At 38.8% G+C, this 288,358-nt stretch overlaps 4 protein-coding genes and 1 long non-coding RNA gene across 17 annotated transcripts in view; 2 read left to right on the forward strand and 3 right to left on the reverse strand.

Moving 5' to 3' along the window:
* Positions 1 to 2,001, forward strand: part of ARHGAP26 (Rho GTPase activating protein 26) — a 496,856-nt gene extending 494,855 nt beyond the window's left edge. For 2 of the 4 annotated variants that reach the window (XM_061189774.1, XM_061189775.1), the window contains exon 23: positions 1 to 2,001. This exon is cut by the window's left edge and continues 3,773 nt beyond it. The gene's annotated coding sequence lies outside the window, so the exon portion shown is untranslated. The other 2 variants (XM_061189777.1, XM_061189778.1) reach the window with 1 other exon arrangement.
* An 806-nt stretch (positions 2,002 to 2,807) lies between these two features.
* Positions 2,808 to 20,631, forward strand: LOC133091013 (uncharacterized). Of its 2 annotated transcripts, none has more exons than XR_009700839.1 (3): positions 2,808 to 2,896; positions 5,277 to 5,396; positions 20,554 to 20,631. It is a non-coding gene; the product is annotated as an uncharacterized LOC133091013 (long non-coding RNA). The 2 variants fall into 2 exon arrangements; XR_009700838.1 differs by having other exon boundaries at positions 2,849 to 2,896; positions 5,281 to 5,396.
* Positions 20,632 to 43,977: 23,346 nt separating this feature from the next.
* NR3C1 (nuclear receptor subfamily 3 group C member 1) lies at positions 43,978 to 167,904 on the reverse strand. 9 transcript variants are annotated; one of them, XM_061189787.1, is made up of 10 exons: positions 166,659 to 166,747; positions 163,286 to 164,250; positions 163,039 to 163,207; positions 75,010 to 75,173; positions 69,138 to 69,254; positions 62,172 to 62,450; positions 61,534 to 61,678; positions 57,507 to 57,637; positions 46,139 to 46,296; positions 43,978 to 45,551 (listed from the first exon to the last, which is right to left on the reverse strand). In XM_061189787.1, the coding sequence occupies exons 2-10, from the start codon at positions 164,235 to 164,237 to the stop codon at positions 45,399 to 45,401; spliced, it is 2,268 nt and encodes a 755-aa protein (XP_061045770.1). In that variant the 5' UTR covers positions 164,238 to 164,250; positions 166,659 to 166,747; the 3' UTR covers positions 43,978 to 45,398. The 9 variants fall into 9 exon arrangements, with proteins under 9 accessions (XP_061045770.1, XP_061045769.1, XP_061045767.1 ...); XM_061189786.1 differs by lacking the exon at positions 166,659 to 166,747 and adding an exon at positions 167,825 to 167,904 and having other exon boundaries at positions 163,039 to 164,250; XM_061189784.1 differs by lacking the exon at positions 166,659 to 166,747 and adding an exon at positions 167,439 to 167,508 and having other exon boundaries at positions 163,039 to 164,250.
* Positions 122,122 to 123,507, reverse strand: LOC133089536 (large ribosomal subunit protein uL4-like). The gene is given in 3 exon segments (XM_061187600.1): positions 122,122 to 122,600; positions 122,603 to 123,113; positions 123,115 to 123,507. Coding segments are annotated over 3 exon segments (1,383 nt in total).
* A 41,874-nt stretch (positions 167,905 to 209,778) lies between the features above and the next one.
* On the reverse strand, positions 209,779 to 210,306 carry LOC133090031 (chromobox protein homolog 3-like). The gene has a single exon (XM_061188280.1). The coding sequence runs from the start codon at positions 210,298 to 210,300 to the stop codon at positions 209,779 to 209,781; it is 522 nt and encodes a 173-aa protein (XP_061044263.1). The 5' UTR covers positions 210,301 to 210,306.
* Positions 210,307 to 288,358: the final 78,052 nt, after the last annotated feature.

Here is a 288,358-nt window from a genome sequence, read left to right on the forward strand (position 1 = left end):
GAGAATAAATGAACAATCAGGTATTGGCCAACCGACATTAGCAACACAGAGTCATGCTAGTGACAGGGTGATTTCACTGTTTGCCAGGACTCTGCAGTTATGTGTGCCATACCTGTAGCTCAAAGGGAAGTCCTTCTACCATCAGAGTTTGTGTCTCTTGAAAACAGCAACCCCTGTCACACCAAAAGCTCTGTCTTGACTGTATAGACTCTAAAAACATCCATGATTGTGGAGTAGGGAGACAGAAATAATCGACTGAACATAACATGATCAACTACTCATGACGGTCTTTTGGCACCTTTCATCCTCTGGCTTCTGTTTCCAAAAGAAGCAAGTCTGGACCCCCCCAGTTTTATAGACCCAGGACTCCCAGGTACAACAGTGGCCATCATGGCACTCACAGTTCGCCCTAGCATCGAATGTTTTATGAGCAACCGTGTTACCCAAGTAGGTAGCCAGCCCTGAAGAAACTAAACAGCCACTTAGCTACCTGACTTTAAAAGGAATGTCCTGGGTATACTGTCTAGGGAGTTAATCTGTCATGACTGGCAAACTTGACAGTAATCATTTACCTAGACAGCCCTGCCCCACATCTAAGTCAACTGGGTGTCCTCTCACACACCCTGTGCCGGCGTTTAAAAAATGTATCTTATCATGCTCAGATGTGTTTGGCAACCAGGCTGGTGTGCTGGGTGCTGAACCACTTTTCTTTAAATGTAGCCTCCAAATGACAACAGCCATAGAATAATGGACCTTGCACAAACCTACAGCATGCCTGAGACCAGACTCCACCAAGTCATAATTAGCTTGTTTCCTTTCACCGCCTACAGTACTTGTCTAACTAAAGGGCTTCCCAAAGCACAGGGAGAGGCCATACAGAGAATTCAGACGTCATTCAGAGCCAACCCTGGCTAAAATGTGATCTCCTAATGGAAGCACTTGTATTCTTAGGAGAAAAAGGATTGGGTATAAAGTAATGCTAAGAGCAGAAAGAGAAAGGCAAACCATACTGAAGAACTTCGGATTTTTTTAAAGAGAGATAAATATAGTTCTTAATAGGGGGGAAAATCTATCACATAAAAAGTTCACAGCTAATTTTTTTACAGAAGTTTTACAGGACGCTACAAGATGAAAACATTTTTCAAGGCAGAATGCCTTAGAGAGCAAAGGCTTAGCACAGTCCTGGACCCGTGTAAGTATAGGAATTACTATTACATCAAAATTCTATTTAGTGTAGTCAGTGAGGACCAAGAATAGTGATAAAGTGTCAGAATTACCTGGAGAGGCCAAGACATTTGACATCAATCATTTCTACGTCAACCATTTCTACAAAATTGTCCAAACAGACCCTACACGCCGCTTCCTTGGGTATCCAGATGCCAGGGTCAACCTTGAACCTGTGAAAAGAGGTTCATCTGATGATTCTTAAGTGTATACGTATTAGTATGTGTTTGTGTATGTATGTGTACAGCTCACATTTACATATGTAAAGATACAGACTGTCTTCTAGAAACCCACATAAGCTGGCAGTTGCTGAGCCTTGACAGCCTTTAAGATTTGAAGTTTGAGAATCAGAGAAACAAGAGAGGCTGTTGATTGACTATCAGAATGATCAAAGATGTAACTTAAGTGCCATTTGAAAACTTTGTTCATATTTATCAGATGATTACTATCTATAGCTATATTCCTTATTAACTTATTAAGAGTCATGTTGAAAAAAAGATCAAACTCATAAACAATTAGTGGTTCATAGTAGGCTAGTGTTCACAAGCACTCTAAAAGACATTTTGTCCATGTTTTGGAGAAGAAAATATTTGCATGTTTAATTCACAACTTAGGCTACCTTTGAGTATATTATAAAGTGCTGTGTGATATAATATCAATAAAGTACTTAAAAATGGCACTTTAATGTTTTTTTTTGAAAAACATAAATGCACTGTTTTAAACTTCGATTCAGTATTGAATATCGACTGGTGTGTAGAATCCTATTTAGTAATTAAAAAGTAACTTGTGACTAGAATAGAACTTTTTCCCTGTTATTCATAAAACAGTTTTGCCATGTTCAGGCTTGAAAAGAAAAAAAATGTGCTTTTGTGTCACTAAGCATATCTGTAAAGAAAATACAGTTTCTGTTGGGTGGCCTCTGAAACTTGGCTTTCTTACTTTTGATTGGTTTATGTGACAATCCCTGTGAAACTAGTGGAAGTATGATTTTTGAATTAAATGACTTTTCCATTTGGTGGTATGTTTGTTTCTTGAGTTTCTGATAAAGTTTTGACATGATGCATATTTTAATATTTTTTTCAAATAAGCAAAGACCATGATCAAAGATCACAAGTCTGGGCTCCTGAGGTCACTGGTGACAACCACAGTGCTGATTTCTGATGTGCTCTGGGGAGCTCTGGTTTCCTTTAGGGAGAGGTCAACTGCTCGTGAACTTGAGGAGAAGCTGTCATGCATGTTAAACAGTTAAGCCCCAAAGAGTCACATTCCAATGAATGTTTCTGACTTTATCTCCTACAATACATATTTTATTCTTCCTAAATTTGATTGTCAAATCAACCATTTTCTGGAACTTCATTAACACAGGATGGAATAATCAAAGAGCCAAAATACAGATAGTCCCACCACACAGCTGGGCGTGTCCCCCAGGGTTGTAAATCAGTCACTTGTAACATGCTGTCCCAGGCCAGCTCATGTTATTGAGTTGTCTCATTCATCATATCCCCTCCAGGTACATCCTGAGTTGCAGCCTGGGACCCAGGTTTACAATTCACTCCCAGCTTCTGCTGTGAGAACAGAGGAGCCAGAAGGAGAGGGCAGGGGAGCCTGGACTCTGGGGATGGAGGGCAAGGCTTCTGGCTCCAGAAGCTTGCCCTGGGCAAGCAGAAGGCGAGTGAGTATCCCCTGGTACCTCGTTCTGAGGGGTGACTAATTGAATATGTGGGTCACATGTGAACTGTTTATACTGTCCTCGTTTGCCACTTAATAAGGGCTGGTTTACCCCTATGAACAGCACGGATTCACAGCACCTCTGCCTTCACCGAGCTTACACCCTGTGCTGGAAAATTGTCCCAGCATCTGAAGCATCACAGATGTGTGGGGTCATACGGTACCTAGGTGAGACCTTCTGAGTGGCACACGTGTGTAACTGATGCCCATCATGTGGAGAATGAAATGTATGTATGGATTTGTATCTTATCTATGTCCTTGCCCTTTCCACCAGACTCCCCATCACTCCCCCATCACTTCTACTCTTACGGTTTTTCTAATGGGAAAGGTTTTCATTCTCTTGTTGCTTTTAGCAGCCAGAGCAGAGCTCAAATTGTGTCACATCATGTGGTTGGTTTGGTGTTTTTCGCTTATTAGCTCCGGCCGCATGATTGGTCCTAAGAGCACCTTGGTTAGACATGGACTTGATTGACACTTGAAATCACGTAAATGAAAGATTTTCTCAGACCTCAAACACATTTGCTCTTTGGGGAATTAAATCAGGGTTTTCATTCCTTCTTTTCTCAATTCTTTCTCAACCTCTGCTCGAATACCACACGTCTTTCTTACCCAGATGTGACAGTGTCTTTGGCTCGCCCTGCTTTTAATAGCACTATGGTAAGCTGCAGCTAATTAACTGTGCTGGGCTAGTCAGGATTGCCTGAGTTCAGCCTGCACAGCAGCCAAGGGAGCCTCTAACCAACGTGGTTCCTGCTCGGGGTGGGTGAGGCTCAGCGCATGGGAGAGCCTGCAGCCGTACCCAGCCAGGCTGCATCCTTCACAACCGCCACCCTGTGTTACCTGGTTACCTGGCCGGTGTCAGCCAGTGGGGACCAAAGCAGGATGGTTTTCGGCTGAAATGATCAAAGCCTTGACTCACTCTATCCCACAGCACTTGGCAACAACTGTCACACTGTGTATTGTGACATTGACCCCAGGAGGCCTGCCCCAGGGTCTGTTTGCTAAAACCCAGGTAGCTGATATGCCTTCCCAAGACCAACCAGCAAATTTAGTCAAAACTTGAATTCATAGGTCCTTTCTCTAGGCACCAAATCACATTTGGTGACCTCTTGGTCTTGTGTGTACCCTAAAACTAAAAGGTTCCTCTTGACACAGTGACTGTATGTCCTTTTTGCATTTGGGGGCGTGGATTATTGGAAAGACTTTTTTTTTCAATTATTAAATGTTTTTCTGCCTTTTCTGAACGTTTATCTGTGAAAGAGATGTGGGAGAGTAATGCTTGCCTTGCCTGTGTTAGGTGGAGGAATGATAGTGAAGGGGAACGATCTTTCTTTTTCCACCTTTTCTCCTGATCACACCATTTTGCCCTTTCATAGTACTTTCTACCTATAATTAACTCATTATTTGTCATCAAATGTTTGACATTTTATGTCGCCCTCTTAATACCTCCATCAGGACAGGGCCTGGCATGTGACAGGGGCCAGATGGCCCCTGGGGGGCTGACCATGTGACAGGAGGTGGTCCAGCACTACTCTGGACTCCAGTCCCTCCTTCCTGTCTTCCTCTACACTTCCAGTTGAAAGAAAGAAATTGGATCATTAGACATGGGTGCTTGAACACACGGTGATGACGTTGTGGTCCTTGACAAGCTACTCTATTCACTCGCGTCCCGGGATTCAGGCTTGTGGGAGAGACTTCCCAGCCTCCATTCAGGCACACACAGCCACATTCTTTCCCAGCCTCCTCGCTAGCACTTGGCGCAAGAAACCATCTGGATGGCCAGCTGACCAAGAGCCCAGACCCTTCTCTGTCATCTAAATTACTTATGGGTGGTTTTATGAACTTCAAACCAGGCTGGAGACCTGCCTTCAAGCAAACCCACATCAGAATCACCCACAAAATAAGAAGTATTCCTTTTTCAAGACCCTTAAAGGAAATTCCACACTGTCCCATGGGAACTTGGTCTGGCATCTAACACTCTCACCAAGGGAATTCTTTGTGTCTAACTGAAGTTTCCCAGGATGCAGCTTCTGTCCATTTCCTTTCTGTTTTTCCTTAAGAGTGGAGCCATCATCTTTTTAGAGCAGTCACCCTCTGTTTTCATGCTTCCATTCAGCAAACACTTCGTGATGACCTCTTGTGTGCCAGGAGCTGTTTAAACCAGGAAGTATAAGACATGATCTCTGTCCCCAGGGAACTCACAGTTGGCCTCGGTGATGGCAAGTCTACAAGAACCAGAGTTTACCATGTGCAATTTGCTACATTTTCTGTGTGTGGTGGGTAGTCCCGGGCTCCAGGGAAGATTGATCCTTTCTCTTTGGGAGGCAGGTACCAGAGAAAGCTTCACAAAGAAGTGACACTGGAGATCTTGAAAGATGGAGAGAGCACAAGGACAGCAAGGACTGAGGCATGAAGGGGAAAGAGAGAAAGAGAAAGAAAGAGAGGTGAGTTCACTATGATTGGAACATGAGGAAATAAGGTCTTTCTGAGAATTGTACCCCTACTCCCTTAGCCTTTAGCCTTCTGTCTTCTCTCAATAAATGACAATATCAGCTAACATTTATCACTATCTTACTAGGTACCAGACACTACTATACATGCCTTAACTCACTGAATCCTCAAAACATGTGAAGGAAATACTATAATTTCATAGATGAGGAAACTGAGGATCAGGGAGGTCACACAAGCTAAGAAGTGGTGAAACAAATTCCAACATAGGTCTGTCTGCTTCTAGAGCCCATATGCTCTTACATTTTTTAAAAAATTTTCTTTATAGATATACACACGTGATTTTACATAAATGCGTAAACTTTTTTAATTGGGTGGAAGTTTTTCCTTCCATTTTTGACTTGGTTCTTCAATCCCCCACATCAGCCTCCTCCCTCCTTGGAACTATATCAACCACCTCCTTACGGCCTTTGCAGTAGTGAGCCCTTCAGAAAGTACAATTTCTGACAAACAGCTTGGTTTTACAGTGGCTGGAGTAAGAGCAGGCAGTTTTTTGATTAAAAACTTTCTTTTCTCCAAGGAGCCCTTTGCTCCCTCATCTTGGGAGAAAAGCTCCCCGCTTCTGGAGCTCTGTGCAGACACTCCTGGTTCTCTAGGCAGCCCCAGGGACTCCAGCTGCAATCTTTGGCCAGTTCCAGCATCCTTGAGGACACAGCAAGGAGGCAGTCCCTGCAGAGGGCTCAGCCATGTTTTTCTGGCTAGCGATATATAATGTGCAAATTTTTAAAAATTTAACAATTTGAAAACGGTCCCTTTCCCCACCCCAATCCAGCTGCCGACGACAGACCTTCAGGCTGTTATGGGACTGCCAGAGAAATCCCACAAGCATGTGTCTTCTTGTGGGAGAGCCAGTGTTTCTAGCGTGATCTATTAATGCTCCAAAATAGAGAATTTTGGCATTTTAACCCCCCTCTTGAGCTTCATGAGATCTTAAAAATTCAGAGCTTGAGGAAAGAGCATGAGAACTCAAAGCAGACAGTGGGTTGGTGCTTTTAGGACACAGAAAACATCTGACTTCCACTAGGGTCTGCTTATAGAGTGAGGCTCTCACCCAGGTCTTCTCCAGGGAGTGGGGCTGAATGTTGCATGTCAAGATGACAGTGACCTAGTCAGTTTCATTTATGGAGCACTTCCATTATGCTAATTGCCTTACGTGCATCATCTCATTTAATCCGCAGATCAATCCTATGAAATAGGTACTGTTGGTACCCTATCCTGCAGAGGAGGAAGCCAAATATTAGGTTGGGTAACCTGTTCAAAGTCACTGAGCTAATGAGTAACAGAGCAGAAATTCAACCCCAGCGGGCAGATGCTCTTAACTCCCACACTGTCCCAACTCTGGGGAAGGTTTCAGGAGCTCCAGCCCTCAGATGTCCTTCACTTCCCTCACCCTTTATTGGGAGGAGGGAATCCTTGTTGTTTTTGCCTGTTTGGCAGCCAGTACCCCTTCTTCTGCTAACAGCACCTCAGTTTTTCTTTGGGGAGCCCCACCCTCAGGTTCCATGGGGTTGGGTGGGCTCGCATCCATCCTTGATTCAGTGGTGAACCTGTGACCCTGGTTGGGGCTATGAGATCATCACATCCACCCAACCAAAGTGATTGGTTGGTTCAGGACCTAGTGAAATCCACAGTGCCAGGGCTTCATCCTGGGACAAGGTATCCAGGTCACAGCAGGGGAATTTGTCATATCAGGGAAGCATGGTAAGTGCCGTCCCCTCCCCCCCATCCTCAAATGACTTCTTAGCATGAACTCTGTCTGCTACTTCTCTTTATTTGAGAGACCTCATACTTTATGTTGAGTATTTATTTGTTGAGATTTTAGTAGTGCACCTCTTAGAAAAGTTGCTTCAGAAAGCAAGCAGAAGATCTGAAATATTCATTGCGATATAAAATGGGCAAGCACTGCTCTAGTGTGATCACTCCTGGAATGAGTTCAGCAAAAGAGGAGCCTTGATGCCTGAACTCAGCAAGCACAGCTTTTTTTTTTTTAAATAATTCTGACATTTGTTCTCCATTCTGGACCAGAAGCAGCCATGACTGCTCATAAGAATAGGGAGGAATCGTGTCGTTCAGAGCCCTCTGCCCATACACTTCCAACCCCAGTTGATACAAGTCGTTGCTTGATGATTTGGCTCATCCCGGGGGTACATTAGTGTTGAGACATTTCACCCTGGAATTCTCGTCAAGGACCCCCAGTCAGTTGTGATAGAGAATGCCCATAAATCACGCCTAATCGTGACATGGAATTGCATGGCATCAAGTGCTCCTTGGTTAAGAAAGATGTTCACACACCCTGAGGGCTGCACCCAGACCTGTTCAACCATCCCACAAATGTGAGTCTGAGAAACTCCAGTGTCTTGGAGTTCAGACCTTCACCTTCATCTGGGTGGGACTATATACTTGGAGGCCCTGAAAGGGTGCGGGTGTATCTAATCAGACTTGGATAGCCTGCTGCTACTCTTCCCCATGACGTGCTCACAGTTTTCTTGTCTCAAGGACTTTCAGATAAAGGGATTCCACATCTTACAGGAAAAGCTTCACAGGCAAGCAGGGCACTCCTGGCCCACAGAAGATAATGCTCTCACTTAGTATAGCACTTTAAAATTTTCAAGGTTTTTTTTCTCCTCCAAATTTTGACCATGGCACACCCCTGATCAAAAAACCTTCAGAAGCTCTCACGGCCTGAAAAAAAGCAGCATGGCACACAGGGTGCTTCTCAGTATGGCCCCAGCATCTTTTCTCCAATGTTCCTTTATGTATCCTATGCCCCAGAGGCCCCCACTCTTCATTATTTTACAACGGTCTGAACCAACATTCATTCATTCATTTATCAATATTTATTGGGCACCTACTCTGTCCACACCCAAGTGCGAGGTGCTGTCTCCCACTTGTGCCCCCCGGGGTTCTCTCAGGCTCAAATGCTCTTCATCTTTTCCACCCCAAGGGGAATAGCTGTTGTTTTCTGCCTGTTTGGCAGCCATTACCCCTTCTTCTGCTAACAGCACCTCAGTTTTTCTCTGGGGAGCCACCCCTCCCTTACTCTCAGGTCCCAGGATTTTGGGTAGACTGACACCAACCTACCCTGGATCCAGTGGTGAACCTGTGACCCTAGCCAGACCTATGAGATCATCAAATCCATCCAGCCAAAGTAATGGGTTGATCCAGGAATGGGCCCAGGACCTAATGAAGTCTGAAAACCAACTTCTGGATTTCTTAGAATGTCGTGATGAGAGACTTTCTCTTTCTGGATTTGAAGCTGTGAGGACTGCTGGCGGCCCTCTTGTCTCCTTGTTGGGGAAGTCTGCCTACGAATTGGAAAGCCTCGAAGTGGTGCCAAGAGAGACGATACCAGCACTCGATACCAGCACTCCCTGTTCACAGTAGCCAAGACATGGAGACAACCTAAAGGTCCATGACAGATGAATGGATAAAGATGTGGTACATGTATACAATGGAATACTACTCAGCCATAAAAAAGAATGAAATAATGCCATTTGCAGCAACATGGATGCAACTAGAGATTATCATACTAAGTGGAGCCAGAAAGAGAAAGACAAATACCACATGATATCACTTATATGTGGGATCTGAAATATGACACAAATGAACCTGTCTATGAAACAGAAACAGACTCACAGGCATAGGGAACAGACTTGTGGTTGCCAAAGGGGAGGGGGGTTGGGAGAGGGATGGAGTGGGAGTTTGGGGTTAGCAGATGTAAGCTATTATATATAGAATGGATAAACAACAAGGTCTTACTGTATAGCACAGGGAACTATATTCAATAGCCTATGATTAACCATGATGGAAAAGGATACTAAAAACAGAAAGAATGTGTATATATATGTATAACTGAATCACTTTGCTGTACAGCAGAAATTAGCACAACATTGTAAATCAACTACAATCAAAAAACAAAAATAAAATAAATAAAAAAGAATACCAGCACTCCGTGTCGAGTCCAGATGTACCTGAGCTCTTCTGTTACATAAGCCAATGAACTCTCATTTTGCTCCAAAGTTGGAATTGAATTCTTTCACTTACAACTGAAGTCCTAAGCTCTAGACAAAGCTTCAGAGTGGTTTCTGTGCAGTCCTTTCTCCCCCTTGATTGTCTGATCCTTTCCCAGGAGGAAAGAGCACTGGATTTGGAGTCAGAAAACCTGACATGAAGTCTGGTTCTGCCATTTCCAAACAGCTGGACCTTGAGGTAATCACTTATGTTCTCTGAGTGTCAGTGTCCTCATCTGTAAAATGGACCTAAGAATGCTTCTAAGGTTGTTTCCATTAAATGAAATGACACTTACTAATGTACTTTATAAAATTTGCCATCCTCAAAAATCAATAATATAGTATTACAATATGGACTTCTTCAATACCTTGGAAAAAGTTGGCAGTTTCTAGATGTTTGTTGCATTGTTTCATATTCATTAGTGTGTCCAGTCTACCAGTCTTGGGAAGCACCTAGGGCTGTGTGGGCTCTGCCCATTGCCCCCGTAAAGGACAGCCCTGCATATCATGCGTTTCTCCCCACTTTCGTCTCCAGTCATGGCCAAAACGAACACACCTGGGCAGACACCAAAGCCATAACTTGTCAGAATGCAGTGTCCTGTGACTCACATGGCTTGGCTTAAACACATGATGTAGGTCAATTAGATTTTCACTCCTGCAAATTTGATCTCCAAGGGAAGTTGCCCTTAGAAGATGAGAACTCTTGATGTTGATCAGAGTACTTGAGGGATGATGCATTCCCTCTGCTGCCTGCTTCCTGCAGGAGGGAGGAGATGGGAGCCCACCCCAGGCTCATTCCCCAAGGGCAGTGAAACTGGTGAATTACCCTTCCCTTGATAACTGCTGTGGGCAAGAGGCAAGGCAGAGGTCAAGTAGCCTAAAGGCTGACTTTGCTGGTATAAAGCCAGCATCATTGTGAGTCCGCAGGAACAACGCTGGGTCAGAGGCCCTAGCATCCGTTTCCACTTTAGTGAGCACCAGGGGTCTCTGGGAAGCTTGCTAAAACTGAAGAATTTTGATTCAATGGGTCTGGGACATAGCCCCAGACTCTGTGTTTGTGTTGTTGTTGTTGTCGTTTTTATAATTTTATTGGAGTATAGCTGGTTTACAATGTTGTGTTAGTTTCAGGTATATGGCAACGTGATTCAGTTACACATATATTCATTCATTTTCAGATTCTTTTCCCATATAGGTTATTACAGAATATTGGGTAGAGTTTCTTGTGCTATACAGTAGTCCTTGTTGGTTATCTATCTTACATATAGTACTGTGTGTATGTCAATCCCAAGCTCCTAATTTATCCCTTCCCCCCACGTTTCCCCTTTGGTAACCATAAGTTTGTTTTCAAAACCTGTAAGTCTGTTTCTGTTTTGTAAATAAGTTCATGTATATCATTTTTAAACTAGATTCCACATATGAGTGATATCATATGATATTTGTCTTTCTCTGACTTACTTCTCTTAGCATGGTAATCTCTAGGTCCATCCATGTTGCTGCAAATGGCATTATTTCATTCTTTGTTATGACTGATTAATATTCCATTGTATATATGTACCACATCTTCTTTATCCATTCCTCTGTCGATGGACATTTAGGTTCCTTCCGTGTCTTGGCTATTGTAAATAATGCTGCAATGAACATTGGGGTGCGTGTATCTTTTCGGATTATGGTTTCCTCCAGATATATGCCCAGGAGTGGGATTGCTGGATCACATGGTAGTTCTATTTTTAGTTTTTTAAGGAACATCCATACTGCTCTCCACAGAGGCTGTACCAATTTACATTCCCATTAACAGTGTAGGAGGGTTCCCTTTTCTCCACACCCTCTTGAGCATTTATTGTTTGTAGACGTTTTGATGATGGCCATTCTGACTGGTGTGAGGTGATACCTCATCGTAGTTTTGATTTGCATTTCTCTGATAATTAGTGATGTTGAGCATCTTTTCTTGTGCTTTTTGGCCATCTGTTTGTCTTCTTTGGAGAAATGTCTATTTAGATCTTCTGCCCATTTTTTGATTGGGGTGTTTGTTTTTTTGACATAGAGCTACATGAGCTGTTTATATATTTTGGAGATTAATCCCTTGTCAGTTGCTTTGTTTGCAAATATTTTTTCCTATTCTGTGGGCTTTATGGTTTCCTTTGCTGTGCAAAAGCTTTTAAGTTTAATTAGGTCCCATTTGAAAACAGAGCTGGAAGAATCAGGCTCCCTGACTTCAGACTACACTACAAAGCTACAGTAATCAAAACAGTATAGTACTGGCACAAAAACAGAAATATAGATCAATGGAGCAGGATAGAATGCCCAGAAATAAACCCACTTACCTATGGTCAATTAATCTATGACAAGGGAGGTAAGAATATACAATGAAGAAAAGACAGTCTCTTCAACAAATGGCACTGGGAAAACTCGACAGCTACATGTAAAAGAATGAAATTAGAATATCCTCTAACACCATACACAGAAATAAACTCAAAATGGATCAAATACCTAAATGTAAGGCTGGACACTATAAAACTCTTAGAGGAGAACATAGGCAGAACACTCTTTGACATAAATCACAGCAAGATCTTTTTCGATCCACCTCCTAGAGTAACAGACTCTGTGTTTGTAATGAGCATCTGGGGTGATTGTAAGTCTGGTGGTCCTCAAACCTCATTTTGAGGTCACCTGGGGTCAAAGCTGGACATGATTGATGCTTTAATACATGCATTTCCTTTTCAATTAAATATCAAAAATGTCTGGGTTCTCCTTAGGTAGCTATTAGCAACTCTCCTTGGCCTACAGATTCATGAATGAGAAGTTTCTTCACTGTGCTGTGATTAACACAAGAGTAGTAATGGAAAAGTCCATATTTACATAGACAATAAATCCAAGGGTGACTATATGATGAACGACCTCACCAAAGTCTTCCTTAAAAACTGGAATGAACACATTCACCTTGAGAGATTAAATTTTTTAGTAACTCAATTGCCATGAACTTCCAAGAGCACCAAAGATTCTGGCAAGATCTAAATCACCACAACCTCCTAGCTTTGGTGCTGATTAGAATCAGGGTAGCTTTTAGCCAAAGCAAAAATAGTTACAAATGCAGGCTATGAGTAAAAAAGCCACAGTTTTACCTCCTCTGTCCTGAGTAGAATTAAATAAGACTAGATGCTTATGGATCCCATCTGCAAAAGGAAAAACAGCTTAAAGGGGCAACGTGGTCTGCTGAAAAACAGCATAGGACTTCAAATAGGCCTCCGAATTCTCATCACAGCTTTTGTGACTGATTACTTAACCTCTCTGAGCCTATTTTCCCATCTTAAAATGGGAGGGGAGGGGATAATTCCTATATGGCAGGGACATCAGGAGGATTGGGGGGGAAATTCATATACCTGTATATGTACATATATATCAAGCATTTGGCATCAAAATTTGGAAACTCCACCAATTAAACATTACAAAAGTTAATCTCTCTGAGTTTCAACTTCTTTGTCTGCAAAATAGAGATAATCATAATCCCCACTACATAGAGTTGCTTTGAGAATTATATGAAATATCTTACATAAAGTACCTGGCAGACATTGGGACAATTTGAGTGTCAAAATAAAAGATGGTAGTAAAGAATTATAACAAACTGAATAAAGTAAGAGTTCATGAGTCCATGCCAATATAAATAAATAAGGCGTACAAGAAAGCTCCTCCTTACAGATGAGCGCCAACTCATGATGGTAGAAGGAATGACTGAATTAAAATGCCACCATTTGGCAACCATAACAGTATTTGAGTCAGTCGAGAATCATCAATGGATGATTCATCACAGGATATTTGCCTAGTCTCAGAGTATCTCCTCACAAGAGACCCATTGATCACAAGGATAAAAGAGTGACTTTACAGTGGAGAAAACCAGCGGACACTACTTTTACTAGGACTAATTGCCAGCATGTCTCTTCTGTGCGGCATTGAGAAGAACTCATCATGTCTTCAGTGGAATTCCTAAAAAAAGTACATAACCTGAATCTCACCATGAGGAAGACAAACCAAACGGAGGTGTGTTCCTTTCAAAAATGTCAATGTCATGAAATAGAAGGATTCAGGAATTGTTCCAGATGTCAAGACACGTGACAAAGGGAATGCAACACCTAATCGTGGATTTTCTTGGGCTAAAAAGAACATTACAGGGACACTTGGTGACATCTGAGTAAGGTTTATTGATTAGGTAACTAATGTATTGCATCAGTGTTAATATGATTTAGATAATTGCATTGTGGTTTTGAGAGGCAGGATTTGTAGGCAGACTTTTTGGAAATGTACACAAGTACTGAGGGATAAAGGGCATTGGATCTACAACATCTTAAATGGTAAAAGAAAAAAATGATTGATAGATAAAGTAAATATAGCAAATGCTAACATTTGAGGTGTGGGGGGAAAGGGTGTCCAGGAATTCTTCACTATTTTAGCAACATTTTGTAAGTCTGAAATTATGTGGGTTTTTTTTTTTTTTTAAATATCCAGCGCACAAAGTAACTGATAGCTGTTTCTATTGTTAATCAATTAACAACAATAATGAAACTCTCAGTGTAGTCTAAAGAGTTTAGAAGCCAAGAGGAAAATGAGTACAAAACCAACATGAGGATTTGCTAGAGAGTGCGTTTTTGGGTTTGCAGTACAAAATGTGACTCTCCATCTGCCTTCTGTGACTCACTTTGTTTCAGTTCCTCTTGGCAGCTGTGGTCCAAGGATTGGGGTCCCTGTGTGGTCTTATAGGAAATGCAGGTTTTATGAAGTGCATCCTGCATAAGGTGGAGGCCAGTGGGGTTGACTGATGCTATGTCTCAGGCTCGTATGCCTGGAAGGGACAGCAGTGTACCAAATCCTGGGTCTCCCTTCCAGCCCCAGTGAACTCCATAGAAAGCCATTTCAAGTTAAAAGTTTAGTCTTGGCCCCGTCGCTGTCAATTTGGAGGACATAAATATGTGGCAGTGCTTTTAGCAACACAGAGTGCCATAAAATACATCAATTACACACATATGCTGGGGAGCCTGTGGCTTTGTGGTTAAGAGGGCACCTCTGGAGTCAGACAGACTGCTTCCAAAACTCAGATACACCACTTATCAGATAGACAATTTGGGGTAGGTCATTAAACCTCTATGCCTCCAATTTTCCTCATCCACAAAATGGGGGTAATAACTTTAATACAGAGCCAAACTCGCAGGGATGGTGTTTAGTAAGTGAGATAATGCAAATGACATAGCTTTTATGCTCATGCATCCTGACACATCTTCAGGTATAAACTAATGTTATTATGATGTTATTCTGAAATTACCTAGAATCAGAGCCATTCCATTAAAATATGCTGGAACTTCTTTCCTTCTCCTTTACCTGCCCTGGCCAGCCATCTTCTGATAACACCAATCACCAACTGCTTTTAGTGTTGATTTTCTTCTGACTCCAGTTCCTACTGGGCTCCTGGGAATGGCGGGGCGGGGGGGGGTGGGGTGGGGGGGGGTGGGGGCAGAGGGGAGAGAACTTCTTCCTCCCTCTTCCTCTCCCATCTCAAGGTTCCAGTTTGCTAGCTGAGCCCTGGGGTTCTGGAGACTTCTGTGATTCTGCAAGAAATTCATCTTGTGTGAGAAGTTTACCTGGAAAACATGTGGCTGAAGATGGAACTTCAGTGCTAGGCCCCCGGAACAGTGGAATATGGTTTGACTTCCACTCTCTGCCAGGCACACGAGCCTGTGCAAATTCTGGTCCCCACACAGAGGTAGAGGAAGAAACCCGCCTCGCTCTTAGGACTGGGAGACTCTACACCCAGGATCTCAGAATAGCACTCCCCCCACCAATCTGTCCACAGTGGCCTTAGCCAAACCCCAGGAATGGAGGCTTAACAGGAATGTGTCATAAGAAAGTTATTCCTCCGGACTCCTCTCTCCCGGGCTCCACACCCATATTTCTGCCTGCTTGCTGGACATCGCTAGACGACCCGCAGGCACCTCAGCCTCGGCATGTCCAAAATGACACCTCGCCCCCCTTTCTCCTATGCCCTCTGTTTTGGGTGATGTCACAAGCCAAGTTGGAAATCTCAAAATCATCCTCCCCTGAGCTGTTCCTTTAGGAAGGTCCTGTCCATTCCAAATCCCAAACGGCCCAGACCTGATTCTCCCTCTTCATGTCACATGTTGACATTCAGGTCTTTATGATCTCTCTCTCCCTTGGACTATTTCAGCAGCCTCCTACCTAGTTTCCCTTCTACCAGGTCCCACAAGTCTGGTCCACTCTTCACATTAAGGGCAAAGTTACCTCCGGAGTAGGAAATGTGATGATTCTCCCACCATGGTGAAGCATGTGCTGGCTCCCCCAGTGACTCAGGGATGGAGTGTGGACTCTCGAGTGGGCATGCAAGGCTCAGCCCATCTCTCCAGCTTCATCTTTCCCCAAATCTCCGCCCTTCAGCATACCAGGCTGCTTGCTGGTTCCCTGAATCCTCCTTATTCATTCACTAGTGAGCCTTTGAACGAGGTCTTCCTTCTGTTTGGACTCTCCTTTCTCCTCCATTTTTTAACCCAGAAGATCCCTACTTACCTTTCAAACTCAGCTCAAAAGTCACCTTCTCTGGAAAGGAAGTCTCCTTGTCTCTCCCTCTTCTCTGCTCCCAGAGCATGTTTTCCGTGCCTTTGTTAGTATAACCCGCGAGGCTGCCTTGTCGTTGGTTGTTTCTATGTTTATACTGCATCCTCTTCATGATCAAGGATTCTGTGCTGTTGACTTCCGTACTCCCAGCGCTGAACTTGCCTGTCTTGGGGAAAAGACATATATAACGTGCCTAAAGTACCACAGAGCACCACTGTGCCCTAGAAGCATCGCCCTTTTGCTGTAGCTTTATAATCTTGCCTAAGTACTAGAATGTTGGTTCTTATGCAAGGTAGAGTTCAAGGCTCCAAATTCACCTTTATCTCAACCTTCTTCCAGGTGAACTGGTATTCTTTCTTTACCTGTCTTCCTAATCTCCTGCCTTCTCAGCAGATCTCTGAGGGGATGTCTCTGGCCATTAAAAAGAAAAAATGTATCCTGGATTTGCTGGCTGGGGTAATTTACTTTCTATGGGATCAGAGAAAGAGCTGATCTTGTTAAAAGGCTTTAGCTATTATCCCTCAGAGATAGAATAATATGTAAACAGCATAAAATGCTGACATGTGAGGTGTCCATTTGCACACATGGTCATGTTTTCCTATGATATTTAGAAGCAGGGTTAGACTGACCCTGGCATTCACTTAACAGCCTTCGTTCTAATTTCTTCCACCCTGAGTTTTGTTCCAACTTTCTAGTCATTTCTACTTTGGGAGGTGGCCAAGGTCCAGGCAGTACCTGCGGTCACGCCAAGACTCTGCGCCCCTCCACCCCGGGGGCTTGGTCTGCCTCTTGGAGTGCATGCATTCTGGCAGATGCAGTACATGCAGGGGGCAGACCCCATAGTCTGAGGAGATGGGCGCCTCCTGCACGGGATCTCATTTTTCTCCATCTGCACAACCATTTGGGGCCTTGGGCTTTGTGATTCACACAATGACTATCCATCTGCCCATTTACTCCAGAAAGGAAGAAGGATTTCTTCACACACAGTTGGCCCAGATTCAGACATGAGCTGAGTCATCCTGTCACATATTCTGGAGCCACCTGTCTGACCCATACACTGTAGTAGATCTCCATAATAATAAGGCTTCCCATTACATGAAGATGAGTATTACCTTGTGTACTACCCTCTACACTCCCAAACCAACCTGAAATTCCCAGCCTGGGCCAGTAATGGGATAGGTCAGGGCTGGCCGATGCTTGTAGCTCCCGCCCCTCGGTCCCTCCCTACACCGGGCAGACATGCTAATTGATTGATGAATTCTCCTCCTCTGAGCCCAGTAGGGGCTTCGGCATCATTGTCAAGACAGCACTCCTAGAAACGAACCCTCACAATCGGTCGGACTTGGCACCAGAGATTAAAGCATATTGATACCTGAAGGTTAGATTGGGAAGACTTGGTTATTTTCTGGGTGGGGAGTGTAGTCTCCTGAAGGCTGCTTTTATTTGCTTGTATATATAATGATTTATTGGGGGTTGGGGTGGGGAGCTTGGAGGAACTCGGAAGGTAATACATACACACACTGAGTCCAAAATTCAAAAGGTATAAAAGAAAAGTGAAAATTTTCTTTCCTGCCTCTATTTCCCTCCGTGGAGGCAACCCATATCATTGGGCTTTTTGTGTGTGTTTTTGTCCACACACACACACACAGAGGCTGTATTAGCTTACCAAGGCTGCTGCAGGCTAGAAGTCTAAGAACAAGGTGTTGGTAGGGTAGGTTTCTTCTGAAGTCTGTGAAAGAGAGTATGTCCCATGCCTCTCTACTAGTTTCTGGTGTCTTGCTGGCGATCTTTGACATTCCTTGGCTTGTAGATGCATCACCCCAATCTCTGCCTTTGTGTTCACATGGTGTTCTCACTCTGTGCATGTGTGTCCAAATATCACCTTTTTATAGGGATACCAGTCATATTTAATTAGGGTCCAATCTCATCACCTTATTTTAATTAATTACCTCTGTAAAGACCTTATCTTCCAAGTAAGATCACATTTGGAGGTACTGGGGGTTAGGTCCTCAACGTAAGAATTTGGGGATGACATAATTCAACACATGTAACACGCATTTAGGTATATGCTGATTTTTAAGTAAATGATAGCATGCTCTAAACACTCTTCTGCATCTTGCTTTCTTTAATATTCTTGGGACTATTTCTATATCAATACATAGAGACCTTCCTTTTTAATGGCTACGTAGGGCTGCATCACATGGGGATGTAGTTATTTATTTATTCAACATCTCTTAGTGATGGACATTAAGCTCCTTTCAATCTTTTGCTATTACAACAAGTTTTCCCTGAATGTCCTTGAACATGTCCTTTCACACTTTGAATGCAAATGTAGCTGTAATAGAGATTCTTACACAATTCAAAGGGTAAGTGCACTTTGATTTCAATATGCATGTAAACTGCTCTTAATTGCCAAGAGAAAAGGCAGAGAAGAGGGGTTTATCTGATTAGCTAATTGCCACAGTGGATCCCTTTCGGGTTGAAATACAGGACTAGAAAGAGCCCACAGAAGGAGGGAGGAGGACCTTTCTAAAACTGGCACTTGTGAACCCCCAACTGGAAGTGACATCCTTAGTCTGTGCCATGGACAGGCACTTCTCTGAGTCTGCAGTAAGACTATCTCCTCCCTCTGAGCCCAGAGACTGGAGCTGGGTCCAGGGACTCCTGCCTGCCTGAGCTTTCAGTCCAGGGCTCTGGGGGGAGGGGTGAGAGGCTTGGGGGACTGGAGGGTGGAGGGTAGAGCCCCAAACACAAAAGAAGATGCTTCAGCTGAAGACCAGGCCTAGTGTGGTCCAATCGCCTTTATTCTTTCTCCCTGGTACCCTTCCTGTTCAGCTGTTGTGGCATGCTAAACCTCCAGTTGCATTTTGGCCAGGAATCCCCATTCCGATGAGGGCTCTAACCTTGCTGAGGGTGTGAGGGCATCTGCAGTCAGTCATCCGACAACGGCATGGCACAGCTATTGAACATAACTGCCAGCTGGAAACTTGTAAGCCCTCCCTCAGTTTTGCTTATATGTGGGAGCCTGACTCATGGAGGTGAACTTGTCCGGGCTCTTTGTAGCCCTCTCCTCACAGAATCACAGGGTTTTTAGTATTATCAGGTAATCCAGAAGCTTGTCCTTTGTTGTTGGAGAAGCTGAAGCCCAAAGAAGTGACATGGGTGAGACCCACTCAACACCCACCCGCTGGGGCCCAGGTGCAATGCTAAATCCTGGGGTTACAGGTATGATTAAGACAGATGTGACCCCTCCTCTCCTCACAGCCCTGTAGAGAAGACAGCCACGAACAAATGACTTGCATTCGTCAAATGTGCACAAATAAAGAAATGAACAAAAACGAAAGCCGTGAGAGTTGTGAAGGAGACATTCATGGTGCCAGAAGGGTGTGTGGGGTCAGGGACAGCTCCAAGCAGGAGGCAACATTTAAGCTGTGACTCAAAAGAAGGCTCCCTCTGTGAAGAACAGAGCTGCTGAAAGGGCCTTGTCCCATGGGCATCCTGTCGGGACCAGCAAAGTAGGACAGAAACCATTCCTCTCACGGGCCACTCCAGACTTCAACCATAAAGGAGACAATTCCCTCTGAAGACAACTGGCTGCTTGCACTGCAGAAGGCTTCTACAGGGAATTTGCTGGCCCAGGAAGAGTTTGGAAGATTCTTCCAGGATGAATAAAGGATTGTTTGCTGCAGGATGGAGCGCTCATGCCTCCCTTCCGGGAAGGGACTTAGAATACCTTGCTTCTACCTTATTGTTAAAAAAGAAAGCAACCAGGTTTGTGTGGAGGTGAGAGGCCACAGCCAGGCAAAACAGCTGCTAACTCTTCAGGCCCAGCTGATGCTTCCCGCTTGACAGATGAGGGCCTGCTGGCCTCTGCCCCGGGGCCAGGGCGGGAACAGCGCTGGAGGGGAGTTTTTCTCTGTGCTGTCAGCCTGACCTTCCTGGGTCCCTGTTTTGTTTTGTGCCAGCCATAATTACCTAATTTATGTATTTCTGGTAAACATGAGTGTAGCTCGGAGCCATTAAAGACATTAGTACAGGTCTGAGACCCAGGATGTCTGGAGTTGAGCTCGAGCAGGACCGCTGACCAGGTCAACGACCCAGCGAGTGCCCCACGGGCCACTGTTGCTGGATTGTATGAGTGTGGAGATGTGGGAAAGGAACTTGGCAGGCAGTAATCTGACCTGGTAACTGTCATCCATGAACACTAAAGAGAGAACTTACTTGACTCCCTTTCACTTTAGCACCCTGTGAAGCTGGTATGATGGGCTCCGTTTTACAGATGGGAAGACTGAGGCACAGAATGATTCGTCCAAGCTCACAAAGCCTGTAACTGCTGGAGCTGGTGTTTGAACCCAGATCTTCAGACACCGGACCTTGCTTATAAACAGTCGTCTAGGGCCAAATGCCCAACAGAAAATCAATCTAATAACACAGTACTTTTGTCCTTCTCTACCCCTTCTTTCTCGTCAAGGTACTTGTTTCAGCAGTTCACTGCCCAGCAGGACCAAATTAAGGGCGTAGGCAGAAATGGAGAGAGCAGCCTTTCTGTTTGTTTTACAACTAACCCAGGGTAAGAGTGACTAAAGGGAAAGATGTTTGGGGTGGGGGTGGGGGGATGGGAAATGCAGTGGGGATTTTATTGTTTCCAAAACAGTCATCTAACTTTGATCAGGGAGGGGTGGGTCTAGGGTCTCAATCTTATCCCTCATTGACATATGTGAAACTATAACTGCTGGTGGACCCCTAATCCAGAGATGTCCGTAAACTGTTTTAGGGACAGTTTCCTAGCTTTTCATGCACAAAAGCCCTTCTGAGAACTCCTGATCTTAAGATGGTATGTGCCAGTGTGAAGCGGTACAAGGCATTTGGTGAGATCTCTGCTTTTCCAACCCAGCTCTTCAGCTGTGTTTGAAACAAAGACGTGGTCCAAGTGCCAGAATCTCTGCCTGGATAAAAATAGACTAGTCTTTTGAGCTGATGGCTGTGGCTGAATCCTTGAGCATGAAAGCAGTACACTGAAAAAAACTCCCCACTCATACCCACACCCGGTGGATAGCAGAGGGCACGGGAACAGAAATGCCCCAGGCCCACGGAGGATTTGTATTTTATGTTGCTCATCTGTTTCATGGGTTACTCGGGCACTCTGCTGCCCCTTCTTAACGCTTCTCTGAACCAACGCAAGTCAGACCTTGGCCAAATTTATTCGCTCTCCAAGTCTTAGTTCCTTATTGATAAATGGAGTGATTGAATTAGAGCCTTTCTGAGATCATACGCATTTCAAAATCTATGATTCCTCTTCATTGACTGTACGGGACCAGGGCAGAGATGGGGAGTGGGGATGGGGTGGGAGGGGACAGTGGGAGCAGTGTGCCTGGGGCCACCAATAAGGAGATACATTGTCTATAGAGAATTCAAACAGCTAAGAGCTGGTGTGCTTTTTTTACTGAGCTGGCAATTCTAAAGAAGGTCATGATAAAATATTCCTCCCTGCAAGGTGTTCTGTTCATACCACCCTCCTCTTGGTATGCCACTGAATAAGACTTTTTTTTTTTTTTTTAAGATGAACCGGTTTTCAAGGCAGAAATAGAGACACAGATGTAGAGAACAAACGTATGGACACCAAGGGGGGAAAGCGGGGGGTGGTGGTGGGGGTGGTGGTGGGATGAATTGGGAGATTGGGATTGACATGTATACACTGATGTGTATAAAATAGATAACTAATTTAAAAAAAGATTTTTTTTGATGTGGACCATTTTTAAAGTCTTTATTGAATTTGTTACAATATTGCTTCTGTTTTATGTTTGTGGTTTTTTTTTTTTTTGGCCAAGAGTCATGTGGGATCTTAGCTCCCTGACTAGGGATCAAACCCTCACCCCCCATATTGGAAGGTGAACTCTTAACCACTGGACTGCCAGGGAAGTCCCTGAATGAGACTCTTTCGGTTGGTAGTGATAGAAACCAAACTCAGAATGGCTTAAATAAGAAAGGATTTTGTTGGCCCGCATAAGTGAAGAGACCAGGAGATGCAACTGCATTCAGAAATGGTTGTATCCAGATGCTCAATGACGTCATCAGAGAGCTGTCCCCTCCATCTCTTCCCTCAGCTTTATTTCATTTTCAGGCAGGCTTTCTCATATTACCAATATAGCCACCAGTAGCTCCAGGTGGGCATTCTATCAGCTAAAGTACCTCAGAGAGTCCCTCTGTCCCCAAAATTTCAGCAAAACTTCTAGGTTTTACCCTGGACCAACTTGGGTCCCATGACCACCTCTAATCTACTGGGATGGAATATGCTGACTCATCATCTGCCTACTCAAGCTCAGGGGCAAGGTCAGCACATGAACTGAGAATGATAGAGGGTCCTTTCTCCCAAGGAATATGGAGGGAGTGTTACTAGAAGAACGGTAAACAGATGTTCAGCACCAAAGCAGTAACTGTCCATCATATGTTCCTGTCCCCAAAGATGGGCTCATATTATTCCTCTGGCATATCCCCCCTCCCCCACCTACTTCCTTCCCTGTCTTCTTCCCAGAGCTGAAGATTCCACCTCCTACTCCAGTGAGGTCTTCCAGCTCACAGTAGCCCATCTTCCTGTCAACTCCAAAGAATTATTGTGCATGCCTGTCACTCTGATACTTAACTAAGATCAACTGCTTATTTGTTGTTCATTGTAAAAGTAATACGTGTCTATTTTAGAAAAATAGAGAAGAAACAAAAATATTATCTGTGGCTTGCCTTCTTAGTGGCAGGGCATCCAGGATGGCATTGTCATAGAACAGGACCAGTCTACCTTATATGAGAGCAGCCTGCCTTCTCCCAATTCTTCCAGCTAATAAGAGGACTATTTTAATGCTTTATCAGCCAGAGAACAGGTGCCTTTCCTCTCCTAGTTTCACGTACAGTTTCCATGAAAGTAAAGCTGATTTGGGATGGATTTATTGTGAATGGTAATAACGGCTAGCATCCATTAAATATTCAGTATACTGACCATTCACCTATGTTTTATTATTGAATCCTCACAAAAACATTGTGAGGTAGGAACTGTGGTTTCTCCATTTGGCAGATAAGGAAACAGACGTCCAGGGGTTAAGCAACTTGTCCAAGATGACATACCTAGTAAATGGTAGAGACAGGATTTGAACCCAGGCCTGTCTCCAAATCCTGTGCTCTTAAGCCCAAGTTACACTCCACATACTGCCTGACTCGTACTACTTGATTGGTAATATTAATGGTGGTCTATGCCTAATTGCTGATAGCTTTCCAATGAAGTCATTTTGGGTATACTCAGGTGACTGTAATTATATGGAACTCAAATCAAAAGCAGCACCACCCCCGCCCCACGTCCTTCCCCGGAAAAAAAATCCTTCAAAAAGAGCACATATTCCATTATATTATAGATTCAGCCATTCATTACTCCATCCATTCCTTCACCAAATATTCATTTACTGGGTGCTTTGTAATAGTGCGATTGACTCTGAAGCGTCCCTTCCACCCATTGATTAGGCTTTAAGTCAGTCATGATTAGTCAGCTCTCTCTCGCTCCTGATTGGTTGAAGGGTAGGCAGGCCCAAGCTAGTTTGGGCCAATGAGAAGCGAGTACGGGCTCTTAAGGCCTTCTGGAAGGAAGCCCTGCCTCTCTGCCGCAGGCAAACTGGTGGCTGGCGCCATGTTGCAGCCCGAGGGAGAAACCTATTTTGGCCTGAGGCGGACGTGTGCAGAGCTGAGTGCTGCCAGAAGCCGATTTTGAGCTTCAACATCGTACTCTCTGAGGTACGGCTTTTTTTTTTTTTTTTAGTATAGCTTAAGCTGCTTTGAGTCGAGTTCCTAGCACTTGCGGCCCAGCTTTTGAAGTACCTGCCCAGGTGTGTAGGGTGCCTGTCTCACACTGGCTAGGCAGGCGTTCAGCCGCAGCCGGGCCTGCCCAGTGATAGGTCTGTATAGCCACTCAGGCTGCTCATCTCCTGAGCCTGACTGTACGTTCCCCGAGGGCAGGGACACCCTAATTCTTTTGGCATCCTGGATGCACGTGCTGGAAAACTGCCGTGGAAAACCTTTGTGGAGTGTGTGTGTGTGTCTGTGTTTACCTCTGATAGCAGTGACAGGTTCAGGGAGGGGATTTACGTTTTTGAGTATCCGCTCTCTGTGCTAGCTGTTTTACATATACAGAAGCTAATTTCTTCCTTGAGCAAATCCCAAGAGTCAGCTGCGGTGATGATTACGTGTTTTATCGATGAAGAGCCCAAAGCCTAGACGAGTTTTAAGCTCACGTAACTTGTAGGTGGTGGAGGTGAGAGCCTGCTGTCTGTTCACGCTACACAGTTATCACAGGATACTGTAGTGCTGCCTATAGAGACTTCATTATCGGAAAGTGGGTGGTGGCCCCAAACCAGAGGAAAGCCTTTTCACTACAGGTATAATCTGTTAACGAGACACCTAGGATTTGTCCTCTGCTCTCTCTCTTTTTGTGATTGTACGGGAGGTCCATTGTAAACACGTGTGGCCAGCCTGTCCCTAGAACCTGAGAACAAATGACTTCATTTTAACCCTTTATCATGGGGTCAAAAGAGAATAATCAGTCCCTTCCTGTGGGCAGCCTGGCTATTAAAGTATTTAACTTATCCGAGCTCATCCTTTGCCCCAGATGCAAAAATGATGGTAGACTTCTATTGTACAGTATTTCTTTGTACTTATTTAATTTGCTCTTGGAAGAGTGACTATAGTCAGTATGTGCTTTAAAAGGGAACTTGAAAAATCCCTCTAAAAGTTCTCTTCCTAGATATATAAGAGGGATATGTTATATTTTTTTGAATTCCCATTTTACAGTGGCTTAAGGTCATTATTTTAGATTGGATTTCATCAAACATTAGTTTAAGAAACATTACTAATAAAATGCTAATCACTGTGCTAAGCCCTGGTGGTAGGTGATCAACACAAACGTAGGCCTTTGCTCTGAAGCACATGTAATCTGTGGTACTACAAGCTTGGTTTGAGTGTCTGTGTTGACTATAAGAGCCCCTGCTAACATCCTACAATTTTGGATTTGGAGTGTAAACACTAAAGGCATAATCCTTTTTCTTTAAAAATGGAGTGCTGGGGCTTCCCTGGTGGCGCAGTGGTTGAGAATCTGCCTGCTAATGCAGGGGACACGGGTTCGAGCCCTGGTCTGGGAAGATCCCACATGCCGCGGAGCAACTAGGCCCGTGAGACACAACTACTGAGCCTGCGCGTCTGGAGCCTGTGCTCCGCAACAAGAGAGGCCGCGATAGTGAGAGGCCCGCGCACCGCGATGAAGAGTGGCCCCCACTTGCCGCAACTAGAGAAAGCCCTCGCACAGAAACGAAGACCCAACACAGCCAAAAATAAATAAATAAATAAATTAATTTTAAAAAAAATGGAGTGCTAAAAGCTGTTGTCAGTGAATTTTAATGTTCTGGTTAATTGGCCCTTTATTGACCCTCATTATAATTGAAGGTCAACCTCTGCTGTAGTCAACAGCTCTTTTCCAGATTATTGAATATCATTGGTGATATTAATTACTATACTTGGGACAAATTTCTTCCCCTCTACCCATAACTGGTAGGGGAAATGAGTCCTTTTAGGATCATATTTATTACAGTGCCTTATTCCCATGTTGTAGACACAGAACACAGTTTCTTATAAAACACTTTACTCAGTCAGGAATTTAGTGTATTCTGGAAACACTCGTATTCAAGGTAAAAATAATGCTGAGACTTTCTTCCGGTGGTTCTGAAGACCAAACGATGGATCTGGCTAGAGCAAGGAGTGCTTGGGAAAAATATTTTCTCAGCTCTGGACTTAAATGTGTATTTATTGATGAATTCTTGGAACACATCAACCATAAAAGAGGTTTCAGCAAATCCAGTCTTTCAGCTGAATCTCTGGCAGCTTTGTACATGAGGGGTGGTGTCATATCAGCTTTCTGGTTCATGTTTATGATTTGACAGTGTCTGTCTTTGATTCTTGGCCACAAGAAGGTATGTAATTTGTGATATACAAATTGGGAAACAGCTAAACTGTTCATGGCCCCCAGGTCACAGAGATTATGCCTTGTTTAATCAGATATATCACCCTGCTCTGATGCACTGTATCTTTCAAAGTGTACAATTCAGTGATTTTTAGTATATTCACAAAGTTCTGCAATCATTAGCAGTAATTCCAGAACATTGTTATCACCTGAAAAAGAAACTTTCCGCCCATTAGCAGTTATTTCCTCTCTCCCCACTTCCCTTGCTCTGGCAACCACTAATCTACTCTCTATCTCTATGGATTTGCCTACTCTGGATATCTCTTATAAATGGAATCATACAATATGTGATCTTATGTGACTGGTTTCTTTTACTTAACATGTATTTAAGGTTTGTCCATGTTGTAGCATGTAACAGTACTTCGTTCTTTTTTTATGGCTGAATAATGCTACATTGTATGCATATACTACATTTTATTTATCCACTCGTCAGGTGATGGACGTTTGGGTGTTTACACCTTTTGGCTATTGTGAATAATGCTGCTGTGAACATTCGTGTACAAGTTTTTGTGTAAGAATATTTTTTCAGTTTTCTTGAATATATACCTAGGAGTGGAATATCGGGGACATACGGTAATTCTAGGCTTAACTATGTGAGGAAGTGCCAAACTGATTTACACAGTGGGTGCACCATTTTACATTCCCAACAGCAATGTATAGGGATACCAGTTTCTCCACATCCTTGCCAACACTCTTTATTGTCTGTCTTTTTAATTGTAACAATCCTAGAGGATACTGACACACTGTATTTCAATGGTAGAAAGTATATTTTCACATTTTTAGGATTAGAGGTCTATTCACTACAAAATCAGCATTTTTATATAAATCTTTGTTTTATTTTTGACCTCCTGAAGGCTGCAATTTGAATAATTCTATTGTGTTATTTGCTTTCATGTACAGATTAATCTTTGAAAATTCTTAATTATAGCTTGAGATTTGCCAGCTCTCACGTGGACTTTATTGAAAGTACCAGCTATACTTGAGAAAGCTCATAATTTAGATAAAAATTAAAAATTATTTTTAGTCTTTTGACTGCATTCCCCTGCCCCAGTCTGTTTTTAATGCTCCAGACTGTTAAATAATGTTATTGAAACAACTGCTGAACACAGATTTTCAAAGGCATTACTAAACACATGCAGTAACAAAACTTTCTTCTTTGCTTTATAAGTCACCCTCGCCGTTGACTTTGAAGGTATTTCCAAATTATTTACTGACATTGTACATTAAGCTCTTTCTTCAAGGAGGGCTCTGTGAGCCAGAAAAATAGTAAATTTATCCTACCCTCGTAACAGATTTTTAAGTGTACAATACAATGTGGTTAACTAGGCACGGTGTTGTTCAGCAGATCTTCATCTTGCATAACTGAAATTTTATGCCTATTGATTAGCAACTTCCTGACCTTAACCCCCTCCCCCCAGCCCCTGGCAACCAACATTCCACTCTGTGATTCTATGAGTTTGACTATTTTAGATGTCTCATGTAAGTGGTATCATACGTTATTTATTATTCTATGACTGGCTTATTTCCCTTAGCATAATGTCTTCTGGGTTCATCTATGTTGTTGCATATTGCAGAATTTTCTTCTTTTTAATGCCTAAATAACATTCCATTGTATATGTATACCACATTTTCTTTACCTCTTCATCCCCTGATGGACATTTACACTGTTTCCACGTCTTGGCTGTTGTGAATAGCAGCTGCTGTGAACTTGGGGGTGCAGCTATCTCTTCAAGATCCCGATTTCCATTCTTTTGGATATATACCCAGAAGTGAGATTGCTGGATCATATGGTACTTAAATTTTTAATTTTTTGAGGAGGCTCCATGCTGTTTTCCATAGCAACTCCACCATTTTGCATTCCTACCAACAGTATACAAGGGTTCCTGTTTACCCACATCCTCACCAACCCTTGTTGTATTTTGACTTTTTGGTAACAGCCATCCTAACAGGTAGAAGCTTTGTGGTCTTAATTTGTATTTCCCTAATGATTAGTGAAGCTGAGCCATCTTTTCATATTCATGTGGGCCATTTGTGTATCTTCTTTGGAGAAATGCCTATTTAAGTCTTCAGCCCATTTTTTTTTAAACTGGAGTAGAGTTGTTTTACAATATTGTGTTAGTTTCTACTGTACAGCAAAGTGGAGTTTCCTGTGCTATAGAGCAGATTCTCATTAGTTATCTAGTTTATACATATTAGTGTATATATATTAATCCCAATCTCCCATTTCATCCCACCACCCCTTTACCCACTTGGTGTCCATACGTTTGTTCTCTACATCTGTGTCTCTATTTCTGTCTTGAAAACCAGTTCATCTCTACCATTTTTTTAGATTCCACAAATATGCATTAATATATTTGTTTTTCTCTTTCTGACTTACTTCACTCTGTATGACAGTCTCTAGGTCCATCCACGTCTCTGCAAATGACCCAATTTCATTCCTTTTTATGGCTGAGTAATATTCCATTGTATATATGTACCACATCTTCTTTATCCATTCGTCTGTTGATGGACATTTAGGTTGCTCCCGTGACCCGGCTATTGTAAATAGTGCTGCAGTGAACATTGGGGTGCATGTGTCTTTTTGAATTATGGTTTTCTCTGGGTATATGCCCAGTAGTGGGATTGCTGGGTCGTATGGTAGTTCTATTTTTAGTTTTTTAAGGAACCTCCATACTGTTCTCCATAGTGGCTGTATCAATTAACATTCCTACCAACAATGCAAGAGGGTTCCCTTCTCTCCACACCCTCTGCAGCATTTATTGTTTGTAGATTGTCTAATGATGACCATTCTAACCAGTGTGAGGTCATACCTCATTGTAGTTCTGATTTGCATTTCTTTAATAATTAGTGATGTTGAGCATCTTTTCATGTGTTTGTTGGCCATCTGTATGTCGTCTTTGGAGAAATGTCTGTTTAGCTCTTCTGCCCATTTCTGGATTGGGTTGTTTGTTTTTTTCATATTGAGCTGCATGAGCTGTTTGTATATTTTGGAGATTAATCTTTGACCATTTATTCGTTTGCAAATATTTTCTCCCATTCTGAAGGTTGTCTTTTCATCTTGTTTATGGTTTCCTTTGCTGTGCAAAAGCTTTTAAGTTTCATTAGGTCCCATTTGTTTATTTTTGTTTTTATTTCCATTACTCTAGGAGGTGGGTCAAAAAAGATCTTGCTGTGATTTATGTCAGAGAGTGTTCTTCCTATGTTTTCCTCTGAGAGTTTTATAGTGTCCGGTCTCACATTTAGGTCTTTAATCCATTTTGAGTTTTTTTGTGTGTGTATGGTGTTAAGGAATCATCTGATTTCATTTTTCTACATGTAGCTGTCCAGTTTCCTCAGCATTGTTTGTTGAAGAGACTGTCTTTCCACCATTGTGTAGTGTTGCCTCCTTTGTCGTAGATTAATTGACCATAGGTGTGTGGGTTTATTTCTGGGCTTTCTATCCTGTTCCATTGATCTATATTTATTTTTGTGCCAGTACTATACTGTTTTGATGACTATGGCTTTGTAGTATAGTCTGAAGTCAGGGAGCCTGATTCCTCCAGCTCCATTTTTCTTTCTCAAGATTGCTTTTGCTATTGGGGGTCTTTTGTGTCTCCATACAAATTTTAAGATTTTGTAAAATTCATTTTTCTGTGAAAAATGTCATTGGTAATTTGATAGGGATTGCATTTGAATTTGTAGAATGCCTTGGGTGGTATAATCATTTTGACAATATTGATTCTTCCAATTCACGAACACAGTATATCTTTCCATCTGTTTGTGTCTTCTTGATTTCTCTCACTAGTGTCTTATAGTTTTCTGAGTACAGGTCTTTTACCTGCTTAGGTAAGTTTATTCCTAGGTATTTTATTCTTTTTGTTGCAGTGATGAATGGGATTGTTTCCTTAATTTCTCTTCCTGATCTTTCATTGTTAGTGTATAGGGAATGCAAGAGATTTCTGTGCGTTCTTATTTCTGCAACCTTACCAAATTCATTGATTAGTTCTAGTAGTTTTCTGGTGGCATGTTTAGGATTTTCTATGTATTGTATCATGTCATCTGCAAACACTGCCAGTTTTACTTCTTCTTTTCCAATTTGTTTTCTTTTATTTCTTTTTCTTCTCTGATTTGGAAGCTAGGACTTCCAAAAACTATGTTGAATAAAAGTGGCGAGAGTGGATGTCCTTGCCTTGTTCCTGATCTTAGAGGAAATGCTTTTAGCTTTTCACCTTTGAGTATGATGTTAGCTGTAGGTTTGTTGTACATGGGCTTTATTATGTTGAAGTATGTTCCCTCTATGCCCACTTTCTGGAGAGTTTTTATCATAAATGGGTGTTGAATTTTGTCAAAAGCTTTTTCTGCATCTATTGAGATGATCATATGGTTTTTATTCTTCAATTTGTTGATGTGTATCACACTGCTTGATTTCTGGATATTGAAACATCCTTGCATCCCTGGGATAAATGCTACTTGATTGTGGTGTATGATCCTTTTAATGTATTGTTGGATTCAGATTGCTAGTATTTTGTTGAGGATTTTTGCATCTATGTTCATCAGTGATATTGACTTGTAATTTTTTTTGTGGTATCTTTGTCTGGTTTTGGTATCAGGGTGATGGTGGCCTCGTAGAATGAGTTTGGGAGTTTTCCTTCCTCTGTGATTTTTTGGAACAGTTTCTGAAGGATAGGTGTAGCTCTTCTCTAAATGTTTGATAGAATTCACCTGTGAAGCCATCAGGTTCTGGACTTTTGTTTGTTGGGAGTTTTTAAATCACAGTTTCAATTTCAGTGCTTATAATTAGTCTGTTCATATTTTCTATTTTTTCCTGATTCAGTCTTGGGAGTCTGTAACTTTCTAAGAATTTGTCCATTTCTTTCAGGTTGTCCATTTTATTGGCATACAGTTGCTTGTAGTAGTTGCTTATGATGCTTTGTATTTCTGCGATGTCAGTTGTAACTTCTCCTTTTTCATTTCTAATTTGATTGATTTGAGTCCTCTCCCTTTTTTTCTTGTTGAGTCTGGCTTAAGGTTTATCAATTTTGTTTATCTTTTCAAGGAACCAGCTTTTAGTTTCATTGATCTTTGCTGTTGTTTTCTTTGTTTCTAGTTCATTTATTTCTGCTCTGATGTTTACGATTTCTTTCCTTCTACTAACTTCAGGTTTTGTTTGTTCTTCTTTCTCTAGTTGCTTTAGATGTAAGGTTAGGTTATTTATTTGAGATTTTTCTTGTTTTCTGAGGTAAGATTGTATTGCTATAAAGTTCCCTTTTAGAACTGCTTTTGATGCATCCCATAGGTTTTAGATCATTGTGCTTTCATTTTCATTTATCTCTAGGTATTTTTTGATTTTCTCTTTGCTTTCTTCTGTGATCCATTGGCTGTTTAGTAGCATATTGTTTAGTCTCCACGTGTTTGTGTTTTTTATAGTTTTTTTCTTGTAGTTTATTTCTAATCTCATAGAGTTGTGATCAGAAAAGATGCTTGATACGATTTCCATTTTCTTAAATTTACCAAGGCTTGCCTTGTTGCCCAGCATGGGGTCAATCCTGGAAAATGTTCTGTGTGCACTTGAGAAGAATATATATTCTGCTGCTTTTGGATGGAATGCTCTATAAATATCAATTAAGTCCTGGTTTATCTGTCCATTGATGAAAGTGGGGTGTTAAAGTTCCCCACTATTATTGTGTTACTATCGATTTCTTCCTTTATGGTTGTTAGTATTTGCTTTATATATTGAGGTGCTCCTCTGTTGGGTGCATATATATTTACAATTGTTATATCTTCTTGGAATGATCCCTTGATCATTATGTAGTGTCCTTTGTCTCTTATAACAGTCTTTATTTTAATGTCTCTTTTGTCTGTTATGAGTATTGCTACTCCAGCTTTCTTTTGATTTCCATTTTTGTGGAATACCTTCTTCCATCCCCCACAATTTCTAATCTGAGAACCTTTATTTGAACTCTTTTTCAGTGCCTAATATTCTTTAAGAAATAAGGACATTTAAGTCTATGTCTTATTTTTTTAAGAGCAGTTATATTAAGGGTTTTGCTTTTTGAACTTCAAATTTATCGAGGCATAGTTTACATACAGTAACGTTCACCCTATTTAGTGTACAGTTCAGAGTTTTTTTTTTAATTTAAATTTTATTAATTAATTTATTTAATTTTGGCTGTGTTGGGTCTTCGTTTCTGTGCGAGGGCTTTCTCTAGTTGCGGCAAGCGGGGGCCACTCTTCATCGTGGTGTGCGGGCCTCTCACTATCGCGGCCTCTCTTGTTGCGGAGCACAGGCTCCAGACGCACAGGCTCAGTAGTTGTGTCTCACGGGCCTAGTTGCTCCGCGGCATGTGGGATCCTCCCAGACCAGGGCTCGAACCCGTGTCCCCTGCATTGGCAGGCAGATTCTCAACCACTGCACCACCAGGGAAGCCCCAGTTCAGAGTTTTGATAGACATGTATGGTCATGTAAATATGTAACCACCACCACAATCAAGGTACTACTCCATAAAGTTCCCTCCTTTACCTTTGTGGTCATTTCCCTCCTCTTATCCCCATCCCCTGGCCACCATGATCTGATTTCTGTTCCTATGGATTTGCAGTTACAGAATGACATATAAATGGAACCATGCAGTACGAATACTTCTGTTTGTGACTTTTTTCACTTAGTGCAATGGTTTTGAGATTCATCCATGTTAATGCACGTGTTAATTATTCATTCATTTTTATTTAGCATTCTCATAGGTGTGTAGTGTTTTCTTACTGTGGTTTTATTTTGTATATTCCTAATGACTAATGATGATCATTTTTTTATGTGTTTATTTTCTGTTCATATTTCTTCTTTGGTGAAGCATCTATTGAGATATTTTGCCCCCCACTTTTGTTTTTTATTGTTGCGCTCTGAGTGTTCTTTATATATTCTGAGTAACAGTTCTTTATCAGATTTATGCTTTGCAAAGATTTTTCTCTCAATTTGTGCTTTGTCTTTTCATTTTCTTAAAAGTGTGTTTTAAAGAGCGGACGTTTTAAAGTTTGATGAAATCCAGTTTATCAATTTTTTTAATAGAGTGTGCTTCTGGTGCACATCTAAGAAATCTTTGACGAACCCAAGGTCGCATAGGTTTTCTCCTACATTTATTCCACAAATTTTACAGTTTTAGATTATTCATTTATGTCTGTGTTCCATTTTGAGTTAATTTTTGCATATGGTACAAGGTATGGATCCAAGTTATTTTTAAAACATGCGTGGCCAATTATTCCAGCACATTTGTTGAAAAACCTCTTTCTCTATTGCATTGCCTTTGCACCTTTGTTAAAAAAAAATCAGTGTCTATATAACTGTGAGTTTATATCTGGACTCTGTAGTCTGTTCCATTGATCTATTTGTCTATTTGTATGCCTATACCATGATGTTTTGATTACTATAGTTTTATAATAATTTTTGAAATCAGGTAGCTAGCTCTCCAACTTTGTTGTTTTATTTCACAGATATTTTGGTTATTCTAGGTCCTTTCATTTCCATATGAATTTTAGAAAGTGCTTGTAAATTTCTACTGAAATTCAAATTATAATTGGATTACACTGAAACTATGGATCAGTTTGAGAAATGACATCTTAATGATACTGTCCTTAATCACATGAACAGATATATTACTCCATGTACATAGATCTGACTTTTCTCAGTGGTATTTTATAGCTTTCAGTGTATAGGTTTGTCACATATTTTTGTCAGGTTTGTCTCTAAGGTTTTCACAGTTTTTGAAGCTATTGTAAACAGTATTTTAAAAAATCAATTTCTAGTTGTTTGTTGCTAGTGCATAGAAATACAGTTAATTTTTATATGTTGATCTGGTATCCCAGGTGTCAGCAGACTTTTTTTGTAAAGGGCCAGATAGTAAATATTGTAGGCTTTGCAGGCCATATGTCTCTTTCACAATTACTCAGCTCTGCCTTTGCCATACGAAAGCAACATAGACAACCCATAAAATGCATGTCTCTGTTTCAGAAACTTTTTTTTTTTTTTTTTTTTTTTTACAAAAATAGACAGTGGGCTGAGTTTGGCTATATGACATAGTTTGCTGACCCCTGTTGTATCCTGCAACCTTGCTAAACTCACTTATTAGTTCTAGTAGCTTTTTTAAAACTAGTAATTTATTGAGATGAAATTAATAAAACATAAAATTAATTTAATTTAATTCAGTGGCATTTAGTATATTCTCAGTGTTGTGAAACCACCATCTCTGTCTAGTTCCAAAATATTTTAATAACCCCAATGTAAAACCCTTACTCATAAAATAATTTCTTCCCATTATTCTCTTCCCCCAGAGCCTGCCAACCAACAGCCTTCTTTCTATACCAATAGATTTGTCTATCCTAGATATTTCATGTGAATGAAATTATACAATATATCACCCTTTGTGTCTGGCTTTTTTCACTTAAAGTAATGTTTTGGAGGTTCATCCACATGGTAGCATGAATTCGTACTTCATTTCTCTTTATGGCCAAATACTATTCCATTGTTTATACATACTACAATTTATTTAACCATTCACCCATTGATGGTCATGTGTGCTATTTCCCTCTTTTGGCTCTGGTGGATAGTGCTGCTATTATGAACATGTGTAAATGTATTTTCTTGAGTACCTGTTTTCCATTCTTTTGAGTTTATACCTAGGAGTGGAATTACAGGGTCATGTGGTAATTCTGTGTTTAACTTTTTGAAGTCTAGTAGCTTTTTTGTAGATTCCCTAGATAGATGATCATGTTGTCTATGAGTAAAGATAGTTTTACTTGTTCCCGCTAATCTCATTGCATCTTGTTTCTTTCTTGCCTAATTGTATTGGCTAAAGCCTCCAGTACAGTGGTAAATGGAAGTTGTAAGAGTATATACATCCCTGTTTTTTTTTTTTTAACTGAAATTAGGAGGAAAATGTTCAGTGTTTTCCCATTAAGTATGATACTAGCAGAAGGTGTTTTGTAAATACCCTTTATAAAGTTGAGGAAGTTTCCTTCTATTCCTAGTTTGCTAAGAGTTTGTTTTAAATTAGGAGTGTATGTTGGGTTTTGTCAAATGCTTTGTCTGTATCTATTTGGATAATCATATGGATTTTTCATTTTCAGTTTTTCACTGTTGTGAATTGCATTGGTTGATTTTGAAATGTGAATCCAATCTTGTATTCCTGGTGTAACCCTTTGATCATGATGTGTCATCCTTGTAATTGACTGTTAAATACTATTTGGTAAAGTTTTGTGTAGAATTTTTCCATTTATGTTCACAGGGGATATTAGTCTGTAGTTTTCTTTTCTTGTAATTTTTGTCCAATTTTGGTATCAGCATAATGGATTAGAATGGATTGAGAAGTATTCCCTCCTGTGCAGCTTTGTTTTTGGAAGAGTTTCTGCAGAATTGGTATTATTTCTTCCTTAAGTGTTTGGTAGAAATCACCAGTGAAACCATGTGGGCCTAGAGTTTTCTTTATGGAAAGGTTTTTAACTACAAATTCAATTTAATAGATATAGGGCTAACTAGGTTATCTATTTCTTTCCTTTTTTTTTTAATATAAATTTATTTATTTATTTTTGGCTGTGTTGGGTCTTCGTTGCTGTGTGTGGGCTTTCTCTAGCTGCAGTGAGCGGGGGCTGAGTGGGGACTACTCTTTGTTGTGGTGCATGGGCTTCTCATTGCAGTGGCTTCTTTTGTTCCGGAGCGTGGGCTCTAGGCGCACAGGCTCAGTAGTTGTGGTGCACGGGCTTAGTTGCTCTGGGGCATGTGGGATCTTCCCGGACCAGGGCTCGAACCCGTGTCCCCTGCATTGGCAGGCGGGTTCTTAACCACTGTGCCACCAGGGAAGTCCCTCTTTCCTTTTTTTTAAACATCTTTTTTGAGCTATAATTCAGATACCAAAAAACATACCCAGTTAAAATGTTCAATTCAAAGGCTTTTTGTATACTCAGAGTTATGCAATCATCAATACAAGTTTCTTTTAGAACATTTTCGTTACCTTAAAAAGGTTGGTACCCATTAAGCAGTCACTCTTTAATATCCCCTCCTCCTCCCCCAGTCCCTGGGAATCTCAAATCTACTTTCTGTCCATAATCCATTTATATTAAATATCCAGATTTGTTTATTCTGGACATTTAATTTAAATGGGTTTATAAAATATGTGATCTTTTGTGACTGGCTTCTTTTACTTAGCATAGTATTTGCAAAGTTCATCCAAAAAATGTATGTATCAGTATTTCATTTCCTTTCATTGCTAAATAATATTTCATTGTATGAATATACCATGTTATTTATCCATTTATCAGTTGATGGACATTTAGATTGTTTCCACTTTTTGGGCATTATGAATAATGGTGCTGTGAATATTTGTGTAGAAGTTTTTTGTGTGGATATGTTTTCTATTCCCTTGGCTATGTAAAATTTACAATTTTGATTTTTAGCTCAGATTGTCCTCCCTCTCATTAATAACAGTTAATGAAATTTAGTTCATATTTATATGCATCAGTTACAGTGATAGCTTTGGGAAACTCTCCATGTGGGGTAAACAGGCTGGTTCCCTTTCTTTGCCAGACTTCTCATTGACCAAGAAAAATTCTGCACAGAAGACTTAGATCAAATCTATAACTTCCCACTTCTCCTTTGATCTTATTGCCTTGGCACTGCTCTTCTCATGCTTTGAGATATGGGTTGGAAATGGAAGACCCTTTCTGAAGGAATGTTGAGTGCCTCTGGATGACCCCTGCCAAGGTCTGGTAGTTGGGAATGTACAGGATAATGAAAATGCAGGCCAGTAACAGAACAGTGTGACTTTTATTAATTAGGATATGTGAGGTTGGAAATTTGTATGCAGTTCTGGTGTTCACATCACTCTTCATCTGATTCACCTTGACCCTTTATGTATGTTTTTTGGGAGAGCATTAAAAACAAAATTCCCCTCTTCTTTTAGATTTCCTTAGATGTCTTAGATTTTTCTCTTATATTTCCTTGAAATCTAACATGTCTTGAGCACTTGCTGTATGGTAGGAACTGAGCTAAAGCAGCTTAAATATGTCGTATCTCATTTAATTCTCATTCCTTTAAGATGTTGGTATTAGTTCCATTTTTCAGATGTGGAAGTAGGCTTAAAGTGGCTGTAGAATTTTCCCAAGATCACAGACTTAGTGAAGGACAAAAGTAAGGCTTGAACCCACATTTGTCTCATTATGAAGTTGTAACTACTAAGGTCTTAAATTATTAACAGTATTTGTGCCACACATTCTTTTGTATTTAAAATGAGCAGTCATGTGTATGCTATGAGTTTTTTTTATCTGTCACATTGGCAGTCTGTTTGTGCATGGTTGCTATCTCAGGGTGAGTACAACATATAAAAGATTGGAAGAGAAATCTATTAATATTAAATGAGTAAGTCCTTGTCTGTGCTGAACTTCAACTCTTCCTTTAGCACCCAGCACAATGAAAACACCTTTTCATAGGCTTTCCTGAAAAACAGCTGCACTATGTATTCAAAGTACTTTGTACCAGCCTCTGATACAGTGAACGGCAATTATACTTTGCTTGTCCACTCTTAGATATTTTATATATATCTATCTATATATCTATATATAATTTATATACCATAAAATTTACTCACTTTAAATGTACATGTTAATGATTTTTATTAAATTTACTGAGTTGCAAAATCATTATAATGCAATTTTAGAACATTTTCATCTTCCCATAAAGTTCCCTCCTACCTATTTTCACTTAGGCCCTGATGCCATCCCCAGCCATAGGAAGCCATTGATCTGCTTTCTGACTATAGCTTTGCCTTCTCTGAACATCTCATATAAGTGAAATCAAGCAATATGTGGTCTTTTTTTTATGACTTCCTTTACTTAGCATAATGTTTTTGAGGTTCATATTATAGCATGCATCATTCTTTTTTTTTTTATTGCTGTGTAGTATTTTATTGTATGGCTCTGCTACATTTTGTGTATGTGTTCATTCATTAATGTTGTGTTTATGTTGATGGACATTTGAGTTCTTTCCCCCTCTTGGCTATTATGAATAATGGTGCTATGAATATCTGCATGCAAGTCATCGTGTGCCCATGTTTTTTTCCTTTCGAATAGACACAGAGCAATGGAATTGATGAGCCACGTGTCTCATCTTTGATTCCTTGAGGGCAGGAACATCACGCTGAAGTTTTAGTATTGGCTTAGTGGTCTTTTAATTGGCTCCTCTAGCACGCCTGCCACATAGTTGGTAGGGAAACTGATCAAGAGGTATTTATGATATAGTTTCATGTTCTGTGAATCTTTGTTTGGTTTTTATGCACACTATCCCCTATTAGCGCCACTTGGAAAGAGTTTTATTTTTATCTCCATTCCTTGCAATGCTAGCAAACAACCCTAATGGTTTTGGATGACCTAGATTCTTACTTCCAGCATAATCCCGTGTATACTCAAAGACAGTACTTTCCAAGACAATGCCACATTAATAGAAAAGCTATGGCTTATTTACATTGTGTACACATATTATTCTATTGACTATTTATGGTGAGGGTATAGAAGGTGAACAGTATAAACTGTCTTTTATTCAAGTGGGTTGGATAGAGTTAGGAAAGTTTTTTGGGTTTCTGATGTTGTCTATATCAGCGGTCCCCAACCTTTTTGGCACCAGGGACCGGTTTTGTGGAAGACAATTTTTCCACGGACCTGTGCGGGGGGAAGGTTCAGGAGGTAGTGAGAGCGATGGGGAGCAATGGGGAGCAGCAGAAGCAGCTTCGCTTGCTCGCTCGCTGTCGCTCACCTTGCCCGCTGTCGCTCACCTCGCCTGCTGTCGCTCACCTCCTGCTGTCTGGTTCCTAACGCGGACTATCAGTCCACGGCCTGGGGGTTGGGGACCCCTGGTCTGTATGAACTGTTTTGTTCTGAGATTAGCATGTCTGTAACCGAATAAAGTAAAAAATGTTTCCCTAGCAAAGTATTGTTTCATTTTAACTGGGAAACAGAAGCTTGATAAAAGAGAAGGAGACTGCTATAGTTCCTAATGCTCTTAAGAGCCACTTACTGCCAGTTAATAGAGATTAGCTGAAGGTCTAAAAAAATATTCAACTAGTGTAAATGCCTCTGTATTTTCAACACCCAAAATCAGGCTCTTACTTGCCAAACTAAGAATAAATTTTGCATCAGTTTTCATTTATAAACAACTGTCTTCCTCATTTTGAGTGTAGCCTATGTGCCTTATATAGCTTGAAGAAATAAGTTTGTTGATTTTCCTTTAGGTGTTAGTGAGACAGGTTCCTTGTATATTTGACAAACCAAAGGGTATTGTCATCTCTGGGCAGCTGTTTTTACCATCAACATTCCCAAGGGATAGGACACATGTTTTTTTAAAAATAAATTTATTTATTTATTTATTTATGGCTGCGTTGGGTCTTCGTTGCTGCACGCGGGCTTTCTCTAGTTGTGGTGAGCGGGCGCTCCTCTTTGTTGCGGTGCACGGGCTTCTCACTGTGGTGGCTTCTCTTTGTTGCGGAGCACGGGCTCTAGGCGCACAGGCTTCAGTAGTTGTGGCTCGCGGGCTCTAGAGCACAGGCTCAGTAGTTGTGGCGCACAGGCTTAGTTGCCCCGCGGCATGTGGGATCTTCCCAGACCAGGGCTCAAACCTGTGTCCCGTGCATTGGCAGGCGGATTCTTAACCACTGTCCCACCAGGGAAGCCCAGGACACATGTTTTTAAGAGAAGGAATTATCATTGTTAAATGTCTAAGTCAAAATTGATATGGTAGTAAAAATGATTAGATTAAATGAGATCATGTCAAAAGGCTGATATAGAATGGTCAATACGGGTTCATTTAATCTAGTTAGGAGCTTCGTATTAATAATTTCTCAGTAGTGCTTAAGAGCATGGACTTTTGAGCCAGATGCCCAGTGTTTAAAAAAAACAAAAAGTCATACTTAACCACTTCCAAGCTTTGTGACCTAGGCAAGTTAGTTGTTTAAGCCACAGTCTCCTCATAAAAATACAATGAGGTTAATAGTACTGCTTTATAGTAGCACTTTATAGGGTTGCTAAGTTTAAATGAGATAATATATTGAAACATGATGCCTGGCACAAAGTAACTGCGCAGTAAATGTGAAACACTAGCTTAGTTTAACAACAGAAAACACCAGTTCCCGGGGAGCTTGTAGACTAGAGGCATGTTCTCTGACGTGTGATAAATGTGGCCTCATTACAAAGATTTTTCATTCAAACTTCAATAAAATGGGAGTTAGTTAGCAGGTATGTATCAGTTTAAACTCTGAGCTTTTCCCTTTATAAAACAGAGTTAATATCTTCCTCAGAATTTGTTTTTATTTCATTCATTTATTGGGTAGGCGAGGATTAACTGGTATAATGTATGTGAAAGTGTTCTACAAATGTAAGGCTAATACTTGAAGTGAATGGTAAAGCAATAATGTGTACTGGTGCCATATCATCTGGCATTTCTGCATTGTACCTTAAGACACTGGGAAAGGAGGTTTGTTGTATACACTTTCGCAAGTGACTGACTGAGGGTAGCAATAGTATTTTTCTTGTTCATATTCTAGCTTCAGTATTTATCATATAGTGGGTACATAGCAAATACTTGGTGCACATATGATGGGTAAGGCAAACTTGGTTTTAAAATCATAATACCCTTTCCTTAGGGATGGAGGTCACTTGTGGAGAGAAGAGGAGTATTGATAGGAAAGTTTGTTAGATCATCCAGTTCATGGATATGACCTGAACACAATATGCTTTTGGAAATACTATATAGATTGTATAGAATAGCTGGCTTACCATTTTACCCCTTCTGCTTTTATTGTCTATAATGTGCAACACTGCTATATTTACTAAATGTTTATGTCCTTTTCTGGAGAAAGAGCTGATTTTAAATTAAGATAAGAATTTTGACTAGATAATACATTTATTTACATAAAATATCAATTTTCATGATAAAGAAAGACTGTTACAGTTGGAGAAGGCTTAGGAGTGAGTTCTTCCTTCCCTTAATAGCCTTTGCAGTAGTTAGTTGGTACATGACCATTTGAGGCATAGATGGGACAGTCTTTGGGTCTTTGAAGCCAGGGTTAAGCTCATTTTGAATTTCTGCCATATTAGCGTGTAACCATTGCCACATTGACATTTAAATGTCCACTTTAGCATCTTAAGCTTCCTGAAGTGGTAACTCCACCTTCAGTAGAAGAGGGAGGAAAAAAGCAGGAAAATTGGAACTGCATGAGTTCTACGAAAGCATGTTGGAGTCATATAATGAAAAAGCAGATTTTTTTTTATTATTATGTTTCTCCATATTTGGCATTGCTGTAAATGGCCTAACTAACATTTACTGCCAATTCAGTACAAATGTGTGGTTTGGTAATACCAGAACAGCAAATTTAAATGAAAAATAAAAGTTAAACATTTCCACACAAGATTTTACAGTCTGACATTTCACTGCGTAGGTAAAAAGACACTTTTTTTTTTTTTAAACTACAGATTATTATTCAGCATGAATAAAAAACTACAACTTTTATTTTTAAACAGGAGTCACTGGTTTTAATTTTTACACATTTTAAAATTACTGTGATAAAAAATAATGAAAAAGCTTCTTAATAATGCCATACACAGTATAATATAGATTTGTCCCCATTATATAGCATTTGTTTAATATACAAAATAGAATATTGACACACTTGAATCTAGGTGTAGTTAAGCCAGTTATTCGAGGAGGGTATTTTCATACAGCCTTTCATCAGAAAATAAAATCCTTCTTTCAGGCATCTTCTAGAGAGAAGGTAATCCTTTCCCAAAAACCTGGTAACTAATCCTTGGTGGACCAGGCTGACTGAAAACGATAAACTTCCATTCCAAGTGGTTAACATGTCCTCCTTACACTCTTACTTTCTCTTCCAATTCTCAAACCAGGCACAGAAAAACACTTTCATCTACAGCTACAATCTTTTGGGTGATCCACCAAGATCAAAATCTCACTGAGGGCTGCCACAGTTCTTGACTTCTATCAGATCAAAGTATAATAATATTGTTTATCTCATGGTGATGTAGTTTTAGGATATTTAACAGAGAACTAAAATGATAAGACTTAACGATAATAGGTTGTGTAGATAAGTGAAATTGGAATTGCTCATTCTCCCATCCCCCAGTTCTAAAGTGAGGCTGGCTTTCCTTTATATGCATATCCAGAGCTCATCCTATGCTAAATATTAAGCTCTTCATAAACACTAATCATGCTAGTTTTCCTTTTGGGGTGTCTTTTTTTTTTTTTTTTCAGGAGAAGGAAGGTGCTCTTTTAGGGTCCCCTCCCATAGTTTTAGACAGTTGGGTATACATATCCCAAAGCACTTGTATAGTATCCCATAGCAAGGCCTAAAAATACAGAGAGGGTCACTTTTTTCTACCAGTAATTAAAAATACTTTTCAGGATTTGTTGTGAATCACCTAGGCACGTCACCTCTCACTGAAATTACTACAAACGTCAACAGTTTGGGATGGCAAGATACAACATACATAGAAGATGAAGCTGCTTTCAAATAGCACCATAGCTTTCTTCACTTAAATCCATAATTATACTCACACATAATTCAGGTAAATTTCTTCTTTCCCACATATCCTAAATTGTCACAGCTTCTTTTTCCATTATTTAATGTACAGCCTCCTATAGTTTTATGAGTGTCAGTCCATTTCCTTTTAACCACAAAGTGCACATATCTTTTATTCACTGAGCTCTATTTTTGGGGAGCCAAGGTTGTTGGGGCTAAAGTCCAGATTCCCGTGTGATGTGCTTTCTGCAGCATTCTATAAATGAATAATAATTTATCTTTCAGAAGCTCGTTCTGAAACGTAACACTGTCGCTGATGATAATATTCAAGCGGTATTTCTTAGGCACCAAAAATTTCACATCCAGCTGGGTTACAAACCATTTTAAAATACTTTGAGATCAATTTAAACAATTACAAAGGAATAGCCCCTTTTAGCGAGCATTCAAAAAGCAAATGATTACATTTTTTATTAAATAATTTCTCTAAAATACCGAAAAATAAGAACATTCAAAAAGCATTCAAAGAAAACATAAACATGTCCTCATTTGGAAATGAACTCTTGTAGGAAAGAAAGGAATTAGTGTATTATTGGCAACCTATGAGATTCTGCACTATTTACATATTGCTGGTACCTCTATGCGTATTATTGCCAAACTTCTAAAGCCTCTGTTTTTATTAAACTGTTGGAGAGGCTGTACGTGATGGTGCCTGTAGGTGTGCAAGCACCGCCTTTCTGTCCCCTGTTTAAACACTTTAGCGCAAGGGGAGGTTCAGTAAACTAAACCTGCGTGGACAGACTCACTGTTGGAATGAGAAGGGTGGCCATTCTGGGAGGCAGAGGGTTACTTCCTCTCTGACCTCAATGGGACGGAGCCTCGAGAACCTTCACAGCACACAGGGCCAGTCTCCATTTCCCTCTTCCCCTAGAGCAGACCTGTTTGGTTTCTGAGCCCACTGCTGCCTGTATGAATGCTCGCACACTTTATAAATCATAGAGGTTATCCGTCAACATTTCTTTGACCCCTACAAAAAATATATAACATGTCATGATAAAACAATCTCATCTAAAAATCATTCTTATTTTACACTATACAAGCTATTTTACAATCATTTTAATAAATTGCATGTAAAGCTGCAGTAGCCCTTCCCTTCCCAGATTAGTGAATACCAATATGATATATATCTGAAACTATAACAACTAAATATAAAAATATATTAGAAGTTTCATATTTTTAATATTAGATTTTCAGTTTTCTATTACACAAATAATTTGGCCACCTTGAATAGAAATCAAATTTCTTGTGGCTTAGTAAATACAAGTTTTGAGTTTACAGAAAGTTGGTAAGGTGCACACAGAAAGGGCTACTACAGCTTCTATCTTGTTTAAAATGATAATTCTCAACAGTGAGGAGGAGAAATTCACATGACTTTTGTTGAACTCCATGGCACACATAAGGATGTGAGGGATGTATAGTTTTACGAACACAGAAGTCTGACGTATAGTCCTAAATCAGAAAAATCAGTAGCTGAGCTTTCCTGTACCCCCAGGAAAGAAAGACCAATTGGTGACAAATGGGAATGTGAAAATGGGTGTCTAGCCACTTTTGCCATATTACAGATTTTGGGGGGGGGGGTGTAAAGTTTAGTGGGAGGAATTACTTGGACAGATTAAAATCTTCTCTGCTGTGTTTCAGCTGGTTATCTGGAATCATAACTTTTAAGAAGTTATACAAACTACAACAAAAGGTCCTGAAAGACAGTTTACCAACTTTCTTGCCATCTAACCATTGCAGAGATAGGGCGTTAGGTACAAACAGGGCCTCTTGGTAGTTTTATTTTTTTTATTTTTTAATTTTTTTTAATTAGTCTTTTGTAATCCATGGTTTACCCAGCAGGTCACTGGACTAGGTGCTCTACACCAGTTAGGATGGTTAATTTGCACAATCTATATAATTCTCCACTGAAGCAGATATGTACAAAATATGAGCTTTTTTGACAAGAAAACTGGAGATTTGAGTCAATTTTTGTGGTCTTCTGATAGCTAAGTGCCATCAGGTTAGAAGCACCAACCCATTTTCACACAGAAGATTAATGTTTAGAGTTTATTTAGGAAAGCTATGAACTAGCTGCCCATCTTAAACAGCTGTACAATAACTTGAATACAAAAATTATGTAAGAAAAAATGAGCAAGCATAGTTCACTGAATATAAAGGAAATTGTTAAAACCAGACAGTAATAGCTATAAAAGGCACAACTTCCCTTTTCTGATATACACTTGTAAACTTTTTTCAGGTTTCCATGCATAAATCAAAAAATGCTATCCTAACTATACAGGGGAAAATACACCAACAAAAAGTCTAGAAAATCTTGTCCAGCCAACTGTGAAAAGTATGAGCAGAAAGTTCATCACGCAGACTTCGGGCACTGGTGGTTTAGGTGCCATCCTTCTCTGAAAGTGGAGCTTACCCCTGTGTTATTGTTTCTAATTTCTGGGATCCACCAACTATCACTTTCTACTTTTCCCATCACTGAAAAGTGATGGCTCAACTGCTTCTGTTGCCAAGTCTTGGCCCTCTATAAACCACATGTAGTGCGTATTTAAAACAAAACAAAAACCAAAACCAGACAAAAACAAAAAAGAAAAACAAAACTGCTACAGGACAGATTGACAGTGTGTACAATAAAAGCTATAAATTCAACTTTCTTTAAGGCAACCCTTCTTATTAAGGCAGTCACTTTTGATGAAACAGAAGTTTTTTGATATTTCCACTTGAATATTTTGGTATCTGATTGGTGATGATTTCAGCTAACATCTCTGGGAATTCAATACTCATGGTCTTATCCAAAAATGTTTGGAAGCAATAGTTAAGGAGATTTTCAACCACCTGCAAGAGAATATATAGTAATGAGCAGTCTTAAAAACTTAGCAGTAGGGATATCTCATGCTTGTTGTTGGCCTCTATTTTTTTTTTTTTTTTAAATTTCTGACTTAGAATATACCAATCTCTGCTGGAATTCCCCAGGTGAAAAAGAAGTTTACCCAAATAAAATGAGCACTCAGGTACCAAAGATCTTTGAACTTCTTAAATTGTATATAGAATTATATGGAATTAAGTATTTCGTGAAGAATTGCAGTACCACAGTATATGAAGGACACATTCGAACTTACTGGATAAATTCATACAAAAATAAGGAATTCTACCTTTTAAAAAAATAGTGCTGTTAAATTCTGTACTAGCATCATGATGTTAGATGCACATAACTAGATGAAACAGTATTTCATAATTGGCCTTAGGAGAAATGTGTGCCAAACTGAACTTCATAGGTTGAAATCAAACCATCACGAAAATCCATAAATGGGGAAAAAAAAAAAACCCCAACAACTACTGGTATATAATTATATACACTAATCAGGACATACTTTATGTCTCAGAAAATTCTTTTGATATTTGGATTTTTGTTTGACACTTACATCATGCATGGAGTCCAAGAGTTTTGTCAGCTGGTAAAACCGCTGCCAGTTCTGACTGGAGTTTCCTTCTCTCTTGACGATGGCTTTTCCTAGCTCTTTGATGTAGGTCATTCTAATTTCATCAAATAGCTCTTGACTCTTCAAACCTTCCTTAGGAACTAAAAGGTTAAGATGTAATCAATTAAAGAATTTTCTTGTGATAACTTTTCATTTATGCAAGTAGGGCATTTATTAGTAGTAGCACATTTCCTGATTTACATAGTCTATCTGTTCTTTATGCACTCCATTAAAACATAAGCATTTTCGAAGGATTATGAAACTACAGCCATGAGAGAATATGGGATAATAGAAAATTGGAGGACTTAACTTTAGGTTTATCACTTTGTTTCTCATCTATGAATGGAGCTGGTAAGCACCTTCCTCCTTAGTTCACAAAGCTAATTTGAAGACCAAATGAATAATACATTGACTGTCATTCTGCCCTTGAGTTTAATTCTAGTACAGACATAGAAGGTTTCAACAAAACAGTGTTTATTCTTCCAATTACATCTTGGAATATCTGTGATATCACCAGTCAATTAGGACCTTAAAATCAGCATGCAATACATTTTATTAATCAATGTGTTAACATACTGAGTTGGTACAATTCCAGTCTAAAAAGAAACTTGATTTTTTATGTGGCTTATATATATGCCTTACTGGGGAGCAAATATCTGCCTTTCCTTATGTACAGAAATACAGAAAATACCTCATGGATCATAAAGTTGGTATAAAATCAATTTTTTACATTACTCTTCAAAAAATGATACTAGTAAGAGGGACTGTGAACAGAGTGTTAACCATCGTTTCACTTAGTCTTGCAGAGATTATGACTTTTGTGGATGCTACATTTCTTAAAGTGTGCTCCTAGGAACTCTGGTTCTGTGTTAATGATGATTAGGGAAAAAAGGATTTGATGGTCAGAATTTAGCAAAACTAAGTGTTTAATACAAAGTTAGGCAGATTTCTGGATTTCAGGACTTCTCAGAGCTATAATTATGCACTCTCCAGGGAGGGGAACACATTGTTTCCCGAACTTAAACTTCATTGCTGCTGACATCTTAGAAAATGCTGGAATAGAGGAAAAGCAGTGGGTTCAGGAGAAGGAAGTCTTTTTCATTCTTACTTGCCCTGTGGACTTGAGTATAACCTCCCTGAGCCTGTTTCCTACTCTTTCTCAGTGAATTAAAAAAAATGTTTTTATTTAAAAAAATTTAGATATAATTAATATATAACATTACAATAATTTCAGGTGTATAACACAATGATTTAATATTTGTATATATTGCAAAATGATCACCACAGTAAGTCTAGTTAACATCCATCACCATAAATTGTTACAAAACTTTTCTTGTGATCAACTTTTTAAGATTTTACCCTTAGCAGTTTTCAAATATACAGTATCATTATTAACTGTAGGCACCCTGCTGTACATCTCCATGAATTATTTATTTTATAGCTAGAAGTCTGTACTCTCTAAACTCTTCACCCATTTCTCCCATCCCCCAACACCACCCCCCCAACACACACACAACTCTGGTATCCACCAGTTTGTACTCTGTGTCCATGAGCTTTTGTTTTTAGATTCCACATACGAGTAAGATTATATGGTATTTGTCTTCTCTGACTTATTTCACTTAGCATAATGCCCTCAAGGTCCATCCACGTTGTTGCAAATGATGAGATTTCATTCTTTCTTATGGCTGAGTAATATGCCAGCGAATATATATACCACATTTTCTTTATGCAGTCATCCATCAGCGGACACTTAGGCTGTTTCCATATCTTGGCTATCATAAATTACTCTGCAGTGAACGTGGGGGTGCACTTCTCTTTTCCATATCTTTTTTTGTTTCCTATGGTTAAATACCCCAAAGTGGAATTGCTGGATCATACAGTAGTTCTATTTTTAATTTGCTGAAAAACCTCCATACTGTTTTCTATAGTGGCTGCACCAATTTACATTCCCTGAAGAGTGCACAAAGGTCCCCTTTTTCTCCACACCCTTGCCAACACTTGTTATCTTTGGGCTTTTTGATAATAGTCATTCTAATAGATGTAAGGTGTGGTTTTGATTTGCATGCATTTCCCTGATGACTAATGATGTTAAGCACCTTCTTATGTACTTGTTGGCTGTTTGTATGTCTTTGTGAGATGTCTGTCCAGGTCCTTCGCCCATTTTAAAAACCAGGGTATTTGTTTTTTTGCTATTGAGTTGTATGAGTTCTTTATACGTTGTGGATATTAACCCCTAATCAGATATATGATTTGCAAATATTTCCTCTCATTTGGTAGGTTGCCTCTTCATTCTGTTGATGGTTCCCTTTGCTGTGTAGAAGCTCTTTAGTTTGATATAGTCTCACGTGTTTATTTTGCTTTTGTTGCCTTGGCTTTTGGTGTCCAATCTGAAAAATCAACCCCAAGACGGACATCAAGGAGCTCACGGCCTATGTTTTCTTCTAGGACTTTTATGATTTCAGGACTTATGTTCAAGTCTGATGTATTTTGAGTTAATTTTTGTGTATGGTGTAAGATAGTGGTCCAGTTTCATTCTTTTGCATGTAGCTGTCCAGTTTTCCCAACATCTTTACTAAAGAGACTGTTGTTTCCCCATTGTATACTGTTGGCTCCTTTGTCAATATACGCACGGCTTTATTTCTTGGCTCTCAATTATGTTCCATTGATCTATGTGAATGGTTTTATGCCAGTACCATACTGTTTAGTGACTACAGCTTTATAATATAGTTTGAAACCAGGGCGTGTGTTCAGCTTTGTTCTTCTTTCTCAAGATTGCTTTGGCTATTCTGGGTCTTTATGCTTCCATACAAATTTTAGGATTGTTTGTTCTGTTTCTGTGACAAATGCCATAGGAATTTTGATAGGGATTGCATTGAATCTGTTGATTTCTTTGAACAGTATGGATATTTTAACAATATTAATTCTTCCAATACATAAGCACAGAATGTCCATTTATCTTTTTTATTTCCTTCAGTTTCTTTCACTGAAACGTCTTAGTTTTCAGCGTACAAGTCTTTTACCTCTGTGGTTAAATTTATTCCTATGTTTTTTATTCTTTTTGATGCAACTGTGAATGGAATTGTTCTCTTAATTTTTTGTAAATTGAATTTGTATCCTGCAACTTCACTGAATTTATTAGTTCAAACAGTTTTTTTTGATGGCATCTTTAGGGTTTTCTATATATAAAATCAGATCATCTGCAAATAGTGAGGGTTTTACCTCTTAAAAAATTTTTTTTCAAATAGTTTTATTGATTACAATTAAGCAGGCAGTAATAATTAGACCACCCAGGATGTGCAGACCCCAGTTAGAGTTTTACTTCTTCCTTTTTGATTTGGATGCCTTTTATTTCTTTTTCTTGCCTAACTGCTCTGGCTAGAACTTCCAGTACTAGGTTGACTAGAAGTGGCTAGAGTGGGCATCCTTGTCTCTCACTCCTTATTTCAGAGGAAAAGCTTTCAGCTTTTCACCACTGAGTATGACATTAGCTGTGGGCTTGTCATATATGGCCTTTATTATGTTCGGATACCCTATTTCTATACTGGGTTTGTTGAGAGTTTTTATTATAAATGGATGTTGAATTTTTTTTTTTAACATCTCTATTGGAGTATAATTGCTTTACAATGGTGTGTTAGTTTCTGCTGTGTAACAAAGTGAATCAGCTCTACATATATCCCCATATCTCTTCCCTCTTGTGTCTCCCTCCCATGGATGTTGAATTTTGTCAAATGCTTTTTCTACATTTATTGAGATGATCATATGTTTTTATCCTTCATTTTTTTAATGTGGTATATCACTCTCATAGGATTTTGGTTAGGATTAGACCAAAGAATACATATGAAAACGTCTTGATTCCATAAAGCAAAGTCGACACTTCTGAGATGTCAGTATTAGTGTGAAAATGAAGGCCACTTAATCAGGAGTGATACTCTTATCACTGCCATGTTTAAAGTGGGTTACAAATAATCTAGTTATTGCTAATTTTTAAAATAATGACTGCTCATTTATAAATTTTTTTCCCTGTTGGTTGTCCTCATTCTAAAAATAATTAGGGGAGAAATCCTATTCAGTATTTGTTTTTATATTTAAAAGAATTTCATCCATTCCAAATTATCCCCAATAATCCTTGGGATTTTTGCTTTATGTAGTTCAGGGCCATATATTCAGAATTATTTTCCTGGTGAGTAGAATGCTTTATCTAATGAGTATCTTTAAATATAGAACTGTTTTGGGGGGCCTTAGAGTCTATTTTGATAATAATGTAGCTGCTTCAGCTTTCTTTTGGGTAAAGCTGTGGTCAGCAATGACCCACTACCTGCAGCCTGTTTTTGTAAATAAAGTTTTACTGAAACACAGCCATGCCTGTTCTCCTTAAGTATTGTTGATGACTGTGGTCACGTCACAAGGGGCAGAATTTGAGTACTACTGACAGAGACTGTATGCAAAGCTGAAAACGTTTACCATCTGGCCTTTTACAGAAAGTTTGCCACCACTGGGTTACACTATGCATAGTATATCAGCCACTCAACATCTTTATTTAGGTATATCTCTTGTAAATAGCACAAAGTTGGACTGTTTTCTTAATCCAGTCTTGCACTTTCTATATCTTTTTATCTTGGAGCCTTGGAGCATTTAGTCCATCTATATTTAATGAAATTGCTGATATATTTGAATTTATTTGTACCATCTATTTGTTACTTCCTCTTATCATGCCTTTGTTTATGCTTCCCCACCCACCGCTTCTCATTTCTTTTATTCTTTTGGATTGGTTTTTCTTACCATGTTCTCCCCCTAACCCCTCATGGTTTGGTATGTACTTTGTATACTCTGTACACTCTTTCTATTTCTTGTTGTCATCCTTGAAATTTAAACACTCATTTTTAACTTATCAAAGTTGCCTTTTTTTTTTTTTAAATAAATGTATTTATTTTATTTATCTTTGGCTGCGGTGGCTCTTTGTTGCTGCGCGCGGGCTTTCTCTAGTTGTGGCGAGTGGGGGCTACTCTGTTGCAGAGCAGGGGCTCTAGGCGCATGGGCTTCAGTAGTTGTGGCACATGGGCTCATTAGTTGTGGCTCGCAGGCTCAGTAGTTGTGGCACACAGGCTTAGCTGCTCCGCGGCATGTGGGATCTTCCCGGACCAGGGCTTGAGCCCGTGTTCTGCATTGGCAGGCGGATTCTTAACCACTGCGCCACCAGGGAAGCCCATCTTCTTGCCTTCTTGCATGTATGTAACTATTGTGTACTTTAGTTGTATTTTTTAACTCCCCAAAGACACTATTACTGTTATTTTATACAGTGTTAGTTTAAATGTATCTAAATATTTACCATTTTCTGTGTTCTTTTTTCTCTCTTCAAAGATGGGATTACTTTCCTTAGCCTAAGTATATCCTTTAATATTACTTTACTGAGGATCTGTGGTGCCAAATTTTCTTTTGACCTTCATTAAAAATAAATAGGACTATTGGTATATTTAGGTCTTTCAAATTTAAAGTGGTTGAGATATTTGGATTAATATCTACATGTTTGTGACTGTTTTCTACTCACTGTTCTTGTTATTTCCTTTTTTCTGCCTTTTCTAGTTTTTATTGTGTTTCATATGATTCTATTTTTCTCTCCTCTCAGTATATCAATTATTACTTCTTTTTAAAGTTGTGTTTAGTGGCTGCCCTAGAGTTTGCAATGTACATTTACAACTAATCTACATCTCCTTTCAAATAGCACTGCACTATTTTATAGGTAGTGCAGGTATCCTTAAAACAGAGTATTCCCAATTCTTCACCCCCATCCTTTTAACATTGCTAACATTCATTTCACTTATCCATATGTTATAATTATCCCATACACTGTTGCTATTATTACTTTAAACAGTTATTAGATTAGGCAGAAAAATGGAATTTTATTTTCATCTATTCCTTCTCTAGAGCTCTTCCTTTCTTTAAGTAGATCTGTGTTTCTGAACTAAATTAATCTCCTTTCCTCAGCAGAACTTCTTTTAACATTTTATGCAAGGCAGGTCTTCCACGACTAATTCTCCCAGATTTTTGTCTGTGAAAGCCTTCCTTTTGCCTTCACTTATGAAGGGTACTTTCACTGGACACCAAATCTTACATGGGTGATCTTTTTCTTTCTTTCAACACTGAATAGTTCACTACCTTCTTGCTTGCGTGGTTTCTAATGAGAATTCTAATGTAATTTTTATCCTTGTTCCTTTATAAGGAACAAGTAAGCTGTTTTTTCCTCTGGCCTCTTTCAAGATTTCCTTATTGTCTTTGGTTTTCTGTAATTTGAGTAAAATATGCCTAGGTGTAGATTTTTTGCTGTTTATTTATCTTTCTGGGTATTTTCTGAGCTTCCTGGATCTGTGCTTTGGTGTCTGTCATTAATTTTGGAAATTTATCAGCCTTTATTGCTTCAAATATTTCTTCTGTTCCTTCCTTTTTTTTGCTTCTGATATTCCCATTACTTGTATGTTACACCTTTTGTAATTGTCCTCACAGTTCTTGAATGTTTTGTTGCAGTTTTTTCATTCCTTTTTCTCTTTGCATTTGAGTTTGGGAAGTTTCTACTGAGGTATCTTCAAGCTCGGTGATTCTTTCCTTGGCTGTGTCAAATCTGCTGATGAGCCCAGCATTCTTCATTTTCATTACAGTATTTTTAATTAATTTCTAGCATTTCGTTTTGATTCTTTCTTAGAGTTTCTACCTCTCTGCTTACAAAACCCATATATTCTTGTATGTTTACTTTTTCCATTAGAGCCCTTAATATATTGTTATTTTAAATTCCCTATCTGATAATTATAACATCTGTGTTATGTCTGAGTCTGGTTTTGATGCTTGTCTCTCCAGATTGTAGTTTTAAATTTTTTGCTGAAAGCTGGATATGACATATCAGAACTGAGGTAATTAATTAGGCTTTTAATCTGGTTAGGAGCAGGTTGTGTTTAAGGCTTGCTGAAGCTATAGGTGTTAAGAGGTTTCAGTTTCCTCTAATTTCCTTGTTCTTATTTTTTTCCCCCTGTTGTCTTTGAGTTTCCCTAAGAACACCTTCTTAAATAGCTGTGTTCTGTAGGTCTCCCAGTTGTAATTCTGGATTATACTGGAACTCTGTTAATATGGTTGTAAGGTGTTGGGGATGTGGAGTGTTTTATACTTTTATGGTTAAATCTCAGGTTTTTCTTTTTTCTTTTTTTTTTAAATTAATTATAGTAGGCCTGAGTCCCTAGGCTCTGACCTTTAGATGTGCTTCTGAACCTTTTTTTTCCCCTCCTCCTTCTCCTCCCTTACATGAGATACGAAGGTAAAGGGGGCTGGAATTATCTATTTGCCCGTTTTGCCACGTCAGAAACATGAGGGAATCTTTCTCTGATCCTCACCTTGAAAACCTGGTGGGGCTTCTGGAGGTAAACCCCAGAAAACTGTGGGGGACAACCCCCCCTAAGACTGGGTCCCCAGAGTTTTTAACATGCCAGCTTTTCCTCACTTGATCTCCAGAAATTCATCAAAAATACTGTAAGTGTTCCTATGTTACTGGCTCCAGTAGCTTCTGTTTCCAGAAAGCTGATCTTGGCTGAGCTTCTCTGTATTTGCCTGTTTCTCCAGATTTTCAGGTAGTGGTTTGCCCTGTGACCTTACTTCACTGATGATGGATCTAAAAAAAAGTCATTGACTATCAGTCAGTTTGCTCAGCTTTTACTTATTTGTGAGGATGGGAGTGATAACTGCCAAGCTGTTTAATTGTGAGAGCTGAAACTGGAAAGCCACCCTCATTTTTCAATTTTTTTTTCCCTTAGCTTTCTGAAAAAACTTACTCCACTTTCTTCAATTGCTGCTGTTCTGGAAAGTTTTCAGCCATTATATCTTTTCTCCTTTCATTTTGGATCTCTGATGATTATAATAAGACCAGAGCTTTCTTCAACTGGTGTGCTATGAATGGGTTACGAATGTGTTGATAATATCTGTTATGCTGCTGGTTGCCACTGGTTGCAAGTAGCCTTATTCATTTACCTCATTGTGCTATGTATGAATGCTATTTTTTATGTTCATTATGACACGAAAAGAGTTGTGAAGCACTGTTTTAGACCTCCTCCCTCAATCATGCCTCTTATTGTTCATTTACATACATACATAACACACATATATAAATATGAATACATGTACATGTATACACACATATTGTATACACACATATATATGCATCTTAAAAATTGTATTCTGGCTAATTTCTTCAGATATATATTTCAGTTTAAAGTCTCTTCAAATGTGTCTAATCTGCCTTTAGAGCCATCATTTTTTTTTTACAATTGCACTTGTCTTTAAACTTACTAAGTATACTAATCTTACTAAGTATACTAATTTACCAGGCTTTGCAAATATCCTCTAAGAGAAAGCTAGCTTCAGAGTGCAGCTTACCTCTTTCAGTACCTGCCTGCACAAAGTTTTAGTCTAGCATTTTTTAGTGGGAGGTAAGGATACCTATTTCAGTGTTCTGTCAGAGTAGAAGTCTAATTATATCTTAAGGTATGTATTTTCATTCTTCTGATTTTATTTTTTTTTAAAGAACCAGTGATATATACTGGTTCAATTTACTTTTTCTTATCATCTACAATGAAAAAAAAAAAAACATATAGCTCAGTGAGTCTGGAATGTATAAAACTTAAAGCATCATTTTTTACCAGTAAGGTTAGTCAGTATCTTAGCACTGACCTGTATCTGGATATTACCAATCAAAATGATTCATGATCAGAAATCAAGCTCACTTCTTTAACAAGAGTACTGCTATAGGTAACCTTAAAAATTAGTATTTTTAATGGGTTGTGGAAATTTTTCTTACTTTGATTGAAATATTAATATTCCTTAAATCTAGTGACATTAAACAACCTTTTGTAAAATGAAGATAGTATGAAAGCATTAATATTGATGTGTGCTTTGGAAAAGCTTAAACAGATATAGTCATGTGCAGCATCCATAGCTTACAGTTATTTAGCAACTTTGAAACCACAGTTACTAATGGAATGAAGGCTTTTTTTAAAAATTGGAAAGCTACTTATTTGTATATGAAAGAGGTACTCAGCTATCAACTCTGTATTTTATAAATACTAACCTAATCATTTTTACTGGAGTGACCTGAAGTTTATAATGCTAACTGGTTCACAGACCTTCTTTTATTAGTTGTTGAAAATGCCACATTTTTACTAAGTTAGATACTTCGTATTTTTCAAAAGTTTTCTAGTATGCCTTTGCTAGCTGAAAGTAGTCTCACTGAAGTTCATATACCAATAACTTCATCTAAACTTTCAAGATTGTTCTATAAACTCTAGATAGAATACATCTGTCCAGCAGTCCAGCTCCAGTGCTGCATTAACCAACCTTCTAATAGTAATCAAGCACACCTTTTGTAGGTTATATCTTTTTCTCCCATAATTTTTTTTTTAAATTAATTTTTACTGGAGTATAGTTGATTCACAATGTTGTGTTAGTTTCTGCTGTACAGCAAAGTGAATCAGTTATATTGTATATATACATATACCCACTCTTTATAGATTCTTTTCCCCTATAGGCCATTACAGAGTATTGAGTAGAGTTCCTTGTGCTATATGGTAGGTTCTTATTAGTTATCTATTTTATGTATAGTAGTGTGTATATGTCAATTCCAATCTCCCAATTTATCCCTCCCCCCGCTTCCCCCTTGGCAACCATAAGTTTTTCTACATCTATGACTCTTTCTGTTTTGTAAATAAGTTCATTTCTATCATTTTTTATTAATTAATTAATTAATTAATTTATTTATTTTTGGCTGTGTTGGGTCTTCACTTCTGTGTGAGGGCTTTCTCTAGTTGCGGTGAGCGGGGGCCACTCCTCATCGTGGTGCGCGGGCCTCTCACTGTCGCAGCCTCTCTTGTTGCAGAGCACAAGCTCCAGACGCGCAGGCTTAGTAGTTGTGGCGCACGGGCCTAGCTGCTCCGCGGCATGTGGGATCTTCCCAGACCAGGGCTCGAACCCGTGTCCCCTGCATCGGCAGGCAGATTCTCAACCACTGCGCCACCAGGGAAGCCCCATTTGTATCATTTTTTAAGATTTCACGTATAAGCAATATCATATGATATTTGTCTTTGTCTGTCTGACTTACTTCACTCAGTATGACAATCTCTAGGTCCATCCATGTTGCTGCAAATGACATTATTTTGTTCTTTTTTATGGCTAATACTCTATTGTATATTACCACATCTTCTTTATCCATTCCTCTGTCGATGGACATTTAGGTGGCTTCCATGTCTTGGCTATTGTAAATAGTGCTGCAGTGAACATTGGGGTGCATGTATCTTTTTGAATTATGGTTTTCTACAGATATATGTCTTGGAGTGGGATTGCTGGATCATATGGTAGCTCTATTTTTAGTTTTTCAAGAAACTTTTTATACTGTCCTCCATAGTGGGTGTATCAATTTACATTCCCACCAACAGTGCAAGAGGGTTCCCTTTTCTTCACACCCTCTCCAGCATTTACTGTTTCTAGATTTTTGTGGTGATTGATTGATAGCCATTCTGACTGGTGTGAGGTGATATCTCATTGTAGTTTTGATTTGCATTTCTCTAATAATTAGTGATGTTGAGCAGCTTTTCATGTGACTCTTGGCCATTTCTCTGTCAGTATTTCTTCTTTGGAGATATGTCTATTTAGATCTTCTGCCCGTTTTTGATTGGGTTGTTTTTTTGATATTGAGCTGCATTAACTGTTTGTATATTTTAGAGATTAATCCCTTGTTGGTCACTTTGTTTGCAAATATTTTCTCCCATTCTGTGGGTTGTCTTTTCGTTTTATTTATGGCTTCCTTTGCTGTGCAAAAGCTTTTAAGTTTTATTAGGTCTCATCTGTAATTTCGTATACACAGTAGTACTCATTGTATAACTAAAATTTTTCACCAAATAACAGTGTAGTAGAGAAACAAAAATCATTCTTGTTGGCATTCCTTCTCTGTGTCTTCTATACTGGCATTGTCAAAGGTTGCAGGATGGAAGAAGGCTGTAGATATTCCAGATCAGTAGAGACCTCCTCCTCCCTGCCATGTGATTCATATACCTCTCCATTTCTCCATGATACCTATCTATCTTATTAATCTTGGTATCACTGACTGTACCTTTCTAAAATTTTACATTTATGAAAATCTAAGGTACCTGACTAGCAGGAAATAGTAGACTTGGTATAATTATTAGTGCTTTGTATACAAATAAACCTTTGTTTCTAGACTTCTATATTTTATGCTTTTGAATATTTAGGTGAATATTTATTAGAAGAGAGTAGGTGTTCTACCAACCTGAAGAGAGAAGCAGTAAGGTTTTCATACAGAGATACTCTTCGTAAGATACCTGAAGTCTGTTTAACTCAGAGGAAACATATAGCATATGTTTACATTGGTCATACATGCAGGGTAAAGCCATTCTCTGCCTGTGAAAGACAAATATCAGTGTTTCAGTTAGGAAGAAATAATTCTTGTTCCCCAAAAAAGTACTTTTTTGTTCTATTTTGCAAAGCCATGAACTCATCTAACTATTGCAATTAATGCTAATTCTCTCTGGATAAGAATTTTGGAAAACTTTCCTTAATATAGTGGAGAAATTATTTTTCTACATTTGTTTTATTTAAGTATTTTAGAATTTATTTCTACAGAATTTATTACCAGTTTTTCATTTAAATAAAGGTTTTATGGTAGTATTTGAATATATCCAGTTAGACAACACAGTTTTTAAATCCTACCCATTTGAAAATCAAGACAACTATATGTGATACTGTTTACAGTTATGTAGAGGGTCAGAATTAGAACTTGACTGTAGGCTTTCTGATTCCCAAAATCCGCCTCTGACTGACATTATGCGACTGAATATTCTTCCAACTAAAGGTACCCCAAATGAATTCTCAATTAGGATTCTCAACAGTTAGTATCACATCTATGATTTTCAAATAGACTCTCAAACTTTTTAAATGACACTAAGAGCCTGAAACTGAGCCTCATTCATCCTTTTAAAAATACTTCAAGATCTGTTTTTGTTTTTAATTTTTCTGACAGAAAGTGATCTTGGACTTAACAGAAAAAAAAAAAAAGATGATTATTATCACAACAGCATAAGGATACAAGAATGGGAAATAAATAAGAATGCCCACTTAAAAGCTGTTGTTTCTGTAAGCCATTTATCCTCCAGTAAAGTTGAACACTGAGAAAAAATTTCTGTTAACTCCTACTTTATGTAAGAAATACCAGGTTATGCTATAAGGTTATGCTATAACTGTTTAAGTCTAAATTTGAGTGCCCCCCAAATAAAAACTCTGAATTAGATTAATTTTATAAAAGAGGATATGTTGGTGTTTCAGTTTTAATCCCAATTAAATGACTTCAAATTGCCTTTTAGAAAGTGACTATGAAGAGTAAATATAGTCAACATGTTGTTTTGGTTTAAAGATTTTTTTTTTTGATGTGGACCATTTTTAAACTCTTTATTGAATTTGTTACAACATTGATTCTGTTTTATGTTTTGGATTTTTGGCTGCGAGGCATGTGGGATCTTAGCTCCCCAACCAGGGATCGAACCCACACCCCCTGCATTGGAAGGCAAAGTCTTAACCACTGGACTGCCAGGGAAGTCCCTGTCAACATGTTTTTAACTTTTTAAGTAAGCAAGCATGGTCAGATTCTGAAATGAGGAGCAAGTACTAAGAAATTTCAAATGTCTTTGAATATACATATAAGCTACATATTTTGATCAGTTAAATTTGATCAAACAACTTAAAATCTTGTCAAATTGTGATGCAGTGGTTTGAGCAGTCTTTTTTTGGCAATAGATAGTCAAGGTGACTTCTTTCTTTGAAGTAGATACCTAAGAGTATGTGTGGAGATCTGGTCTGGTGAACCACATGGCAGTGCCTACTAACTGAGAGCAGAGATATGGCCCCTTCTTGGAATACAAAGAGTCTGATTATAGTACATATTTCACATGCCTCTTGTCATGTTTCTTCTCACTATGAAGACTGGTCTTCTCCTTCAGGTCTCACTCAGCTCAAATGAATGACACCTCCTCCAAGAAGCTATTAGCCACCTTATCTGAAAAAGACCTCTCTCTAGTAAAAACTCCATCACAGTCTGAGATTATTTTATTTGATGGTTATCTGTGTCTCCCCAACTACAGTGTAAGCAATAAAGGTCAGGAACTTTGTCTTGTCCTCTGCTAATACTGTACCAGGCACATATTAGGAGTGTGGTAAGTATTTGATGTTCCCCTGTAATCCATTTTCCATCATGTTTTCCTCTGTTTGAAACACCCCCTCCCCCACGCACTGGTTTCTTCATGCTCTGAGAATAAAATCTAAACTCTATTTCGTGGCCTACAAGATGCTGCTTGACTTGGTCCCTGTCCACTTCTCTAAACTCACAGAATATCCTCAGTGGCTTTCTCTCAGTTCCTTACACATGCCAAGGTTGTTTCCAGCCTTTGTACTCATCTTTTCTGCCTGAGATGCCCTACCTTTCCTACAAGCTTGTTCTTTTGTACTATTTAGTGCTCAGCTATTTAGAGAGGCCTTCTATGGTCCCCGAATCTAAAGTAGCCTATACCCCTCTCCCTTCCCCTCCCCCCACACTATTCTATCATGGCTCTCTGAAATAATTTTGGTCATTTATTTGATTTTCCTCATCAGTATGTTAGCAGGGGCCTCATCTATTATATAGCTCAAGCTCTTAAATAGTGTCTGGCACTTGGTAAGTACTCAAATATGATTATTACCAATAGAGCAACAACACCAAGTTTAACTCAATAATTCAGCCTCTTTTAAAATAGTTAGAGCTAGCATCATCCAGTCTCTACTAAAATAGATACAATAATTCGAGCTTACTATATAAGGCAAGCTCCCTCCCATTTCACACTCAGCTCAGCTCAAATAGATGCTTTTCTTTAACTTCTACCTGTTACTTTTGTGCCTGGCATACCCAACAGATAAAACAATATGTTTGCTTTATCTTCACAGGATATCTTTTTAGGCTGTCCTCATCATTCTCAAGTGTCCTTTTCTCCTTCCTCCATTCATCCTCTGTTCATCAGTTGATGTTAATTTCCAAACTCCTTGCCACTCTGGACATATTTACAATTGTCTGTCAGTCAGTCACTGTTACTTCTAATATGGCATCCTGAACACAAACTACTAATGCCATCATTAACTCACATAGAGTAGAGTACAACAAGACTATTATTCTAATAATGTGGTTTAAGACTTCATTAATTTTTTTGGAATCCTTAGTCAGTAGCACCCAGAGCTCACAATTTTAAAATCTCTACCTTTTTCACATGAACACGAATCTCCTTCATTTTTCACTCTGCCCAGACCAATGGGTATGTATATATGAGTGTGTGACTCTCCTGTTTGCATTCTAATAAAGGAAATAAGCTGTGAGTACTAAAAGGTAGAAAGTGATAAGAGCTAGGGATGTACAGCAGAGAGGTTTTACATGGTGGTATGAACATCATGATCTAGGGGTATGTTTGAAGAATAGATCATTCTGAGTGGGAACAAAGAGTATGTGAAGGAGAACAACGAGAGAGAAAATTAGGCCGGATTCTGGAAAGCCAGAAACCATGCTGAGTATGCACTGAGTGCTCACTGAAGACACCTGTGTGTTGGGGTGATAACATTATATGATCAAACTGCGTTAGGAAGAAAAACTTAGCATGATGGAGGATAAACTGGAGGCGGAAAACTAGTTAGAAAACAACTGCAATGGGTAAGGGGGAATGGATATCTGAAGTATTTCACAGGCCTAGAGGACTAGAGAATAGCTGATTTATCAAATCTTAAAGTGTGGTTGGTTCTCTCCCAAATTTAAAAATAAAATCTTGTTCCCATGTTCTTTCCAAGTCACAGACATTGAGTGAGCCTTGCCATGCAAAGAGATACCTCTTGTCTCTGGGTCCATACCCGTCATCCCCTCATCCTAGTTGTCCTCATCTGTAATTGTCCCTGCTGAAAGCAAGATCAGTATGAATTGCATCATGCAGTGCAAACACTGCATCTGTTTCCTTTCTGAAATAGGGTTATATAATTAAAACAACGCCACAGTAAGATTCCTTTTTACTTGCTGTAGACTTTACTGACCCAAAGCAATGCTATTTAAAAAAATATCCTTAAATATGTCCTGGTACAGTAATAATGCCACATGTAATTTGCTCTGCATTACACTTGGCCTGCCTTAAGCATTGATAAACTCTATTTCAAGTTTGCCCAGTTCCAAGATACCTGGTAGGATTGATTCAGTCCTGAAGGAATATGAATACAGGGAAAATGACTCACAAATGACTTACTCATTAATAATCAGATCAGGAGCAAAACACAGCAAGTTTGAACTTGATTGTCTATATGATCTCCACCCCAGGGCGAATGACATGAGGAACATCCATGAATATTGCAGTAGGGTCATTTGGTCATCCAGATGTAAGTTCCTGAATCCTGAATTAAGAGGAATAAAGGTATGAGGAAACATTCTAGTTGCCAAAGAGAAGATCATCTCTCTGGGAACTGCCAAAGACAGTTTTGGAGGACTCTTAACAGATAGAGGAAATGAAGCACAAACTGGGCACAGTTTTCCTTTGTCATCTGACATGTTAAGCACCAAAGCCCTCAGTACTTTTTAATAGCATTCAATGTAAGAAAACTTAAGAGTTGCCAGTTTTTGTCACCTTTTGCCTATGTGAGTAAATATGGACTAAACAGTAAAATGTTATACTAAATAGTAAAATAGAAAGCCAAGAGTCCTGTCCTGGGATGTTACTCATTCAGTGAATTTAAGTTAAAATAACTTCCCCTGATATTTATACCTCTTTCCCCCTTGATGGAGTGGGGATGGCAGGAGGCCATGGGACCAGGGCAATAGAAAGCCCGAATGTTTTATTTAAAAGATTCTTAAGACTTGTGCCTTAGCTACGTTATCTTTGCATCTTACCTGGTATCGCCTTCGCCCATTTCACCGCTGCGATCACCTGCCGCCCACCTAACATGTTGAGTGTGGTCATGATCCGCCAAGTTGTATCTGGAATGGAGCTGTCGTAGCCCGCATATATCACCTCCGGCTCAATGACCTCCAGCAGTGACACCAGGGTAGGGGTGAGTTGCGGTAACGTTGCAGGGACTATTGTTTTGTTAGCAGAATTTTCAGAAGTTTCTTGTGAGACTCCTGTAGTGGCCTGCTGAATTCCTTTTATCTTTTTCTTTGTTTTTCGAGCTGTGGGTATATTAAAAAAAATATAAAAAAAATACACAGAAATCAGCTGTAATGGGAAAATCTGGGCAGCACAGTTTATTCAAGAGGTATTTTAATTTCTGCAACTATTTAATTTGAAAGAGGAGAAATCTTTTATTTAGCAATTATGATAAGAAGAGAAAAACACATTTTTGCCTGAAAGCAAAGGATCAAGAGGAACCCGTTCATTTATTAATTTCCTCTACAGATAAGCCATTCTTCATTATAGTTATACTTTATATCAAATTAAGTGTCTTACAACACTATGTTAAAACAATATAAACAAATCACTCACCTAGATTCTTCCATAAAGTAATTTCTGTCTCAGTTTCACCCCAAAGTAAAAATTTTCATTAGTTATACAAGGCAAATTACTTTTATTATCAATTGAAAGAAAGAATCTCAGTTTGCAATCCCAGACTAGTAACTGTGGCTTACGGTTAATCTAATTTATGGGTATATGTAATGAAGAGAGTGATACTGTTTATACGCTTGCAAAAAGTCCCCTTCTTATCAAGACAGTAAGATGACATAGGAGATCACACACTAAAAAGAGTATTAGTTCTAACAGCAGAAAAATCCACTTTTTACCTTTATATGATAGATACTATATGGGACTTAAAAACCTTTGTGGAGATGAAGAGAAAAACTTTAAATTTCTTTACATAAATTACCAGTGGGTAATTTCCCTTTTATAAGAGATTTATATTCATGACTCTATAAGCCTAAAGTATCCATTTTCATGTAATTTCCCTTTTATAAGAGATTTATATTCATGACTCTATAAGCCTAAAGTATCCGTTTTCATGTAATATATAAAGTAACATAAAACCATCTTTTATTTTTGACTTAGTTTGGAACAGTACAGTCAAATTACAGCATGGATTCTATAGATTTTTTAGTCTTCATACTCTTGAATTTACTTGTTCTAGTGACAAATAAAAATATTAGGCAAGAAAAGAATTTTAGTATTCCTAAAGAGAAAGTACTCAGAACTCCAAGGAAGGGCAAGGAATGTAATTCGCATGAAAGAAGCAATGTACCTATCTCAGTTGTCAGGTATGCGAACCATTTTGCTAAGGGAAAAGTAAATGCTAATCACATTTAAAAATAATTATTAGATCCTCTGTCCCTAAAATGTCAAAGTACCTAGTTTGTGGAGGACAGATGTGGTGGCGAGAACTATGTATCTCAACGTACAGTGTTTGTTAGAAAGGGAAAAAACCCTGTTGTTTACATTGAATAGAATGGTCCCATTTCTTATTGTGCTCTGTGCTGAGACATTTAAGAATTTTTAGTTAACATTTCAAAACAGAGAAACAGGATCACGATAGATCTGTTCTAATTTATTTTACCATGCTCTATTGAAGATACAGTATGCTGTAGTAGTAGAGAGAGCATAAATATGAAACCAGCATGTTTGAATATAATCCTGACTCTGCCACTGAGTAGTTGGGTATCTGTGCAAGTTATTCCCTGGGCCTTAGTTTCCTCCTCTGTAAAATGAGGATAATATTAGTACCTACCTCACAGGGTCCGTTGATAACTAAGTCAGTTAAAATATATAAAATGCGTAAAACAGTTCTTGGCATATGTTAAGTGCTATATAAGAATGATCACTGCTGCAACTGGTAGTAAAATACAGTTGTAGAATATTTTGAATTCACGTAGTCCAAGTCTACAGAGGAGTGATGAAGTTTTAAAAAAGGAAGAGCTCCTACACGTAAGGAAACCCTTTAAACAACCAAAGGTATCTCACTGACACCCAGATCTCCAAATCGTGGAATGTACTTTGTTGAAGTAAACAAGAACATGCATATCCCCAATCGATACACTGAAACAGTACTGTAAAAACTTCAATTAACCATAACTTTAAATTTGTCTAGAATATGTGTTCCTACACTCCACATTAGAACAAAGAAGAAAGGACAGTGACAAACTGGAGGATTTTAAAGTCTTCTCACCATAAAACTAGAAGAGAACATAGGCAAAACATTCTGATATAAATCATACCAATGTTTTCTTAAGTCTGTCTCCCAAGGCAATAGAAATGAAAACCAAAATAAACAAATGAGACCTAATCAAACTTACAAGCTTTTGCACAGCAAAGGAAACCATACAAAAAAAAAATGAAAAGACAATCTACAGACTGGGAGAAAATATTTGTAAATGATGTGACTGACAAGGGCTTAATTTCCAAAATATACAAACAGCTCATACAACTCGACAACAAAGAAACAAACAACCATTTGAAAAACAGGCAGAAGACCTAGATAGACATTTCTCCAAAGAAATACAGATGGCCAATAGGCACATGAAAAGATGCTCAACATTGCTAATTATTAGAGAAATGCAAATTAAAACTACAATGAGGCACCACCTCATGCCAGTCAGAATGGCCATCATTAAGAAGTCTACAAATAAGTGCTGGAGAGGGTGTGGAGAAAAGGGAACCCTCCTGCACTGTTGGTGGGAATGTAAGTTGGTATAACCACTGTGGAAAACAGTATGGAGGTTCCTCAGAAAACGAAAAATAGAGTTACCATATGATCCAGCAATCCCACTCCTGGGCATATATCCAGACAAAACTATAATTCAAAAAGAGGGATGCATCCCTATGTTCATAGCAGCACTGTTCACAATAGCCAAGACACGTTAACAACCTAAGTCTCCATCGACAGATGAATGGATAAAGAAGATGTGGTACATGTACACAGTGGAGTACTACTCAGACATAAAAAAAACCAAAAATAATGCCATTTGATGCAACTAGAGATTAGCATACTAAGTAAAATAAGTCAGAAAGAGAAAGACAAATACCATATGATATCACTTATATGTGGAATCTGAAATAGGACACAAATGAACCTATCTACAAAACAAACAGACTCACGGACACAGAGAATAGACTGGTGGCTGCCAAGGGAGAGTGTGGTGGGAGAGGGCTGGATTGGGAGTTTGGGATTAGCAGGTGTGAACTAGTACATAAAGAATGGATAAATAACAAGGCCCTAATGTATAGCACAGGGAACTATATTCAACATCCTGTGATAAAGTATGACGGAAAAGAATATGAAAAGAATGCATATATATGTGTAACTGAGTCACTCTGCTGTACAGCAGTAATTACCACAACATTGTAATTCAACTATACTTCAATAAAAAATAAATTAAAAATGTAAAAAAATAAAGATCAAAGGAAAAAAATTAAAAAAATCATCTTCTATACTCAATATATAATCAATTTAATTTCTTACTGCTTATCTATAGTCCTAAGAGAGAACTGATGCTTCTGAATAAAGCTCAGAAAGGCCTATTGAGCCCAACTGTGTTGTGCTATGTACTATTTTCACATAACTGGGGCAAGGAGTCGTTAATTGAATTAGTTAAGCAATCACTATTTTTAATCACAATTTAGTTAATAAGATTTTACTCTAAAGTTCCTGACCCCTTGGAGCATACAGGAGATTAGCAGTCAATATATGATCTCTACAGAAGTGTTCATGACTCTGTGATAGCTCCATTTCATTCTTAAGAAAAGTAAAGAAATCTTACTTAGCTTAAAACTTAGCTTAAAAATATTAGTTATGAAATCTGATACCATAAGCCTCCCTGCCTATAAGTTCCACTTGACCCTTATGACAAAAATAAAACTATAATTACCTTAAAATGAAAAACATTTAGGATCACCGTTAAAAAACTTAACTGTACTCAAATGCCAGGCACTTTAAGCAGTGAAGAAGGCTGCCTTAAAATAAATCTTGAGAATCACTTGGTATGGAGCAACAGTATCAAAATACAGCACTTGCAGTACTAAATTACATTTATGGAGAGCACTGGGCTCTGAGAGAGTTGACTGCTTCTGCAAAATTACTCTGGGGCTATCGTGAAACTGCCTGGCTTAGGGGAAACACTCCGATGAACAAGAGAACATTTTTAAAGATTGTTTAAAAAAAAACAAGAACAATGTAGTTCAGCCATGTGTTTCATGCTTAAGTACTAAGTATTACTGCCCACCAAAGACTTCTGGGACACACACATACCTACTCCAAATAAAAGTTTTATATATACTGGAATAATTAAAAACAAAAGTGAGGCTTTCACACTAAAACCACATATACACAAAAACTCTTATTAGATTTTTTAAAGCCTTTCTTTAAATTTTTCTACAAGTAGAGTTACATTATCAACTGCATGATATGTGCTACCTAATAACTAATATATTATTAAATAACAAACTAGAACTGTGTGGTGTAAGTGGACATAAGGTTAATCTTGGTCCTACTTGAAGGTGGTTTCAATATGAGGGTCCAAAATAACCTCTTTGAGTAGAAGAATGTATATCAAAGACTAGCATGTAGTAGCTCTTGACTAAGGCTAGTTTCCCCACTATTCTGATATTTTATATGACAACTTATAGAAGCATGCAGTGTGGTTGTTTTTTCAGTGTTTTGAGAAATTACAGCTTAGTTTTAAATTGTACGTTTAAATTTTATTCATTCAAAAAAGTTGACTTTTCAACGGAAGACTTTTCAACGGATTAGAAATGGCAGTGATGGTATATTTGATAATACAGAGAAAATGAGATGTCACTCGCTGCCTTGGTCTTCTGGTGAGGTAAAGGCAAAGGGCACTACAGTTGTTACTAAATTGTAAGAAGGAGGAGAAATGGGACAAACTTACTAACCTGGTCCATCAGAATCATTATTTTATAGGTGATATATCCTATTTCTTTTGAATAAAAAAATTCCCTTATACTTGGGATAGGGAAGGAATTGCTCAAAAGAGCATTATATGCTTAAAGCTCCAAAGATCAAAGTTAAGCTTGATGTGTATTTGGGAAAGCATCTAAAATGTTACTGGGTAAGCAACCACACTATATTAGTGATATGACAGAATTTTATTTGAGCTTGTCCTTTGAGTAAACTTATTTCTAAATATAAAATAGCTGAGATGAAAACATGGGGATTAAAGGAAAGTAGTAAAACTGGGGCTGGAGAAAAAAATATATAAACCAAGCACTAAAACCTGACATGCGTTAGTATATATTTATTTAAATGGTGAGAGAACAGAAAAATGAAACTTAAAATATGCACAGAAATGTGATATGTAAGAAAGTTAGGAATAACTATCTGGTTTTTTTTGTAACAAGAAGAAATTATCCTTGTGGCACTGAAAGTGAACTTCTATATGAATGTGTAATCAATCTCTGTAGCTTCTGTAACACCTACAAGAAGATGGGCATTTATCATTTTCTTTTTTCTTTTTTTTAACATTTTTGGGGTTTTGTTTTTTTGGCTGCACCGTGCAGCATGCGGGATCTTAGTTCCCCAACCAGGGATTGAACCCATGCCCCCTGCATTGGAAGCGCAGAGAACCGCTGGATCGCCAGGGAAGTCCCAGCTTATCATTTTCTTTAAAGCAATGTTTAACATGTTGACACTCTAATAAAGTGATTGGTGTGTCATGAAGGTCTGTAAACCTGGTGAAGAAAAGACTAATTTAATCTGTCTTTTTTGCTATCGAAGTAATATGAAGAACTGAGAAGATAATGTTGTGTGTCTGGTTTGGGGAATTAGACTATAGTCACACCCATAAATCTACTTTATATTTAAAAACATATACACACAGTGTGTCCTAGATAGCACCAAGTCTCTCTTCTGTCAAAAGAACCACATGGTTTCCATTCTCCCTCTAATATCACCACATTAGACAAGATTAGTCTTTCCAAAATACAAGTCTGATCATGTCTCTGCCCTTATTTTCCACCTAACTCCTACTCAACTTCTCTAGATTTAAAATTCAATGTTGCTTCTTCTAGGAAGCTTTCCCTGCCTTTTAGGACAGAATTAGGTGACCTTCCTCTTGCTCCTGTAGCTCTCTATTCCTTTTGTAGTGTGCTGTACCATTTTGTGATTGACTCTGCAACCTAACTAGACAGTAAAGTACTTGAATACAGGCACTATTTTACTGATGTTGAATGCAGACATTGTTTTATTCGTTTTATGTCTAGTGCTTGCCTTGGTGAGTACTTGCTGAATCAAAGTGCACAGGGGTTATTAGATCACCACTACCACCTTCATGGAACTTGCAGTTTCAACTAAGGCAAAATTCCAAACTTTTTTCCAGAGGAAAGATTTTAAATGATGAGATCAATTTTAATTATACAGCTTGTTATATAAACCAGGATATGAAACTTATAACTAGTTTCAGATTTCTTCTTTGCTTGAAAAACAAAACAAACAAAACCCATCCAATGCCTCCTTGAGGAATTTTTCCCCCCCTGTAGATTTGTAACAAAAGATTTATATATACACATATGTGCCAAGTAAAAGGTAAATAACAGAATAATGGACATGTAACTATATCTGGTATAAAAACATTTCTAACCCTAGCAAATAGTTTTGAGGTTGAAAAAAGAAATAAGAAAGATCAAAGTAATGTTTCTTCAAGTCTTATAAGTTTCATCATTACATAATTTTCTTTCTTAGTCTGGCTACACTGAATTCAGTGTGTACAGTAAAAGTTGGTGAATAAAAAAGCAGAATATGAAATACTCATTAAAAAATCCTGCTTTTAATTATTACATCTGCTTATGTATATTTTAAAAAGTAAAACAATAAATTTTTATATGATGCAGAGACAGTTCATTTTAGATATTTACATTACCTTCCAGGTTCATTCCTGCTTGAAGACATTTTCTATAGCGGCATGCTGGGCAGTTTTTTCTTCGAATTTTATCAATGATGCAATCATTTCTTCCAGCACAAAGATAATTGTGCTGTCCTATATGGAAAATAAAGGCACTGTTAAAATTTCACAGGCCTTAAAGGATATTTTTATGGAGAGGCTCTTTGCTGCTGTTGTTGTTTTGGGTGGAACATAGCCAAGGACCAAAGGCACTGATTAAGGAACATATAGTGTACTTTCTTACATTCATTACAAAGTTGAGAGGTCAACTTAAAATAAAAAGCGTTTCGTATTCTGTTTGACAAACACGGTTCATTAAAAAAAACTTTACTGCAGTATACATATAGAAAAGCTCACAAATCCTAAGTGTACCACCTAACCTAATAAATTTTCATAAGCCAAACACTTCCATGTAATCAGCTCTCCTATCAAGAAGCAGAACGGTTCCCCCACAAACCCTCTTCTTGCCCCCTTCCAGTCACTACCTACCAGGGGTAACCTCTTTCTTGATAAGCTGTTCTTTATATTGTGCTTTAAACAGTTTCTTCTTCTAACAATTATAGAAGATCTCTGTATTTTATTTATTTATTCTATTTATAGAAGATCTCACTATTTTATTATGACTTCTAACTTAATGCTAAGGAGGACTAGAGAAAGAGGAAACTGGTTTAAAAATACTGTGAGAGTCCCAAAGGGAAAATGACTTTAATTCAGCATTGTACCACCGTATGCAAATAAAGCGTGCTCCCCTTCCAAATTTTTAAATAAAGTGATAGGTAAACACTTAAATTATGTTAAGGTTGCCAGTAATTAGTTAGGTGTATCACAGACTTGGCAAACTAAGCTACTGTATATAGGACTTAGGGAGATTTGTTCATTATTTCACATGCTTTTTGACTCCAAATACTGAAGATTGTTACTGTCTAAAATCTTCTGCCACCCAGTATTAAATGTGCTAAGAGGTAGAAATGCAGTTTTCACCTGTCAAAAATTTTCAAGGAAAATTTAAAAGGGAAAGACAGAAAGTCTTCCTACCCTCTCCCTCCCTTCAATTGTACCCTCTTTTGTTGAAGAAAACTATCTGAAGATTTGCTAGCCTGGCAAAAACTGAAAGAATCCTCCTACACAAGGCCAGCATATCTAAATAGATACACTAGATAATTAAGAGTCTGTGTCTTTACACTAGAGGGGATGGTCTTCAGAAGACTACAGGACATTTGTCTTCTCAAAAATAAATCATATTCAAAGAAAAGAGAAAAAATCATAATCATCAATTCATTAGGTTGAATATACCTAGTCTGATTTCTGGGAAAAGATACTTCATGCATAGAATAATCTACTTGACTTGGATGAAAACAAACTATATTCATTTCTTCCTAACATGTTGAATCACAGTGCTAACTGTTAAGCATTAGTTTGGGGTAGATGGTTAACTGTATCAGGTTCAATTCTTTGTGAGAAATAGGCCACAGAATTGACTAACGGTCTACAATTCAGCTTTGTTCCAGAGTTGTTCTCCAATGCCAAATGTCTGTATGAGCTGTTTCAATTCCTTTCTGTATTGTGTAAGTTTGCTAGCTTCTTTACTTGGACATGAAATGGAAGCACTAATGCAATAATTCTATCCTCTATACAGTTTAAGTAGGAACAACAGATGCCATCATAATTGAAGCAGTTATAATACAAATAATACAAAGAAGTTCTACCCCATAAGAATATCCCTGAATCATTGTCCTGTAGTTGATTGAAAAAATTACTCATTGCTAAACACAGAAAAAGTTTCAGTGCGTTATTTATATCTAACCAAAAGATGAGAGTGTGCATGTTATGCTAATAATGATTTCTTTATCCCAGGCATGTCTTGAGCACAATTAAGAATCTGAGCTACACGATCAGGGGGCATTGTACCTTCATAAGTTCAAATCAGCTCTATCTGGTTATTAGTATGAAGTTGGACAAGCCTTTGGGTGTCTTATCTATAAAAAGAGGAGTTTCGAATAGTGGTCACTATTTACAAGGCATGGACATGTACCACTAATAGTCACTCCCTGTCAGTCATTTTGATAAGACAGTAAGACATCTTAGTTTGGAATTCCTGTGTCTTCTACCACTTGGTAAATTCCCTTTCTAACTAAAAAGAGAGAGTAGATGTCAGGAGAAGAGCCTTCGGGCCAGCTGGAATTTCTCAACATTGTTTTGTTTGCATTGTATTTATTTTTATGGTAAAAATCTATTTTTGGCAATTGGTTCTATTTCTATTTCTGGTAGGTGTGGTAGCCAGCCTCCAAGATGGCCCCCAGTGGTCTCTGTTTTCTGGTATTCACACTCTTAGATAGTCCCTTCCCAAACTATACCAGCACTGGTCTGTGTGACCAATAAAATACGGCACAAGTGACAAGTATGTCACATCTGAGATTAAGTTATAAAGATATTATGTTCCCATATTCGTCACAGCCTCTCTTGTGGATCATTTGTTCCAGGGGAGGCCAGCTGCTATGTTGAGAGCGGCACTAGAGGAGGCCCACATAATGAGGAACTGAAGCTTCCTGCAAAAAGCAATGTTAACGGGCTGGGAAGTGGATCCTCTAGCCCTGCTCAAGCCTTCAGATGACTGCAGCTTCCACCAACAGTCTGAATGTAACTTCATGAGAGTCCCAGGACTACCCAGCTAATAAGCTGCTCCCAAATTCCTGACTCTCAGAAGCTGCATGATATAATAAACATCTGTTGTTTTAAGCTACTAATTTTGGGGGTAATTTGTTACACATCAATAGATAACTAATACAGTAGGGATAGTAAAGTTGTTTTAAAATAAAGTTATAAAAAAGAGTGATCCAAGAAAAATATTAGGTAGTAAATAGAACAGTGATGCTTGGACATGATCAAGATAATGAAAGTGGTATAGGAAATGGGCAACACAGCAAAGGGCATGTCCTAGGGTTTTCTGTAGTTTGTATACCCTATTGGAAGTATCCAAGTTTCAAATGTGAGCTGTGACTGTCAGCTTGAGCATCTTTCTTTACTGCTCTCAGAAACAGTGTGGTACAGTGCAAAGTGCACTTGGCAAAGGGCCAGGAAGCCCTTGGTCTGATCTGCAGCTCTACTGCCTAGCTGTGTGATCTCAGTAATGTTTATTAACCTTTCTGAACCCCCTGTTTCTCCATCTGTAAAGTTGGAAAATTAGCACCTACCTTGCTGTGCTTCTGCAAGGGTTAAAGGCAGTTGTGTAGAAGGTTCTTAAAATAGTGCCTAGAACATTGTAAGCACTCAATAAACACTAGCTATTAAATAATTCCCTTGTTATTGCTTTCATCTCAGTATTTAACTAGATTATAAACTGCCAGGAGATGTGATTTTTATCCTTTCAGGAAGTCAGTATAGCATTGAGATTGAGCCTGTTTGGAGACAGCTATGTTTGAATCCTAGCTCTGTCAAACTGTGTGAGCTTCAGTTTCCTAGTCTATCAAAGATGGATCATAATAGCATCTAAGATCTCACGGAGCTGTTAATTAAGTGGTATGACATATAAAACATAGTGCTTGGTACATCGTAAATTAAGGGTAGCTGATATCCATCTCCATTATGACCCACCAACAAAGATTATATGCAATTTGTGCAAAGGGAACATAAGAAAAAGGGACTCAGCGAAAAAAAAGATCATTCAGCTAGTATACATCTAAAGAAATGGAGCTACCCAAATTCTTCTCTGTATGCAAAAAAGCAACTCCCAGAATAATGAATAAAAAAATTCAAAATATCAATCCTCGATCTGGGTTGTATGGATAATAAATAAGTAAAACTTTTGCAAATTTCCTAAAAATATTTAAATGTTTGGGTATTTACAGTACTTTGCCAGTTTGGTGGACAACCTATAATTTCTAGCAGGTGTTAAAAATGGAATGAATGTAGTGTAATGAAAATCATACAAGCTTCATCTTTGTAACTGTTCAAGAAAGTGCTCCAAAATATGTATCTGGACTTAAAAACAGATTTCCATCATGTCTAGAAGGGAAAAGTAGAACTGCCATGAGTTAGGTTAGCAAATGATTACAGAATTTTAGAGCTGGAGGTGACCATGGAGAAAATTTAAGTCCAAATAAAGGATTTACTTAACACAGTTCACATTTTAACCTTTTCTTATTAATCATGTAATCTAGCCATCGTATTTAACTGAAATACTTATATGATATACATTTTGAAATAGTATAGCTAATATTCAATGAAATTTTACCTTAAAACAAGTATAAGAATTTAATTCTAAAGCAGCAATTAAGCCCAGAGGGCATATGGCCTGCAGTGATGTCTTATTTGTAGTATGTTTAGCTTTTTTTTTCTTTTTTAAATTGCATTTGGATGCTTTTAGGTAGGGCATGCTTGCACTCTCTAACATAAATAACTGCCCTTCTTTGCCCAGTTGTATTATATTTGGCCAGAATGACCCACACTCAGTCCCTGTAGGCATTGGAATTGGAATTTGTAGCCCTGTTTTAAGGAATGATTTTAGTTAAAATGAGGACAAATGAAAAAAAATTTTTTTTAATTCCTGTATTTCTCTTAAGGCTCCATTGTCTCATTCTGAATTTCACTTTCAGAATTAAAGTTTGTCAATATTATTTTGATATACAGGAATACTGTAATACTGTTATCACTGGAAAGAACTAATCAGTGAAGAAAGTGCTGAATAAAGTAAAGTGAGGACAAGAAGAACCTTCCGTCTGTGGTGAATAACATCTACTTTGTTAGAGACATTGCATTAGTTAGGGGTGGGCTTTACTTAATGACTCTACTCAGTAGTTGGATGATACCAAACTGGTTAAAGCCTGCATCCCTGTGTTCTCTGCGGGATAACACAAGTAATTTTATAGTTTGTTAATATACTAAAAGCAATCCAAACAAAAGAAAATGACTCATCTAACTCTTAAGGACATGCAAACTCAACTGAAGCCAGATAATAATCTTTCTCGTACTGTGAATGAATATGTTAATTTTTAAAAAATATAATTATCTAATCAGAGCTTTAGGTAATCCATTCAGGCCACACTGCCTTCCAAATGCTTTACAAATAACTAAATTACAAAACAGTTTTTTCTAAGACGATTCACTGGTAATATTAAAAAATTTTAGTGTGACTTCCAATAATTTGCTTATGGGATGAATTTTTCCTTCTTTAAGGACCTGATGTGCAGGCTGAACCTGTAACAAGGGTAAAATTTATATGAATATAATATTTGTCAAGTGAAATCACCTTCTCTAAAACACCTTCTTTCCTGACCTCCTCAGGCAGTTTGTCACTTGCTCCTCTGTATTATAATCTCTGTACCTTGTAACTGTTAACTCATCTTTCACTTCCAAGTACACTGTGACCTCCCAGAGAGCAGGGATCAGGTCTTACACCACATTTATATCACAAAGCACAGCCCTGGCTTATTGGAAAACAAAACAAAACACTTTTCCCCCTCACAGTTCTCATTATCACTCATTTTTGCCAGACTGGAATAGTTGGTGGCTTTAAAACCAGCTAATTCATGGGAATTAAAGCCCATAATACTAACACAATGAGCACTAATTACTGCTGAAACCTAACACCACCATTTCACATGGTAGCACTTTCTTAGTTATCTTCTGTTCTCTGACCATACTCCCTCCCTTCAGTTTATAGTTTTCTATTTTATTCTAGTTTGTTTTTTAAAGTATCTCTTCCCCACTAGAGCACTTAGGAGCTACCCTCCTCTCCCTGCTTTTACTGACTTCTAGCCTTAATGGGCTTTGCATATAATAGAAATTTCAGAATCCACTCTGAGAAATAGGAACCAAATAGAGGAATAATAAAACTCTTCAAAACACACACTACCTTCCACTGCTCTTTTGAAGAATACTTTACAGCTTCCACAAGTTAAGACCCCATAATGACATCCCGAAGCTTCATCAGAGCACACTAGGCAGAGTTTGGGAGGTGGTCCCGTTGCTGCTGAGGAGCTGGATGGAGGAGAGCTTACATCTGGTCTCATTCCAGGGCTAAAAAAGGAAGAAAGCAGTGTTACAATTTAACTGTCATGACTGTCAAAGAAGTATCAAAATACAGTTCTCTTACCTTCTCACTCCACAGTGAGCATGTTCACACTGAACTCTGGCTTCGAGTACTAGCAAGCATTAAAATATCCTACCTAGATATAGTCAAATAATGTTTTATTCTTCTTCTATACACAATTAAGAGCGAGGTAATTTCTTTTTAAGTATTCCTTGGGAGTTCCCTGGTGGTCTGGTGGTTAGGATTTGGTACTTTCACTGCCATAGTCCAAGTTCAATCCTTGGTCGGGGAACTGAAATCCCAGAAGCCATGTGGCGTGGCAAAAAAAAAGAGAAAAGTATCCCTTAAAAAGAATGGACTTAGATATTATAATTTTTAGTTGCTTGGGAGTTGTTTATAATCACCTTTACTAAAGTATCATTTACATACAGTAACATTAACCATTTATAAGTGTACAATTGATGAGTTTTGTTAAATGGATAATTGTGTAACTACCACCATGATCAAGAGATATAGTATATATCCATCAACCGCCAAAGATTCCTTAGGACATCATTTTTTTTCCTCCAATTTTAAGATACTGTACAGGCATAGGACAATTCTTTAATTGCTTAGGACATCATTTTTTTTCCTCTAATTTTAAGATATTGTACAGGGATCTTTCTAATTTCATTCAAGTCTCATTACAATTCTACCCATTCCTCTACTTGAGTTAAAATTTCTTACAATACACACATAATTTGTTCTATTGTGCTTCACTTTGTTGCACTTAACAGATGCTGCAAAATTGTCAGATGGTTAGTATTTTTTAGCAACAAAGTATTTTATTTTTTTTTGAATTTTTGAATTTTATTTTATTTATTTTTTATACAGCAGGTTCTTATTAGTTATCTATTTTATCCATATTAGTGTATACATGTCAATCCCAATCTCCCAGTTCATCACACCACCCCCACCACCACTCTCCCCGCTTGGTGCCCATAGGTTTGTTCTCTACATCTGTGTCTCTATTTCAGCCCTGCAAACCGGTTCATCTGTACCATTTTTCTAGGTTCCACATATATGCATTAATATACGATATTTTTCTCTTTCTGACTTACTTCACTCTGTATGACAGTCCCTAGATCCATCCACATCTCTACAAATGACCCAATTTCGTTCCTTTTTATGGCTGAGTAATATTCCATTGTATATACGTACAACATCTTCTCTATCCATTCGTCTGTCGATGGGCATTTAGGTTGCTTCCGTGACCTGGCTATTGTAAATGGTGCTGCAATGAACATTGGGGTGCATGTATCTTTCTGATTTATGGTTTTCTCTGGGTATACGCCCAACAAAGTATTTTAATATTAAGGTAAGTACATTGTTTTTCAGACACACTGCACACTTAACAGACTATAGTATAGTGTAAACATAACTTTTATATGCACTGGAAAGTGACTTGCTTTACTGCAACATTTTCTTTCTTGCTGTGGTCTGGAACCAAACCAGCAGTATCTCTGAGGTATGACTGTATTAAAGTTCGGTCCAGCATCTCTCATTCCCAACGTCATCCTAGCTGAAATGACAGTTTTTTATGACTTAGAAGAGAATGATGCAGAAAAATTACCTCCTCTAACTTTCTAGTCTGGCTTGCAGCAAGTAAGACTTTTTTCCAGCACTGGGCTTTCAACAGTAAGGACTATGCTGCCCTCCCCACTCTGTGTACATATGCCCTGGAGAAAAAGATGGAAAATGGGAATCTGCTTCTCCTGCTAGGTCTTGTTTTCATTTTGTAGATTTCTCACCACAAAATATAAATATTCTTTTTCTAATTTGTTGTTTTGAGAATTTTCAAACACTCAAAAGTTGTAAGTATTATGCAATGGATTATAGCCTTTACTTATACTCACCAATTCTCAACATTTTGCCACATTTGCTTATAAAGATATATTTTTATAAACCAATGAAACAGTGATCCCTTTAATGCTAGAGGAAAAATTAACTATAAAACCTTCATTATAGATGATACAGTGGTTTCCAGTGTTGTATATTTCTAAGGAATATTCATCTTACATGCTAACTTTAGAACCAAAACTGTATTATATAACTCAAAAGAGTTCCTAACCTTTCTAACCTTGTGTAACTAAAAAGAGTCCCTGAAAATAGTTTCTAGAGACTGCTAATTCCTTCTCTGGTTATGTGTTCTTCAAAAATATGGATGGTAGCAATCTGTTGATTTTGGAACTTTACACATTAAAGTGTATTGTTCATCACCTATATAAGAAATCTCACTCTGAGATTTTCTTTATATGCCTATTCTCTAAAAGAGATGGTATTTAGGAATAAATTATTCATAAATAATAAATTATTATTAAATGTCAATTACAAATACGCTTAAACTAAATCACAGAGCAAACTGACTTAAGAAATTGTTTGGGTTATTAACATGGTTAGAAATTATATTTATTAAGTAACATCTTTTCGTTATTCTGTTTTTGGAATAAAAGTTAAAAGTTGGACTTCCCTGGTGGCATAGTGGTTAAGCATCTGCCTGCCAATGCAGGGGACACGGGTTTGAGCCCTGGTCCAGGAAGATCCCACATGCCGTGGAGCAACTAAGCCTGTGCGCCGCAACTACTGAGCCTGTGCTCTAGAGCCCGTGAGCCACAACTACTGAAGCCCGCGTGCCTAGAGCCCATGCTCTGCAACAAGAGAAGCCACCGCAATGAGAAGCCCGTGCACCGCAACGAAGAGTAGCCCTCGCTCGCCGCAACTAGAGAAAGCCCGCGCGCAGCAATGAACACCCAACACAGCCAAAAATTTTAAATAAATAAATATAAAAAACGTTAAAAGTTAATTGTAGAATGACAATTTGTTTTGTAAATGTCACTTTAAATAATTAGGTCGATAAACTCCAAAGCTCCCCCTGAATTCTGTCCTCAAAGGAAGCTAGCCAACCCTATGTTTATCTAGAGGCTTAGCGAATGACAGCATTCCCACCACTCCAGTTCTGGGAATAGGCCCCAGGGTTTCATATTGTTCTCTGAACACTGTCAAGGAGAATTTCTGGATGCTTCCGTATCACAAGGCATTGATCCCCTGCTAGATTTGGGAGAGTGTACTGAGTGCATATTGAAAGCCTACAATGGAAGAGAATAACCTGAAATGACTCTGCTGTAGGTCTGGCATGAACCATCCTTGATTAATGGAAACTTGTGACTAATGTAGCAGAGCTGCTCTGGGCCAGAGTTTTACAGAGAAGTAGGAAGGTCTTGGAGTGAGTGAACAGAGCAATGTGTTAGGGAAGCAAAAAATTCCTTGGCTTCTGTTCTGAAGATGCTCCTATTTCTGCTCAGCCAATCTCTGTCATCTGACATCTATTTTTAGGGACCAACCAGTTGTTTGTATATTTAGTTTATGGAAAATAAGTGCAATATTTATTGATTTGAAAGGTTAACTCTGTAATGTTTCCTCAACTAATTTTATATATACACACACACACACACACAGAGAAATACATATTAAAAATGTTTAAACAGTACTTTGGTACTATTTTATAGTTTTAAAACACTTTCATGAATAGAATCTCATCTGTCCTCTCAACAACCCTGTGAAAAGGATGCCATCACATCTAGATGAGGTCACGTAGTTGTCGGAAGTTGATCAGGGAGCCTGTTTGTGGTCAAATTGACATGTTTCAGATCCCAGTTCTACCATTTCAAAGCTCATGTGACCTTGGATAGGTATCTACTACTTTGAACCTCTGTTTTCTCACAAGTAAACTGGAAGGACATCACCTGTGTGTGTGTGTTGTGAAAACAAGAGAACACACAAAGTCTAGCACATAGTTCCTCCCTCTAGCAGGCACCTGATAAATGTTCATTCTTTTCTCTTTCAGGAAAATGAGATTTTATGAGAAAGCCTGATATAAGTATTATGTAAGTAGTATTAAGTCTAAAATCTAGGACAGTATTCCCAAATTCTCAGTTATAATTAGAGCACATGCAAAACACGTTCAGGCCACTCAACTGTGAGCTAGAGACGGCAAACAAAAGAGAAAGTTAAAACTAAATGAACAGGGCTTTCCTGGTGGCGCAGTGGTTGAGTCCTCCTGCCAATGCAGGGGACACAGGTTTGAGCCCTGATCAGAGAAGATCTCACAAACCACGGAGCAACTAAGCCCATGCGCCACAACTGCTGAGCCTGCACTCTAGAGCCTGTGAGTCACAACTACTGAAGCCCATGCACCTAGAGCCTGTGCTCTACAACAAGAGAAGCCACTGCAATGAGAAGCCTGTGCACTGCAATGAAGAGTAGCCCCTGCTCGCCGCAACTAGAGATAGCCCACACGCAGCAATGAAGACCCAACACAGCCATAAAAAAAAAAAAAAAAAAAAAAAAACTACATGAACAAATGGACTGATCAAACTGCAACTAAGAATCTGGAACTTAAGTCAGGCCTTCGGCATCCCTTCTGGCAGTCATTCTAGGCTACATCAGATAAAAACTAAATACGTGGAAAGCTGCTAAGTGTACCACTGACATCAATGGAAAAAAATCAGTTTTTGTCACACAAATATGAGCACTATGATGGCCTATAGTGAACACCATTGGGAGAAATGAATGAACACAAAATGTTATTCAATTGCAAACGTGACCCTATGATACTGCTAAAAGGGCTGGGGTTCAACAAAATGGTTAGAACTCAAAGGAAAACCATATGGAATCATCATCTTTTAATAAGGATACATGACAACAAGAAAGAAAAAGCACACCATAATAAGACTGCATATTACACCCCTTTTGAACAGAAAAGCTGAAATGTCCCGGTCTTTGCTCAGTGTGTGTTTACAGCTGTGTCAAACATTCTGAAGATGCTAAGAGGTTCTATTATGAACTGACTGTATCCAGAGTGCTTTCTTTTAAGTGAAGAGTGGAAATAACAAAATGTGTTGTTTCAGGTGAATACCTGAATGCTGTCTCCCACTCAAAATGGAAAGTGTGCTGGACATCAAGTTATTCCTGAGGCTACTGAGTTTACATTAGAGAGAGAAAAGACACGTACAAAGCAGGTTTTTCTATTTAATTGTCTTGCAAGAAAGGCAGTTGATGAAAGGAGGATCACGGATGGATGGAAGTTACACACCTTGAGACATGTAAAATGTGCAGGTAAATTACACCCTTTCAAGCACATGATTCCTGGCATCTGAATGCCAGGCACTGTGAGGATACAGAGGTCACATCCTATATGGAAGTCATATCATACATGAAAATGTGTTACTGAAATGATAGTGGACCTAGAAACTTTGATCCAGGTAGGAGTAGCAGAATACTTTTGGCTGCTTCAGTGTCATGGTAGTACTACTAGGAAGTGATTCAGCTATATATATAGACAAATCTGGGTTTACATCCTAGCTCCAGTGCTTTAACAACTGTGTCACAGTGGCTAGCTGATAAACCCTTGACTCTTTTTCCTTATTAGTACCATTTTAGGACTTTCTGTGTAGATTATATATTTGAGTTACATAAAGTACTGGCACACACTTGGTGATCATCAAACAATATGTTTCTCCTTAACCCTCAGGCATTAACTTCTTTTTTCTCCCTCCCCCCAACTTCTCCTTCCTTTCTGGAGGATCCCAAGGAATGAGAAGTGCTTTGAAGAACCTTCCCTGTGAGCCAGGGGAAGGTTAATGGTCTTCCAGAAACTTAAGTTCAGGTAATTGTAGATACTCTTTCTTGATTCTGCACCAAAAATCGACAATTTAGTTTTGTAAAGGTTAGTGTTGCAATGAGGAATCTAAAACCATATCAGTGCACTTTTTTGTATCTATGTTACATTAAAATCCACTGGTCTGTCTTGAACTTTGAATGGATCTTTTACCCATGCATGATTTTGAACTATCATGCATTAGTCATTTGGAAAATACTGGTTCACTAAGTTATGCAGATCTTCCAAATGTTGACACAGTTCATTATACAGTATAAGAGTTGTATTTGTCAAGCTCACAGTGGCAGATACAAGGTTTCCAAAATTCTGAATTTTGTTTGGAAAACTCTAATTTTTATTGATTGGCAACAAGTACTGTCAGTTGTCTTCCTTGAAGTGATAAGCTCACTTCAGTCATTTTTGAGAAAACATTTGCCATATTCCCAAGGCTGAAAACCCGTAGTTTATCCATTCTATACCATGAAAAAAGTAGTTTGTTCAACTCACAACTTAAAGAAAAGCACATGTAAGACTGTTTGAGACAACCATCAAATACTATATGCAGCATAAGTGCTTTACACAAAATGGATATTAAGAAGACACATATATTAAAGGGTGGAGATTTAAGTGAATTAGTATATTGCTTCCTCAAAGGTATCTTTAAGTGGAACTGGCTTGCTTGCTTCTTTAACTGTGAGTATACTGCAGTTAAATACAATGACTACTGTACCCTAAGACACCAGCAGTTTTACTCATCATTGGTTTTGGTACCATCAGTGCAAATGTCAACAGAGTGAAAAATGCAAATAAAGACTATGTATTATCGTGAAAATAGTTTTGAAAGGAATGGGGACTCCCAGGGGTCCATAGAGCACATGTTGAGAACTGCTGTTACAGAGGATAGTGAGGACTTTAAGTCAGACATGCTAGAATTCATAACCTAACTGCAATGTAGTAGCTTCATGACCTTTTAATGTCTCTAAATCTCAATTGCCTTATTTCTAAATGGGGACTGTAATGTACTTGGCAAAATGATACAGTATTGCTTACTAGGTGAGAGGCTTTCCCCCACAGAGGAAGGAAGAGAGATGATAAACTACTATAAACCCAAATGGTGTGGTTGGCTTAGCCTTCAATTTAAGTGAATTTAATCAACAATTTTTCAATGAAATGCAAGAAATTCATTTTGGAAAAAAGCAAAACTGATATTATCTCAGAGAGCAAATATTAATTAACATGGGAAAAACTCCTGGAAATAAAGCTGCTACAACTCGATGAATTTTTACCAACTACAAATGGAATAGGTATATTCTCACTGGCTTACCAGTTTCTGTCCTAATACCATAAAGCAGTGGTTCTCATTTGGGAGCAGTTTTACTCCCCAGGGGACATCTGGCTACCTCTGGAGACATTTTTGGTTGTCACAACTCGGGAAATGCTACTGGTATCTAGTGGGAAGAGGCTAGGGTGCTGCTAAACCTCCTACAATGCACAGCAGACAGTCTTCCACAACAAATAATTATCCAGCTTCAATGTCAATAGTGCTGAGGTTAAGAAATCCTTGCTATAAATCTTTAAGTAACATAAAAGTGGAAAAAAAAAAAAAAAAGAAAATTCAACAAGGACCAGAAACTTATTGTAAAACCTTCTAAACTATCTTTTAAAATGGAGCAACTGCCCTACTGAGGTAGCTGTAAATATTCTTTGATTCAAGACAAGTCCAAAAAGAGATTCAAAACAGAGCTGAGGCCAGGGACTATACAAGTTTAGTGATTAGCTTGAGTTAGTAATTTACTTTTATTTTTCCCTCTAGCACTAGCATTAAGAGGTGATTTTTACACATTAAAGTCACCTGCACTTTTCTTATCTTTGTTCATTAGGAAAAATGTAAATACTCAGCTGCACACACCAGGAGATTATATTTTCTGACTGCCCATTTATCCCTGCATTAGCTAAGGGATTACTGATTTGTTTGATAATAAGCTATGGAATAGTTTTCAAATCAAATAGAAAAATACTCTGGGGGAAGGCTTTCACAATATTTCTGTTAAATGGTTTTAGCAGAGTGCATTTTATCTTATTTAGCAAACCAAAAAAAAAAAAAAAGACTGATTAAACTCTTTGTTGAGAGAGGTTTCTATTGGTTTTAACTTTAGGTGCCTACTAAGACAGTTTCCTCAAACTATGCATCCTTTATACTCACTCATCTTAGGGAGGAGGTTAGAGCAACAAAGCCTGTACTGTAAACCTGTACTGTAGTGACCAGGAACATTTTCAGTAAAGGATGACTGTTAGAGGAGATGTCTTTTTTTAGATCTCTGAGACACCAATGGCCTGTCATTTAACATCTCTGCACTTAGTTTCCCTGTCTGTAAAATGAAGGTGTTGAATCAATAAACTCCAAAGAAGCTGTCACTATTTCCCAAGGTAGGGGTAGGAAGTAGGCAAGAATATACTTGGGTCTGTGAAAGACTTCTTTGGACCTGTATTTTTATTTATATGAAGAGAGAATATGGTCACCCTATCTATGTGCTCCTTTCTTAAAGTCTAATCTAACATGTTTTCCTCTGTTTTTCTTTCTCTCTGGAAGGATCAGTCCTCAGTCTAGTGATTGTGCTGGGTAACTTAGTTCCTAAGAGATGAAATCTTGTTTCATGTTTTCAGTTCCGTTTGCTCAGGCCTGCACTGAGGGACATGAGTTTCAATGAAAGGAGGAGTAATGATGCTCTAGTAACAGAACACTAAGACCAAGAGTAAGTAGCAAGCACAGTGAGGAAAAAACTTTTTTCATTACATGGTTATTTCTAGAATGAAGACCTGATTTTGTTCTATCTGATGCTCTCTTGCTTCTTAAGAGCACACAAGAATAACTATGATTTCGTACATGCAGAATTATGAATGTGACATCTTCAAATAAGGCAAGAACAGGTTTGAGACAATGTTACACTTACTGCCTTCTTCTAATATATATATATATCTAGGGTTGATGGCTGTGGAGTTGTATTTTTTTTTTTTTTTTTTTTTCTCCACCTCCGCTACTGCTTCTGCTTAGAGAAAGTGCCTGGGACATCTGGGCCGCGGTGTTTCCCTTTGCCCCCATGAAGACCATGGCCAGGGCAGAGGAGATGCTTATGGGTGAGATAAACACATTTTTCGAGTTGTCTTCACCCAGATGTTTCAAAAGGGTCAAGGCAAAGGTGCCGTTTGCTTCCGACAGAGCATCCATGGTGGCGAGTCGAGCGCGCGGCCGGAGCGGGAGGGGCGGCAGCCTGGAGTTGTATTTTTGAGCTTGAATCTCACTTGTGATTAATTTTTAAAAATGTCCTTTCATGACTTGTTTCTTCTCATATACCAATGTATTTGTAGTTTTACTTGGGTTTTATTTTTAGGGAATGGGGTGGTAATACCTTGTCTTCCTACAGTGCTATTCAGTAGGTAACTTAGGAGTCAAGTCCCATAGCTGAATGCCGTTGTTACTATAATTATTTGTAATTCCATTATAAGCTTTAATTGGGGCTTGTACCTGCATCTTTTGTATTTTGTACATTCAGTTATTTGGACTTTGGGAGTCCTCTTTGGTTTTAGTCATGTGTGTCTACTTTGTAGATTTCACCAACTGTGGTCTATTTTGGGTTTGTACTTTAATTTAGAATAGTGTTAAGTTGATGGTTTGTATTTTATTTCATTTTACATTAGTTTGAAGTAAATTATTTAATTTTTGGATTCTGGAATTTTGATCGTTTATTGTAATTTGTAATATAACTGCTGTGAAATGCTTGACGAGAAAAAAACGCTGTTCATTTCCACCTCAACTACAACCACCACATATTTCTAAATATCTTACTCCGTTCTCAGAGAGACTTGACTTCCTCTCACTATACTTAGTAACGCTTAGTACTTAGTTGCCAATTCCAACCCTTTTCCACATCCTATTTATTATTCCCTATGATGTACCTTTCCCTTTCTGTCCACTCTGCTTCCATTCTTAATGCATGTCTTCCCTCACCTCTTGCCTTAACCACTGCAGTGGTTTATACTAAGTAGTCCTCCTGGCTCTGGCTGCTTCTCTTTCCATTATGTCCCCTACAATGCTAAAACTCATTTTTCTCATCATCATTAAAAATCTCCGAGGCTCTTCCACGTAATAAGCAGTACAAGCCCAACATGGTCCACAATCTGGTTCCTCTTTCTTTCTCCAATTATATGTTTTCCCACTCCTCTACACGAACCATTTGGTTTCTTTATCACCTTAGGGATCCTGTATTCTAAAAATATTTATTTTTTATTTAATATTTATTTTATTTATTTATTTGGCTGCACCGGGTCTTAGTTGTGGCACATGGGATCCTCACCATGTGCGGGATCTTTTTTAGTTGCAGCATGAGGGATCCAGTTCCCTGACCACAGATCAAACCCAGGCCCCCTGCATTGGGAGCGCGGAGTCCCATCCACTGGACCACCAGGGAAGTCCCTCTACAAATATTTATGAAGTGACTACTATGTGCCTCATTTCCCTCAAAGCTTGTCCTAAGATCTCTTCTTCCAGCCTGGAGTGTCTGCCATGGCGTTTCTGATCCAAGACAACCTCTAGACTCCCTTAAACACTGCCATGTAGCACTTTACACATGATACCTTTTGATTTATATTTCCATCAATAATTCCTTTTAGGTAGGGTCCATGTCTTAGCCCTCTTATATCACCAGCATCTTGTTACAGTGTCCAGTATATGTTATTTTATTTAGCTTATTTATATGTTACATCTTTATATGTTCTGCAAACGAATTTGAGGCAGCTAACATGTTAACTGTATTATGGGTACAATCTCATAAACATCTATCACCTCACTACTACTAGGAGCTACTCTGCAAGATCTTTCTTTATATACATTATCCCCTTTAATCCTCTCCACAAACGTACGAGGTGGGTACTGTTTTCAGTGTTTTACAGATGAGGAAGCAGATTTAGAGAAGCTGACTTGCCTACAGTGACACAGTAACTAGCAAAGTCAGGATTCAAATGCCTATCTTTCTGACACCAAAATCAGCGTTCTTAACCAGTATTTCACCTCCCTCACTACAATAAAGTGGCAAAACTGAGAAGACGAAGTAGATCTAGGTCTTCAAATTGAGGAATGAATTGCCTTCTACTTTGAGGGCTGAGGTTTGATGTCTCAGTGATATACAGCAAAAGGAAGCAAATTCCCTGTGCCTGCTTCCAAACATGATCTGCAAAAGATTTTTGCCCAAATAAGGATTGCCAGAGCAGGTCAAATAGGTAAAAACAATTGCCTTAAAATTGTGCGACAGTCTGTGTATCATTTGAAAATTTAGTCAAACTAATGTATATCTCATACTGTACAATTAGCACAATTCATCCTACGAAGATGTTTATATAAAATCAAACAAAATGCAGAACAGCTGTGTCTACATTCATATTTATTTTAGTATAAAGAACAAAACCCTCAAAACCAACCTGAACTTGGTCTAAAGCCACATACTCCCACCTTCAGTCAAAAGCCAAGACTTGATTCTTAAATTAGATTAGATTCTTAAATTAGTATGAGAACTTCCTTACTTATATACATTTCCCTCAGGTTTTGATGATGATGCTCTCACTTCACACCCTGATTCTTAGATATCCACTGAAACAATTTAAAGGAATAATTTGAAGTATTTATATACAGTGAGAACATTGGTAAACTTGTCCCTAGAAGAGGAAGGAAGAAAGGAGTAAGAAATTAGTCTCTGGAATGATGTAAAAGTTACTTATTCCTTTCTTTCTTCCTCTTCTAGGGACGTCTGCAATGCAGGCAGTTAGATGAAAAATTTAAGACTGGGAAGGTTTTCAGGTAGGTGGAGCAAAACACTCCCATCATAGTAATAATCATATTGGACACCAATTGGTTGACTTTTAGTTCTACAAACCAAGATCCATGGCTAAGTACTTTAATAAATGTATTATCTCAAATAATCCTTACCACTAGTCCATTTTACAAATGAGAATACAGAAATTAAGCCATGTGTTTGGCCAAAGTCCCATTAGCACAATCTGGATTTGAATTCAGCACTGTCTGATTCCAAAATCCAGGCTCCTTACTCTCATCACTGTGTTACCTGGCAGGGACCCACAGGGTATAATATCTGTTCAGCTTGACAGAGTTTTTAAAAGTGTGTGTGAGTCATCAAGTAGATAGTCTTGAGGTAAAGGTAAACATCAAAAATAATTTCTGTTTTTCCCTCTTCTGACTATCCTTGTTATCACAATGAAGTAGAAATTATCTATAATTAAAAAGATACAAAAGTATCCTAGTCACTTCCATTTTTCCTTTAGATTCTTATTATACTGACTTAAATCTTAAATTAGCACATTCACATTCTACATTATTAAGACAATGTCACACGAGCCATTAAATACTGAATTAATAACACGGAGACCTCGTATCAAAAATACAAAAATAGAAATAGGAGTGTTTTGCATATTCAAAACACCATTTTTGCCCTTAGAGGAGCTTTGAAGCAGTTATGCCTGACTTAGTTCTATTAGACCTTAGAATTTTTTGAAATGCATTTAATTTTTATGAAATATACTGCTCCACCAAAGTATCCAGCTGGGGATACACAATGATGTGAATAATTTCTGTATTATTTTGAAAAATGCATAACACTTAATAGGATCCAGCCTTAACTAGAAAGGAGCTGTCTAGCCACAGTACCAGTTTTATAGATGGAAGATTTACGTCTATTGACTAGAAGAAAATCATGGACATAAATTAACATGCCCACTGATGTCAAGAAGACTGATAGAGCCAAAAAAGAAAAAAACTGTAGTTATTTAATTTAAAGGTGCTACGGTAGTAGAATTATATATTCAACTGGACTACATAACAACAGCTACCATTTAGCACTTCTTATGTCTTAGGCACCTGATATACTCTATAATCCTCATTAATATCCTGAAAGCAGATGTTACTAATCCCATTGTATAGAAGCATAAATTGAAACTCAGAACTTAGAAATTAAAGCTCAACTAGTTAGAGAACTAGTCCCAGGACCCTTTATACAAAATCAGTACACAGAAATCTGTTGCATTTCTATACACTAACAATGAAAGATCAGAAAGAGAAATTCAAGAAACTATCCCATTTACCATCACATCGAAAAGGATAAAATACCTAGGAATAAAACCTACCTAAGGAGGCAAAAGCCCCATACTCGGAAAACCATAAGACACTGATGAAAGAAATCAAAGATGACACAGACGGAAAGATACACCATGGTCTTAACCTGGACGAATTAATATTGTCAAAATGACTATACTACCCAAGGCAATCTACAGATTCAGTACAATCCCTATCAAATTACCAATGGCATTTTTCACAGAACTAGAACAAAAAAACCTTAAAAATTTGTGTGGAGACACGAAAGACCCTGAATAACCAAAGCAATCTAGAGAAAGAAAAACAGAGCTGGAGGAATCAGGCACCCTGACTTCAGACTATACTACAAAGTGACAGTCACCAAAACAGTATGGTACTGGCACAAAAACAGAAATATAGATCAATGGTACAAGATAGAAAGCCCAGAAATAAACCCACGCACCTATGGTCAATTGATCTACGACAAAGGAGGCAAGACTATACAATGGAGAAAAGACAGTCTCTTCAATAAGTGGTGCTGGGAAAACTGGACAGCTACATGTAAAAGAATGACACTAGAATATTCTTTAACACCATATGCAAAAATAAACTCAAAATGGATTAAAGACCTAAATGTAAGACTGGATACTGTAAAACTCTTAGAGGGAAACATAGGCAGAACAGTCTTTGACATAAATTGCACCAAGATGTTTTTCGATCCATTTCCTAGAGTAATGGAAATAACAAAAACAAACAAATGGGCCCTAATTAAAATCAAAAGCTTTTGCACAGCCATAAACAAAATGAAAAGACAACCCACAGAATGAGAGAAAATATTTGAAAATGATGTGACCGACAAGGGATTAATTTCCAAAATTTACAAACAGCTCATGAGGCTCAATATCAAAAAACCAAACATTCCAATCGAAAAATGGGTAGAAGACCTAAATAGGCATTTCTCCAAAGAAGACATACAGATGGCCAAGAGGCACATGAAAAGATGCTCAACATCATTAATTATTAGAGAAATGCAAATCAAAACTACAATGAGGTATCACCTCACACCAGTCAAAATGGCTATCATCAAAAAATCCACAAACAATAAATGCTGGAGGGGGTGTGGAGAGACGGGATCCCTCCTACAATGTTGGTGGGAAAGTAAATTGGTGCAGCCACTATGGAGAACAGTATGGAGGTTCCTTAAAAAACTAAAAATAGAGCTACCATATGACCCTGCAATCCCACTCCTGGGCATATATCCAGAGAAAAACATGGTTCAAAAGGATTCAGGCACCCTAATGTTCATTGCAGCACTATTTACAATAGCCAAGACATGGAAGCCACCTGAATGGATAAAGAAGATGTGGAACATATATACAATGTCATATTATTCCACTATGTAAAAGAATGAAACAATGCCATGTGCAGCAACATGGATGGACCTAGAGATTATCATACTAAGTGAAGTAAGTCAGTTAGAGAAAGACAAATATCTTATGACATCACTTATATGTGGAATCTAAAAAAAAAAAAAAAGATATAAATGAACTTATTTACAAAACAGAAACAGACTCAAATACTTAGAGAACGAACTTATGGTTGGGGGCGGCGGGGATAGATTAGGAGTTTGGGATTGACATATGCACACTGCTATATTTAAAACAGATAAACAACAAGGACCTACTGTATAGCACAGGGAACTCTGCTGAATACTCCGTAATAACCTAAATGGGAAAAGAGTTTGAAAAAGAATAGATACATGTATATATATATAACTGAATCACTTTGCTGTACACCCAAAACTGACACAACATTGTCAATCAACTATACTCCAATATAAAATAAAAAATAATACTATTGAGAGGCAAAGTCTAAATCTGAATCAAAATTCAAATTTAAAAATTTATTTAGATGTATTTTCAGTTTATTTGAAAAGTCTACTGCTTTTTAAATTTTTAGCACATACAGTAATAGATTTCTGGCTAACTATATGGTAGATTAAATTAGTACAACATTATAGTGATAATAGGATGTTAAGAGCTCCTATTTCAGAGAAACTAAGGTCAAGATACCCAAAGTAACAGTTACCATAGATCTAGAATTACTACTTTTCACCAATTCTCACTTATTATCTATTTACCGTGCATTCTCCAGACATATATAAAAAAGGCTGACTACATTTTGAAAATACATGTGAATTGTTCTAAAATTCCTTTGCTAAATTATATAATTAAATATCAGTCGAAACATACTGAAAATATAATGTACTATGACTTCAATATGTTTGTCTATGTACAGATTTTCTCAAGAAAATTTCATAAATAACAGTGATAAGCAACATAAGCTATCATATAGTTTCACTTTGCTGAACTTAACAATAAAGAACAAGCAAGCTTTAATTTTTCTGTAGATTACTGCAGTTCAATTTAGAATATTAGACAAGTAACTTGTTTCTTTTAAAATGGTGTCTGCTAACATTTCAGAAACCATATGGGAATGGAAAAGAAACTTTGAAAGCAAGTGATGACACGATTTTTGCTTTAAAAAGTTTTGGGGATATTCCTAGGAGTATAAAAATTTCAAGGGCACGAGCAGCGCTTTTTTGAGAACAGATAAATGGTAGCTACTGTTGTAGTGGGAAACTTGCAATCTGCAAGCTCTGAATTTGATATGCAATTATGATCAAATAATAGTAATTCTTTTTCTAAAATAATTTGCAGAAGATTTAAAAACAAAATCAATGCTGTATTCTCACAAACTTATCTTAAACACTTTATCAAAAGTATTACAAAAATTGTTTTTAACTAAGCCACATCCCTTCCTTAAAAGAATAAGAACGTGAGTAGTCAGCCATTAGAGAGTGTTTTAAAATTGAGTTCTTATGTAAGCAGTTAGTTCTGTATGCAGGAAACAGAACGTGCTGAATACCAGTTCAGATGTGACATCCCTGTTTGAAATTTCAATTTTTCTCACAGTCCCCAAAAAGAGTAATATAAAGGAAAATTTTTATTTCTGAAATGTAGTGTAAGCCTGAAAAGAATGAGAAACAGTTTTACGATAGAGAACATGAAAGGCTCACACTTTCTTGCCACTGCAGTGGGTAGCTGAAATGACGCGTTGACTCTATCTGTGGGCTTGAAGGTCTCATTTGGAATAGAAAATTGCTTCTCTCCCTGCAAGCATCATGCGCAGTAGAGTGTTACTTGCTAAGGCGGTTCTAGGTGTGGACTTGCCCCATTTTTCATTCATGTGGGAAAGGAAAACTGAATAAACTCAATACAACTATGATCCCCACACTGAGGAAAACTTGTTACTATGTCCATAAAAAGCCCAAACTATTTTTTCCTAGTTTATTTCTTTATATCTAATCCATAATCTACTCCAGGATTATTGCTTTACATTCATTTAGAAATATACAAGTAGATACATTAAAAAAGTAATTTGCCAAATAAAGCTAAACTGGAAGATACTTTTTAAAATTATAAAAATAATATTTAGTTAAGAAATTTGGAAAACACCAAAAAGTTTAAATTAGAAAAAAATGCCATCTTACTTTTGTCAGAGAAAACCCAGCAAACACTTCTACACAAATCCTTCATCTTATTTAATTTATTTTGGGGATAACACTATCGATGGCTCAGCGTTTTATATGTGAGACATGGTTCACTTGTTGTTCGTTACTTAGCATTTTGAGAAAACGTCCTATATGTCAATAGATAATCTTTTAGTACATGATTCTCTGATGGTGGCAAAGTTTTAACTTAGCCAGTCCCTCATTATTGGTCATTCTTTGTTTCTGTTTTTTCACTATTATAAATACCACTGCATAAACCTTTCCAAACATCTTTGATTATATACTTAAGTTAAATACCTAGAAGGGCAAGGAAAGCCAATGGACAATTTAGGGCTTTTCACACATGGTGTTAAACTGCCTACCCTCCCTTGTTCCAGGAAAGCAGGCACATGCATGTCCCTACATCCACTCCGAACAGAAAACAAATCTGGTCAGCTGTCAATTGATGATCACTGCCTATTTCTCTACTGGGGTATTTGTCTTCTCTTGATTTATAAGAATGTTTTAGACATTAAGTATTTCAACACTTAGTCCATTGAGGATGTATCTATAAAGCCCTAATTTTAAATCAATTTAAAAATATTTCAAGTCTGATGGTACGGTCTATGATCATCAGAGCCTGTACTATTGCTCACTTGATACTTCTTTTAGCCATATTATTGTTTGAAGTGTCTGTGAGCTTGAAAATAAAATTTCCATCCATCTATATAGTTCTGGTTAAAGATGATATTTTTAACACAAGCTTTTATTTCAGCTCCCTCTGGAGCCCAGTAAAATGAGAGTAATGACATTTGTTTTAAAAGGCATAAACCTCTAAGAATAAAGATAAGAGAAGTGATTTTTGGTCAATTATACCACAATAGCGCTGGGGGGAAAAAGAGAAGAGATAATACCAGCAATATTTTATACTGGATTGGGTGTTCTGGGGTCTGTTAAGTTACCAGTGGGGAAAGCTAAGAAGCAACCTAATTAGTATGACAGAACTTCCAAAAAGCTCAGAAACTTGGGTTAAAGGTAGGGTCAAAATCAGAAAGATTGGTTCAAAGTCTGTTGAGCATTTACAGCTTTCTTTTTATAGAAATGGCAGGCCAGGTTATGGGGCCAACTTGCCTGACAAAAACAAAATGCTGGATAAAAAATTTTTTGAAAAATCACCTTAAAAGTACTAGTGAGCTGACAAAATGATACAGGATTTAGGCTAAAATCTAAGGAAAAGCACCCTAGCCACTTGTCCTCTGAGAATATTTACAAATTTAGGTTTCAAATAAAAGGACAGAAAACCTGCTAGAAAAAATGGACAAAAAACTTATACAGATGCTTTATAAAATAGCAACTCCAAAATTTTATCAGCCTTGTTAGTAATCAGGGAAATGTAAATTAGAACCACTATGAAATACCATTATACACACACACCAGATTGCCAAAAATTAAACATTTAACAATAAGAAGGAACTGAACTGAGTTTAAATGGTACATCACTTTTAAAGGCAGTTTGGCATTACCCAGTAAAGATGAAGACAAGAATATCCCAAGATCCAGCAACTGCACCGCCTGACATACACCAAGAAATTAATATTCATCAAGACATTAATGTGCATATACAGTAAAATGTATACCAATGCTGACAGCAGCATTTTTTGTAATAAACCAAAACTAGAAACTACTCAAATGTTCATAATAATGGAATGGATATATAAACAGTGGTACAATTCTAAACAGCAGTGAACTACCGTTAAATATAGTAACATGGATGAATTATGTAGAGTGAAAGAAACTAGACACAAAATAATACATGGAATATTATTCTATTCATTAAAGTTCAGAAAGATGCAAACTAAGATATTGTTTAAGGGTGTATGTACAGGTAGTACGGAAAGCAAGAAAATAATTATCGTAAGTGTCAGGATAGTGGTTACCTCTAGGGAGGGGGAGCAAAATGGGACTGTAATCTTGGAAGTTCACACTGCAGGCTTCCAGGGTACTGGCAATGTTCTTTTTCTTTTCCTGGATGATACTGACACAAGTGCTAGCTTTATAATTATTCAATACATTGTATATACATGTGTTTTGTTTATTCTTTTTTTTTTTTTAATAAATTTATTTATTTAATTTATTTATTTTTGGCTGTGTTGGGTCTTTGTTGCTGGGCGCCGGCTTTCTCTAGTTGCGGCGAGCGGGGGCTACTCTCTGTTGCGGTACACGGGCTTCTCATTGCGGTGGCTTCTCTTGTTGCGGAGCACAGGCTCTAGGCGGGCGGGCTTCAGTGGCTGTGGCACATAGGCTCAGTACTTGTGGCATGCGGGCTCTAGAGCGCAGGCTCAGTAGTTGTGGCGCACGGGCTTATTTGCTCCATGGCATGTGGGATCTTCCCAGAGCAGGGTTCGAACCCGTGTCCCCTGCATTGGCAGGCGGATTCTTAACCACTGCGCCACCAAGGAAGCCCTGTTTATTCTTATGTATGCTCTGTTTTATAGGAAATTCTTTTTTAAACTCTAAATAAAATAAATAGGGAAAGGCACAAATAACTTAATCCCTATATTACATCTCCTATTCCAATCCCTGATGATTTCTTTCCTTTTGTTGTCTACATTTTCTCTTTCTGGAACTCTTTGGTCCTCTCATTTTCTCTCCTATTTTCCATTTTTTTGTCTCTTTTTTCTTATTTCTGGGTTAACATCCCAATCCTTCTACTGAGCTTTGCACCTATGCTGTCACCTTTTTAATTTCCAAGAGTTTGCTTTTATTCTCCAAAACGTCCTCCCTTTTTTAAAACCCCGTACTCTTATTTGATGAATGCAATATTTTTCTTATCTCTGAGCATATAGATGATAGGTTTTTGGCAAGTCCCTTCTCTCTGCATATTTTCTGTTTCCTCCAAGGTGGATTCCTCTGTTATTTTGATCCCAGTTTTTGAAACTGGAAGTTATCATCCTTCCTTTCACCCTATCTATCCCCTCCTAGACAGAAGATTGAAGGCCTTTCTCTGTAAAGAGCAAAATAAAAGGGCTCTGGAATGAAGGAGTCCAGACAGAGCTGAGGGCAGAGGTACCTTACAAAAAACAGGAGGATTAAGTGAACTGTTACATACCCAATATCCATGGAATTTTCATATGGTCTGAAGAACAGAGAGGTAAAAAAGACTTGATGAAAAATTAATAGTACTTAAGGGACCTGAGAGACGATATCAAAGTGCCTAACATACATGTAAATGAAGTCTCAGAAGTGGAAGACGGTGAGAACGAAGCAGAAAGATATTCAAAGAAATACTGGCTAAAAAGAAATTGGAATAAATCAATAAATTTAGTATGGTGACAGAGCACAATATATAAACATCAACCCTCTTTCTACATATTGCAACAAACAATTCAAAAATGAAATTTAAAATTAATGTCACGATTACAGCAAAACAAATACATATATATACACACAAAACATAGGAATAAATGGGAAAAAAAGGTAAGAGCTCTAAGGGAAAATTAGAAAACATTGTTGAAAGAAACTAAAGAATATCTAACTAAATGGAAGGATATAAAATGTTAGTTATGTGTGTTCTCACCATATTGATTTATAAATTGAATGCAATACCAGTCATAATCTCAGCAGGCTTTTGTGTGTGTGTGTAGAAACTGACAAGCCGACTCTCAAAATTTACATGGAAATGCAAAAATTTAGAAGATCCAAACCTTGGTTCTGCCTTCTGGGAGGGTTAAATATTTTGAAAGATGGTATCATTCATTTACCAAATATTTTTGAGTGCCAGCCATTAAGTATACATAATGAAGGCAGCTCATCCATTAAAAATGAAACAATTTTTCAATCTGTGGGCGTATGCAAAACTCTTCTTTCAGATGTTTTATAAGCTCTTGTAGTTTCAAAATATTAACCTATATTACTTGGTTTCGTCAAAAGCCTGAAATATATTAAACAAGTCATTGCTCCAAAGAAAAAAATCAGCAAAAATTGACAGTGGAATGTTAAAGGAAAGCAAATCAACTTAAAGGAAAGTTCCTTTTGCCAAAGGCTTGCTTGGATGTGTTGACTCCGAATTATAGTTGTTCTTTAATTTATGAGGTTCTCATTTGAGTACTTTAAAAAATTAAAGGTAAGTGCTCTGATGGCTTATAGTAAAAGGAGGTGCTCTACTTAAGCAAAGTCATTAGAACAATAGTGACTTTGAACAGAAGAAGTGAAAACAGAAGTCAATCACTCAGCAACCAGAATGCCAATCACAAAAGTACAAAGAACTACATCCACCATTGGTCTTTTCAGGGACATCTGTATATACTGTTCCCAGCTGCCCTAAGGAACGTGCCTTTTCAACGCCAGAAGACAAGTCTTCTAACTGCCAAAACTCTTTTAACAGGACATATGCTTCATATCCTTTAGTATTAATATAGTTATTTTGCTTTACAACCAGAAAGTTGAAAGTGAAATGACATTAAATACTTAATATAAACCTGCTCTTAAATATTCTTAGAGAATTATTATTCTTCCATTATTAAAGTAGAATCCTTGGGAAAGAAAAGACCTATTTGAAATAAATTATGACTGAATATAGCATTATTCAATTTACAACAGATAATATACACAAATGCCCTCAATTTTTATTATGAATTGAGCTGAAATGTTCTTACTATGGAACATTTGGGCTTGACATGACTAGAGTTTTGTGGCAAAGAAAACACAGAGAAGGAAGAGAGGAGAAATGAATGTCTTTCATCATATCATGTCCTGGCTCACACCCATTTGATGCTTGTCCAGGATGACGTGATTGATGAGTCATAAGCTCTTCTACTGACGCCACGTTCAAAATGACAAATTGGTCTCTCAGACCTTCAACAGGAATCCAGGACGGCCACAGTCAAAACAGTATGAATAACAAAGAGGTGCCTTGCAGGTGTTTCATGGAAAAAAAGGCTCTGAAACATGTTCTGACAGAATTTCTTTCCTGTTGGTTACCTCATTTAATCTGTTAATTTGCTAATTTAATCTACAATTAATTATTGTTAATTTTCACTTAATATGTGTTACGCACTGTGCCAAATGCAGCACAGGAATTATCTTGATTATTTTCATCTTGGTGACATCTTTCAGAATGGGCTCTACTACTATCCTCACTTTAAGAATAAAGAAACAGGGCTTGTTTGAATAATCCAAATGATGCTGAATATATGTTGACTGAATGAATAAATAATTACTGAATGAATAAAAAAAAAAAAGAAACAGGGCTTCCCTGGTGGCGCAGTGGTTAAGAATCCTCCTGCCAATGCAGGGGACACGGGTTCAAGCCCTGGTCCACGAAGATCCCACATGCCATGGAGCAACTAAGCCTGTGCGCCACAACTACTGAGCCTGTGCTCTAGAGCCCGCGAGCCACAACTACTGAGCCCACGTGCCACAACTACTGAAGCCTGCACACCTAGAGCCCGTGCTCTGCAACAAGAGAAGCCACCACAATGAGAAGCCCTCGCACCACAACAAAGAGTAGCCCCCACTTGCTGCAACTAGAGAAAGCCCGCACGCAGCAACCAAGACCCACCACAGCCAAAAAAAAAAAAGAATAAAGAAACAGGCTCAGAGGGTCAATTGTCCAAGGCCACCAAGGTGGTAGCTCTTTGAGAACTAGAATCTAGATTCTCAAACATCTTGCTGAGGAGTTTCTTTACTGAGTTCTGTGCTCCTCTGCATTTTGATGACAGATCAATAACATTTACTATGCACACATTTGAAGAATCAATTTTTAGGAGAAGTTGGAAAAGCCATCAAAAGGCAGTAAGATAAAAATGTTAGCAAAACCAAGAGAAGGAGATGCCCCAAAATGTTTCGAGATGGAACCATAAAGTCCTGAGCAAGGAAGGAAGGATGACCTAATTCTTAACCAGGAGCTATAGGAGATAGGAAACGTGCTATGTACTTAGGATTACAATGAGAAGTTAGGTAGACACAGATTCTGTTTTCATGAAGCTTCTATAGCCCACTATAAGAGACATGCAAGGAGATGGGCAGTTATAATATTCTGTGATTCATGCTGCCAAGGGAGAATATGGAAGGACCTTTAGGTAGAGAGAGGTGTCAGGGAAGTGTTCCTGGAGGAGATGACATCAATGCTAAAAGCTGGAAAGGTAAGGAGAAGAGGGAGTGAGGTCAAGGGAGAAAAGATAGCATGTGCAGAGGTCTTTTGATATAGAGTATGGCTCTTTTGGGAACCTCAAAGTAAAGACAACAGAACAGGACCAAGAAAAATACTAAAGAACAGTAGAAAATACTGTCTAACCAAGGTCCCAAGAGATCTGGAAGCCATGAAGTGCAAACGTTAGATAGCGTCTAGGGAAAGGTGGTAAGACAGAAATTTTAGTAACAAATGGTCATAGTGCATTTTCATATTTAGAAAGGCACAGCATTTTAGTGCAAAGCAGATCCCTGTCCCCCCCATTCCCAGAAATGGGCAACCAGAGAAATTCCAGATGTCTTACCACCAACTCACTGAGTGACCATCGATAACTTATTTAGCTTCCCTGGAATTTCAAGCTCCCTCTTCTGTGACTCACAGATAAAGCCACTTATCTTGCAGGTGGCAGGAGCTGGACCTGATACTTTTCTCAGGATTCTTTCAGTTATAATATCCATGATTCTCTAAGTCAGACACATAATGGCAAACAACCAGAGATGAACAACAACAGTAACACTATCTTAGTGAGAACCAGTAGTAGCAGGTGTGTATTAAGGACCAAGCAATGTGAGTGAACTCGACATTCCTTACCTTAATCAATCTTCACCACTGCCATATGAGGTAGGTACTATTACTATCCCCAAACAGACAAGGAAGATGCAAACTCAGAGAAGTTACCTGTCCAAGGTCATGTAACTAGCAATTAGTGGAGCCAGATTTCTCTTCTAGGCATTCCAGCTACAGAGTCCATGCCCTTAACCAGCAGCATGTGCTCTATGCTGCCTCTCTTTTACGCACTGTTAGTAGCAATAGTCCCAGTACTGTCATCCTGTGTATACTGATAATACTTAACCTTTTCAAAGTATTTTCACATTAGCAATTTGTCTTATTTTCATAATATTCTTGGAAGGTAAACAGTATTATTATCCCTATTTAGAGATGAGGTAACTGAAGCTCTGCAAGGTCCTGAGGGATTTAGTGATGGCACTAGGACTAAAATCCAGGTTTTATGACCTCCATTTCTGTGCTCTTCCAAATACAGCAAGTAATATAGATTTAAAAAGCCAACATCATAGAGAGATAAATTGCATATGTTCTCACTCAACTGTTCGTGGTTAATTAATTTATAAAAGGACAATTAATAAAAAGTATTTACTTTTATAAATCAATTTTAGGCTAGCATTTTTTCTGAATTATAGTTTTATTAATTATGTTCCTGTAAGGCATAACATGGAGCAGTCTTTAAGTTACTTTACTGTGATATATTACTTAGCATTTAAATATTATATATTACTATATCTGTTTGGGGAATCCAGACTTTAAAAGGACTAGGATAAATTAGACACGAAAGAGAGAAAAATAGACTCCCAACAGTCTTCCACTACTTATCATCATTGTATAAAAGTTTGCTTTTCTCTAACATGAAGTCAGTTCTTAAACTTTATTTCAGTGTATCCTGTTAGCACACAAGTCAACCAAATAGAGCCATATCAAAATAATAGCAATGATAACAATTAATATTGAGTAATTACTATGTACTAAACACTGGTGTAAGTATTTTATAAATATTAGCTCTTTCTAACCCTTACAAAAACCTTACCTTATTCAATCCTCACTACAACCATATGAGGTAGATACTATTATTATCCCCAAATAGCCAAGGAAAATGCACTCAGAGAAGTTACCTGCCCAAGGTCATATAACTAGCAATTAGTGGCGTCAAATTTCTCATCTTGCACATGCATTATTATTAGCCCCATTTTATGGATGAAGAAATTTAGGCTCAGAAAGGTTAGGTAATTTTCCCAAAGAAAGTGACCCAACTAGAAAATATCTGTATCTGGATCCCAAATGAGGTAGACTACTCCAGATGCCACTCTCTTAACCACTACGCTAAACATACAATGTCATACCTTTAATAAAGGGCAGATTATTAAGAGGCATACATTGCATGCTGTCAGAATCCTAAATCTAGGTTATCAAAGTAAGTTACTGAAAAGCTAGAGACAACTGGCAAGCGACTGAGCTGATATCCACTTGGTTAAATGAGACAGTGGCTGTGGTCAGCCAAGGGGCTATGTCAGGGTCACTGTTCCACTGTTTCCTTTTTTCCTCCTTCCTCACAACAAACTTAAAATTTCGGGCATTTGCCATTTCAAGTATGGCACAGTCTCCTAATTTGTTCCCACCTAGGTCCCACCCACAGAAGTCAAATCTTCAATCCATACAGAGTGGTCTCCCAAAGAAAAGATGAGACAGGATGGAAGAGGAAAATAGGTCTCTATCCAGCTACTTAAAAAGTCAGCATCAGTTTATGATTTTTCCATCTACTGTGCCATCAATACATTAAAATAATTTGACAAAAGGCCTAGGGCCTTGAACAATATATAGGAAACTGGATTTTTGGGTTTCTATAATAAAATTATAAATCTAGAAAATTAAAATTTCCCAAATTTGGATACTCTCAGGATTACAAGGAAAAAACTGCCACCAAAATAACTTTCAGATCCCAGGAGTGGTTAAAATGAAACATTCTTAAAAGATGTTAATAAAGTATAGCAGCAAAACTGAAATGACGAGAAACTTCAAAACTTAATTATACTTTTAAAAACTAAAAACGTAGCAAGCAGTTTTTAAATTTAGGGAGAAAAAATTATAATCAGAAAATCAAATAAGATTCTTTTATAATTAAAGGTTGCTTGGCAGAAACACAGTACATGTTACAAAGGTTACTGAAAACTGGTTTCTGATGTTACCAAAGCAGCAATAAGAGGGTGACCTTGTATGTGCTCAGTGTCTTATGATTTACAATACAGGCTTCAGTAAGTAGCACTTTAAAAGACATCCCTTTTCAGAGGAGAAGCTCCTCTTAATAAGAAGTCCCCCCTCAATCTTTTCCTGATGCTTAGATGTAACAGTATATAAAATGTATATTTGATACAAAAAATGCCAAATATCCACATATCCATAAATATAAAAATCGTTTCCAATTATCTTTAACTGCAATTTATTCTAACTGTCTTTTATTAAAGTGGTAAGAAAGTAGAGACTAAAATTCAAAATATTCTCATCTGTTACAAAAGGGAATAAAACCTGTAACATTTTTATAAATTGCAGTCACTACCATTTGTAAGAAATGAAACTGGAATTAGTACTGGCATTTCCCCTTTACTTCTATTAAAAAACAAAGAGAAGAAAACTTGTAACTTAAGCCAGTGCCACTACCTCTGTGCCCCAAATCTTACGTTAATTATTTTTACAGGGTTATAACACTGTTAAAGAATTAAAGGCCTTCTTCTTCTCTTGTAAATTCCACTTAAATTACATGACATTTCTGATATCTGTCATAGACATGAGAGGGCATACACAATGACTTTTTGGGAACCCCATTTTACTATGCATAGAAATGGAGATTGCCAAGAGCTTAATTAGGTAGGAACTTTTGGTACCCACGAATTTCAGCTCAAAAAGGCCACCACCTCTCCCTAGTCAAGAATGTGCAATCGCACTCCCATGGTAGAAACTTAGACCAAACTGTACACAGAGGAATATCATTTGGTGAGATGACGTTGATACTTTCAGGCAGGTAAAAGCTCTATCAAATATATGTCACTAAAATGCAGCTTTTGGGGCTTCCCTGGTGGCACAGTGGTTAAGAATCCACCTGCCAAGGCAGGGGACATGGGTTCCAGCCCTGGTCCGGGAAGATCCCACATGCTGCGGAGCAATGAAGCCCGTGCGCCACAACTACTGAGCCTGCACTCTAGAGCCCACGAGCCACAACTACTGAGCCCACAAGCCACAACTACTGAAGCCCACGCGCCTAGAGCCCGTGCTCCGCAACAAAGAGAAGCCACCGCAATGAGAAGCCTGTGCACCGCAACAAAGAGTAGCCCCCGCTCGCCGCAACTAGAGAAAGCCCACGTGCAGCAACGAAGACCCAACGCAGCCAAAAATAGATAAATTTATTCAAAAAAAATGCAGCTTTTATGCAATCCCTCAAAAACCAATAGCTTTGCTTTGTAGAAGATAGAGGCCAAGTTTCTTCATTTAGCAAATACAGCTCTCCACAGCCTGTGCCCAGTCTGCCTTTCCAGGTTGAGCTCTTGCTCCTTTAAGTACACACTCCAGTGTCAGCTTTCAAGCTCTGTCCTCTGACCACATTATCTGAAATCCTGTCCATTTGTGTCTTTTTGGTCTGAGGCCTAGACCCTCAAAATACAGGTAGCCTGATAGAGTTACCCTGCACACGATTCTTTAGTATTCATCTCAAATCTCAGGACCTCCATGAAGGTTTAAAATTTTTTCCAGCTCAAAGTTATGATGATAGATATCTGTTGATTTTGCCTCACATCCTCAACTCACCTTTCGTATAGCATACTTTGGGACTTCAATTATAAGATATGAAACGTGACTTCTGATAAAACTACTGAAAATGCCCACTGAAACTATAAGCTACAACACTGACTAAAAATCAGGGCAGGTTCTAAGGTACTGTAAAACTACTTTTAAAAACTGATTTAATGATCAGATAAACTGGTATAGGTGATTCTCATTATTTGCAGCTTCCGTATTTGCAAGTTCGCCTACTTGCTGAAATTTATTTTTAACTCCAAAATCAATTGCTCACAGTGCTTTCCTGGCCTTTTGTGGATAAGCACAGAATGGTGAAAAATTTGAGTTGCTTAATGCGCACGTTCCCAGCTGATGTCAAACAAAATGACACTGTGAAACACTATGTTTCAGATCTCATACTGTAAACAAGTGTCCTTTTTGTGGTATATTTAATGCCATGTTTTTGCATTTTTGTGTTTTTTGCTGGTGACTTCCCTGTTTAAAATGAACGGTTTAGTATTCCTAAGCACAAGAAGGTGGTGATGTACCTTAAGAGGACTGATACAGTATCAGAAAAGCTTTGATCAGGACTGCTTTACAGTGCTACTGGCCATGAGTTCAATGTAAATGAATTAGTGATACTTACTAAATAAGGCATCTTTAAATAGGAACACACATGAAACAAGGTTACATATTGATAGGTTGGCAAAAACATTGTGAACAAAGGATCATAGAAACCTAACCCTGTATTTGTCCTAGTAGTATCTGGCTCTCAGTATTTGCTAACTCGATGTTCATTGAGAGTACTCTGGAACATAACTAGAGTGAATAATGAGAACAGACTATATATATCCATATGATGAATATCATACACCCACTGAAAAGAATGATTAGATGAAGGGTCAGCAATTTTTTTCTGTAAAGGCCTAGACAATAAATATTATACGCCCTGCGGACCGTGTGTCATGTACTCTTTGTTTACTTGTTTGTTTTTACAATCCTTTAAATATGTAAAAACCATTCTTGGCTCATGGCTTTTGAAGGGCCAGGTTTGGCTTGTGGGCTGTAGGCCTGCCAACCCCTGATGTAGATCTAGATGCATTATCCATACCCATCCATTATCCTTATCATTATGCATATCCATCCATCTATCCATAAATACGTTCATGCATTTATCCACTGAATCACTCCTTCATTCAACACATTATTATATGAATATACTTTTTTGTCAGAATATTAATTGCTTTTCCTTTTTAAAAAAATCTAAGGGCTCAATTTAAAGTTTGTATATGAATATAGAAAGAGAATGGGTTTTACTATATTGTAAATATTTTTCCACAAATACTCCTTGGATTGGCAGAGGAAAACATCCAAATAATTACTTTTCTCTCCATGCATGCCATCCTAGTGAAATTTTCATACAAATTCCTAATTATTGCTGAGTAACGTGTGGTAAAAACTGAAATAAGGAATGGGTGGAGGGTAGAAGCTTCTTAAACTCAGAAGAATTCTTCTCTTCTTAGCCCTCCCAAGTCCCTGAGAAAGGATGGAGAGTCAAAGATGATCATACTGTCTTTTTTTGGTGGTGGTGGTTAAAAAATGTTAACACAATCTTCCTTAGCTGCACTGCTTTACAAAACACCCAAGCTTCCCCATTGACACCATTTTCCTTACGACACTGTCTGACGATGGCTACTCCTCCTCTCACAGCTTCAATCTGAGATTAAAGGCCAAGAAGAGGAATTAGAAATCTCTTCCTTCCCTCTACCACTGCTGTTACTCTCTTTACCGTGACTCAGTAATCCCTTATGTGCGAGAGCTGTACGTGGAATAGGCTTATCTTTCCACCCCCTAATCCTCCTTGCTAGTATTATCATTTCAGAGGACTTTAATCCTTCTTCTAGGTCTACTTTGGAGCTTGGATATCTTTCCATTCTGTCACCTACCACTATCCATTGGTTGCATATTCTGCCCACACCCAGGCCTCAGTTTTTTGCTTCAGTTACAGTGGTCTAAAACACAGTATTTCCTAAAACAAATTCAACTCTTCTACCTCTTATCCTGCTCCTTTCCTACATCTTTCATAGTCTTGTTTCCTTGCCTTCCAACTTCCTCTCTCTTCCTGCTCACTTTTTCATATTTGTTTTTTGCATAAATATTTTGAATATTTATTTAATATTTATTGAGCACCCATCATGTACCAGGCACTGGGTATATCACAGTGAAAAAGACAGACACAGTCCTCTACTCTCACAGAACTTTTAGACTAATGGGAGACAGAGATAAGTAATGCTAGGATAGAGAAAATGCCTGGTACTGAGGAGGGGCATCTAACCCAGATGTGGGGGATCAGGAACGGGCTTGCTTGAGGATGTGAGTTTTAGCTGGCTTTTGGCTACCCAGGAGGAGGAGCTGGCTAGCCAGGTGGAAAGGATATGGGGTTAGGGGTGGGGTGATGTATACAGAACAGCATTATGCAAAGGCACAGAGGCAAGAAAGAGGGAAATAATAGCAGTTTGGAAAGGTTACACAATAAAAAGCTTATTGCCAGATCCTAAAAATCCTTGAAATCACGGTAAACTGTTAGACTGTCCTGAAGCAATGAAGACCGTAAGGCATTATAAACAGGGGAGTGATCTGATCATTATCTGTATGTTTGAATGCTCTAGCTGCAGGACAGGGTATAAGATCAAAGAAGGAAGCAAAAGGAAGCATGGCTTGGGATAAGTTGATCAAGTATTTTGGACGTGTTGAGCTTGAGAGGACTATAACTCATCCAAGAGAAGACAGTCAGTAGGTAGTTGGAAATAAGAGTCAGGAGGTCGAGAGAATGCATCTGAGCTGGAGATACAGAAAATACAGGTGTCCACTGCATATGGACAGGTTGTAGCCAAAGCAACAGAAGAGATAAGATTATTCAGGAAGAGGGAGAAAGTGAGAAGAGGGCCTAGTTCAGAGCTCTGAGAAACTCTAAAAGGAAGAGGAACTTGCAAAGAGGAGGCCAGAGAGGTAGAAGGAGGAAAACTAGAAAGAGTACTATGTTACAAAAACCATAGGAAGAAGCCTTTACAAATAGGATCCTGGTATCTAGCACAGGGCTGGTACACAGTAGGTTCCTGGAAAGTGTCCACTGGATTTAAGAACAAGAAGGTAATCGGTAACTTTGGAAAGATGTCAATAGTGTAGACAGAAACCAGTGATTCTCCAAGGTCAATCGGTTGCCTCATCATATCTTTCAAGTGACTCTCACGTCTGTCCATGTATTTCCTTCTCCACTGCCACCACTCCAGTTCATGCTTTTACTACTACTTGCCTGATCTTTGTTAATGGCTCATATAACCACCTTTCTATATGGTCTCTCTTCTGCAGCTCTCCCTTCCTCAAATAAAACAAAGCAATATATAACTAATCCTACAGGTGACTGCCAGAGTAATTTTTTTAAGATACAGCTTAGAGCAAATCAGTCCTGGGTCAAAAACATAATGGTTGGGGCTTCCCTGGTGGTGCAGTGGTTAAGACTCCACCTGCCAGTGCAGGGGACCTGGGTTCGAGCCCTGGTCCGGGAAGATCCCACATGCCACGGAGCAACAAAGCCCATGCACCACAACTACTGAGCCTGCGCTCTAGAGCCCATGAGCCACAACTACTGAAGCCCGCGCGCCTAGAGCCCGTGCTCCGCAACAAGAGAAGCCACTGCAATGAGAAGCCTGCGTAACGCAACGAAGAGTAGCCCCTGCTCCCCACAACTAGAGAAAGCCCGTGCGCAGCAGCGAGGACCCAACACAGCCAAAAATAAATAAATAAATAAATAAATAAATAAATTTATTTTAAAAAAACCCAAAAAACATAATGGTTCTCTACTGCCTTCAGAACAAAATCCGAACTCCTTAGAGTGACACTGAAAGACTTCCATTATTTTGTACCAATCTGTGTCCAGTCATTTTGCCCACAACTCTTAACAGCCCACACTCCACACACTTGACTTTGTAAAAAATGATCTTAAAAAATTTTTTAAACATTTTTAAAAAGTCAAGATTTTAATTATAAGCACATAGGTGAGAGTAATTTTTTCTTTTATTAAAAAAAAGGGGGGTGGATGGGTCTGGGGCTGTATTTACCCCACCACCATGAACAAAAACATCTGACAGAGCAGAACTGTCATATAACTCAGATACTCCCTGTTGTGTTATGGCATGAAACATATAGCTTAAAGAGGGAAAATGGTGTTTTATTTTTTTAATATTTTATTTTTTGGAAATGGTGTTTTAAACACTTAAAAATGAATTTTATAAATACTAAACTGTTTGTAGAAAATATTTCCACCCTCTTATCAGTTCACTCATTCTACTACATTCTCAGCTAAGTAAAATGACAAGAAATAATGGCTTTCTTTTTAAAGGTTTTCCCCCTACCAATCTTGTAGAAGCTGTCCAATGGTTTGTAATTGGAAGATAGTAGTTTGTACATACTGCACTAGACCAGCAAGTGTCATAGCTTCATAACTTTCCAGTTATACCACATGCTTATTAGGAAATAATTATATGGGTCAAAAGCCATTTAAGACTTTCAGACCAATTTTACTCCAAACAGATCAGAGAGGCCTGGGACACATCTAAAAGAGATATTAAAGATGACCTAACAGGTCAAGTGGGTTTTGTTATGTAATTTTAGGCATAGCTGAATCCCTCACAACATTCCCATTCCCTTAATTTTGGGGTATTTTTTGGTGGCTTTCTAAGATTCTGCACAATGACATATGTGGGTAAACACACACTTGATGCAGTGCAGTGATGATAAAAATGCTTAGCAATATGTTGCCCTTTTATAATTTATGCTGCTTGCCTTGGTACTACATTACATGGTGAATGAAATAAATGATATACAAATATAAATGCATATATATGTTCACATATATATAGATATATAAATGAAATGATCCTAGGATCAATCAGAAGATTACTGTGCACTTTATAAATCCTATATCCCAAACAAATAATATTTATGAAAAACTTTTTCTTACTGAGATTGGTACAGCAAAAATTTATTATTGTGGACTTAAAATTTCACTTAATAGCATGAATTGATTATCATGGACATATCTTCTTGGTTTATAGAGGAATGCCATGAAGTCTGTTCCCCTTCTGTAATTGTAATTTATCATGTTCTCAATTAGAGAAAAAACATTTTCATTCATATTGCTGAAAATCTCAACATCTTCTATAACGTGTCTTTTTTACATGCCGGGTTAATTTTTCAGTCACAAAATATTGTTAATATTTAAATATGACAGAATACTCCTATAATGGCCACAGCTATCATGTTAACAGCAATTCTCAGAAGAAATATCTGAAGCATTTAGAAGGCTTTATCAATATATAAATAACCAATCCTGAGCCCCCAAATTTGAATTTATTAAATCTGCTATTTTCTCGGCAGCCCGAGAATTTCCCAGGGGATTCTAATTTGGTGATTAGCTACTTTTTACTCATCACAGTCTTTGCACCAGTTAGAAGTGACAGAACATATAATTTATATGTTACATACTTGGGGCACACAATCAAAATAATTTAGTGCCTCTGTCATTGCTAATTTCTAGTTTAATTCAAATTAAGATAAATGTCTTGACTTCACGTCTTTTTGGTAAACTGCCATGGATACTTTTTAGAGATAACGGCCAATTTCTTAGTATTGTTTACATCATCAAATATCCTAATTTTTAGCCCATTACTACAATTCAAAATAAGTAAAGCATTATTGTACGAAATGGCAAATGCTAATCCCAGTTCTGACCTGCTTTTTCAGTTTTCAAGAGGAAAGGAGTTTCACGTTATTTGAGTTCCGTAAACGTTGGTAACAACAGAGATGTTCAAACCTAACCCTTCTAGATTTTATTCTTTCTGAAATGTTGACAGAACCATAGGGCTTATTTATTGAGTTTCATGAATGAGCTTTAGCTAGTTCCAAGAATTTTCTCATTGGTAAAATGATAAAATATTGTATGTATCTGTGTCTCGTGAAGTTTTTCTTTGGGAGCAGGTCAGTTACTTTCATCAGATTCTCAAGAGGGTTTATGGCCCAAGAAAACTTAAAAATACTGATTCAGTGAGAATTGAAACATTCATTAAAGTACACTGTATGCTCTAAAAAAATTATTTTCATATTTTAACAATGAAAGAAGGACAGGCTATCTAAAATCAAATGTCTTTCTGTTTACAGCTTGCAGTTATATCAGTTTTAAATGCATTGAAAGAACAGACAGGAATTTAAGTGATCTTAGAAAGGGAAACATATGCCACCTCAATAAATGTCTCCTCACCGAAAGAAAACTTACTGATTTGTTTTAATAATCAGGTATTACGCCATGCAGTTAAATCCTACCTGAAAGACTTTCAGGTATGAAGGAGATTTTAAAGTATTTAAGGGTGAAAGATACAAACTAATGTATCACTTAATTCTTAAGTGATAATATAAGATTTTACTGTCAAAAGACACGTATTTTTCTTAGATTTTAATGCTTTAATTTTTTCTTAACATCTTTATTGGAGTATAATTGCTTTACAATGTTGTGTTAGTTTCTGCAATATAACAAAGTGAATCAGCTATATGTATATATATATCCCCATATCCCCTCACTTTTGCATCTCCCTCCCAACCCTCCCTATCCCACCCCCCCCATCCCACCCCTCCCTATCCCACCCCTCTAGGTGGTCACAAAGCACAGAGCTGATCTCCCTGTGCTATATAGCTGCTTCCCACTAGCTATCTATTTTGCAGCTGGTAGTGTAAATATGTCAGTGCTACTCTCCCACTTCGTCCCAGCTTACCTTTACCCCTGCCCATGTCCTCAAGTCCATTATCTAGGTCTGCGTCTTTATTTCTGTCCTGCCCCTAGGTTCATCAGAACCCTTTTTTTTTTTTTAGATTCCATATATATGTGTTAGCATACGGTATTTGTTTTTCTCTTTCTGACTTACTTCACTCCGCATGACAGACTCTAGGTCCATCCACCTCACTACAAATAACTCAGTTTCATTTCTTTTTATGGCTGAGTAATATTCCATTGTATGTATGTGCCACATCTTTTTTATCCATTCATCTGTCAATGGACACCTAGGTTGCTTCCATGTCCTGGCAATTGTAAATAGTGCTGCAATGAACATTGTGGTACATGACTCTTTTTGAATTATGGTTTTCTCAGGGTATATGCCCAGTAGTGGGATTGCTGGGTCATATGGTAGTTCTATTTTTAGTTTTTTAAGGAACCCCCATACTGTTCACAGTGGCTGTATCAATTTACATTCTGAACAACAGTGCAAGAGGGTTCCCTTTTCTCCACACCCTCTCCAGCATTTACTGTTTGTAGACTTTTTGATGATGGCCATTCTAACTGGTGTGAGGTGATACCTCATTATAGTTTTGATTTGCATTTCTCTAATGATTAGTGATGTTGAGCATCCTTTTATGTGTTTGTTGACAATCTGTATATCTTCTTGGGAGAAATGTCTATTTAGATCTTCTGCCCATTTTTGGATTGGGTTGTTTGTTTTTTTGAGATTGAGCTGCATGAGCTGCTTGTATATTTTGGAGATTAATCCTTTGTCAGTTGCTTTGTTTGCAAATATTTTCTCCCCTTCTGAGGGTTGTCTTTTCATCTTGTTTATGGTTTCCTTTGCTGTGCAAAAGCTTTTAAGTTTCATTAGGTCCCATTTGTTTTTGTTTTTATTTCCATTTTTCTAGGAGGTGGGTTAAAAAGGATTTTGCTGTGATTTATGTGAAAGAGTGTTCTGCCTATGTTTTCCTCTAAGAGTTTGATAGTGTCTGGCCTTATATTTAGGTCTTTAATCCATTTTGAGTTTATTTTTGTGTATGGTGTTAGGGAGTGTTCTAATTTCATTCTTTTACACGTAGCTGTCCAGTTTTCCCAGCACCACTTAACTGAAGAGGCTGTCTTTTCTCCATTGTATATTCTTGCCTCCTTTATCAAAGATAAGGTGAACATATGTGCACGGGTTTATCTCTGGGCTTTCTATCCTGTTCCACTGATCTATATTTCTGTTTCTGTGCCAGTACCATACTGTCTTGATTACTGTAGCTATGTAGTATAGTCTGAAGTCAGTGAGCCTGATTCCTCCAGCCCCATTTTTGTTTCTCAAGATTGCTTTGGCTATTCGGGGTCTTTTGTGTTTCCATACAATTTGTGAAATTTTTTGTTCTAGTCTGTGAAAAATGCCATTGGTAGTTTGATAGGGATTGCATTGAATCTGTAGATTGCTTTGGGTAGTATAGTCATTTTCATAATATTGATTCTTCCAATCCAAGAACATGGTATATCTCTCCATCTGTTTGTATCGTCTTTAATTTCTTTCATCAGTATCTTGTAGTTTTCTGCATACAGGTCTTTTGTCTCCTTAGGTAGGTTTATTCCTAGGTATTTTATTCTTTTTGTTGCAATGATAAATGGGAGTGTTTCCTTGTCTTTCAGGTTTTTCATCATTACTGTATAGGAATGCAAGAGATTTCTGTGCATTAATTTTGTATTCTGCTACTTTACCAAATTCATTGAGTAGCTCTAGTAGTTTTCTGGTAGCATCTTTAGGATTCTCTATGTATAGTATTGTCATCTGCAAACAGTGAGAGCTTTACTTCTTCTTTTCTGCTTTGGATTCCTTTTATTTCTTTTTCTTCTCTGATTGCTGTGGCTAAAACTTCCAAAACTATGTTGAATAATAGTGGTGAGAATGGGCATCCTTGTCTTGTTCCTGATCTTAGAGGAAATGGTTTCACCTTTTCACCACTGAGAATGATGTTGGCTGTGGGTTTGTCATATATGGCCTTTATTATGGTGAGGTAAGTTCCCCATATGCCTACTTTCTGGAGATTTTTTATCATAAATGGGTGTTGAATTTTGTCAAAAGCTTTTTCCTCATCTGTTGAGATGATCATATGGTTTTTATCCTTCAGTCTGTTAATATGGTGTATCACATTGATTGATTTGCATATATTGAAGAATCCTTGCATTCCTGGGACAAATCCCACTTGATCATGGTGTATGATCCTTTTAATGTGCTGCTGGATTCTGTTTGCTAGTATTTTGTTGAAGATTTTTGCATCTATGTTCATCAGTGATATTGGTCGGTAGTTTTTTTTTGTGACATCTTTGTCTGGTTTTGGTATCAGGGTGATGGTGGCCTCGTAGAATGAGTTTGGGAGTGTTCCTCCCTCTGCTATATTATGAAGGAGTTTGAGAAGGATAGGTCTTAGCTCTTCTTCTCTAAATGTTTGATAGAATTCACCTGTGAAGCCATCTGGTCCTGGGCTTTTGTTTGTTGGAAGATTTTAAATCACAGTTTCAGTTTCAGTGCTTGTGACTGGTCCGTTTATATTTTCTATTTCTTCCTGGTTCAGTCTCGGAAGGTTGTGCTTTTCTAAGAATTTATCCATTTCTTCCAGGTTGTCCGTTTTATTGGCATATAGTTGCTTGTAGTAATCCCTCATGATTCTTTGTATTTCTGCAGGGTTAGTTGTTACTTCTCCTTTTTCATTTCTAATTCTCTTGATTTGAGTCTTCTCCCTTTTTTTCCTTGATGAGTCTGGCTAGTGGTTTATCAATTTTGTTTATCTTCTCAAAGAACCAGCTTTTAGTTTTATTGATCTTTGCTATTGTTTCCTTCATTTCTTTTTCATTTATTTCTGATCTGATCTTTATGATTTCTTTCCTTCTGCTAACTTTGGGGATTTTTTGCTTTAGGTGTAAGGTTAGGTTGTTTGAGATTTTTCTTGTCTCTTGAGGTAGGACTGCATTGCTATAAACTTTCCTCTAAGAACTGCTTTTGCTGCATCCCATACGTTTTGGATCGTCGTGTTTTCATTGTCATTTGTCTCTAGGTATTTCTTAATTTCCTCTTTGATTTCTTCAGTGATCTCTTGGTTATTTAGTAGTATATTGTTTAGCCTCCCTATGTTTGTATTTTTTAGTTTTTTTCCTATAATTGATATCTAGTCTCATAGTGTTATGGTTGGAAAAGATACTTGATACGATTTCAATTTTCTTAAGTTTACCAAGACTTGATCTGTGACCGAAGATATGATCTATCCTGGAGAATGTTCCATGAGCACTTGAGAAGAAAGTGTATTCTGTTGTTTTTGGATGGAATGTCCTATAAATATCAATTAAGTCCATCTTCTTTAATGTGTCATTTAAAGCTTGTGTTTCCTTATGTATTTTCATTTTGGATGATCTGTCCATTGCTGAAGTGGGGTGTTAAAGTCCCCTACTATTATTGTGTCGCTGTCGATTTCCCCTTTTATGGCTGTTAGCATTTGCCTTATGTATTGAGGTGCTCCTATGTTGGGTGCATAAATATTTACAATTGTTATAACTTCTTCTTGGATTGATCCCTTGATCATTATGTAGTGTCCTTCTTTGTCTCTTGTAATAGTCTTTATTTTAAAGTCTATTTTATCTGATATGAGTATGGCTACTCTAGCTTTCTTTTGATTTCCATTTGCATGGAATATCTTTTTCCATGCTCTCACTTTCAGTCTGTATGTGTCCCTAGGTCTGAAGTGGGTGTCTTATAGACAGCACATATACGGGTCTTGTTTTCATAACCATTCAGCCGGTCTATGTCTTTTGGTTGGAGCGTTTAATCCATTTACATTTAAGGTAATTATTGATATGTATGTTCCTATTACCATTTTCTTAATTGTTTTGGGTTTGTTTTGTAGGTCTCTTCCTTCTCTTGTGTTTCCCACCTAGAGAAGTTCCTTTAATATTTGCTGTAAAGCTGGTTTGGTGCTGCTGAATTCTCCTAGCTTTTGCTTGTCTGTAAAGGTTTTAAATTCTCTGTGGAGTATGAATGAGATCCTTGCTGGGTAGAGTGATCTTGGTTGTAGGTTTTTTCCCTTTCATCACTTTAATATGTCCTGCCACTCCCTTCTGGCTTGCAGAGTTTCTGCTGAAAGATCAGCTGTAAACCTTATGGGGATTCCGTTGTATGTTATTTGTTGCTTTTCCCTTGCTGCTTTTAGTATTTAATTTCTGATAGTTTGATTAATATGTGTCTTGGTATGTTTCTCCTTGGATTTATTCTGTATGGGACTCTCTGCAGTTCCTGGAGTTGATTGACTATTTCCTTTCCCATGTTAGGCAAATTTTCAACTATAATCTCTTCAAGTATTTTCTCAGACCTTTTCTCTCTTCTTCTTCTGGGACCCCTATAATTCGAATCTTGGTGCGTTTAATGTTGTCCCCGAGGTCTCTGAGACTGTCAATTCATTTTATTCTTTTTTGTTTATTCTGCTCTGCAGTAGTTATTTCCACTATTTTATCTTCCAGGTCACTTATCCGTTCTTCTCCCTCACTTATTCTGTTACTGATTCCTTCTAGAGAATTTTTCATTTCATTTTTTGTGTTGTTCATTATTGTTTGTTTGCTCTTTAGTTCTTCTAGGTGCTTGTTAAATGTTTTTTGTATTTTCTCCATTCTATTTCCAAGATTTTGTATCATCTTTACCGTCATTACTCTGAATTCATTTTCAGGTAGAATGCCTGTTTCCTCTTCATTTGGTCTGGTGGGTTTTCACCTTGCTCCTTCATCTGCTGCATATTTCTCTGTCTTCCCATTTTGCTTAACTTACTGTGTTTGGGGTCTCCTTTTTGCAGGCTGCAAGTTCATAGTTCTCATTGTTTTTAGTGTGTGTCCCCAGTGGGTAAGGTTGGTTCAGTGGCTTGTGTAGGCTTCCTGGTGGGGGGACTGGTGCCTGCGTGCTGGTGGGTGGGACTGGATCTTGTCTTTATGGTGGGCAGGGCTGCATCTGTGTGTGTTTTGGGGTGTCTGTGAACTTAGTATTATTTGAGGCAGCCTCTCTGCTAATGGGTGGGGTTGTGTTCCTGTCTTGCTAGTTGTTTGGCATGGGGTGTCTAGCACTGGAGCTTGCTGGTCGCTGGGTGGAGCTGGGTCTTAGCGTTGAGACGGAGATCTCTGGGAGAGCTCTTGCCGACTAATATTACATGAGGCTGGGGGGGTCTCTGGTGGTCCAATGTCCTGAACTTCCCTCCCACCTCAGAGGCTCACGCCTGACACCAGGCCGGAGCACCAAGACACCGTCAGCCACATGGCTCAGAAGAAAAGGGAGTAAAAAAGAAAGGAAAAAAAAATTTTTTTTAATAAATAAAATAATTAAAATAAAAAAATTATTAAAATAAAAAAATAATACTAAAAAAAAAGAGAGCAACCAAACCAATAAAGAAATCCACTAACGATAAGAAGTGCTAAAAACTATACTACGGTAAACATAAAAATCAGAAACAAGTCAGTCGCAGAAAGCAAACCCCAAGTCTACAGTTGCTCCCAAAGTCCACCGCCTCAATTTTGGGTTGATTCATTGTCTATTCAGGTATTCCCACAGATGCAGGGTACCTCAAGTTGATTGTGGGGATTTAATCCACTGCTCCTGAGGCTGCACGGAGAGATTTCCCTTTCTCTTCTGTGTTTGCACAGCTCCTGGGGTTAAATTTTGGTTTTGGCCCCACTTCTATATGTAGGTTGCCCTCGGACTTCTGTTCCCACCCAGACAGGACGGCGTTAAAGCAGTGGCTGATTAGGACGCTCTGGCTCACTCATGCCGGGGGGAGGGAGGGGTACGGTAGTTATAATCGGAATGCGAGGCGAGACTGCAGCGGCAGAGGCCAACACGACATCACAACAGCCTGAGGCGCGCCGTGTGTTCTCCCAGAGAAGCTGTCCTTGGATCACACAACGCTGGCAGTGGCGGGCTGCACAGACTCCGGGGGCGGGTGTGTGGATAGTGACCTGTGCTTGCACACAGGATTCTTGATGGCTGCAGCAGCAGCAGTAGCGGTTCATGCCCATCTCTGGGGTCCGAGGTGATAGCCGCGGCTCACACCTGTTTCTGGAGCTTGTTTAGGCGGTGCTCTGCCTTCTGTGGGCAGACAGGGAAGGAATCCCCTCTCCTCGCGCACCCCGACACAATGGTCTCTTGCCTCTTAGGCAGGTTCAGAGTTTTTCCCGGACTCCCTCCCGGCTAGCTGTCGCACACTAGCCCCCTTCAGGCTGTGTTCACACAGCCAACCCCAGTTCTTTCCTTGGGATCTGACCTCTGAAGCCCGAGCCTCAGCTCCCAGCCCCTGCGCACCCCAGCGGGTGAGCAGACAAGCCTCTCGGGCTGGTGAGTGCTGGTCGGCACTGATCCTCTGTGCAGGAATCTCTCTGCTTTGCCCTCTGCACCCCTGTTGCTGCACTCTCCTCCGTGGCTCTGAAGCTTCCCCCCTGCCCACCCCGTCTCCGCCAGTGAAGGGGCTTCCTAGCGTGTGGAAACTTTTCCTCCTTCACAGCTCCCTCCAGAGATGCAGGTCCCGTCCCTATTCTTTTGTCTCTGTTTTTTCTTTCTTCTTTTGCCCTACCCAGGTACGTGGGGATTTTCTTGCCTTTTGGGGAGTCTGAGGTCTTCAGCCAGCGTTCAGTAGGCGTTCTGTAGGAGTTGTTCCTCGTGTAGATGTATTTTTGATGTATTTGTGGGGAGGAAGGTGATCTCCACGTCTTACTCCTCTGCCATCTTGAAGGTCCCCCCTAATGCTTTAATTTTTAAAATAAATTTCAATTTAGACAAAATGTCCTTCATCCAATTTCCAAGTAAATAAAAATCTACAAAAATCCTTTAGAAACCTTCAAATTAATAATGTGATTCCACAAAACTGCTCTAACCTTAATAGAAAAAAAAAAAAAAACTAACCACAAGCATTTCTTGAATTATGGATACAGTATGATAGAATATTCAAGAAGACCATTAGGCCTTGACTAGTTTTTCAATAAAAAATTGTACAGAATTCAGGAGCCTCCACTTTTCATACAGGGATGACCCTCAGTTGGCTTAGGTGGTTAAATGATTCACCAGCTCCAAACAATTGCTTTGGGCATAATACATCTTTAAAGGAAAGGTAAGTTCTTTCCCTCTTTTCCAAGATATTTTTTGGGTTTATCTTATGTAAGTAAAAAAATAAAATGAAAAAACCTCAGTTTTTTATATAATATTTTTTTCCCAAAATAGTGTTGGCCAGTAAATTAAATCCTTTGAAACTAGGTCAGAGAAGCTCCCGAATAGAATCCCAAATAGACAAGGTGAGGGCAAGCCAATTTGAAAAATTTGTTTTAATATTTAAAACTGCCTTTTAAAACTTATCATTGTTATGTGAGAGGTATTCAGATCCAGTGAAATAGTACTGATAAGTTCCATGGGATTCCTAAAAGATCTTGTAAGCCTTGAAAGATCTTATGAGGTACTTAAATCAGTATAGTTGTGCCTTTTTTCCCTGTTTAAAAGAAGCGGAAATGAATAAGTTAAAAGGCATTTTCCTAACCCTGACTGCAAATCACAAGCTTGAGGCTGCTTGAAGCCAGCTGGCATGGTGCCCATTTACAGTAAGTTGTTTACTCCTTGTCGACCAATCATGCCACAAAGAATGAATGCCTACAGACAGAGTCAGACTGTCTTTTCAAGACAGAGCAAAAGAGAGGTTTATAAGCTTTATTAAATTCTTAGAGGTATTACTTTTAATACTGCTCTAAAATATTATAATCCAGTTTCCATAACCTCAGCGTTTTAAAGTCAAATAATTGCCTCTCAATAGACAATCTTAAAATAATAGTTTATCAGTGGAATGAGTGGTGTCCTCTAATCATTTTAAGTACCTTTTAAGTATAACTTTTAAAGGCTACAATATCTATCTTAAAATGGATTTGAACTTAATTAGACTGAAACTTTTAAATACACAGTGTTTAGCAGATTGAGAATAGTAAAAGAAACAGAATGTCCAGAGGAAGAGTAAAAAACAGAAAAAATGAACTCTCATTAACAAGAGAGACGTGGGTAAGAATAACATGATGATTCAAACAAGTGATTCCTGGTCTGCCCTCAGAAATCATGTTTGCTACCTGGCACTTGGAGAGCCTCTTCCCACCCACACTGGCTAGTTTAGGGAAAACCAGGTAGTAATAAACCTTTTTCTTTTGGACCAAACTTGTCTACTATTGCTGTTCCCTAAATGTCTCCCCAAGGTTATCTGCCATCATTGTTATCAGCTGCCATTGAAAAGTTCAGAACATATCTTTCACTCAGTGTGTTCAATGAATGTTAAAATGAGTGACTGACAGACATAAAAAGGGAATGTCTCATCAAATAATCCTAGAATCAAGTCACCAACCATTTTGAACAAACCCCAGCTCAAAGGGCCCTAGGAACCAAAAGTACTTTTTTTTTTTTTTCAAAAGTACTTTTAAAGCTGCATATCTGGAGCAAAAAGATGCCCAAACACAGAAATGATAGATACCTTCAACAGCCTCTGTGGAAAGAGGACGAAGCTAGTAAGACCACAGAAACATCCAAAGCTAACTACTATAAAACAGAAAGCACTATTATGTACGACTTGGTGTCTCTGGCTTCTTCCTTATATGCTTCTTGAGTCAATTTTTCAGTAGGTTCTAGAGACTTATACCTTTTACTATTAGAGGACCCTAAACAAATCATTTCATGACAGACATTTTCTAGTTATCTCAGTAATTTTACCTAATTTCCAAGCCCAAATGGCAGAGTGAATCATTTTATTAAATGTAGGATTATTTAGGCTCTCGGAGCTAGTATGGGTTGTTTTTTGTCTGTTTGTTTCTCCATGTTCTAAGTCCGTTATGCCCAGTAAATTCGGAGTGTTAGTTCCTGCAACCTTTGGTCCTATAATAATAATTCTTCTGCCATGTCTTTAACTTTTTTGTGTTTCTCAATTTCCATTTCTTTAAAAAAATCATGTGCAAATTGTATCAAATAACTTACTAAATTATCCTATACTACTTTCTAAAAAAATTAGGGGTGGGGGGTTTAGTGTTAATGATCATCATACTTAGGTTAAATTTCTCTTTTAAGAGCCCCGAAAGAGGCCCCGAAAATATACACAGAGTACTGGGACTAGTTACAGGTCAGAGTACATGATATTTCTAAGATCTCACTAGGGTGTGAGGTTTAAATTAGACTTCACTAGGTAAATAAAATCAAATTCTATCTTTGTTACAATAGTTAATACCTGGAAAGGTGCCAGACTCATGGCCTTGAGAATTATATAGTTTATAAACAGGATTTCAAAATAATGATGAGGCAAAAGTGGTACTTCCTCACTTCCTCAGTCACTTCTAAACCCAAAGGGCTAACAATCATCAATTATTCATTAAATAGGTTGAAAGTTTTATTTTATATGGGTAATGTATTTCCTAGTACATTTGCTACAGGACAGCAAGTTGGTTTGTCAACACAATGATAAATAGCCTGGTAATAAGATTATGCATAGTATTGACAAAATTCAAATTTAATAGGTTGATAATTAAATATAATTCTTCTATAAATAGTTCCATTTTTCAGATAGATTTCTAACCTCACTTTCCCTTTCAATTTTAACCAATGAAAAAAACATAAACAAAAAACAGTTTTGTTTAACAAAACAACTCTATTCCGTACAAAATTGAGCATCAAAGCATGAGAAAGCTGAAACTGAAGGAAATCAAAAGATGTACATTTTACCTATTAAGTGAAAAATAATCCTATAATTAAAAAAATTTAAATGAATTCTGTAATCCTCATTTTAGAGCTGAACGAAAGAAGGGCAATGTAGGCACTACAAATAGGGTAATGAACTACAAGTAGGGTAATGCCATAGGCTTTTTTTCCCTCCTTTTCTTCACCTCCCCCACTATTTTTTATAAAAGTTTTTCAGAGTAGTACCTTCAAATTAGCATTTTTAACATTCGATAAGAAAGAAAATTCTGTGGTATTAGTTGTCCTCACTGAAAAATACATACCTTCATAACTGTAATTTAATTGTCTCATATTAAGGTGGTATGTATTCCTAAGTATCATCTCATCTTCCCCCAAGCCTCACCTTCCCTTATATAGTTGTTAGACATCCAGAACTAAAAGTAGTTGTGAAATTTTGGTTAATAGGTAACCAAAAAACCTGAGGTAAACAAGAAAAAACTTTAGCAGATATTTTCTTGAATATCTTTTCAAGCCAAATGAACAGTTCTTTCATCTGAAAACAGCCCAGTTAAGATGCCTTGATCTTTAGGTTATTATGTGCTACTGAATAGGAAATTTATTTTCAGTAAAGTATGTCAGGATTTGGCTAAATGGGGCTGGGCTACAAGGAAATGAAAGTAGACATCTCTTCTCTTCGTATCCTCTCTTAGCAGCAGCTCTTCCCATTCCCCACCCCAACAAACAAAACATTTATAGAATTGTTAAGTTTTGTTCTTTTTACTTCTTTATTCATCCTTTCAAATATTTTGCTGCCATTTTCCAAAAGACATTATTATTTAACATTCAGTATACAGAGAATTCTCCATCAGAGATGTTTTTTCTTAATCATATTCAGTGAGACCCATGTTAGTTCAGCAGTGGACAGGTCACAAGAGGACATGAGAAAGGAAGAAAGGCTCTGGGACACCTGCATTAACAGCAAGTATTCCACACAAGTAAATGATGTAATTTTGAAGAGGGATAGCCTTAATGTCGTTTTGATCATGAGTCATGAATATCGTAGCATCCTCTGAACACTTTAGCCATTACAACCGTCTAATATCTGGTACCATTAAATATTTCTGAAAGGAATTCTACTGTGTAAATGTTACCATAGAAATCTGAACACAAGAACCTCGTAACTATTCTCTTTGTCTGTAGTTTTACCTGCTTTAATCCGTTTTCCTAAAACAAGAGTTTTCAAGCCCTTAGCTGCAAAATCCTTCGTTTTAAAAAGTAAACCTTATGCAGAACCCCCAACACATAAAACAGGTAGAAGTGATATTATACTGATAAAGCATATTTTATACAAAATCATAATACTAATCTATATAGGAAGCAATCAGATCAGTGAAGCTGTTTTGCTAAAACCAGTAAAACTGAAATTGGAATGCCAGGCTTACCATCAAACTTGTATTTGTATTTAAACAGAGTTTGGAAACCACTGCCCTAAAACCTCACATTGTCTCCATTATCAGCCCCAAGCCTCATTTCCAAACCTCTATCAAACCTTCTTTTCCTTATAAAAATAAAGCCCGAACTTTAACAAGGCCCACCAAAATCTGGACTGTAACATATCTCTCACCAATTTCTTGCAGCAACTGTCTTCCAGTCAGTATGTTTTCTCAGTGTCCTTCAATATGCCAACTTAAATTCCTTCATTCATTTACTTAACGTATATGTTCTGAGTGCCTATAATGAACCTCTAGATTTTTGCTTATTCTGTCCCTTTTTGCCTTAGAATCTTCCTCAATGATCCTCAACAAAAGCTTTCTCCTCTTATTTCCCAAAGTACTCAGTGACTTCTGCCTTTATTAATTAATGGGCCACATGGTATATAGTCAATACTAATAGAGAAATGTACCAAAGTACACAATTGTTTCCTCGGTTTGGATTTTTAAAAATCAAGCTTTTATTTCTACTAAAGAAAATAAAACCACTTTTGAATTTCAAAATTACAGATTTGAGTTTCATGTATTTTATAGGAAAAAGCATACATGAATGCATAGTTTAATTTAAGTGGTATGTGTGGTTTCAGCTTACTCTGTTGAGTAATTAAAAATTTAAAAGCCACAGTGACACTGTGAAAAGCTTACTAGGCTGCAAAAGAAAAGCCACATTTTTCACATACGTGATTAAAGAATAATTATCCAAGGTATTTTTTATAGCACAATATTTGATCAAAATTTTGTAATATAAAAATTTTTTTGAAATATACTAAATGCATGAGTTCTAATCTCTGCCACTATTTGCAAACTTAGTAAAACTACTTCTAGTGGATTATATATGATTTGGTTTTGAAAGATGTTTAGATTTTTTTCTCTGCAATTTTATGTACTATCAAGCTATTTTTTAAACAAATTGGTAAAAGACGCCAGCCTTGTTTCAGAGAGGACTTGAATCAGCTTTAAAAGATAGGTAAAATTCAAGGTGGTAATTTTAAAGAGGGTGAAGTTTTCAAGCTCATCAATTACATTTCTATAGGAGTAGCTTACTAGATCACTGTTAAATTATTTAGAAACAAAATATTCAGGATACTCTCAGACTTTTTCTTTGCTGATTAATATAAGACTAATCTAAAATTTACTACTGCCACATAAAACATCAATATAAGAATAAAGAAATTTACCCATATTTAATCACATAGTTGCCAAAAGTGGTACTAGACTTTGTCTTACCTGTAACATATAATGAAACATTAAAGACATTGCTCCACCTACTGCTGTTTCTTTGGTTTCTGTTATCTCATTAAGGGACTCCTGTAAAGCAACTGATAAATAGTAAGCAGAGTGACTTCCAAGTTAAGCACACAGCCTAGCTCTACTGTAAATTGTCTCCACTATAAACTGACAGCTACTGCTGTACAGCACCTAAAAAGTTTTGTCTAGAGTCTATCCAGTGAAAAATAAAAACAAACAAAGCACACAGAAGTTACAACATACTGATTACTATTTAAAATAAGTTAAATACCCCACAGAAGAAGGAATGGGGATGAAGAAAAATAATCATGTCGCAGAACAATTCTGGATGGAGCATTTTCCTTTCAGCAACTGGAGAGTACTGGATATTTAGGTTGAAAACAGATTAGAGCTGTTTATCTAAACTCAGTCAATAGCTTTCTTTTTTGATTGTTAGATTAAGCTAGTTTTATTGACTATAAGTAGGAAGCACTGCTGAATGACAGAAGACAAACTAGGCAGCAACGATACAGGAATTAATGTCCCTGGATTAAGACCTTTGGATTATGGCATAATTAAAAATAATAAATTTTAATAGAATTATAAAAGAAAAGGAAATGAAAGATAAGTTAATTGGCAAAAGTCTTCTATCAGTTATTTCCTAGACTATGGAGAGTCTTTTTTTTTTTTTTCATTGCCTCTTTGATCAGGTCTTTATTCAAAATCAGCTGTCCAAAATGATTTGACCTTTACAGAATAAACAAATTTAAGTTTATGCAGCAGCCTTCTTTTCTTCTGTGGCGGGTTTTTTTTCTGTGGGCTTCTTTTTAGTGGGCTTCTTTTCAGATGCTGGTTTCTTGGTCACTGCAGCCTTTTTTCCCACCAAAGGCTTCTTTGGTTTCTTCAGCTTCTCAATGCAAACAGCCTTCTTTCCTTTCTTTTCCACCACAGGCTTCTTGCCTGGAACCTCTTTCTCATCTGATTTGGCTTCTAGTGCTGCTGCTGCCCTATCCATCTGGATTTTGTGGTTCTTGGCCTGGCGAAGAATGGTGTTCCGGCTCATCGTCTTTGCATATGGGTTTAGCTTCAACATGATTCTCAGGTTTTTCAGTGGATTCTTCTTCAGGACTCTGCGATGAACCTTCTTGCATGGTGCCCGGAGGGCTCTTTGGATCTCTGGGCTTTTCAAGATTCTGCTAAGGTGTGTGTTGAGCATCTTGTGCATGGGGAGGTTGTAGTTACTCCCGAGGAGGCAGCTTTATGCCAAGTGCCATACAGCTCCTGTAACTTGGGGAAAGCACTTGCAGTCCAAATGCAGGAACGTCCCACACGCCCACTAGGAGCAAGTTTCAAAATATTCAGTTTGCTTACATTAAGCAGAGTAATTCCAGGGATGTTTCTGAAGGCCCTGATGATACCACTGTCCTCATTATAGATGATGCAGGGTCCCCTGCGCTGGATACGGCGACGGTTTCTCATTTTGCCTTTGCCAGCTCTCATTCGCTGTGAGGCGTAGAACTTTTTGATATCATTCCAGGCCTTAAGCTCCTTCAGAAGCAAAACAGCCTCCTTGGTCTTCTTGTAGCCTTCAACTTTATCTTCAACCACCAATGGAAGTTCAGGAACTTCCTCTATACGATGACCTTTAGACATGACCAGCGCTGGTAAAGCCGAGGCAGCCAACGCAGAGCAGATGGTATATCGCTTCTGCATTGTATTCACCCTGTGGTGCCAACGTCGCCAGGTCTTGGTTGGCGCAAACATGAGCCCCCCCACGACACATATTTCCAAAAGCACCCTGGCCAGAACAGTGAGTGCTGCCACCTCGAACCCTGGGAATTTGAGCCACAGCTCTGCCAGTACCCCAAGACTCAGCACTGGTTTGATGACCTGCTAATTCACTGGCAGCATAGGGCTGTCTGTTGTTTTTGCGCAAGTTGGTGTGAACAAAATTCACAATATCTGATTGAATGGGAGCCTTGAACACAGCAGGCAAAGTGACATTTTTGCCAGATGACTCCCCCTTTTCAGAGTACACTGATATCAGTGGACGAGCACACGCCACGGCGAGGAGAGGAGAAGGCCACCCTCCCCTCAACCCAGCGGCTCCCACAGGAAAAGCCGATGGAGAGTCTTGATTCGGTGATAAATCAAGCATTCCCCGTTTCTATACACAATGCTTTTTAAAAATCATTTGTGACAAGTGAAAAGACACATGTTTTACAAGGGGGTGTGGGGATGAGGTGGGTAATGTCCTATTCCAAGAAAGCTAAAGTATACTACAGAATCCCCAGTTGTACTTCATTCTAAAGATACAATATTCAGTGATATATTTCTATACTTCACACGTTCTCTGATTTTTTTCCCCCCTTTATCACTGAACAAAAAGTACACCTGATTAAGTGTAAGGAGCACGCAGGTAAAGCCAGAGACTGACTATCTGGTGCACACTCACAATTTCTATCACTGTCCTAATTTTATTAAATATAGAAACCCAACATTTTAATCCCTAAATCAGCACCATAATTTTTTCTATTTTCAATTAATTTCACTAAAATTACATAAAAATATAATATAACAAATGGCATTTGAAATAAATTTTAAAACCCTAGAACTCTTTCTTCAAAGAAAAGCTTCACTGGAAATAAGGTATGTAATAAAACCTGGGTAGATTTCTCTGTGTTAGACCCCATCTCCTGGAGTTACCACTATAGTTCGTGACAGTTCTTCAGAGTAGTCTGAAAAACACTACTAAATTAATCAGTTGCTCAAATACCACCATACAGATAAAGATGACACTACTACTGAAACTTTTGGATGGTGGGCAGTACCACCATAGAGTGGCTTGAAATGTTTGTCAGCTGCTATAAGAATTTTCTAGGTTTACCAAGAAAAGCAGTTTGGTGGAAAAGGCATAACTATGTACTTTGCAAACAACTGCAGCTTCTTTACAAAATAGCTCATTTGTTCCAAAGTCGAACTTGTGACAGTTCAGGACCACTTGTGTAGTAGCCAATATACAAGACGATAGATTGTAAAGTTAAGACCAACAGTAAAACAGTTTGCAAGAGCTCTAATGCTGGCTTTTGGTGAATATGAATTCATTTTCCAAACCAAAGGGCCATAATAGTATTTTCCATTATTCAGAATTGGAGAGACTTCAGAGAAAAAACGTTTGGGTTTTACAAAAAGCACTTTTAATATAAGAGAGTGAAATTAGCACTCTGTAATGACCTGTATGGAAAAAGAATCTAAAAAAGAGTGGATATATGTGTATGTATAACTGATTCACCTTGCTGTGCAGCGGATACTAACACAACGTTGTAAATCAACTATACTCCAATAAAAATTTTAAAAAAGAGAGTGAAATTAGCAAAAATGGTGGAGTAAGGAACTCCAGATTCCACCCCCCAAAATGAGCAAAGAATAAAAAGGCACAAACGGTCAGAACCAATGTTTCTGGAACCCTCAAAGGCTTGCAGCAACCCAGACAAAGCTTATTCCAACACCCTTCCCCCCCCCCCCAGCCCTGCCACTGATTCTTGGTTAAGAATAGCAAACTTTGTGGTGTTTTTAACTTACCCAATCCCATCCCCTACTCTCCAGCTTAGCAGTAGTCATGAAAATAACAGCCCACATTCCTAGTACCAGAGGTAGTAAAATGAACCGTATTTGCAAAGAATTCTAATTATTTGTTCTGACCATTCTGGTGGCTCCCTAGAAGACCACCTCAAAAGGACTGTCTTTATTTTGCCTAACTCAGACCTGGCTCAGTGCTAAAGTGCTATATTTCAGCGGTAGGGGGCAGGGTTGCAATGTGTGGCTGGGGGTGAGGGATTTGTTGGCAATGTTCATGCTAATGTCTTAGTTTGCTGTTGCTTGAGGTGATGGATAACAGTTCGGGGCAAACAATAAACTAACCAGAAAGCTTAGAAGGAAAGTCTGGAGCTTTGAAAAGGTCTGACATATTCTGGAAATCTAGAAGGCCAAATGCATGGCCTCAGGAAAGATCTAAGAAGGCCCTAGGATTTCACCTCCTATTGACCTTGAAGCTCTATGGAAGCTGGAAGTAAAGGCTAAGGCAGAGTTGTAAATTCCAGGAGTTAAAAGTTAAAGGCTCACCCTAACACACACACTGAGCCCCCGGGCAAAGATTGGAAAATTTTATTGTTTCCAGATATTTAATAAAACCACTGTTCAATCATTAATTGACACTAAGCAAATGGAACAGAGACTTCAGGGTCCACAATATACAAAGAATACAACCTTTACAGAATTAGTTCAAACAGTCACTAAACAAACAGCATCTACAATACACATCGAAAACAACAAACACTGCAAAGGGGCAAGAGGTACCATATTGTAATATTTGAAATATCCAGTTTTCAAAAAAAATTACAAGGTATGCAAAGAAATAAGAAAGTATGGCACATGCACAAGAGAAAAGAATAGAAGCTGACTGAGGAAACCTAGATGTTGATCTTTCTAGACAAAGCTATTTTAACTGTGTTCCATGACATAAAGTAAACTATGTCTAAAGAAATTAAAGGAAAGTAAAAACAAAAATGTATCATTAAATTGAGTAGATTAATAAAGAGATATTATAAAACTGAACCAAATGGAAATTTTGGAGCAGAAAAGTATAATGACTGAAATGAAAAATTCACTGTTGGGGCTCAAAAGCAGATGTGAGCAGGCAGAAGAATCAGTAAACTTGAAATGGAAAAAACAAACAAAAACACCAGAGGCTCAGAGACCTGTGGGACACCATGAAATACACCAACATATGCATAATGGGAGTCACATAAGGAGGAGAGAAGGGGGCAGCAAGAATATTTAAACAAATAGTGGCCAAAAATATGCCAAATTTTATGAAAAGTATCCAAGAAGCCCAACAAACTCCAAAAGAATAGACACAAAAAGATCCACACATAGGGACATAATAAACTATCAAAAGCTAAAGACAGAATCTTGAAAGCAGCAAGAAAGATGCAACTCATTATGTTCAAGTGATTCTTAATAAGACTAACAAGTGATTTCTCATCAGAAACTACGCAGGGGCAGGCCAGAAGACAGTAGGATGACATATTCAAAGTGCTATAAGAATTCAGAGTTAGTCAAGAATTCTATATCTGGCAACACAATCCTTCAAAAATGAAGGAGAAATTAATACCTTCCCAAATAACAAAAACTGAAGCAGTTCATCATTAGAAAACCTGCCCTCCAACAAATGCTAATGGGAGTTCTTCAGGCTGAAATGAAAAGACACTACACAGTAACTCAAATACACATGAAGAAATAAAGTACACAAGGAAAGGTAACTACATAAGTAAATGCACAAGACAGTGTAAATGTACCTTTTGTTTATAACTCCTTTTCCCTTTCTTATTGAAAAGACAACTGCATCAACACTAATTATAAATCTAGGTGGATAGGCACACAATATATAAAGATGAAATCTGTAACAGTAACAGACAATCTAATATAGAGATATATATAGACAATATGTAATCTCCAGGGTAACCAGTAAGAAAATAACTCAAAAAATAGAGTAAAAGAAATGACAAGCGAATTAAAATTATCACACTAGAAAACTTTAATACAAAAGAAGATAGTAATGGAGAAACTAAGGAACAAAAGAGTCCTCCTTGCCAGTAATTATATTAAATATCAACAGATTAAACTCTCAAATTAAAAGGCAGAGGATGGCAGAATGGATTTAAGAAAATGATCCAACTATATGCTGTCTACAGAGACTCAGATTTAAAGACAGAAATAAACTGAAGATAAAAAGATGGAAAAAGATATTCCATTCAAACAGCACACACGAGTGGCTATACTAATATCAGATAAAACAGACAACACAAATATTGTCTCCAGAGACAAAGATAGACAGTGTATAATAATAAAAGTGAGTAACAAATATAAACATATATGCACCAAACAACAATATGAAGCAAAACCTAACAAAAGAGAAATAACCCAGTAATATTAGTTGGAAATTTTAATACCCCCACTTTCAATAATAAAACTAGAAAGAAATTTAGCAAGGAAATAGACACTTGAACACCACCCTATAACAATTAAATCTAAGAGACATCTGTAAAACACTCCAAAAGGAAAACACTACAAAAGAATAATATTAATTCTTGTCAAGTGCACATGGAACATTCTCTAGGATAGATGATACATTAGGCCATAAAACAAGTCAAATAAAATTTAAAAGGCTGAAATCATACAAATTATGTTCTCTGACCACAACAGAATGAAGTTAGAAATTAACAGAAGAAAATTCGGAAAATTCACAGATATATATAAATTAAACATTCCAAATAATTAGTGAGACAAAGAAAGAAAAAAAAATCACAAGGGAAATGAGAAAATACCTTGAGATAAATGAAAACAAAATATAAAACATACCAAAATTTATGGGATGCAGCAAAAGCAGTGCTAAGAGGGAAATTTATAGCTGTAAATGTTTACCTTATAAAGAAGAAAGAACTGAAATCAATAGCTTTATCTCCCACCTTAGGAAACTAGAAAACGAAGAAGCATAAATAAAGGAATAATAAAGACTAGAGTGGAAATAAATGAAGTAGAGAATAGGAAAACAATAGAAAAGATCAACAAAACCCAAAGTTGCTTCAATGAAAAATCAATAAAAACTTTAGCTAGATTGACCAAGAAAAAAAAAAAAGAGAGAAGACTTAAATGACTAGAATCAGAAATGAAAATGTGAACATTACTACTGACCTTAGAAAAATAAAAAGGATTATAAAGGAATACAATGAACAACTGTATACCAACCAATTAGGTAACCTGGATGAAATGGACACATTTCTAGAAACTACCAAAACTGTCTCAAAAAGTAACAGAAAATATCATAGACCTGTAATAAGTAAAGAGATTAAGTTAGTAATCAAAAAAATTCCAACAAAGCCCAGATGGCTTAGCTGGTGAATTTAACCAACTGTTTAAAGAAGAATTAAGAACAGGAGAGGAGGGAACACTTCCTAACTTGGTCTGAGGCCAGTATCATGATATCACAGCCAGACAGATACATTACAATGAAACTGCAGAACAATATCCCTTATAGAGATAAGTGCAAAATCCTCAACAAAATACTGGCAAACTAAATCTAGACGCATACAAAAACCGTTATAAACCATAACCAAGTGAGAGTAATCCCAGGAACACAAGGTTCGTTCAGTGTATGAAATCAATTAATATAATAAACTATACAAGAGACTGAAAGCAAAACCACATAATCTTCTCAATAGATGCAGAAAAAACATTTGACAAAATCCAACACCCTTTCATGATAAAAATACTTAACAAACTAGGAAAAGAGGGAACTTCTTCAATCTGATACAGGATATCTATGAAAAACCCACAGCTAACAACATACTGAAACTGAAAGTTTTCCCTCTGAGCTCAGGACCAATACAACATGCCCACTTTCACCACTGCTATTTAGCATTACACTGGAGGTTCTAGCTAGGGCAATTAGGCAGGAAACAGAAGTAAAAAGCATCCAGATTGGAAAGGAAGAAACAAAACTATTTCTACTTGGAAATGACAGGATCTTATGTATAGCAAATCTTAAAGAATCTACCCAAAAAACTTACTAGAGCTAATAAATTCAGCAGTTGCAGGATACAAAACAACACAACATATCCGTTGCATAACTATACTGTAGCAATGAACAATCTGAAAATGAAACTAAAAACAAACACAAAAAAACAAATTTACAACAGCTTCAAAAAGAATAAAATACTTAGGAATAAATTTAACCAAAGAAGCACAAGAGTTGTATACTGAAAACTACAAAACACTGTAAAGAAATTAAAGATCTACACAAATGGAAAGATATCATGTGTTCATGAACTGGAAGACTTTAATATTGTTAAGATGGCAATATACCCCAAAGTGATCTACACATTCAATGCAATCTCTATCAAAATTCCAACTGCCATTTTTTGGAAATGGACAAGCTGATCCTAAAACTCATGTGGATCTGCAAGAAACACAGAATAGCCAAAATAATTTTGAAAAAAGAACAAAGTTGGAGGGCTCATATTCCCAATTTCAAAACTTAGTATGAAAAAACAGTAATAAAAACAGTGTAGTACTGGCATAAAATCAGGCATGTAGACTGATGGAATAGAACTGACTGTCCAGAAATAAACCCATACATTTATGGTTGGTCAGTTGATTTCAACCAGGGTATAGAAATCATTCAATGGAGAGATTAGTCTTTTCAACAAATAGTGGTGGGACAACTGGGTATCCATATGTAAAAGAATAAAGTTTGATCCCTACCTCATACTATATACAAAAATTAACTTAAAACAGATCAAAGAGTTAAATGTAAGTGCTGAAACTATAAAATTCTTAGAAGGCAACACAGGTGAAAAATCTGTGACCGTGGATTAGGCAACACTTTTTTAAAGATATGATAACAAAAGCACAAGCAGAGAAAAAATAAATTGGACTTCATTAAAATGAAAAACATCTGTGACTCAAATAACACGATCAAGAAAATGAAAGGACAACCCTCAGAATGGGAGAAAATATCTGCATATCACGTATCTGATAAGGGTCTAGTATTCAGAACATATAAACAACTCTTACAAACAACAATAAAAAGACAACCCAATTAAAAAACAGGCAAAGGATTTGAACAGACATTTCTCCAAAGATATACAAATGGCCAAGAAGCACTTGAAAATATGTTCAAATTCATTTGTCATTTGAGAAATGCAAATCAAAGCCCCAATGAGATACACACACCCACTCAGACGGCCCTTATAAAAAAGAGAATAACAAGTATGGGCAAGGATGTGGAGAAATTAGAATTCTAATATGTTGTTTGTGGACCTGGAAAATGGTATAGCCACTGTGCAAAAGTTTGGCAGTTCCTCAAAAGGTTAAACATAGGTATCTATTAATGCCCCTCCTAGGTATCTATGAAAGATAAATAAAAAACATATGTCCACACAAAAACTTATACACAAATGTTCGTAACAACATTATTCACAATAGCCAGAGAGTGGAAACAGCCTAAATGTCTATCAGCTGATGAGTGGATAAACAAAATGTGGTATAGTCATATAATGGAATATTATTTAGTCATAAAAAGGAATGGAGTACTGTTAAATGTGACAACACAGATGAACCTTGAAAACATTCTAATTGCAGGAAGGCAGACACAAAAGGCCACTTATTGCATACCATTTATGTGAAATTTCCAGAATAGGCAAATCCATAGAGACAAAAAGATTAATGATTGATCGCCAAGGATGTTGCTAAACATCCTACAATGAACAGAACGTCCCCCAACAATAAAGAATTACCCAGTTCAAAATGTCAGTAGTGCTGAGGCTGAAAAATCCTGTTCTAATGTGAAGTTTAATCTATTAAATAGGAAAAAATAATCCATTATGTATAATTATATTAATATGATTTTGAGACTACTCCAAACTTACTAGAGCTCTAATTCCTCATACATTTTGACAATATCAAATCAGATGGTAAAGGTGTGTTCAAGTATCAGTTTCAAGTTTAGAGTGTACCTTAAAGGTCACCTATTTTAAGACAGCCTTAAGATTTTGCAATTCAAATAAGTTTCTTTTTCTGAGAAGAGTTCAACCATATTGGATATAAGGATTCTGGGAAATTTGAAAGCCATCACAGTGTTTTTAGAACTTGTTTTAAGGATGTTTCCTCTGTAGAAATCTCCTACCTATTGTACATTTACCTCTACTCATTGGAGAAGATGAGATTATGGGTTTTGAGGTTGGGATCCAGGACTTCACATTTGGCTCGGTGATCAGGTCATCTGGGCATCGTGCTGAAGAGGCTCTACACAATAATGTATGTAACTGTAAGAAAGCTGTGAGCACACTGGTACCTGTGCATCTTTTCTCATCAGTTTCCCTGGAACTGGAATCTGACCAATCACTAGTCATTTATTCTTCTTTGAAAGATGAGATCAAAGATGTTCACAAAAGCTTTCAAAGGGAGCTCCTTTTGGATGAAAGTGTTTGAAAACCATGAATATGGGCAGAAATGCCTTAATTTACAAAATCAATGCACTTTTGAATGAAAAATATGAGAAGTAAATATTCATGTTTATAATTCTGCGAAGCAGAAAGCACTCAAGTATAGTGGGAAAAGGCACAGACTCAGAAGTAATGACCTAGTTTCAAATCGTGGCTCTGCTGAACTAACATCCAAGTCACTTAATCTCTCTGAACCTGTTTTCTTATTCAAAAGAATAGGGATAATTTTATATTTGCTCTAAGTACCTCACCAGATTATGAGGATCAAACAATAATACAATTTGTGAAAGGTGTTATAATAAATACTCACTTGCCTAATAAAGAATGTATTTCAATGGAGAGGTTTTTTTTTAATGAACAAAGTTAAAAATTCATGGAATAGGGAATTAAAATGGAATCTTGCTCTTTGGTTTAAAATACTAGTACAATACTAAAGCAGCTCAATGGATCTTCATAATAGTAGTCCCTCCAAACCCTTTCCCCCCAACCCTCAAAAAAGATGTTTTCTGATATCTACTCAAAAATAATAGCTCTGAAACACGTTGCAGATGCTATCAACTTAAGTTTACTCTCTCTGGCTGACTTTATGTCATCTTGGGCTGGCAGCTAGGAGCCAATGACAAAATGGTACCACTTGCACAGTCTCCAGGCAGAGGAAGCCTATTGACTTCTTGTTTTTAAAAGACCTACAAAATGGTAACTCTGAGGTATAATGTGCATTATCATCATCCTTCTCAAAAAGCCACTAATTATAAATATGTCATTATTATTTAGCCAACTTTACTTAAAATGAGGGAATAAGTTAATCTTGAGATTCTCTCTTCTGGGGCAGAATGATAATGAATTTCTTAAGCTGCATATTTACAGAAGGGAGTCTTGAGACATGAAGCCAGTATATTAAGGACACTGGCTACAGATGTGTGTATTACAACACATTGGCCTTCCCAGGCTTTAGCAATGACTGGCCTTTAGCTGAGGTTATATTGGTCTGGCTTCAGACCCCTACTCAAACACCTACTCGCCTGAGCAGTTCCATGACAGATGCAGAAACCCCAAAGTTCTCACTTAGAAGTTTTTATTGACTCCCAAGAAATCAATAAAATGGCTTGAAGAAAAGAAAACTCAAGTTCAAATACAATGGAATTAGGTCTATATAAAAGCAAATTATCAGGAACTATAAGTAGTTAGAAGCTTAGTATCTGAGATCGTGAAGGCAATCTCACACTAACGATGTATCAATTCAGAAAAACTGTTAAAATTTGTTTTTTAAATGTCCATGAATTCTTTAGACCACAGCCAAACGAAAAATAAAATGAAAAGTATGGAGGGCTATTAATAAAAGTATAGAAATATAGGAAACTAAATGTTTTCCATGAGTCTTACTCATAACTAAATGAGTCCTTAAGTGACCAAAGACCAGAAAAGGAAAAAACTGTATTTTACATTTGGGTAGTAGTCTTTAAAAATGTTTTTGTTTTTTCATTATATGTACATCCATGTTACATTACGTGGCTACTTGAAGTTACCAGACAAATTAGTAATACCTTAAATACCAGAATGAAACTGTTTTTCTTAAAAGAAAACTCAATTAGAATTTTGAAAATAACTTTAACTTTCAATTTTCACACTTTTATTCCATTCTGGAAAGTGCCCTTGATTTCTGATTTACAACTAAAGCAGATTTGTACTGCACAGTCTAGCATTTAATTAGAAACCATTTTGATCTCTTCTTGTTACATATCAGTCTTTTTCATCATTCCATAAGACTGTAAGCTCCTGAGCAGGAATTCGGCTTTTTCTTTTTAGTCCTTACCAGGATATCAGAGTGCTCAGAAGACAGAGGAGCAGTGCTTGTTGACAGACATTACCCTCAGCAGAAAGTGCAGCTGTGACGCCCAGGAGTAAGAAAAGTATGAAGCAAAAGAACTGTGAGCTTGAGAAGAAGAGCCCTGAGGATGCACCACATCTCTGTCACTTACCAGATGGGTGTCAACTTGTTTCACCTCTCTTACCTTTTGTCTCTTTATCAATAAAGCAGTGGTAAATTATACATTTCTCCTAGCATTATCATTAAATGAGATCAAAAATGGGAATGTTCTGTATATTGTTAAGAATTCCGTGTTACTATAACTTACAATTATCTATGCCGCTGTTGCTAGGGTAAAATACTAATCACATTTTTCTTTCCTTTCCCAAAGAATTGTTTTGTCTACCCACAAACTGCTCAACTGATTCTCTCCAACCTTTTTTCCCACCTCTCTTCCTCAGCCTTCATTTAACACTTGTAGTAAGTTTCAAAATTTTCTGCAGTAGGCCCCTATGTTTTAACACAGCTGGTCACCATCATTCTCATCTAACATGAGTCTTTAAAGCTTGCTGGAACTTTTAGCAACTAAAAGTTGGGGAGGCCGAAAAGGACCCACAGCACGTGTCCTTAGTACAGTCACTCAGAAACAGCTTACTATCATTCTGTTCAATAAGCAAAATTATTGCTCTGACTTCTAAACCATACATGTGTAATTTAACATACTAGTTTTATTCAATGAGGCAGAGTAGCTCCAGAACACCAAAAAGATTTCCTTTTAGGCACTTTTGTAAACAATGTTTATTCCAAGTCCTAATCTCAATTTCTGCATTAAAAGAAAACAAACAAAAAAAAAACTGCCTTGATTTCTAAATATTTTTTTAAAATCTACTTATATGGCACCACGAAAAACCAAAATGTAAATATTTCACATACACCAAACTGGCACAGAAGACCAGCACTACCACATGTTGGTGAGCATGTGGGGCAAAAAGAATACTTATAACACTGCTTGGAAACAATCTGGAATTATCTATAAGTTGTGGATGTGTATACCTTCTCACTGAGTTGTTCCACTTCTAGATATAATTCCCTAGGAAAACACTCTTACAGTATGTACACTAAGAGACATTTTCACAGCAGCATTGTTCGAAATAGCAGAAAACTGGAAACAAACCCAAATGTTCATTAACTGGAGAGCAGATAAATGTACTATATTTATTCAAAGGCATAACATACATCTGTATTAATATACTTCAGATTATATGGATGAACCTTACAATATTGAATTAAAAAAAATATGTTGTAAAGACTACATTCAACCTGAGTCCATTACATGAAGTTAAAAAACATCTAAAACAAAATAATGTATCATTTGGGGATACATAAATAGGTAATAAAATCATAAAGCAAAAGAGAGCAGAAACACAAAATTCAGTATTATAGTTACCAAAGGTTGGGCAGGAGGGTGATATGACTGGGAAGGGGCATGCAGTGAGCTTCAAAGGTAATAGTAATGATCTCTTCCTTATGGTAGGGAGGTGAGTACAAAGAAGTGTTTGCTTTATTATTCTGTAAATCATACATATGTTATATACTTTTTTTGATATGTATGAAATAATTCATTTAAAAAGGTACCTATGGGAGCCTGAACCAAGACGGCAGAGTAGAAGGACGTGCTCTCACTCCCTCTTGTGAGAACACCAGACTCACAACTAGCTGCTGGATAGTCATCGACAGGAAGACACTGGAACTCACCAAAAAAGATACCCCACATCCAAAGACAAAGGAGAAGCCACAATGAGATGGGCACAATCACAGCAAAATCAAATCCCATAACTGCTGGGTGGGTGACTCACAGACTGGAGAACACTTATACCACAGAACTCCACCCACTGGAGTGAAGGTTCTGAGCCCCACGTCAGGCTTCCCAACCAGGGGGTCCGGCAACAGGAGAAGGAATTCCTAGAGAATCAGACTTTGAAGGCTAGTGGGATTTGATTGCAGGACTTCGGGAAACAGAGACTCCACTCTTGGAGGGCACACACAAGTAATGTGCGCATCGGGACCCAGGGGAAGGAGCAGTGAACCCAGGGGAGACTGAACCAGACCTACCTGCTAGTGTTGGAGGGTCTCCGGCAGAGGCGGGGGGTGGCTCTGTTTCACAGTGGGGACAAGGACACTGGCAGCAGAAGTTCTGGGAAGTACTCCTTGGTGTGAGCCCTCCCAGAGTATGCCATTAGCCCCAGCAAAGAGCCCAGGTAGGCTCCAGTGTTGGGTTGCCTCAGGCCAAACAACCAACAGGGAGGGAACCCAGCCCCACCCATCAGCAGTCAAGTGGATGAAAGTTTTACTGAGCTCTGCCCACCAGAGCAACACCCAGCTCTACCCACCATCAGTCCCTCCCATCAGGAAACCTGCACAAGCCTCTTAGATAGCCTCATCCACCAGAGGGCAGACAGCATAAACAAGAAGAACTACAATCCTGCAGCCTGTGGAACAAAAACCACATTCACAGAAAGACAGACAAGATGAAAAGGCACAGGGCTATGTACCAGATGAAGGAACAAGATAAACCCCAGAAAAACAACTAAATGAAGTGGAGATAGGCAACCTTCCAGAAAAAGAATTCAGAACAATGATAGTGAAGATGATCCAGGACCTCGGAAAAAGAATGGAGGCAAAGATCGAGAAGATGCAAGAAATGTTTAAGAAAGACCTAGAAGAATTAAAGAACAAACAAAGAGAGATGAACAATACAATAACTGAAATGAAAACTACACTAGAAGGAATCAATAGCAGAATAACTGAGGCAGAAAACCGGGTAAGTAACCTGGAAGACAGAATGGTGGAATTCACTGCTGCAGAACAGAATAAAGAAAAAAGAATGAAAAGAAATGAAGACAGCCTAAAAGACCTCTGGGACAACATTAAACGCACAACATTCACATTATAGGGGTCCCAGAAGGAGAAGAGAGAGAGAAAGGACCCGAGAAAATATTTGAAGAGATTATAGTCGAAAACTTCCCTAACATGGGAAAGGAAATAGCCACCCAAGTCCAGGAAGCGCAGCGAGTCCCATACAGGATAAACCCAAGGAGAAACACGCCGAGACACATAGTAATCATATTGGCAAAAATTAAAGACAAAGAAAAATTATTGAAAGCAGAAAGGGAAAAACGACAAATAACATACAAGGGAACTCCCATAAGGTTAACAGCTGATTTCTCAGCAGAAACTCTACAAGCCAGAAGGGAGAGGCATGATATACTTAAAGTGATGAAAGGGAAAAACCTACAACCAAGATTACTCTACCCAGCAAGGATCTCATTCAGATTCGATGGGGAAATCAAAAGCTTTACAGACAAGCAAAAGCTAAGAGAATTCAGCACCACCAAACCAGCTCTACAACAAATGATAAAGGAACTTCTCTAAGTGGGAAACACAAGAGAAGAAAAGGACCTACAAAAACAAAAACAAAACAATTAAGAAAATGGTCATAGGAACATACATATCAATAATTACCTTAAACGTGAATGGATTAAATGCTCCAACCAAAAGACACAGGCTTGCTGAATGGATACAAAAAGAGACCCATCTATATGCTGTCTACAAGAGACCCACTTCAGACCTAGGGACACATACAGACTGATGGAAAAAGATATTCCATGCAAATGGAAATCAAAAGAAAGCTGGAGTAGCAATACTCGTATCAGATAAAATAGACTTTAAAATAAAGAATGGTACAAGAGACAAGGAAGGACAGGACGCTACATAATGATCAAGGGATCAATCCAAGAAGAAGATATAACAATTATAAATATATATGCACCCAACATAGGAGGACCTCAATATATAAGGCAACCGCTAACAGCTGTAAAACAGGAAATCAACAGTAACACAATAACAGTGGAGGACTTTAACACCTCACTTACACCAATGGACAGATCATCCAAAATGAAAATAAATAAGGAGACAGAAGCTTTAAATGACACAATAGACCAGATAGATTTAATTGATATCTATAGGACATGCCATGCAAAAACAGCAGATTACACTTTCTTCTCAAGTGCGCACAGAACATTCTCCAGGATAGGTCACATCTTGGGTCACAAATCAAGCCTCAGTAAATTTAAGAAAATTGAAGTCATATCAAGCATCTTTTCTGACCACAACGCTATGAGATTACAAATGAATTACAGGAGAAAAAAGGTAAAAAACACAAACACATGGAGGCTAAGCACTACGTTACTAAATAACCAAGAGATCCCTGAAGAAATCAAAGAGGAAATCAAAAAATACCTAGAAAAAAATGACAATGAAAACACTATGATCCAAAACCTATGGGATGCAGCAAAAGCAGTTCTAAGAGGGAAGTTTATAGCTATACAAGCCTACCTCAAGAAACAAGAAAAATCTCAAATAAATAATCTAACCTTACACCTAAAGGATCTAGAGAAAGAAGAACAAACAAAACCCAAAGTTAGCAGAAGGAAAGAAATCATAAGATCAGAGCAGAAATAAATGAAATAGAAACAAAGAAAACAATAGCAAAGATCAATAAAACTAAAAGCTGGTTCTTTGAAAAGATAAACAAAATTGATAAACCATTAGCCAGACTCATCAAGAGAAAAAGGGAGAGGACTCAAATCAATAAAATTAGAAATGAAAAAGGAGAAGTTACAACAGACACTGCAGAAACATAAAGCATCCCAAGACTACTACAAGCAACTCTATGCCAATAAAATGGACAACCTGGAAGAAATGGACAAATTCTTAGAAAAGTATAACCTTCCAAGACTGAACCAGGAAGAAATAGAAAATATGAACAGACCAATCACAAGTAATGAAATTGAAACTGTGATTAAAAATCTTCCAACAAACAAAAGTCCAGGACCAGATGGCTTCACAGGTGAATTCTATCAAACATTTAGAGAAGAGCTAACACCCATCCTTCTCAAACTCTTCCAAAAAATTGCAGAGGGAGGAACACTCCCAAACTCATTCTATGAGGCCACCATCACCCTGATACCAAAACCAGACAAAGATACTACAAAAAAAGAAAATTACAGACCAATATCACTAATGAATATAGATGTAAAAATCCTCAACAAAATACTAGCAAACAGAATCCAGCAACACATTAAAAGGATCATACACCATGATCAAGTGGGATTTATCCCAGGGATGCAAGGATTCTTCAACATATGCAAATCAATCAGTGTGATACACCATATTAACAAATTGAAGAATAAACACCATACGATCATCTCAATAGATGCAGAAAAAGCTTTTGACAAAATTCAACACCCATTTATGACAAAAACTCTCCAGAAAGTGGGCATAGATGGACCCTACCTCAACATAATAAAGGCCATATATGACAAACCCACAGCAAACATCATTCTCAACGGTGAAAAACTGAAAGCATTTCCTCTAAGATCAGGAACAAGACAAGGATGTCCACACTCACTGCTATTATTCAACATAGTTTTGGAACTCCTAGCCTCGGCAATCAGAGAAGAAAAAGAAATAAAAGGAATACAAATTGGAAAAGAAGTAAAACTCTCACTGTTTGCAGATGACATGATACTATACATAGAGAATCCTAAAGATGCCACCAGAAAACTACTAGAGCTAATCAATGAACTTGGTAAAATTGCAGGACACAAAATTAATGCACAGAAATCTCCTGCATTCCTATACACTAATGATGAAAAATCTGAAAGAGAAATTATGGAAACACTCCCATTTCCCATTGCAACAAAAAGAATAAAATACCTAGGAATAAACCTACCTAGGGAGACAAAAGACCTGTATGCAGACAACTCTACGACACTGATGAAAGAAATTAAAGATGATACCAACAGATGGAGAGCTATACCATGTTGTTGGATTGGAAGAATCAATATTGTGAAAATGACTATACTACCCAAAGCAATCTACAGATTCAATGCAATCCCTACCAAATTACCAATGGCATTTTTTACGGAACTAGAACAAATCATCTTAAAATGTGTATGGAGACACAAAAGACCCCGAATAGCCAAAGCAGTCTTGAGGGAAAAAAACGGAGCTGGAGGAATCAGACTCCCTGACTTCAGACTATACTACAAAGCTACAGTAATCAAGACAATATGGTACTGGCACAAAAACAGAAACATAGATCAATGGAACAAGATAGAAAGCCCAGAGATAAACCCATGCACCTATGGTCAACTAATCTATGAAAAAAGAGGCAAAGATATATAATGCAGAAAAGAGAGTCTCTTCAATAAGTGGTGCTGGGAAAACTGGACAGCTACATGTAAAAGAATGAAATTAGAACACTCCCTAACACCATACACAAAAATAAACTCAGAATGGATTCGAGACCTAAATGTAAGACCAGACACTATAAAACCCTTAGAGGAAAACATAGAAAGAACACTCTTTGACATAAATCACAGCAAGATCTTTTTTGATCTGCCTCCTAGAGTAATGGAAATAAAAACAAAAATAAACAAATGGGACCTAATGAAACTTCAAAGCTTTTGCACAGCAAAGGAAACCATAAACAAGACGAAAAGACAACCCTCAGAATGGGAGAAAATATTTGCAAATGAATCAACGGACAAAGAATTAATCTCCAAAATATATAAACAGCTCATGCAGCTCAATATTAAAGAAACAAACAACCCAATCCAAAAATGGGCAGAAGACCTAAATAGACATTTCTCCAAAGAAGACATACAGATGGCCAAGAAGCACATGAAAAGCTAGTCAACATCACTAATTATTAGAGAAACGCAAATCAAAACTACAATGAGGTATCACCTCACACCAGTTAGATTGGGCATCATCAGAAAATGTACAAACAACAAATGCTGGAGAGGGTGTGGAGAAAAGGGAACCGTCTTGCACTGTTGGTGGGAATGTAAATTGATACAGCCACTATGGAGAACAGTATGGAGGTTCCTTAAAAACTAAAAATAGAATTACCGTATGATCCAGCAATCCCACTACTGGGCATATACCTAGAGAAAACCATAATTCAAAAAGACACATGCACCCCAATGTTCATTGCAGCACTATTTACAATAGCCAGGTCATGGAAGCAACCTGCATGCCCATCGACAGACGAATGGATAAAGAAGCTGTGGTACATATATACAGTGGAATATTACTCAGCCATAAAAAGGAACGAAACTGAGTCATTTGTTGAGACGTGGATGGATCTAGAGACTGTCATACAGAGTGAAGTAAGTCAGAAAGAGAAAAACAAATATCGTATGTTAACGCATGTATGTGGAACCTAGAAAAATGGTACAGATGAACCGGTTTGCAGGGCAGAACTTGAGACACAGATGTAGAGAACAAACCTATGGACGCCAAGGGGGGAAAACCGCGGTGGGGTGGGGATGGTGGTGTGCTGAATTGGGCGATTGGGATTGACATGTATACACTGATGTGTATAAAATTGATGACTAATAAGAACCTGCAGTATAAAAAAACAAACAAACAAACAAAACAACTAATACTATACTTTCTTTGGGTTACTTGTATGGAAATATGTTAATATAAATGTTTCAGACATTACATGAAATTTCTAAAAATCTTATATGTTCTGGTATAATGTTATAAGTCATAATTCTAGTTATTACTTTAAAATGTATATCTCAGAAATAACTAAATTTCCTTGTCAATTGCATTATTATGAACCTTCATCAGATCTTTAACCGTGGTCATTTTTAAGTCTCTTGTCATTTACAGACAGTTCTGGGTGTACTCTGATGCTTTTTCAAAAATGTTCCTATAAAAGGGTTTCATCTTCAAGGAATTCATGGAAAAGACTCTGACAAGTACAGGTTTCTGGTAACTGACTGTACTGCTGAACTGAATGAATAAGCATTTTCAGAACTCTAATGGAAAACTGATGAATTCATAAAAGTGGTAACAAAATATCAAGATGAAAAAAAAATTAATTACATGGGACTGAGTGAACTGATGAGGATGATTATAATTTTTGTGACTTTCTGTTTGAATAAAAATTTAAAAAATCCCACAAGGACTCAGAGGCAAAAAATATACAAATCAATTTTCACAGCAAAGTAAAGGAGCTGTTACAGTGGAGGATTACTGGACTGAATGTCAATATTATGACATAGCATGAGTGTGTTTCGTGTTTGGTAATTGCAGTCATTGTTGCTTTTGTTGTGGTCATCCATTTACAATGCTTGGTGTCAGTTTATTTATCTCTTGTCAAAATAAAATACAGTGTGTGTGTGTGTGTGAGCAAAAAACAAAAAAAAAGGGACCAGAAAGCAAATTATAATCATAAAACTCACTGAAACGTCTGTGAATTTAGGAGTATATGTAATAGACCTGTAATATTAGAAAGGCATAATTGGGCAGGGGTGAGATGCTAAAAGTATTACAGGGTCTGGTCTGCTGGGGAGAATTAAGTCAAAACAAAATCAACTGGACCAAGTATATAATTAGGTAGGCTGCAGGATAACCCTATGATCTGGACTCAAAAGTCAGCAGAGCCTCCAAGGGCCTGAAGCTTTCCTAGAAATTTAAGAAGTGTAATCCCCCCTACCTCTGGGTTTTTCATATGTTTACATCTTTATCTAGAAGTCCAAAGGGTTTGTGAGATGTCTGGAGCTTCATGGGTTCTCTAGATAGCTTCAGTAGAGTTGATGGCATTTGGAAGACCCCTGAAATTCCCTGGATGCTGGCCAACTTAGAAATGTAGACTAGGTATCTTCAATGCATGTTAACTGTGTACTAGAACAATGTTTCTCAAAGTGTGGACCTCAACCAACAGTAGCAGCAACATCTGGGAACTTAATAGAACTGGAGATTCTTAGGCCCCACCCCATGACTCCTAAAGCAGAAACTCTGGGGATGAGTCCCAGCATCTGTGTTTTAACAAACTCTCCAAGTAATTCTGATGCAACTGAAGTTTGAGAACCACTGATCCAGAGCAAAATGGAAATGAAGTTCACTAGCCAGACTCTTGAAACACCCTTTATGATGGTTCCCATTATTGATCTGTCAGAAGATAATGGAGTTGCTTTTCAGAATAACTCCCAGAAGAGCTTTGGATAACTCCCAACTAAGTTCATGAAGAAGTATCATGGCTTTAGTGTAGATTATACTGTTAGCTGGTCCTTTATTCCATAAATAAATAGACTCTATAATTATATGGGAAAAAAAAATGGATGAGAGCCCTAAATGTAAGACCAGACACTATAAAACTCTTAGCGGGAAACATAGGAAGAACACTCTTTGACATAAATCACAGCAAGATCTTTTTTGATCCGCCTCCTAGAGTAATGGAAATAAAAACAAAAATAAACAAATGGGACCTAATGAAACTTAAAAGCTTTTGCACAGCAAAGGAAACCATAAACAAGACGAAAAGATAACCCTCAGAATGGGAGAAAATATTTGCAAACGGATCAACGGACAAAGAATTAATCTCCAGAATATATAAACAGCTCATGCAGCTCAATATTAAAAAAACAAACAACCCAATCCAAAAATGGGCAGAAGACCTAAATAGACATTTCTCCAAAGAAGACATACAGATTGCCAAGAAGCACATGAAAAGCTGGTCAACATCACTAATTATCAGAGAAATGCAAATCAAAACTACAATGAGGTATCACCTCACACCAGTTAGAATGGGCTTCATCAGAAAATCTACAAACAACAAATGCTGGAGAGGGAGTGGAGTAAAGGGAACCCTCTTGCATTGTTGGTGGGAATGTAAACTGATACAGCCACTATGGAGAACAGTATGGAGGTTTGTTAAAAAACTAAAAATAGGGGCTTCCCTGGTGGCGCAGTGGTTGAGAATCTGCCTGCCAATGCAGGGGACACAGGTTCGAGCCCTGGTCTGGGAAGATCCCACATGCCACGGAGCAACTAGGCCCGTGAGCCACAACTACTGAGCCTGCGCGTCTGGAGCCTGTGCTCCGCAACAAGAGAGGCCATGACAGTGAGAGGCCCGTGCACTGCGATTAAGAGTGGCCCCCACTCGCCGCAACTAGAGAAAGCCCTTGCACAGAAACGAAGACCCAACACAGCCAAGAAGAAAGAAAGAAAGAAAGAAAGAAAGAAAGAAAAAAAAAAAGAAAAAAAAAACACTAAAAATAGAATTACCATATGATCCAGCAATCCCACTACTGGGCATATACCCAGAGAAAACCATAATTCAAAAAGACACATGCACCCCAATGTTCATTGCAGCACTATTTACAATAGCCAGATCATGGAGGCAACCTAAATGCCCATCGAAAGACGAATGGATAAAGAAGATGTGGCACATATATACAATGGACTATTACTCAGCCATAAAAAGGAACGAAATTGGGTCATTTGTTGAGACGTGGATGGATCTACAGACTGTCATACAGAGTGAAGTAAGTCAGAAAGAGAAAAACAAATACCGTATATTAACGCATATATGTGGAACCTGGAAAAACGGTACAGCTGAACCAGTTTGCAGGGCAGAAATTGAGACACAGATGTAGAGAACAAAAGTATGGACACCAAGGGGGGAAAGCCGCGGGGGGGGGGGTGGTAGTGGTGGTGTGATGAATTGGGTGATTGGGACTGACATGTATACACTGATGTGTATTAAAACTGATGACTAATAAGAACCTGCTGTATAAAAAAAAAAATAGAAAAAACCTATTTATTAGGTTTACAGACATGTGCAATTAAAAAAAAGAAACAACAGTACTGTTACCTTGAGGGAAAAAAAATGGTACCTATGGTAAAACAGAAAAATGTGTTTTCAAGATATCACATAGATTCATTTTTTTCTTTCCTGTCTTTCAGCTTCTACAACTGTCTTATTTAAGCCACTCTATTAATATATAAAATATGCCACTGCCTTTATTGTCTTTTCCAAACGTTTGTTCACTCTTCAATATTTATGTCGTTCAACCTTTCCAATATTCTACATCATTATTAACTTGCCTCAGCCTCATATCAGCCTAGGGAGTGTTTTACAGAGCAGCAGGATTAAAAACTCATGGTGAATCAAAAAGAAAGACAGAAGATGGGACTTGAATTGTCAAGTCACGTTTTCATTTAGTATCTAGATTATGCTACTTTTCCTAAGCTCCTTAGGCCTTCACATTCTACCTGTTTTCAGAGGCCCCATCTTATAACTTGGGATAGTTATCATGGAGTGATGAAAACCACAAATCTCAGTAATGGGATGTTGGCATGCAGGGAGATGCTAGATTCAACACACTACCTTGCCAGACTCCAGGCTGACATCAGGTCAGCAGCTATATTTGAACTTATCCAAAATCCTTCTCAGGCCCTCACTCTTTCAGCTAAGAAAGTCTAGTCATCCCACCTATTCTTTTTTCTTTTTTTTTTTTTTATTATTTATTTTTGGCTGAGTTGGGTCTTTGTTGCTGTGCGTGGGCTTTCTCTAGTTGCGGTGAGCGGGGGCTACTCTTCGTTGCGGTGCTCGGGCTTCTCATTGCGGTGGCTTCTCTTGTTGCAGAGCATGGGCTCTACGCACGCGGGCTTCAGGAGTTGTGGTGCATGGGCTTAGTTGCTCCGCGGCATGTGGGATCTTCCCGGACCAGGGCTCGAACCCGTGTCCCCTGCATTGGCAGGCGGATTCTTAACCACTGCGCCACCAGGGAAGCCCCCACCTATTCTTAAACCAAAGGTTTTAGGAATTTTCTGCAGAACATGTTAGTGAAAGCTAATCGTTGGAGGACACATAATTTTTAAAGAAAAATACAAGAAAGCTATTTAATGCTTCTTATGTTACTTAAGGCAGTTTCAGAACTTTTCCTTTCTAAGACTTAAACCTACAGAAACACTTGAAAGAGTGAGGGTGAAAATATACGTATATAAACAAACACAGAGATGAACACTGCAACACTGCATAGCAACAAATGAGTTAATCTAAATTCCCTTCAGTGGAGATCTGGTTAAATATAGTATATCCATTTAGCTGTTAGAAAGAAAGAAGCAGATCTACCATATGATCCAGCAATCCCACTCCTGGGCATATATCCAGAGAAAACCATAATCTGAAAAGATACATGCACCCCAATGTTCACTGCAGCACTATTTACAATAGCCAGGACATGGAAGCAACCTAAATGTCCATCAGCAGAGGAATGGATAAAGAAGTGGAGTATAACAATGGAGTATTACTCAGCCATGAAAAAGAATGAAATAATGCCATTTGCAGCAACATGGATGGACCTAGAGATTGTCATACTGAGTGAAGTCAGACAGAGAAAGACAAATATCATATGATATCGCTTATATGTGGAATCGAAAAAGGGTACAAATGAACTTATCTACAAAACAGAAACAGTTACAGATGTAGAAAACAAACTTATGGTTACCAGGAGGTAAGGGTGGGGTGGAGGGATAAATTGGAAGATTGGGACTGACATATATATACCACTATATATAAAATAGATAACTAATAAGGACCTACTGTGTAGCACAGGGAACTCTACTCAATACTCTGTAATGGCCTATATGGGGAAAGAATGTAAAAAAGAGTGGGTATGTATATATATGTATAACTGATTCACTTTGCTGTACACCTGAAACTAACACAACACTGTAAATCAACTACACTCCAATAAAAATGAAGAAAAAAGAAAAGATTTGTTTGACATAGAAAGATGTCTGTGATACATTTTTAAGAGACAAAATTTTTATACATACACACATTTTACAAATTAGAATGTTACTCAAATTTTTAAAATATTTTAAAGAACTGTAGATCATGTACTTTCATTTACAAGCAAATTGTCAACTTCTGGAAAGCACAAAAAATATCAAAAGTAATCAAAAGATCAGCATCTATCATAATAGCACACCGCCACTTAATTTCTGTCAATCTACTTCTCTGAGAACTGACTATCAGTTTGCATTACTTGCCCAATTGATTAATGAAAGAGGAATAAAAGGGTTAAGTGTCAAGTGCTTTTTTTAAAAACTAAGAAAAAAAGTCTTTATTTCAAAAAAAGTCATGTTAATTTCTTAATGGTCTCTGGATGAATATTTGAGAGATGCAAAAACAGGGCAGGGTTTGGTATTTGGCAACTTTTCGCTATTTTTCCCCTTTTAAAGGAGGCACAGTGCTCTACCACAGTTTTGGAAACCCTCAGTGTTATTTATTTAGCTTTCAAGTGAGGCTTCCTGAAATTAGGTCTGTGCCAATTAGAATTTTTCTAAGGCAAAATAGGAAAAGTCATTACCCAGTAGAAAGCTGAAAGGTGTAGAGGAAAAAAAGAGTAAACTTAGATAATTACAGGAAGCTGAAAAAGTTCTCATACTTGACGCACAAGAGAAGTGGGAGAAATAAACTGAGAAACTGAAAGGGGTTAAAGCACAGCCTTTCTATGTCTCACAAATGCAGTAACAATTTGATTGCTAAGAGTGGTAAGGAACCTTAGGTAAGTTCTCAGATCAGGACTTGGAGGCCCTACAGATCTACGACATTAAGAGAGCCTCCTCTTGTACAGGATTCTTTCTATCTCACCTTCTCCGTCTTGCCCTGGAACACTCTTCAGCACCTGCTACAGTTCATTGTTTCTGAATTACTTTATGGATCTACATCATGTCTCCCCAGCTAGATGGACGCTCCTTTGAGATCAGGCAGAATATGATTTCTCCACCTTCCCTGAAGCACAAGTGCAACACTGAACAGGTGGAAGGTCCTCAGTAATACACTTAGTGACCCACATGATCAGCAGATACTAGTGGGGAGAAACACTCTTCTACTGCCATCTCTTTATGACCATCCACTTCTGAGTACTGAACTTTACAAGCCTGACAAAATTTTCTTCTTTCCAAGTAACTGTCCTTCCAAACTAAGGTTCTTTCCTTAGCACAGTCTATTTTTGTTGGTTTGGCAAACATGTACTGACATGAAATTAGCATTAATGTTTCGGGAAAATATCCCTGGATCCTAAGTATATTTGGGGAAGCTGGTTTCCCTTGGTTTATGGTTGAAAATGGTCTTTGTAAAGAATGAAATTGGGAAATGATCCAAAAAAAAAAAAAAGCAAAGATTGAAATCCATAAATACCAGTAGCTTAGCGTTAAAAAAAACTAAGGGCTTCTAAACTAAACACTTTCATTGTCCACACTAAAATATTTTATTTATCATTAATCAAATAAGTACAGTTGACCCTTGAATAACATGGGGTTTGGCTGCCAACCCCCATAATGCAGTGAAAATCTGAGTATAACTTTACAACTGGCCCTCCATATCCCCTGTGTCCTTGGTTCTGCATCTGTGGATTCAACCAACGGTGGATTGTGTAGTATAGTAGTGCATACTCAGATTTTTTTCAATAATATAAGTGGACCCTCAAGATTCAAACCTGTATTGTTCAAGGGTCAATTATATACCCAAATGTTCTTTTCTTAGAATAATGTGTAATTATTAAGCATGAAAGGTGGCTGAGGTACAGACAGATCACCTGACTTGTGTACACACCCTTAGCTAATGCCAGAGGTGGTTCAGTCTCAGTTTTCAGTTTTTGAGAACATGTACCTGGGTACCCTCCTAGAAGAGGCAATAAGAACTCCAGCTAACGTTTCTGATTGTCTGGATTCTGAAATACCTGGCTCTTTGTGTGAGTTGAGCTAATTTAATTTTACCATATATATATGTGTTTGTGTGTGTGTGACCTTTCCTATTTCCTACTAGTAGGATAGAGAGATTTGTGTCTAGTTGCTACCCAATACGACAACTGTTTTCAACACAAGGAAAAGAATTCATGTGATTTTATTTCTAGGTGGCTCCTTTAATTCTTTAAAAGCAGTCTACTTAGAACTGTTACTGTGGGATGATACTGCTCTTTTCCCTATCTCATGTAATACCTGATTTAGGTATGACAGTTCCCAAATCTGATGTTAAGGCACCCAGTGTGTCTAAGAGGGGCCAGAATTCTTTTTTTTAAATGTAGATTTGGATTGTGTCTAATGTTACAACTCTCACCCCACGCATCACAGTGAATCCTACCCAAAGAGACCTATGGATTTTTCTCTCTTAACTATGGGTCTCAGCCATTCTTTTCTTATAGGGAAATACCCCAGTGAATGGTCACTTCATTTTGAGGCCACAATTAGTCAAATATTCCTCTTCCCTTCCCTAACACGCTTTCCCTTCCTTTTCATTCCAAAGAAGTAACTGAGTCTTACACCTTGATTAGAGTATGGGAGCCAGGAATAAAAGCAATTTTTACCTTGCATGAATAAAAGCAATTATTTAAGTACTTAGCAGATACCTAACCTAACCCTTTCTTTATAATAAATTACACATAAAGAATATGAAATTCAGGTGAATCAACCATTACTGAGTGCCTACCAGGAAGGTTAAGTAAGTTGTGCAGGACTGCAGAAATAAGTGATAGAGCTGGAATTTGAACCTCAGTCTCTGAATTCCAGGCTTTTATCCTTTTGATCACAATGACTCTGCCTTTCCACCCTGGGCAAGTTTCATAAGCAGTTAGAGTATCACCAACCGAAGGATCACAATTTCAAATCCACCCAATTCCCATAACTGTTGGGACACAACGCAAAAGAGGACCCCTCCCTCTGGTCATGCCCTTTGCAGTGTAACTTTGCGGCTCCTGCACCTCCTGCCTGAATCTTGACCTGGACTTATAACTTGCTTTGACCAACAGAACCTTTGACAATAGGCAGAAATAAGTCTAGGCCTTAAGAAGCTTTGCATGCTTCTGCTGGTTCTTTTGGAGCCCTGCTGGTACACTCTGAATAAGCTCTGGAGAGCCTGTTGGATAATGAGACATGGCTGTCAGCCTTCATCACTACAGTCAACCAGCCAGCTGCCACAGACACACTGAGTGAGCCCAGTTGAAATCAGCTGAGCCCGGCCAGATCAGTAGAACTGCCCAGCTGCCCTGAAGACTCATGAGGAAAAAAAAAAAGGTTATTATTTTAAAGGCATTAAATTTGGGGATGGTTTGTTATAGAGCAAGTACTACCTGATACAGCTATCAAACAAATTCACTTTGAGAAAGCAGAGAAAGTGAAACAAAGTTGCTCCTGAAAGATGGCTCCAACACGGAAAAGCTTGTTGAAATATAATAAGTTTAGATATCACAGGAACAATTAGGTATTTGAAAATCTACATCCAGAAAGTAAAGTCCTTTTAATAGTGAGATTTAATTCATTTTGAATCATTAAAAAACTATTTTCTTAAAGTCCCTCTTTGAAGAGGTAGAGACTTTATACTGTAATATGACTTTTATAGAGTTAATATTCTCCTTAAAAAGAAGCTAAAGATACATAAAGAGATCAGATGATAGAAGCAATGAACTTACTTATAAAACCGCAAAAGTTTGTCAAGACATGAGAGGATTGCTCTTCTTCAGACAATTATCCTGATTTACCTTAACGGAGTTCCTAAGAGGTTCAAGTAGTGGAAGAGTGACTCGGAGTAGAGGAACGTGGTGGAGAGGGAGGACGGAGTGGAGAGGGAGCCAGAAGGGAAGCACTCTGCACTCATTTAACAAAACATCCATCACATATGCATTTTTCAGTTCCTCTTCAAACTTACGGCCAAAAAATCTGATAATGGTACCAGAGGTTAAAGTCTCCATTATGTAACTATAATTACTTAGTTTGAAAGTTAAGATCATAATGAAGCTAGTTTAAGAATTACCGTAATTAAAAATGGCTTATGAATAGCATGGTATGGCATAATGGACACAGTTCTCAAGCAGGAACCTTTGGCATTTAAGGAGCTGTCTAATCTTAGCCATGTCACTAAAATTAGCTAACAGTTTCACAAGTGCTTTACAACTGCCAGACACTGTGCTATGAGGTTTACACCCATTATCTCATTGTGCCCATTTTAAAGGTGAGGGAGCTGAGGGCTTACAGGGTTACAAACTTGCTCAAGGTCACACAACTGTTAACAGTCATACCCAGAGAATTCGACTGCAGAGTCCTAATTCTTACCCACAGTACTGTACTAACTGTACTTGGCCTTAGTTTCCTCATATGAAAAGTGAGGACTGGACAGAAAGACTGGCTTCCGCTGAAGTGAATGACAAGGGCACACTCCTTAGTGGTTTGTGTTTTAGGTAGTGATGGGGATTGGCACCCTTCCTGAACAAGGAATGCCCTTGGAGTACATGCTAACATTAACTACTCTGTCTATTCCTTTGCTGCTATACACAGATACAGAAACGGTGAAGCTAGTTTGGGAAACAGGTCTATCACCAACAAGCAGTCACCCTGGTTAGTTTGCTGCCTCCCAGCAAAGGTCTGGCTGCCTTTGGGCTTTCTCTTCAGTGCCTGGCAGAATTGGCACTAAATGTTGAATGAATAGATAAATATTCCACAGCCTCTGCTGGAAAGAGCCTGAAATTGGACATCATTGTTTTAACATTTCCTACAAATATTTTAAATGTAACATCCATAAGACCATAAGCTTCACAAAGACAGAAACAACACTGGCCTTTCTCGCTGCTGTATCCTTTGCAACTTGACTTGCAATATAGTAACTGCTGAACACAAGTGTTGTTACTGTTATTGCTGGTACTGGATTCTTACAGTTCCAATTTGCCCTAAAAGGGGTAAAATATATGACTAAAGGTAAAACCACATTATTTGCTCTTCTTCTCTGTGGTTCTTTGTTTAAAAAGCCAACCTAAATTGAGTATCTTAAGTGCTAAGTGCTGTAGCATTAGCTTTGCTTCTTAAAAGAATGGATCTAGTTGAAGAGATGAATAATAAAGAAAACAGTATTAATCCAACAAATATTTATTGGGCACCTACTATGTGCTATATCACTGACTTACGTATAAAAACCTGTATGGTTAGTAGTTGCCATTGGATACCATCAGATGAGGGAAGAGGTTGCTATGGGATGGGCTACATAAAGGAAAGTGTACAAAGTGAGTGGGCATCAAACTGGTCTAGAAGGTCACACAATGTTAAAAGCAGAGAGGATGAGGCTGAATTCCAGACTGCAGTAGTCCTCAGCTACATCATATGGCACGCTGGTATGTTGTGATCAATTTTAGGATTTGTGGCGAGGAATCTGTTATTAATAATGATTTACCTATTTTCATTATAAAGTAAAAACACTGCCAGCTTAGACTGACTTGCTGTAATCCTTCTGAAAAGTAACTTGGAAATACCTGTCAAAAACGTAAGTGTATATACCCTTGACTCAGCAACCCTACTTTGGGGGAATCTATGTTTAGAAACAAAGTTGCTATTTGTAAGGATACACAGAAAAGGGTGTTTATTGGAGCCTTGTTTGTAGTGGCAAAAATCATGAAACAACCTGAATGGAACATTGTACAACTAATTAAAAAGAATGGGATCTACATCTGTTGATCTGGAAGGATGTTCAGAGTGTACTGTTAGAAAAGCAAGCTGCAGAGAAACTGGTATATGATGATCCTATTCTTATTTAAAAACAAAGAACCCAGAACGCTTTATATGTGCGTGTGTATGCTTATATGATTATACGGAAATGTGGACGATAAGGGGAATCAGGAAAGGAAAGGAAGGAAGAAAGAGGAAAGGAGAGACAATGAGGAAAAGTTTATTAAATTTTCTTGGTATAAGTTTGCTGAAGGGAATGAACACATTATTTTTGTAAATTTTGAAAAGGCATTTGTGAAAATAGTAATAAACAAAAACAATCTTTAAAAGAGCCAATTCACAGACTATCCTATGATCTCAGTTACACTCAGATGTGCTTTCCTGGATATGATAGATCAGGATACAGCTGCATGAATTGTGCATAACCCACGTTCTCCAAGGGTTCTGGAGTGTCCATGTGGCTGCTATTTGGCGTATGGGTGGTGGTGGAAAGAAGATGGAGAACCACAATGCTATAAGTAACAGAACCACTGACATTTTTTGATTAGGGGAATAATAGTGAAAGCAGTGTTGCAGTCAATTTGAACTAGGGTATGGCCAGTTTTTTTTGTTTTTTGTTTTTCTGTTGTGCTGGCTTCTCCGGGAACAGAAACTTAATTCCCTCCTGGTTTCCTGCCTTTGTCTCTTACTCCTAACCCAGTGTCAGGGTCTTTGTGGTCTCACAAGCATGTTTCTTATTATCCACTTCAATATTTTCATCTAAACTTGAAAGACTGATTAGGCTCTCAAACTTAGGATTTCTTCCTTTCTTTCTGAATTTAAATAACTAAATTAAATCTAGTTGTGTTGTTGTTCCATTTAGGATTTCACTGATTTCTCTTTGACTTTTGAGAACGTTTGTATATTTTAAAGACTGGCTTCAACAACCGTCTCTCATATTTATGATATTCTGTTCTCTCTCTTCTACCCTAGTTGACTTGACAGCATATACTACTCTCTCCCGCCCCAATTTAAAATTGCTGTCTCCTAATTCTCCAGCTATTATCTTTTGTGGCTGCTCTCTTTGGATGCCTTCCAGGGCACTGTCCTTGGTCCTCCCCTCTTTTTTTCCTGAATACTAAAGCAGTTCATTCTTAAATGACCACATCTGATTTTCTGGCTTTTGCTAATACCTACTTACCTTACATTTTCTCTTTTCTGTGACTGTCTTTCCCATATTAGGTTGAACTCTCCTACCACTCTTAGTAGAAGAGATAACTTATCTTACTAACTTTGAATTGCTGCTATATACCATAGATAGAAAAAGTCAAAATTATAGGTAGAATAAGTCAAATCTAAATAAGCTGAAGAACGATAATTTGGAAGTTCAAGCAAAAATAAGATACCTCCTCTCTTGGAGTATTCACTCATTATACACACAGTTATCTGAAAAATGAGCAAATTGATTTCTTGCCTGACTTGTCTAGATAAATCAACACAAATGTATACATTAGATGTCTGCAAGCATAACCTCAATTCTTAAACAAGTGAAAAACATAAAGATGAAAGCTACAAAAGGTTACTATCGCAAGCAGGATAAATTTTAAAAAGCCAAACCTCAAACTCTTCATTTCAAAGCTTTGGTTACCCTAATTTGTTCAATGGTAAATGTACCAGAGTTGTTGTAAGACACTGTGAAAAAGCAATTCATTTCAAAGTCTTAGAGCAAACTTAAAGGCTGACAACAATTAAAAATAAAATTCTTTATGTACACTTTGTCTCTGGATACATAAGCACTTACCCATCTTAAAACCTGTTTCCTATCTGGAGAAGATAACCTGGGCTATCATCTCTCAGTGATACTCACTTTCTGCTGACATTTCCTTTCTCTGGAAAGACAACAGTGCAATCCATCCTTATACATCTTAGTTGATATGTCAAGTTTGTTTATTCATACATTCAACGTGTATTTATTGAGGTCTTACTATGTGCTAGACGCTCTTCGACTTGCTGGGATATAGGAATAAGCAAGGCAGACAATATCACTGCTCTTATGGAACTTAGATTTCAGCAGGTGAGCAGATAAGACACAAACAATTAGGTATGTAATGTTGAGGGGAAGGGAAGAGTATGTGAAAGATGCTACTATTTCAGATAAAGCAGTCAGAGAGGTCTCTCTTAGGAGCTGATGTTTAAGTGGAGACCTAAATAAAGTGAGAGAAAGAGCCATGTAGATATCCGGGGGAGAGTGTTCCCAGGCATAAAATGCATCAGGGGACCTAAAAAGAGGGTTATGCTTCTTCTAGAGAGGAAGGAGATATTCTGAAGTGACTAGAAGACAAAGAAAGTCTTACATCAAGGGTGCATAACCTGAGGTTATGCACTAAGCATGCAAATCATGTTTTCTCCTTGTCTTATATCACATAATGTATAGGGGGACAACACTGTACATATTAGTTTCCTCCACAGGTGACGAAGTCTCCTGCTGGCTCATTCCCAACTACTCATTCCTCATCTAATCAGCTCATTCTTTCCATCTGTCTCAGACTCCTTGTTACCACCTTTTTCTTCCAAATAACTGAAGCAACTCCTGTTTCCCAGGCGTCCACACACTCTCCTCCTCTGTGAAGTTTCAGTTATGCCTTCTGGGGTAAGTGGACATTTCAAAAAGCAAAATGGATGTGGAACGTTGTGGGGTGGGGTGCAGCGGGAGGCAGGGTGGAACAAGTATGAAGGTCTCGAGAAGATCTGTGAAGTGGCGGTTGGGGATATTTCTCTTCTTTATCTCTGGATGCCCAGTGCCTAGCTCAGTAAGTGTTTGCTGCTGCCACGGCGGCTGGAAGGACCTTTGAGTTGTTGTAGTTAACCTCCCACTCCACCCATCTCAAGAATTCCCTTCCCAGGACAGGCCTTTGTGGCTCGTCCACCTATTAACACAGTGTAACTAGGCTGCTTATATATTTCCCAGTACTCATACAGAAGCACTTAGGCATTAGAAAAATCAGATTCAACCAGGCACTGGAACTGGCATTTAGAACTTCCATTTTCTTCTTCCATGGATTTCTTAGTTCTAACTTTTTCTTCTGGCTTCTCTGTTTTCTCTTTCAAATAATGTCTTTGGTACCCCCAGAGCACTGCACAGTCTTGTTAAGTGATTATTATCTTGTTAAATGATTATTATCAATTAAAGGATCACTCACCCCTAATATGTTGAATTAGAGATTATTTCACCTATTTTTCTTACCTTTCCTTTAAAAACACTTCTTCTTAGATTATATTCAAAATCTAGTACCCATAGACTGCACCTACACCAGCCCATTGTATGTGTTTCTGTACTTGGTTCTTTGTTATCTAAAGAGATTTGTATCTTTGGTTTAATCCACTAAATTCGTTTTTCTGAAGCTTTTTTCAACCACTTTATCAAAAAGAAAAAAGTTAGTAAATAAAGTCAAATGAGCTTCATAATTCTCCCAAATTTATGAACTTAGGATAAATTTTGGTATTCATTATAGTCAGAAGCTCTTTTTCTCACAGCATTTCAAATTAAAGTTTCTCAATGACAAAGAATCTTTGCATACTTGATTTTACAAGAATACCAGACAGTAAAACAGAAAGGGGGGTATTCTAGCATTTATTAAAAAAAAGATAACAATGTGATTGAAGTTATCAGTATGGCTATTAAATTTAGATGGCATTGCAAAGCTAACAAAAACCCCAAACTGAAAAATATATCAATGTAAAAAAGTGATCTTGGCACTAGAAAGTTTTAAATATATTAGTCCTTATAAAACTGGGATCCATGACCCTTCAGGGATTATACATAGTAGACACTGAAAAAGTCTTAGTGCTTGATAAATAGGAAATACCTACATAGGCACAGATGTCCCAATGTACTTAAGCCAGTGAGGGTCATGCTGGTTTGAGCTCAGTAGACTTTGCAGAGCTTTAAGAATTTCACGTTGAATTTTTATAGTACTTTTTAATTTTCAAAGTAAACAACCATGCACAAATCTCGCAAGCAAGAATGCTGGGTGCTCTCACTATTTTACAGAAGCTGAAACTGTGACAGGGAGCAGTAAGTGACTACACAAATATATGCAAGACAGCAGAGAGGCATGATCCCATTTCTCCTTTATATATTGTTTAAAAATTCACTGATGACAAATAAAAATTATTAAAGATCCAAGAGGGATTTCTAACACAATATTAAATATTTCCCTTCAGATCACTACTAAGTACTCCTATTTTTTTCTCTTTTTCTTTAAATGTCTGAAATTTCCCCACCTATAAAATTAAGGTAAATAACAGCTGCCTTCAATACTACAAAGCTATGGACAGAATCAGTAACAATATAGAAACTAGAATTAAAAATCTTCATAGGATTGTTAAGAGGTTTAAATGAGATGAATGCATACAAAGTCCTTAGCATAGTGATGCCACAAAATTATATTAAAGATTTTTAATAATCTTTTTTCCTAAGATTTTTAAGGTTAAAAATATATAGGAAAGAATATGGATAATACAGTTAACTTCAAAGTAACTTTTGTAGAATACCTGCCTAATCTGTATTATGTTTCAGATCTCTACAACTAGAGACCAGATGTTGAGAGAAGCCTGCTGAGGAGCTTAGACTATTGAGAATTAGGTATTCAAAGTGTGATACCACTAATTCTGTGATCTTTCTCTAGACACTTTCTATACGTCTCATTTCCTCATCTCAGAAATGAGAGTGTGGGGAGTAGATGAGCTCTCAAGTCCCTTTAAGCTCTAATCTAAAATCATTGTACCAAACATAGAAAGCAAGCTGTGGAACCCAAGAGCCCCACCTCTCTGGCTCTACCAACAACAGTGTTTACATATTATTTTCTATGTACCACCAACTACAGTATTTTAAATCTGGGTTCATTCTTGTCTTGTACTTCTTGATAATGTACAAAGACCCAGTTTTAGTATATCATTCCCTACCCCAGTTGCCTCCTTCACTAAAACAATAGGTTAAGATGATTGTAGAATTTTAGAAACAGAAGTACACACGTTTTGAAAATAATTCATATATAATTGTAAAGAAAATATTTTGACTCTAAAACACCTAATTACTCAAGGTCATAGATTGGTTCAGCTCAGCCTTAGAACTCAAGTCTTCTAAGTTTTAGTCTAGTTCCTTCTACTATTTCTACTATTGAATAACTAAATTAAATTGTTTGGAAGGGATTTGAAGATGAAAAATAAAAAACCACCAAATTTGCAATTTATATCATCTTAAAATTAAGAAAATCCTTATCCCCAATAATTACAAAAACACAAAAACATTAAAACAACAACAAAGTAAAACAGTGTCCATAGCAAACCGGTAGAGCTTTAAAGTTCAACATGTGACAATCATAAGGTCATAAGTCATTGCATTGCCCCAACCAGCATGAAATAATAAAGCATGTACTAAATTAGATGTCATTTCACAACAGCTTTAAAAAATTGGCTATCAAATATACTTTCATAATAGCCACAGCTAAATATTAAGAATTATGAAATCAACTAGAATAAAGGTTAATTTTATTATAAAAAGAAAAGTTAACATTTATTGCAACAAACTGTATGTCCTAAACACTGCATACTTAAGTTGAACTCTCAAATTGTTAAAAACATAAAAATTCAATGTAAGATAACGTGCTAAACATTTACAACTAATCATATCATTAAACCTTTCTCTCCCCATAGATATTTTTGGAGCGCTAACAGCGTGAATGAAAAAAATTATAAAATAAGAGGCTTTCACTAAATTTGTTGTATTATAGACATTTTTAATCTCGCTGAAACTTGCTCAAAAGAAAAAAAAGTTTTAAAGCACTCAAAATTAATATTTGAGTTACTCTGTAAAAGTATGTTTAAGCATGCAGCTCTACTAAGATAAGTCATTAATATTTAAACTGGCCCAGAGATAAAATTAGGTGATGACACATTTCCATTCAAAATAATTGGCTTTAAGGACCATATTGCAATATAAAGTTTAAATGACCATCTGGCAATTGCAGAATCCCATAATTTATTATATATATGTAACATAAATAAGAACTTATTTCCTTAACATTCCAGCAGAAAAATATGCAACCCATGGAAATATATTACTAAAGAAGAAGGTTGTACTCCATAGTCTGATGACAGTGTATCTCAAGGTGCACTAGGAAATATAAACTGGTTATATCAACATAACACATCATTTCAACTACATGCCAGTAATTAGGTTTTTATTGATTAAATAGCAGCCTATAAAAATGGGGAAAATATGAACTTGATCTTAGCTGAAATAATCTAAAAGGAATTAAAATTTCCATTCCATCTTTTTTTTTTTTTTTTTTGGTAATAAAGTATAGCAAAAGACAACAACGTAATCCTATAAACATCAGGGTTATATTGCCACAATTAGCTTTAGATTTTTACCTCAAATAAAAGAAACTAAATTATAATCCTGGTTAATGCACTCCTTTGTACATAAACACAGCCCTAAATTTTTCTTTGTACATAAACACAGCCCTAAATTTTTCTTTTTTTAGTCCTCTGAATTCATGACAGCTGATCCAAATTGTTGGTTTTCGGAATTGCTCTTGATGTTTCTAAACTTATGTTCCACCTTTCCACATCTCTACTGCTCCTCCCTCTCTTGCCTCCCTTCCCCCAATACCCTTTAATTCACAAACTCCACTGGAAACCCGTATTCAAGGGACATTTGTGACGGTAGTGAGGAATAAAAAGGCAACCTGTCAAAATTAGGTGTTTGGGGGTTGAAATCACTCTCTACAACTAATTTTTGAACCACTATAAAATTGCTTACTTTCTAAAATATAACTTACTGGGTAAATTCAGTACAAAAATTACCATTAAAACTCACACTCTAATCCAGGTTAACATAAAAATGATCATGCACAATTCAAAGAGAGAGGAACACTTAACAGATCTTTTCTCTTTTTCTTCCCCTAAACGGAAGTTCTCCATAAGAATATTTTTATTTACTTGAAAATACAAAACACTAGTAGAACAAGCCAGAAGGAAATGAGAGCAGTTGGCTCTCTGAAATTACAGAAATAAGGAGAGCATGGGCTTTTAAACACTTCTATAAAGGTCAATAAGTAATTGATTTTTTTTCAGTTATAGTTTAATTCAACAAAATATTTCTTGAAAATTCTTTTGCAACACGATTTACCAATATACATTTTCCTTGACTCAGAAATACGGACGCAAGTGCCCATTAATTTGGCAAATACCTGTAAAAACGGCATTACACAATTACCAGGATGTCCTCAGAAGGGTAAATGCTATTAGGCACAAACCTATTTTGTCTATTTAATTTGCTCAGATAAATAGTAGTACATAATGAGAACTTACTGCTCAGTAAAATTAGGTGTGATCTTAAAAGTAAGAAAAAGTGGGTTTTAAGAAATATGCCCCAGGCTTATTTTAAACCCAACGTAAATTGAGATTTCCTAACAACTAGCCTATTACAATCACCTGCAGGGCAGAGTGGATTAAGACTTATAATCAACCAATTAATACAGATGTTCTTTCACATTAGCCACTCATACTAAAATAAACCCTTTTGATCCAATCTCTCCTTCACTAAAATCTCAAAAAGCCCCTAAAGTGATCTCTACACACATATGAATTTTACTACTATTACAATTTGCATTTAAGCTACATTTATGGAAGGTATGTTTCAGAGTCGGTCTTTCATAAAATTTATAAACAGTCAAAATAATATTGAAAGTGGTCAGATTAACTAAAATATCTGTAACATCAATAGATAAAACCAAAACAGCACTATAATACAAATTATTTTATCAGTTATAAAAATATAATGGAATAGCCAAAGAAACATCACAAGAAGTAATTTCAATAAAATCTGACCGCACGCTAATCACACATTTCTGTACTGGAGTCATTCCACACTAAATTGACACACCTGAATACACAATGTGTTTTACCTTGTGGGTTTTTTTTTTTTCCTTTTACTAATAATATAGCCATAAAGAAGTACAGGGTTTTAAAAAAAGGAAAATATTATCATAAAGCTAAAAATAAACAAATAGCCAAAAGCAAATCTCCTTTAACATTCAGAAATCATTTTATGAGTGAATATCAGAAACATTAAGGTTAAAAAAGACACTGATTGAAACACTCACTGCCAGAACCTCTGGAAGGAGAGGAAAAAGGTAGAAAGTAAATAAAGTATCCATTAAAAAGGGGGAAAATCAATAAAAATCTCTTCTTTATGCCTCCCTTCTCTGAGAAAACATTCAACACGATGTTAATAAGAAAAATGAAAAAGGGACAGAATTTGCTTCATTCATCCTGTGTTTGTACAGGTCTTCATTTGCATTATGTTAATAAAATTAGACATAGGTATAATTAATAATGAGATGTTAAAATCTACATAAATTTTCATAGCTTCATTAAATGGCAACCAACAGAGCCCTAAACTCCACCTAAGACTGAATTTACAAATTCATCTTGCATCATTCTTTCTCTCCGATAATCATACCCTTCAGAAAACGATCAACTTTTTAATACTAAAGTTTCAACATAATCCCAATAAAGGCTCTAATTCTACCTGAAACCATTTACTTCTTTGCCTCTTTTCAGCACTTTCACCATTAATGCTCAAGTGAAACAATGCTGAAAATCAAATCATGCAGAAATCTGCCTTCATCAATGTTACAAGTTTATGCTAAATTTACTGAATTTCAGAATTTAAAAAGCATATTAAGGTAGAATGGCTAGTTCGTTTTACTTAAAGAATGTATTTGAGTATCAATAAGGTTTCTCTTGTTTTACTATCAATGAACTTAAACCTTAAAAAAAATACTTTACTATGCTCAATCATGACACTCATAATTTTACAATTTAACGTAATAACGGGATGTTGTGCTATGTTGACACATCAGAAGGAATTGCCTTCCCTCCCAAAACAGACTGTAAAGTGTCTTTTTTCAAGCATACTAAGAAAAAGCAATTTTAGGTGACATCTTAAAAAGTCAAATTACAATTTTTGCTTTAAAAAAACTTAAATAGAATGCAAGTTATTAGTGGATTTAATATTTCTATATCTAAATTCAGAAAGTCAGTATTCAATATAGTTGTGGTCTCAACATGTTGATTTACCTGCTGATTACTCAGGGTCACTGGTCTTAATGTTTGGCTGGAACCAAACAGTAACATATAGAGAAGAGAAAGCAACCAATTTTAGTTATATCAAGGCTATTGTTTGGAAACAACAGGCTAATTCAATGATGGTAAAAAAGAAACATTGTTTCAATTTATTTGGAAGAAGCTTTGTTCTGGGTAATCACAGTTCCCAATGTTAATCCCATAAGGTACAAAATTTTCAAACTTTCTCAAACTATCCTATAAAGATATTATACCTTTTCATTAGGACACAAACTACTAATTATAATTCCAAATCACACATTGGCATAAAATAATCATTTCACTGGATATTAAAGAATCTTGAAAGAGCCACATCATCATTGCTTTGTCTACCATCATATGGCTGTTATGAGGCTGACACACTTTAAATGTTATAAACTACTAGAAAAAGTATTAAAATGATCTTTAATGATTTAAGGATAACTATATTCATCTAAGACTTATTCTCCAGATCCTAGATTCTATAGGGCTTAATGAAAGTTCACTGTGAATGGAAAATGATAAGTTCTTGTTCCATGCCTTTTTTATAGTAAGGAAAATGATAACATTACCATGCTGATTATCAGAACAAAAAGCATTAATAATCACCAAGCTTTTCCTAAGATATATGATTTTTCTTTGTACAACTACATGTTTTATAAATCAATGTAAGTTTCCTACAGAAAGCTTAAGTCAAACCAACTGTACTTACTCTTTCAAGACAAACAAGCACATTCAATCATGAATTCCACTGCCAAAAATTTGAGATTGAAAAATTTAAAACACAGCATGTCTTTTAACATTTAAACACAACAGCTTATGCGATAATATCTCAAATCTCCTTACTGAAAACATTTTAAACCTTCAATTCAGAATGATAGCAATAAAAAGTTGAAGTGTTCTTCTAAGTAAAAGATAATTATTATTTTAATAATAGATTAGTAGGTAGTTTACATTAAGACACACAAGAACCAAGGATTTTTTTTTCTTTTGATAAGAAACATCTAAGCCTTTTAAAGGAACAGAACATAGCCTAAATCTAAGTCTAAATTTTTTCCCCAACAAGCAAAGCTTCCTACTTAAAGAGGAAAGAAAAGAGACACCTCAGTATTAGAATATACCTTTAACAGAAAAAGCATTTTTAAAGATTGTTTTAAATAAAATCTTCAATGACTAGTTAATGTGAAGTGACTATCACTAATATTTAAGAACTTACAGTACTTACATACAAAGAAATCACTGTCTACTATGCCCTTCCTCCCCCCTCAAAAAAACCCACTGATTAATCAATCTTGTGTCTCTACAATTACATTTTTATATTTTCCTTCACACCTAAAATGTGATATACATTTATCTGAACTGGGGGTGGGGGTGCAGGATAGAGAACTTAACCCCTATGAAGATACACCTACATTTAGAACTTTCTCCTGGTAATTACATTTTAACAGACCTTTTTGAGGTCAAACGGAAATGTCAAAATACTTATAAATGATGGAGAAAAAAGGAGACATAGAAACAAATCAAACACAGCTGAGACTGAAGCTCAACAATGTTGGCCATCAGCTATATACTCGAGAACTTGTAGGAACATTTGAAAGTAAAATCAAGCACCGTGTTGCCACCAATTCCTTTCTTAAAGAGACCAATCAGCAGACACAACTTACCTGCTTTAGGTCAGGAACTCTGTGGGCAAGTCCCACGTCTAATACTCCTGTCAGGTACACTGTGCACTGACTGCATTGCTTTAGCAACCTCAGAACTCAGATTCTTCAAGGTTCAGTTTGAAGAAACGGGTTCATTGTTAGTACCTCTAATTTTTAACCCTTTAATCTCCTCAGGCTAACACTTCACAAATGTACAAATACAGCACAACGTTTGATTACGTGAAGTATTACGGGTGTTTTTCATCGTAATGTAAGAGCATATTCTAAAACAGCTTAAAAAATACGCACAGTAAATATATATTTCTAAACATTATACTCCCTTGAATTTATATAGTTTTTACTAAAGACACCTGTTAATGAGCAGTAGTCTTTTAAATTTTTACATAAAAATTTCAATTACTGGCCAATGGGATACTAAATACCATTATTTCAGGGGGGAAAAAAAAAAACTGGGAAGGGTTTTGTACAGACCAATCACTTAGGTTTTCTACCATGCCTACTTTCAAAAGCCCGCTTAAACTTATTCACATGAAAAAGCACTTGAATTGCTGTCGAACACATTCAAATAAATGAATATTTAAATCTATCAATTGATCTTAAATGTACCATTCTCAAGAAACAGAAAGCATTAATCTTACCTTGAATAGCCATTAGAAAAAACCGATCGACCGGAGAAGTTCAAAGTCCCTAAGGAAGTCAAGTTATCATCTCCAGATCCTTGGCATCTATTCCAATTTTCTGAACCAACAGGAATTGGTGGAATGACATTAAAAATAGGTTTCTGATCCTGCTGTTGAGAAAGGGATGCTGTATTCATGTCATAGTGGTACATCTGTCCCCCAGAGGTACTCACACCATGAACAGAAATGGCAGACATTTTATTACCAATTATATTTGCTCCAGAAAAGCTGGCCTGACAATAAACTGGGCCCAGTTTCTCCTGCTTAATTACTCCAGGGGTGCAGAGTTCGATAAAATCTTCTTTTTCTGTTTTCACTTGGGGCAGTGGCACACTGTTAGGGCTTGATAAGATAAGATCTCCATTATCCTTAATTTTAGGTTTAGTGTCCGGTAAAACAAGAGGCTTACAGTCCTCTTTCGAGTTTCCTTCCAGAAGGAATGGATCATCCTCTCCTGCCAAAGGAGAAAGCAAACAGTTTTCATCTATCAAGAGGTCTGAGCTCCAAGGACTCTCACTTGTCTCTTTACCTGGGGACCCAGAAGAAAACTCCAAATCCTGGAGTTTTTTCCTCCATATGTCAAAGGTGCTTTGGTCTGTGGTATACAACTTCACATTACCCCCATTAGTGCCAGTCTGGCCCTTCAAATTTTGCTGTTCTGAAGATACATCAGAGTGAGTTTTTGGAAACTCCTTCTCTGTGGGGGCAGCAGAGGCAGCAGCTGATGCTGAATTCTTGGGGTTCTCTGGAACACTGGTCGACCTATTGAGGTTTGCGATGCTTTCTTCCAGAAGCCGAAAGTCTGTTTCCCCAGAGGAAAGGCTCATTTGGCCCTGCTGTGGGAATCCCAGGTCATTTCCCATCACTTTTGTCTCTGTCTCTCCCATATACAGTCCCATTGAGAGTGAAACTGCCTTGGACAGATCTGGCTGCTGCACATTGCTTCCTGAGCCTTTTGGAAAATCAACCAAAAGTCTTTGCTGCTTGGAGTCTGCCTGAGAAGCAGCAGCCAGTGAGGGTGAAGATGCAGAAACCTTCACAGTAGCTCCTCCCCTTAGGGTTTTATAGAAGTCCATCACATTTCCCCTCTCTCGACCAAGCACACTGCTGGGGATTTCTTCTCTACTGGGGGGGCTTAATGATTCCTTGGGGTCCATCAGTAAATATCAGCTACAAAAAAAAGAGAGGGGGACATAATAAGCTATAAAATCACATTATCTCTGTGATCCGATTAGTAAGAGCCTGTTAAATGAACCTTTTAGTTAATTCCGAATCTAATTCCTTGTTATCAGAAGAGTAGATTCTGTCTTCCATAATATAAAAGCCGTGTCTCCTGCTCCCATTCAGTGTGCCACATTTAAAAGTACAATGCAGTCCATTTGCACAGCTGAGAACAAAACTGTATCAAACTAAGCTTGGCTATTCATCCTGCCACTCACAAATTGGTAACTTTGTTAATCACAGACATTATAATTCAGTACATCTGATTATTCTGAAGGTTCAAGTTGATGTCAAAGTATTTAATTAAAAAAAAAGGAAGTATGATCATTGAAATTCCTACCTCTTTTCAACCAGTCAAGGCTGCTGGCTTTTCTGAGAACTAATAAACATAAAATCTGATAAACACTATGCTAGAATTCTCTATCTCTGATTACTCCCAATTCCTCTCCTACCGGCTGGTCACACATCCAAACCTTTTAGTACAACCTACTAGTGAACCACGCACTTTACTTGGAAAATAAACAATGATGGTCTGCTCATCTTCCAATAGGGTAGGAAAAGGCTCCTATTTTTAACCCATATTTCTTACTGAATGTGCCTAATAGTGCCTGCTTTCAAATTTTGGACATATGAAATGAAACACACTGTATACAGGCTAACTAAAATTTAGATTTAAAAAAGCAGAATGTGTAGTAGCTTCTCATTACAATTTTTTAAATATGGTATAAGAAATATAGCTCTCTCAAACCCTTACAACACAATAAATTCTAGATGAAGCTACATTTTCTTTTAAAACTGCTTAAGACCCTCAGTATGAAATACTATTATGTCTCTAAATTAAGATTTTTCCTTTCCAAATATCGAAGTATTGAAAAACAAAGGGAAAAAAAAACCACCCCAGAACTGTAAAATCATTCATATAAATCCAAGTAAAATAAAACATAATACAATGCTCAGAATAATCCTCCCTGCATTCTAAACCTTCACCTATCCTAATTCTGAGCCTACTCTCAAGAGGGTTAGGTTGCTAGAAGATTGTTGACAATCAAAGGTGTTTTAAGAGGCGGGCAGAGACTTTGATAAGCATATTTGCGACAGTATAGTCAAATCCTGTCCAATGAAAGAAAACTTTTCCCGTACAGAGACTTCAAGAAGCATAAACTTCACTGGCCCTCGCTAAAAGTGGAGCGTGATTAAGGTAGACAGAGAGGTGGGGACGTGTCCCTACAAATCTTGAGGGTAAACTGCTTATCTCCCCGCCCCTCCGCCGTGTTTAGCTGATAACGATCTCTAAACACAAGGTAGCAAATGGAGCCTAATGAATTTCCACGCCACTTTGACAGCTGCCTTCAAACTCGAAACCAAAACAATACTTCATAAAACGAAACAATCTCTCAAACGATTTTATCCCCCCGTTTAAATTGCAAATAACCCTGTCACAGTAATTGGCCTTAATGAACCATGCCAAGGGGTCTTAAGCGGCATTACAAGGCTGCAATTACCAAGTCTGCAACCTCAAAACGTCCGACTAGCGCTTGTCAAAAATCGCACCGCGAAACTATTACGGTTAGGGAGGGTCTTCTTTTAAAAGGGGCCACTTCAAAACGTCAGGAGCGAAGTGATGCCAAGCGCTAAAGAACAAACCCTCGCGGGGGGCGAGGGTAGAAAAAAGCGCGAGGTTAAAAGAGAAATGTGTCCAGACCTGTTGAGTTCTTTCTCCGACACGCCCACTTCCACCAGATAACACCAGCCCTGGCCGAAGTCTCCGAGTAGCAGGCTGTCAGCCCCCTGCGTGTGTACACGCGCGCACACACACACACTCACACACACCCCTGCGCGCCCGCCAGAAAGGAGACGCGCTGGAGCCTCGACACAAACCCTGCTCGCGCTCGGGCGCTCTAGGGTGGAGCAGACAGAGTCGGGCGAGCAGGATTCAGACGCGGCTCAGCGTTCACCAGAAAAATGGGTGTCTGGGAGGCCCCCTGGGAGGGAAAAGAAAAGGGACTTAGGGAAGAAGAAAAAAAAGAAAAAAAAAAAGGAGGCCAGGATTCCTCACCAGGGAACGAGAGCCTGGAAACCCGGACGGCTCGACGAGGCTCCACTCGCAGAGAGCTCGGGTTCCTCCCCCTCGGCCAGGGGACGGCGGTCCAGAGAGAGGAAGAGGCCAGCGCTGTCACCCGCGCGCTGCCCTGTCGTCACCGTCCCCCGGCCCTCGCCAGCCCCCACCCCCACTACCCGAAGCTAATAAAACTTTGCAGGCTCCCGCGGCGCCCCCGAGCCGGCCTCCCGGCCCCGGCCCGCACCTCGGGGAGCGAGCGCCCGTGGGGACCCAGCCCCCGGCCCTCCCCTCCCCTTACCTCTGCCGGCGGCCCCACTCACCCAACACCGTCCGCCGCTCCCACCGCAGCCGAGATAAACAACTTAGCGTGTGAAAGCAGGAGAAGCGGGAGCGAGAGATTTTTTTTCTCTAAAAAAAGGAAGTAAACAGCCGCCCCCTTCTCCATAGGGGGAGGGGAGAGCCCCTATTTGAGAAAGTCTCCCATTTCCCGGCTGACAAGCCAGCTCCCCGCCCCGCGCCCGTCTTCGCGGGCCGGGGCTCTCGGGCGCGCGTCCTTCGTGCCGGCGCCCCGCCGCTCCCGCCGCTCCGGCTGCTGCGTCTCTTTCCACCCACTAGAATCCGTCCCCGACGGGCGGGCGGTGACTGGGGCTCCCGTCACAGACTCTAGCTCGCAAAATGGAGGAGGAGGAGGAGGGGAGGCAGCGCGGACACGCGAAAGGGCCGCCCGGCCGCTGCAGGCGAGCGGGACCGAGCGGGGGGCGGGCGGAGGCGGCGCCGCGGCGCGCACACACACGCGCTCCCACCCCACCCCCGGCCGCTCCCCGCCCGAGGGGCCGCGCGGCGGCGCGGGGAACGGTGCAACCTGTTGGCGACGCTAGGCAACTGCAGGGGCGGCCGCGGCCCCCGCCCCCACGCCCTCCGCGCGGGCCCCGCCACCCCGGCCGCGACGGCGCCTGCCCGCCCGCAGCCCCCCGGCACGACCCCCGCCGAGGCTGCCTCCCGGGCGCGCGAGGCTTCTCCTCGCCCCCCACCCCTCACCCCCCAGGAAAAAGGAGAGGAGGCGGCGGCGGGGGCCGACCTGGTCTTTCTGGGGCGGGCTTCGGAGGGAAGCCGAGTTTCTCTAGTTTCTCTTCTCGCTGCTCCTTCCCGCCCCAGCCCAGCTCCGCGACTCCCGACCCACTCCGGAGCTCGCCCGGTCCCTCGGCGGCAACCGTCAGCGCCCCTGCGGGTGACAGCGGGCTGGCTGGGGGAGCCGGGGCGCGGCCCGCAGCAGAGCCGCGAGGGTGGTCCGCGCCGCCGCCCCCGGGCGAGTTGAGCGAAGTGTGTCACTTCGCACGAGGCTACAGGGTTGCACGGAAACGGTGCAGCGGCGTCTCAGCCCCTCGTAGGGCCGGACGGCCAGACACGCCCTCTGGGGAGGCTTCAGGCAGGGGAGGGCAGGGAAGGGGGTCGGCGCATACATACTCTGGGCCCGGGGGGAGTCGCGTGCCGGCGGGTCCCCCACCCCCGCATCGTCTGGGCGCCCCAGTCTGTACCCGCCGCCGCGTGCTCGCACCGGGAGAGAAGTTGCAAAGCAGAACCCACCCTCCCCTGCGCCCCGACTGTCCCCCACCCTCTTCTCCGAGCCTGCGAGGCGGCGGCGGCGGCGGCGGCGGCGGCAGAAGGAGGCACCGCCTGCCAAGTTCAACCCCCATCCCTCCCTCCCTCCCAGCGCGCTCACACTTGAAGGAAGTTGCACGCCAAATGCAAAACCTCCAGCGAACTGGATTTCTTTGCATTTTTAAATTATTATTTTTAAGGAAAGCGGGAGGTGGCAGGCTTAAAAGCAAGTGGCAAGCGAAACAGTAAGTTGCTTGCACAGTACGCCCTCCTTCCCCCCACCCCAACTCCTGACCTCTCCTTCCACCCCCTTCGGGGCCCACGTCCAAGTTTCCCGCGGAGGCCCCTCCCCCGAATCTTGACATTTGCTACACTCGCCTCAATGCGTCGCCCACCCCTTCGTGTTCGTGGGATCCCCATCCCTCCAAATAAAACAGAACACACGCAGCTTTAAAATGTCAGCATTAAACTCCTTCCAGCTCTTCCCGTTACGTGCCTCCCCCTCTGTCCGAGGGAAACACGTGGCCTGTCCCCAAAGAGAGGGGAGTGGGGCGAGAGGAGTCCGCGCCGGAGGCCCCCGCCCCAGCCCCCTTCCCCAGCTCGCCGCGTCCGGAGGGCTTGGGCGACGCCGGGATCGAGCCTCCTACCTTGGGCGGCACATATTATGATTTGTGTGACTCGGAGAAAGGTTGTGCTGTGTTGCTTTAGGGTTTGGGGCGGTAACTTTTGCGACCCCACAGGTGACAGCGCTTGCCAGCTGCAGCCGGGGGCGGAGGCTGCCGCAGCTCCACCTAGCCCTGCCCGGGCGCTCAGCCGCAGCCACTCTCCCCCCAGGCCGCGCTCAGACTGGCGGCGGCTGCTCTGCCCTGACATGTTGCAGAGGATTTGGGGGGAGTGCGTGCCGGAAGCCGCCTGCCGCCATCTTGGTAAAGGCAGCTGACACCGCCCGGCCGCGCGTCCACCATCTTGGCCAAGGTTCTCGCTAGCGGGCAGCCTACGTCGCCCTTCCTCGGTTCTGGGGGTGTAGGCGCTGCCCCGTGTGTCGTTCGAGACGACGGGAGAGAACTAGGCTATTAGCGAGCCGCCTGCCCGGAGGCGATCTGCGCGGGCCGCCTCCAGATGATGCCAGGGCCGCCATCTTGGCAAAGTAAGATACGCTCACAGCCTCGGAAGAGTGAAGGGAACCAAGACCTTTGCCAACCCTCAGCCAACCCTGGCTGGTAGAACCCTCAGCCAGGAGAATTTTTATGAAGGGCGCCGAGCAACCCAGTTGTTAACAAAACCTCTCTGGATACAGACGAGATGACTCCTCTTTTCTTTCCCTTGGCTCAAGTCAACTGGAGGGAGGCCCCTGTCTTGCGTGCTCATAGTGGATACTAAATGAGAATTCACTCGAGAACGCTACTTTGCCTACTTGCCAGGTGTCCTACCTTCTGAGTCTCAAATACTAGAATCAGATGTCTTTACTGCATTGGGTCCCCAAACAACCAACAGCTTCATGGAAAAAACTCAAGACTCAAACCTACAATACATAATATGTTACGCATGTTTTAAAAATGAGTTAAATAACATACTGAAATGATCATCCTTGTACATCTGCTTAGAAGTTATAGTAGGAACTATTTATATATGTAATATATTATATATAATAACTTGTACATATATATGTAAAGGGACCATAACAGATACCTAATCAAGTACCTCTTCCCATACCATAAACCTATTTCATAGTTGAATCTGTGCTCTAAAAAAAATCCACCTCATCCCTCTTACCTCTTCACATTGTAGGTGGTGGATACCCTGCTTTTAAACAACATCTGCTTTTATAAGAGTTCCCAATTAACTTTCTCCCCACTCAATTTTTCCTGCAGGTCCAGTGGATCACTTTAAAATGGGAGAGGACACATCATTTCAAATTAAAAATCGCCCTTGAATTTTTCACAGAACTAGAACAAAAAATTTCACAATTTGTATGGAAACACAAAAGATCCCGAATAGCCAAAGCAATCTTGAGAACGAAAAATGGAGCTGGAGGAATCAGGCTCCCTGACTTCAGGCTATATTACAAAGCTACAGTAATCAAGACAGTTTGGTACTGGCACAAAAACAAATATAGATCAATGGAACAGGATAGAAAGCCCAGAGATAAACCCACGCACATATGGTCACCTTATCTTTGATAAAGGAGGCAAGCATATACAGTGGAGAAAAGACAGCCTCTTCAATAAGTGGTGCTGGGAAAATTGGACAGGTACATGTAAAAGTATGAAATTAGAACACTCCCTGACACCATACACAAAAATAAACTCAAAATGGATTAAAGACCTAAGTGTAAGGCCAGACACTATCAAACTCTTAGAGGAAAACATAGGCAGAACACTCTATGACATAAATCACAGCAAGATCCTTTTTGACCCAGGTCCTAGAGAAATGGAAATAAAAACACAAATAAACAAATGGGACCTAATGAAACTTAAAAGCTTTTGCACAGCAAAGGAAACCTTAAACAAGACCAAAAGACAACCCTCAGAATGGGAGAAAATATTTGCAAATGAAGCAACTGACAAAGGATTAATCTCCAAGATTTACAAGCAGCTCATGCAGCTCAATAACAAAAAAACAAACAACCCAATCCAAAAATGGGCAGAAGACCTAAATAGACATTTCTCCAAAGAAGAGATACAGATTGCCAACAGACACATGAAAGAATGCTCAACATCATTAATCATTAGAGAAATGCAAATCAAAACTACAATGAGGTATCATCTCACACCGGTCAGAATGGCCATCATCAAAAAATCTAGAAACAATAAATGCTGGCGAGGGTGTGGAGAAAAGGGAACACTCTTGCACTGTTGGTGGGAATGTAAATTGATACAGCCACTATGGAGAACAGTATGGAGGTTCCTTAAAAAACTAAAAATAGAACTACCATATGACCCAGCAATCCCACTACTGGGCATATACCCTGAGAAAACCATAATTCAGAAAGAGTCATGTACTAAAATATTCATTGCAGCTCTGTTTACAATAGCCAGGACATGGAAGCAACCTAGGTGTCCATCATCGGATGAATGGATAAAGAAGATGTGGCACATATATACAATGGAATATTACTCAGCCATAAAAAGAAATGAAATGGAGGTGTTTGTAATGAGGTGGATGGAGTTAGAGTCTGTCATACAGAGTGAAGTAAGTCAGAAAGAGAAAAAGAAATACAGTATGCTAACACATATATATGGAATCTAAGGAAAAAAAAAAGGTCATGAAGAACCTAGTGGCAAGATGGGAATAAAGACACAGACCTACTAGAGAATGGACTTGAGGATATGGGGAGGGGGAGGGGTGAGATGTGACAGGGTGAGAGAGTGTCATGGACATATATACACTACCAAATGTAAAATAGATAGCTAGTGGGAAGCAGCCGCATAGCACAGGAAGATCAGCTCGGTGCTTTGTGACCACCTAGAGGGGTGGGATAGGGAGGGTGTGAGGGAGGGAGATGCAAGAGGGAAGAGATATGGGAACATATGTATATGTATAACTGATTCACTTTGTTATAAAGCAGAAGCTAACACACCATTGTAAAGCAATTATACTTCAATAAAGATGTTTAAAAAAAAAAAATCGCCCTTGAAAACACTTTCAATGGAGCAAAAGTGTGGAATTTTCCTGATTTTTTCTTTTCAGTGGTCTAAATATGCCTGTTAATTTTTTAATTTGATAGAAAAAACTCTCATTCTTTAGTCTTGCATGTTCATTTGAAAGCATGCACAAACTGTAGATTAGCCCAGTGTTTGCTTTTCAGAGTTAGAATTGTGCTTTATGGCTAACATTTATTGATTAACCCAACACACACATACACACACGTCTGCTGCCCACTTCTGCTGACAATAGCTGAATAGATAGTTATTACTCTAATTTTTCAACATGAGGAAACTGAGGCTTACAGAGCTTGAGGTGTATCCAAGATCACACAGCTAAGCATGGAGGACAGAAATAGACAATATTAAAGAGATTTTTCTTCACTGATCTTGTAACTTCCATGAAAGAGTATGTAAATTCCATGATAGGCTTGCAATAAGTGTGTATGGAATTTAATTCAAGAAATGAAATCCAATGTACCAGAAAAGACATGAGATTAAGCATTGTAATAATAACAGCAATTCTAACAGTAGTTAATATTTATTGAACTTCTACTATCTGCCAGGCACCATTGAAAGTGTTTTATATATACTATCTTAAATCTGTAGATATGAAAATTACTAATCTGTAACCCTGGGAAGTTATAATTACTACAGGAGAAGAAATAGGATGAATCCCCATCTGAGGGGGAATATATTTGATTGTCTCAGAAGCAAAGGTGAGAATGAAGGTAATATATCCAAACTCCATCAAGGCAAGAACCTTTTCTGTCTTGTTCATTGCTATATGTCCCACTCCTAGAACAGAGACCAGTACGTAGTTATAATAAAACATTCAGTCAACTAGTCATAATATCACTTTTACTGAATTGTTGTGGAGGCCAAATGAGTTAATGAAATGTGTACAGGTAGTACTCAAGATCCTCATTTTAACTGTCTTATGTTTAAACACCTGAGTACTCCTTCCTAAAACAAACAAACAAAGACCTATTACTGTTTGTTCCCATTACTGTCCTGTACTTTACTTTGGTAGCACATTACAGTGATAGTTTGTTATTTCTGGATTCATTTGTTAAATTTCTGTGTCCCCCACTAGAATATAAAAGCCCTGTGGTAGCAGAGCCTGTGTCTGTCTTTTTCATTGCTATATCACTAGTGCATAGTAGGTGCCCAGTGGATATTTGTTAAAGGAATGAGTGAATGAAGGAAGGAAGGAAGGAAGGAAGGAAAGAATGGAAAGGGTCCGAGACTGTATCCTAAGGTCGATAAAACCTTAAACCTGAATAGTAACCAAACCACTTTTTACATTTATACAGCAGTTGATATATTATCCAAGTGAGTTCTCCCATTTTGTTCATCTCTTGTATCATTTCTATTAAAATAATCCAGGCCTCGCTGCCAGATTACTCCTCCAAATCAGTTAAATCCTGTCATGCTCCTGCTCAAGTATCTACAGTAAATCCCTATGCCAGTGTACACAGATCTCAACTCCCATTCTGGTATGGGATTTAAGACCACCGTTTTCACTTGCCCCTTTGTAGAGGGCAAAACCTTCTCACTGATGGGATTGGACTGGTATTTAATTCAATTAAAAAGTCAGTTAAAAAAAAAAGTTAAAGCAAGGGAATCGTAAAAAAAAAAATTATACTTGGAAATTTTAAGCTTTAAAACCTACAACCTGTGATTGAACGTTTATTTTCTAATCCTCTGATAAAGGTCTAAAGCTTTGGGGAGCCCACTGACTGGTGTTCCGTGTTTTCATTCATGTATAAACTGTACCCACATGGCATCAGTACAGCATAGCTGTTAAGAGCCAGACTGGCTGGCTGGCCTCCACCACCTCTATGAAGAAAGTAACCTTGGGCAACCTAACTCTCTGTGCCTCAGTTTCCATCATCTGTAAAATGGGGATGATAATAGTACTAATTCAAGTTATTATAAACAGTAAACAAGTTCGATATATGTGAAGTGCTTAGACTAATTCCTGGGGTATATTAAGTGTTCAATCATCATTAGCAATTATTATTAATATGTAGTATTACTATTTCCCCAGTTTTCTTTAAAGAGCAACAAATTAAAATACTTACAAAATGAGTGTAGATTTCTAAATTTTTATGGTTCATCCCCCCTGCCCTTGCCACAATCTTTTAAAGTAGTCTTACATCCACCTAGTTTGACAGCAATTATTTATAGGGCGTCTTTCCATTTAGATTTTATAGAACAACAACAATTTTTTCTATTACTCATATTTCATCATTTTACTTAATATTTAATTAAATCGAGTAATTACAAGAATGACACAAATGGAATAAACATATTTTTGGGGGGAAAAAACTCCCAAAACACCAGGAAGTGTTGGTAAGCATAGAGCATGACTGATGGGAACAGCAATGTGTGGAGTACAGGAAGTAATCTTGGCCCCAGTGTTCAGCCTGCCCTGCATCAATCAGTACGTTTTCCAGGGAGAATGGAGAACCTGGATTACTTGAGATGAATGCATTCAGTAGTTTCAGTTAAGAGACAGCCTGATGAAGAAAGAGCACAGCATATACCACATTCATTCCCACCTTTACTGTTGTTTATCACATATATTTCCCTTGACATAAGGAGACCTTGTAACTTATTTTCCTATAGCCCATGATTCCTTGTCATGGCTGTAGTTTCCATTTATTCTATCCTCCTATCCCTCCACCCCACTTTAGATCTATGATATTAGATGAAAATTGGAATCAAATAAATTTTTATCATTTTTGTATGTATTAATAATTTTGAATGTGATAGTTCACTGAATATGTTAATTTTATATTAAGCCAACACAAGCATCTTGTGTGGGTTGTCAGAACTTACTTTAAAAAAACTGTTCCTGGAATGTCTCTGTGTGTCTCATGGTTCTGTTCAGAATCAGCTAGGACCCCGTTTGACCAGGACATCTTATTGCCATGTGGCTGACAGGGTCTTGGTGCTACAGCTGGGTGTCAGGCCTGTGCCTCTGAGGTGGGAGAGCCGAGTTCAGGACATTGGTCCACCAGAGACCTCCCGGCTCCATGTAATAGCAAATGGCGAAAGTTCTCCCAGAGATCTCCGTCTCAACGCTAAGACCTAGCTCCACTCAATGACCAGCGAACTACAGTGCTGGACACCCTATGCCAAACAACTAGCAAGACAGGAACACAACCCTACCCATTAGCAGAGAGGCTGCCTAAAATTATACTAAGTTCACAGACACCCCAAAACACACCACCAGACGCGGTCCTTCCCAGCAGAAAGACAAGATCCAGGCTCATCCACCAGAGCACAGGCACTAGTCCCCTCCACCAGGAAGCTTACACAACCCACTGAACCAACCTTGGCCACAGGGGGCAGACACCAAAAACAACGGGAACTACGAGCCTGCAGCCTGCGAAAACGAGACCCCAAACACAGTAAGTTAAGCAAAATGAGAGAACAGAGAAACACACAGCAGATGAAGGAGCAAGGTAAAAACCCACCAGACCAAACAAATGAAGAGGAAATAGGTAGTCTACCTGAAAATGGATTCAGAGTAATGATAGTAAAGATGATCCAAAATCTTGGAAATAGAATGGAGAAAATACAAGAAACATTTAACAAGGACCTAGAAGAACTAACGAGCAAACAAACAATGATGTACAACAAATTAATGATATTAAAAATTCTCTAGAAGGAATCAATAGCAGAATAACTGAGGCAGAAGAACAGATAAGTGACCTGGAAGATAAAACAGTAGAAATAACTACCGCAGAGCAGAATAAAGAAAAAAGAATGAAAAGAATTGAGGACAATCTGAGAGACCTCTGGGACAACATTAAATGCACCAACATTCGAATTATAGGAGTCCCAGAAGAAGAAGAGAAGAAGAAAGGGACTGAGAAAATATTTGAAGAGATTATAGTTGAAAACTTCCCCAATATGGTAAAGGAAACAGTCGAGCCCAGGAAGCACAGAGTCCCATACCGGATAAATCCAAGGAGAAACATGCCAAGACACATATTAATCAAACTATCAGAAATTAAATACAAAGAAAAAATATTAAAAGCAGCAAGGGAAAAACAACAAATAACATACAAGGGAATCCCCATAAGGCTAAGAGCTGATCTTTCAGCAGAAACTCTGCAAGCCAGAAGGGAGTGGCAGGACATATTTAAAGTGATGAAAGGGAAAAACCTACAACCAAGATTACCCAGCAAGGATCTCATTCAGATTCGACAGAGAAATTAAAACCTTAACAGACAAGCAAAAGCTAAGAGAATTCAGCACCACCAAACCAGCTTTACAACAAATGCTAAGGGAACTTCTCTAGGCAGGAAACACAAGAGAAGGAAAAGACCTACAATAACAAACCCAAAACAAGAAATTGGTAAGAGGAACATACATATCGATAATTACCTTAAATGTGAATGGATTAAATGCTCCCAGCAAAAGACACAGATGGGCTGAATGGATACAAAAAAGAAGACCTGTATATATGCTGTCTACTAGAGACCCACTTCAGACCTAGGGACACATACAGACTGAAAGTGAGGGGATGGGGGCTTCCCTCGTGGCGCAGTGGTTGAGGGTCTGCCTGCCGGTGCAGGGGACACGGGTTCGAGCCCTGGTCTGGGAGGATCCCATATGCCGCGGAGCAACTGGGCCCCTGAGCCACAACTGCTGAGCCTGCGCGTCTGGAGCCTGTGCTCCGCAACAGGGGAGGCCGCGATAGTGAGAGGCCCGCGCACCGCGATGGAGAGTGGCCCCCGCTCGCCGCAACTAGAGAAAGCCCTCCCGCGGAGGCGGGGACCCAGCACAGCCAAAAATAAATAAATAAATTAAAAAAAAAAAAAAAAAAAAAAAAAAAAAGAAAGTGAGGGGATGGAAAAAGATATTCCATGCAAATGGAAATCAAAAGAAAGCTGGAGTAGCAATTCTCATATCAGACAAAATAGACTTTAAAATAAAGACTACTACAAGAGACAAGGAAGGACACTACATAATGATCAAGGGATCAATTCAAGAAGATATAACAATTGTAAATATTTATGCTCCCAACATAGGAGCACCTCAATACATAAGGCAAATGCTAACAGCCATAAAAGGGGAAATCGACAGTTACACAATCATAGTAGGGGACTTTAACAGCCCACTTTCATCAATGGACAGATCATCCAAAATGAAAACAAATAAGGAAACACAAGCTTTAAATGATACACTAAACAAGATGGACTTAATTGATATTTATAGGACATTCCATCCAAAAACAACAGAATACACTTTTTCTCAAGTGCTCATGGAACATTCTCCAGGATAGATCATAGCTTGCGTCACAAAGCAAGCCTTGGTAAATATAAGAAAATTGAAATCGTATCAAGTATCTTTTCCGACCACAAGGCTATAAGAGTAGATATCAATTACAGGAAAAAAATCTGTAAAAAATAGAAACACATGGAGGCTAAACAATATGTTACTAAATAACCAAGAGATCCCTGAAGAAATCAAAGAGGAAATCAAAAAATACCTAGAAACAAATGACAAGGAAAACACAATGACCCAAACCCTATGGGATGCAGCAAAAGCGGTTCTAAGAGGGAAGTTTACAGCAATACAATCCTACCTCAAGAAACAAGAAACATCTCAAATAAACAAGCTAACCTTACACCTAAAGCAATTAGAGAAAGAAGAACAAAAAAACCCCAAAGTTAGCAGAAGGAAAAAAATCATAAAGATCAGATCAGAAATAAATGAGAAAGAAATGAAGGAAACAATAGCAAAGATCAATAAAACTAAAAGTTGGTTCTTTGAGAAGATAAACAAAATTGATAAACCATTAGCCAGGCTCATCAAGAGAAAAAGGGAGAAGACTCAAATCAATAGAATTAGAAATGAAAAAGGAGAAGTAACAACTGACACTGCAGAAATACAAAGGATCATGAGAGATTACTACAAGCAACTATATGCCAATAAAATGGACAACCTGGAAGAAATGGACCAATTCTTAGAAAAGCACAACCTTCTGAGACTGAACCAGGAAGAAATAGAAAATATAAACAGACCAATCAGAAGCACTGAAATTGAGACTGTGATTAAAAGTTTTCCAACGAACAAAAGCCCAGGACCAGATGGCTTCACAGATGAAGTCTATCAAACATTTAGAGAAGAGCTAAGACCTATCCTTCTCAAACTCTTCCAAAATATAACAGAGGGAGGAACACTCCCAAACTCATTCTATGAGGCCACCATCACCCTGATACCAAAACCAGACAAGGATGTCACAAAAAAAGAAAACTACAGGCCAATATCACTGATGAACATGAGTGCAAGAATCCTCAGCAAAGTACTAGCAAACAAAATCCAACAGCACATTAAAAGGATCATACACCATGATCAAGTGGGGTTTATCCCAGGAATGCAAGGATTCTTCAATATATGCAAATCAATCAATGTGATACACCATATTAACAAATTGAAGGATAAAAACCATATGATCATCTCAACAGATGTAGAAAAAGCTTTTGACAAAATTCAACACCCATTTATGATAAAAACTCTCCAGAAAGTAGGCATAGAGGGAACCTACTTCAACATAATAAAGGCCATATATGATAAACCCACAGCCAACATCATTCTCAATGGTAAAAAAAGGAAACCATTTCCACTAAGATCAGGAAGAAGACAAAGTTGTCCACTCTCACCACTATTACTCAACATAGCTTTGGAAGTTTTAGCCACAGCAATCAGAGAAGAAAAAGAAATAAAAGGAATGCAAATTGGAAAAGAAGAAGTAAAGCTGTCACTGTTTGCAGATGACATGACACTATACATAGAGAATTCTAAAGATGTTACCAGAAAACTACTAGAGCTAATCAATGAATTTGGTGAAGTAGCAGGATACAAAATTAATGCACAGAAATCTCTTGCATTCCTATACAGTAATGATGAAAAATCTGAAAGAGAAATTAAGGAAACACTGCCATTTACCATTGCAACAAAAAGAATAAAATACCTAGGAATAAACCTACCTAAGGAGACAAAAGACCTGTATGCAGAAAACTCTAAGACACTGATGAAAGAAATTAAAGATGATACAAGCAGATGGAGAGATATACCATGTTCTTGGATTGGAAGAATCAATATTATGAAAATGACTATACTACCCAAAGCAATCTACAGATTCAATGCAATCCCTATCAAACTACCAATGGCATTTTTCACAGAACTAGAACAAAAAATTTCACAAATTGTATGGAAACACAAAAGACCCCGAATAGCCAAAGAAATCTTGAGAAAGAAACACGGAGCTGGAGGAATCAGGCTCCTGGACTTCAAACTCTACTACAAAGCTACAGTAATTAAGACAGTATGGTACTGGCACAAAAACAGAAATATAGATCAGTGGAACAGGATAGAAAGCCTAGAGATAAACCCACGCACATATGGTCACCTTATTTTTGATAAAGGAGGCAAGAATATACAATGGAGAAAAGACAGCCTCTTCAATAAGTGGTGCTGGGAAAACTGGACAGCTACATGTAAAAGAATGAAATTAGAACACTCTCTAACACCATACACAAAAATAAACTCAAAATTGATTAAAGACCTAAATGTAAGGCCAGACACTGTAAAACTCTTAGAGGAAAACATAGGCAGAACACTCTATGACGTAAATCACAGCGAGATCCTTTTTGACCCACCTCCTAGAGAAATGGAAATAAAAACAAAAATTAAAAAATGGGACCTAATGAAACTTAAAAGCTTTTGCACAGCAAAGGAAACCATAAACAAGACAAAAGGACAAACTTCAGAATGGGAGAAAATACTTGCAAATGAAGCAACTGACAAAGGATTAATCTCCAAAATTTACAAGCATCTCATGCAGCTGAATATCAAAAAAACAACCCAATCCAAAAGTGGGCAGAAGACCTAAATAGACATTTCTCCAAGGAAGATATACAGATTGCCAACAAACACATGAAAGAACGCTCAACATCACTAATCATTAGAGAAATGCAAATCCAAACTGCAATGAGTTATCACCTCACACCGGTCAGAAAGGCCATTATCAAAAAAGCTAGAAACAATAAATGCTGGAGAGGGTGTGGAGAAAAGGGGACCCTCTTGCACTGTTGGTGGGAATGTAAATTGATACAGCCACTATGGAGAACAGTATGGAGGTTCCTTAAAAAACTAAAAATAGAACTACTATGTGACCCAGCAATCCCACTACTGGGCATATACCCTGAGAAAACCATAATTCAAAAGGAGTCGTGTACCACAATGTTCATTGCAGCTCTATTTACAATAGCCAGGACATGGAAGCAACCTAAGTGTCCATCGACAGATGAATGGATAAAGAAGATGTGGCACATATATACTATGGAATATTATTCAGCCATAAAAAGAAACAAAACTGAGTTATTTGTAGTGAGGTGGATGGACCTAGAGTCTGTCATACAGAGTGAAGTCAGAAAGAGAAAAATAAATACCGTATGCTAACGCATATACATGGAAACTAAAAAAAAAAAAAAGTTTCTGCAGAACCTACAGGCAGGACAAGAATAAAGATGCAGATGTAGAGAATGGACTTGAGGACACGGGGAGGAGGAAGGGTAAGCTGGGATGAAGTGAGAGAGTGACACAGACATATATACACTATCAAATGTAAAACAGCTAGTGGGAAGCAGCCACATAGCACAGGGAGATCAGCTCGGTGCTTTGTGACCACCTAGAGGGGTGGGATAGGGAGGGTGGGAGGGAGACGCAAGAGGGAGGAGATATGGGGATATATGTATATGTAGAGGTGATTCACTTTGTTATAAAGCAGAAACTAACACACCATTGTAAAGCAATTATACACCAATAAAGATGTTAAAAAAACCCCACAAAACTGTGCCTACAGCTATCATAGCTATTAGATGTCTCTTTAAAATAGTATCTTGTCTTTGGGAAACACTGCTGTTTTTGTTTAACTTTAGAAGGTAAGAGGTTCAAGGGAATCCAGCTGAGCTTCGAATGCCCCATCTCTCTCTGTTTCAATATTTGCATGTTACACCAGACATGCCTTTTATAAACAATTCACACTTAGAACAGCAAGTTCTTAATCATAATGAATTCCACTTCGGTACTTCTTTTTGTAATTGGAATTAACATTCTCACATGAACTGGGAAATGTTAAATGGTTATCAGCATCCCTGGTGTTTTCCTGCCTCTCATGATGCTTTCAATGATTTCATCATAAGCTACCTAAAATATCACAATTTGTACTCGTATGCATGATATGCTTCTGAGTGTCCTGTTAAGTCTATATTCTTTATGCCGGCAGAACTTAGTCTAAGCAGTACCTGATTCAAAGTTGAAGTAAATATCAGCAGATAAATGAGATAAATGTTGCAGTGAGTAGGAACGTAATGTTTTTAGTGTCTGGAGATATTACAGCAAGCACACTGAATCATTGTAAGAAGTATTATGTACTTTGTTTTTCATCCGTGGCATTTGTGGCTGGCCATTATGTCATTAGCTTTCTTCCTCTTCTGATTTAATCTCCTTTTATACCCCGTGTTCCTTTGGTAGAGATTGACTCAATTGGCTCCATTTCTAGGTGGGACCTCAGCTCATTTTTGAAAACCTACACTTCCATTTTAGTGCTTACACCTTATTTATTTATTAGGTCACCCTGGGCTTTTGTTTTGTTTTAAGCTAAGTTAGAAATAGTGGCGTTAAAAGATCAAAACATCCTTGGCATGGGGGGGGGGGTCCCTTAACAGGATATGAATGTACTTTATATCAGACTCTGAAGTGTTAAAAAGGACATTGGTTACAACTTCTAAATTTGATGTCAGTATTAGTCAGTTAAATTTTCTGTAGCCTCTTGTTTGTCAATATGAGACCTGAATTTGAAATCCAGTTCTGTCACTGGCTTAACTGAATCAGCTGGGGCCAGTCATTCACTTCTCAATCTTGCTTTTCTATTTGTAAAAGAAGGATAATGATATCTACCCCTGCTACCTCACAGGAATCTGTAAGTCAAACAGGATGATGCATACAAAGGAGTTTTTAAACACCAAGTTTGGGAAAACAGGGAGCAATGTGTAGAATTTTTTCCTTGTTAATTCACCACAACAAAAGTAATTATTAATTTTATTGAGAATTGTCATTGCCTCTCTTTACTCATTGCCCAGATAATCAGTGCAATGGGTGGCCTGAAAGTTTGAGCAGAGGAGTGACAATTCAGAAGAGTGCTGGAGCCAGCTGTACCAGCTTGGGGAGCTGATTGCTAAATTTTCAGGAATTCTGTAAGTCAGTTTTTCATCATGGCCAAGATTAAAAATGAAATTATTTAGAAACTTTCAATTAAATAAAATACTTTAAAAAGAAGGGTAATAAATGCTCAAAACTTTACTTAATTATTTTACTATTATCTATGCTTTAAAGTTATTTCTGTCCGTCCTGCATAATGGATATCCTATATAATTGGTGTGATACAGCATCTCTTCCCAACTTTGCATTCAGAAATGTTATTTCAGTAGTTTGAAATCAATCATGGTGTAGTATTTACACTATGGAAATTGGAAAACACTGCAAATCAGAGCTTGATTTATTGTGTTGATTGTCTAAACCTAAGAAAGTGATAGGAGAAAATTTTAACAATAAAGATTGAACTTCAAAGTGTGTTCCTTTATGAATAACACAAAAAATTGAGGAAATATTTTTCTAGTACTTGAAAACTATTATCTGATCAGCAAAGAAGCATTCATATTGTTGACAAAGTGTAGTCCGAACGTACATCTTTGCTGTTTCACTTTCATCTCGCCCATTAATGTGAAGAAATCACCAACATTCATGTTTGAACTTCAGTGGCATGAGCACCTTCTTTGCTGAATTGAATATTAACCAAACATGATCTGCTTTTGCCAAACATAATTGAATTGCAGCTGTAGGTTGACTATGGATACAAGAGTTTGGCAAAAATCATTGAAACCATTCTGTGTAAATCAGTGGGTTATATATGGATAGAATTTACTGTAAAAAAGTGTTGTATATTTTATTACTTTTTGGTAAATTGTGTGATATGCATTCTTTATATCAGTAAAATGTATAATAGATACATAGATACTCTCTCCCAGCAGCTGTTAAACATTTATCAGCACACTGATTATGGATGTAATCTAATTTACTACTTGAAAGCTTATTCCACCTGTAACGTGGAGCCTGGGGCGCAGAAGCTAAGACAGGAAGCAGGGAGAGCAGCGAGGAGGCGGGCGCATTGGCCCAGGGTAAGACACAGGTTTGTACTGGGGTGGTGACGGCAGAGGTGGGAAGATGTGGTTGGACAGGGGAAGCATTTTGGAGGCCAAAGGAAGGCGAACCAGTCATTCAGCAGCTCCATGGAAGAGATGGACTTTCAGAAACTGCCCTTGCTGAAGGAAGACTGTCTGGCAAAGACTGAGAAGGCCCAGTGGTTGGAGGAAGTGAGTGCATAGAAAGCTGCACCTGAGAGAAGGAGTCGGGAGCAGCATGTGGAAGGAGGGAAGGAAACAGAGGCAGTGCTAGAGCTCAAGTCCAGATCTTTGAAGCACATGAAGAAAGTTAAGCTTGACTGCTCTGCAGTGGGAAAGGGGAGGGGAAACCCCAAATACCAGTAACATGTCATAAATGGAACTCAAGTACTCAGAAGTTTTCTTACTCATCTCGAAATTTTATTAAGATTTTGCCCATATATCTGGAGAAAGTCATAATTCGAAAAGACACATGCCCCGCAGTGTTCATTGCAGCACTATTTACGATAGCCAGGACATGGAAGCAACCTAGATGTCCATCAACAGAGGAATGGATAAAGACGGTGTGGTACACATATACAATGGAATATTACTCAGCCATAAAAAAAGAATGAAATAATGCCATTTGCAGCAACATGGATGGACCTAGAGATTATCATACTAGGTGAAGTAAGTCAGACAGAGAAAGGCAAATATCATGTTATTGCTTATATGTGGAATCTAAAAAAAAGGGTACAAGTGAACTTATCTACAAAACAGAAATAGAGTTATAGATGTAGAAAACAAACTTACGGTTACCAAGGGGAAAAGGGTGGGGGAGGGATAAATTGGGCGATTGGAATTGACATATACCCACTACTATATATAAAATAGATAACTAATAAGGGCCTACTGTATAGCACAGGGAACTCAATACTCTGTAATGACTTATATGGGAATAGAATCTAAAAAAAGAGTGGATATATGTATATGTATAACTGATTCACTTTGCTGTACAGCAGAAACTAACACAACATTGTAAATCAACTATACTCCAATAAAAATTAATTAAAAAAAGATATTTGCCCACATAGAGGGATTATTTTTTCATCCCAATGCCTTGATCCTATCCCAATCTGCAGTAGAGTTTTTTTTCTAGCGTTCGCCCATATTAATTGTAAAACTCACTCTCACTCGATCACCCTGTGCTACACAGAGAGTGCTGCCTCTTTTTATACTTCTCAGGATCTTGTTATTCTTTGCTTTGTCACAGAAGGCCCCTACTGTAAGCCACCCTACTGGATTGCCTACTAGTTACCAGCAAGCTTCTGGCTACCACTGCTCTCCCTGCTTCCACCCTTACAACCTACAACTTATACTCCACGTTACAGGTTGTATGTTTCAGTCTTAGCATTTTGCGAGAGGTTATTAAATTTCATGGAATTTAAAACATAGCTGATGTTTTGCAAAACAAACAAGCAAACAAAAACAACCACCACCTCCTTCCCATTCACCCAGCTTCTCAATCCTAATGACCAGAGAAAAGACAATTTTCAACTAAACAGCCACCAACGACTGACAGTTTGAGGATTCAGTTTGGATATATCAGTTTGGTGTACTTTGGTCTTCTGAAACTAGTTATTTTATCCACAGTTCCCATTAATCATGGAATCTTTATTAATAGAAGGGACTTTTCCGACTATTTTTCTCTCCCATTCATTCATTTCTTCAGCAAAATACAATTTCTTCAACGAAATAGCAGCTATTACATGTTAGGCCCAAGTGTAAGGCTGCAGGGATATAAAAATTATGAAGATACAATCTGTGTTCTGGAGGACACGGAGACAGACACAGTAACAAGTCATTATCAAATAAGGCAGACTGGTAGAAATGTGGTGATAGCTGCATCTGCACTACATATGCATCAAGTCACCTGGGTGTTTAAGGGTAGGGAGGAAGGTGTGGGTGTAGAGATGGTGGTCAGGGAGGGCTTCTAGGAGGTGAGCATGACTCGTTTGAATTATGAAAGGTCTTCTCCAGTTTATTTGGTTATTTCTCATGGGAATAACACAAAGAAAACTTGCCATTAGTATTTTATCAGGACATTTTTGTGATGGATTTAAAAGAAACCCAACTGTTAAAGCAAAAAGAAAGTTTTTTGATTTACTTAAAAGTCAAAAGGAAGTTTAGTTTTAGGCATGGTTGGATGCAGGGGCTCAAATGATATCAAAAGAACTTGAACTCTCTCTCTTAGCTTTACTTTCCTCTGTTTTGGCTCTATTCCTGGGAAAGTTACCTCCACCTGGTGGCCCGCAGCACCTGGATTTAAAACACTCTACCAGCTTAGTAACTTCAGTGGAAAGAAAGTTCTCTTCCAAAAATTTTAGTGGATGTCCTTGGGAGGAGCTTCGTAGGTCTAGTTGGGTCATGTGCTCATCCCTGAAGCAATGACTATGACCAAGAGATGTAAGGGATGTATACTCTGATTGCCAAAGCCTAGGTCAAGTGCCCACCACTGACATTTAAGAGTAGGGTACAAATGGGAGAGAGCGAGAGAGAAGGAGAGAAGGACAGAGAGAGAGAGAGGAGAGATGCTCCTCCCAGTAACTGGGCTTTTAAATTAAAGTAGGAGAAAAGGCCATGCAGAAAACAACAGATGTCCACTACAACAGCTATTCATCAAAATACAGTGACACAAATATCATATTTTACATTTTAAGGGAATTAGTCATGACCTAAAATGTTTGTCAGCAAAGAACCCTGAAAACTAAGTATAGTTGTTACAAGTCCTACTGATTCCTCTTCCCAACTTTAATAGAAGAATAAGGATTTGTACTTTAAAAATTTCAAATAGTGTACAAACAAACTGACTATTGCTTTGCAGAAATAATACCTCTAGTAATCAGCTCTTTTCAGTTGATGTAGTGATGTTTACAACTTTTAAGCTAGTTTTATAGTCTTTCACAGAAGGAACTTATCTCACTTGCTTGTGATTCCAGTGAACGTGATGGGGTATTAGAAGGCTGCTGTGAGCCTCTGCCTGCTTATTTTGCTCCTTCTGTCTTGACAAGCTGATTGTCACGCAAATGTCTCCAGCCTGGGCACTGGGCAGGCAGGAAGCCAGAACCAGTAATAGAAGCAGGAGGCACTCCATGAATACTTGCTGATTAATTTTAGCTCCATAGGCCTGATGGGTTTTCCATCCCTATAATTACCATCAGCAAATAGTTATTGAATTATGTCCAGCATATTTTTATTCCTCTTTCCTTGGTCCTGATTTTCATTTCCTATTTTACCTCCCTGTGATTTCACATGTGTTTCTGTTCATCAGACCAACAAATCTGTTTTGAATTGCTCAGTTTCATTCCACATATGAGATATCTATCTATCCATCCATCCATCCATCCATCCATCCATCCATCCATCTATCCATCTACCTAAATTTAGTTTTATTATAAAGAGTTCAAGTACTCCCTGATATTAGTGAGGGGATAAATTGTGAGGGGGGAAAAAATAAAAGGTTATTGAATGGCTATTCTGTTAGTACATTCCACATATGCCTTACAAGTCCATCTTTTTTATTAGAAATAATGCCTAATAATGCTGTAAGTCTCGACTGAGTCGTTCTGTAGAGCAAATGGAGAGCAGTGAGGAATGAGGGTATGAGTTATGAAAATGATAAGTGGAGAAAGATTTTACAGAGGGAAGATTGGGGGCTCCCAAGAAAAAATGACTATCTTCGTATGGATGGCATTAGAAGAAGAAAACATAATTTTAGATATTACTTCTGTCTTAAAAAAACTTTAAAATATACATGCTAAAAAATACATACTTATTTTTAAAAATCCAAACATACAGAAGACAGAAATGCATAAATTAAAAAGTAAAAACTCTCCCCCATATGATCCCATCTTGCAGGTGTAACAGTTTTAACGAGTTGGCGTGCATTCTTCCAGACCCTTCTTGTCTATGCACGCACACACAGTTTCTTAAGAAAAAAAAAATGGGATTTTACTATACATTTTTTCAACTTTATTCATCAAGTAAGATGTTTCTGGACATCTTTCCATAAAACATTTTCAGGTAATACAGCACAGCTTTCTACTGTTTGGCTGTAATTTATTTAACCCTTCCCTTATTGACAGATATTTAAGCTCCCAATTTTTCACGATTGTCAGCCATGCCGCAATGAATATCTTTGTATCTATATCTTTAGGCACCATCGTGAAAGTATTTCTGTAGTACAGAATTGGAATTACTAAGGCAAATGTGATTCATGACAACCATTAAGCACCCAAATGTACCACACTAATGGGCTTATTAAAAAACTGCTTGTCTATTACCAGCTCAATTTCTACTTTCATCTTCCTCTAGGCATTCTAGAAAAATTCAGTTAGAGCACTAGTCATGGATGGCTATGCAAAACAAGCTACCACCTGAAGATCCTTCACGTCTTGCTTATGGATCCAGTTTTGCTGGATGCATCCTTATGTTAACTTATTATAAATTCAAGAGGATTGGTTTACATATGAACTAAGAAGAGTCACCTGCATGGGATCATTTAGGGGCACCACAATGCTTCTGATGCTCAATCTCCATCCTATGAGGGTACCTGGTATGTCTTCTACGATAACCAGATGGGGTAGATACTGTTCATGCTTGCCACACATTCACTCTCCACATATGGTACTAGGACCTCAATTCTCCTTTGGAAAACTATCCTCTTCCCAACTTGAGTCCATGTGTTTGTGGTGGGATTAACCCCATCCCAAACTCTATAGATGGGATAGGACTGACCTTAGGTCAGAGATGGGCATGTGACAGGCACAAATGAGCCTTCATTCTAAGGTCTTCAGGGACTTGCCCTTTTTCAACAGGAGTAGCTAAGCTGATAAGATTCCAGCTTGGAGCAGCTGTATTCTACTACTTAGAACCTCTGTCAGGAAGAGGTTTACAAAAAAAAAAAAGAAAAAGGAAAGGGATCTGGAGATAGATAGATTCTCAATTACATAATATGAATGTCTAGATCCTCAGGCTAGGGCTACCCCTAGACTTGACAATTACACACTCCGATAAATTCTTTTTTTTTTTTTTCCCTTCTGCCAGTTCGTGTTAGCTCTTTAACACTTGCATCTGAAAGGAACCTGACATAAGAAGTAAAGGTCTCAAACACAGGGCGCTGCTCCTTCTGGAAGAGAGAGGCAGGCTAAGGTTACTAGGCATCTAGGGTGACCCCAAAAGAGAAGCCAGAGAGAGAAGCCAGTTGAACGCCTGAAAATAAACTTTACCTGCTTCATGAGTTTGGCTAGAGTTTCCTGTTAATGATTAACTAGGTGAGATGGTCAATCTCCTTCTTTATTTAAAACACATGTCTATAAATGAGAACATCAACCTGCAGTTAATTCACTCATTCTGGCTACATCTGCCTCAGATTTCCATTTTTTTTTTATTAATATAGAAATTGCTTCTCTATTTTAGGTTGTGCTTTAAAAGAAAAAATAAAGCCTAGTAATATTCCAAAAGAAATGTCTTACCTAGTTTCTCTTTAGGGAAGCCTAAATTATTACTCTGCTTTCCATATTGATCCAGCCTTATATTTTACTGCTTTGTTTATAGTAGACTTGATAATATATTAACTGAAATACAGTATCTGTAAATACAGCTTAGTGAAGTATATATTAAAATATTTTTATATCTTCTTCTAATTTGTGTTTTGAAACTCTAACTTGATAGCTGAAGGAAAACCTCCAATAATATGAAAAACCAATCCTCAGTTGAATTAAATCCACAATACTTATACAAATATTGCTATTGTTTTCCATATGCAAGCTTTATACTTTTCTCTCATCTGTAGCAGGGGAATGAGAGGTGGTGGTAGATAGGGATATCATTAATTGGATTCAGTAAACATTTATTTAGTTATTAATAGCTCCAGCTCTCTCTGAAATAAACTTGAGACTGTACTTCTTAGTAGACATGTGTCTTTAGGCAAGTTAGCTAACCTCTCTGAGTCTTAGTTTCCTTATTTGAAAAATAAAGGTAATAATAGTATTTGCTTCATAAGTTTCTTATACAGCTTAAACAAGCTGTTCTATGTTAAGCATTTAGCACAGTCTCTGACATTTCATAAGTGCTGTTATGTTACATGATTATTGTCACTAAGCCCTGTGCTAATGACTGGCAATGTAAGGAAACCAACAAATCATAAGCCCTACAGAAAGTGAGACGGACACATAGGCATACACCAATCAGAAAGGACACACACACACACACACACACACACACACGCACGCACTGCACTAGCTTCCTTCAAATTGAGCCACTTTCCTCCTTACATCACGGAGTGTGAAGTGAGACTCGTTGAGCACCTGCTGGGGGTTCTGTAAAAGAAATTCAGCTGGAAAATTTCACTGTATGATTTATCAGGCTCCCCAAAGCTTTGGGGTTCTATAATTGTATAAACCACACAAGTCACAGATCACTGTGGGATTTTATCCTTCTAAAACACAAGAGAACTGCAGATTTTCCCAATCCAGCTGAGCATGCTCAAATAGAGAAAGACATTTAAAAGCACAGAAGCTGATCACATGCTCTTTAACCAGCAAAATTCCACAGCCCAAAGAAAGAAAAGCACAGAGAAATGGAATGATTTGACTGGAGTCTCACTGATTTGCCAAGGAACCAAAATGAACATGCAAGCTTTCCTAACTCCTGGTCCAGTTCTCTACACAGTAAACATAGTGACATATAATCTTCAGATGTCAATATTTACCTTTTATGAATTTATTGTTGGCCATGTGTCAACCCACAAATTCATTTGTTTACTTATATCAGTGCCATCAAAACCCCTTTCAGGGGTTTCCCTAGTGATGCAGTGGTTACGAATCCGCCTGCCAATGCAGGGGACACGGGTTCGAGCCCTGGTCCGGGAAGATCCCACATGCCGCGGAGCAACTAAGCCCATGCGCCACAACTATTGAGCCCGCGCGCCTAGAGCCCGTGCTCTGCAACAAGAGAAGCGACCGCAATGAGAAGCCCACGCACCGCAACGAAGAGTAGCCCCCCGCTCGACACAACTAGAGAAAGCCTGCGCAGTAATGAAGACCCAAGGCAGCCAAAAATAAACAAACTCACTTCACCATCAATGTTTGTATAACACAGTGGACAAAGCACTGAGCAGGGGAACAGGGACTGGGTTTCGGTTTTGGCTTTGGGGACCGCTTCTTGCCACACCCTCAACTGCATGATCTTGGGAACGTTTCTTTTCCTCTTTTCAACTGTCTTTCTCCGCTCTGGTCCCTGGACTTCTCCTCCCCATCTCTTTCAACCCATGCAGAAGTAATCCTGTTCCTAACTGCAAAGTTTTTACTGGACAGCCCATATTTATTGGGCTCCTCCTGTATGCCTATATGTAAGGCACTGCAGATAGAGATAAATAAGGGAAGCTTCTGACCCTCAAAGCTCTCCCAGTGAAGAGGGGTCAGAAACACAAACAGATGATGTGATACAGTAAATGCAGTAATGAAGATGTGTACAGGGTGTGACAGGAACAAAGGAGGTCAGGGATCAGGGAAGTTTCTGGAGGAGGCAGATTGAGACTTAAAGGATGAGCAAGAGTTGGTGTCGAATAGGGGCAGATAGATATAGTGTGAGCCTCTCGAGAGATGACAAAGCTCAGGCTGTGAGAAAGAAACTGGCTTGGACTAGGGCAGAACCAGAAAGAACACAGGCTCTGATGCTTCTGATCTGATATGTGATCTTGACTTAGTTACCTCAGTTTCCCAGTCTATTAAATAGGCATAATGATTGGATTCCCTCTTAGGGCTGTTGTGAGGATTCAATGAGATTATTTATGCTAATTTTAGCACAGTAGTTGATACTAATAACAGTAGTAGTAATAGTTAATAGTAATAATAATAGTAGTATTACCAATTTACTATCACCAAGAACATATGTGTCCCTCTTCCAAGGACACAAACATATTCATATTCTGCTATTAAATGTATTTTGTTTATAAATATTTTTAGGGATAACACCCGAGTATTTGAAGCACTGTGCTTGAAATGTGAACATTTCATGCAAAGCGTGAAGAGATCATGGAGGAGCCATTAATTATAATGGTTTCCCCTAGATCAGTAGTTGTCAACTGGGGGTAATTTTTGCCCAGTGAACAGTCGGCGATGCCTGTTTATCACAGCTGGAAGGGGGGAATCTCACTGGCATCTGATGGGTAGATGCCAGGGATGCTACCAAACATCCCACAATGCACAGGACAGTCACCACGACAAAGAATTATCCAGCCTAAAATGCCAGTAGTGTGGAGCTTGACAATCCCTGCCCTAGATGTAACCCACTCACTGCTGGCTTTCAGTCACCATCAGGAAACACAGCAAAGCAATGTTTCTAAAGATCCTAAGGTCAGATGCAAAAGTATATCCTCCAGACCTTTCACATGTCTTAACATCTCCAGAGATAAAAGGGGCTCCTTCAGAGCTCCTGGTAGCATCATTCAAACTTTTCTTGCTACCAAAATAGTGGTAATTTTAAAAAGTCATTTTCCCCTACCTAGATAACTCAGGACAAACACATTCTTTTTTTTTTTTTTTTTTTTTTGGATGGTTGCTTTAATGAAATTTACCAAAAAGAGACTCAATTAACCCTAATTTGGGAGTCTTAGACACTTGGAACAGTCTTGGCTTGTCTCCACTGCCACAGGAGTCCAAATGACCAGCCACCCATGGTGGCCCCTGTAGTCTCTGGGAGGAGGGAGCTAAGTGCCCTTTGGGCTCCCATGGTCTTCCTAACATTCCTGCCAGAGCTGGGCCAGCAACAGGGGGCCTCAGAAGGGTTTGTGTGTTCCCTTCTCTCAAATGAAAATTCGCAACCAAGTCACTTTTTTTTTTTTTTTTTTGGCCACACCGTGCACCATGTGGGATCTTAGTTCCCCAGCCAGGGATGGAACCTGTGCCCCCTGCATTGAGAGTGCAAAGTCTTAACCACTGGGCCTCCAGGGAAGTCCCTCCAAGTAGCTTTTCTGAATCGCACCATTAATGGCCTCATCCTTCATTCCTTCTTTTTATCTTTCGTCTAGAAGCAGCCTGAGAGTGTGAGCTCTTGTGAAAAAGTTCCTGGGTTTGAATCTGGCTCTGCCATTTATTACCACGTGACCTTGGCAAGCTTCTTAACCTCTGTGTACCTCAGATTCCTTACCTGTAAAATGAGGGAAGACAATAGTACCTGCCCCATAGGATTGTTATGAGAATTAAGTAAGTTCTTATATATAAAGCATCTAGAACATAGCCTGGCATATAATAAGAAGTAAATAAACGTTAGTTCTTTCTCTTACTATTCGTTCTTATTTGCCCTTATGGTTCATTCATTTGCTCATAGGACGCTCTGAAATCCTATGATTTTAGGTATGATAAGGACTTGGTAGAAGGTACATGTCCTTGCAGGATACGCCATACAGTCACAGCCAGGGCCAGCTGGGGGCCAAAGTAGGGGGTGGCTGACGTGATGTTCATTGCTCCGTCAGTTCTACTTCTTGTTTAGACTACCAGTAGCTTGTGTTTTTCTTTCCCCCTCATCTTTACTAGTACCCAGTTTTCTCTTGCTTTTCCTGGCGTTTCCTCCCAAGTGTGACATCACAACAAAATCCTCCTTGCTGTGACCCTCCATTGTGTTTTATTTGGCCACTCCTTACAGCATCGGTTTCCAACTGAGCTCTCCACCAAATCATTTGGGACTTTGTTTAAAGTACAGATATCTGGGCACCACCTCAAACCTACTGAACCAGTCTCTAAAGGGAGCCCAAGGATCTTTATTTTAGTCTTTATTTGAGAGGCAGCCTGGCATAGTATTGAAGAACATGACCAAGGAGCCAGACTGCCTAGGCTACTTGCTAGCTGTGTGACTTTGGGCAAATTGTTGAACTCTGTCACTCATGTTCTTTTTTTTAAATTAATTAATTAAATTTTGGCTGCATTGGGTCTCTATTGCTGTGCGGGCTTTCTCTAGTTGCGGAGAGCGGGGGCTGCTCTTCGTTGTGGTGCACAGGCTTCTCATTGCGGTGGCTTCTCTTGTTGCGGAGCACGGGCTCTAGGTGCGCGGGCTTCAGTAGTTGTGGCGTGCTGGCTCAGTAGTTGTGTCTCGCAGGCTCTAGAGCTCAGGCTCAGTAGTTGTGGCGCATGGGCTTAGTTGCTCCGCGGCATGTGGGATCTTCCCAGACCAGGGCTTGAACCTGTGTCCCCTGCATTGGCAGGCAGATTCTTAACCACTGTGCCACCAGGGAAGCCCCGTCACTCAGGTTCTCATCTGTAAAGTGGGGATTATAGGAGTACTTATCTCATAGGCTTGCTGTGAGAATGCATGAGATAACGCCTCTTAAAACAATGCCTGGAACATTATAAACATTTAGTAAGTGTTAGCTATTTCTTTTCTCTTTCTCATTTACTTTGCTTCCCTTCTCAAGTATCCTCCCTTCTTTCATTATTGTCTTCTCTCTTTCCAACAAACACATATTGGCCCTCTACTCAGGACATGACTTTGGGGATCCAGAGACAAATTAGACATGATTCCAGTCCTCTATGGGGTTATAGTCTAATGGGGGGAAATAGACACATAAACAAATAAATATAATAAAGTGTTCCAGGTGCTGATAGATGTATGTACAGTGTATGAATGAAGAAGTTGCTGGTTTTCTTAGAAAGGAGAAAGGGTTGAGGAAAGGCTCAAAAGAAGAAGTGACTTTGGCATTCAGAATTAGATTAGAGATTAAATCAATCCAGTCTATGCAATAAACATTTCGAAAGTAGCATATACCAAGCACAGGTCACAGTGCCTGCTTGAAACTGTCTTTCTTTAGTGAGTTGCAGCTTCATTTTTAACTTGATGTTTTAAAAAGTTATTAACCCAGAATAGCAAAATTATCTTTTAAGAGGAGAGTAAAGTTGGAGGACTCATAATTCCTGACCTCAAAACTTCCTACAAGGTCATAGTAATCAAGATAGTGTGGAATGGCATAAGGATAGACACTTAGATCAATGGAATAGAACTGAGAGTCCAGGAACCTTTATGTCCATGGACAACTGATTTTTGCTGAGAATGTCAAGACTATTCAATGAAGAAAGAATAATCTTTTCAACAAACGGTGCTGGGACAACTGGATAGCCATATGCAAAAGAATGAAGTTGGATCCTTACCTCATATCATATACAAAAATTAACTCCAAATGGAACAAAGAATTAAATGTAAGAGCTAAAACTATAAAACACTTAGAGAAAACACAGGTGTAAATCTCCATAACCTCGGATTAAGCAATCGTTTCTTGGATATGATACCAAAAGCACAGGCAACCAAGGAAAAAAATTGATAACCTGGACCACATCAAAATAAAAAGCTTTTCTGCTTTGAAGAACACAATGAAGAAAATGAAAAGACAACCCACAAAATGGAAGAAATATTTGAAAATCATGTATCTGATAAGAGTCTAGATGCAGAATATATTAATAACTTTTACAACTCAATAATAAAAAGACAACTTTATGTTTTAAAAAATGGCCAAATGACTTGAATAGACAGTTCTCTAAAGAAGACATACGAATGGTCAATAAACACATGAAAAGATGCTCAGCATCATTAGTCATTAGGGAAATGCAAATAAAAAACACACGAAGTATCACTTCAAACCCACTAGGATAGCTAGAATTAAAAAATAAAAAAGGAAAATAATAAGTGCTGGTAAGGATGTGGAGAAACTGGAACTCCCAAACATTGCTGATGGGATTATAAAATGGTGCAGCCACTGTGGCAGTTCCTTAAAAAGTTAAACATAGAGTTGCCATATGACCCAGCAATTCAACTCCTAGGTATATACCTAGGAGAAATAAAGATATATATTCACATAAAAACTTATACATGGCAGTTCATAACAGCATTATTCATAATAGCCAAAAAGTGGAAACAACCTAAATGTCCATCAACTGATGAATGGATAAACAAAATGTGGTGCATCCATTCAACAGAATTTTATTCAGCCATAAGAGGGAATAAGTACTAATTGATATATACTATAACATGGATGAACCTTTAACACATTATGTTAAGTGAAACAAGACAGACACAAAAGGCCATATATTATATGATTCCATTTATGTTAAATGTCCAGAATAGGCAGGTCCACAGAGACAGAAAGTTGATTAGTGGTTGCCAGGGGGTTTCAGAAGAAGGGAATTGGGAGAGACTGCTAACAGGTGCAGGTTTTATTGTTGGGGTGATAGAAATGCTCTGGCATTAAATAATGGGGATGGTTGTACAAAATTAAGACTATACCAAAACCCATTGAATTGCACTTTAAAAAGTGGTGAAGTTTATGTTATGTGAATTATGTCCATAGTAATAATAAAAAAGAAAAAAATTATTAAAAACCAAAAACATATGCTTTCTATTTTCTTTGGAATGTTGCTACTTTATTACAGATCAGCTAAAAGAATAAAGCACAAGAGTTATTCCATTACTATTTGTTTTGTAAGAATACATGTGTTCCATTCTAGGTGAGAAGTTAAGGTTCATTTAGATTATGATCAAGAGTAGTTAGGGGGCAAGGGAGGGCCAAGTTTAAAGGACCTGCTTGTTAAGAGTCTGTTGACTAATTTTTAAACTCCCACATGATAATTCATCTGCTCATTAAAGCAGCACTTTGAAAAAACAAAGTTTATTACAACTTTATGGTGCACTAATTCGTGGGTCAAACACTGTCCCAAAGTCACAAGTTCGTCCTTTTGAGAGATGTGCAGGCTCTGGAGGGCACTGAACAGCTGTGTATCTGGGGCTAGCCCATGGGGCCCCGTGGTTACTGGCTCCCCCAACATGTTTCACAGTGAAGTACCTCGCTTGTTCTCTGGGTGGTGCATCCATGTTAGTAGATGGAGGATTTGACTTGTTCGTGGGGATGTAATTCATAAGTCGTATGGACCCCGTTTTGTTTACTGAAGCAGACCTTTTCCTCCATTGCTGCTTTCTTTGAAGGAGTTCAAAAGTTGGATGCTCTCCCCAGTGAATATTTCTAACCCTTGAGTAAGAGCCCTGGTCAACACTGTTAGAGATAAGGATTTTCATTATTTAGTGGGACAAACTGTGTTCTTCTTAAACATCCCACTTCAGATAGGGCTGCTTTCTTTCTTTCTTTCCTTTTTTTTTTTTTTTTTTTTTTTACAGGAGGATATAAATAAGGATTCTGAAGGACTTTGCATATTACTAGGTAGGGATGATTAATCATGTTTGGGGACTGCCCTGATGGTAGGATGGGGTGGAAGGAATTACCCTCATAGTTTGACTATGAAATTCACTTAAAATAGATGCAAAGTCATCTAAAGGGGCAGAATGGCAGATAAGACCAGATGCAGAGGGAAAAGAGAGTTGGCAAAACAAAACTCAGAACTGCTTTCTTAGGCCTCATCTAGGAGATAACAGGACTTGGGAATTCCTGTTTTAGCAGGAAGGCCATGGCCAGGGTGGAAGTGCGTGGAAGGTTGTAACCAAAGGACTTTGTGAGGTGAGGACCGGCTGGCAATATCACTCTTCTGTGAAACGGTTGCACCTTAAAACTGGATTTTCTGCCTTCCTTTCCCTCATGGATTTAATGTCCCCTAGCAACCTTCTGAGCATATTTGCCTTCTTTGGGACACCGTGTTGTAGCAGTTAAGAGCCCCGACTCTAGTTTGTACTGTGTGGTTCAGTTCCTGGCTCTACCGCCCACTAGATTTGTCATCTTACAAGTTACATAACCTCTGGCTTTCTCTGTAAAGGGGGCTTAACCACAGTTCCTACCTGATAGGCTTGTGGTGAAGATGACACAAGGTAATCAGGCTGAGTGCTTCATACCGTACTCAGCACATGTTAGTAGGTGCCAACCATTATGATTATTGTTATGTTATTCCAACGTAGGCATGTCGATGGGGACAGCTCACCTGTGGCAACTACGGTTTTCATTGACAGTTACTAAGCTGGGCTTCTGACTTAACACGTTTATCACTTGAACTTAGTGTAAGTCTGACAGGAAGAAAGAGATGTGGGCTGACAGATTCGGGGTTCCGATACTGCCTTGGATTAATGCTAAAGCCACGGCAAATTCTCCAAGGTTATAAATGCTGCCTCATGAGGTGCCTTGGGGTCTGGCTGCTGATACCATCTCAGTCAGAAGCTTGCTCTGAGTTTCCATAGGAGGCTCTATAGAGGAAGTAATCAAGGGGGACCAGTGGTTCACATGGGGATTGAAAACTGAAATACTGGTCGACTGAGGGCTTATACATACCAGATCATACTCTTTCCAAAACGCTATGAAGGCTTCCCTTCTGCTCTTCGGGTAAAAAGAAAACTTCATGATGGGGTCCACAAGGTCTTTCCTATGGGGCAATTTCTGCCTTTCCAGCCACGTGGTACAACTCTCCCTTGCTTGCTGCGCTCCAGTTCAGGGGCTGGCAAACTATAGCAAAGTTTCATCAGGTTGCATTGGGATATAGCACACGCGTTTGTTTGCATACTGCCTAGGGCTGCTTTCATGCAGCAGTGGCAGAGGTGGGTGGTTGAGACCGAGACTACAAGGCCCACAATGTCACATGGTAACACCTAACCGCAGGGGACCTGGGACATGGGGTCCACTTGTGGGTCCAAGGAGAAATGGTTTTGTTCATCAGCTAACAATTTTTGCCATGAAAACAAAGCTTGGTGGGGGGGATCTTGAAATTCCCATTGCCCTTACCATTCAATTTAGCATGCCGTTCCCTACCAGGTCCCTGGGGCACACTGCAGAACTGATAACTTCCAGGCGCACATTTTGAAAAACACTGACTTTACTAATTTGCTTGGGCCTTTTGAATAAAGTTACCTCAGTCTTCTGATAACATTTGTAACTGCGTGATATAGACATACTCACACCACCAGTGCTTTAAGAACATTCAACGGGAAGCCAGTGACTTCCAAACAGCTTCACCCTGAGTCTAAATCCACTGCTTAATAGTAAGTTACAATGACAGTAATAGTAACTCATGCATGCTACATGCTTTAAAAGCATGATCTTACCTAATCCTCACCTATGAGGTGCTTTTGTTACCCATTTGATAGATGAGAAAATGGAGGAAAAGAGAAGTTAAGTAACTTGCCTAAGTTACATAATAATAAGTAATGAACGATGGATCCAGAAATCAAAATCAGCCGTCTGAGGCAGAGCACTGATGAATTCACTTAGCTCTATAAGCACATTATATGGTTAAACGAATGCCTAATCTTGTGTAGGAGTTTACCGTTTACAAAACCCATGAGGTTGTCCTTGTTTTCTACATACGGAAACTGAGGCAGGTCAATTAAGTGATGTGACAAGGTCATGTATCCACTTTAAGATAGAAGAACATTAGGAACTGGGTGTCTGGATTCCTCCCACCAGAAACAAAAGCTGAAGTTGAACCATGTGCTGCTGCCTGTTCTCCAGCCCAGCCACCCACCTGCAACCCGGTACCACATCTCAACCGGCTGCTCGCATGGCATTATACCCACAAATGCCAAATATCTATCCCTTGAGAAAGAAGTTCTGCTCCTAAGTATATGTCCTACCTCACTAAGAATAAGAGAGGCACTGTGTGCTAATAAAAAACTAGAAAGCACCCTAATCTCGACCAGTGGGAGAATGGTTAAATAAATTACGTTGCATCCGTAAGATGGAATGCTGCCATCATAAATCATGATTTCCCCTTAAAGGAAAATGACATTTTTTCTTCTCAAGCTAGGACAGGTACCGAGAACTAACAAAGGGTCAAAGAGGATTTTTGCATGTGAACATGCAGGTTTTGGTTAACTCCGTATCTATTTAATACAAAGAATATGCTATACCTGAAACACTGTGGTCTATTGTTATTTAATAAACAAACCTATCTAAAAAAAACCCCATGATTTCCTAATTACCTGGGGCATGTTTGCAACCTTGGAGAAAGGCACAGTGGGTGTGACTTGGGAGAATGATAACCCTATAACGGTAGGAACACATGGGCACTCAAGCAACTTTGCAGCGGGCCCCCTAGCTGAGTGTACTTCAGCAACGACATCCTTTGGCTTGGAATCCCAGTTAGCCTGGCTTGGGCACAGAGATGACTCTCCCCGAGGAGATGAGGGCAGCTGCAAAGGTGACAGCAGCAGAGTTTCAACCTTGGAGACGCAGTGCTCGGGGAGAGCTGTCAGGGTGTGGGCTGACAGTGCCCTAACACGAGCCACTGTGACCTCTGAGGTTGAGCACATGTGCCGTGGGACTTTTGGCTGAATGTCACCCTGAGCTTCCTCTTGCTTTGCTGAGCAGGGACGTGACAAGAGCTTCCAGTTTAGGGAACTGGCAGGTATTCCAGATTCACCAGGATTGCAGGTGGTGGTCACTGTAACAGCCACGGGGATGGGGACAGACTTCTAGCCCCGAGGAGCATCTCTGGGGAAGCGTCAGAGTCTGGGTCCATGGATTCCCGCCATGGTGGGGACACTCAGCCAAATTATTTCTGATCACGTGTCAGTATCCCTGGGCATTTCCAGAAATATTTAGGGGAAAAGAACTCTGTAAAAGGCTGAGGTAATGTAGGGACACTCATAATTAGAGAAGTGTGAGATGCTTGGGGGGAGTTTGTTTAAACAAAGCAAGCCGAAGGGGCTATTAAGGCATGTTATTCTCCATGAATTCAACGTTTTTCTGAAACAGTTTGGCTTCCGTAGCTGCTTGTTGCAATTATTTCAAGGAGGTGCCCTTCTAGGACTGCATTATTATTAGATGAGAGAGACACTACGACGTGAGGAAAATCTGGATAATATTTCACAATAGACAGAATTTATTTTTGGAGGTTCTCCCTGCAAGGGATCTTCTCAATCTGTCCACAACATACTCAGCAACTCCCCAGCTGTCGCATTCTCTGCTCCATATTTATTCTTTCCTTCCTCCCATTCAAACTTAAGTCAGCTATAATGGCAGAAAGGCAATCTGATATGTAAATTCACCTAGAATGGCAAATGACCGACAGTAGCTCGAGTTAGAGTTTCTGTTTTAAAGGAGGATGTCTGGGGTCCACGATGCCTGAACAGGGAAGAATCAGACTAATTGTGAAATCCTTTCATCATGAGAGGCCATTAGAGGGAGACTTTTGGGCAGGGGAGCTTCCTGGAATCCATTAATGATACCCCAAAGGCAACTCAGCTGACTCATAAAGCTAACTCTGAAGGTGCTTATGACGTTAACTAATAATCCCTAAGCCTGAGCTGCCTAAATTCTAGAGTTTTGTTCAACACCTCCTTCTGATGTAAGTAGAGAGGAAATGACCATCCCTAATTCTCAGCCAAGATACTGAGGAGCCCTCACGTGCCCTAGTCTCTCACCTAGTAATGGGTGGAACCAGGACTAAACAGATAGTCATCTCGTCAGGCTGAAAGGCCGAGTGTCCAGGAGAAGGGTGGGTATTCCTTCGCCCGATGGGTATCCTGGAATATGAGGTTGTAAGGGATTGACAGCACAGCTAAGTTTTCTGATCTACAAGCCTCTCTTCCTCTCATACCCCATCCCCCATCCTTCAGCCAATCCTGCAGACTTCACGCTGAGAACCCATGCGGAAACGACCACCTTCACCAGCCCCTCTGCTCCAACCTCCACCCGAGGCTTCACCGTCTCTCATTTACAGGATAATTTTCAGCAACGGCTTCCTGACTGCCTCCCTGCTTCCCCTCACCTCGCTCCAGTCTGTGCACACACCAGCCAGAGGGATCCTGTTCAAACTAAGTCAGGTCATGGCAAGTCCTTGGCTTAAAACCCTTGATTGCTCCCTGTCTCACTCAGTGTCAAAGCCAGAGTTGACCCCCCGGCCCCTGGCGGCCTTGCTGGCCGCGTCTCCCCACCACCCCAGGTTCTGTGTGCTCCGGCCACGCTGTTGCTAAAATTTGCCAAGCACTTTCCTTTCTAATTGAGGTTCCCCTGCCCCGAGTCCCCCAGGTAACTACATAACGAGCTCCTTCCCTTTATTCAGACTTCTGTTCAAATGTCACCTCCTCAGAGAAGCCTTCCACCCACTCCATCTAAAACAGCCCCCTCCCAGCATGCTCTATCCCCTGTTTTCCTTTTCTTCATCGCACTTTCCACCTGATGCACCATATATTTTTTTAAAAAATGCCTCGTCTGGCTCTCTTATCTAGCACCATATGAGTTTCGTTATATCCTCATTGCTAGAATAGCGCCTGGCACCTACTTGCTAAATAAATGAAACCGAGAAACTCAGAGCAACACATTTCTTTTTAGATAAGAATGTTCTCTTCCTTTTCATTTTAAACTACCCAGCTACATGACATCAGCCCTGTGATCAATTTTTTTTATTTTCTGAAGCTCTGACCTCTGGGTGACCTTTAGCAAGTAATGTGACTTTGTTAGAACTCACTTTACCCAGCTGTAGAATGGGAATGAAAATACCACCTACCTCCCTTCCCTGACGCTTGACTGAAGCAGCCTCTGACATGCCTTCTTTGTTATTTGAGGGAAGGAGCCACACACAAGAAAATTCTCCTCACAAAGTTACAGTTAAAAGCCCCAAGAGGGTAGGAGCTGTACTTTGTTTCTCTCCATTCTTACACAAAGTAGGCCTCCATTAAGTGCTTATCAAAGTTAGTATCTGTGGGACATAAATTGCACCTGCTTCTGCAGCCCTGCTCACAGAAGCTGGCCCCTTTCTGGGCTAACACTCAGAAATAGCAGAAGAACAAAATCTAGCTTAGTAGTGACGCAGATTCCTTTTTCCAGAGGAAGCCAACTGCACAGCCCTTGATGGACAAATGGTGACCATCGATGTGTTCTTTGCTTTGAACGTGGAGCAGGGAATTTCACAAGATGAGAAAAATTCAGGTCAGAGGATTCTTCCTCTCGGCTATAACTTTTTTTTTGGAGTGACCCTGATTAATGCCATGATTCTCTTAATTTGGGTGAATTTCCTTGTTCAGCTCAGAGCTACTGATTCAGCAGATATTCCCAGAGTCAGACCCTAGTGGAAACTAACATGTGACATCTGGTGCCAGGCACTTCCCCATGCTCAACAAGGATTTATAGATGAGTGCGTGGATATTCACACCACACTGTTTCTGTCTTCATCTCTTTGTCTTTCTTTCTTCTTCTCTTCCCTTTCTGACTCTTTTTTATTCCTTCCCCATTTATGCCTCAGTGCTCCTCTGAGACACGTGGGCATTTTATGGTTTTGTTGGTCTTGACAGATGACTGACCTTCCAAAGCCCAGTGATTTGGTATCAGAAGATCTAAGTTTTTTCCTTTTCTCCACGTTCTAAAGAAGCCTGCTGTAGTTTCCCCAGCAGAAGTGAAAGTGATTAGCGGGCGACTCAGATGTCTGCACAGGCACAGGAATGAGGGGGAGAGGGGGCAAGACAAGAGGAAGAGGGGACTTTTGGAGGGGCTGAGAGCAAATCCCCACACACGTTCTGACCACCCAGTGGAAAGAAATGAAATCCTGTGTTCCAGGGCAATATTGCCATTGATGATAATTCTCTGTCATCCAGCAGGTGCCAGGAAAGAAACCTTCATTTTGATTTTTATACATTCATTTTAACAACTGGGACTTCCTCATTTGCCTGAGGAGGAGGTATACAAGGGTGCACAATTTATAGTTAATTTGAAGATGAATAAAATATTAGCATATCTTTTGTTGCCCCTAAAACACAAAACCTAAATTAGCACAGTGCCCTGATTGCCATCCCCGCACACGCATTTAGATTGTAAATGAGCTCCATTTCAAGCACATTTGTAACGGTTGAGAAAGTGAGGGACCAATTATGTGGCCGTATTGATACTAATGATGGTGACGTCCAGAGAACTGTCCCAGCCTAAGAACACCCACAGTGCAACCAACAATCATGGCTTCAGTCCCAATCAGAAGGTTTTCATTCAGTCCTAATCATAGTGGAATCTGTCAAATGGATTTGTTTCCAGAAAGCTTGCTCGACACAGGTCAAATGGCAGAAGTTGCAAAAATGTCATTGTTTTACATAAAATATCTGCAGAAATTACACCTAGAAACGGTTGCCCTTTTATCCCATTAACTGGCATATACAAAGTAACAGCCAGGTCAAATGGTTACCATGGTGGCAACCATCATTTTATGGTACATTTGTAATTGTTCTAAAACAATTAATATGAAATAAAAGTTACCAGAATTAAGAGGTGATGTTTTGCTCAAGAAGGGGAAAAGATGAACAATTCATTAAGAGCCTAAGAAGAAACTGGTTCTAAGAAACGTGTTATTGTATTTGTTGAAAGAATATTGTCAAGGTCTTTATCCATATTATGTGGGTCCACAGAACATAGCTTCTTTAGATTTTAGTCTTAGCTTCCATGATACTGCTAGTTTATTTTAACCTTATAGAAACTGTAGGTTTTTATACATTATCATATTTTCTTCTTTGCTTTGGTTGGTAGGGAGCTCAAAACCAAACTTATAGACTATCTCTAATGACTCTGCAGAACTTCATGTTTGCATTTGTTTTTCTTTCTTTTGCTGAGGGAGGTGAGTGGTTGTGTATTAATTTTATCCTTCACTTTATTTTCTTATCAATATTTTCTCTTCACTCTGTTTCCTTCACTTGTTTCTTTTCTGCTTTTCTATTATATACATTCTTAAAAGCTATCATACAAGGATATGGAGCATGAATATATAAATAAATCTGGTCTCAAGGTGATAAATTTAACACATCCAAATCATCATCCTGGTGCTACTATTTATCCTATCTTGCTATCTTTTTAGAACAATAAATTTAGAATGCTGTCCTCCTTCTTGAAGTTATAAAAACATTTTTCTGAATTAGCATATACTGAACTTAGGTTTTCCTCTTAGTCTTTTAAATTTTGTTCTCTCTTTGTTTATCCTTTGCCTCAAAATAAATTAATGTGAACTATTACCCTAAGTTCTATTAGTCATCAGCTTGGGGACATACTGCTGCTACACTGGCTACACTTATTTTTTTTAAATTGTTCCAAGAGGGGTGATGAATCTATCCTGAGCCATCACATTCATTTACTCTGTCTGCCCAGTGGCTGTCTCCTTGCATTTACTTCTTTACTTTCCAACTCAACTTACCTATTTATTATTTGGCCATTTCATATTCTCTCTCTCCCTCTCTCTCTCAACAAACCACCCCCCCAACCTTTGCCTAGCTTTTCCCCTTTAGCTCTCTTTTTTTAAAAAATTGAAGTATAGTTGAGTTACAATGCTGTGTTAGTTTCAGGTGTACACCAAAGTGATTCAGTTATATATATATATACTCTTTTTCAGATTCTTTTCACTTATAGGTTATTACAAAATATTGAGTAGAGTTCCCTATGCTGTACAGTATGTCCTTGTTTGTTATCTATTTTATATATAGTAGTGTATATATATTAATCCCAAACTCCTAATTTATCCCTCCCCCTGTTCCCCATAATCATAAGTTTGTTTTCTATGTCTGTGGGTCTATTTCTGTTTTGTACATAAGTTTATTTGTATCATTTTTTTTTTTTTTTTAGATTCCACATATAAGCAATATCATATGACATTTGTCTTTCTCTGTCTGGCTTACTTCACTTAGTATGATAATCTCTAGGTCCATCCATGCTGCTGTAAATGGCATTATTTCATTCTTTTTTATGGCTGAGTAATATTCCATTGTATATATGTACCACATCTTCTTGATCTATTCCTTTGTTGATGGACATTTAGTTTGCTTCCTTGTCCTGGCTATTGTAAACAGTGCTGCAATGAACATGGGGGTGCATGTATCTTTTTGAATTATGGTCATATGGTAGTTCTATTTTTAGTTTTTTAAGGAACCTCCATACTGTTCTCCACAGTGGCTGTACCATCCCTTTATCTCTTTCCTCATCCATCCATCCATCCATCCATCCCCTCCTCCCTTCCTTCATCTCTCCCTCCCTCCTAAGTATGCTTCCCCAGTTAAAAAATAACAAAAGCTCATATACAATCAGGCCATGAAAACATAAATAAAATTCTAGAAACCATAGGAAAGGAAGAAGAAACATGTACAACAAAAATGTAGTTACAATGACAGTCAAACTCAGTCTGGACTCTGTAAACTCATATGAAAGGAAAATCAGAATAGATTCTGTAAGGCCTAATGGCAGACAACTTGTATTAACACATTGGCTGTAAATATAACTGGACCTGGGATGGGTGGAGGTAGAGAAGAAGAGGGTTGCGGTGGATGTTGAAGATTTATGTGACTATATAATGGAATGAAGGTAACGGGACCGTACTGAAATCATCCTGACTCCTCCCTTTCTTTCATACCTCACATGCAGTCCGTTAACAAATTCTCTTATTTCTAGTCTCAGTATATCAGAATCTGCCACATACTTCCTTCCCCAGTACTATCATGACACAAATCATCACCTCCTGCCTGGATTGGCATTGTCCCTTTTGGTGGGTCTGCCCTTGCCCTTGCCCTTCTTGCTGTTCTCCACCCAGCAGCCACTGTGATAGTGTGAAAATGCGGATCACAGCCCTCTGCTCAAGCATCCCCAGTGTCTTGTCTTTTCATCTCACTCACAGTTAGAGCCAAAGTCCTTCCAATGGCTACTCAGCCCTACAAGCTCTGGGCACCAACCTCTCTGAGCTCTCCCCCTCACTCACGGTGCCTCCGCCACTCAGCCCAAAGGTCTCTCCTCAGGTTAGTTCCCTTCTCCTGAAAGAAGCCTCAGATAAAGTCAGCCCTCGGTATCCGCAGGTTCCACATCTGTGGATTCAACCAACTGCCAATGGCAATTCGATCACTTTACGTAAGGGACTTGGGCATCCATGGATTTTGGTGTCCACCGGGGATACTAGAACCAAGGGACCATATACCTGTGTCTCACTCCTTACCTCTTTCAGGTCTTTGCTCAAGTGTTTTCTCATCAGAGAGCCCATCTGCCTCGGCTCCTTATCATCCTACTGAAAATTAAGGCTCCTTTACTACCCCTGCCCTTTCTAGCCCCTTGTTTCATTTTCACCGTAGCACTTATTACTTCCTAACACACCATATGTGATCATACCAATTTATTTATGGTCTATCTCTGCCCACCCTCCCACCCGAGTGCCAATTCTGTGAGGGCAGAGTTTTTAATCTGTGATGTTTATGCTGTATGCCCAACACCTAAAACAGTACCCAGTGGGTACTTAGCTCAATACATATTTGTTGAATGAATGGATGAAACTAAATACTCTGACAGCATTGGCACCAATTCTAAACAGCTAAGATAATATAGCAGAGTGCCATCCAAAATAAATTAATAGAATGAAGCAAGTTCCCCATTGCCAAAGTAAAATATAAAGTCAAAGCAATAACTGGGTCATTTGTAGAGACATGGATGGACCTAGAGACTGTCACACAGAGTGAAGTAAGTCAGAAAGAGAAAAACAAATATCATATATTAACGCATATATGTGGAATCTAGAAAAATGGTACAGATGAACCAGTTTGCAAGGCAGAAATAGACACGGATGTAGAGAACAAATGTATGGACACCAAGGGGGGGAAAGCGGGGGGCAGGGGGAGGCGGGGTTGTGGTGGGATGAATTGGGAGATTGGGATTGACATATATACACTAATATGTATAAAATAGATAACTAATAAGAACCTGCTGTATTAAAAAAATAAAATTCAAAATAAAAATAAAAACGGGCTTACAGAAAAAATAACTGGTTATTTAGGGCAAAGGGATTTTTTTTTTTTTTTTTTTTACCGTTAGAGGATCATAGAAGATCATAGGAGTGAAAGAAATCTGAGCTCTCACTCAGTCCTGCCTCCTGACAGCAAGAATGAGGGGCACATTTACATCAAGTGAAAGGGGATCTTTTCTGTGGTTAAGGGCATTTGGAGAAATACTATGGTTTTCCAGTCGTTCATAATTTTTCCTTTTGATGTTCAACCATTCACCATCCACTCCCCTTCTTAGGAAAGTCATATCTCGAACTTAAATCACACTCACTGAAATGAAAAGCCAACTGCAATTACATCCACCTCCCGCTTCTCTTTCTCTTTGACTAGCTGTTCCTGAACAGCAATAGAAAAAAGCACAACGTTTCTCAGGTATCTAAGGCACAAAATCAAAATTCTACCAAATAGTAATGAAGACTTTGGCCTTTTCCTAAGTTAAGTCATTTCCTTTGAAATACATTTTTCTATTATAGGTTGCAAACAGCTTTCCCTTTTAATTTTTCTTTTTAAAGTAGGAAGGAACTGCTAGCTCATTTGTTTTTTTGGTGTTTACACATTATAGGTTAAATTCTGTTATGACAATGTGTTAACGATTTAAAAAAATCACATGGGGTAAGATTTTCTGGTCTAGCAAAAGGCCCACTTTTGGCTATAGTATTATTTATGTTGGAAGTTGTTTGAAGTCAACTCAAACCAATAGCAAGTTTCCAGTGAAACAAAATGTGAGAGAAGGTATATTAGACTGGAAGTCAGGAGACTAGGCTGGAATCTGATTCTCATTCGGTTATGAACATGCTGTGTGAGCTTGAGGGAATTTACTCAACCTTACTGGGCTTCAGTTTTTCTTCCTGCAAAAGGAGAGCTTTAGATTTAAAGGAACTTTGTATTCCCTTTCATCCCTAGGATTTATGATTCTTTGTATAACTGAAATGAATTTAGCCTGAAGTTTTATATTTTGATTTCTCTTTCTGCCCTCCCTCCCCCACTTCCTCCTTTTCCCTCCCATCTATATATCCATTTACCCATCCATCCATCCATCCTCCATCTTTACTTATATTTTGATTCTCTTCTTTCTTTCCTTCTATTCTTTCTCCCTTTTTTACCTTTCCATTTTCTTTCAATAACGTTCTTTTCTACTTCTTTGTCTTTTTCTTTTCCTATTTCTTTCCTTTTCTTTTATTCTGTCCTTTCCTTTTCTCTTTGTTTATTTTCCCTCTCCCTCCTTTCCAGCTTTCTTTCATTCTTCTCTTTCTTAAATTCTTTCTCTCAGCAGCAAATCACTCAACATTTCAACAAATCCATAAATTAGCGGTAGTTTTATGGGCTGGCATTAACACCTATTCTGATCAACCAGGCATTGCAAACTGATGTGAGTGCTGATAGATAGTGTGGCTCAGGCCTTGCATGCAAAGTAGCCAAATCAGCACATGGCTATTATTTAATGATGCCAGAGACTAATAGGAAGTCTTCTGCAAATTGCCTCACAAATTATACAGTGGTTCCCTGCCTTTTCGTTATTGCATGAAATAGATTTGTGAAACTAGGCTTAACATCCAAATTCTTTCTCTGTTATAGGAAGTATCAAAGCTACCTTTTTAAACATAAAAATGAAAAAATAAATTTTTACAGAAAATGCCATAAACAAAGAAAGTATAAATGACAAACTTGGGAGATACAGTATAATGACAGTCAAAAGGTCTAATTTCCATAACATATAAAATGTTCTTGCAAATTATTTATATATACACACATATGTTTCAATACAAAATGGCAAATTTTACGGATAATTCACACAGAAGGAAATAAAAATGGCCAACAGACATAGGACGCTCAACCTCAAGAGTTAAAGAAATTCAGTTTGAAAGGTCATTTTTTCGAAAGAAAATTTATTATTTTTAACAAAGTGTAATGCTTTAAATTAGCCTGAAGAATAATATTAGTATACATTTTATCAACTTTGTTTTTAAAGGAATATAAAACTATTTATTGACCACTGTTCACCAGTATTTACAATAGAGTAAACAATATATAGTTGAATAATATTCTGATTACTACAAAGTTATTGTTTTTCCTGGCTTCTGCTGAACCAGTAACCCCAAATACTGAGAAGACTGAGCCTACATGTAAGGAATGGGTTGGGGTAAAGTTTGAAAAAACATGCAGGTCAAGTTTAGATTAGAAAAGTTTGTTCACTCATTTATTCCTGCAGATCCTAAATTGCCAACATCTCTAACCATCTGATTAGGTTTCCATTAACAAGTCTGAGACATTCCATGTATCACAGTCTTTCAGTAAACACAGCACGGGGATTTCAACTTCTTATAAAAGAATGGTTTGCCAAAAGGACGCTTTAAATGTCCATTTAACTAAGTCTTGCTTAGCTAATTAAAACATACCAGAATTTTTCTAGTTTTTTCATTTGGGTTGACAGAGATAAAATTTTCCTTTCAGGGGTTTTACATATAAAACTGCATTTATATGATGGTAGATATGGATGCAGATTCTGATGGGGCTGCTTTAAAAAATTATCCAATTTAAATTGTTTACATTAATTTGTCTAATTAATTACAAAATTATTTAATTTGAAAGGTTAAGACTTAAATTTTCAATTTAAGTTGAAGTGATTTCTTATATTGCTCAAAATGACAGAATCCCAGAAACATGGGCTTATCCATGGTTGTGAAAGGCTGGTTTTGTTTTGGTAAATGTATTTAAACAATAACCAAAAAAACCCCCAAACCATTTACATATGTATTTTATGTATACACATACAAAAAACCCAGAATGGTCCTTAGGCATATATGAGTTAAATGCAAATTCTAAACTCTGATTAAGTAATGACTATGGAGGTTTTCCCCAACATTTAGAAAAGCTGTTCTCTAATGCAGAGGAAATAATATACCATAGTATCAAATGTTCTTTTCTGTTAAAGGAAGCAACTACAGAAAGCTTTATCTGTTCAAAGTAACCAGTGCTACAGATGCAAAAAAAGCAAAAACAAAACCCCCAAAAAACCCCCCCAAAACCCAACAACTTCCCCAATACTACTTCAAAACGAACATATCAAACTTGATTTTCATTAGAATGTACTTATTTCTTCACACTAATAAATCAAAAAAACAAGACCCAGATTTTATATATATATATAAATATATATAAAAAGCAATGCAAACAATTATTGAGCTTCATCTTCTGGACAAGAATGCCAAGTTAATCTCTCTTCATAAAAAGCAATTACAATTTGAGGACACTTCATATTTGCCTCTTTTGCCAGCACCAAGTCTACCTCATCTGAATCTTTCCATTTCACGAGAAACATGAATTCTCCACTGCTGTCTGTGGCACCAGTTATTCGCTCTGGGTCGAGACCTCTGGCTAAACCTCTTGGTTTGTCAGCAGCATCTCTTTTCTTCTTTGATTTGCTATCATCAGGTTCACTGTCAGATAAAGATTTTCTTTTTGTTCCATCTTTCTCTTTACCAGCTTTTTGAGAATTAAGAAATGCTTCAATTAACTCTGGACAATCTAAATTTTCTTCGGGTTCCCAAGTATTGTCTGCATCTGTAAATCCCTTCCACTTCAGGAAATACTCCACCTTCCCATTCACTACACGATGGTCCAGTACTTCTTCTACCACAAATTCTTCAGGTTCTGCCTCTTCGACTTTTTTACTCTTTCCATTCTGTTTCTTTCCCATTTTTTGCAATGTCCTTTTTATTGGAGGCCATTTTTTATTGCAGACTTGAAGAGCTATTATTCACTGCCTCTGAGCTGCTCCGGGTCCCGGGTCTGCCGCGTCTCTGGCCCTGCACGCCTCAAGCTCCAGCCACATCTGAGGCGGAGGGGGCTGGGGAGCTATTTTTCCTTAACTTTTTACATCTCGCCATGCACACCTTTTTTTTTTTAAATAACTTTATTTATTTATATTTTTGGTTATGTTGGGTCTTCGTTGCTGTGCACAGGCTTTCTTTAGTTGCGGCAAGCGGGGACTACTCTTCGTTGCGGTGCACGGGCTTCTCATTGCGGTGGCTTCTCTTGTTGCAGAGAACGGGCTCTAGGCGTGTGGGCTTCAGTAGTTGTGGCACACAGGCTTCAGTAGTTGTGGCACACGAACTTCAGTAGTTGTGGCTCACGGGCTCAGTAGTTGTGGCTCATGGGCTTAGTTGCTCCACGGCATGTGGGATCTTCCTGGACCAGGGCTCGAACCTGTGTCCCCTGCATTGGCAGGCGGATTCTTAACCACTGCGCCACCAGGGAAGTCCCTAACCATGCACACCTTTAAATGTGACTTTTAAAAAATACCGTCTCTCAATAAACAATTTTGCCAAATCGTCTCCCCTTCCTGTTCTCTTAAAAATGTAGGTTATAAAGAAATGGGGGATGTTTTTCTAAGTAATGTTTTACTTAAGCCCAATTTTTCAGACTGGGCTGCCAATTATTCTTCCCCATTTCCCATCCCTACTGAAATACTCAGAATATTAGGTATCACTGCCATTTTTCAAATATATGTTTTAAAACTTAATGAAACAGGAAGGAATTGGGTCACCTTTGAGATCCCCTTCATGTTTATCTCTTGCTTAGTCAGTACAACGGCAAGGTAAGATCACAGGATTTGGAGTCAAACCGAACCTGAGTTTAATCTTTGCTCTGGTATTTAGTTACCTATATCTGATATCTGATATAAGTTTCTTATTCTCTTGAACCTCAACTTTCTCATCTGTAGAATAGGACTAATACTGGCATGTGTTTCACTACTCTAAGTGATACAAGGCATGTGGAGCACTTAGAGTAAACAGAGTAACAGAGGACCAGATAAATACACTGCTGAGACAATGATGGTGATGATGACGGGGGTGGGGATGATGGTGATAATGACGAAAGCTTAAGAACGTAAGAGAACTGATCAGAACTATGAGGGGAACTCCAGGTCGTATCTACTTAATTTAGAAGGAACAGATGGAATCTCACCTAAATGCTAAGAAAAGAATTTTGCAACTTATTCAAGGTTTGAATCTAAGTCCCTTGAAATCTCACTGAGTCAGTATAATACAGACTATCTCATTCCGGTAAAGAGCCAGGCTTTAAAATCTTTCATCAATTTAAATACAGTAGAATGAGGGAAACAGATGAGAAAAGAGAGTGAGAGTAGTCAGAACAGTAGGGGAGGCAAACACACATCCAGGTCTATGTATAATTTTGACACAATATGGGTCAACATCTAATAATATTTCTAAGATGATGAGGGTAACCTTGACAACCTAGCTGATGCAGGCACTGAAAGAATAAGAGATTCACAGGGAGACCCAGGAGAAAATCTGGGCCATTTTCTTGGTTGACTGATGGCTCATAGCTTTTACTCTGTAGAAAATTTGTTATAACTCGTAAAGCAGTCTTTTTTTACTTAATCAACAAACATCTATTAAACGTTTGTAACATGCCAAGACACTGTGCTAGGTCTTGGGGATATAGAGACATTCCCTGCCCATGAGAAGCTTCTCAAGAAGGACATTCCCATTTACAGCCAGCTAGAATGCAACCCCGCACTTCAACCCCACCCAGCAACCCTGCAAGTCATGGCTTATTAGTGCCATTTTATCGACCAAGGTAACTGAAGTTCAGAGAAAATACAACTAGAAAGGGCCAAGGCTAACATTTCAACTTCACTCTGCCTGGGCTCGATTCTCAGGAGAAGAGTGACAAAAATGAAGTGATTTATTTTGATTGGGATAATGCTAATAATGAGAATAAAAATAGGCTAGGTTTGTTGCAGCAGCAGCAGCAGAAAAAAAAAAAAAAAGAGCTTCACATCTCAGCGGCTCAACACAATTTCATCTCTCGATCATGCGCCATGTCCATGTAGGCTGTCAAGGGACTCTATGACATGGAGCCACTGAGCTCCACCATCTAGAACCGGCAACCCCCTCAGTTGCAGAGGCAGAGGAAGAGGGCATGGAGGATTGTCCAGTACTGGCTCTTGAGGGTGGCTTCCAGGTGCAGCTCACTGGCCAGCCCTCGTCACATGGCTTTATTCGGGGTTGGGACGAGGCTGAGAGGAGTGAAGCCCTTAGTGTGGCATCTAAGGAGCCCACTGGCTCTTTGGGTCATGCAAACACAGGACTGGCACTGGTGTGACCCCAAAAGCCAGTGGCTCCTTATATTTTTTATCTTAGGCAACTTACCGGCCTCACCCTAGTCCCAGTCATGGCCCCCACCTAACTGATAGGAGGCTGGGAAATGCGGTGTCTCTCATGTTTGGGAGGGAGAGATAAGGTGGATACTGGTGAGGACTACGAATGTCTAGTAACCTGGTCTTGAAACCTAACTCATCTGTGACGCTGACTTCTGCTCCTTTTCTCCCTACCTCTCTACTCCAGGCAGTTGCCAAGCTTTGGGATTTTAACCAAATATAGCAAAAGCTGTATGTCAGATGCTTGCTGTGTGTCAGGTATTACACTATCCATGCTTAGGCTCATCAGTGCATTTATTCATTCCTCACAACAGCCCTCTGAAGAAGTTCCTATGGGTGGGATGGGAGAGAGGTCCAAGAGGGAGGGGATATGTATAGCCGATTCACTTTGTTGTATAGCAGAAACTAACACACCATTATAAATCAACTATATCCCAATTAAAAAAAAAATTCAGTTTTTAAATGAGAAAACTGAGGCTTAGAGAAATTGAATAACTTGCCCAGGTCATTTCTATAAAAGGTAAAGTCGAGATTTGGACTCATATCTAACTATAAAGACTTTTTTCCTGCTCTTTAACACTATACCACCCATCCTTGTGGGAGCTTACAATCGTGTTGTATTCCAAGTTTATTAAATGAGAGTGTGGCTACATCAGCCCAACCCATGAGATAGCTGGAGAGAAATATTGACTTGCCACTGGTAGGAAGTATCTGTAGCATCATCATCAGTGATACTAAGCCTATGTCATTGATAAAAGGTGATGGGATTTTGTTGTTGTTGTTTTCTTTTGGTTTTCCACATGAAAATTCAGTGCCATCTGTTATTAGCAGATGTGGAAGAGAGAATGAGGGTCAAGATGTCTTTACCAATTAGATGTATGATTGGGGCAACTCCCTCTGTTTTGCCAGCTACCAAAAAAGGGGGCTGAATCAGATTTCCTAAGGTCACCTCCACTATTGACCTTACAAAATTCAATGTCGTTGGCAGAGATAGGTAAGATCATAAGGGTGGAAAATATTTTATTATTTTTTTTAAATTTTATTTTTATTTTTTAAATAGATCTTTATTGGAGTATAATTGCTTCACGATACCGTGTTAGTTTCTGTTGCACAACAAAGTGAATCAGCCATAGGCATACACATGTCCCCATATCCCCTCCCTCTTGAGCCTCCCTCCCATCCTCCCTATCCCACCCCTCTAGGTCATCGCAAAGCACCGAGCCGATCTCCCTGTTCTATGCTGCTGCTTCCCACCAGCCAACTATTTTACATTCGGTAGTGTATATATGTCGATGCTACTCTCACTTTGCCCCAGCTTCGCTCTCCCACCCCATGTCATCAAGTCCATTCTCTGTGTCTACCTCTTTATCCCTGCGCTGCAACTAGGTTCATCAGTAAATTTTTTTTTCTTTTTAGATTCCATATATATGGGTTAGAATAAGGTATTTGTTTCTTTTTGACTTACTTCACTCTGTATGACAAACTCTAGGTCCATCCACCTCACTACAAATAACTCAATTGCATTTCTTTATATGGCTGAGTAATATTCCATTGTATATATGTGCCACATCTTCTTCTTTTTAAATTTTTTTATAATAACTTTTTTTAACATCTTTATTGGAGTATAATTGCTTTACAACGGTGTGTTAGTTTCTGCTTTATAACAAAGTGAATCAGCTCTACATATACATATATCCCCATATCTCCTCCCTCTTGCGTCTCCCTCCCACCCTCCTTATCCCACCCCTCTAGGTGGTCACAAAGCACCGAGCTGATCTCCCTGTGCTATGTGGCTGCTTCCCACTAGCTATCTATTTTACATTTGGTAGTGTATATATGTCCATGCCACTCTCTCACTTCGTCCCAGCTTACCCTTCCCTCTCCCTGTGTCCTCAAGTCAATTCTCTACATCAGCGTCTTTATTGCTGTCCTGCCCCTAGGTTCTTCAGAACAACTTTTGTTTTTAGATTCCATATAAATATGTTAGCATATTTTTGTTTTTATTTCTGTTACTCTAGGAGGTGGGTCAAAAAGGATCTTGCTGTGGTTTATGTCAAAGAGTGTTTTTCCTATGTTTTCCTCTAAAAGTTTTATAGTGCCTGGTCTTACATTTAAGTCTTTAATCCATTTGGAGTTTATTTTTGTGTATGGTGTTAGGTAGTGTTCTAATTTCATTCTTTTACATGTAGCTGTCCAGTTTTCCCAGCACCACTTATTGAAGAGGCTGTCTTTTATCCATTGTATGTTCTTGCCTCCTTTGTTGTAAATTAGGTGCCCATATGTGTGTGGGTTTATCTCTGGGCATTCTATCCTGTTCCATTGATCTATATTTCTGTTTTTGTGCCCGTACCATACTGTCTTGATTACTGGAGCTTTGTGGTATAGTTTGAAGTCAGGGAGCCTGATTCCTCCAACTCTGTTTTTCTTTCTCAAGATTGCTTTGGCTATTCGGGGTCTTTTATGTTTCCATACGAATTGAAAGATTATTTTGTTCTAATTCTGTGAAGAATGCCATTGGTAGTTTGATAGGGATTGCACTGAATCTGTAGATTGCTTTGGGTAGTATAGTCATTTTCACAATATTGATTCTTCCAATCCAACAACATGGTATATTTCTCCATCTGTTTATGTCTTTTTTGATTTCTTTCATCAGTGTTTTATAGTTTTCTGAGTACAAGTCTTTCACCTCCTCAGGCAGGTTTATTCCTAGGTATTTTATTCTTTTTTTGTTGCAATGGTAAATGGGACTGTTTCCTTGATTTCTCTTTCTGATTTTTCATTGTTGCTGTATAGGAATGCCAGAGATTTCTGTGCATTAATTTTGTATCCTGCAACCTTACCAAATTCATTGATTAGTTCTAGTAGTTTTCTGGTGGCATATTAAGGATTTTCTATGTATAGTATCATGTCACTGGCAAATAGTGACAGTCTTACTTCTTCTTTTCCAATTTGTATTCCTTTTATTTCTTTTTCTTCTCTGATTGCTGTGGCTAGGACTTCCAAACTATGTTGAATAAGAGTGGCGAGAGTGGACATCCTTGTCTTTTTCCTGATCCTAGTGGAAATGCTTTCAGTTTTTCACCATTGAGTATGATGCTTGCTGTGGGTTTGTCATATATGGCCTTTATTATGGTGAGGTAGGTTCCCTCTATGCCCATTTTCTGGAGAGTTTTTATCATAAATGGGTGTTGAATTTTGTCAAAAGCTTTTTCTGCATCTATTGAGATTATCATATGGTTTTTATCCTTCACTTTGTTAATATGGTGTATCACATTGATTGATTTGTGTATATTGAAGAATCCTTCCATTCCTGGGATAAACCCCACTTGATCATGGTGTATGATCCTCTTAATGTGCTGCTGGATTCTGTTTGCTAGTATTTTGTTGAGGATTTTTGCATCTATGCTCATCAGTGATATTGGCCTGTAGTTTTCTTTTTTTGTGACATCTTTGTCTGGTTTTGGTATCAGGGTGATGGTGGCTTCGTAGAATGAATTTGGGAGTGTTTCTTCCCCCGCAAGTTTTTGGAAGAGTTTGAGAAGGATCGGTGTTAGCTCTTCTCTAAATGTTTGATAGAATTCGCCTGTGAAACCATCTGGTCCTGGACTTTTGTTTGTTGGAAGACTTTTAATTACGGTTTCAATTACATTACTTGTGATAGGTCTGTTTATATTTTCTAATTCTTCCTGGTCCAGTCTTGGAAAATTGTATCTTTCCAAGAATTTGTCCATTTCTTCCAGGTTGTCCATTTTATTGGCATATAGTTGTTTGTAGTAGTCTCTTATAATCCTTTGTATTTCTGCAGTGTCAGTTGTGATTTCTCCTTTTTCATTTCTAATTTTATTGATTTGTGTCCTCTCCCTTTTTTTCTTGATTAGTCTGGTTAAGGGTTTATCCATTTTGTTTATCTTCTCAGAGAACCAGCTTTTAGTTTTATTTATCTTTGCTATTGTTTTCTTTATTTCTATTTCATTTATTTCTGCTCTGATCTTTATGATTTCTTTCCTTCTACTGACTTTGGGTTTTCATTGTTCTTCTTTCTCTAGTTGTTTTAAGTGTAGGGTTAGATTGTTTATTTGAGATTTTTCTTGTTTCTTGAGGTGAGAATGAATTGCTATAAACTTTCCTCTTAGAACTGCTTTTGCTGTGTCCCATAGGTTTTGGGTCATCGTGTTTTCATTGTCATTTGTTTCTTCTTTGATTTCTTCAGTGAAATCTTGGTTATTTAGTAGTGCACTGTTTAGTCTCCGTGTATTTGTGTCTTTTACAGTTTTTTCCCTGTAATTGATTTCCAATCTCGTAGTGTTGTGGTCAGAAAAGATGCTTGATATGATTTCAATTTTCTTAAATTTTCCAAGGCTTGATTTGTGACCCAAGATGTGATCTATCCTGGAGAATGTTCCGTGTGCACTTGAGAAGAAAGTGTATTCTGCTACTTTGGGGTGGAATGTTCTAAATATCAATTAGATCTATCTGGCCTATTGTGTCATTTAAAGCTTGTGTTTCCTTATTTATTTTCTGTTTGGATGATCTGTCCATTGGTGAAAGTGGGGTGTTAAAGTCCCCTACTATTATTGTGTTACTGTCGATTTCTCCTTTCATGGTTGTTAGCATTTTCCTTATGTATCGAGGTGCTCCTGTGTCGGGTGCATAAACATTTATAATTGTTATATCTTCTTCTTGGATTGATCCTTTGATCATTACGTAGTGTCCCTCCTTATCTTTTGTAACAGTCTTTATTTTAAAGTCTATTTTATCAGATACGAGTATTGCTACTCCAGCTTTCTTTTGATTTTCATTTGCATGGAATATCTTTTTCCATCCGTTCACTTTCAGTCTGTATGTGTCCCTAGGTCTGAAGTGGTCTCTTGTAGACAGCATATATATGGGTCTTGTTTTTGTAACCATTTAGCCAGTCTGTGTTTTTTGGTTGGGGCATTTAATCCATTTACATTCAAGATTATTATCAATATGTATGTTCCTATTACCATTTTCTTAATTGTTTTGGGTTTGTTTTTGTGGGTCTTTTTCTTCTCTTGTACTTCCCGCTTAGAGAAGTTTCTTTAGCATTTGTTGTAAAGCTGGTTTGGTGGTGCTGAATTCTGTTAGCTTTTGCTTGTCTGAAAAGCTTTTCACTTCTCCATCGAATCTGAATGAGATCCTTGCTGGATAGAGTAATCTTGGTTGTAGGTTTTTCTCTTTCATCACTTTAAGTATGTCCTGCCACTCCCTTCTGGCCTGCAGAGTTTCCACTGAAAAATCAGCTAGTAACCTTATGGGGATTCCTTTGTATGTTATTTTTTGTTTTTCCCTTGCTGATTTTAATATTTTTCTTTCATTTTAATTTTTGTTAGTTTGATTAATATGTGTGTTGGTGTGTTTTTCCTAGGGTTTATCCTGGATGGGACTCTCTGTGCTTCCTGGACTTGGGTGACTATTTCCTTTCCCATGTTAGGGAAGTTTTCCACTATAATCTCTTCAAATATTTTCTCAGACCCTTTCTTTTTCTCTTCGTCTTCTGGGACCCCTATAATTCGAATGTTGGTGCATTTAGTGTTGTCCCAGAGGTCTCTGAGATTGTCTTCAATTATTTTCATTCTTTTTCTTTCTTCTGCTCCTTGCCAGTTATTTCCACCATTCTGTCTTCCAGCTCACTTATTTGTTGTTCTGCCTCAGTTGTTCTGTTATCAATTTCTTCTAGTGTATTTTTCATTTCAGTTATTGTGTTGTTCATCTCTGTTTGTTTGTTCCTTAGTTCTTCTAGATGTTTGTTAAACATTTCTTGTATTTTCTCAATCCGTGCTTCCATTCTATTTCCAAGATTTTGGATCATCTTTACTATCATTACTCTGAATTCTTTTTCAGGTAGATTGCCTAGTTCCTCTTCATTTATTTGGTCTTGTAGGTTTTTACCTTGCGCCTTCATCTGTGACATATTTTTTTGCCATCTCATTTTTGTTTGTTTTTTATGAGTGGGATTGTGTTCCTGTTTTACTGGTTGTTTGGCCTGAGGCTTCCAACACTGGGGTTTGTAGGCTATTGGGAATTGTTGGGTCTTGGTGCTGAGATGAGGAACTCTGTGAGACCTCACTCTGATGAATATTCCCTGGGGTCTGAGGTTCTCTGTTAGTCAAGTGGTTCGGACTCGGAGCTCCCACCGCAGGAGCTTCCCCCCAACCCTGGGCTTTCAAATCAAGATCCCGCAAGCCATGTGGGGTGGCAAAAAAAGATAGAGAACAATAACAAAGTAAAAAATAAAATTAGACTAGGAAACTAACAGATATGTTAGAAAGAATGTAAAAATAAAAATATAAATGAATCAACAAAAGCGGGGGAAGGCCTTGGCTGTGGAAGGTGGGGCCTAAGCAAGGGCGAGGTTTGGGTGGTGGGCGGGGCCAATGCTCAGGACCCATAGGGCTGGAAAAGGTGCTGGGGGCTGTGGGGGATGGGGCTTAGGCTCAAGGAACAGAAGGGGCCCAGGCCTGCCCCCCAGCCCAGTCTCAGAGGGCAGGGGACCTCACCTGGGAGCTAGCAGGCTTCCTGGGCTCGAGAGGGCAGGGCAAACACCCTCCTCTCCTCTTCTGCTCCTCCAGTCTGGGGTCTGGGAGGGCCCCTCCCACCTGCCTCCCCTGATCTCCCCAGCCTCCCTCCTATGCCCCCAAGGACCCATGTGGCCTGGAGGGCAGGGGATCGGCCTGGGAGCTCAGCAGGCTCCCCTGGCCCGAGTGGGTGGGGCAATCGCCCTCCGTTCCTCTCCCGCTCCTCCTGGATGGCCCCTCCCGCCTGCCACTCCTGATCTCCCCGGCCTCCTTCCTATGCCCCCAGGACCCACGTGGCCTAGGTGGGGCTTTAGATAGGGAAGGAAGCAGCTTGGGAGCTCAGTAGGCTCCCCTGCCCGAGTGGGCCAGGTGATCGCCCTCTGCTCCTCTCCTGCTCTTCCCAGAGAGTCCCTCCCACCTGCCTCTCCTGATCTCCCCCACCTCAGGGGCGCTGATCTTCTGGAAAATATTTTAGAATACATAGAAGTATTCTCTAGCAAAGCTGAAAACCTTGCTATGTGAAACAAAATAGAGCCTGACTGCTAATACGGATGCAAACTTATCATAATATTTCAACACAGAGTGTAGAATCATCCCTTAATCAGACAAAACTGTAAGGTTAACTGGAGAGAGAACAGCAATTTCACATGTTAATTTGCAGTGATTGAGTTCTCGTCGGTCAAGAAGCTAAAGTGTTTACTCTGGGTTTTAAAAATATAGCATGAGGGCTTCCCTGGTGGCGCAGTGGTTGAGAGTCTGCCTGCCAATGCAGGGGACGCGGGTTCGAGCCCTGGTCTGGGAGGATCCCACATGCCGCGGAGCGGCTGGGCCCCGTGAGCCACAATTGCTGAGCTTGCGCGTCTGGAGCCTGTGATCCGCAACGGAAGAGGCCGCGATGGTGAGAGGCCCGCGCACCGCGATGAAGAGTGGCCCCCGCTTGCCGCAACTAGAGAAAGCCCTAGAGCAGAAACGGAGACCCAACACAGCCATAAATAAATAAATAAATAAAAATTAAAAAAAAAATATAGCATGAGTGTGAGTGAAGCTGTTTGACCCCTCCTGAGGGCACACGGGACAGTCACACATGGCTGAAATGCTGAGAGTTTGTGAAGATGGAGACAATAGATGTTCTCTACACAGGAACTGGGGGAGAACTAATTCACTTAATTAAGGAAGCGGAGCATTTTGAGGCAGTTATTAAGGATGAAGTCATATGCACCAATGCACACAAAAAACTTCGCCTTACACTTTTTTTTGGTGGAAACATCTGGCAAAAATATGTTGAGAAAAGAGAACTTTTGTGCAGCAGGATCTTGCTGTGAAGAGATGAAAACTTGAGCTAATTACAGGATGTCTGTAAAAGGAAAGGGCTAGCTTTATATTTTAGACTCATTTTTCTCCCGATAGGGTAAACATCTAATGTAAAAGCAGTGGTATGCTGTGGGAAATAAATATGGGGTGAGAAACAATGAATTGCATCTAATATATAATACTGTACCATAAAGGTTATTAAAATAGCATTCAGTTTATACTTGCTTTTATAAGTGTGCCAAGAGAAAACAAGACAAGTGTGAAACCTTTATGATAAAGACCACAAAACTGCACAATTTCTTATATGTAGAATGTTGCAGACCTCTTAATTAAAAATGACCCAGCTAATGTCCTATTCAGAAGTATATAATGCACAGTTTGGAATTTTGCTTCACATTTATTTTAAAACTATGATGACCCCAAACTCTTTTGAAATCTCCTCTCTCAATGTCCTTTAGCTCCTTTTGCCTTTCCCTATAATCCTACCTTCCTTCTGTTCCTTATCCAGAGTCCTGTGATGCTTCAGCCTAAAGACCAAAATTTTAAAAAAAGAAAAATTAAAAAAAAGTTGAGTGGTCCTAATCTCTCTTGGAGCATCCCATGTGACTCTGTCAAGACTCTAATCATAGGCATCCAGGAGATTAAGACCAACCCCAGCCATTTAACAAGTCCTATAGACATTAACCATTCTAAAAGCACTAAGATTTAATCTAGCAGAGGGATGCTTAATTCTATTGGCTTCTTCCCACAGGAACAAGATACTTAAAATCACCTGGAGAGGAATTTTCTGACAGTCTTCTCAAGACGATTGAATGAAAAGTTTTTTTTTTTTCCTTCCCCATCTCTATAATTTGGGTGAATATTACAAATATCTTTATAAAGAGGTAGGCCAGTCATCATCGTCCTAGTTGTGCAACACTGCCTACACTGTCAGGTACGTGGCTGAGCCTTGTGGGCTCAGGGACTCAGGGAATATGGCTCCTATAACCCAGTCTTCTGGAAATCATACTATATCTTACCCATGGCCCTCGCAACTGCCTGCCACCCTCTGTCCATTACAAGCACCCCACTGTCGAAAATCAGTTCTCTTCAGACTGATCTGAGCCAGAAATCTCAAAACCATTCGGGGACTGTGCCACCTTTACTGTTCAGTAGTGGCATTCTCCTCTCCAGCAAACCACACTTCTTACCACGCACTATTGTCTCTAAAACTGAGACTACAGTGTCTGCCATTTACTAGCATTTTTATAATGCTGTTTTTTTTTAAGTTGAGAATGATTTCTCTATAACTATGTGTCTACCATAAGTGGGAAAATTAAAGAGACCAAAAAGATTGTGTGGCTTCTCTGACATCTGCCTGTTCCCTGTGAGTTTTTGATTTGCAGTCTTTGCAATAGGACTCTTGTCTTCATGAGGGCCATGACTGCGTCTGTTTTTGCTCATCTTTGTTCCTTCTTCCAGACCCTAGAACTGTTTTTGGTACCCAGCAGATGCTTAGAAATTTAACCTGTCAAGTAGAGGATTGAATCCATCTACTTTGGCCATGCATTGTGCTAGGTGCTTTGAATATAGATATGAATAAGACACAGTTCTTGCCATCAAAGCCTGACAAAGGACTAATCTTTCCAACATGACTTTCTGTGCTGTTGGACTTAAGCAAAGCAATTTAAGTGGACATTCCCATTAAAGCTCTGGCTTAGGGATCCTAAAGGAAACTCTGCTCCCAAATGTCTCTCCCATGAGCCAGACAGCACGTAATATTTTCTGCATTTATTAACAATGGTAACAGCCATGGCAAACATGACCTGTGGGTGCCTCTCCTATGTTGGACACTTGTACAATGTGCCTTGCATATATTCTGTAATTCTCACAGTCTCCCCTTTATAGTAGATGTTACGATCATTTTATTGATGAGGAAAGAGAGGCTAAGAGAGGTTATGTGTCTTAGTCAGTATACCAGCTACACAACTGGTAAGAATGAGGTAGCTGCTTTCAGCCCTGGCTGGTCAGATTTCAAAGACCAGACCCATAACCACGCTCTGTTCTACCTCCCACTGAGAAAGTAATTTTCCCAGGAAAGGGCATTACATTGACAGGTATTACTTGGTCTGACTCTGTCACTTGTGAAAAACAAAATTGGGTACCTTTTGATTTCATTCTTCCAACCATTCTTTGATATGCGGACCAAGTATTGTACCGGTACTTTGTATAGTTGAGGGACTTGGGACTCCCCAGAGTCACATGGGTAACAAGTAGCAGACTGCTGGTCTGACTAGATGCCTGTACAGTATTCTCTCCACTGTCTAGGGAGGGGAGCCTCCAGGCATTTCAGAAAGACATTTTCTGTCCCATGTTTTCACCAAGGGATGGGACTCTATGAAGCATTTCGGCATCCAGTCCAAAGTGGTTTAAGGAGACCAAATTGATGATTGGAAAAGTATATGACCAAAAAGGCCAATGATGGTCTTGCCTCATCTAGGTCTGCCTTTCTTGAAGGATGAAGAAACAGTCTCTGCCTGCTAGCCTTTCCCACCCTCTAAACCAACGGTTCTCAACAGTGATGATTTTGCTCCCTGGAACATGTGGCAATGCCGGGAAACATTTTTGATTGTTATAACTCTAGTTGGGTGTATGCCACTGGAATCGAGGACGAGAGGCTAAACGTCCTGCAATGTACAGAACAGCCCCCCAAAACAAAGAATTGTCAGGTCCAAAAACCCTGCTTCAGAGTAATGTTCTACCTATCCCATAAAAAATCCTTATTCTTTCAAAAAGTATAGAAAACCCAGACAGTTCAACAGCCTGGATATCTAAATTAATCGTATAAAATACAACACGTAGGACCATTGAAGAGAAGGGAGATGTTTTACTTATTAGAACATGATGTTCTTAAAAAATACTTCTCTCACTCCCAAATAGGAAAGACATGTATAGTATCCTAAATTTTAAAAAAATCCAGTACTTTGAAAACAAATTATCATATAGCAACTAATAAAATATCAATTGGGGTCCTTTTTCTATTTAAATAACTTAGAACAAAACAGAATGTTGCAGCTATTTTTTTTTTTACTACAGTCAGTGACGTAAACATCAAACAGATGCACATGGAAAATTAAAACAATTTCCTGTAAATGAAAAGAAAAGTGAAATGAGGTTAATATAAACCTTTAATTCACTGACTCCTTTCTGAGGCTTTGAGAAGCATTATTTTTAGCAATAATTCTGCTTATGTGGCACGTAGTCTGTGCTTCGTTCCCTCTGCTATTTGTTTTGGGGACATATGTGGGTAACCAAGTATTCACCCTTAAGCATCCTGCAGCAGGAACTGGGACCCCAGAGGTGCCGTTGCTAGGGGCCCAGGGCTTCAAACCCACAGGGTGGGTGGTATCTCTCCAGGGACAGCAACAGCAACCTGTTTTCTTCTTCTTCTTCTTCTTTTTTTTTTTTTTTAAATTGAAGTATACTTTACAATCTTATATTGCCTTCAGATGTACAACATAGTAATTCAATACTTTAATAGATCATACTCCCTTTAAAGTTACTACAAAATAATGGCTACATTCCCTGTGCCTTGCAATGTAGTATTCTTGTTGCTTATCTATTTTATACATAGTAGTTTGTATCTTTTAATCCCATACACCTAGTTTGCGCCTCCCCCCTTCCCCCTCTCCCTTGGTAACCACTAGTTTGTCAACATGGCTAATCGTCAGGGAGATGCAAATCAAAACCACGAGATATCACCTCACACCTGTCAGAATGGCTATCATCAAAAAGACCGCAAATAGCAAGTGATGGGTAGGATGTGGAGAAAAGGGAACCCTCGTACACTGTTGGTGGGAATGTAAATTGGTGCAACAACCTGTCTTCTGAAGCCAGGCTCCTCATTTCAGCCTGCTCAAGGCTGTGTCCTCTGCAGAGTAAATGCTTCTTCTCATTAAATATTTCAAGAAACATTTATTTATTTTTTGATGCAAACCAGGCACTGTGTGAAACACTGAGTATGTACAGCAAGAAAATGACGGACGTGACCCCTGCCTTCAGGGAGCTGATAGCCCAATCAGGGAGAGAGAGAGGCAACTGATAATCTCATAAATGACTATTTACAAATGTGATTGATGTGATGGGCTAAATAACATAGGATTTGACGAGGGCATATACAGGGGACCCTGATCAAGTCTCCATATCTGGGGATAGGATTGGGGTAAGGGGGTGACGATAGGGTTGACTAGGGAGGTTTCTTCAGGGAGGTGACGATTAAACTGAAATCCGTCAGATATTAATGAGCAGTCTGGGGAAAACGTGTTCCAAGCACAACAAGCCACCTCACAGTTTGTGCTTGCTTCTACTTCTGGCTCACATGTAAATTTACCTTGCACACAGGTCTTCCTGCCTTTTTAGCTGCTGCTACTTCTGCTTATAGCCTTACTGTCGAATAGTTCCTCCTTCATTTCATAAGGGAAGCTGGTGAGGTTGGTTCATCTTTTCACCCTTGGCCTGTAGGACTTTTGAGTTATTCCTATTTCTGCAACTGGAGTCAAATTTTTTCTTGGGCAGAAGTCAGGGTCTTCAGATAATCTTGCTTTGCGTACTCTGGAAATCTTCCTGGCCACATGACAATCCCTCTTTCCTATGGGCAAAGAGGGAGTTTTGGACTGCGTGGCAGATGCAACACTTGGGCTAATCCAATGTCATGTGTAATTTCCCTTGTGACAATGAGAGGTGGAAAGGAGAACATGAGATACTCTTCTACATCTTTATATCTTTCTCTGAATAAATCATTTGGGGCACAAAAGAGAGAGAGGCATGTCCTCCCCCTACATCTCCACTGAGCTTGACTATAGATGGACCTCTCTATCTGTGCTTCTGAAAATAGGGTATGATCTTGTTTGGATTTCTCAAACTATTTAAGTAAGATGCCTTATAGTTAGAACCTGAGAAACAGCGTGGATAATATCTTATTATTACTTAATATTGTCTTGAGTAGAAAATAAAAAGTCTTTATTGAAAAACGCTTTTGGATGATTCCCATCCTTGAGAGTTCACAATCTTTCACCCAATTACTTAATTTAGGGTTGACAAGGAGAAGGGGATCTCTTATGTCAGGCCATGAATTACCCTAAAACACACAGGGATGCCATCTGATACTTCTTTTGTATTCACGACAATGCACAGTAGGGGCTGAACAAAAGGTGATGCCTAAGAAGACTGCCCCATAAATATTCAGCTCAATGAACAAAAGAGGGAGAGCATGAAGTCTTAGCCCTGACTAACTCTTTGGAATCTCACTGACACCCTTTCCCAGAACATTTTCTCATTCTTCTGTTGTAGCACTTACATTACACAATCATCAGTATTATTATTATTGTCATCATCATTGCCAGCACCCATTCTGAGTTGCCTACTAAGGGTTGTTACTAAGGGTGACCTCGGCATGTGCAGAAGCTTGACTGTCTCGGTCATTCACCTTTCTGTCCGTCCATCCATCCAACCATCCATCCATCCATCCATCCATCCATCCATCCATCCATCTAATCATCCAGCCCTTTAAATAAGAGCGTCTTGGTCCCTAAGTTATTTAAAGTCTGAAAGCACCATTTTGACCACAGACAACTACTTCTTAGTGGTTTGAGTCCTTAAGATACATACAATGGGAGAGTGGGGTAGAGTGGGGGACATAAGAGAATGTGTGTGTGTGTGTGTGTGTGTGTGTGTGTGTGTGTGTGAATATGAGTACTCATAGTAGCAAGGACGTACAGATTCCCTTATCAGCTACTTTTGAATGAAACCAATAAATATGTAAAACTGTTTTAGAGATTTACATGGCTTTCTCCGGGAAAACCCCAAGGTCTTGAACAAAGACCTTATATGAGAAGCCACAAATAAAGAAAGCCACCTGTTTAAAGAAAGCATGCACAAAGAGGAGAAACTAACTCAAGGGAAACATTGAGAAACAGGGAAGCATTGAGAAACAAGGAAGAACCTTAGTGAAGAGGAAGTAGGGTGGGAAGGGGGTAAGCAAAACCCATTATGCTTAAAAAAATTAGTGTCACTATTTTACTTCTCTGCCAAAAATAGTCTCAGGCATTGAGGCAGAAAGTGGGACTCCGGAGGAGAAAGGACCCTGACTCTGGCCCTAAAGAATTCCTTGCAATTTCTCTAGACTCTGCACCCCACCCTGCCACTCAACACCACTAAGCCTGTTTTTTTAATCTCTGTGAAGCTGTCCTTGATTTTCCAAGTCAGTATAAGGCATAACCTCATTTCTGCAACCATAACTCCCACCCTGTTCATCTTCCTACTAAGAATTAATTGTTTTATTACACATTATTTACTTGTCTGGACCCCCTCACCTGGCTGTGGACTTGTGGGCAGGAATTCTGCCCAGGTTGTCTTTTGTTTTCTAGAGCTCAGCACAGACCACCTGTTGATACTTAATAAACATTTGAGAAAGGGAGGAGAATTAAAGGAGCAGTTAGATGACTCTACTATAGTTACTAGATAAAAAGACACATTCAGTGAGACTGTAGACATTCATTCATTCATTCATTCACTTGTTCAACCAACCAACAAATACCAGTATTTACTAAACGCCAATCACTGGGATAAGACATGATTCTAGCCCTTGAGGGTTTACTCTCTATTAGGGGATTCACACTTATCAATAGGCAAGTAAAATGCAATGTGATACTAAGAGGCAGGTAGTAGTAATGGTTGCACACATTGTGAATATGATTAATGCCATGGAATTGTATACTAAGTGACGGTTAAAATGGCAAATTTTATATTAAAAAAGAATATATACATTTGTGTATAACTGAGTCACTTTGCTGTACAGCAGAAATTAGAAAAACATTGTAAATCAACTATACTTCAATAAAAAATAAATAAAAATTTTTAAAAATGGCAAAGTTTACTGGTGATTACATGGGTGTATACAATTGTCAAAACTCACCAAACTGAGCATTTAAGATCTGTGCTTTTAATTGTGTGTTACGCATTTCTCAGTTAAAAAGTAAGGTAAATTTTTAAAAAGGAGGTTAGGAGAGGCGTTTATATGAGCAACAGGAAGGGCACCAAATCCCCCTAAGTGATGGGGGTCAGAGAAGGCTTCTTTAAGGACAAACACCTAAGTATGTGCAACATCAAAGAGATGTTTACACATTTGAAGGAAGGGAAAAGAGACTCAGAGATGGGAAGTGACATGTTCAAGGTCACACCTGGCTGATGGTAGAGCTGGAAAGAAAACCCAGTGTTTTGATTCCTAACCCAGGGCTCATTCCCTAAACCTGCTGTTCTGGTTATTATCTAAGGTCTTTCAGCCCCAAGCTCACTGCCCCATGTTCTGCTCTGTGATACTGCATTTCCCAGACACCTGAGTTTCCAAGTTAGGTTCTGCCGGTGGGAAGCAGTGGTGGAAATTTGGAAGGCAGGAGACAGGCAGGGAGAGGGTGCAGCGTGAAGGCTCTAGTCCATTGTTTCTCAGTGTTCCAAGTACCAGTGACAAACATCCATTGGAGGTCTGAGCACCAGCCCTGCAGTTTTCCCACAGAGGTTCAACTACTAGTCACCTAGTGATCCCACTGGGAGGTCCCAGTGCCAAGCCCCTAATGCCAGAGGTATGAGTTCAGGTCTGAACAATGAAATGAAAACCAAACTCATGATCTTTCCCCCCACAACCAAGTCTTCTTTCGGTGCTTCCAAGCTTGGGGAATGACAGGTTATCCAAAGCGTTACTCTTGACACCTGCCTCTCCCTCACTCCCTCTGTCCAAAACCAACACCAAGTCCTGGCCATTCTACTTCCTAGAAGCCTCTTAGATATGTTCACTTCTTCTCCCTACTCTCACCCTAGGCTAGGCTACCATCATCTCTTGCCTGGACCTCCATAATGAATTCCTAACTGATCTGGCCTTCACTCTGTCCCTCCTTGTTGACTTACCATTCTCCCTTGATTTAATGCAGCTTTCAGCCGCTGAATCAGGAGACTTGATGTCTAGTCACAGCTCTGTTGGTATCCAGTACAGTCTTGGGCAAGTCAGTTAATTTCCCTTATTTCCAGTTTCCCCAAATATAAAATATCAGGATCTATACATACACCAATGTTTTTATGAAAAAGGAAGGTTTTACAGAGGATGTAGCACTGGACCTGGGCATTGAAGGATGAGAGGCTTTTGACCTGTGTTTCAAGTGAAAACTATGGCCCAAAGAATGGGTAACGTGTCCTTGTGTGTTTGGAATAGCACAAAGATAGAAAATAGCTGACAACTGTATTACAAAGTTGATTTCCTGGGATATGTGATGAGATGGCTTAGAACAGTGCTCCTTTCCGTCTCCCTCATCTTATTAAATGGCACCACTGTCTAGGAACTGCTCAATCCAAAACCTCAATCCAAAGCCATCATCTATGATTCCTCTATTTTTTCCCCACCAACCCACATTCAATCCATCAGTAAATCTCGTTGACACTGTGGCCAAACACAGTCAAACTCCTTCCCACCTCCCACTTCTCTCCTCTGCTGCCACTCAAGTCCATGCCACCACTGCAATTGCCTCTTAAGTGCGTTCTCTTCTTCCACACTCATCCACTTAAAATATGTACATAAAGCAGCCAGACTACTCTTCAGAAAGGTCAATCAGATCATTTTTCTTACTGCGTAAAGCTCTCCTTTGGCATCCTCCTTCACTTGGAATAAAATTAAAATTCTTTACCATGACCTGAAAGGCTCAGAGGGATTTGCTACTACTGTGTTTTGCTGCCCAGATTCCCTTCCAGGACAAAGGACTTCTCCTCCCAGCTGTTGGCAGTGCTGCCATCTGACAGTCCTCACCTATCAGCACTAGCTGGCAGAGAGCAGCCAAGGCCTACTGACTATTCAACATTGGGACATGAAGGCTGTCCCCCTTGTCCCAACACTGAAGGGCATCCCAGTTCAGAGCTCCCTGCAGAGACAGCTGAAGTTTTCTTGTGACTGCACCATAGCCCAACTTCTCCGTCCACGTAATCTTACTCTTTCCTCTTCTCCTCCTAGTTGGTGATCCCAAGAGCCAGGGAACCCAACTGACAACAGCCCCTGTGTAGCTTGTATGCCATTTCCCTTCTCCAAGCCAATCACCTCACTCTTCTTCGCTTCCTATATGGCACCATGCTCTTTCTGGCCTTGGGGCCATTGCTCTTCTGGTTTTCCCCCTCTGTCTGGAAGTCTCTGTCTGCTTTTTGCCTGATTAGTTCCTACTCCATCAAAACTCAGTTCCAAAGAGACTTCCTCAGGGAATTCATCCCTGATCTGTCAAACTAGGGCAGGGGTTCCTGTTACAAACTCTCACAACAGCCTATAACTTTTCCTGGCATTTAGCTCTTATGACATGTTTAACATCAACCTTTCATGCTAGAATATAAGCTTCAGGCAGGTAGTGACTTTGCCTGCTTTTTTCCATCATGTCTGCTTAGCACTGAGCAGGCTGCCTTACATTTAATAGTTGCTTAATACATTCATTTGTTGGATGAGTGAATGCGTGAACGATTTAATTCCCTTGTTTTGGCCCATGGTGATAGGCAGAAAAAGGCAATGATAAGGGTCTCTGAGTAACTGTGGCTGACAACTGCTTGTTTTTCCTGCTCATGAGAAAACAAAGCAAAACAAAGAAACGCAACAAAAGAAACAAAAGCGGCAACTTAGAAAAAGTGTCTGGACCACAGCCAGAGTGAGAAACATGAGTTCCCAGTTAGAGCTGCCATCATGTTTCAGCCAACGGGATAATCAAAGTAAAATGTCCCCAGGCAAGATTAGCAAGATTCCTCCTCTGTGTCTAATGTGGAGTTAAGTGGGTCCCCCAACATGCAAAATGTGTCAATTAAATTGGACTCAATTCAAGTCAAGAAGCATCTGTCGTTTCTTTTAATACTCCCGAGGTTTCCATTTTTACAGTGAAATCTTCCATCTTTTTGGATTGTTGTCTGTTGTACAATGAAACAGCCAAATCAAAAAAAAAATATGAAGGCCTTAATAACTATGACTCAAAATCTAGTAGCCATAAAATAAAAGATTAATAAATTAAAGTATGTAAAAATTAAAACCACTTTGCCTAGCAGAAAACGTAAGAGCAGAGAATAAATTCAAAGGACACACTGAGAAACTGCAATTCATACTGAAAAGTATTCATCTCTCTGATATATAAGGAATGACTTGAAACTGAAAAGAAAAAGGCCAACAACTGTAAAGAAAAATGGGCAAGGGATAGGTATAGACAATTCACAAAGAAGGCAAAACAAATGGTATATAAACATATAACAAGAGTCTCAGGTTCCTATAAGAGAAACTACATTGAGACACCATTTTCTACTTATGATTTTGGTAGAAATCCCAGTGTTTGATCACTCATTTATTGGCGAGGCTGTTGGGAAACAAGCAGTGTCATTCATCGTTTGTGGATATATAAATTGGTAAGCTCCTAGGGAGGACAATTTGACAATATCAATTAACAATGCATAGATTCTTTATCCCAGAAATTTCACTTTTAAGAATTTATACTACAGTTGTACTGGTACGTGTGTGAAAGGCCTGTAAAAAAGTTTTTCACTATAGCATTTTTGTAACAGCAAAAGATTGGAAATAACCTATAGCACATTAATCAATGGGACATTTTATGATTGATTTCTATGAGTGATTTGCAAAGAGGTTCAAAATATATTGTTAGTTGAAACAAAACAAAATGCACAAGTGTTATGGTAGCTACCTTTTATGTAATGAAGAGGGAAAAATAAGAATACGTATCGGGGCTTCCCTGGTGGCGCAGTGGTTGAGAGTCTGCCTGCCAATGCAGGGGACACGGGTTCGAGCCCTGGTCTGGGAAGATCCCACATGCCGTGGAGCAACTGGGCCCGTGAGCCACGGCTACTGAGCCTGCGCGTCTGGAGCCTGTGCTCTGCAACAAGAGAGGCCGCGATAGTGAGAGGCCCGCGCACCGCGATGAAGAGTGGCCCCCGCTGGCTGCAACTAGAAAAGCCCTCACGCAGAAACGAAGACCCAACACAGCCAAAAATATAAATAAATAAATAAATAAATTTAAAAAAAAATACATAGCTTTAAAAAAAAAAAAAAGAATATGTATCATGTTTTCACAGAGAAATATGTGGAATAACAGGAGTTTTCTTTTTTTTTGGTGGTATTGGGGGCATGCGAATCAGATAGAAGAGAGATTGGGAAGAGACTCGTCACTGAATTTTTTTTATTATTTAAAATTCTTGAACAATGTGAGATTCATCACAATATTCCACCTTAAAATTTTGTACTACCTATTCACAGATTAAATAATAACACGGAGAAGCAACTATGGAATACCACCTGGGTACCTCCCGTACTCCCAGGGCGTGGAGATAGCAGAGAGAGTACTGGCCTCAAGGAGCTTGCAGTCTACTGTGGGGATCACATTTAAACACAGGGAAAAGGAGGAGAGTGCTAGAGGGCTCTATGAAAATGTGAGGTGGAGAAACAAAGTGCTGAGCAAGAGAAGGGTCAAGAACAAAGTGGTGAGGGCTAGAGTTTAAGAGGGTGAGTTCATAGAAAAGATACAAGGACTAACTAGGTCTTCAAGACTGAGCCTATTTGGGAAGGCAGGAGATCAGGTCAGGCACTGTGCTAAGCTGGTTTCAGGGGCTACATTCTTTAATCTTCCCAACAAACATGATGAGATTGGTATTATCTTCATCCCCATTTTTAGATGAGGAATGTGAGTTATGGAAGGGTAAGTAACTTGCTCAAGGTCACTTAGCTAGTAAGCGGTCAAGCCAGGATTCATAGGTACATCTTCCTTCAGCAGCACCCTGTCTCCCCTTTAATAGAAAAGAGATCATTGTTTCTACTGAGGTAAATTTTACATACGGTGAAATGCAAAGATCCCAAATATTTGTTCAATTTGGTGAGCTTTGACAAACATATAGACTTTTGTAACCAACACTCCAATCAGGATACAGAATGCTTTCATTACCTCATTATTATTTCATAACCTTATTATTACCTTAGAAAGCTCTCTCGTGCCTCCTTCCAATCAATCCTAATCTACTGCAGAAAACCACTGCTCTGATTTCTATCACAATAGTTTTGTCTATGTTGCTGGACATATCAGTACTGTGTTCATTTTTATTGCTGAGTAGTATTCCATTATATGAACATACCACAGTTTGTTTATCCATTCTCTTGCTGATGGACATTTGTTGACAGGTTCTGGATGTTAAGAATAAAGCTGGTATGGATATTCTTGTATAGGGTTTATGTAGACACGTTTTTATTTTTCTTGAATAAATACCTCGGAGTAGAATAGCTGGGTTATAGAATAAGAGTATCTTTAACCTTATAAGGAATTGCCAAACAGATTTACAAAGTGGCTATCCCATTTTGCAATCCCATCAAAAACGTATGAGAATGCCAGCTGCTCTACATGCTTACCAAAATTTGGTATTGCTTTTTTGATTTTAGCTACTCTAGTGGATATGAAATTGTATCTCATGGTTTTAATTAAAGGTATTGAGCACTTTCCTGTGTTATTGGCCCCTCATACATCTTCTTTGTGAGGTATCCAAGTCTTTTTGCCCATCTTTACTGTTTTTTTAAATTAATTTGCAATAGTTCTTTATATATCTGGATACAAACCCTTTGTACATAATCTATACATTATATTTTATCCCTATCTTTTGATGAGAAGTTTTAAATTTTCATGAAGTCTAATTTATCATTTATGATTAGTGCTTTTTGTATCATCTAAGAAATCTTCATTTATCCCAAGCTCATGAAGATATTATCCTAAGTTTTGTTTTTTTTTTTTCCCTAGAAGTCTTCATGTTTAGGTCTAAAGTTCAAGCTTTTATATTTAGCTCTAGGATCCATTTAGAATTAATTTCTGTATATGGTATAAAGTCCTTCCTTCCTTCCTTCCTTCCTTCCTCCCTCCCTCCCTCCCTCCCTCCCTCCTTTCCTTCTTTCCTGCATACTTATCTAGTTTTTCCAGGACAAGTCATTGAAAAGATTTTATTTTCTCCAGTAAATTGCCATGGGTTCTTTGTTGAAAATCAATTGAAAAATACGAGTAGGTCTACTTCTGGATTCTGTATTCAGATTCATTGATTTATTTGTTTACCCTTATACCAATGCCACACTGTCATGATTCCTGTAGTTTCATAGAAAGTCTTAAAATAAGGTAGTGTGAGGCCCTCCAAATTTATTTTTCTGGGTCAAAATTGTTTTGGCTGTTTCAGCTTCTTTGCATTTCCATATACATTTTAGAATCATCATATGACTTTCCTCAAAAAGCCGACTTGACTTTTATTGGGATTGCTTTGAATGTCTTTCAAGGAAAGACAAGTTATTTTTCAAGGAATTTATCCAATTAATCTAAGTTGTCAAGTTTTATTGGTATAAAGTTGTTTATAGTATTTTCTCATAACCCTTTAATGTCTGTAGGATCTGTAATGACATGCCTTCTTTCATTACTGACATTTGTAATCTGTATTCTCATCCTTTCTTCGTTAATCAGTCTCGCTACGGGTTTATCAATTTTATTAATATTTTCAAAAAACAGCCTTTTTGTTTTGTTAAATTTTTCTATTGTTTGTTTTTCATTTCATCTCATTGAATTTTGCTCTTATATTTACTATTTCTTTCTTTCTATTTACTTTGGTATTGATTTGCTCTTTTCTTTCTAATTTCTTAAGGTGTAAACATAGATCACTGATTTTTGCCCTTTTCCTTCTTTTCTAAATAAGCATTTAAATTTACAAATTTCCTTCTAAATGCTGGTTAACCAACATCCCACACATTTTGATATGCTGTATTGTCTTTAGCATTCATTTTGAAATATTTTCTAATTTCTTCTTTGGTCCATGTGTCATTTAAAAATGCACTGTCTGGTTCTAAAATATTTGGAGAGTTTTAAGATATTTTATTGGTATTAAGTTCTAACTTAATTTCTTTGTGGTCAGAGAATATGCTTTTATCTTAATCTTTTAAAAGTTATTGAGACTTATTTTATATTTGAGGATATGGGGTATTCTGGTGAGTGTTCCACATGCACTTGGAAATAATGTATATTCTGCAGTGATTTCATATGGTCTATAAAGGTCATTTAGGTCAAGGTGATTAATAGCATTTGGATATTCTTTATACATCACTTGCTCTATCAGTTACCGTCTACTTGTCTACTTGTTTTACCAATTACTGAAAGAGGGAGGTTAAGATCTCCAACTATAATTGTGACTTTATCTTAATTCTGCCTTTAGTTCTGTCAGCTTTTGCTTCATGTATTTTGAACCTCTGTTTCTAAGTTAATACACATTTATAACTGCTATGTCTTCCTGATGAAATGACCCTTCTATCATTATGAAATATTTGTCCTTTTCTCTGATGTTACTCCTAAGTCATCTTTGTTTGATATTATGTAGCCACATTAGTTTTCCTATGCTTACAGTTTGCACGATATATTTTTCCATCTTTTTGCTTTTAACCTTACTTGATATTTAAAGTGTGTATCTTACAGACAACAAATAGGTCTTGCTTTTATTTCCCGTTTAAAAGTCTCTGCCTCTTAATTGGTGGCTTAAGCTATTTATTCTTAATGTAATTATTGATAAGGTTGGGTTTAAGACTACTGTCTTATTATTTGTCTTCTATCTGTCCATTCCTCTTCATTCCTCTATTTGTTCTTTCCTATTTCCTGTTAGGCTAATCAGGTATTTTTAAATATTCCATTTAATTCCTTTCTTGGCTTTTTAGTTCTTTCTCTAGGTATTTAAATAGGCATTATCTCCTAATGGCAGTCTATTTAGAATTAATATCGTACCACTTCCTACAAAATACTTAGAAAAGTATTTTATTATCTCTATGTCCTTTGTGCTATTCTTGTTTTGCATCTTCCATCTGTCACACAGTAAGAACATGATAAATATGTATTGAATGAATCGATGGCAGGTCAGAGTAAAATATCCAAGAGAAGAGAAATGTCTCATTATAACTTTGACCACAGTTAGTCTTGCTGTGTTTCCTAAGACCAAGGTTAGTTGTACTCGTATGACTTCACTGCGATCATCATTTTCAATTAACTGCTTACTGAATATCTAGGGGGTGCAGTGGTGACAGAGCAGAAAGAGGAGGAAACAGAGTCACGACTCTTGTTTTGCAAGTTAAAGAAACCCATGTCAAACTGGTTAAGCTAAAAACAAAGGAGAAGGACAGGTACTGATCAGCTTTCACAAATGAGAAGTTTAGGAATGCTTTCTCCAGAGGCTCAAACAATGTCATTAAGCCTCTCTGTGTCTTTCTCTCTCCCCTCTCTCCGCTCTGTCTCTGCTTCCCTTTGTTTGTTGGCTGGAGGTAGACTCTCCCTATGTGGCAGAAAAATATTTTCTGGAAACCCCAGGTATGTATTTTTTCAGCTTGTCAGAGTTACAGATTTTGATTGGCTCTGCCTAAGTCACATGGTCTATTCTGATCCCATCACTGTTCACCAAGGAACTTGGTATTGTGATTGGCCACCACTGAGTCATGGCTCTCATGCTCATTGGCCAGGGACTGATACTCCCAACAGGGTCTCGTGGAATGAGGAATGAGTTCCTCTAAGGAATCTGAAGAAAGCAAATGGGAAAGTCTGTTGGGCAAACAAAAACTGGCCACTGCAGTGTACTATAATTTCCTTTAAAGTCCTGTGTCCACTAGCTTCTCTACGACTTTAGCCAAATCACTTCCCTTCTCTAGCTCCATTTTCTCATCTGCACAATGATCTCTGATATTTATTCTATCTCTACTTTGGAAGCAATATAAATGTCTCCCAAAAGTGGAATGAATAAATTATAAAATGCTCCTATAATGAAATACAACACAGTAATGAAAATGAATTAACTAAAATTACATATTCCAACACAGATAAATCTTAAAAACAAAATGTTGACCAAAAATGTAATTTGAAAAAGGCTATGGACCACACTATACCACTTAAATAAAAGTTTAGAACACAAGATAAAAATATAAAAGCATGATTAATACAAAATTTGGGACCATAGCCACTGCTATAAAGGGAGGGATGGGAATGGGAGGTGGGAAGAGTACAGAGGGGGCTTCAACTCAATAACACCTGGAATGTTTTGCTTCTCAAAAAAGATATGAAACAATATGGCATAATATTATGATTTGATAAAGTTGAGTGGCTGGGCATGAGTATTTGTTACTTTCTATGCTAAACTTTTCTGTATGCTCAAAATATTTCAAAATGCCAATGCCAATAGCTATCAATACAATACTATTTATCATGTTCCAGGCATTCATGTAATGACTTTACATAAGTCATCTCATTTAATCAATGTATTAGCTATCTATTGGATGGCACACAGCATGACTGGGAAACTCTGAGTGACTGTGCAGGCAGGTAGTGGGAGGCAGGTCGAGAACTACGGGATGTAGTGTAGTGATGGAGGCCAAGAATACCAGCCCAAGGCCTAAGGAAGTCTAGAAAGATAGCAAGGCGGAGAGAGGCACCTCAGAGCTAGGCTTTAAGAAGGACAAGGGCAAACTGGGAGATTAGAGGGAGGAGCCTAAAGTATGGAACCAGCCATGAGGCTATCCAGCGAAGGGGGGGGCGGAATGGAGGTGGTGGCTGACAGTTGGACAGGTGGAGATGCACCGAGAGTGTCCGAGAACTGAACTAAGTGTTTTACAGTTGCTGTCTTGTTTAATCCTCACCAAAGCCCCATAGGGTAAGTACTATAACACCCATTTTGTTGATGAGGAAACTGAGCCCCTACTCTCTGAGACCTGGTTCCTGATGGCGAATCCCTCTGCTCTAGAAGGAAAAAAAAAATCTATGACATCTACCTTCTGTCAGCCCTTCCCAAAGTGCAGTTTCTGAGAACTTCCCTGCAATGACCTAAAAAAAAAAAATCTTCCTTGCTACTAAATATAGTCCAGTGAAATTACTCATTATTAGATTGTTCTTGCCTTAAAAAAAATCTACAGATAGATTCCTGGAATGGTGGAGTAGAGAAGAAAATAGCCTCATTTCTTTAAAAAGTAAATGGGACTGTTAGAAGTGGCTCATGCATTGGAGTTTCACAAGGAGAGTTAACCCCAGGTAAAACTGTGTGCGGCAGGAAGTTTGCTTTGGTAGTGCTGTGCCTCTCTGTTCAGGAACTTTTAGGAAGAGAGGTGGTGCTTCCTAGAAGTTTTTCCAGGCAGTGTCTATTACCAGCTTTAATGAAGACCCACTGCAGGCCAAGCCCTGTGTGTGGATGGGTGGTACAGGACCCTGCCCTCAAGCTGCTGATGAAAGCTTAGCCACAGATAACAGCAGGGCACAGGGCACAGAGAACCTTCACAACTACGCTCATAAAATTAAGTTTGTCAGTTTGCCTGTCATCACATCCCAGGAAACAGCTGGATAGACTTTCATGATATCTGGAGGGTATGTTTGGGATAGTCTGACATAAAACGTAGGCTCTATGGAGTAGACAAAAATTGACTTTGGATGCCAAGGAGGGCATTTCAAATAGATAGGCAATTACCCTCCAGGGCACCTGAAACTGGGTAGAACAAGTCTGTGAGACCAACAATTGGGAGAAGTATGGCGTGGCATAATAATACTATTAAGAAGAACTAATGTTTGTTGAGTGCTTACTTTGTGTTAAGATGAAGCGGACAGAGTACCAAAACAATGGCTTTATATATGAGCCTCAAGAGGAAAGTCACTGACAGCAGATGCTCCCAACTGTCGACACTTATTAGCAATGGTCTAGTTGCTCTCACCAGGGCAAATATATACAGTGCTTCAGGATGAGTAGCAGCAGGAATTTATTTATTTCACTATATTTATTACTTCTCCTGAGCAATGTCAAGGAGGCCCATTACTTCTTCTACTACCACCATTAATAATAGCTACCATTTGCCATGGGCTTGCTATGTGCCAGGAAATGAGCTATGTGCTTTTACATTGGTTATCTTGTTTATTCCTCGCAACAACCTATGAGGCAGGTACTATAATGATGCCCATATTATAGAGAAGGAAACTGAGGCTGAGTAATGAACCACTTACATGGGCTAGGCTGCCACGATTAGGATAAAGCCTTCTCAAACCCCAATCAGACACATGGAATGACAAAATATCTCTGCGTGATTTATGTATTTATAAGAATTTTAACCAATGTATAAAAATTCACATACACTCATTCAATAATGAATCACTTCTATTGAAAATATTAAAATGATATCAAATTAACACTGTCCTTGGAAAGTCTGGGCTGGAGGGTTACTGGTTTGGGGTACAGAGGGGGAAATCATCCCTATCAGAGGGATGCCAATGCCACTTGATTCCTCCCTGTACCACCTCTGCCCTGTTTTGAGCATCTCTGCCCAGACTTCTGTGTTTTCCATGACTCCAGCCTCTTTCCTTTGCCAGTCCTGAAATTCCGATCCAATCGCACTCCTCTTCTGCTAAGAAACCTTTAATGATCCATTATTTTCAGAATCAAATCCAAACTCTTTAACATATCTTCTGGGGCTCTTCATAGTCTTCTCGCAGCCTGCCTAATCAGTCTCTATGCAGCCTCACGCCAAGAATAATTTTAAATATTTAAAAGTAATTTAATAATTTAGTCTATTTATCTCTTGTAAAAATAAAATACAGTGTGTGTGAAAAAAAAAAAAAAAACACACAGAGAGACATCAGTGATGTGCACATAGAGAATAAAGACCATGTGAGGACACACAGGAAGACAGCCACCTACAAGCTAAGGAGGGAGGCCTAGGAAGAAACCAAACCTGCCAACACCTTAATCTTAGAATTCTAGCCTCTAGAACTGTGAGAAAAGTAAATTTCTGTGTATAAGCTAAAAAAAAAAAAAAAAAAAAAGTAATTTAATAATTTAAATTAAAATTTTTTTAAATAAAAATAATTGTATTGAAATAAAATCATACTTAAATCCCTTTCATATCTGTGGTGTGCAGCAGAGTTTAGAAAGTACACTCACATACATTAAGCCATTTGATATTCATAACAACAATACCAGGTAGGCAAGCAGGTGAGCATCCCTATTTTTTAAAATAAACTTTTCATTTTATAATAGATTTAGACTTACAGAAAAGTTTAAAGACAGTGCAGAAACTTCCTAATACCCCACAACCAGTTTCCACTATTATTTATATTTTGCATTAACGTGGTACATTTGACACATTTATGAACCAGTATTGATCCGTTATTATTAGCTGAAGTCCATACTTTCTCCAGATTTCCTTACTTTCTCCTCACTGTCTTTCTTGTGGTCCAGGATCCCATCCAGGCAACTACATTACATTTAGTTCTTATGTTTTAGCCTTCTCTTGGCTGTGACAGTTTTTCTGACTTTCCTTGTTTTTTATGACCTTTGCAGTTTGGGGAGTACTGATCAGGTGTTTTGTAGAATGTCCCTCAGTTGGGATTTTTCTAATTTTTTTCTCATGATTATTCTGAGGTGATGTATTTTTAGGAGGAAGACCCCAGAGAAGAAGCACTTTTCTCATCCCATCGTACTAAGGGTGCATACGTTCAAGATGTGGTACATATATACAATGGAATATTACTCAGCTTTAAAAAGGAATGAAATTTTGCCATTTGCAGCAACATGGATGGACCTAGAGATTGTCATACCAAGTGACGTAAGTCTAACAGAGAAAGACAAATATTCCATGATATCACTTATATGTGCAATCTAAAAAAGTAATCCAGATGAATCTATTTACAAAACAGAAACAGACTCACAGACATATTAGAAAACAAACTTGTGGTAATGAAAGGGGAAAGGGAGAGATGAGGGATAAATTAGGAGTATGGGATTAACAGATACACACTACTATATATAAAATAGATTAGCAACAAGGATTTACTATATAGCCCAGGGAACTGTATTCAATATCTTGTAATAACCTATAATGGAAAATAATCTGAAAAAAAATATAAAACTGAATCACTTTGCTGTACACCTGAAATTAACACAATATTGTAAATCAACTATACTTCAATAAACAAAAAGATGGCTTATCACTTTTGATGCGAGCTTTGGTCACCTAGCTCAGTCAGCGTTTGTCAGATTTCTCCCCTGTGAAGTGACACTTTTTCCTTCCTTTTCCATGCTGCACTGTTTGGAGGGAAGTCGCTATGCACAGCCCACCTGGTGGTGGGGACTGCCACCCTCCTTCTTGAGGATATTTACTTAAGTTATTTGGAATTCTTCTGCATGGCAGATTAGTTCTTTGCCCCCATTTATTTATTCCATCCATCATTTATATCGGTGTGGACTTATAAGTATTTTTTACTTTGGGTTCTAATTCAATACTACTTTATTTCTTCCTCAAATTGCTCCACCTGGGGCCACTGGGAGCTCTTTCAGCGGCTCCTATGCTCCTCTGACAGGCTCAACTTGTAAATTTCCTGCCCCAGTTCTAGGGTTTGTCATTTCTCCAAGCAGCCCTGGTTCCCTTCATTGGAGGATGGTATTAGAAACCGAGATCTAGGCATTGGGAGGTAGTTGCTCCCAGGCCTTCTCAGCTAAGGTAGCTATCACCCCTATTTTCTGTTGGAGAACAGTAAGGGTCCAGGATATTTTCATTATTTCTTGAAAACACCAAAAAACGTCCTACAGTCTCACCGCCTTTGAACACCTCTGCCTCACTTTTCTGTGTGGTGAAGTAGCTTCTGGGGTGCACCTTGTGAGTTTCCTCCTCTGAAACGCCCTCTCCCACTGCACTTGTTAATAGCATCAGCATATGTTAGAATTAGTTAACATCCGCCTGATCAGCTGCTCTGTGTTGCTCATCTAGCATACCTAGTAGGTGCTCAATAAACACTGAATGAACTGTGTTTACAAACACAGATACTATTTGAAAATAAAGAATAGGCAGAGGTATGAAGAGGATGCCTTGCAGGATGCCTGAAGTCCCCTGACCTCTGCCCTCCCCACTTCCCACTAAGAATTCTTCCGTTTAGTTAAGATTTATGGCATCATATGTGGAAGACAGGGCCATCGCGTCCTTGTAGGTCATCCAGGTAAGGTTTTCTTGGCCTGAGTCCTATAGCAGCTGTTCCTAAACATGACTACACAGAAGAATCCCCTGGGAGCTGTTAGTATACTGAGTCCTTCCCCCAACCTCCACTCCAGAAATGTGGTTTCCGAATGTCTGGAATGGGGACTGGAGAACTGTATTCAACACCCTCCCCCAAAGAAAGCAAGCCAGTAAAGCCAAAGCAGACTGTCTGCAATCTAATAATTTTGGAACGTCTGTGAAATACAGCCTCTCCAATCCAATCTGTAATATTTGAACAGTTAAAAAAACTGCTGCTGGAACCTACATCTCCTCCCATGGTAGACATACAGGGGAAGTAAAATATATCAGCTTAAGTGGGGAGGCTGCCTCAGAGGATCCTGTTGAAGACTTTTCAGTATTATAACCTTAAAATTCTCTTTACAAGGTTCAACTGGGCCAAATCAGATTTGAAAGGGACAGTTCAGAGTCTGATAACTGGGCAGTCCCTCTAGTCTCAATGGTCACGATTTATTTGAAGCTCCCTCATCCTGTGTTGTGGTTTTGAGAAATATTCTTCTGGGAACAAAGGACTGAGTTCACAGGGTAAAATCTGCCAGTCCTTACAGCTGTTCCAAAGTTGCTTAGGGATGTGGCCTTACTCATCTTCCACAAGCAAAGATGGTTTTACAGTAAACCTGTTTTCTAGCAAATATCTTCTTTACAAGTAAATTTATAAAAGACTTTTCTTTCCTCCTTTCCCTTTCCTCCTTCCCTCCTTCTATACTCACAAAACTCATTTGTTTGAATTCAGAATAGGGTAAAACCTGAGTTTTAGAATATTTTTAAAAGAATCATAGTTTATAGCTTTCAACTATATTTAGTGACACAAATGAAGCTGGAAATATTGACAGAAATGTTGATACAATGAGATTTTTCAAAGCTAAGCATTATAGACGAGCACACTTGTAACTAGTTTGAATGCACCATTTCTGGGAAATTGTTTTTTGTAAAAATTAATGTTGCTGATGTCTTAACATTTTTTTAATTATAGAAGTATACTCTTCCTCTCACAACCTTGCTTATTTTATGATTTTTCTTAACAGGATGAATTTTTTTCATAGTCCGTTAAAGGTAAACACTTCAGTCTGGTCCCAAATGACCACACATTTTACTAATTTTTGTGATGATGATGATTATGATGATAATAATAAAAAGTCAATGATTTTGAGTGCTTGCCTTGTGCCAGGCACTTTACACACATTGTTTTATCCAACCCTCATATCAACCCTATGAAGTGGATAGATATTATTATTATTCCCATTCTCAGAGAGGTTAAATAACCCGCCTAAAGTCAAACTGCTAATCAATGGAAGACTTAGCTTGACTCTATAGTACAACAGACCACACTTTGGACCATTACGCTATAGCATCTCCAGTGACTCATACAGGAGCTAGGGCTGTACACATTGATATGAAGATGACAACAATGATGATAGAAAAAAATTTATATACAAAATTTTTAAAGTCTTCTCAAGCTTTCACTGAAGAGTGACATCAGCAAAATGGTGGAATCAGAGTTTTCAGCTGTCATCCCACCCACAGAACATCAATTTTGACAACTTCCATGGATGAAAGTACCACTGTGGGAGTCTGAAAATCCAGCAGAGAAGTTCCAGCACATGACTGGAGAAAAAAATAATCCATGAATACACACAATGAAGAGGGTAAGAAGAACAGTTTCACTTTATCAGAATCACCCCGCTCCCAAGGTGGCACAGCCCGATGCCAAGAAAGACCTCCTCAGCCCCAATTTCTCCCACAGGGGAAAGTGAGAGTGTAGCCAGTAAGAGCCCAGCTTTCCAGCTGTACGGAATGTAACCCAAGAGGCACACTTGTTTCTCCCTCATCCAAAATACTGAGGGGATCAGCATGGCTAAATGGTTGGGAGAGACTGGGAGCAGGGAAGAGAAGTGGGGACTCATATAGCCACCAGGATTCAGAACTCAACAAAGAGGGCTGTGGGTCCTATTAACTGCTTTACAGACTCCATCAGGAGGTCAGCCTTGCTTGTGGACTCCCCAAATGGCCCAGAGGCACCCCCAATTTTCTGGTGCCTCCTCCCAACCATAGCTGGTTCCCGTGTGCTCCCCCACCACTAGGTGAGTGCGAGTTTTTGCAGACAGCTCACAGGCAAACCCAGAAAGCTGGCTGTGGTATTGGGAGAAGGCACACACACTTAAGCATGTCCAGGTAGCACCCTGGGGAAAACAAACAGAAGGCTCCTTGTTTGGTCTTGGTGATGATTTTTTGGGTTTGACAGCAAAAGCAAAGGCAACAAAATAAAAAATAAGTGGGATTACATCAAACTAAAAAGCTTCTGCACAGCAAAGGAAACCATCAACAAAATAAAAAGGCAACGTACTAAATAGGAGAAAATATTTGCAAATCATATATCTGATAAAGGGTTAATATAAAAAATATATAAAGAACTCATGCAACTCAATAGCAAAAAAACACACTCTGATTAAAAAACGGGCAGAGTATCTGAATAGACATTTTTCCAAAGAAGACATACAGATGGCCAAAAGGTACATGAAAATGTGCTCAACATCACTAATAATCAGGGAAATGCAAATCAAAGCCACAATGAGATATCACCTCACACCTGTTGGAACAGCTATCATCAAAAAAACAAGAGATAACAAGTGTTGTCCAGGATGTGGAGAAAAGGGAATGCTTGTGCACTGTAGGTGGGAACATAAATTGGTATAGTCACTATGGACAACAGCATGGGAGATCCTCAACAGATTAAAAGTAGAACTACCATATGATCCAGCAATTCCACTTGTGGGTATTTATCTGAAGAAAAAAACACTAAGTCAAAAAAAATCTGTGCCCCAGGGATCATTGCAGAGTTATTTACGATAGTCAAGACATGGAAACAACCTAAGTGTCCATCAATAGATGAATGGATAAAAAATGTGATATATATATCCTCAATGCAATATAAAAAGAAGGAAATCTTGCCATTTGCAACAACATGAATGGACCTTGAGGGCGTTATGCTAAGTGAAATAAATCAGACAGAGAAAGACAAATACCATATGATCTCATTCACATGTGGAATAAACAAAAACAAAAACAACAATGAACCCAAGAAAGCCTGAAGCCTGAACTCATAGATATAGAGAACAGATAAGTGGTTGCCAGAGGTGGGGGTTAGGGAGTGGGTGAAACAGGTGAAGGTGGTCAAAAGGTACAAACTTCCAGTAATAAAATAAAATAAATCCTGGGGATGTAATGTATAACAATGGTGACTATAGTTAATAATACTGTATTGTATATTTAAAAGTTGCTAAGAGAGTAGATCTTAAAAGTTCTCATCACAAGAAAAAAATATGTAATGATGTGTGGTAATGGATGTTAACTAGACTTAACTGTGGTGGTCATTTTGTAATATGTACATATATCAAATCATTCTGTTGTACACCTGAAATTAATATAATTTTATGTCAATTACATCTCAGTTTAAAAAAAAGAAAAAATTAAATTGAAGAAGTTGATCTGGTGTGATGATAGGTGTGCCTGAAGAGGCATCTTTGAGACTCACGTATTCCCTTGGTACTTGATAATGCAAGAGGAAAGCATTTCTCAAATAAAAGCAAATCTTCCAACCAAAGCATGGGCAACATTTAGTCTGATTTCTTACAAACCTTATAGACAGGTGTTTTTTAATGCTTCACCACCAGGAGTTGAGAAACCATGTCTGTGGGCCAAATTCTATGTTTTTTTTTTTCTTTTTGTAAGTAAAATTTTACTGGAACACACACACATACACACACACACACACACACACACACACACACACACAGTGCAACTGACTTGTATGTTGACTTTGCATCCTGAAAACTTGCTGAATTCATTTACTAGTTCTAACAGTTTTTTGATAGAGTCTCCAGGATTTTCTATATACAAGATCATGTCGTCTGCAAACAGGGACAAATTTACTGTTTTTTCTGGTTTGGATGCCTTTTATTTTTTTTTCCTGCCTAATTGCTCTGGCTAAGCCTTCTAATACTATGTGGAATAGAAGTGGTGAGAGTGGGCATTCTTTCTTGTTCCTGATCTTAGAGGAAAAGCTTTCAGCTTTCACCATTGAGTATGATGTTCACTGTGGGCTTGTCATACGTGACTTTTATTATGTTGAGGTACATTCCTTCTATACCTAATTTGTTGAGTTTTTATCATGGAAGGATGTTAAATTCTGTCAAATGCTTTTTCTCCATCATTGAGATGATCATATGATTTTCATCTTTCATTCTGTTAATGTTGTGTATCATATTTATTCACTTGCATGTGTTGAACTGTCCTGGAATCGCAGTGATAAATCTCACTTGGTCATGGTGTATTATCCTTCTAATGTGTTCTTGAAATCAGTTTGCTAGTATTTTGTTGAGTATTTTAGCATCAATGTTTATTATGGATATTGGACGGTAATTTTTTTTTCTTGTAGTGTTCTTGTCAGGCTTTGGTACCAGGGTAATGCTAACCTGGTTCTGGAAGTTGTCACTCTTCTTCAATTTTTAAGAAGAGTTTAAAAAGGATTGGTATTAATTATTTAAATGTTTGGTAAAATTCACCTGTGAAGCTATCTAGTCCTGGGATTTTCTTTATTGAGAGATTTTTGATTACTGATTCAGTCTCTATAATCATTATTGGGCTATTCAAATTTTCTTTCTTTATGACTTAGTCTTGGTAGGTTGTATGTTTATAGGGACTTAATTATTTCTTCAATTTGTTGTCATATAATTGTTCATAGTAGTCTCTTATGATCCTTTGTATTTCTGTGGTATCACTTGTAATGTCTTTTCTTTCAATTCTAATTTTATTTACTTGAGTCCTCTCTCTATTTTTTCTTGGTAAATCTAGCTAAAGGTTTGTCTATTTTGTTTAGCTTTATAAAAACAGCTCTTAGCTTCATAGATCTTTTTAACTGTGTTTTTAGTCTTTATTTCATTTATTTCTGTTTTGTTTTGTTTTTAGAATTTTCAGGATTTGGTAATCTTTTTTTTTTTTAATATTTATTTATTTATTATGGCTGTGCCGGGTCTTAGCTGCGGCACACAGGATCTTCGTTGCAGCATGCAGGCTTCTCAGTTGCAGCATGCAGACTCTTAGTCGTGGCATGTGAACTCTTACTTGTGGCATGCATGTGGTCTGATCTTTCTTATTTCCTTCCTTCTACTAACTTAGTTTGCTCTTCTTCTAGTTCCTTGAGGTATAAAGTTGTGTTGTTCACTTGAGACTTTTTTCCCTTAATGTAGGCATTTATCACTATGAACTTCCCTCATAGAACTGCTTTTTTTGTTTTGTTTTGTTTTATATCCCATAAGTTTTGGTATGTTGCATTTCCATTTTCATTTATCTTAAGATTTTTTTTTAACAGATCTTTATTGGAATATAATTGCTTCACAATACTGTGTTAGTTTCAGTTGTACACCAGAGTGAATCAGCCATATGCAAACATATGTCCCCATATCCCCTCCCTCTTGAGCCTCCCTCCCATCCTCCCTATTCCACCCCTCTAGGTGATCGCAAAGCACCGAGCCAATCTCCCTGTGCTATGCTGCTGCTTCCCACCAGACAACTATTTTACATTTGGTAGTGTATATATGTTGATGCTACTCTCACTTCGCCTCAGCTTCCCCCTCCCACCCCAAGTCCTCAAGTCCATTCTCTATGTCTACCTCTTTATTCCTGCCCTGCAACTAGGTTCATCAGCCATTTTTTTTTTAGATTCCATATATATATGTTAGCATACAGTATTTGTTTTTCTCTTTCTGACTTCACTCTGTATGACAGACTCTAGGTCCATCCACCTCACTACAGATAACTCAATTTTGTTTCGTTTTATGGCTGAGTAATATTCCATTGTATACATGTGCCACATCTTCTTTATCCATTCATCTGTCAATGGACATTTAGGTTGGTTCCATGTCCTGGCTATTGTAAATAGTGCTGCAATGAACACTGTGGCACATGTCTCTTTTTGAATTATGGTTTTCTCATAGTATATGCCCAGTAGCGGGACTGCTGGGTCATATGGTAGTTCTATTTTTAGCTTTCTAAGGAACCTCCATACTGTTTTCCTTAGTGGTTGTATCAATTTACATTCCCACCAACAGTGCAGGAGGGTTTCCTTTTCACCACACCCTTTCCAGCATTTATTGTTTGTAGATTTTTTGATAATAGCCATTCTGACTGGCTAGAGGTGATACCTCATTGTAGTTCTGATTTGCATTTCTCTAATAATTAGTGATGTTGAGCATCTTTTCATGTGCCTCTTGGCCATCTGTATGTCTTCCTTGGTGAAATGTCTATTTAGGTCTTCCGCCCATTTTTTAATTGTATTGTTTGTTCTCTTGATATTGAGCTCCATGAGCTGTTTGTATATTTTGGAGATTAATCATTTGTCTGTTGCTGCATTTGCAAATATTTTCTCCCATTCTGAGTGTTGTCTTTTCATCTTGTTTATGGTTTCCTTTGCTGTGCAAAAGCTTTTAAGTTTAATTAAGCCCCATTTGTTTATTTTTGTTTTTATTTCTGTTACTCTAGGAGGTGGGTTAAGAAAGATCTTGCGGTGGTTTATGTCAAAGAGTGTTTTTCCTATGTCTTCCTCTAAGAGTTTTATGGTGTCTGGTCTTACATTTAGGTCTTTAATCCATTTTGACTTTATTTTTGTGTATGGTGTTAGGTGGTGTTCAAATTTCATTCTTTTACAAGTAGCTGTCCAGTTTTCCCAGCACCACTTATTGAAGAGGCTGTCCTTTCTCCACTGTATGTTCTTGCCTCCCTTGTCGTAAATTAGGTGACCATATGTGCATGGGTTTATCTCTGGACATTCTATCCTGTACCATTGATCTATATTTCTGTTTTTGTGCCGGTACCATACTGTATTGATTACTGTAGCTTTGTGGTATACTTTGAAGTTGGGGAGCCTGATTACTCCAACTCCGTTTTTCTTTCTCAAGATTGCTTTGGCTATTCGGGGCCTTTTATGGTTCCATACGAACTGTAAAATTTTTTGTGCTAATTCTGTGAAGAATGCCATTGGTAGTTTGATAGGGATTGCACTGAATCTATAGATTGCTTTGGATAGTATAGTCATTTTCAGAATACTGATTCCTCCAATCCAAGAACATGGTATATTTCTCCATCTGTTTGTGTCATCTTTGATTTCTTTCATCAGTGTTTTATTGTTTTCTGAGTACAAGTCTTTTGTCTCCTTAGGCAGGTTTATTCCGAGGTATTTTATTCTTTTTGTTGCAATGGTAAATGGGATTGTTTCCTTAATTTCTGTTTCTGATTTTTTGTTGTTGCTGTATAGGATTGCCAGAGATTTCTATGCCTTAATTTTGTAACCTGCTAGCTCACCAAATTCATTGATTAGTTCTAGTAGTTTTCTGGTGGCATATTTAGGATTTTCTATGTATAGTATCATGTCATCTGCAAAGAGTGACAGTTTTACTTCTTCTTTTCCAATTTGTATTCCTTTTATTTCTTTTTCTTCTCTGATTGCCATGGCTAGGACTTCTAAAACTATTTTGAATAAGAGTGGCGAAAGTGGACATCCTTGTCTTGTTCCTGATCTTAGAGGAAATGCTTTCAGTTTTTCACCATTGAGTATGATGTTTGCTGTGGGTTTGTCATATAAGACATTTATTATGTTGACGTAAGTTCCCTCTATGCCAATTTTCTGGAGAGTTTTTATCATAAATGGGTGTTGAATTTTGTCAAAAGCTTTTTCTGCATCTATTGAGATGATCATATGGTTTTTATTCTTCAATTTGTTTATGTGGTGTATGACATTGATTGATTTGTGTATATTGAAGAATCCTTGCATCCCTGGGATAAACCCCACTTGATCATGGTGTATGATCCTTTTAATGTGTTGCTGGATTCTGTTTGCTCGTATTTTGTTCAGGATTTTTGCATCTATGTTCATCAGTGATATTGGTCTATAATTTTCTTTTTTTGTAATAGCTTTTTCTGGTTTTGATATCAGGGTGATGGTTGCTTCGTAGAATGAATTTTGGAGTGTTTCTCCCTCTGCAATTTTTTGGAAGAGGTTGAGAAGGATCGGTGTTAGCTCTTCTCTAAATGTTTGATAGAATTCGCCTGTGAAACCATCTGGTCCTGGACTTTTGTTTGTTGGAAGACTTTTAATTACGGTTTCAATTACATTACTTGTGATAGGTCTGTTTATATTTTCTAATTCTTCCTGGTCCAGTCTTGGAAAATTGTATCTTTCCAAGAATTTGTCCATTTCTTCCAGGTTGTCCATTTTATTGGCATATAGTTGTTTGTAGTAGTCTCTTATAATCCTTTGTATTTCTGCAGTGTCAGTTGTGATTTCTCCTTTTTCATTTCTAATTTTATTGATTTGTGTCCTCCCCCTTTTTTTCTTGATTAGTCTGGTTAAGGGTTTACCCATTTTGTTTATCTTCTCAGAGAACCAGCTTTTAGTTTTATTTATCTTTGCTATTGTTTTCTTCATTTCTATTTCATTTATTTCTGCTCTATCTTTATGATTTCTTTCCTTCTACTGACTTTGGGTTTTCTTTGTTCTTCTTCCACTAGTTGTTTTAAGTGTAGGGTTAGATTGTTTATTTGAGACTTTTCTTGTTTCTTGAGGTGAGAATGAATTGCTATAAAATTCCTTCTTAGAACTGCTTTTGCTGTGTCCCATAGGTTTTGGGTCGTCATGTTTTCGTTGTCATTTGTTTCTATGTATTTTTTTATTTCTTCTTTGATTTCTTCAGTGAACTCTTGATTATTCAGTAGTGCACTGTTTAGCCTACATGTATTTGTGTTTTTTACAGTTTTTTTCCTGTAATTGATTTCCAATCTCATAGCGTTGTGGTCAGAAAAGATGCTTGATATGATTTCAATTTTCTTAAACTTTCCAAGGCTTGATTTGTGACCCAAGATGTGATCTATCCTGGAGAATGTTCCATGTGCACTTGAGAAGAAAGTGTATTCTGCCACTTTTGGATGGAATGTTCTATAAATATTAGATCTATCTGCTCTATTGTGTCATTTAAAGCTTGTGTTTCCTTATTTATTTTCTGTTTGGATGATCTGTCCATTGGTGTAAGTGGGGTGTTAAAGTGCCCTACTATTATCGTGTTACTGTCGATTTCTCATTTCATGGTTGTTAGCATTTTCCTTATGTATTGAGGTGCCCCTATGTTGGGTGCATGAACATTTATAATTGTTATATCTTCTTCTTGGATTGATCCTTTGATCATTATGCAGTGTCCCTTCTTATCTTTTGTAACAGTCTTCTCAAAATTTCAAAACTATTTTAGTGAACTGGAAAAAAATTTAGTCTGGGGACTCATACTTGAGTAAAATGTGTTTCTCTTGCTATTTTTCTTCCATACTAGGCCACCTTTAGAGTAATATCAGTAATGGTAGAGTTAATTTTGACCAAAAAATACTGCTCTTTGCAAACCAATTATTTTTAACCAGTCTTAACTCTGGCACCAAGTCCCCTTAAGGCTGTAACCTTCCATTCTGTGAAAAAGTTTCTTCCCAGGTTCTGTTTTCCACATTCTTTGAAAGGTTCAGATAACTTAGAAACTTAGAAACTTAGTGCAACCTTTTCCCAACCTGTGTTGACTCAATGGGAAGAGAGACTGAAGCCGTCATGCATCAAGCACCCATGGATTGTTACCTTCCTCTCAGTACCAGCATCTCCTTCCCTATCTAATTGACTCTTTGAAGACTCCACCAATGTGGTCACTTTGCAGAAAAATGTTTTTCCATGTTCGGTTATTGATGTTTCTGGAATGAAAATCGTTTCCGTCATTCATTTGGCTTCCTCTTGACCTAAAGCATGTTTCTCTTAATTTTACATCCAAGAGTGGTGAGGGGAGAAAGCTATAGTCTTACAGTAGCGTCCCATCATAGTTCTTTTCATAGAAGAGAACATATTTACCAAAAATGTGCCATTCTTAACACCAAGCGGTTATGAGAAAATTTTATAGCATGCCTTTTTCTACGTCACGTGTAAGTATCATTCTTTCATCTAACTGGTCAACAATATTTAAGGAGTACTCCCTGTGGAGGTAGTCACTGCTTAGTGAACAAAATAAATAAGATCCTTGCCCTCATGAAGATTATAGTCTACCACAGAAGGTGTAAAAACAGAAGAATAAGTTTTTCGATCTTCTTTACTGACACATATTATGATTTGCCCTAAATAAAATAAATAAGAGAATGAATAAAGATTTTTGTTTTGGACCTTGGTAAGGATGGAATGGCCTCCATTTTGGTTTGGGCTAGCTGATTTCACTTGGTTTTTCCATGGTTATTAGAAATAAATCTCTCACCTACCAAACCTCTTGCAAAATTCATTTTATTGATCACAGGGGGCCTGCATAACAGAATGTAGATGGATGAATCTGCCCTTACATTGATACCTAGACCCAGAAGTCAAAATGTGTGTCGTATGGTCTGACTGATAATGCATCCAGATGGCTTATCTATCATCAAATGCCCAGATTGCCTCTTCATGATGCCTCCTGAACACTTGCTAATAAACAGAATTCAGCCTAAATTATATCATGGAGAAATAGATCATCTCTCTATGTCTTTTGGAGTTAAACAGAGGCTTCAAAGTTCAAAAGTGAAGGCAGTCCAATTTAGCATTGGAGAAGGTAACATTTTAGTTTGTCTAATAAAATAATTCCAGTCATTTATACTGAAACAATAGAACCCATTATTCATTTGTTCATTCATTCACTCACTTATTTTTTCTACAAGCACTTTTTACCTGCCTGTAATGGGCCAGAAACTATGCAGGCACTGCCGACAGAAACCTGAATAGTATTTGGTCCATAGCTTGAAGCATCTTGCAAACTGGAGATGGAGGAAAACACATAAGCACAGTGTGCAATTCAGGTGTTAAGTGTGTGGGACCTGAAGCTTGTATAGGGGCTCGATCTGATGTTTAGGGAGGCCTCAGAATATGCACCTTTTTTTCCCAGGTGGAGGGAGGGGATTGGGGGTAACTTCAGAAACTGTGAGTGGCTTAGCAAGGCTCAGCATAGCCTGTGTCTGAGGAGATTAGTAGGGAGGGTAGCCAGAGAGGAACTGGTCAGGTGTAAGACGTAGGACGTAAAGAGGATCCTACAGCATACAAATGATCGTAGAGTTTCGCAAGTTGTTTAAAAGACCTCTTAGACAGAAACAAGTTTGTGAAAGTCTATTGATCTTCTTCTCTCTCTTTGCATTAGCGTTAGGCTGTTTGGGTGCTGTTTTGTTTCCACTTGTACAAACTTTGTCCTACATCATAATGCAATCTCATTGCTGTAGTTTTACATTTTTGACTGTAACCTCTCCAAGCAGGTCAGAAGTACTATAGCAGGAAAGAAAACTTACACAGTCCAGGAACTTTGTACCTCAGATCAGAGAGAAAACTCAGCATGGGATTGCCAAACTGGCAGCTTTCTTGGTGCTGAAATCAGTGTGAATTTGTCAAACTTTTTACAAAGAAATTTAAAAACATCAGAAGTTATGTAACTTGGCTTTGAGAGCCAGTTTCTCTTTTTGGGGGTATTGGGCCTCTCCTCTCTGCCTGATGTGAAGAAATGTGCTCATCTGAGTTGCTCTCAGAATGGGCCTTGCACGTTCCTCCCGGCCCTTCACTCACAGTAGATTTTTCTAATTGATCACAGCCCCCTTTCTTGGTGAGTCAGATATGCCCAATGGAGGAGCGAGGCAGGAAAAGCAGAAACCTCTGCATCTTTTTTGTCTGAATGTGAGTCACATAGAGAAAATTTTCTAGTATCCGCATTAGAACACATCCCTAAAAAGGGACAGGGGAAATTAATTTTAATCATAGATTTTATTTAACCAGATGTATGCAAAATATTATTATTTCAAGATGGAATCAAAGTGAAAAATTAGTCACGAGATATTTTACATCTATATTTTCATAGTAAGTCTTTGAAATCTAGTGTGCATTTTTATATTAATAACACATCTTAAGTCACACATTCCAAGTGTTCAAGAGCCACGTAGGGATAGAAGCTGGTCTGTTGGTCAGCTTGGGTCTTGATGTTACCCCAAGTTGCACAGGTGAACCTGCTCAGAAACACTTCTCTTCCTTTGGTGGCCAAGCCCCTTCTGTGGTGCGGAGGGGTCCCAATTAGGGTGGGACTAGAGAAAGCCCACTGTCACGCTGGCTCCTACAGAGCACGTCCTAGGGCAGGAGGAACCGTCCTTGACAAGGTGGGAATGTTTTTAGATTGGCAATTGACAGAACCTATCAATATTGTTACATATTTCCTATGGATGTTAGAGAGAAAAATTGTGTGATCAAAGTGAAAAACATTCTTTTCATTCAGCTTTTGTTTTTTTTTTTACGAATAATTTAAATTTGGAGATCATAAGAGGACTACAAACAGAATGTTGGTATTTAGAGAAGATATTTAGAACAGATCAAAGACTCCAGAATGTTAGAGCTGGAAGAGACTTTGAGTTCAAGTTTACATGTTTGGACACTGAGAGCCACAGAATTTAAGGGGCTTTATCCAACAGCTGGGTGGAGACAATGCTGGGTCTAAAACTCAGTTCTCTTAAATCGTTATCCTAATACAGACACCTTGGCCTTATATCATGAGGCAACATGACATCAAAAATGAACCATTATTGAAGGAATATGGAGCTAATTTTAAGACTGCAGTTCATAGCAGCATTATTTACAATAGCCAAGGTATGAAAGCAACCTAAATGTCCATCATCAGATGAATGGACAAAGAAGATGTGGTGTACATGTGTGTATATATATATACACACATACATACACATATATGTGTGTGTGTGTGTGTGTGTGTGTGTGTGTGTGTGTGTGTATTGGGTTGGCCAAAAGTGCCTTCAGTTTTTAAGTAGAAATAAAAGACACAGTTTTCATTTTCACCAAGAACTTTATTGAACAACATATTCACCCTTTTGTTCCACTACCTTCTGACATTTTTCAGGCAACTTCATAATTTCATCTTCCCAAATCTTTTAATCTTTTGGAGCAAAGAACTGTTCCAGGTACCTTCTACAGTCTTCCAGGGAATTGAAATTTTTTCCGTTAAGAGAATTTTGTAAAGATCTAAATAAATGGAAATCTGAAGGTGCAATGTCTGGTGAATACTGCGGATGAATCAGAACTTCCCAGCCAAGCTGTAACAGTTTTTGCCTGGTCATCAAAGAAACATGTGGTCTTTCGTTATCCTGATGGAAGATAATGCGTTTTCTGTTGACTAATTCTGGACACTTTTCATCGAGTGCTGATTTCAGTTGGTCTAATTGGGAGCAGTACTTGTTAGAATTAATCGTTGGTTTTCCAGAAGGAGCTCATAATAGAGGACTCCCTTCCAATCCCACCATATACGCAACATCACCTTCTTTGGATGAAGACTGGCCTTTGGTGTGGTTGGTGGTGGTTCATTTCGCTTGCCCCGTGATGTCTTCTGTTACACATTATTGTATGGTATCCACTTTTCATCGCCCATCATAATTTGTTTTAAAAATGGAACGTTTTCACTACGTTTAAGTAGAGCATCTCATGTGGAAATACAGGCAAGAAGGTTTTTTTCTCTTATGTGGAACCCAAACATCAAAGCGATTAACATAACCAAGCTGGTGCAAATGACTTTCAATGCTTGATTTGGATATTTTAAGTATATTGGCTATATCCTGCGTGATATAATGTTGACCGTTCTCAATTAATGTCATGATTTGATTACTATCAACTTCAACTGGTCTACCCGACCGTGGAGCAACGTCCAGCAAGAAATCGCCATCACAAAACTCTGCAAACCACTTTTGACACATTTGATCAGTCACAGCACCTTCTCCATACACTGCCCAAATCCTTTTTGTGTTTCAGTTGCATTTTTACCCTTCTTGAAATAATAAAGCATAATATGCTTTATTCTTCTTTTTTCTTCCATCTTCAAAATTAAAATGGCTACAAAAATTCACCAATTTAGATAATTTTTTTTTTGTTTTAAATGCACGCTGATATGACAGTTGTCACAATACAATCTAACAAAATTGTTTCGAATAAAGTTAAAGACAACTAAGCACTACTAGAGCCATCTTACGGAATAAAAGGAGCAAACCTTTTGGCCAACCCAAAACACACACGCGCACGCGTGCACGCACACACACACACACACACACACACACACAATGGAATACTACGCAGCAATAAAAAAGAATGAAATAATGCCATTTGCAGCATCATGGATGGACTTAGAGATTATCATACTAAGTGAAGTAAGTCAGACAGACAAATATCATATGATATCACTTATATGTGGAATCTAAAAAATACAGCAAACTAGTGAATATAACAAAAAAGAAGCAGATTCACAGATATACAGAACAAACTAGTGGTTACCGGGGGGGAGGGGCAATATATAGGTGGGGAAGTGGGAGACACAAATTATGGGGTGTAAGATAGGCTCAAAGGATGTATTGTACAACACAGGGAATATAGCCAATATTTTATAGTTACTGTAAATAAAAGTAACCTTTAAAAACTGTATTAAAAAAAGACTGCTTCTACGTATCATAAAGTGGAAACCTAGACATCATCTGGCTAACCTCATCTATGAGAGCAAATAAATAAATTGTTAACATGAATTTTTTTTTGTGGGTGGAGGTGGAGGTGGATATTGGCTTCCTTTTTCAGATGTGCTTGTTTTTATCCTGGTCAATTTACCAAGCAACAGTTACTTTGCTCTACATTATGGAGGAAAAAAAAATAAAAAGAGAGAGAGGTGTACACAAAGAAAGTAAAAGAAAGAACAAGGGCAAATATTTGGATAAACGAGGCCAAATAAGACTGTCATGTGAAGACTGGGGATGAATGACAGCCATATGGCTGCCTCTCCCACCCACCCCATTTTGTTGGACTTCTCAACCTTGAGGGCTCCCTTCAACGTCAAACGCCCAAGAGTCTTAAGATCTGTTTGACATTGCTTCCCAGAACTAGGGGGGAAAACGGTTCTGGTTCTGAGTGATTTTTAAAGGGAAAAAAAATGTAAGCAGATGATTTAATTACCAGCTCTTAAACTGATTTATTTTCAGCAGTAACAATAAAGTCATATAAACCAGTGACATGAGTCAAGTGATTACTCTTTAAATGTGGGCGATAAAGAGGAGAGAGAGAGAAAAAAAGCTTTGACTTCATATGATGGCTTCAAGCCAGACTGCAAAGAAGGAATCTGTGAAATTCAAGGTCTTGGAGTCTATTATTTCTCTTTGCTATTATTTCTGAAAGAAGACCTGGGCAAAATCAATTCAGGTTCAGAAAGAATATGACTTTAATTTTCTACATAAAATTTTCAGGAAGTCTGAGCTAGAAGAGGGGAAAAGACAGACAACTATCACCCAAGAAGAAATTAAATGAATAAATTAAATGAAGCACAGTACATTTATATTACCAGAACTCTGGCCATGAGACAAAACAAATCTTCTGGCACAAACCCATAGGGATATAAAAACACTAACCAGCAACAAAGATGATGAGGTAATGCCCCCCAAAATAAACTCTCCCTTGAGTGTTAGAAAATCAGTGCTAGATCAATCAAATAGAATTAATTTTATTTTGATGCAAATGTCTCCTTAATGCTTTGATTATATTTCATCCTAGAATATGTGATTTTCCTAAAAGTTTAACTTATATTTCCCCCTCCTCAAGTAACTGACATACAATTTTTGAAAAATGGGGAAGCTCTTGGGCAAGTCATTCTGCCTAACAATGATGAAATACTGACTTTTTTGTCCTCCTTTCAGATTAGGTTTTCCACCAACCATAAATTCAATCTGCCTCTCATTCAATCTCTACCAGATGTCAAAAGAATAGCAAAGGAATCTGAAGAAGTGGGTGATAACACTTAGATGAGCCTTCCCTGCAAATGTTCAAGGCGTTCACAGCCTGGTGGGACTATCTTATTGCTATTAAGCTTTCAGCATTTTATGGAGCTTTAGTTTTTATTCTTTAAGTTTTTGTCCTTCCCTCTTGGTTGGCAAAAGCTGTTTCAGAGGTTTTTCGGGCTGAACTGCAGGCCTTGTGGGAATCTGTCAGGATAGTCTGTGGCTGTTTTTATAAGGTTTGTATGATGTTTCCTTCACTCTCCCCTTACCAGGTAAATGCCAGTCCATCCTCCGGGTGAAGAAGCAGAAGAAGTTGGGTTTTGGCATTCCATTCAACAAAATTGTTGCGTGCTTACTCTGTGACCAATGCGTGCTAGATGCTGTGTCTGTGAGTGGCCACATGCTCTACGTGGTGAGCTTACCTCTGGATATAAAACAGTTCTATTTTTCATCACTTTGTTTTGGATGCACACTAACTTTATTCCCTCTTAAGTATACAGAATTCATGTGCTTCCCTGTTTGGGCTGGGGTATTGCCTCTTGGTTAGGACTTATTCTGAATCTTTGCCCGCAAATCAAAACTTACTTTCTCTGTGTCTCATTCTCTCCTGATTTTTCTCTCCAGTGACAAGAGCTAGACTGATCCATGACCTTTCAGAGCTGGAAGGAACCTCATAGCTTATACAGTTCAATGTTCTCATTTTAGATAAGGGGGAATGGAGTTCTGAAATGTTCAGTTCAGTAAATATTTAATAAGCATCTCTTTGGTGCCAGTGAGCATGCCAGCACCTGGGGTGGTATATGTAAGTAAGGTGAGATTTCTACCACATTATTTTGTTGCATTAGAATCACAAGAACGTAATTAGAATACTTCAAGTGCTAAGGGAGAGGTATCTTTACGGTATGATGGTGCTCATGGAAGCACAGAGCGGAGGGCTTCTTGGAGATGATGTCTAGGCCAGGTTATCAAGGATGAGATGGAGTTGGCAATGGAAAAGTTGGGTGAGGAAAGGTGAAGAGCACTGCAGGGAAAGGCATGAGCAAAGTCATGAATAGATTCAGCCTGGGGTGTGTGTGTGTGAGTGTGAGCTACATGGAACTCAGGTTGCTGGGATGACAGTGTGAGGCCAAGGGGGATGAGGTAGGAAAGCAGGTAGAGGGTCTTGCATGATATTGAGGGGCTTTGGACTTGATCCTGCAGGCAGTGGGGCTGGGGTTGGGAGATGGGGGTGGGATGGGTGGCAGTGAAGAATTTCAAGCTGAGGCATGGTTAGATTTGCATTTTAGCTGGATCAGCATGGCAACACTGTGGAGATGGATCTGGGGATAGACAAGAGGCAGAAGAAATAGCGAGTCTAGAACGCTGGTCTCTTCCTTCAGAGCGCAGTGTTCCACCTACTACACCATGTTGCCTCCATGCACTCAGCTGGAAGCAAATGCCTCCAGAAAGCCTTAAGTGATTCCCTTGGTTTTCTGGGCATCTGCTATTTTTGCCTGATGGGCATCCATTCCTTTATCTTATGGTAACAACATTTCGATTTCCTTTTTGGGGAACCATTCCCATCCCAAACTCAATCTGAGCTTCCACGGGAGGCTGACCACTCCCTCAGGCTCCAGGGATTGGTACCTGACCCAGATCTAGCTAATCAATATATTCTGTCTTCCTAGGAAAGTGACTGGGTCAGTGCTGGACGTGTGACCAGGCCAGGACAATGAGATTCAGTACTACCCCAGAATTTTCAGTTATGTGAATCCCTCTTTTGGCTTCAGTTTCATCAGTTATTGGAAAATTCCTAACAAATATGTCCAGAAACATTTCCAAATGCTTTCTATATCACAGGCACTGTTTTAGGATAGACCCCACATGGAGAGTCCAAGTGCCGTCGCATGGGTGTGGACAAGGATATTTGGGGACATATATCTAATGGTTAACTGTTTTCTACTTTGGCCAATCCTGAAAGCCAGCCCTGATCTCCAGATCCAACTGACTATAGCAATATAAACTTATTAAAACATTAGCCCTACAAAATTACTGGCTTCCTTGGCAGGTAGAATAGGTGGTAAAACCTCCAAGGGTGAGGCTCAGGGGAGCTCAGTGGCTTGGTCTCCTTCTGTGGGTGGTGACCCATTTCTCTCTTCTTATCGGAATCACAGCTCCTGGCACTGAGGGAGCCACTCAACGATGACTGGTTGATTGAAGAGATCACTGAATGAGCCCTGTCCTTGGTCCCTCTGCATTGCAGTTTGGGCTTCTAAGGAGCCGAGTAGTTTGGAAAACCCAGTAAGGCATAAAGAAGAATAAAAATATTGCCCGAGTCCCACTGTGCAGATCTACCTGCTGTTAAGAGTTTTTGTGTACTGACTTCTAGGCTTCTTTTCTACGCAAACATATTCATGCATACTTATAAGTGCATGAGCACTTAGAGACGCCCAGGGCGTTGGATGCTGCCTCTGTTGCTTTGCCCCTGGCTTTTCCCACTGCACAGTGTAGCTTGGGCATTTCCCTCATATGCATGGCATTCTTAAGCAGACTAGTTTAACCTCCAAACAGTTCCAAGATGCCCTTATCTAACTCTCACGTTTCTAAGTGTGTGCCAGCTGCCCGAAAGCAGTTTCTCTTGGCTACTCTTCCAGGGGAACATCTGCCTGCTGCCTCTTTCTCCCTCTGCTGCAGCCAAGTGATCCATCGACCCCAGAAAAAGTGCAGGGCCAGGGTCAGGGATAAACCCCGTGGGCAGGAAGAGGAGGAAGCATCTTACTAATTCCAAACATGTATGCAGTGCTAGTCGCAGTAACGTTCGCATTATTGTTGGTGTTGACGAGGATTCAAATATAAATCTGATCTCTCCACCCACCCCCTGCTTAAAAATGCTCCTTGGTTGCTCAGTGCTTTTAAGATAACTACCTACATCCTGATCAATGGAGGGGGCCGCTGGGTAGTTTGGTCTGGGGACCTCCCTGGCATCATGGCCCCATCTGCCCTTGTGGTCTGGCCTTACTTCCTCATTCTTAGAAGTTAGTCTGCACTCAGCATATTTGCAAACGCACATCAGCTGATGTGATTGCTTGCTTGAATCAAATTCCATGAGGGTAGAGATACTGCCTGAGCTGTTCACTGGGTAATCCTTAGTGCCCAGGTCAGTGTTGAGCACATAGTAAGTTCTCAATAAGTCATTGAAGGAAGGAATAATGCTGTCATTATTGTCACTTGGGTGGGAGGAGAGGAAGGGGGCACACAGAGAGGAATCTGCTTCATGGCTGTCCCTCCCTCTCTCTCTTCTTGCCTCTCTTTCCCTGCCACCAACTCTGTTGCCTCTTCTAGCAACCCCTCTCCCGAAGCAAATCCCCAGCAAGGACTCCAAACCCCTTTAACTGGCTTCCCTCCTCTATTTCCCTGCTAGAAATGGGAGGCAGGAGGAAGAAGGGTCAGGACCATAGCATTTTGTTTCTAAAACACACAGATGTGAATCCCTGCTCCCAACTGCCCTAAGGGCCTTGAGTCTACCAGAGCAAGCAGAGACCTCATGCTAGTCAAATTAGCCAAGGTCCTGGAGGCAGAGGAGATGAAAGCTCTGCTGTGGGAACCTTGGATGTGGTGCAGCCCATGCTTATGTAACTCACCAAGTCAGAAATTATAAAAGGACAGTAGTTACTGTTTTCCTGCTTTCTTTCTGCCGGGAGCTCTGGTTTTCTACTCTTCTCCTTGGAGGGAGAGGCAGTGGCTATTACTATAATAACAACACCTCTAAATCGGGCCTCCCTTTGAGGGTGGAGAGTTTCCCATCTGTGAGCTCACAGAACAGCGCAACAAATATGCCCACTCAAAAGAGTGTTTTTGTCCTTCGTTGCTGAATCTCAGCTTGATTTTGTGTTTCGGAAGTGTGCCCCCCACCCAGTTACTGAGAAGGACCGTACTTCCCACAGCTACCAAGCATCTGTCACGGCTTTACATAGTCACTTCTGGGCTCAGAAACCAACGATGGGTCTTTTTTGTTGGAGAGGAAGATTCCAGTTCTTCGCCAGACATCCAAGGCCCTCCTGGCCCAGGCTTCCTCTCCAGGGTCCCCTTCCGGAAGGTGACTGAACAGGAAAGTTACACTGTGACACACATTGTACCCCAAGGGCTACTCTGCTGTTTGGGTTTTAGGAAGTGCTGTTCCCCGGCCCAGAATGCTTGTCCTCCTCCTCTCCACGTCTGGGTACCATCCCCACCCTGCTCCTCGGGATCAGCCCAAGCCCTGACTTCACCACCTCAAAGTAAAGCCAGTAACTCCTTCCATGCCCTCATTTACTTGGCATCTCGGCAGCACTCAACTCCTCTGACCTCTCTTGCTCCCTCTTCTCTGTGATACCCCCCCCCCCACCGCCTTCCTCTGTCTCCTCTGTGGATACATCTTTTTCTATCCAGTGTTTCTCTAAGTATGGCCCTAGGCTCTCTCTTCTCATTTCTCACCTGTGTACAGATGACTCACAGATCTGTATCCTATCCTAGATATTTCCTCCGAGCTCTAAACTCTTGCATCCAGCTCTCGGACTCTCAACCATACCTCATCCCCAGAATGGCCAAGACAAATTCATGATCATTCCCCTGCTCCCCGCTTCCTCGGCTGTCAGTCTCGACCTTTCCAGTGTTTCTCCTCTCAGTGAATGGCTTTACCATCCGTCCAGGCACAGAAGCCAGAGCGCTGGGGTCCCTCCTGGGCCCTCTTGTTACAGACACACTTACTGATGCTGACTATGGACCAGACTCTGGCTTCCATTCATGTCTGTCATATTGTCTTTGTTCTCTGTACACATGTGACCTCTCTCTCCCCTAAGACTGCAAGTTACTGGAGAGTAGAGACTCTATCTCTCACACATCCTGCCGGTCCTAACTCCAGCACGCTGTCGCATTCCCAGCAGGCACTCGAGTAGATGTTTACTGACCGCTTAAGTGGCCATATACCAATCTACGATGTGCAAACAAGGTAGATATTCAGAGGGTAAAAGAGGAGTGCTCTTTCATTCTTTAGTGCCGCCCAATACCAGAGGCCCCACTTGAGTAAACATAAAGGATTTTACGGTCTCTTCCTGCTTTAAAATCTGTGATTCTAGGAGAATGTGTGTGTTTTTAAACCAATGGAGAGCGTAATTCCAAGCTTTACTTCTAAGTTTTCAGATGCATGTATGGTAATAGAAGGGCTGGATTCAGAGCAGTAATTTTGTTCCTCATAGAGTAGTGCTGGGATAGGAAGCAAATCTTTCTTCATCTTTTCTCAAGCGTTATGGTGTAACACATTAGGTCATCTGCATGAAAAAAAGGTTGAATCCTTTCTGTCATAATGTGAAGGGTTATGTAAATTGAAAAGGCCGTAAGGGAAATGATTTATGAAACTAACCACAGGCATAAGAAAGGGTCAGATTTATGGCATTTGGTGAGCAATCGCAAGCATTTGAATATGAAGATCATCAGATGGACAGATACGAATTTTACACATAATCATGAGGGATTTTTTAAAAAAGTGGGATCTTGGGACTTCCCTGGTGGCGCAGTGGTTAAGAATCTCCCTGCCAATGCTAGGGACTAGGGTTTGATCCCTGGTCTGGGAAGATCCCACTTGCCCCGGAGCAACTAAGCCCATGTGCCACAACTACTGAGCCTGTGCTCTTGAGCCCACATGCCACAACTACTGAAGCCCATGCGCCCTAGAACCTGCGAACCACAACTACTGAGCCCATGTGCCACAACTACTGAAGCCTGTGCGCTCTAGGGCCTGCATGCTGCAACTACTGAGCCTGCATGCTGCAACTACTGAAGCCTGCACGCCTAGAGCCCATGCTCTGCAACAAGAGAAGCCACTGCAATGAGAAGCCCGCAATGAAGAGTAGCCCCCGCTCGCCGCAACTAGAGAAAGCCTGCGCGCAGCAACGAAGACCCAACGCAGCCAAGAATAAATTAAAATACTAATAATAATAATAAAAAGTGGGATCTTGAGTGAACTAAAATGATACACTGCATTTTATAAAATTTCAGGGAATAGAGAAAGACCTTACTAGTCCAACTCCTTATCTAATGTTTTATTCCTTATACAATGGGTTTGCTCGGTAGTTAATCAGGCTGTTCTTGAATACCTCCAGTGATGGGGTATTCACTACCCTATCTTTGAACATATCTGATTATTAGAAAGTTTTTTGTTATGTTTGAGCCCAAGTCTTTCCATGTAGCTTTTACCTGTCTAAAATTAGTCTTCCCTTTAGAGCAATACAGAGTAAGTTTGAGGACTTGTCCACACAAAGACCACAGAGGACAGCACCCAGATTCCTTAGAATTGTGTTTATTGGTTGTTCATTCATTCAACAAATCTCTTTATGTGCCAGACAGACTTTAAGAACTGTAAAGACATAATAATATCTCCAGGGCAAGGCTCTGTATCCCCAATGCTTTCACAGTGTCTGGCATATATACTAGTGGATATTAATTGAATGAATGGTGGAAGCCATGACTCAACTAGAGATGCTCATGGTCTGGCGGGGGGAATGAGACATAGAAAGATGTGGAAGATAAGGAAAAGAAAACGAATTCATGGGAAAATGGGTGAATGAGATCAACAGGAAATTAAAGGAAGGGGAAAGCCGAACGGCCAATAAAAATCTGACATAATGCTCAATCTCGCTAGTAATCAGGGAAATTAAAGAGACAACACACCATTTCACACTCATGAGATTGGCATAATCTGAGAAGCCTGACAATACCAAGAGTTGGTGAAAACATGGAGCAATTAGAACAATAATACCCTGTGTTGGATGGCTAACTGATAGATCAGTTTGGAGAGCCGTTTGGCAATATTTTGTAAAATTAAAAGTTCAGAGAACTTTTGACCCAGCAATTCCACCTCTGGGTATATGCCTCAGAGAAATAATTTCATGTATGCAGAAAGAGGCATGTACTAGAAATTCACTGCAGCATTCTTACAGTAGCAAAGAATTATAAATAAACTAAATGTCTATCAATGAAGGAATGGATAAACAAATTGTACTATTTTCAACAAATGCTTTTTATACAGCAGTGAAACTGAATGAACTAGACCATATGTATAAACATGAATCATTCTCAAAAATTATAATTAGCTAAGAAAGGAAATTGAAGAGGGCTAAGTTACAGTATTTGCGCAAATTTTAAAACAGCCCAAGTGAGATTATGAGAATAACCATATATAGTGAAAATACGTGTGGGAATAATAGATCCCAAATTCAGGATAGTGGTTGGTTATGGGGTCAGGGTAAGGAAATGCAACTGAGAAGTGTACAGGAGGCTTCAATTGGATTTGTGAATTTTTTTTTTTTTTTTTTTTTAGCTGAGTATTCTTGCTTGGGTGCACATTACAAACACTTTTTATAGTAATGTAACTTTTGCAGTTGTGTCTGTATCTTAGCCATAGCTGATGGGTCAGGGTGGATACCTGACTAAGCTAGACCAATCAGACTCTCTCTTTTATATATACCTGAAATGTTTCTTTTTTTAAAAAAAGGAAAGGAAATAATGCCAATCGTGGCAGATAGTAGTGTTTGGCTGAAATACAGCTATTGTAGATCTCATTTTTCCTTGTCACCTTCTAGCAAATACCTCCCCAGCCTCTCTTGCATTAAAGGTGACCATGAGACACAGTTCGAATGAATGAGAGATAAGAAAATGTCTTCTTTGAGTTTTCTCAGAGAAAGCTTTTGCTTTTCTGATACTGTGGACAGATCAAGCTAATAGCCCTCTTTCTCCACTTTTCCCTGCTTTGAACATGGATGAGATGTCTGGAGCGCTGACAGCCATCTTGCAACCATGAGGAAAGGTCAATCACATCACAGAGATGCTAGCCTTAACATCATTGGACCAATGACCCGACACCAGAAACAATCTTCTGTAGACACTTTCCTATGTAAAAATAAATAAATAAATACATTTCTAACTGTTTAAGACCCTGTGGATTGGAGTTTTTTAAAGCTTTTCTAACTTATATGAAGGTATGCTGTAAAGAAGTATTGATATTATTAAATTCTGCCATATCCTGTCTCAGTTTGCCAATATCTCTTTTAGTGAGGTACCTCAAACTCAAGACTCTACTCCACAGGAATCAGATTTTTATCCAATAGAAGAAGGTTGTCATCGCTCTCATTTTAATGCATATACTTATATTACTATGATCCAAGATCATGCTTGCTTTTTTGGCAGCCTCATAAGACTTGTGATTCATCTTAAACTTACAGTCAACTCAGGTCCCAAAATCCTTGACTAGCAATTTAAGGTTTACAGAGTAGTGATCCTTACAGTAGGAGGTATAATCTATTTTACTGATAAACAGAGGCTCACAGAGGTGAAATTACTTTCCCTGAGGTCACACAAGTCACAGAATTCCTTTAACCCTTCTTTCCTCTGAGAGCATCTCTTCAGTCTGCTCGGGTCGGGTCTATGCACCCATGCTTGCATTCTTGGTCCTAGTTGTTTGGCTCAGGGATGGATACCTGATTGAAGCTGGACTATTTACATTATTTCTGTGGAATGCTTTCAGCGTTGGAAACTGGCTCTGATTTTTTAGAATTCACTGCAATAAAATATGAAGTGAGACTCAGAGACCAAATATTATTTTAGGGACATGTTAATCTTATAGAGCTGGTATGCACAGGTAATCAGAGATGGGAATGGAAAATGCCATCTGCAGAGATTGGTGTGCCTCTCTTATTTTGTGCTCACACCCTACCTGACCCAGCCCTGGTGAGCATGTCCAGCCTGGTCCAACACCACTGTGGTTTAGGTACCCCATGCCTTTATCTCTGTCTCCTGTTTTTGTCTCTCCACATTCAACCTAACATTCTCCTTCCTTCCTCACTTGAAGCAACTGTGTGCTACCACATCTCTTACCATGGAGTAAGAATATTAACATTTTTTTTCCTAAGTAATATACACTCATTCTGCCTCTGTATCTACCTATAGGCATATCTACAAAAAGAAAGCAATGGGAAGAAAACACTTTTAATTCCAAGGTAGGGAAAGATTTAACAAATTGACTGCGAGTTATTAGGGACTGATTACATTTTTCCTCCTGTGGTTATTAGGGATTTTAAGGCAGTTTTCACAAAAGGTAGAATTCACGCATTAGAGGGAGAGAGATTTTAGGGCCTCTCTGCCAACACAGGGACAGCATCTAGGGGTTGGCCTTCTCGGCTTTTGCATGGGATTAGCTGTGAGTATAAACCAAAAGTTTATGCAATAACTTGGGTGGATCTTGGACTTTCATTCCTGAGGAGTACAATGAACTTTTTCTCCTGAGAAAGCCTACATTTGAATGACGTGTTTTAGATTACAAGAGCCCTCAAATTTCAATTTTAATTAGCTGAAACAATCTGACATTTTTTTTGGTGTAGAATATTTGAAGAATAATGATTATTCTTTGTCTCTGAAACAGTCTTGAGGAAAAACAAAATAGTTAAGGTAATTTCCATAAAGACACCTGTGCATGGCAGCAAACTCCATTGATAGTTAAACCCATTCAGAGAGATGGGTATGGAATTCAGCTAACATCTTTTTTCTCTGCAGGAAACATTTAAATATCTCCCATACTGCTGACTGTCACTTGGGACAAAGAAAATTTTAGAATGTAAGGGGAAGATAGAAGAGACTGTTTGGAAGCAAATAAAACAGCCTATTAGGTCAGGATGATCATGCAAGGAGTCCCTGTGGGGTTTGCATTGAGCATAGCTTTACAGCAAATACAGATTGAGGCTATTAGTCCCTTCCAATTTTAAGCAAGCAGTAGCAATGGGAAGTATGCCAAGAGGGATGATTAAGGATTAAACAACAGCATGGGCACTTGATCAGAAGTTCCAAAATTTTGTTGCCAGCACCTGATATTTCTACGTCACCACCTCCTTGATTATGAAAGGCGGGGGCCCTTCTCCTGGACCCCACCCCTTAGTCCACTTATTGCTCAAGGGAAAGTTATGGAAGAGAAGGCTTCTGTCTCCACCAACTTTTAAGAGAGAACACAGCCAAGAGAGGCAGGAAGAAGCATGCTCACTTCCAACCTTTTTGGCAAGCTTGAGTGGGAGCAAAAGCCATTGCCAGTTCTATTTTTTAATACAGATTTAAAAAGGGTTGTGTCTACACATGCAAAGGGAAGTGCTCAGTGAGCTGTGTTAAACAGCACAACAATTTTTTTTTAATTAAAAAAAAGCCTAAATCTTTGCCTGACTATCCAGGTATTTGTTTTCCGTGTGGTAGGTAGACCTAGTGGACCCTGATGTGAGTGGCACTTTGGTACTTCTAGTTGAACAGCCGTCAAGAGAGAGGAAGATACCACAGGGAAAAGTAGGGGAGGGATAAATTAGGAGGTTGGGATTAACACATACATACTACTATATACAAAATTAACAACAAGTACCTACTGTATAGCACAGGGAACTATACTTGATATTTTGTAATAACCTATATATAAAGGAAAAGAAAATACATGTATATATATATATATAATATATGGATATATATATATATATATATATATATATATATATATATATATATAAACAAACACACAACTGAATCACTGTGCTGTACGCCTGAATCTAACGTGACATTGTAAATCAACTATACGTCAATAAAATAAATAAATTAAAATAAAAAAATAAATTAAAAAAAAGAAGAGAGAGGAAGAGAACGAGAGGGAGAGAATACACAAGTCCCAATTCTCTCTCATCTAGTCTATGAATATTTCCCACAGCCTGTTCCCCAACAATACTTAAAAAGTCAATTTGTACAAAATTAATGCACAGAAATCTCTTGCACTCCTATACACTAATGATGAAAAATCTAAGAGAGAAATTAAGGAAACACTCCCATTTACCATTGCAACAAAAAGAATAAAATACCTAGGAATAAATCTACCTAAGGAGACAAAAGACGTGTATGCAGAAAACTATAAGACACTGATGAAAGAAATTAAAGATGATACAAACAGATGGAGAGATATACCATGTTCTTGGATTGGAAGAATCAACATTCCAAGATTCAACGCAATCAAGATTCAATGCAATCCCTATCAAACTATCAATGACATTTATCACAGAACTGGAACAAAAAATTTCACAATTTGTATGGAAACACAAAAGACCCCAAATAGCCAAAGGAGTCTTGAGAAAGAAACACGGAGCTGGAGGAATCAGGCTCCTGGACTTCAGACTCTACTACAAAGCTACAGTAATCAAGACAGTATGGTACTGGCACAAAAACAGAAATATAGATCAATGCAACAGGATAGAAAGCCCAGAGATAAACCCATGCACATATGGTCACCTTATCTTTGATAAAGGAGGCAAGAATATACAATGGAGAAAAGACAGTCTCTTCAATAAGTGGTGCTGGGAAAACTGGACAGCTACATGTAAAAGAATGAAATTAGAACACTCCCTCATACCATACACAAAAATAAACTCAAAATGGATTAAAGACCTAAATGTAAGGCCAGACACTATAAAATTCTTAGAGGAAAACATAGGCAGAACACTCTATGACATCAATCCCAGCAAGATCCTTTTTGACCCACCTCCTAGACAAATGGAAATAAAAACAAAAATAAACAAATGGGACCTAATGAAACTTAAAAGCTTTTGCACAGCAAAGGAAATCATAAACAAGACAAAAGGACAACTCTCAGAATGGGAGAAAGTATTTGCAAATGAAGCAACTGACAAAGGATTAATCTCTAAAATATACAAGCAGCTCATGCAGTTCAATATCAAAAAAACAAACAACCCAATCCAAAAATGGGCAGAAGACCTAAATAGACATTTCTCCAAAGAAGATATACAGATTGCCAACAAACACATGAAAGGATGCTCAACATCACTAATCATTAGAGAAATGCAAATCAAAACTACAATGAGGTATCACCTCACACCAGTCAGAATGGCCATCATCAAAAAATCTACAAACAATAAATGCTGGAGAGGGTGGGGAGAAAAGGGAACCCTCTTGCACTGTTGGTGGGAATGTAATTGATACAGCCACTATGGAGAACAGTATGGAGGTTCCTTAACAAACTAAAAATAGAACTACCATACGACCCAGCAATCCCACTACTGGGCATATACCCTCAGAAAACCATAATTCAAAAAGAGTCATGTACCACAATGTTCATTGTAGCTATATTTACAATAGCCAGGATGGAAGCAACCTAAGTGTCCATTGACAGATGAATGATAAAGAAGATGTGGCACATATATACAATGGAATATTACTCAGCCATAAAAAGAAACGAAATTGAGTTATTTGTAGTGAGGTGGATGGACCTAGAGTCTGTCATACTGAGTGAAGTAAGTCAGAAAGAGAAAAACAAATACCGTATGCTAATGCATATATATGGAATCTAAGAAAAAAATGTTCTGATGAACCTAGGGGCAGGACAAGAATAAAGATGCAGACGTAGAGAATGGTCTTGAGGACACGGGGAAGGGGAAGGGTAAGCTGGGATGAAGTGAGAGAGTGGCATGGACATATATACACTACCAAATATAAAATAGATAGCTAGTGGGAAGCAGCCGCATAGCGCAGGGAGATCAGCTCGGTGCTTTGTGACCACCTAGAGGGGTGGGATAGGGAGGGTGGGAGGGAGACACAAGAGGGAGGAGATATGGGGATATATGTATACATATAGCTGATTCACTTTGTTATAAAGCAGAAACTAACACACCATTGTAAAGCAGTTAAGCTCCAATAAATATGTTTAAAAAAAAGAATACATATTATTCAGATCTGTCCTGATGGATATCCTTAAGATTTCATTTCTATGAAGAGGAAAGCTGGGAAAAGAGAAGCATGCGACACCAGAGATCTGTTAAATCTTTTAGTCCAGAAATCAACAGAATCACAGGACTACGTATATTTCTTAGACTGGGAATTAAATGGCACTGATTAAGGAAGTTGTAATGACTATAAAAAATTAACCTTCCATCTAAGGAAACCAAAACAGGGGGGTGGAGCTAGTTACATAACATGAACTTGGCTGGGAACAACGGACTGTCAGGCCAAACAATCTGGGGAAATTCTTTCCGATCAAGTAAAGTGTGATATTCCAGAAGGGGTAGGTTGGGTTCCTAAAGGGTGAGACTGGTTGCTCCAGGTTAAGTCCTTTACATGCATCATCTCATTTAATTCTCACAGCAGCTGACCGAGGCAAATGGGATTATTGTCCCTGTGTGGCCAAGGAGGAAACTGAGGCACAAAGAGGTGATGTGACCTGCCCAGGAGTCTGTGCTCTTACCCATCACAGTTAGCCTGGAGAGGAGGTACAAGTTTGTCCCACAGAGAGCACGGTGAAGATGACATAGATGGGGGTTTGTGCAGGTGGGTAACATTGGGCCACATACCTCATAGCTGCAATCCTCTGTGTTCTCATCTGTAAAATGGGCATAGGCATGGTATCTAACTTATAGGTAGAGCAGTACATAAGGCAATTCATATAGAACACTGAGCACAGTGGCTGGGACATGGTTAGCACTTGAGAAATACATTAAGAACCATAATATACAGATTTCTTCTTTTTTTTTTTTTTACTGGTATCAAAAATCACAATGATTAAGATTAGGCCCTTTATATATAGATTGTAACTATTTTATATTGTAATGAGTATCAAAGTGTCTCTTGCCCAGGAAGTAGAATAAATATAGCGTAGACCATATGTCACTAGTTCTAATGAAGCCAAGACGACAGTTATGGATTTACTATTTTTACCAGCAACTTGCTGGACTCCATGTGGCTTCAGAATTGTCCTCTGTGGGACTCATCTGTGCCATCCACAGAATAAGGTTCCAACTACAATTTCTAAATTCTTAAGAAAACTGAGAAATCTAAGAAAATTCTAAAAATAATCCCCCTGCACACAGAATAAACCCTTGCTTGGCTCTCACTGATGGAAGAGTTTGTCCTAGGGGTAGAAAGTCTGAGTTACAGATTTTTTTTTAAAGAGAAATAGTGTTGCATCATAATATGATGATAATAGTGACTGTTTATGAGCCTTATGACTCGGCCTGGGCCATGTGCCTGACACACATCAGCTTATTTAGTCCTCTCAACAGTTCTGTGAGGTCAATAGTGGTATTTATTCCTTCTTAATTAATAAAGGAGTTGAGGATCTCAGAGAGAAGATATATCAGCTTCTCTGTTATCCCATTTCCCCCAAACCTTGTCATAACAGATATATGTGTCATGAAGTCCCTGTAAATAGCTGGAATGAAACAGCCAAAAGAGTCCTATAATGGGTTATCTAAAAATTGTTTTACATATAGTTATGGTTTTTACTGTACGACATGATGACCTGTGGCAAGTAGTTTCCTGGCTTAGTTCAAATCACAGGCTTTCTCAATTATGTGCTATCATGAGCTTCAACCACGTAGGCTGTGCTGCTTTTGAAATCCTGAAGCAAAAAGGACAGGGAAACAGACTGGCTGACTCTCTGTGCCCCTAACTCAGCAAGGTTCCCTCCTGTGTGTAGTTGGCCCAGGGCCACTGTCCCCTCCCACAACCTCAGGAAGACCCCTTCAGGAGGGTCCCCTTGCCCTCCTGGTGTTCGTGCCGGCAAGACTGTTCAGCCTCCTGCTTGTAGGCAGCGGGGGATGATGACGAAAACGGCTGTCCTTTAAGTTGTTCAAAGAGAAAGCACTTGGGGAAAGATTAACCTGGAACTAAGAACCTTTAGTGTGATTCCCAAGTCAAGGTCAGCAAGTTTCAGAGAAGCACGCTTGGAGGGTGCCTCCGAGCCAGAGTCTTAGGACAGGCCTGCTGCAAATAGGAAACAGATCGGGGGGGAAGTCCAGGCTCCCCATGGAAGTCTCCTTGGTGGACCCGCCTTCAGCCTGAGAGAATCAGGCTGCGGAGGGCGTGCCAGGTTCACAATGGCCAAAGGCAGCTCCAGAGTGTCACACCAGCTACTCTGGCCTTAAACGGCTTCCATTCTGCACAATTACGCACATGATTTTCAGTTTCCTCGCTTACGTTTCCTTGAGCACTTCCCACGCTTGCTGCCCCCTCTGTGAGGAAATGTCTTTCCTCACTCCTCCTATTTCAGGTCTCGCCTTCTCAGAGCTCTTCCCTGACCATCTTCTCTGTAAGGTCTTTCCTGCTGTCCTCCCTTCACTCTGTTCACTCCCTTCATGGCACGTGGCGTGAGTCTAATTCCAAATCTTTTTATTCGTTCGTCTGTTCAGTGTCTGTTTCTGCCATCAGTCTGTAAGTCCCAGAAGGGCATGTCTGACTGCTCAGCGTTGATTCCAGTGCCGAGTGCAGAGCTGGGGACAGAGTGTGTGTTCAATAAATGTTTGCCAAATAAATAGAGGGAGGAGTGAAGCTCCCAAACACCCACAACATATTTGGAAGAAAATTTCAATACAGCCATGGAGTAAGGAATTATTAAGGGCCTTTGGAAAGAGCTTATTCAACTTTTCAAACATCCTCAGAGAAGAATCCCAGGAGGAAAAGACACATAAGTTTGTTTGTGGTATTTTCTGAAAATGTCTTAATGACAGACCTATCTGACATCCAAAACCTGTGGGAATGTTGCCCCTTTCAGAGTCCTTCTCTTCCCAGTCTCATTTCCAACACATTTATCATGATAAAAGTTCTAAAAAATACCAGAAGAGTTAGGTTTTCCATTATCCTGGGATTACATTCATGGATTTGAAGGGCTGTCATGCCAATGTTGTCATATTGGCCATACTACTCCTCAGCACGAAAAAATGAATATGAAATCTGGATATTTATGAACAATTTTAGTAAAGATGTGGGAGGAGAGGGTGTAAAAGCTATTGGCCAGACTGAAGTTTATATTAGAACAGAAAATTTCATTTATTTAGATATCCCCAGGCCCCATGACTGTGGTCTAAGATTGGGAGTATCTGAATCACAAACCCGGCTCCAGATTGAGACAGTGATGGTTGTGACTGTGACCGGCTGGGGCTGGACCTGGGCCTGGTGGAGCCTCGCAAGTGGCTGCACTGACCCGCTGGTTGAGGCACTTACCCCCAGCTTCAGGGCCATTATTAGGGCTGCAGAATTAATTTGAGCACAAAGCAGATCTACTCCTTGGAATATGGGCCATGCATTCAGATGGAGAGGAAATGTCAAATCACACTGGCGAGGGAGGAAGGGAATATCCTCTTTCATTCCTAGTATTTATATAGGGGAGGCCCACGTAGGATTCATTCATTCATTCATTCATTCATTCCCTCACTCATCCAGACTCAAAATAATATCTGTGTGAGTGTATGTAGCAACTAAGTACAATGCAGCAGTTCTCACTTTGCACAGCAGCGCGGGACCATAAAAATTACCCTGCAAACTGAAACTTGCAAAGCGATCATCGATCGTAATCAATGGGAGAAGTATGATTTTTCCATGACCTTTAAAAACTCTCTTATTGTTGGTTATAAATGTACAGGGAGATGAAAAAAACAGTAAGACCATTATTTATTTAGTACTCTGTAATTTAAAACATTAGAAACATTGAGAATTAGTATAAAAAAGTATCCAGAGTCATTTGAACCGTACTTCCCTTCTCTTTTCATCATATAACAACACGGAACAAACGTACTTTCTATGTCTTGGGAAATGATCATACTCCTTTTTAAATTTGGATCAGCTTCTAACATTTTACCCTTTGCTCTTTCTATGTCAATGTGAAGTATCTCGGAGAGTTCCTTCAATGTGAAATGGTTTGCCAGGATCACTTCTTCTGGGACATCAATCATCCTTTTTGTCATGACCACTTTGCTCATTTATGTCAATAAATTTGCCTTCACCAAGTTCCTCTGGCTGCATATCTAGACCACGTCCAATGGGAAAGATGTCAACATTCCATGGTCAGCTCTTTCTTCTATAACTCCACGTACATTTGATTTAAGTTTGACTTCCAAGGTAATCACTCTTCATTTCTTTGCTGCACTTCAATCTTTTCTGGCTAATTCCCTCTTTCGATTATCCATATTTATAAAATGTCACATGGGTTTATCACTGGGAGACAAGGAGGCAACACGACTACTACCTTTGCTGCCTTTGTGTGGAATGAATAACAAAAGTGCAGTGACCACTCACCAATAGAATTTTGAAAAAGTGACATAATTTGTTAGTGATCATGATGTGAATCTGTTCTTCATGAAGTGATTTGTGGACTGAAAAGCCAGCAGTGAAGTTTATACAATTACTCACAGTTCATATACCATGGTAACTGAAGTTTGAACTGTGTTGTTGGAGGACTGATGTTACATAACTAAATCACGGTAATTGAAGTTCATGCATACCAGAACTACACAAAATGAGGACTGCTCACACGTAATAGGGGTAACTAGAGAATGTCATGGCGGGTGCGTGATAGAGATTCCCAGCCTGTGGAGGCAGAGGTTTCTTGGAGAAGGTGACATACAAGCTGAGACTTGATAAATGAATAGAAATTAATCTGATGAAGAAGGAGTGTAGGGAAGATTGTTCCAGGCAGAGATTAGAGTAGGTATAAAGCCCCAAATGTAACCAAGTGCATGGGGCTTGGGGTGGCAGCGATGATTGTTGCAGGCTGATTGTGGATGATAATCCCATTCCATTATCTTGACTGCAAGCTGTTGTTCCTGGTTACCAGGCAGCACTGGCTGCTGTGATTGGGAATCTGGAATGCTCTGTTTTGGGACAGTCACCTGAAGAAGTGTTAAAGGACAGTCTACTGCTTCCCCCAGACCAAGGGGCCCACCTCTGACAGCTAGGAAAGTCACCAGGAAAATGGAACCAAATCAAAGTGACCTTAAAGGCTGGTTTGTTTACATGATCCAGGAAACACTAATGATTCAGATACAAATGCCCTAAGTAAGGGATGGTATAAAGCAGAGAAAATCCCTTTCACAAGTCACAATTCAAAGGTTCAAATCTTTAAATGATAAACTGTATTTCTAGTCAAGCTAAATACAGAGTACAGTATCTTAATCTATTTTGCTAAAATCTGAATGGTTTCAGCCCAGGCAAAGCACTGAAAATAATCTCATGTAATTTCCACCACACCCTTATGACTTAGCTATTATTGTTCCCATTTTACAGATGAGGAAACTGAGGTTAAGTGACCATGGGGTCACAGAGCTGGGATTCAAATGTAGGACTTACCCTAAAGCCTGTTCCTTTAGCTAATACAGCATCAGTATATTTAATCGCAATAAATGTAAAAAAACACAAATGCCAAATTGAGTTATTATTCCGTATAAGATAAATAGACCAAGATAAGTGCTAGTTGAAGAATAGGGCAAGAATGTTCCATCCTCATGGAAACACTGAGACACAGAGAATGCTCAAGAGCAGCAGTTTTAAGAAAAGTTTGGTGCAACTGTGTGGAGTCCCAAGCATGAGAAATGCATTCAAGATTCTATTAGGAAAACAAAACAATGAGATTATCTCAATTATTGAGTTAACCATGAGATTTCACCATCCACCTTCCAGCCATGAGTAAGACGTTTGTTTGAATTAGATAAGAAGATATAATGTCATTTGAAGGAGGCCCAGTAAAATTAATAACAGAGATAAATGAAACTGACAATGATCTCACAGTTTATAAATCTAAACATGGGACCAAGGTTAGACACAGGGACCCTAGCTGTTGATGAATGAGCTTGAATGCTGCTTTTTACACCACCAACGGGAGACCGGACATGATTTTTTATGTTCCTTTCTTCTAACCAAGGAGATTAAGAAAGAATTAATTCTATTCCCTTTAAACCAAAGCGCAGGAGGAAGAAACAACCTTGAACCTTTCCTCCTCAAATAGCAGCTTTGTTGGTAATTTAATCACTAACTGAGTTGTGTAACTTGCCTATGACAAACGGTAAAACACCTTTCAATGTGGAAATGTGCCAGAGCCATTCCTTCGTAGGAAGGGGAGGGAAAGCCTTAGCTGGTGTACATACATTTTCTGTCTCCCCGTCTTTTGCACCCTGCCTTAATTGCTGAAATTGCTTCTGTATTAGGAGAGAATATGGGAACAAGTCTGGATCTAGCAAGAGAGTGAAGTCACTGAAGCGTTTAGGATATTCTGCTTCCCTCTCCACCCTTCCCCCCAAGTTCTGTACTTGTCAGCATGTAGCCCCATACCAGGCTCTGTCAAGTTGAAATGGCAGCACTGTGGAGAACAGTATGGATATTCCTTAAGAAACTAAAAATAGAGCTACCATATGATCTTGCAATTCCACTCCTGGGCATATATCCAGAGAAAACCATAACTCAAAAGATGCATGCACCCCTATGTTCATAGCAGCACTGTTCATAATAGCCAAGACATGGAAGCAACCTAAGTATCTATCGACAGATGAATGGATAAAGAAGATGTGGTACATATATGCAATGGAGTACTCCTCAGCCATAAAAAAGAATGAAATAATGCCATTTGCAGCAACATGGATGGACCTAGAGATTATCATACTAAGTGAAGTAAGTCAGAAAGAGAAAGACAAATATTATATGCTATCACTTATATGTGGAATCTAAAAAAATGATACAAATGAACTTATTTACAAAACAGAAACAGACTCACAAACATAGAAAACAAACTTATGATTACCCAAGGGAAACGGGGGGGTAGGGAAAAATTAGGAGTTTGGGATTAACATATACACACTACTATATATAAAATAGGTAACTAACAAGGACCTACTGTAGAGCACAGGGAACTGTACTCAATGTTTTGTAATACTCTATAAGGGAAAAGAATCTGAAAAAGAATATATATATATAGCTGAATCATTTTGCTGTACACCTGAACTAACACAACATTGTAAATCAACTATACTTCAATTAAAAAAAAAAAGTTGAAATGGCAGCAAGGAATGAATGGGAGGTCCTGCATGGTCTGGCTTCTTCCTCATTATCCAGCCTTATCTCATGCTTCTTTCTCCCTTGCTTGTTCCAATGTTAGTTTTAGACATGGACATTTGGAATACAATTAATCTGGGCTGTTCTTCCCTTTCCTAATAACTAAATCTTTTCATTCTTCAGTCTTGGCTTAAGTTTCATTTTCTCTTGGAAGCTTTCCTAGGTCATCTGAATTATATTTGGTCTCTGTGTCACAAGCTTCCATAGCCCCCTGTGCTTCCTAGCACGACACTTGCTTCTTCTATCTTCTCTGCTAGATGAGAGGGTCTGTGACAGCAGGTGCAGCGTCTACCTTGTCACCACATACTCCAGTACCCAGCACCATGCCTGACATGGTACCTGCCCTCAGTCAATGTTTGCAGAATGAATCATTGCCTTCTTCACTTTTCTTTTTGAAAAAGGTATTATAAAATATTTAAGACATACACAAATGTGTAAAGAAAAACATCACAACCCCCAGGTATCCATTACATATGCAAGTTTACATCCCTGCTTACCACTCCCTGATCACATTCTGCTCTTTGGAGGCAGCTAGTAGTCTCAATTTGGTTACTATTTCCACACATTTCTTAATACTTTCACTACACACATATGCAAACTTACAGTATTATTCTGTGTTTTTATAGTTTATATAAGTGTCATAGGTATCCTTCTGCAACTGGCATCTTTTGGTTTTTGTGATTCACTCACGCTGTTGAATTTAGCTAGTGGTTATTTATTTCACTGCTGTGTAGTATTCCATTGTATGACTACCCCACTATTCATCTGTTTTCTTGTTGATGGATTATTTTCTAAATTTTTCCTTTAACACATTGCCATGAGTATCCTTACTTGCAATGTTTTTCTTTGTTCGGATAGCACTGTGGTATCCAATATACTGGATCTTTTCATTATTTGCCCATTAACACTGACATGGACTGAGTGTCTGAAAGCTATATGAGAGACAGATAACTGGACAACCCAATTAATGTTTGTGTGAAAGTGTGTATCAGTGGATTCTATGAGAAGCTGTGTGGAATAATGATAACCGCAGAGTGCTGATTTGGGAGTTAAACATGGGTGGGTTCCAGTGCCCACTCAACTGCTTAGCCATTGTGCCACATCCAAATACAAAGCCTCAGTTTTCATTCTGTAAAACTGGAATAATAGTCTCCTATCTGCCTACCTCACAAAATGATCAGATGAAATAATGCTGCTGAAAAGATTTTGAAACCTGATGTATTATACAACATTGGAACACCAACAACCAAATTTTATTACCCAAGTGTAATATGACAGAAGAGCTGTAATAAAATAACAAGACCACAAGAATATTAAATAATTTATCACCACCTATATTTAAATTTGTTATTACCTATAACTTATTATCTCCTATCTCTATTTAACTGGGGTGTTCTAGAGATAATACCTTACCCCCAAAGGGCAGACTAGGGGAAAACCAGGCTCTTGAGAGAAATATGTTTAGGTCAATGGGTTTCCACTGTCTATAAAGTCCTACCTGGAAGGTTACTGAAATGAGTCAAGTTGGGTCCAGAAAGGTATTTACCGCAAAGGTTATTTCTTCGTGCTTAGATGTACGTTGAGTTATGAGACTTGTAATGGTTAGAGGAAGGGTTTTAGAGCTTGAAAGACTTGGGTTCAAACCTTGCTCTACTTTCCTTCTCTTTACTGAGGATAATAAGATAATCACGTAGGACTGTTGGGAGGATTAAACGAGCTAATGTATATAACGCAGCATACTCATGCCCTTCAGGATGTGGCTGAAAACCAGCCTTAGTTGAAATTCCCCAACGGGTGAGGCAAGGTTGTTGGGCTTTTGTTCCTCCCACGTGATCTCAAGTCACCTCAGTTTAACTCCTATTTATTTATTTATTTTTTACAAACTTATTTCTCACAGTTCTGGAGGCTGGGAAGTCTATGATCCAGGTGCTGAGTGATCTGGTTCCTGGTGAGGGACCTCTTCCTGGCTTGTAGATGAACAACTTCTTACTACATCCCCAGGTTTGGAGAGAGAGAGAGATCTCATCTCTCTCACGTCTCTTATTTTTTATTTTTATTTATTTATTTTTTTGGCCGGTCTGCATGGTATGTGGGATCTTAATTCCCCAACCGGGGATCGAACCCATGTACCCTGCAGTGGAAGCATGGAGTCTTAACCACTGGGCCGCCAGGGAAGTCCCCCTCTTCGCTCTTTTAAAGTGTTGGTCAGGCCATTCTGTCAGGACCTTCAGCTGTCATATGTCTAACTGCCACTTCTGAATATATGACCAGGGCAGCTACAATGTGTTCAGTGCACAAGGAGTGTTGCCACTGCTACAGTTTTAGATGTGCCAGGGGCTTCTGACCAGAAATCGTGACTTCTGGTTTGGAAACTGAGAAAGAGCAGCCCGGTTAATTTGTCTGATTCATTAGCAAGGAACCAAAGAGAGGGCTCCAAATGAGTCAATAAAATCCAATTTTAACCATGCCGTCTTGGTCTCTTGTAAATGCTGGGGACAGATAAGGTTAAAACCCAGTGTCACAACTCTGGGTTTCTGCAGAATTTTTGCTCTCCATATTCTGCTGTACCAGAATCCTGTTTTATTCTTACAGTGATAATGGGTCAAAGAATAGATTTACTTTGTGCATTTGCTCACTGATATCTGGGTTCCTGGGAACTGGCTTGCTTTGCAAAGCACACATTTTTCTCTATAAACATATCCCCTGTAAAGGTCTTTCCACGACTAGGAAGGAGGTAAAAGAGCTGGGAGGAGGGACAACAGAACAATGTCCTTTCTGTTCTAGTAATCTGGGGAGGCTTCCTGGAGGGCATATGCCTGGAAAAGATGGGTGGAGGTGAACAGATGGAATTTTGCTGTCATAGATTTCTTTTGTTGCTCTATATTCTCTCCTTGTTTACTCAAAGAGGTTTATTAAGCTCCTGCTACCAGGCAACATAGTCTAGTGGCTTGGGTGCTAGAGTCTTGGGTTTAAATCCCAGTTCTGCCACTTACCAGTCATGTGACCTTGGGCAAGTTATTTAATCTCTCTGTATCTCAATGTCCTCATCTGTAACATAGGGATAATAATAGTACCTATCTCATAGGGTTGTTGTTGGTAAATTAATTATTTATATCTCTATCTCTCTATCTCTATATATTTAAAGAGTGGCTGGGCCATTGTAAAAGTTCAATAATTATTAGCTGTTATTATCACTCTCTGCTAGGGACTGTAATTGGTACTAAAAATAGTAGTCTTGTGAATCTTAAAGACAGAGCTTTTCTGATAGGTTATCAGTTCTTCAGGGCTAAGAAAAGGCTTAAAACAAAACAAAACAAAACAAAAGCGCTGAGGTTATAATCTTCTTGGTCATGACAAATAACTTAAACTTGGTGGGTTGATGCCTAGAACTGGTTTGGGAGGCAGACACCAAACTATGTTCAATGGTAAAGAAAATAAATGTTATTATATATCTGCTAAATAAGCCATCCTTTCCAAATGGAAAACATCACTGTCATTTCAGTTTGCCATTGAGCTCGGCCAGTGCCATTGGAGAGCACAAATGGAAAGTAATATAAAAGTATACACATAATGTACTGTTCTAAATTCAGAGTGCATTTCTCTTACATGGCTGTTCTCTGAAATTTTCAGAGAGATGATGCATAGAATGAGGTGGTTATTAAGCTTAAAAATGAACAACAGTAAAACAGAGGAGAGATCCCAAGGCCTGATAGAGTTGAAGGGAAACCATTAAGTATTATAGGTACTAGGAATGAAGGGGGATTATAAGAAAATGTGTTTGCCCTCTTACTTTATGAGAAGACGAAACCCACTGCAGTTTGGAGTTCACAGATGAAAATCTTTAAAGAAACAAACAAACAAACAAAAAGATGTCCATAGATGGAAAACTTACATGTTTGCTCAATAGCCCATTGTTCAACAATGTTCCTAAGAAAATGACTTTTGTGTAACCTAAATTCCTCAGGCTGCAGCCAACGTCTGCCTAAAAGATGCTGCTGCAACTATAGAAAAAACTCCACATAGCTAGAATTCTTAGGGAATGGGTTGGTCTTATTGTTGCTGTTTTAGTTGTTCTGCTTAGCTTGGACTAAGAAGAAAATTTATGTCAATCTTTCTGTTCACAGACTTTTTGGGGTTGGGGGGAGGCTTAGAAAACATTAGAGAGAAAATATTTTAATTTTCTTTGAATAATTCAGGACTCTGTAGGATTTCAGGGCTCAGTAGGAGGAAGATGATTATGACTGGGCAGGAGAGCAGATGTAGAAAGTTTAGAAGACCTGACCTAATCTTCATTTCTTCCACCTCAGTCTTGGAAGTGGCGTTTTTTTTATGGGAGACGGAGGGGTGGAAAGACACTCAATATCAGAGCCTTTTCTCATGAGTTAAGGGTGAAAAATTAAAAAAAAAAAAATGCAGTTCTACCCTCCTACACTGTTGGTGGGAATGTAAGTTGGTACAGTCACTATGGAAAACAGTATGGAGGTTCCTCAGAAAACTAAAAATAGAATTACTGTACAATCCAGCAATCCCACTCCTGGGCATATATCCAGACAAAACTCTAATCCGAAAAGATACATGCAACCCAATGTTCATAGCAGCACTATTCACAGTAGCCAAGACATGGAAACAACCTAAGTCTCCATTGACAGAAGAATGGACAAAGAAGATGCGGTACATATACACAATGGAGTACTACTCAGTCATAAAAAAAAATGAAATAGTGCCATCTGCAGCAACATGGATGCAACTAGAGATTATCATATTAAGTAAAGTAAGTCGGAGAGAAAGACTACTACCATATGATATCACTTATATGTGGAATCTAAAATATGACACAAATGAACCGATCTACAAAACAGAAACAGACTCACAGACATAGAGAATGGACTTGTGGTTACCAGTGGGAGGCGGTTGTGGGAGGGATGGAGTGGGAGGCTGGGGGTAGCAGATGTAAGCTATTATATATGGAATAGATAAAAAACAAGGTCCTACTGTATAGCATAGGGAACCATATTCAGTATCCTGTGATAAACCATAATGGAAAATAATATTAAAAAAATGTATATATAACTGAATCACTTTGCTGTACAGCAGAAATTAACACAACACTGTAAATCAACTATGCTTCAAAAAAAGCAGTTCTAGTAAATCTGAGGATTGTAACAGTACTTCTAGTTCTTATAAGTTTTTTAAAACACCTTTATGGAAGTATAGTTTACATACCATAAAATTCACCCATTTAGAATGTACAACTCAATGGTTTTTAGTATAAGATGTTATGGAAAAGCCCTAACGAACTTTTTGGCCAACCCAAATTATTTAGAGTTCTGCAACTGCCACCATAATCATAGAACATTTTCATTACCCCAGAAAGAAACCTCATACCTATTAGCAGCCACTCCCCATCCCTGTCCCAACCTCAGGCAACCACTAATCTACTTTCTACCTCTGTGGATTTGCCTATTCTGGAAAGTTCACATAAATGGAATCAACAAAATACTAGCAAATAGAATCCAACAACACATTAAAAGGATCATACACCATGATCAAGTGGGATATATCCCAGGGATGCAAGGATTCTTTAATATACACAAATCAATCAATGTGATAAACCATATTAACAAATTGGGGAATAAAAACCATATGATCACCTCAATAGATGCAGAAAAAGTGCTTGACAAAATTCAACACCCATATATGATAAAAACTCTCCAGAAGGTAGGAATGGAGGGAACCTACCTCAACATAATAAAGGTCATATATGACAAACCCACAGCAAACATCATTCTCAATGGTGAAAACTGAAAACATTTCCTCTAAGATCAGGAACAAGACAAGCATGTCCACTCTTGTCACTATTATTCAACATACTTTTGGAAGTCCTAGCCACAGCAATAAGAGAAGCAAAATAAATAAAAGGAGTCCAAACTGGAAAAAAAGAAGTAAAATTGTCACTGTTTGCAGATAACATGATACTCCACATAGAAAATCCTAAAGATGCCACCTGAAAACTACTAGAGCTAATCAATGAATTTGGTAAAGTTGCAGGATACAAAATAAATTGCACAGAAATCTCTTGCATTCCTATACACTAACAACGAAAGATCAGAAAGAGAAATTAAGGAAACAATCCCATTCACCACTGCAACAATAAGAATGAAATACCTAGGAATAAATCTACCTAAGGAGATAAAAGACCTGTATGCAGAAAACTATAAGACACTGATGAAAGAAATCAAAGATGACACATACAGATGGAGAGATATACCCTGTCCTTGGATTGGAAGAATCAATATTGTGAAAATGACTATACTACCCAAAGCAATCTACAGATTCAATGTAATCCCTATCAAATTACCAATGGCATTTTTTACGGAACTAGAACAAAAAATCTTAAAATTTGTATGGAGACACAAAAGACCCTGAATAGCCAAAGCAATCTTGAGGGAAAAAAACGGAGCTGGAGGAATCAGACTCCATGACTTCAGACTATATTACAAAGCTACAGTAAGCAAGACAATATGGTACTGGCACAAAAACAGAAATATAGACCAATGGAACAGGATAGAAAGCCCAGAGATAAACCCAAGCACCTATGGTTAACTAATCCATGACAAAGGAGGCAAGGATATACAATGGAGAGAAGACAGTCTCTTCAGTAAGTGGTGCTGGGAAAACTGGACAGCTACATGTAAAAGAATGAAATTAGAACACTCCCTCACACCATACACAAAAATAAACTCAAAATGGATTAAAGACCTAAATGTAACACTTGACTATAAAACTCTTAGAGGAAAACATAGGCAGAACACTCTATGACATAAATCACAGCAAGATCTTTTTTGACCCACCTCCTAGAGAAATGGAAATAAAACCAAAAATAAACAAATGGGACCTAATGAAACTTAAAAGCTTTTGCACAGCAAAGGAAACCATAGAGAAGACAAAAAGACAGCCCTCAGAATGGGAGAAAATATTGGCAAATGAATCAATGGACAAAGGATTAATCTCCAAAATATATAAACAGCTCATACAGCTCAATATTAAAAAAAAAAAAACCCAATCAAAATATGGGCAGAAGACCTAAATAGACATTCCTCCAAAAAAGACATACAGATGGCCAAGAGGCACATGAAAAGATGCTCAACATCACTAATATTAGAGAAATGCAAATGTAAACTACAATGAGGCATCACCTCACACTGGTTAGAATGGGTATCATTAGAAAATCTACAAACAACAAATGCTGGAGAGGGTGTGGAGAAAAGGGAACCCTCCTGCACTGTTGGTGGGAATGTAAATTGATACGGCCACTATGGAAAACAGTATGGATGTTCCTTAAAGAAGTAAAAATAGAACTACCATATGACCCAGCAATCCCACTACTGGCATATACCCAGAGAAAACCATAATTCAAAGAGACACATGTACCCCAATGTTCATTGCAGCACTATTTACAATAGCCAGGTCATGGAAGCAACCTAAATGCCCATCTTCAGACAAATGGGTAAAGAAGATGTGGTACATATATACAATGGAATATTACTCAGCCAGAAAAAAAGAACGAAATTGGGTCATTTGTAGAGACATGGATGGACCTAGAGAGTGTCATACAGAGTGAAGTAAGTCAGAACCAAGGGGGGAAAGCGGGGGTGGGGGCAGGGTGGTGGTGGTGGGATGAACTGGGAGATTGGGATTGACATATATACACTAATATGTATAAAATAGATAACTAATAAGAACCTGTTGTATAAAAAATAAATTAAAAAATTTATAAGAATAATTCTTCTATGAACATCTGTGTACAAGTTTTTATGTAGACATATGTTTTCATTTCTCTTCATTACAGTTGAATTGCTGAGTCATATGGTAGTCCTAGGCTTACCATTTTAAGGAACTGCCAAATTGTTTTCCAAAGTGGCTGCACCATTTTATATTCCCACCAGCAATGTACGTTCCAGTGTCCACATCTTTGCCCAACATCTGTTATGTCTTTTTTATTATGGCCATCCTTATGAATATGAAGTGGCATCTCACCAAGGTTTTGTTTTTCTAGTCCCTAGTGACTAATGATGTTGAGCATCTTTTCATGTGCTTTTGGCCATTTGTATATCTTCTTTGGAGAAATGTCTATTTAAATCCTTTGCCCATTTTAAAATTGGACTATTTGATTTTTAATCATTGAGTTGTAAAACTTCTTTATATATTCTGGATACAAGTCCCTTGTCAGATATATATGATTTGCAAACATTTTCTTCTATTCTCAGGGCTGTTTTTCCAATTTCTTGAGAGGGTCCTTTGAGGCATCGCCATTTTAAATTTTGATGAAATTCAATTTGTGTTTTGTTTTGATTGTTTGTGCTTTAGGTGCCATATATAAGAAACTGTTGCTTATTCTAATGTCAAAAAGATTTATATTTATGTTTTCTTCTAAAAGTTTCATGGTTTTAGCTCTTACATTTAAATCTATGATCCATTTTGAGTTAATTTTGTGTATAAGGTAAAGGAGGGGTCTGACTTTATTCTTTTTTTTTTTTTTTTAACAGACTTTTTTTTCTTTTTTTTTTTTAATTTATTTATTTATGGCTGTGTTGGGTCTTCGTTTCCGTGCGAGGGCTTTCTCTAGTTGCGGCGAGCGGGGGCCACTCTTCATCGTGGTGCGCGGGCCTCTCACTGTCGCGGCCTCTCTTGTTGCGGAGCACAGGCTCCAGACGCGCAGGCTCAGTAGTTGTGGCTCACGGGCCTAGTTGCTCCGCGGCATGTGGGATCTTCCCAGACCAGGGCTCGAACCCGTGTCCCCTGCATTGGCAGGCAGATTCTCAACCGCTGCGCCACCAGGGAAGCCCTGACTTTATTCTTTTGCATGTGGATATCCAGTTTTCCCACCATCATTAGTTGAAAAGACTATTCTTTCCTCATTAGTTCATATATAGTTGACCCTTGAACAATGTGGGGGGCGGTTAGGGGCACTGACCCTCTGCTCAGTCAAAAATTCTCAAATAACTTTACAGTCAACTCTCTGTATCCATAGTTCCGTATCTGCAGATTCAACCGACCACAGATCATGTAGTACTGTAGTACCTATTTACTGAAAAAAAATCTGCATGTAGGTGGACCTGCATAGTTCAAATCCATGTTGTTCAAGGGTCCCCTGTACTTTTAAAATTTATAGCTAAATATTAGAAAAATAAGCTACAAAACATATATGTGTGTGATATGAAAAATTGATTTTATGGATTTTTTTCCTCCCTAGCACAATTGTTTGACTTTGGAGCAAACAGTTTTCATGCACTCGTCCATTTGTTTCATTCATTTATCAGTGATGTGCTGAATGTGTATTTGGCAACAGTGGGCACACAGTGGAGAATGTGACAGTGGGTGGATTTAACTTGAGGCTATTCCCTCTCTTGGTAGAGAAAACGACACAAGAAGGTATAAGAGAAGGGATGAGGACAGTACATTCTTGCATCTTCTGTCCTCTTCCCCTCCAACACACCACTATTTCTTAATACGTCAGGGTCTTCAACTATACTGTTCCCCTCTCTCTGAAATGCTTTTCCCTTTTCTCCTCTCCTGGTTAACTCCTCACGTCAGCTCTCAACTGAACCATCACCTTCTCAGGGAACATTTCCTGATCCCCCAGGTCAATTCCTCCCGTTCAACACATGCACACGGTCCTCTACTTCAACCATGTAAATAGTACTTTCCATAATGGTAGGAAATAATTAATTGGGTAATTAGTGGCTGACTGTACATCTCCTCTGTTGTTCTGATAGATTCTACGGGGTGGGTATCATGTCTATCTTTTCATGCACACTATTCCATAGTACTTAAGAGAGCACACTCCAGAGTCAACAGACAGACCTGCTGAGAATCCCAGCTATAGTTAACAGCTATGGATTTCTCTTTTCCATCTATAAAATGGGGATAATAATGGCTCCTGCCTCTCAGGGCTTTTTTGAGAATTAAAGAATAATAGCACGTGAAATGCCCAGGTTAGTGCTTGGCACGTGGCTGTCAGTTGGTTAAGATATACTGAATGAATGAATGCATCAGCCCTGTGGGGCATCTGCCATGCCCAATGGACCTGTGTGGGAATGTGCACTTTCCATGGTGGCTGGGCAGAGAATGCTGAATGACAGAGCGGCCCAATGACTCCTTAATAACATCCTGGAATCACAGGTATTCCCTCAGCATCCTGGGTGGAGGTCAAACTACTCTAAGGGGAGGGGGGGGGGATGATGGCTTTCTGAAGCATTGTCTATAAAGCCATTAAAAACAATTAGCCAAACTATATATTTTTTTTATTTCCACAGAATTCCAAGCAACCAATTCGGCTAATTTAAAGAAAGAATTTTTATGCCAACATTATTATATCTTAGTGTTTAACCTAGTGCTTAAGAGGGGAAGCTCTGGAGTCCCATTGTATGGGTACCCATTCTAGCTCCTCGACTCAACATCTAGGCAAGTTACACACTCTTATCGAGCCTCAGTTACCTCATCTGTAAAATGGAATCATGCATCATATCTTCATTGTGGGTTTGTTGAGCAGATTCGGTGGGACAGTGTACACATAGCACTGAGCTCAGTGCCTGGCACATCCCACGGGCTCAGAGAACTTGAGTTCCTTCCAGTTGTTAGTGTTGGAGAGGCTCTGGTTTCTTGTTATGAGAGATTTAAATCTCCAAGTATTAGCTTCATTAAACCCTTGACAATCTTCCAAGGAGAATGGGAAACAAAGGGCATATAAAACACCCATTTAGTGCTATTTTATTGTAAGCTACAGTTAATCGGATTGCCAAATTTTCCATTCATTCCCAAGAAGTCGTAATTA

This window comes from Eubalaena glacialis, chromosome 4 (genome assembly GCF_028564815.1).
Source record: "Eubalaena glacialis isolate mEubGla1 chromosome 4, mEubGla1.1.hap2.+ XY, whole genome shotgun sequence".
Lineage (NCBI taxonomy): Eukaryota > Metazoa > Chordata > Mammalia > Artiodactyla > Balaenidae > Eubalaena > Eubalaena glacialis.

Excerpts from the sequence above, each read along its gene's own strand:
- NR3C1 (XM_061189786.1), bottom strand. The coding sequence starts at position 164,237 with ATGGACCCCAAGGAATCATTAAGCCCCCCCAGTAGAGAAGAAATCCCC. Across the intron at positions 75,174-163,038 it reads TTTTCTAATGGCTATTCAAG|CCCTGGAATGAGACCAGATG; the intron begins GTAAGATTAATG and ends TTCCTTTTTTAG. Across the intron at positions 61,679-62,171 it reads ATGGGCGAAGGCGATACCAG|GATTCAGGAACTTACATCTG; the intron begins GTAAGATGCAAA and ends CTCTTAATTCAG.
- LOC133090031 (XM_061188280.1), bottom strand. The coding sequence starts at position 210,300 with ATGGGAAAGAAACAGAATGGAAAGAGTAAAAAAGTCGAAGAGGCAGAA.